The following is a 288358-nucleotide window of genomic DNA, read 5'->3' on the forward strand; positions in this document are numbered from 1 at the left end:
GTGCCACCATGTCAGTCTCTGGTTCAAGCTCTGTTAGTTGGGTAGCTTCTTCATCCCAAAGGTCAGGCTATTCCCTTGGTGGAGGCGCTTCTGGTGGTCGTATAAGTTCAGGGGGAATTGGTTTGGGCAGTGGAGGTCTTGGCCTTGGAATCGGAGGTGGATTAGGAGCTGGTCTTGGCTTGGGTGGTGGCGCAGGAGCAGGATTTGGAAGTGGTTTAGGAGGAGGACTAGGAGGAGGTTTAGGAGGAGGATTAGGAGGAGGTTTAGGAGCAGGACTAGGGGGTGGTTTTGGAGCAGGATTAGGGGGTGCTGGTTTAGGAGGAGGATTTGGTGGAGGAAGTTTGGGAGGCAGTGCAGCATTCAGTTTGGGGCGCTCATTGACTGCTGGTGGCTTAAGTTCAACTCTGGGAGGGGGGCCACGAGTTGTAGTCCCACAGCTACTTTCTAGGGCCACAGAAAAACAGACACTAGCAGGATTAAATGAGCGCTTTTATGCTTATGTGGAAAAAGTTAAACAGCTCCAACTTGAAAATCAGACTTTACAGACACAGCTGAACTTACTGACAGGAGGCACAACATCATCGTCCCCAGATTCCTCTTCCTCTGCCCCAGTGAATTACGAGCTTCAGCTAACAGATCTTAGAAACACAGTTGAAACTCTAACTCTGGAAAATGTCCGACATGAAATTGAACTTGACAATGTTAGGGGTGCCGCAGAAGAGCTTAAGACCAAGTAAGTACTACAATCTGTTTTTAAAGTATTTTGATTTGTTTAATGTTTACTTCTAGTAGTGTGGGGAAAATCCTATCAATAATTCGTTCAATGTGGTGTTAACAGGCCATTTTATTTCATGTCCTGAACAACAGATAATGTCGGTGGTGATAGGAGTAAGCGGTGATGGAAAATCACAGCTGAAACCTTTTTTACAAAGAGATAAGCTGCAGTGAGAGCGCTCGGCCAAGCTGATAGCTCCTGTGTATCTGGAGGAAGGGTGGAAGCTAGAAGATATAACGCAAGTTATTGAAGGTGTACTGCCACCTTAAGGGTAGAGATGATCGAACAGGGCCGAAGTTCAGGTTCGTACAAACCTGAACCATCTGCATTTGACTCCCGCTGCCTCTCTGGCCCGTGGAGAAGGTAGAGACAGCCAGAGTACCGCCTGGAAAACAGGGATACAGCCTAACTTTGAACCTGAACTTCGGCCCTGTTCGATCATCTCTACTTAAGAGATGCCGGCCTTGATGAAAAAAAAAATCATTCTTTATTTGTTTGCATAATTCACAACAAAATATGTATTGCTATATCAGCACCCAAAAAATGCACAGTTTGATGGAATTTTTCTTGCAGATTTCCTTGTTAATTGGAGGATTTGCTGCAGAAAATTTCTCCAACAAATCTGACCTATGTGAATTTACCCTTTTGGTGATTATACATGTTTTTTTATGTGTACTATATGAAAGCCTATAGTGTATGCTAGTAGCAGTGATAATGTATGCTACATGAAAGTCCATACAGTGTGTGCTAGTATCAGTTATAATGTGTTCTAGATGAAAGTCTGTACAGTGTATGCTAGTAGTGATAATGTGTGCTAGATGAAAGTCTGTACAGTGTATGCTATTAGTGATAATGTGTGCTAGATGAAATTCTGTATAGTGTATGCAAGTGATGTGTTCTAGATTAAAGTGTATACTGTGTGTGCTAGAAGTGATAGTGTGTGCTAGATGAAAGTCTGTACAGTGTATGCTAGTAGTGATAATGTGTGCTAGATGAAAGTCTGTAAAGTGTATGCTAGTGATGTGTTCTAGATTAAAGTCTATACTGTGTGTGCTAGAAGTGATAATGTGTGCTAGATTAAAGTCTGTAGTGTATGCTAGTAGTGATAGTGTGTGCTAGATGAAATTCTGTATAGTGTATGCTAGTAGTAATAATGTGTGCTAGATGAAATTCTGTATAGTGTATCCTAGTAGTAATAATGTGTGCTAGATGAAATTCTGTATAGTGTATGCTAGTAGTGATGTGTGCTTGATGAAATTCTGTATAGTGTATGCTAGTAATGATGTGTGCTAGATGAAATTCTGTATAGTGTATGCTAGTAATGATGTGTGCTAGATGAAAGTCTGTATAGTGTATGCTAGTAATGATGTGTGCTAGATGAAAGTCTGTATAGTGTATGCTAGTAATGATAATGTGTGCTAGATGAAAGTCTGTATAGTGTATGCTAGTAATGATAATGTGTGCTAGATTCAAGTCTGTATAGTGTACGCTAGTAGTGATAATGTGTGCTAGATTCAAGTCTGTATAGTGTACGCTAGTAGTGATAATGTGTGCTAGATGAAAGTCTGTATAGTGTATGCTAGTAGTGATAGTGTGTGCTAGATGAAAATCTGTATAGTGTATGCTAGTAGTGATAATGTGTGATAGATGAAAGTCTGTATAGTGTACGCTAGTAGTGATAATGTGTGCTAGATTCAAGTCTGTATAGTGTATGCTAGTAATGATAATGTGTGCTAGATGAAAATCTGTATAGTGTATGCTAGTAGTGATAATGTGTGCTAGATTCAAGTCTGTATAGTGTATGCTAGTAATGATAATGTGTGCTAGATGAAAATCTGTATAGTGTATGCTAGTAGTGATAATGTGTGATAGCTGAAAGTCTGTATAGTGTGTGCTAGTAATGATAATGTGTGCTAGATTCAAGTCTGTATAGTGTACGCTAGTAGTGATAATGTGTGCTAGATTCAAGTCTGTATAGTGTACGCTAGTAGTAATAATGTGTGCTAGATTCAAGTCTGTACAGTGTATGCTAGTATAAACAGATGGGAGATGAAGGCTACAGTCTTCAGTTAAGTGCAGATGATTGGTCGGGCTCCTAAGAATCAGATGCTAAAGATACACAATACATTTTAAAGGGAATGTGTCGCAAAGTAAAAAAAAATTTGAAAGTGTTAAAACTGAATTTGTTTTTTGTTTTTTTGTTAATTTAGATGTTTTTCTTTTTTTTTACATGTAAGGAAATATGAAAAATTAACAATCTAATTTTTCCTATTTCCCAGTGATGGCCACCAGGGGGAGCTCCACCAGGAAACTGCTGGTAAAAGCAGCCTGAAAGCTGGATGCTGAAAAGAAGAGGCAGTCCCTGTTCAACTGCTGTGACATCATCACCTCCCTCCTCTTTTCACAGGAGAACAAAGAGGGGAAAGGTGATACTATGTGTACTGCTGGGCAGCGCCATTTTGTTGTTGTCTGCACAGCAGTACACATAGAAGAAGCATGTCCCTAGCCTTTCATAATGCACCTCAGCTGCTGCAGAACCTCCTAATACACCTAAACCTGCACACAGCTCGCCCACACTCACCTCACTCACTTCTCACTACCCATCATCCGCATGCACATAGGTAGAGGAGGTGTGTGTATGTGTGTGTATATGTATATATATATATATATATATATATATATTTATATATACGTATGTATGTACAGGCTAATGCTCTCTGGCGTCAGTAGTGTCACACATTACACAGGTAGAGGTGGTGTGTGTGTGTGTGTGTATATATATATATATATATATATATATATATATATATACATACAGTGGTGCCTTGGATTAGGAGCATAATTTGTTCCGGGACGGCGCTTGTAATCCCAATCCACTCTTAAACCAAAGCAAATTTTCCCATAAGAAATCATAGAAATGCAGACAATTGGTTCCACACCCCAAAAATAAATATTTATTATTCTGAATAACATGTAAAACAGATTAAACAAACATTCAGAAACAGCAGAATCTGTGATATTATACGTTACTGTACAGTAATGGAGAGGATGGGAAACACAAGGACGGACAGAGACTGCAGGGAGCATGAAGGAATGAGCAGGACAGATGGGGACACATACATGCAGCGCTCTCTGTCCGGGGAGGGAGGGGTTACAGCTATGGAGAGATTACCTCCACAGTCCTGTCCCCTGATGTAAGCCCCAGCCTGAAGTGGATCTGCTATGATTTGGAAGGTGAGGGAGACTTCCTGGGTCAGAGTACAGGGCTGTAGACCCCGCTATGCAGACCATGCCCCTCCTCCACTCGCGCTCCCACCCAGTACAGGGAGCTCTTACACCAAAGCAATGCTCTTACACCAAGTCACAATTTTGAAAAACTGAGCTCTTAAACCAAAACACTCTTAATCCAAGTTATTCTTAAACCAAGGTACCACTGAATATATATATATATATATATATATATACAGGAGAGTACAGGCTATTGTTCTCTGGTATCAGCAGTGTCACACGTTACACAGGTAGAGGAGGTGTGTGTATATATATATATATATATATATATATATATATATATATATATATACATATATATAAGTGGGCAAAGTCCTGCAGCACTCCACAAATGTAATACAGGTTGGTGTCGAGCGGTAAGCACAAGGGACCAGTCGTGCCAAACTTATCGAAAGGTAGAAAACCGCAGCACTCCGGATAAATTCAAAAGAATGTGGTTTTTATTTTCACCCAAAAACTTGCAACGTTTCTCTCTCGCTGACACACTGCTTAATAAAGCTCTCAGCGGAACGTCGCAAGTTTTTGGGTGAAAATAAAAACCACATTCTTTTGAATTTATCCGGAGTGCTGCAGTTTTCTACCTTTCTATATCTATCTATATATATATATATATATATATATACATATACATACACCTCCTCTACCTGTGTAATGTGTGACACTGCTGATACCAGCGAGCAATATCCTGTAGTATCATATATATACAGTATATATATATATATACACACACACACACACACACAGAGGAGAGTACAGGCTATTGCTCTCTGATGTCAGACATTACACAGGTAGGGCAGCGAAGAAGCTGGGGGTAGGGGGGGGGTAGGCACACTGGGGTGACAGGGAGAAGCTGATGTGGCAGGGGGGAGGGAGGCTGGGGTGACAGTGGGGAGAGATGCTGGGGTGACAGTGGGGAGAGGCTGGGGTGACAGTGGGGAGAGATGCTGGGGTGACAGTAGGGAGAGATGCTGGGGTGACAGTGGGGAGAGATGCTGGGGTGACAGTGGGGAGAGATGCTGGGGTGACAGTGGGGAGAGATGCTGGGGTGACAGTGGGGAGAGATGCTGGGGTGACAGTGGGGAGAGATGCTGGGGTGACAGTGGGAGAGATGCTGGGGTGACGGGGGGAGAGGCTGGGATGACAGTGGGGAGAGGCTGGGGTGACGGGGGTGAGAGATGCTGGGGTGACAGGGGGGAGAGATGCTGGGGTGACAGGGGAGAGAGATGCTGGGGTGACAGTAGGGAGAGGCTGGGGTGACAGGGGGGAGAGATGCTGGGGTGACAGGGGGGAGAGATGCTAGGGTGACGGGGGAGAGAGATGCTGGGGTGACAGGGGGGAGAGATGCTGGGGTGACAGGGGGGAGAGATGCTGGGGTGACAGGGGGGAGAGATGCTAGGGTGACGGGGGAGAGAGATGCTGGGGTGACAGGAGGGAGGCGCTGGGGTGACAGGGGGGAGAGATGCTGGGGTGACAGGGGGGAGAGATGCTAGGGTGACCGGGGGGAGAGATGCTAGGGTGACAGGGGGGAGAGATGCTGGGGTGACAGGGGGGAGAGATGCTAGGGTGACGGGGGAGAGAGATGCTGGGGTGACAGGGGGGAGAGATGCTGGGGTGACAGGGGGGAGAGATGCTAGGGTGACAGGGGGGAGAGATGCTAGGGTGACAGGGGGGAGAGATGCTAGGGTGACCGGGGAGAGATGCTGGGGTGACAGGGGGGAGAGATGCTAGGGTGACAGGGGGGAGAGAGGCTGGGGTGACAGGGGGGAGAGAGGCTGGGGTGACAGGGGGGAGAGAGGCTGGGGTGACAGGGGAGAGAGATGCTGGGGTGACGGGGGAGAGATGCTGGGGTGACAGGGGGGAGAGATGCTGGGGTGACGGGGGAGAGATGCTGGGGTGACAGGGGGGAGAGATGCTGGGGTGACAGGGGGGAGAGATGCTAGGGTGACAGGGGGGAGAGATGCTAGGGTGACCGGGGAGAGAGATGCTGGGGTGACAGGGGGGAGAGATGCTGGGGTGATGGGGGGGGAGCTGATGTGGGGCACAGGGAGAAGCGCGGTAGAGGCAGGCTGGTCCCCCGTTACGGGGCCGGAGTGAGCTGGGCGTCCGCCCCCACTAACCTTGCAGCAGACCGCAGACCAGCCAGGACGGCCCCCCCCCAGTATAGTTACGGGGCCGGAGTGAGCTTTGGGCACAGAAAGGCTGTAATACACCCTCCCGGAAGCTCACAGCTGCAGCCCCTCGGTGCCTGCATTCTCTCCTGCTCTGCAGCGCAATGTCACATGGCCGCCGAGCAGGAGAGAATGCAGGCACCGAGGGGCTGCAGCTGTGAGCTTCTGGGACGGTGTATTACAGCCTTTCCGTGCCCGAAGCTCACTCCGGCCCTGTAACTATACTGGGGGGGGACCGTCCTGGCTGGTCTGCGGTCTGCTGCAAGGTTAGTGGGGGCGGACGCCTAGTCCGACGCTGGGGGGGGGGGGGGGGAGAGCTGCACAGAATTCTCCTGCCCACTCACTGTGCGGTCTCTCTCCTCCCCTGTTCTCCTTCCTCCTGCAGGGACTTAAAAAAAATGGCCACCCCTCCCCAGGTAAGCTGTGTACTGCGCATGTCTATGCACATGCGCAGTACACAGTGACGGAGCCTCCAGTTTGAGTGAACCAGACGGACTCCGTCGGTTCACTTCAATGTTATAGAGGTGCCGTATAGTGTCTGTGTGTATGTCGTGAAATGACGTCACACACAGACACTATTAAAATGGCAGCCCCCTGTGCATACATTAGTTTGAATAAAAGACACTCAAGACCTATGTTAAAAAAAAAAAAAAAAATAATACAACACACCTATTTTTTCTTGTTACTTTTTATTAAAAAATTTTCAAAAATGTGACACTGTCCCTTTAAAAGCTTGAATTTGAATGTGACCTTATAACACAATTTTGACTGTCATTATACATTTACCTGGAAGCAAAAAGCTGCACCCATACCACATTATGAAAACATGGGCAGTGTCAGCTGAGTATACAAGGTTTAAATATGGTTCCAGGATGCTTCTATTGAAAATAAAATTCTACACTCTTCAAAGAATTTTTACATATAATCTCTGAAACTGTGTTTAAATTGCTGTAACAAAATTTAAAAATAACATTTATTGTAATCTACCATCAGTAAGTTGTAAGCAGATTCAAGAAAAATCATGTACATGAATATACTTTTCTTTTAGGGTGGGTTTTAGACAAAGTGCTTTCCTGTAAAAACATTATTAAATATGCCATGGCCAATGCATGGCATTAATGAAAATTAAATATGCTACACCCATATGATAGCTGGGAGTCAATAGGCAAATATAAGACACTATGCTTTCTGTTAATTGTTATTTGTTACTTATTTTTAGACACTATGCTTTCTGTTAATTGTTATTTCTTACTCATTTTTAGACACTATGCTTTCCAGTAATTGTTATTTCTTACTTATTTTTAGTTAGGTGGATTTTTTTCTTAAATTCTGCAAGCTATAGGTCTGGGCATTTTTTCATCCAGTTTATAGCATTTTTCCACTCATAGACCCCTATTGGTTAAAAAACCATGAGGGGAGATTTATAAAAATAGTGTAAAGTAAAACTGGCTCAGTTGCCCCTAGCAACCAATCAGATTCCACTTTTCATTCCTCACAGACACTTTGGATAATGAAAGGTGGAATCTGATTGGGCACTTGGGGGCAACTGAGCCAATTCTACTTTACACCATGTTTGATAAATCTACCCCCATGTTCTTCAAGCCACGTCAAGTTCTTAAATAGAAGATAAAGGTAAAGTCCCACAAAACTTAAAAAATGCAGACAGGCAGAGGGGGTGTGAAAAAAATAATAAACAATGTAAATCTAGCCTTGTGCCCCGTAGCGCTGCTCTCAGGTCCTGTTGACAGGCGCCGGAGTCCTGCATCTCTCCTAGCTGCAAGGTCACATACCCGGCTGAGTGATTGCCTGCTAAGCCAATCAATGACTGGGTCACTGACGGGCTGAACAGGCAATCGCTTACTTAGGCCATGGCGTTGTAGCTGGAAGAGCTGGGTTTGTAACATATGCAGCTTCCAGCAGAACAAGACAGCATCGCAATTGAGGCAAGAGGAGGGATACGCTTACCTGTTTATTATTTTCTCCCACCCCTCTGCCTGCCATTTTTCAGCCTCAAAAAATACCATGCAAAAAGTATGTCTGAAGGATGTCTTATAGTCAGGAAAAGTAGTTGTATTGCATTTAATTTTTATGACAGTTACATTGATATAATTATTATTATTATTATTATTATTTTTAGATACGAATTAGAATTGGGAGTTAAATATCAACTGGAAACTGACATTGCAGCAATGAAACGGGTAAACTTACTTTGTGTATCCTAAAAGAAAGCTGTGGTAGAAGAAATAAAATATTTGTTTATTTAATGACTTTAACTTTAAATGACAGGATATCGAGGCTGCCACTGAACTGCGCTCTGTACTGGAACAAAGATTCTCAGCAGCACTTGATGACCTAGAATTCCTGAAGAAGACACATGAAGAGGTAAGCCAGTGTGCCAGCTACACTCTACTAGACTGCATAAAACTAACACAGAGTATTCCTACTTGATAAGTTAACAATAAATCAGCAGCACTACACAAAGTCTCAGTGTAGCCTTAGAAGACCTAAGTATATATGTTATATACTGTATAAGTGGTATATGTGATGTCATGTAGAAAGAGCAAGCATGAAAACATCAGAGGCAAGCTTTCAACACATTAGTACTATACACTTGAATGAGATCTTCCCAAAAACTCACAATACTTATGGATCTCAATAAATCAGCACAAACCTAACTGAGACCATCTTATAATAATTTTCCAGAATAATCATAGTGAAAGACATTATGAGTAAAGTAAACAAAATATTCTGAATATTACTTGTTGTGATGGGTGGCCGATTTGTCTCTAATAAATTGTGCTTCTTCTTTCAGGAACTGTCCACATTACAGAGTAAACTTGGAACTTCCGCAGAAACATCAGTCTCACTAATTGAAGTTGATGCCGCTAAGTCATTCGATCTCACAAGTGCTTTAAATAAAATGAGAGCAGAATATGAGAAATCTGTCCAGCAACACAAAGAAGACGCAGAGACATACTTCAGAGCCAAGGTAACATACAGTGTATACTGAGAGAAGTGTGAGAAGCCCATAGTTCGGTCAATAATACATCCTTATATACATTCTTTGTCATTTACACTTTAAGGCTAGGTTCACACCATGTAAAAACAACGGGCGTATTTCATAAAGCGGACGTTTATGTGCAAACAATGCCTGTTATTTGTGAAATAACTGCCGATGTTTGCCCAACAACGGCCATTGCTATGAAATACGGCCGTTGTTTTTACAAAGTGTGAACCTAGCCGAAGGGTATTTTCACATGGAGGGAATATACAGTTGATTGTAGCAAATACACCTGTGAAAAATCTTCAACATATTGCAGCAGCAGCAGCGATGCTGAAAAAATGAACTTTAAAAAAATGCTAAATAAAAAAACACAGACAATTGACATGCAAATTCACTGCTCAAAACCCACAGCTATGGTAGAAACACTGCAGCAAAATTTGCTATTGCAGTTAAAAAATAACTAAATAATAAAAAAAATAATATATATATATATATATATATATATATATATATTATATGTCAATTAATGCAATCAGTTTGTTTCTCTGTTTTCTCTCTACATTGTGGTCATAGACATAAAGGATGTGGGAAGATAGTTATAATTGTAACATAATACAAGGTATATCAGTCATTAAATAACCATAAAATATTCTTATTTACACAGATTGAAGAAATAAACAGTGAAACAGCCAAGACTTCAGAAGTTGTAGCCACAGTAAAAACAGAAATTACAAGCACAAAGAAAGAATTACAGACAATGAATGCAGAACTACAGTCCCTCTTGGCAGTGGTATGTATCTTATGGACACATTTTCAAGCAGATTGTAGTTTAGCTTTTTTTTATTTCCTTTAAAACAATGTAATCTTTGTGTTCTAAATTTATAAGATGTAAGTTTTGTTGATTTTATGTACTGTATACAACCCCCTACTAACGTTCCACTAGTTCAATAACATGATTTCCCTGCTGCTGCCTTTTCTAAGTACAGATCACTCCTGCTGCAAGGGACCACACCACCAGTTTAAAGAGACTGTCAGTAGGTTTATGCTGTCCTATATAAGGGTGGTATAAACTAGTGACAGAAAAACTGAACAGAATGATGTATCATAATGTATCCAGGGATATTGTCCTGAATAACATGGACAATTAGTCCTCTCCATTCTGTGCGTGAGCCCAGTAGTCCTGGATATTCATGAGATGCAGAAAACTCTGTCTACTATCTACTAATTGGAAGTTATGTATTCATGCATCAATCAACAGCTAGAGGGTGGGGGAGGGGAGTGGCAAGAATCCCATTCTCCTGTATATCAGGAGAACGACTGGACAAAATGATGGAAGTAATACACCGACCTCAGCATTTCTGTCACTAGTTTTTACTGCCCTCATTTAAGGCAGTATAAACCTAGTGACAGATTCCCTTTTACCTTGGGGTCTTGTTAAAGGCTACATATCACAACGATTCTCCCTGCATAGTGACATCCACTCTTTGCCTACGCTGAGGATCAGGCTTAAAGCATAACTATAAAATATTTTGACCTTTCAGTTTTAGTTAGCTTATGGCATGATAAGAATTTTTGCAATATACATTAATAACCTAAAATGAACAGTTTTTTTAAATACATAAAGCCAAAAGTCCCCTCTGAGCTCTCTTTGCCTCTGACTTATTTCTGCATTCCTGCTGGACACGCCCCCTCCCTGGAGATCTGTACCAAGTGTACAGACTCTGACAGGAGGATCAGATAACAGCCCTGACACAGAGAGAAACGAAACCTCCTCCCCCCCTCCCCTCACCTCACCTCCTAGCAGCACGTTCTCCCCCCTCCCCTCACAGAGGTGACTTAGCAGAGCTGAGGGTGTTGTGTGTGAGGAGCAGCGCAGGGGAAGAGCTGGATGGAGGGACAAGTACCCAGTGCTTCACCCAGGGGGGACATGCCAGCCATGACTCCAATGTACTGCATGAGGCAGAGTGGGTGAGTCATTGAGGGGAGGACTACAAGTCCCAGCACAACACAGCTGTAGTCCTTCCATAGTACATATAACATTCCCTATCAGATGTATGTAGCAGGTGCCCCCACCTCCATGGCTGACATTATCTTACAGTGTAATGAGAACAGATGACTGTATCTAATCCCACTGTGTGTGATACCATCTGCTGGGGCTCTGTATCTAATCTTACATTGTGATACTGTATGCTGGGGCTGTATCTAATCCTGCTATGTGTGATACATCTGCTAAGGTGCTGGTCAGTGACTGGAGGGACCCAGCCAGGTTTATGAGGGATAGGCCACGCCCACTTTCTCTCAGCCAGGAGAAAAATTCATTTATTCTTCTGAGCCAAACAACTGGGGATATCTCAGCGAGCGCACACACTATATACACAGTTTATGGCTCTTTTTAAAGGGTAACACGTGGGCTTTTTATTTCAGGAATTTCATTTTTTGGCTACTGAAATTATAGTATCGCTTTAAATGGATAAGTCCCACGCTTAGTGAGTACTGCCCACAAGCTTTATTAATTAGAATAGGGCTTGTGCACAGGACCTGTCTTCAATGGGATGTATCCACGGCAACCCAATCTTCTGCCATCAACTGAGGTACCCTGTCATTATAACTATCAAAATCAAAATCAACAGTAGTAAATCAACATGTCATATAGAACAAGTTTGCAATTTACTTCTTTTTAGTTCTCATGCTTTAAAACAAAGCTTCAGGTCCAGTCTCCTGAAGGCAGCTTTTTAGTTTTGTGCTGGTTGAAAAAAAAAGAGACTAAATACATGAAGGCCCTATCATCAAGACTATAAAGCTGTCTTCAGGAGACTGGACCTGGATTTCAGATAACTATAGATTTGTTTTAAAGCATGATAACTTAAAAAAAATAATAATATTAATAATAAATGTAAATTACAAACTTGCTTTACATCACCTGTTGAAAAGTTATGAAAGTTATGATGAAAGGGCCCATTTACACTGAGCAAAACAGGCGGAAATCCTGCCTGCCTCACTGTCTCAATGTGATGTCTCGTGGCCCTCTGTTCTCAATTGTCAATTCTTTGAGCAGAGAACGAGACATTACATTGAGACAGTAAAGGCGGAATTTCGAGTGGAGTCCGTGGAACAGGTTCCACTCACTGTTTTGCTTACTGTTAAAGGGGTTATCCAGCGCTACAAAAACATGGCCACTTTTCCCCCTCTCTTGTCTCCAGTTCAGGTGTTGTTTGCAATTAAGCTCCATTTACTTCAATAGAACTGAGTTTGAAACCCCACCCAATCTGGAGACAAGAGAGGGGGGAAAGTGGCCATGTTTTTGTAGCGCTGGATAACCCCGTTAATAAGCCCTTCAGGACAAGAACTGTTTGTGGTCAGCCACCTTAACTTCAAAAAGAAAGGTATAAGGTTGTGATGATATAAAGGTATATGGTTATGATGCTTTTTTCCCCAGTTTATTTCCACTTGCAGTTGTGTTGATTCTTTTTTCTTATTGAATTTGTAATTATGTATATTGTATACATATGGACAAAAATAAAATTGTACAACCTCTTGTTGGTGAGAAATAAACAAAATACTTGCACTTTAAAAGCTTCTTAACGTCTATGGAAAAGCAGGGTCGAGTATGTTTGGTTTAAGTTCCCTGGCCCTTTAGTTTTCCAGAAGATAACCCATGGTCTGACAGAGGCTTACCTACCCCTCTGTTTTCATATTTATGTGTATGGGGTGAAAGGGAGAGATAGTACTTGGATGAAAGAATGTTCGGCTGGTAGCTGCAAAAGGTGTATACTTAGGCTCAAATGTTATGTAGATATAAATCAGTAACTATCTAAGAAATATCTTTTACTATTTCCTTAGAATTACACACTAGAAAGCAATCTGGCTGAAGTAGTCGCACGATCCAGTGTGGGAGTGGCTGAGTATCAGGCACAAATAACCAGCTATGAATCAGCAATCGAATCAGCAAAGGTGGAACTACACAAAATTATTGTCAACTACCAGGAATTGCTGGATATAAAACAAGCCCTAGACGTTGAAATTTCCACCTATAAGAAACTCCTGGAGGGCGAAGACATCAAGTAAGTATAAAACTTTGTCATCCATTACCATCCTTCATCATAATCATCCTGTGTGTAAACAACTGATTAAAGTATTATTTAGTGGAATATACATTATTTATACTTAAAAAAACAAGCTCCATTATGCTCCATTTATTCTGTCTGCAGTATTTACACAAACAATACTTTTTGTTAGATTTGTATATTCTTAAGAGAGAAAAAGACAAAAAACAACAACACAATCTGTGTTAACACTTTAAAAAAAAAACAATTCAAGTTCGCACATATGATATACTCTCTGTAATTCCTATAGATTTCCAGACGTAGGAGTCTTAACAGGAGGAACTTACACTTACTCATGTAAGTATGACTTGTAATATGTTTCTTAAAGTTGTAGTATGTAAACACACAAAATATATATATCGATTTGGGCAAGGTGGGAATGGGGTTAAAAATGAAATGCATGTGTACTAAGCCTCATATATATCCTGAGTTATTTATTATATTTACTTCTTTTTTCCAGCTGACGCTGGCTTTCAGAAGAAAGAGCTGTTGTCTAACGGTAAGGCAAACTAAGCTGAATAACCAATCATAGGTAGCCATACTGGTTAGGATCCAACAGTTCCTGATACAACTGATCATCAGGATGCATCAAGCTGATCATACAAATGAAATAAACATTGTCAGAACCCCTCAATTTTGGAAAAATTAATCAATAGCCTCATATTTATAGGGCCTCCCCACTAGAGAACCAGACAGGAGCTGGATTTCAACATCTCCCATCATGGCCATGGCACACGATACTTAAAGCGTAACTGTCATGTTTTTTTTTTATTGCAGAAATCAGTAGTATAAGTGATTTTAAGAAACTCTGTAATAGGTTTCATCAGCCAAAAAAGCCTCCTTCTGTACTCGAGAAGCAATTTCCCAGCCTCCCCCCCTGACTTCTTATCTGTGCATTATCAGGCAAACACGTCTTCATTACAGAGAAGCCAGTGAAGACGGGCTCTGCTCTCTCCATTGTAAGCCTATGAAGGGGGGAGGGGCTGAGGGAGATGAGGGAGCAGGAAGAGGTGACATGAAGGTCAGCTGTTTGTAGACTGTCTGGGCACCTAAAACGCTAAATTCAGGTGTCAGAAAGGTCAGTGCTTATCTATGAACTTACTGAGAGAAGATTGCAGGGTGTTGTGCTTTGCAGGACTGCTCCGTTCTCAGTCACTCCTAACAGCCCCTCCCTTCTCCATAGCCACATAATGGAGACAGAAATCCTGCTTCATTTGATGTGAGGGGGGAGGCTGGGAGATTGCTTTTTCAGTACAGAAGGAAACTCTTTTAGTACATAAAACCTATTACAGAGTTTCTTAAAATCGCTAGTACTATAGATATTTAATGTTTTCAGAAAAATGGCCCTGAAATGACAGTTACGCTTTAAATTCACATTGCATGATTAGAGATGGGTGCCCCACAAGCTTTCTCAAGTCTGATCATTCGGCATTTGAATACCAATGGCTGAAGAAGTTAGATGCAGCCCAAGGGAGTCTTGGAGAACATGGATAGAGCCATGCATGATCTATATTACAAGTAGAGATGAGCGAATGGGTTCGGGTTAGAGTCCATCCGAACTCGAACGTTCGGCATTTGATTAGCAGGGGCTGCTGAACTTGGATAAAGCTCTAAGGTTGTCTGGAAAACATGGGTACAGCCAATGACTATATCCATGTTTTCCACATAGCCTTAGGGCTATAACCAACTTCAGCAACCACCGCTAATCAAATGCCGAAAGTTCATCTCTAATTACAAGTTAATTTATACTCTGTTAAAAGATTAACTGGCTAAAGGTGTTTTGCTTAGTAAACGCTTGGTATTGCCAATAAGGCCAGAATCCAGCCCTATTTTAATAGTTGTGTAAAGATAGCACATATGGTGTAAGGGTATGTGCACACTGAGTAATTCTGATGGAAACTCCGTCGCAGAATTCTCAGCTTGCGCCCGCTCGCGGACTGTGGCGGGCGCGTGCTTCTCCGCCCATGTCATAGACTCCTTTCTATGCACGGGCGGATTCCGCCCTCCATCCAAAGAATGAACTTGATCATTCTTTGGACGGATGAAAGAATCTGCCCATGCATAAAATAGAGTCTATAACACGGGCAGAGACGCCCACTCACGCCACAGTCCGCAAGCGGGCGCAAGCTGAGAATTCCGCGACGGAGTTTCTGTGCACATACCCTCACAGACTAATAAGGGCCACATTGTCTTTGCTCCATTATTTGGTGTTTTTGCGCACAGGATACATTTTTGAGCAACATTTATCAAGGTGTTTGCGTTATTTTTGAGCAGTTTAGGCTAGCTGCGCCATGTTTGAAATTTTTTTGTTCGGAGGGGGCGTGGTGGAGTGAATTAGCAACTTTTTAGCGAGAATTATGTGCAAATGTTTTTTTTTGCACAAAAAAAATAACATTGTGCAGCAAGACTCCAGTCAGACCTGGCATAGTTTTTAGTCAAGCTGCTAGCCTCCTCCCCCCCCAAAAAAAAAATAAATAAATAAACTGCGCAAAATTTATCAAGGCCTGTGCTCCTAATGATACATTTTTCACATGTACTGTATTTTTTTACACTGCACATAAAAAGTAGGCAAGCAGAAGAATGATTGCGCAAATGGTAAATGTCCCCCTAAATGTCACTTTTTCTTTTCTTTCAGCTGACTTACTCTGAACTCAGGACATGACCATACGTTCAGGAGAAGACAGATGATGACACCTCATGATGCTTGCTGATATACTTCCTTTGTGCTTGAGAACGTCATGATAGCCTAACTGCAATTTCTTTTTTAACGATTCCTACTTTTACTGAGCAAATTCTGTGCATTTTCTATGAATAAATGGTTTAGTCTCTGCATTTTTGGTGGCATTCTGGAAAATGTATCATTTACAGTAATCGCTAATAGACCCTTAGGAGTTTGAGTCAAGCCCCCTTAGCGGCCTTGCCGGCTACCTGATTCTCTACTATGAAGATAATGTAGTGCCTCTAAGTTGCACAGGTGACAAAAGTTTCTCGACATTAGATTGACTCGGCACGCCCTGCCAGATTTCCTGGAATAACATCACACAGGGATACAGATTAAACTCTTAAGGAAATTTCTTGAGAAAAGATATTAGTAAAGAGTTTGATTAAAAAACAAACAAACATAATAGTACATGTAAAGCATAAGTGTGCACTCGATTCAGTGTTTTGGTAAAGGGTTTGGCCACTTAATAGTAAAATTACTCAGTGTACAGCATTAGTAAGTGTACTTACTGTATATACTGACAGCAGCTCATAGAGCTAATATCAGACTCCCCTCCTCCAGGCTGGGCTGCCCTGCTCTGTGTCGTTTCTGTCCATAAGATGGCTGACATGGAGAAGCATATGACCATGCCTCGCCACCCAGTGTCCAGCACTGAGCCTATATAAGCCTATGGTGGACACTGGGGGGGCGGGGCATGGTCACATGCTCCTCCATGTCAGCCATCTGATGGACAGAAATTAGATGGACAAAACAGCGCAGCCTGGATGAGAGGCGTCTGATATTAGCTCTAAGAGGTACATAGGGAACTGCTGTCAGTATATACAGTGAGTACAGTTACTAATGCTGTACACTAAACTATTTTACTACAAAGTGGCCAACACTTTCAAGTAGGAACAGATTTTCTATCCACCCCATTATGTGCACATCGTAAGTGCCTTAATACATGGGCTGATACATTGTATAAATTACCTACCTCCCTGCAGATGTAGTGAATGCCCTGCTGTCCAATAAACCCTGACAGAGAAATAGATAAATGGCAATATATAAGAGTTTCTGGAATTGAAAGTACTTATGATTTATGTGATTTTATTATAGAGAAAGGCCATGTTCATTGGAGAAAACTGTACAACTGAAACAGGCTCTAGTACCATGTTGGGCTGTATCTTGCCTGGATACAAGATGACTTATGATTGGGCTCTGTATGGCATCCTGTGGCATATTTACCAACAAATATTGCAGATAAACCTGTACATCCTGTATAGGGATGGTCCGAACCGTGGAGCGGGCTCATCCAGCGGGAGTAACGCCTGGAAAACTGGGATACAGCCTATGGCTATGGCTGTATCCCAGTTTTCCAGGCGGTTCTCCCAGCGGGAATCATTACCGAGGGTTCAGGTTCGTACGAACCCGAACCGAACTCTGTTCGGACCATCCCTAATCCTGTACACTCATAGGTTGCAGAACCCGGTTTGCAGTGCAGTGCATTAGTGAAGTTTTCCAACCCTTTCAATTTTAAAGCGACTCTACCCAAAATCTCCATATTCTCTCCCTATTTTGCTTGTACCTGGGTCCATTCGGCAGGTGATGCAGTTATTGTCCTAAAAAAACCTTCTAAACTTGCAGCCCTGTGTCAAATTGGTGTGGACTAGAGCGTCTATGCCCTAGGCCTGCACCACCTCTCTGTCCCTCCTCCCCACCCTCCTCATCATTAGTAATGCCCCTGGGCAGGATTTCTCCTAATCATCACTTGTCTGATCACTGCACATGTGCTGGATTGTTAAGGCACCTGTGCAGTGTTCAGACAAGTGGTAAATAGGAGAAATGCTGCCTGGTGCACTCCTAATGATGAAGAGGGCGGGGAGGAGGGATGGAGAGGTGGTGTGGGCCTAGGGCACAGACACTCTAGGCCACGGCAATTTGACACAGGGCTGCAAGTTGAACAGTTTTTTTAGAACAATAACTGCATCACCTGCCGAGCGAACCCCAGGACAGATCTTAGATTAAAAGCAGCTATCCAAAGGTACAAGCAGTTTGGTGGTGGTGGGAGGCAGATTGTGGGTACTGGGTTGCTTTAAGCAACCTCCCCCCCCCCCCTATATAATTTTGTACAGGGAAAAAGTAATTATTCATTTGCATAAGTATCCAGACACTTTATTTAACATTTAAAGGGGTACTCTGGTGGAAACAAATTGTTTTCAAATCAACTGGTGCCAGAAAGTTAAACAGAATTGTAGATTACTAATATTTAAAAATCTCAAGTCGTCCACTACTTATCAGCTGCTGTATGTCGTGCATGAGGTGAAGTTTTTAAGTCTGACACAGTGCTCTCTGCTGCCACCTCTGGACATGACAGGAACTGTACAAAGCAGGAGAGGTTTTCAATGAGGATATGCTACTGCTCTGGACAGTTCCTGTCACTGACAGAGGTGGCAGCAGAGAACACTGTCAGGCTGGAAAGAATACACCACTTTCCACAGGACATACAGCAACTGGAAGACTTGAGATTTTTAAATAGAAGTAATTTACAAATCTATTTAACTTTCTGGCACCAATTGATTTGGGAACAATTTTTTTCATCAGAGTACCCCTTTAATGGAAACACATTGGCTAGTGATTAGAGCATCCAGTCTTCTTGAGTATGACTCCATAAGTTTTGCACACGTGGATTTGGGAATATTCTAGCATTCTTTTCTACAGATCCTCTCAAGCACTGTCAGATTGGATGGGGCCCATTGGTGGTCAGCCATTTTCAGGTCCAAAAGTGGACATGTTTTAGTAGCACTGGATAACCCCTTTAAAGAGGCTTTCCAGGACTAGAAAACCATAAGTGCTGCCTTCGAGAAATAGCACCCCTCTTGTCCTCAGTTGGCCTGTGTATCTTGGTGCCATTAAAGTGAATAGAGCAGGAGACTAGTAACATCACACACGAGCTTCGGACAGGTGTTGAGCTGTTTTTGGAAGAAAGTCGCTATCTTTTTTTAAATCCTGGATAACCCTTTTCAGAATTTCTGTATTTTGCTTTATTCAGCTATCCCTTAACCCTAAACAGTCTTCCTGTGCTACCCCCTGAAAAACAATCCCTACTGCATGATCATTTTTGCAAATCCTTAGATTTTTTTTTTTAATGCAAACTCTACTCAGTCTTTTTACTGAGAAGAGGATTCTTTCTGGCCTTGATTAAAGATGATCAAACAGCGCTAATGTTTAGGTTCGTACGAACTCGAACCATCGGTATTTAACTCCTGCAGTCTTCCTGTTCCACGGGGAAGGTGGAGACAGCCCGAGTTCCCCCTGGAAAACAGGAATACAGCCTGGGCCATAGGTAGTATTCCTGTTTTCCAGACGGGACTTGGGCTGTCTCCACCTTCTCCACTGAATGGGAAGACTGCGGGAGTCAAATACCGATGGTGCAAGTTAGTACAAACCTGAACATTAGCGCTGGTAGATCATCTCTAGTCATGATGCCCTGATGATGGAGTTACTCAAAGTTAAATGACCTTCTGTAAGTTTCTTCCATCTCCACACAGAGCTTTTGGAGCTCAGCCAGAGAGACCACTTAGGTTCTTGCTCACCCTTTCATCTTGGATCTTCTGTTACAGTTCTCCAGATCTGTGCTTCCACATAATCCTGGCTCTACAGGCAGTTCTGTTCTCCAATTGGCTTGGTCCGTTATATGCATTGTCAGCTGTGACACCTACTATAGTGAAGGGGGGAGGTGTCTTTGCAAATCATGTCCAATCACAAGGGTGGACTCCAATGAAGGTGCAGAAACCTCTCAAAAGATGATAAATTTAGCTCTGGGGACCTCCTATTTCTCTTTAATTCAGTTCACACCAAACGGTCTGAATACTTCTGTTAATGCAAAATGTTAGTTTTTTCTTTTTAACAAGTTTGCAAACATTTCTAAAATGATGTTTTCACATTCTCCTTATGGAGTAGTGAGTGAAGATTGATGTGGGGAAACTAATTTCTTTTGTGAATTGCTCAATTGGTGATAGATTTAGTCACCATTTAGGCCGAAGGGGTGTTGCTATGGGCTGTCAGATGCAACACGTGGCCACAGGATGCCGTACACACATTGCTGAGCTTTTAGTGCCTCTCAAATTACTACTAGGGGTGACCAGATCAGAAACTGTGGGAGCAGCTTGTGTTTATCGTGGTTTAAAGAATTTTCCCTACTGATGGTAAACCAAGAAATAATAGCATAGCAGTTTCTCCATTGATGCGCCTCCTCCCAAAGTCTGTTAACAGGGCAAAATTGCTTCAAGTGAGCTGTAGAGGCATGTCTAGTCAACGATCTCTCACCAAGTGTCTAATCAAACCACACCTGTAATTATTTACATATATACATATATACTATATGCCTGCGACTTAGAGTTTTTAGGGAGCAGAAGACTACTACAGCTTTCTGGTTCCTGGCACTCACTCACATTTCACGGATGTAGAAAAGAGCAGGTCTAAGTCCCAATGACTGGGATGTCTCTGATGTTGCGTCAACACTGTGCAGCTATTTGACATTACGTGTGGGCAAAATGCAATCAGAACTTAGCCCTGCCTCCACACGTCTTGGAAAGGGGAGGGGGGGCTGAAAATGTTTTAGCGCCAGGGAGCAAAAAGCTAAGTTTTCTAGCAATCCAACTTTTCTGTCTGGAAGCCTTGTTTTTTTTGTCAATGAGTGCATGATGCCTTGCATTTCAATCATTTAATCACATACTAGAATCAAAAACTTTATTTAAACATTTGCAACAAGATAAAGCAGGGCAAAGAATAAAATAAACACGTTTTGATACACAGTCGAGTCAATCCATTATTGTTAAAAAATCTTTATGAAGGAATGCATCAGTTACTTCTTTTAGAAGGTCAATTTTGTCATTTGGCAGGCTTCTGAAAAGTTGATTTTTGCCTATAGAAAAGGATAAAAGTTTGTCATTTTTTTCCCTCTAAGCAAAATCTAATCAAAGCTACAATTTCCATCATGCTTGGACAGCCAAAGCTTAAGGCCCCGTTCACACAGAGAAAAGAGGGGCGGAATTCCGTTAGCCGCTGTGTCATAATTACACTCTATGGGAGGCGCGTGTGCTGCATCTCTCAGCGCTGAAGAATGAACATGTTCATTCTTCAGTGCTGAGAGATGCGGCACGCGCTCCTTCCGTAGAGTGTCATTATGACAAGGAGGCTAACAGCATTCCGCAGCGGACAATTCCGCCCCTCTTGCTCTGTGTGAACGGGGCCTTAGTTTTGCAACAGCTAAAGGGCCAAAGGTTCCCCATCCCAGTTCTAGGGTGTCCTTACACAGCATATTTTGCAGGGGGTAAAATTAAACCATACAAAACAGCACAGAAATTCTGAGACATATTTTACTTGCTTTAAAAATGAGGTTATTTGGCATGTTCCTGAGCATTAGAAATGTTTAATTTTAAATACTTTGGAATAGTTATTTGCCCATTGAAAACAATGGGGCATGCAGTTTTCTGTGGTCATATCGGTGACTGAAGTGCACCAAAATTAGCAGTGCAAAACCAGCCTTAGGGTAAAATGCATGTAGGCCAATCCCCATTTCATTGTAAAAACATGACACACACACACACACACACACACACACACAGCACATATCATTATTGACCAATTAGAAGTACAGTGTATCACAATGATAGGTTCTACAATTCTACAATATTGACAATTGCATTCAAGACAATAATTAATTGCTGTTATAAAGAACCTAGGCTATAGATCACCTTTTGTCTACTTACAATAGTGAAGGGGAACAAGCAAGGTCTTGTACAACAATTTGTGATTAGACAGCTTTGTAATAAATGCATGACAACTGAGCCATTGGGCTGATTCAAAAGGAAATGGTCCAGATGCATCTTTGGTTCCAAGAGTAAATCCTGGAGACAAATAGAGAAATTATTGTTATATGCAGCATAACCAAAATATACGTACATTACTATATCCAACGGCATACTGACACACAAATAAATAAAGAGTACATAGTACATAGTATAAAGACAAAAACAGCAAACGCATATTCTATTGTTTCCCAATGTTTTGTAAATCCTCATGGCTAATGAAAGAAACTTTAATATCTGAAAGAAGGGATAAGTAAAATAGCTCTTACACCACCTTAGAAAAAAAAAGTGTTCCTTCAAATCAGTGTTTCACGCCATCTAGGAGTCTTAGAACATTGATTAGGGATATATACCATGACAAAGATATCCATTTGCAAACAGTTTTTTCAGTGTTATTGCGGCTGATCAGTATACAGAGCAGGGTGTTGGCTTGCTATTAGAGATGAGCGAATCACTCAGAAATTCATTTTGTGAAGTTCTCAAATATTCGCACGAATTGCATACAAGCGAATTTCATGCTGCTAATTGTTCCTGTTCGCCCAAACAAACAATTTTTCAATGATCGAAATGGTTATAACGATCATTTTGAAACATGTGAACGTTTATCTAGTGATGTACGGAACTGCGTAATGTAATATTCGCAACTGTGTAATGTTCGCAACTGTGTAATGTTTGCAACTGCGTAAGTGTAAGCTAACATCTACGATGGCTTTTGCGTCCGCCATGTTTAGCAAATCTGCGAAGTGAATGTGGCGAATTCCCAAATCAGGCAAATTAAACGCCTGATTCTCGGCAAATCAGAATTAGTCAGATTTGCTTCACTCATCTCAACTGGCTAGTGATAGGCTAATTGTTGTGGGATAAAAGGCATACTGTTTCTCCTTAAAGGGAATGTACCATCAGGCCTGGGCTGAAGCACTGGAGGCGGGAGCCGTGTCATAGAGGGGTGGAGGTTTCCTCCCACTGGGGGTGGGTCAGCCTGCCTCCAGTGCTTCAGCCCAGGCCTGATGGTACATTCCCTTTAAAGGGAAACTGACAGCACATATATGCCTATATCCGTGTTGCCAGTTTCCCCTTGCCGATCACACAAGCATTGTATCTTCATCTTCAGAACTACTTTGTGATCCAGCATGAGAAAAACTATCTTTATCTAAGACTCCTGGATGGAGAACAACAGTGACTTGAAGGACCACCACTATCCCAAGGTGTTCAGAATTCTCAGAGGGCAGAAATGCAAAAGAGGAGCCCGTGGAGCCTCATTGAAGAGTCTCAAAACACAGGACTAGCCAGATATCCCTCCGGGAAGGACCCAGCCAAGGGGCATGTTTCCCAGGGGGCAATGCACCTAAGACTTCACTGCATTGAGTGCTTTTCCTAGGAGCCGGCAGTGTTGTCGTTTGGCTGGTATCCCTGAGTTCAGCAATCTGTTTCTCCAGAGGGCAGAAATGGCCTTTGAGGCGCTACATTTCTTTCCGGCACTCTTCTTTCGGAAAATTAGTTTTCTCCCAAATATTTGAGAAATGTGTGATACTAGCCACTGTCAAGTACATTTTTTAAAAGTACTGGAATAAGTGGACACCCTGTTCTAGAGAATTTATATAAAATTAAATTGATTGGGCAACTGCATGACGGTGCCCTTCCACATCCTTTTTGTGTGGCTTTTTCAGGCCTCCAAAAAATGCCAGAAAACTGCCAATGCAGTTTTTCCCATGCATGCACATTTTTTTGGCATATTTAACTTTATGTGTGAATAACATTTTTTTGATCTAGGCGTTTTTGTTTGCTGAACGTTTTTTCCTCTGTCATCCCATGACCTAGCTTGCTGGACCACAACAACAACAAAAAGCCACACCTTCAGCATGCTGCGTTTTGGAAAAACTGCCAATGACTTCCAGCTTATAAAATCAGCAGGCTTTTTTTGCAAAAAATAAAAAATAAAATGCCATTGCATTTTTATTGGCGCTTTTCCAAGATTTTAGGGCAATGTGGAGCTTCAATCAAGCAATTTTTGACTGCCAACACAGCTGCATAGCTATATGAACATAGCTGTGCAGATCAACAGTTCTTGCCTGTCACTCAAAGCTGGAGTAGGCAGTGAAGTAAACGGGGAGAGGCATTGCAGCCCAGGGCATTGTGTGCCCCAGCCACGCTACTTTTACCCTTGAGACAGGCAATCAAAGCTATTTTGTTTTTTACTGCATTGCAGTACCATTATTCTCTATGTAATATACTCATGCAAAAAATTAGGTATAAAAATTAATAAAAATTAGGTATAAAAATGTTCAGGTCTTTTCTTTAGCATAAAAATGAAGTGTGTAGTATTAGAACATACCTTTATTTTTTTCTTTTAAACTCATGTAGAAACAAGGGGCCATATCAGAAATTACATTGAGAAAGAACAAGGGATTATTCTTTATGCTTTGATCAAATGGAAGTTGTAAAACGCAAGCATGAAACCTACAATAGTAAACACAATACTGAGAATTTTAAGCAAATATTATTGGTTTAATATCTAAATAAGCAAAAAATACCTAATAGCAGTTAATATTTAGAATACTTAAAAGAAAATGTGATTTTCTAGTTTTATTAAAATTAGGTAAAATTGAGTAAAAATCAAAGTCCAAAAATGTATGCAGGCAATGCAGGTACTCAAGTCATTTATAGCCCTAAAGTATTACTGTTATTTCAAACAAATTTGTATAAATTAAAGGGGTTGTCCAGTGAAAATCTTTTTCTTTCAAATCAAATGGTGTCAGAAAGTTATAAAGATTTTATGTTTACTTCTGTTTAACCCCTTGCCTCTGCAGCCTGTTTTGGCCTTAATGACCAGGGGCTATTTTTCAAATTTGACCTGTCTCTCTTTATGTAGTGATAACTCTGCGATGCTTTCAACAATCACAGTTATTCTGAGACAGTTTTTTCGTGACATATTCCTTTTATGTTTGTGGCATACTTTGGTTGGTACACTCAGTATTTTTTTTTTTTGTAAAAAACACATTTGCGCAAAAAATTCTCTTTTCCTAAGAAAAATAGTCATGCCACATAAACTTATTATTACTGCAACATCTACAACGTGTCTACTTTATGGTGACCTAATTTAGTGAACTTCCTTTTACTTTTTAGGATGTTAGAGGACTTTGAAATTTTGCAGCAATTTTTCAAATTTTCATGAAAATTTCAAATCTGATTTGTTTTAGGGCCAGTGCAGTTCTGAAGTTGATTTTTGGGGCCTGTATGTTAGTTACCCCCACAAATCCCTCCTCTGTAAAAACTGCACCCCTCAAAGTATTCAAAGTAGCATTTCATAAGTTTATTAACCCTTTAGGTGTTTCGCAGGAATTTAAGCAAGTTGGAGAGAAAATGTAAAAATTTAAAATTTTTGGCAGACATTCTATTTTAATTATTTTTTTTCCTCTAACACAGCAAATACTAACTGAGAAATACCACACGCTATTTTTTTCCCTTATTACAATGTTTCTAGAAATCCCCTATATATGTGGCCGCAGTGCGTCACCTGACTTAACCACAGCACACAGACATGGTTGATAGCTTTTATCTAAATTTTTTAGTAGGCGGGATTAACAAAAAATTGTCATTTTGATAAGTTATTTAGCGCGGCTCCCCTCCAGACAGTGGCAGCGGGAGGAGGCTGTGTGACATAGCCTCCTCCTGTTGCGCGATCATCGTTGGTGACAGTGGGGGGAGGCAGGGACAGCATGACGTTTGGGAAAAGTCATGTTGCAGGAACTACCTGCACTACATAACGTTTCCCAAACGTCATTTTGTGGCAAGGGGTTTAAAATATCAAGTCTTCCCATGCTTATCAGCTGCTGTATGTCCTGCAGGAAATGTTGTTTTCTTTTCAGTCTGACACAGTGCTCTCTGCTGTTACCTCTGTCCAAGACAGGAACGGATTTAAAAAAAATAAATAAAAAAAATCTGCAGATCCGCAGCAGATTTAATCTAAATAACTGAACACAGCATCAAATCTGCTGCGGATCCTGTATGTGTGAACGCACCCTCAGAGTGCGTTCACATGTACAAGATCTGCAGCAGATTTGATGGCGCAGATTTGAATCTGCAGCAGATCTGCAACAGATTTGATGGCCCAGAATTAATTTGCTTTGAATCTGCAGCTTCAAATCTGCTGCAGATCCTTTACATGTGAACACATATGCCCTTAAAGACAGAGCCAATTTCGATTTTTGCACTTCCGCTTTTTCCTCCTTGTGCTTAAAAGGCCATAGCAGTTGCCACTAATTGTACTTTGCAATGACAGGCTAATTTTTTCATAAAGTACACTGCAAAACCAGAAAAAAATAAATGTGTGGTGAAAAAAAAAAACAACAACAAAAAAAAGCATTCTGTTTATCTGGGGGGGTATTTCTTTTTACACTGTTCGCTCTGGGGTAAAACTGACTTGTTATATATGTCCCTCAAGTCGTTACGATTACAACAATATGTAACATGTTTAACTTTTCTTTTATGTGATGGCTTGTAAAAAATTCAAACCATTGTTAACAAAAATATGTTCCTTAAAATTGCTCTGTTCCCATGCTTATAGCGCTGTTATCCTTTGGTCTATGGGGCTGTGTGAGGTGTCATTTTTGCGCCATGATGTGTTCTTTCTATAGGTACCTTGATTGTGCATGAGACTTTTTGATCGCTTTTTATTACAATTTTTCTGGATTTGATGCGACCACAAATGCGCAATTTTCCACTTTGGAATTTTTTTACGCTTACGCCGTTTACCGTGCGAGATCAGGAATGAAATAAATTAATAATTCGGGCAATTACGCACGCAGCGATAAACATGTTTATTTATTTCTTTTTTATAACATGGGAAAAGGGGTGTGATTCAAACTTTTATTAGGGGAGGGGGCTTTTATTAACAACAACACTGGGGGACTTCTAGTATAAGCACACCGATCTCTCATTAAGATCTATGCTGTATAGTTATACAGCATAGATCAATGAGATAGGAACTGGATTGCTTTCGGCTGCTGCAGCCGAAAGCAATCGAGTGCCGAGCCCATCACGGCGCAGACCCCGGCAGGTACAGGATGTGTGGATCGCTCCTCTGGGACAATGTCCCGGGGGGGCGATCCACCCCACTAGACACCAGGGATAAGGCTGCATAAAGGATTCAGATGCAGCTGTCAACTTTGACAGCTGCATCTGAATTTTAAATTAGCGTGCACGGCAATCGGGCTACATGCGGCACATGGGACCGCGGCGGTTCAGAGCAGGGTCGCCACACGGCCCCGCTCTGAACTCTCTGAGGCGGCCGCAGGGCGTAAATATACACCCGCGGCACACACGTGTGTGTATATATGTGTGTGTGCCAATACCAGTTATTGTGATACAGTAAAAAAATAAGATCTTACCTTTTTTTGAACAGTGACAGGATGGTTAATGTGTCGCCTCCACAAAAAATATATTTCTATAATATATTGTATCATTACAGTAACGTCTGGTACATACCTGTATGCCTGAAGTAATAAAATCTTGTAGGCATTAATGTACACAGTTCGCAAACTGTTTACCTAGAGATTTGAAAGAAAATATAGCCACACTGTCATGCATGGGTAGCGGCAAATATGGTGTTTTTAATGGCATTTTTTCAAGAAAACACAAAGTGTGATTCCTGCCTCAAATACACAAATATTTGGGAAAATAAAACTTACCTGAAGGTCAAGGAAGAGGCTGTGGCATTTAAGTCGGAGGACATTTAACAATTTAAGTTTCAAATTTTCACCAGCTTTAGAACTATGACAAGACGACAGGCTAGCACGGATTGATGTGCATGAAAAGCTGTGGACATAGAATTATAAATTGACATAATTTATGCACAAGGTACACAAAATCTTACATGGGCTGGGGGTATAAACAAGGCAAATGATTAATCCCCCAAATTACTAAGCATATATAAGGCATCATCTCTTAAATCCTTAACGCACTAACATGTAAATGTACACCTAGGTGAGTAGTGACACTGACCACCACAGTTTAATCCGAAAGATGTCATGGTCAGTACTGACTGCTTTATAGGGATGACAGGGGAAGGGCAATGTGATTTGCGGGATTTTGATGGTTGCCGTGGCAAATCACAGCTTCCAAGTAAGGGCTCTATTCCACAGGACAATTATCGTTCAGATTATCGTTAAGTCGTTCGAATCTAAGCGATAATCGCTCAGTTGAATAGCAATTAACGGTTAACGACCGAACGAGAAATCGTTAGTAAGACCTGGACCTATTTTTATCTTTGCTCGTTTGCATTGAATAACACGTCGTTCGGCAGTTCTCAGTAGTGACTAACGCAATAGCGACAAGATGACCGCTATTATGAACGATCATAAGCAACGATTATCATACCATGTAAATGGGTGAATGATTTCAGGTCTTTCGCAATAGCGGTCGTTTAAAATTGTTTATCGTTAACGATTATGCGAATGATAATCGTCCCGGGCCCTAAGCCAGCTACAGAAGCCTGTGAGCTTGACGTTGCCAACCATAACATACTAAGACATATTATAAATTATTAGTCATTTATGTAGGATCACTATCTTTCTTAAAAACAATGGAATGCTAAGTATTTCAAATTTACCACTACCAAAAAGTAAAATGTGTCATGTAAAATGAGTCTTAGAATCACTTGGATAAATTAAAGCATTAAAAAGTTACCAGCACAAAGTAAGACGGGTCAGATTAGTTTCGATCCTTAATACCAAAATTAGCCTGATCCTCAAAAGGTTAATGTTACCTAGAGTAATCGCATAACACTTCCAAAGTTTGTGTGTCGAGTAAAAGACCACACCAAGGAAACAAGGAATGGGCCGGTAACTTCTGTACTGCCGAGCACTCTGGAATGTCATCAATAGGAAAATTCACAACAGTCTTGTCGAGACTTATGGAACAGCCATATTCAGGAATTCCTTCTGCCAAAGTCCTAAACAAAGGATGAAAGCAGAGAATTGCTACAGTCATAAAATCAGGTTTCGTAGTTATGACACTGGAAGCCTAATGGCCCATTTACACAAAGATTATCTGACAGATTATCTGTCAAAGATTTCAAAGCCAAAGCCAGGAACAGACTATAAACAGAAATCATGTCATAAAGGAAAGCCTGAAATTTCTCTTCTTTTTCAAATCCATTCCTGGCTTTGGCTTCAAATCTTTGGCAGATAACCTGTCAGATAATCTTTCTGTTTAAATGGACCCTTAGTAAGGTCTCTAGTTGTCATAGCTATCATCAAGACTCTGCGACTGCTTCGCAGAGCCCCTATGGGGAGAATTCTCCCTCTGTTCTCTCTATAAATTATGCGGTCATGCTGGCTGCAGCATCTATAGGGTTAACTGCCAAGACCTGCGCGCAACTCAGGTCTCAGCAGTTGCGTGCAGTTCTGTGCCCGATTAATCAAAGGACAAGTAGGCATGTCTATGGGTTAAAGGGGCTATGCAGGATTAGAACATTACAGCAGTCTTCCAAAAAAAAGCTCCACACCTGTCATCAGGTTGTGTGTAGTGATGAGCGAATACTGTTCGATCAAATAGATATTCGATCGAATAGTGAGATATTCGAAAATTCGATATTTGTAAGAATATCCCGCGAATATTCAATAAATATTTGATAAGTGTTCAAAACCCCAAGCTTCCGGATTCACCCTCCAAATGGTCAAATAGATGTTTTTCACTAATCGAATACTTGTTCCCATAGACTTTAATGGGATCGAATATTCGCAGGACATTTGTACGAATATCGAATATTTGAATATCTCACTATTTGCTCATCACTAGTTGTGTGGTATTACAATTCAGCTCATTCATATCAATTGAAATAAGCTTCCATACCATACACTACCTGTGAACAGATGTAGCACAGTTTTGGAAGAATGCAGATGTTTTTGTAATCCTGGATAATCCCTTCAGGGTTTACAAAGAAACAGGTAACAGCTGGAGCGATATCTTCAACAACATGCAATTTTCCCACATAAGGCCCTCTTCACACATATGAGGAAACCCAGACAGATTTCCTTAACCATAGGGTTGTATTGGACACTGACACGCTGCAGGATTACTTCTGTACGGTGTCTGTTTAGGAAAACAGGTCAGGAAATTATAACCGGTCCTATTTTCATCCGGATTTCTTTAATGGATGCCCCTATAAAAGTCTATGAGAGCATCTGGAAATACTAATGCTTTTCTGATGCGCATCAGGACTGACTGACATTACATTTTTTTCCCTGATTAGGAAATCCTTAAGGCACTCCAGATGGTTTCCTGACTAGAAGTACTGATTACTGTCAGGAAATACTAGTGGTTTCCTGAAGCCTCCTGATCAGGATATCCCGACAATAAAATCTGACACTGATGTTTGAAGGGACCTTATCCTCCCTGTAGCTAGAAGATCTTGCAATTCAACTCCCAGGCTGATGGGACTGCTTGCATCTCATACTCCATGGCTTTTTATACTTACCAGCATGTATTTTTAAAGGGTATAGAATAAAAACTGGGCATTTGATATCAAGCTGGTGAGTGCTGCAGCTATTTTATACTTTGATCATGTACCTCATACAGTGCTTTCAGAGGAAAAACAGATAGCTATTAATCCTGCATAATAAATTTTAATTCCACCGAAATTAAAATGACTCTGTACCCACAATCTATTCCCACCCCCAAACCACTTGTACCTTCAGATAGCTGCTTTTAATCCAAGATCTGTCCCGGGGTCTGTTTGGCAGGTGATGCAGTTATTGTCCTAAAAAACAACTTTTAAATTGGGAGCCCTGTGCCCAACAGCTGTGACCTTGATTGTGTATGCATTAGGCTGGCACACCCTCTCTGTCCCTTCTCCCCGCCCTCCTCATCATTAGGAATGCCCCTAGAACATTTTTTCCTGTCTGAACATTGCACAGGTGTCTTAAAGATCCAGCCCATGGGCCGTGCTGACACAGGTGGGGAATAGGAGACAATCTGCCTGGAGCATTCCTAATGATGAGGAGGGTGGGGAGGAGGGACAGAGAGGTTGTGCCAGTCTAATGCATACGCAATCTAGGCCACGCCCGTAGGGCACAGGGCTGCCAGTTTAAAAGTGTTTTTTTTAGGACAATAACTGCAACAACTGCCAAACGTACCACAGGACAGATGTTGGATTAAAAGCAGCTATCCTATAGGTACAAGCGGTTTGGGGAGGGGGGAGGGGGGTCAGATTGTAGGTACAGAGTTGCTTTAAAACGACTCTGTACCCACAATCTGACCCCCCAGACCACTTGTACCTTCAGATAGCTACTTTTAATCCAAGATCTGTCCAGCGGTCCGTTCGGCAGGTGATGCAGTCATTGTCATTAAAATTTATTTTTAAAATTGCAGCACTGTGCCCTATGGGCGTATCTGTGCCCTAATTTTACACCACCCCCTCCGTCCCTCCTCCCTACCCTCTATCATTTGAACATTGCACAGGTGTCAATGATTCAGCCCATGTGCTGTGGTAACACAGGTGGTAAATAGGAGGCAAACTGCCTGAAGCATTCCTAGTGATGAGGAGGTGGGGAGGAGGGAAGGAGGGGTGGTGCAAAGTTAGGGCACAGATACGCCCATAGGGCATAAGGCTGCAATTTTAAAAGTCAAATTTTTTTTTACAATAACTGCATCACCTGCCGAACGGACCGCAGGACAGATCTTGGATTAAAAGCAGCTATCCGAAGGTACAAGTGGTTTGGGAGGGTCAGTTGTGGGTACAGAGTCGCTTTAAATATATAAGCCTTCTTAAAGAGATAATCTAAATACCGCAGATATATACACATACAAACATATATATACATAAGTGCTGCACAACAATATATTGTTATTTCAAGACAATTTATCGATAGATAGTAACAATTTTATTCCACAATGTTACACTATGGCTTGCAGTTCAGAACAGTCGTTCAGACCAAGCAGTCCTAACCGCTTGATCTGAACGACCGTTCTGAACTGCAAGTCATAGTGTAACATTGTGGAATAAAATTGTTACTATCTGTCGATAAATTGTCTTGAAATAATAATATATTGTTGTGCAGCACTTTTCATTATGTATATAGGTTTTTATGTGCATATATTGGCGGTATTTAGATGAGCCTTTAAGAAGGCTCCTTAAGGGTGGGTGGAGAGATACATGTAATGGCCGAGAGGAAGCGCGGAGAGTGAGTTGATTGCTACCATGTGTTGCCGCAGTTAATAGTGCCAGGACTAAAGCCCCGATTCGACGGGGTGATGCAGAGGAGCAAACGAGAGCTCTCAGCGCTTGTTTGCTCCTCGTTCCCTGCTCGCTGCCGCAACTATTCCACGTGTCGGCAGCGTGCAGATGAGTGCGGGAGGGGCTGCCCGGGTGATCGTTCCATGGAATAGGGCCTTATTTCTTATCTGCATGCTTAATAACCTATCACCCCACACACACACAAAACGTGCAACACCTGTCATTTAGCCATTTAAATGCCATTATCACTACTGATCCCCGCATTTAAAATGACTGAAGATGAGCATGTAGAGATGTGAACACCCCTTTCTTATGCATCATCCAGCTGGATTGCTAAAATGGACGCCAGAGGATTAGGAAGACGCTGGTTGGTGCGGAGACATCGCTGATTCGTGGAATGTGAACAAGTTACCTCCTGGGACAGAGAGGCAGATGAAGCAGGGAGAAATACACAGCTGAGCTGCTACTTCTAGAGCAGTGATACAACCGCGAGTGGTCAAAGGAGCAAGCTGTGAAGCCGTAAAGAGAAAGAGCCTTAAGTAAGATGTGTGCTGTCCTGGGAGAAGTAAGTATAAGTAGTGAGACAAGGAGTGAGACATTGATAGAGCAACACAGAGGGGAGAGCTTTTACTAAGACAAGATCAGTGGTGAGATCTAAACAATACAAATATGACAGGTTGCTCTTTTTATTCAAATTTTACAAGTGTACAGGATTATGCCGTTCAAAAATGTTTGTTGATTTGAAGTACAATAGCAACAATGAAGAACATATTACCCAGTGAGAGCCAATATATAAAATAAGAAACAAAAAACACAGAAGGTAGGTTACCAAGCTGCTCATTACATATCTCCAGATGACTACCTCCCAAGGAGAATCCATGTATTGAGCTTAAGGGTTAGATGCAACTAAGAGTCTACTGTATGTACAGTGTGTGTGTATATATATATATATATATATATATATATATATATATATATATATATATATATACACACACACACACACACACACATACACAGTTGTATCTTTTTTTTAACAAATCTTTATTTATGAAAAGTTTTATGTACAGGTACAAAGCCATACGTTTTGATATGAGCAAGTTGTACAGTATAAACAACAATAGACATAACCTATGAGAGGGGATGGGGGAAGGGGGGGGGGTGCAACATCAGTCCAACTGTTGTGTGAGATGCTGTTTGCAGTCTGATATAGTCCAGGCATAATCCAGGGATGTGGAAGGGTCCAGTCCTTTCATCCTTGCATGGTCAGTTCCCATTGTATGGCGAAGGTGGGAGTAGAAGAGGGTGGAAGAGAGGGAGTCTTGGAGAGGAGCTAGTCCACTGCGGAGGGTGCAGAACGAAGGATGGGTTAAGTATTAGTGTCTCTTAGCTTGAAATGCATCCATGGACCCCATATCTTCACAAAATGATCATGCTTATACTCAGACCAGCTGGTAAGTTCTTCCAACCTGCATATATGATTCAGCTTATCATGCCACTGTTGGGCGGTTGGGGGGGACCCACTCAACCACAACAAAGGAATGAGAAGTTTGACAGCCGCAATCATATGTGTGGCTAAGGAGTGTTTAGATGGACGGTATGAGGCAGATGGGGCTGCTAGGAGCACGAGGGCAGGGGTCAAGAGAATGTTTTCCTTACATACCAATGCTATAGTATTTTCAACCTCCATCCAAAAAGGTCTGATAAGGTGGCAAAACCACCAAATATGTGATATGGTGCCCGGGCCCCGCTGACAGCGCCAGCACAGCTTAGATTGTGAGAGTCCCATGCGATGTAGGAGATCAGGGGTCCTATACCACCGGGTGAGTAATTTGTAATGGTTCTCCTGGAGTTTAATGCATCTAGAAAAGCCATGGAGTTCCCTAGGATGTATTTTTTCTCGTCATCTGACAAAGTTTGTTGTAATTCAGTCTCCCAAGCTAAAAGAAAAGGAGGCGTAGTAAAGGAGTTATCTGATAAAAGTTGGGAGTAGAAATGGGAAAGTCGGGGCTTTGTCGTAGCTCTGGTGTGGCAGATCTTGTCTAACCAGGTAAGTTCTCTACAAGCTTTGTGGGATCGTAGGAAATGGGTGCAGGTCTGTTTGATTAAGTGGCTCTGTAGGAAATTTAGTGTGTGCGATCCCATCAGGGAGTACAACTGCTTCTCTGCGAGAGGCATGTTGTCTGACATCAGTGTGGAAATGGGAATATGGCGTAATCGTTGCCATATGGAGTCACAGGCTGCTAGGGGGGACCCTGTGAGATGCGGCACTAGGGCAGCAGGAGTTAGGGGAGAGGGAGAGATCCCATTTGCCTCCATGTAAGCCATGCGGGCTTTAAGGGTGCCTCTAAGTAATGAGTTCGGTAATGCGGCAATATCTGCAGGTGTAGGTGACCATAGAAGCCTTAATGAGTCACGTCCCAAGGGGATAGTTTCCAGGTCGGAACCTGCAGAGTTCCATTCTTGATAGGGAAGGAGGAGGAGAGTATACCATTTGCTTTCACTCTAGCTGTTGGGTTAGTGTATAGGGTTAGGATTGCTTTTACATATCTCGGGGGAAAGCCAAATTTCTGGAGGGTAGCTGCCATTTAGTCCCATGCGACCCTGTCAAATGCCTTTTCGGCATCGGTGCCGAGAAGGACAAGTGGGATGCGTTGTTTATGGGCGTAATATACTGCTTGCAATACTCTGTGAGCGTTGTGCCTACCTTCCCTGCCCTTTACGAAGCCTGTTTGGTCCTTATGTATAAGGCGTGGTAGGAGTGAGCTGATGCGTTGTGCAAGCAGTTTTGCCCAGATTTTCAGGTCCTGGTTCAACAAAGAAATAGGCCTGTAGTTGGAGCATAGTAGAGGGTCCTTATTTTCCTTATGTAGCACTACTATGTGCGCCTCTAGTGATTGTGTGGGAAGTGACTTCTCATTCAGTAGCGAGTTACATAGATCAGTGAGATGTGGGAGCAGTGTATTTTGGAACTTTCTGTAGTATGCTACTGAAAGTCAATTGGGCCCAGGGCTTTTCCCTTTTGGGAATGACATCAGGATTTCTCTAATCTCAGTAGTGGTGCAAGGTTTTAGCAAGGCCTCAGCTTCGTCGCCTGTGAGACAGGGGAGATCGAGGGATTGGAGGAAGGTGGAGATTTTTTGGTCTCTAGGGGTGTCAGGGGAGATAGCAGGAGGCAGGCAATACAATGAGGTGTAAAATTCACTAAAGGCATTTGCAATATCTTTTGCCGAATCTTTTTTAACTCCGCCAGAACCAGCTGGCAGGTAGAGCTCTTGTGGCGAACCTCTAAATTGGCTATCTGAGATAACAGAGTCGATTTCCCTGTTTCTGTCCCTTTTTACTTTAGCTCCTAGAGAAATAAAGAGACCTCGAATGTAGGCTTTGTGGGCCTCCCAGGTAATGGGCGTAGAGATGTCAGGGCTAGTGTTGGATTGAAAGTAGGAGGTGAGATTGAAGTTAAGGTACTCAACGTGTGCGGTGTTATCTAGTAGGGTTTCATTGAGGCGCCACGTCCACTCTCTAGGTGGTAGTTGCGGCAGTGAGATAACAGACAGAACAGGGAAGTGGTCAGATAGTGTGCGTATCAGGATATCAGAGGAGAGGAGAGAGGGAATCAAGCTTTCATGTAGCACAGTTGTATCTTTAATAACGAAAATAATTTGTTAAGGGACTGTGCTTGTAATCCAAATCCACTCTTAAGCCAAAGCAAATTTTCCCATAAGAAATCATTGAAATGCAGACAATTGGTTCCACACCCCAAAAATAGTAATTTATTATTCTGAACAACATGTAAAACAAATAAAACAAACATTTAGAAACAGCTGAATATGTGATATTATAAGTTACTGTACAGAAATGGAGAGGATGGGAAACACAAGGGCTGACAGAGTGCAGGGAGCATGAAGGAATGAGCAGTGCAGATGTGGGCACATACATGCAGCACTCTCTGCCCCGGGAGAGAGGGGTTACAGCTATGGAGAGATTATCTCCACAGTCCATGATTTGGAAGGTGAGGGAGACTTCCTGGGTCAGAGTACAGTGCTGTAGACCACCTATGCAGACCATGCCCCTCCCCCACTCGCGCTCCCACCCAGTACAGGGAGCTCTTAAACCAAAGCAATGCTCCAAATCACAATTTAAAAAAACTGGGAGCTCTCAATCGAAGTTACTCTTAAACCAAGGTGCCACTATAATATAATATATATATATATATATATATATATATATATATATATATATATATACACACATACATACACACACACACACACATATACACACACAAAATTTAACAGTTTTATGGCTTGAATTTTCCATGAAACTGTGGTAAAGAGCATAATTTTGAGTATTAGAAAGCCGACTATCTATCTATCTATCTATCTATCTATGTTTCTAAGCTGTTATTGATGCTCCAGGGGACAAGTTAGTAGGACACTGACATTTTTGTTGGGGTATACCCACCATTGGTGTTGGCTTTTGTTTCATTAAAGGAGAAGTCCGGCCAAATGTATTTTTTAATATATTATTACATGAAGAAAGTTAGACAAATTCCTAATATACACTAATTATGGGAAATGCACATAAAGTGCTATTTTCCTCAATTTAGTAGATCGGCAGAGTTCAATTTGTCTACACAGACTCTGACGTCACGACCCAGGGTGTAATTCCTATGAAGTGTCCAGCAGGGGGTGCAGTATATGTAGAAGTCAATGTGTAATGTAGTGTCTGTGTAGTGTAACCTATGTAGCTGAGCCTGCACAATAGGGAGAGGTGTGTAAGATGTCCACCGGCTCCCACAGATCTCTAGGAAATGCAGCTCTCCCACTCTTGCACTACAACCCTCAGCAGGCTCCTATGTCCTGGCTGCTGCTCAGCCCGCACGGCTGACCCCAGACGTAGGCTGCCCCCCTCCTACCCCAGATCCTGTATGGGCTGGAGAGAATGATGAGCGTTCCCTCCTCCCCCTCACTCCAGGACGCTGCTGCTGTATGGGGAAGATTAGCAGTGAGAAGAGCATGCTGACAGTTTTCTCCTCCCCCTCCCGCCGGGGAGGGGAGGAGGGAACGCTCATCATCCTCTCCAGCCCGGACATTAGCAGCGTCCTTCTCTCCAGCCCATACAGGATCTGGGGTAGGAGGAGGGCAGCCTATGTCTGGGGTCAGAATGGGGAGATTGCCACTCAGCCCCTATGGCATCCTGGGTATGTAGGTGGTAGGAGGGAGGCATCCTATATGTGGGGTCTGTGTGGGGGCATCTGATGCCACTCTCCCACTCTTGTACAACTACAACTCCCAGCAGACACTCCTGGCTGCTGCTCAGTCTGCACAGGGCAGCAGGGGAGGGAAGGTAGATGCATCTCTCTCCCCTGCTGCCCATTGCCGTGTGGGCTGAGCAGCAGCCAGGACAAAGGAGCCTGCTGAGGGTTGTAGTGCAAGAGTGGGAGAACTGCATTTCCTAGAGATCTGTGCGAGCCGGTGGACATCTTACACACCTCTCCCTATTGTGCAGGCTCAGCTACATAGGTTACACTACATTACACATTGACTTCTACATATACTGCACCCTCTGCTGGACACTCCATAGGAATTACACCCTGGGTCGTGACGTCAGGGTCTGTGAAGAGAAATTGAACTCTGCTGATCTACTAACTTGAGAAAAATAGCACTTTATGTGCATTTCCCATAATTAGTGTATTTTAGGAATTTGTCTAACTTTTCTCATGCAATAACATATTAAATATATTTGGCCGGACTTTAATTTGTTTGGGATGAGAAAATCGCCATTGCATGCCTCTACTTAAAGGAGAAGTCCGGCCAAAATTAATTTTTGATATGTTGTTACTTATGAAAAATTTCTAATGTACATTAATTATGGGAAATGCACAAATAGGGCTATTTCCCTTAATTTAGTAGATCAGGAAGTGTTAGAATTCTCTCAGATCCAGTGACGTCACGACGAAAGGTGTAATTCCTATGGAGTGTCCAGCAGGGGGCGCTCTCTATATAGAAGTCTATGGGACTTTATTGTTTCTATGGATTTCTATGTAATGTAATGTAGTGTAGTGTACAGTGCTTGAATGAATACATCTATGGAATACTTTGGGGAGCAAGTGTCCTTGCTCCCCAAAGTATTGCATAAATGTATTCATTCAATACATTAGGATATCACAGTAAGCCCGCCGATCCGCCGCATTCCCTCCGATCCGCCGAATATACACTGAACCACAGCTCCCATCATCTGCTTATAGTATGAACAGGTGATGGGAGCTGTAGCTGGGTAATGGCTGACTTGCCTGCGATGCCGCCGGGCGCAGGGGGGGAGCCGCTCAGTACACAGGAGCGCTCACCCCCTCCTCCTTCCGGGAACCTTCCCCCTATACCACTGCTATAGCACTGAGCGGCTCCCCCCTGCGCCCGGCGGCATAAGCAGTGGCATCGCAGGCAAGTCAGCCATTACCCAGCTACAGCTCCCATCACCTGTTCATACTATAAGCAGATGATGGGAGCTGTAGTTCAGTGTATATTCGGCGGGAATGCGGCGGATTGGCGTGCGACAGGAATGCGGCGGATCGGCGGGCTTACTGTGATATCCTAATGTATTGAATGAATACATTTATGCAATACTTTAGGGAGCAAGGACACTTGCTCCCCAAAGTATTCCATAGATTTATTCATTCAATAAAGCACTGTACACTACACTACATTACATAGAAATCCATAGAAACAATAAAGTCCCATAGACTTCTATATAGAGAATTACACCTTTTGTCGTGACGTCACTGGATCTGAGAGAATTCTTACACTTCCTGATCTACTAAATTAAGGGAAATAGCCCTATATGTGCATTTCCCATAATTAATGTACATTAGAAATTTGTATAACTTTTCATAAGTAACAACATATCAAAAATTAATTTTGGCCAGACTTCTCCTTTAAATGCCCACTGCTGTGGAAATATTTTACATTTTCCATAAATTTCACCCGCAAATCAATAATCCCTAACTTTTTGTGAGTATTGTAGTATCTGGAGAGTTTCTAATTTAAAGTTGTAAACCAAGTTCCCCAATATGGCTGTTAAAACTGAAATTAGATCCGAACTACAAGATGCTTGGCAGTCACTTGGAGTGTGTAAATTTACAAGAAAACATTTTGACCCTCTGAGTACCCAATGCAGGCAGACGTGTTGACATCAAACTATGAATCAGTCTGCAAATAGCCACAAACTGGATGTGGTCTGCAGTGTGTGACACTGATGTGGATACAAGGACCAGTAATCCACTATCTTTCTGGGGTTATGTGTGTGCGCTATAACATTTTTTGCTCATCTCTACTACTTACCTTAAAAATTGTTTTGCTTGTTTTAAGTGAGGTGTAACCAACAAGAAATCATCAATAAGTCTCATGAAAAGCCTGCAATAAGTAAAAAGCTTACATTAAATATAATAATAACAACAACAACAACAACAACAACAACAACAACAACATGTTGGCATGTTCATCAGGTTAACGTACGGATTCAGTTGATGCTGGAAAATTCACCATATGAACAAAATGGATCATAATTAAAGTAAAGCATAAGTTGACATCAGATCAATGTAAAGAATATCTGGTGATCATCTGAAGGTGCGGTGATACTGTATTTCTGTATGCTGTATTCTGTTTGCTAGGCTGCTATCCACTCATGCAGAGGTGTCATCAATTGCATTAAAATGACACATGGATGTGATTGCTCTTGCAACACTTTCCAACTGTGAACAACTACTAATACAAATTACTACATGGAGTTACAGCATTTATGTAAGAGAGCAGTGGTTCATCCTTTTACCTACCCGTTCTCTTCTATTCCACAGAACAATTTATTTTCCATATCACCATAGCATAAACTACAAAGTAATGTCGACAACATGGATCCCTGAGGTATTCCACAACACTGCCTATAATATCTGAACGGTAAAAAGAAAAAAGGGAAAAAAAAAAAAATCAAAACTTGTAAGTTTATCATTTATGTGGATAACAAGAAAAGGAATAAAGATTTTATCCTATATTCATAACATAATCCAATTCAAGAAAAGGTACTATGTTTGCAGTTTACAAATACTTTCTATGTGTAGGACAAAGGGTATTACTTTTATTTTTTAGTGACGTTTACAGTATTCTGTATGGAAACTAAAGCTTATTGTCTCTAGGACAATTCTATCTAGCACATAGTAGAATGGAGATGAAGAAATCTTTCACCCGTGCCAAAAAGGAAAACAAGGCCATAAAGGAAGATTATAGGTGGAAATCCACTTTCCTACACCAAATAATGTAACAAACCCTATAATATTATTATTATTATTATTATTATTATTATTATTAATAATAATAATAATAATAATAATAATAATAATAATAATAATACTTTTATTTCTAAAGCACATACTGATTCTGCAGCACTTTACAAAGTTTTGCCAATTATTGCTCCCGGTCTCCATTAGGGCTCACAATCTAAATCTAAATTTTGGGTGTGGGGGGGAAACTGGAGTACCCAGAGGAAATCCACGCAAACATGGAGAGAACATACAAACTATTTGCAGCTGTTGCCCTTGGTGGGATTTAAACCCAGGTCCCCGAAGCTGCAAGGCTACCGTGCTAACCACTGAGTCACTAAGCCCCTACAATGCTGGTTTCGCACAAGGCAGTCTTCTGGAATACTGCCACTGCAGTTTTTGTGCCACAACCAGAAGAGGATCCAACAGGAAAACTACAAGTCCAAGTCTTCACTTTATGTTTTCCATCACATTTGAATCCACTTCTGGTTTTGACACAAGCTGCAGTGCCAGTATTCCCAAAAATTGCCATGTGTGTTTCTAGCATTAGTGATAGATCTGTGGTCTAATGGCTATGTTACTGCTCACTTTCACCATATTGCCATAAATAAGGAAAGTTCATTAGAAGTACACTTACCGATCATTAATTCTCAGAATATTGTTAAAGATTATTTGTTGGAAAGCAGCTAGCAGTTTTCTTGAGTTTTCATTCAAAGAAAGACTCTATAAATATGGAGGCAGTTATGCATGTTATCAATGAGCAGGGAGTAATATACAGAGTTACCACTTATTATTGTCTAATACACTAAATGCTTGCTCGCAAAGAAAAAAAAAGCAGATGCAGATTTTCCAAGTTATATTCACCTAGTCTCAGCTGACAGGGAGCCTATATTGCAAGGATCCCAAAATGACTTAGCCTTGTTTAGACTTTATTATTTTTTTTTTACCATTTACCTAATGGTGCGTTTACACAGAGATTTATCTGACAGATTTTGGAAGCCAAAGCCAGGAATGGATTCGAAAAGCGGAGAAATCTCAAGCTCTCCTTTATGACCCGTTTCCTGCTTATAGTCTGTTCCTGGCTTTGGCTTCAAAGATCTGTCTGATAAATCTGTCTGTGTAAACGCACCATAAGGTATTTCCAAAAGGAGAGCTCATCAGTCATTGATTGTGGAGTACTGATGGCCAGCACCCACACAAATCAGCTGCTCAGCACCTACACCACACAGTGAACAGTGTATCAGTGGCAACTTGTTACTGCAGCCCAGCTCCTATGAATAGCTCATCAGTCTATTTTGGTCAGAAAAAAACTCTTTAGGGTGCGTTCACACCTACAGGATCCGCAGCAGATTTGATGCTGTGTTCAGTTATTTAAATGAAATCTGCTGCGGATCTGCAGCAGAAAATCAGCTGCTGATCCGGTAAGTGTGAAAATACCCTAAGGGTGCGTTCACACGTACAGGATCTGCAGCAGATCTGCAGTAGATTTGATGGCGCAGATTTAAATCTGCAGCAGATTTGATGGCCCAGCTTTGCTTTGAATTTGCAACTTCTAATCTGCGCCATCAAATCTGCTGCAGATCCTGTACGTGTTAATGCACCCTTAGGCTATGTTCACACTACGTAAAAAACACGGCCGTATTTCATAACAATGGCCGTATTTGCGGAAATAATGGCCGTTATTTTACAACGGCCGCTGCTTGTGCAAATATGGCGGTTGTTATGAAATACGGACGTGTTTTTTACGTAGTGTGAACCCAGCCTAAGGGTGCATTAACACGTACAGGATCTGCAGCAGATTTGATGGCGCAGATTAGAAGACGCAGATTTGAAGTTGCAAATTCAAAGCAAATCAAAGCTGGGCCATCAAATTTGCTGCGGATCTGCTGCAGATTCAAATCTGTACCATCATATCTGCTGCAGGCAGATCTTGTACGTGTGAACGCACCCTTAGGAGAATCTGTCACCTATAAATATATATATATATATATATATATATATATATATATATATATATATATATATACACACATATTTTATAGGTTATCTTAAAGCACAACATAACTTTCGCATTTGCTCACACTAGCTGGATTATGAGTAAGCTTTAAACACTAAGATTTTTACTTGGCAGTAAATTGATCTTCGTATAGCGGCTATAAGTTATACCTGTTCCACAAAGACAGCGTTCTGAGATGAATTACATTCTTGAAAATGTGTTAAAAAACCTTTCAAATTAGGCATAACATCAACCAAGTTGGAAACCTTTAAAAAAATAAATAAAAGAAAATGTATAAATCACTACTACATCACCACTTCTCTGCAACCAAAATGAAAATGTGTTCCATGGACAAAAAACAAAACCGTGAAATCCTTTTTATCCAGCATCCCAGAAAATATGGGAAATATGGGAAAATATGAGAAAAGAGCTCTAATCTCATTTCGTTTAACACTTGAATAATTTGTCATCAATTTTCCTCCTGCTGGCATGTCCTGTAGGAACAGGAACATCTAGCTGTTTGGAGATGGTCTTATAGCCGTTCCCTTTTCATGTTTGTCTATAATTTTCTTTCTAATCTCCCAAAACAACTCTCTCCTTAACTTTTTTGGTCCATGCTCAGAGGGGTACACATCACGATACCAAACAGCAGTGACCACTTTTCACCCTATAAATAGACTGACACACACACTATATTATATAATATATATATATATATATATATATATATATATATATATATATATATATACACACACAGATGCTGGAATAAAGTAACCTTTTTATCCCTGACCTTCTGGTTACCCTGTGATGTTGCTGCAATTTGGACTTGTTTGTGGGATTGTGTTTCCCACTAATTGTGTACGAACGGAACAGTACGGCCAGTGCTGACTTCTAGGCAGACTAACTTTTAATGAGAAGAAAAAAAAACACTTTTTTAAGGCGGCACGTCTGTGTCAAGGGTGGTGCTCGTAGCAAGAAAAAATCCTCATAGAATTTCAAAAGTCCATTCTCGGCACTCACCACATCATGCTTCAAAGTTATTTTATTGTAGAAAAGTCATCAAAATACATATGACGGGACGTTTCGGCATCAAGCCTTCCTCAACTGTTTAATACATCATGGTACTAAACTCCCTTATATACAAAGAACAAAGGTGTTACAATCTACAACGTCTTCACATGGAGGCGGTGTCAGGTGGGTTCATACTGAGAATGGTGTCTATGGAGCCGGCGGAAAGGCGCACGGCCGTGTGCACGGACAGACAGTGGAATTCCGCAGATATTATCCGCGAGAATTCCTCAGTATGAACCCACCCTCACTCTTTTCTTACACATCTGATTTTCATTAAGTCCATCACATCTTAAAGAGCAAAAGTCTCCATGTCATTACATACAGACACCAAACACAATGTGAACTTGCACCTATGTATTCATTTTACACAAACAATTATTTACAAAAACACTTACTAAAATCACTTACATATTTACACTGTGTACAGATTCAAGGATCCCAAACACTTTATTAATTCATAATAAAGATCAAAAAGGGAGCAATACAATATAAATTCAAAAACCTATGTTGTGATAAAAATAAAAGTCACACCCTCATTCCTATTGGGGTGATCTAGGAAACCTCTTATGATTAGCAGACAACTGTAATGGTCAAAACGAGAGATAGAATTATAGATATTGTAAACATTCATTGGTATAAGGAGGGGGGAGGGGAAGATATACCAGTATGGCATATATCAATGCTAGAAACTACCCACTTCGTATTCTGTGTTTGACCCTTTCGCAGGGCCGGTTTTAGACTAAATGTGGCCCTGGGCAAGTTGAAGGTGGGGCCCCAAATGCTGAAATATTGTAGCAGCAATTTAAGGTTCCCATACACTTGCTGGTGGTACCTGCTGCTCGTGGTGGGTTCGGCCATCAGTGTAAGGTGAATGGGGCTCTTTGTACAGTCCTCTGACATGATATCAATGGACATATGGGGTTGGGCTTGATGGAAAATCAACATCCAACCTCTTTGTTCTCAGAGAGACAAGCCGTCATCAGATCTGTCTGGCTATGGCTTACCCCTCCTATAGAGAACACAGAAACGCTCAGCTGTGCCGAACATTCCTGTGTATGGGGAGGACAGGGCCAGATGAGATTTTATATATATATATATATATATATATATATATATATATATAGATATATATATATATATATATATATATATATATATATATATATATATATATATCTATATCTATATCTATATATCTATCTATCTATCTATCTATCTATCTATCTATCTATCTATCTATCATTAGTGATGTGTGTGCAGCCCTTGCTGTATATGGTGAACAATGAAGATATATACTACCTGATCACGTTCCCCGGTGTCCTCAGGCCTTGTCTGTGGGATCCCCCAGTCCCAGCTCTCACTTCTGGTCCTCTCTCTGAGGTGACAGGCCGTTCAGCCAATCACTGGCCGTAACAAACAGACAAGGCCTGAGGACACCGGGGAACGTGATCAGGTAAGTAACAGCTTTATTTTGTTATACGCACAATCATCAGACAATGATTTTTACACTTGCCAAAAGACAATGATCAGCTGATTACAGTTGTCTCTATATACACAGAGCGATATCGGCCAGGTTAGGACAATTTTTGCTCTGTATATTAGGGCCCTTAGTCACATTGAGTCAATTCAGAAGGTTACATGCCGGGACTGCCGCTACATGTCAGGACCGCCGCTGGTGGTGTAAACACAAAAACTATTTACATGCATTGTTTTAAAAAATAAAATAAAAAAATCACTCTATCAGGACCAAATATTACCTCTATACCGTTATTGAAGAAAACTTTACTATATATAGGCCAATATTACCACCATAAAGTGACCGCCCCATAATGACACTATATACACACACACCAATATTAGCACCACACCATGACCGCCACATAATGATTCTATATACACTATATACAGACCAAATATTACTACTATAGACTGACCACCACATAATGACTCTGTATACACTATATACAGACCAATATTACTGCCATACAGTGACCACCACATAATAACTCTATATACACTATATACAGACCAATATTACCGCCATAGACTGACCACCGCATAATAACTCTATATACAGACCAATATTACCGCTATAGACTGACCGCCACATAATGACACTATATACAGACCAGCACACACCATGACCACCACATAATGACTCCATATATACACTATATACAGACCAATATTGCCACTATAGTGTGATCACCACATAATGACTCTATATACACACTATATACAGACCAATATCATGTGGCGGTCACTGTATGGCGGTAATATTGGTCTGTATATAGTGTATATATAGAGTCACTATGTGGCGGTCACTCTATGGCGGAAATAACTCTATATACACTATATACAGACCAATTTTACCACCATAGACTGACCACTGCATAATGACACTATACACCCTATATACAGACCAATATTACCGCCATAAACTGACCACTGCATAATGACACTATATATACACTATATACAGACCAATATTACTGCCAAAAAATGATCACTACATAATGACACTATACACACTATATACAGACCAATATTACTGCCATAGAGTGATCACCACATAATGACTCTATATACACTATATACAGACCAATATCATGTGGCGGTCACTCTATGGTGGTAATAATGGTTTGTATATAGTGTGTATATAGCGTCATTATGCATTATGTGGCGGTCACTCTATGGCGGTAATAACTCTATATACACACTATATACAGACCAATATTACCACCATAGACTGACCACTTCATAATAACTCTATATATACACTATATACAGACCAATATTACCAACATAGACTGACCACTGCATAATGACTCTATATACAATATATACGGACACATTATTACATTCTGCGCACTGTAAACATGGAAAGGTTCCCCTTCTCGGTGTGCTAAACGTTTGTTGTCTTGCCTTTCTTGTTTCAACCCTGCACTCTGCTTTAACTAAATTAGTTTATAAACTAGGGGGCATAGGGGTGGTTGTTTAAATTCCTCTATCTCCAGAATGTAATAATGTGTTGAAGGGAGACCAGATCTTTCATCCCCAGACTGGCCTTCCCTTCAACATAAAAGGTTTTTTTTTACATGTGAAACAAAAAATGTAATATACAGTATAAAATGTCTGTGCGCATTAGTTTATATAGGGGAAAACGACACAACCGATCCACGATCGGCTAAGTAAACACAAATCTACAATCCGGTGCAACAACTTGCTTTTACCAATGCCTAATCACTTCCATGCTAAAAAAAACATGCAATTTCACAGCTTAGATTCCAAGTGTAACGGTCCATTTACACAGAACGATTATCTGCCAAAGATTTGGAGCCAAAGCCAGGAATGGATTTGAAAAGAGAAATCTCAGGCTTTTCTTTATGACCTGATCTCTGTTTACAGTCTGTTTCTGGCTTTGGCTTCAAATCTTTGGCAGATAATCTTTCTGTGTAAATAGACCCATAGAGCAAGTTGTTTTATCAAAGAGAGGGGGAGATATAAAGAAGCTTCTCCAAAAAAAAAAAAAAAAAAAAAAAAAAAAAAAAAAAAAAAAAAGAGAGGCTTTTTGGATACACTCCTTACAAACACTGCACCCGAAAGGGTTAAACACAGAATACGAAGTGGGTAGTTTCTTGCATTGATATATGCCATACTGATATATCTTCCCCCTCCTTATACCAATGAATGTTTACAATATCTAGAATTCTCTCTCTGTGGTGATAATTCTATCACCACAATAGGAATGAGGGTATGACTTTTTTTTATCACAACATAGGTTTCTGAATTTATATTGTATTGCTCCCTTTTTGATCTTTATTATGAATTAATAATGTGTTAGGGATCCTTGAATCTGTACATAGTGTAAATATGTAAGTGATTTTATTAAGTGTTTTTGTAAATAATTGTTTGTGTAAAATGAATACATAGGTGCAAGTTCACATTGTGTTCGGTGTCTGTATGTAATGACATGGGGACTTTTGCTCTTTAAGATGTGATGGACTTAATGAAAATCAGATGTGTAAGAAAAGAGTGACACCGCCTCCATGTGAAGACGTCGTAGATAGAGATGAGCGAACCTCAAACATGCTCGAGTCCATCCGAACCCGAACTTTCGGCATTTGATTAGCGGTGGCTGATGAAGTTGGATAAAGCCCTAAGGCTATGTGGAAATCATGGATATAGTCATTGGCTGTATCCATGTTTTCCAGACAACCTTAGAGCTTTATCAAAGTTCAGCAGCCCCAGCTAATCAAATGCCGAAAGTTCGGGTTCGGATGGACTCGAACCCGAACCCGGTGTGCTCATCTCTAGTCGTAGATTGCAACAGCTGTGTTCTTCGTATATAAGGGAGTTTAGTACCATGATGTATTAAACAGTTGAGGAAGGCTTGATGCCGAAACGTCCCGTCATATGTATTTTGATGACTTTTCTACAATAAAATAACTTTAAAGCATGATATGGTGAGTGCAGAGAATGGACCTCTGGTGCTAACTCCAGGATAAACCTCAGTGATGTTTGTGGATTTCCTTTTTTTAACAAAATGTTACCAACAATTTATTTGCATAAATGATATTAACTATATTAAATTTTATTTTTTTAGGCTACAATGGTCCAATTCTTAAGGAGGTTAATAGGGTAGGCCAGAGGAGAAAAAAGTTTTTAAATCATATTGCATTAGAAAGTTGTACAGATTAGTAAATAATTTATTTAAAAACTCAAATCTTCCAGTACTTATCAGATGCTGTATGCCTTGCAAGAAAATATGGTTCCACAAAGCTCCACTCTGGCTTGTTCCGGTATCCCAATCTCCTGTCTTCTTACTGCTTCCGAGACCTGCCCACTGGGCCAAATACTGGCAGCAGTAGTGTCCTATTTCAAGCTCATCTCTGAAGCAGGAAGACGACAGAAGATCCGGGGTCCAAAAGGAACTGAACAGGAGCTATGGGAGTGTGGTTGTCCCCAGTAAGTATGGCCTTTTTTCTATTTTTTCACCATCCCAGTGACAAGTCATTTGCTTTTATTCAAAATACCAGAAAACCCCTTTAAGCGTTTTCACCACTAGGGTAGTTAGTGGTTATTTGCCAAGCACTACAGTTCCTGCATTCTTGGGATCAATGAGGGTGCTGGCAGGGGCATCATTTGAAATTTATCGGTGGGAAAACTATAGCATACAAAATTAAAACACACTGGTCTTTAATGAAACAATTCTTACATGTCTCTTAAAAGATTTCCTGATGTGGCCGTGTGAGTCCAGCCATAGTAGGGCATAGCGTCGGATGCAATAGACTTCTTCAATTTCTGGATTTATCACTTTTGAGATAACTTTTTCAAGTTTTGTGTGAGGAATTGTGTCATATGCCTGCTGTACATCAGTCTGATAAAATGAAATAAACAAAATTCATATTTCATTTGTCAGACATTTTAAAATAGAAAAAAAAAAAAACACAGAGAAGTACTTTTATGCAACTCTAGTTTCCCATCCATCCCCTGAACTGACCTAGTTGCCAACTGGTGTGCAGGCGCTGTAAAATTTGTATTATTCAGCATATTTTGAGGGCTTTTATGAGCAACTATGTCAAACTGTCTATAGGTCTGGTCAGGGGCGTAGCTAGGAGTTATGGGGCAGGGCCCCATAGAAAATTTCTTTTAAGGGCCTCCCCTCCTCTACGCACAACACAAAGCACTGGACATATATATCTGCTTTACTGCTGGTGCACTGATAACCCCTGACCTCTGCACATTTTCCTTTCCTACTTGATTACCAGCTGAAGAACAGAGGTCAGGGGTTAAATCTCCATCTTCTGTTTGTTAACCCTTTTTTTGTTGCAGCATGTAAGTAAACACTGGGTCACTTACACACTGCAGTACATAAGGGGTTAAGCAGAAGGACACACGCTTTTACCTTCTCCCCCGGGCCCCCATCCTGCCTGGGCCCCATAGCAACTACCTACCCTGCCTCTATGGTAGCTACGCCACTGGGTCTGGTTTAGTGCTCCATTCCCGACATATGTGAACACAGCCTCTGCAGACAATGTGCTTCCCAGGAATTGTGGGAAATGATACATTTCATGCCTGCAAAACTGTTGATAACTATAATGTAGGCAGTACAAAAGTGATGCAATGTATTTACAACATGCATGTTAGCCAGTGAGAATCAGTGCACAAGAAGCTGCTTTATCTCACCAGCACTGAACACAATAGATGGCCTTACTAATTGCCCCTAAAAATGTTGTATTTGGTCCAATCTACCACAGCAAGTTAATATCGAATTATGGGGTAACTCATTTAATATGGCATCTAATAATTTAGTACTTATGTTTAGTGAATTTTACATCATATAAGATTCAACAACATATTTCATATTATAATACTGTACAGACCTTTACAAAATAAAACTTCTCATTTTCTGAATTAGATTTTTTAAGCCAAAGCACATATTTTCTCCATTTCTTATAGATGCCGTCAAGTCCAAATACAGAAGAACCAATCAAGTTGGAAGACTTATTACTCTCATAATTCAATACACTGTAGAGATTTTTGATTTGGGTGCTAAAATGCTGAAACTGTTAAAGAAAGAAGTGATCAAACACAAACGTATTAAATACATTTTATGCATGAGTGCAACTTGTGAAAACAACTGTTGATAACATTTGTTCCCAGGATAAACTATTTTTCTAGAAAGTTTTAGGCGTATTTGAAAAGGTGCTGCAACACTGGTGTATTAATGGTCTTTTCCCCATGGGTGGAAATGACTCAAAAAACATAATTGAGACCCATGGTTTTATTGTGAAATAAAGAAATATATAAAACGTATATAAGAATAACATGTTTCAAAAGGTACATTGGAAGTGTAGTGCCTGTTAAATAAGCCCATGTGTTGGGGTCCATGGACCTGATCACTGACATTGGTGGAACTGTTTGTGGTTTGGAAATAAAGTTTGTTGAAAGCGTTGCCTAGCAATCACAGCCAGGTGGGACATGTGACCCCCATTGTATAATAGCAGCAGTCACATGTCCAGCAGCCATTCTGCTGCTGATGAGTGAAGGGAGAGGTTGCTGCTGCAGACAGAGGCAGATAGGCAGGAAAATTTTTATTAACTGCCCAGAAAGTCTGTGGATTAGGAGCTGGGGGGCCAGTAGCCTGTGAGTTAGCCACTAACTGTTGTGGCTGGACCAGTTAAAAAAAAGTTAGGGCCCTATTACACTGAGAGATAAGCAAATAGATATTGCTCCGTGTAATGGCTGATCGTGCCTTTTGGTCCTGACCTAAAATAACCAGCTGCCAACCGTGCATCATTATTACATGTAGCAATGTGTGGTCGGCAGCAAATAATTTCAGGCCTAAAAAAAATAAACTGAATACATTACCTGTTCATGGTGCCTGGTTTCTTCTGCCCTCGATTGCTTCCCGGAGCCGCTGCTGTAGCTTCAGAGCCAATCACCGCACAGCCAATCACCATCTAGGACCGCCATGGCCAGTGATTTCCGAAGCGGCTTGTCAGTTCAGAGACCCGCTTTGAAGCTCCAGCGGCAGATCCGGGAAGCAAGCAGAGGGCAGAACAACACTGGGACCGTGGACAGGTAATAGCTGCACGGACATTAATAACAATATCCGTGCGTCCCTTACTAAACGATCGAGCTGTGTAATACGCTCAGTAAGCGAGTGCCAATCCTTTGTTCTCTGCTCTCTGGTGCTGACTAATCTTGCTCCTTCCTCCTCCCCCCCCCCTCTTCAGATCTCAGACAGGATCCGATGGATGTAAAACTGTCAAGATTTCCTGATTCTGAGCAGTGGATGACAGAAAACCCAGTTAAAAAGTTTCTTAAAATTTTTTAACGACAGTGACTCTTCAAGCCATTACTACCTGTCTATTACCTTATCCCCTTAAGGACCAGGCCAATTTTCATTTTTGCACTACCCACTTGTGATATCAATTGTATTTTTTCATTGGGGATGTTTGGGGAAGGGGGGTAGAAGGGGTTCATGTTTACGTTATGCTGTGTGCCCTATGGTAAAACTGGCATGTTATCCATGTTGCTTAAGTCAGTAGGCAATTTATATAACTTATTTTATTTCACTGCTTTATAATAAAATACAATCTACAGGGCTATTTGAGGTGTCATCTTTTGCACTATGATCTGTACTTTCTATTGGTAGCTTGCAAGCATATACATGACTTTTTATTCCAATTTTTCTGCATATAATGTGACCAAAAATCAGCAATTTGTAGCATGTATACTTTTTTTGTGCGAGATCAGAAATGTAATAATTTAATAGTTCGACCAACTGTGCACGTGGAGATAGCAAACATGTTTATTTATGTAATTGAATTTATAAAATGGAAAAAGGGGATGATTTAATCTTTTTTTTCACATGAACTTTTAGTCCCCTAGAGGGCGCCTATAAGCAATACACTGATTGCAGTGTATATTCTGCATTAATCCATGTATCTGGTCCTTGATTACTAAGGGCTGGTGAAGCCCATAGTAATCAAGCACTGAGTTGGGACCAGTGGCGTGTTGAGGCCTGTCCCTGCAAACATGACAGTCTAACCCTTTGCGATTGCATCTTGAGGGGGAAGGGGGGGGGGGGGGGGAGTAGACGCGTGCGATCCCATGTCTAGACCACTGAGGATTGTGTTTTCACTGCATTTAAATGGTTAGTCGGTGTAACGATTGTCCTGTGCTGGCTAGTAGCCATGGTTCCTAAAGCAGCACCATACAGAGAACCCTGTACCTCCTTAGGTACAACATGGGCAAGACTAGCAGTAGGGGACAAGGACATGGTATACTTGTGATAGACAGACATATGGGTGATGTGGTTAGAAACAGTCAACATTACCTAAATTGTTTTTTTTTTTTTTTTATCTTTTTAACATGTTTTCACAGACCCCTAAAAGTGTCACAATTTTGTTGATCCATGGAGTAATTTTAGCAAATTGCCACTTGTGGCTCACAGCAAGGATCAGTCAACTGTCTATCAATTGCCAGTATTGCCAATTGCCACATCATATCCATTTGAGATAACTGTCCAAGCATTTTAAGGTGCCCCCCTGCTGTGAGGACAAATCCTTCTCCTCCTTTGATGTGGTTTTTATTTTTGGTTAATATGTTTAAGTTTAGTTTTTTTGTTACTGTATTTTCCCTACCACAGTTGTTACCTATTCCTACCCCTGTTGTTCAGGGCTGTGGAGTCGGAGTCGGAGCTAGTGTTGGCTGGAGTCGGAATTGGGAGTCAGAGCCAGCTTTGGCTGGAGTCGGAAAAAAACGTACCGACTCAAGCTTTAAAAAATTTTTTAAAAAATGTAGAATTGAATTTTGATATGAATAATACAAGTTTTGCTCATGAATATACATTATGAGCAACACTCTAATAGGACACTGGCCCTATTACATAAGGATTATCATGGAAAAGTTTTCAGTCACTATGTGGCAGTTTGTTTCTGAGCTGGAAGAGTCCATTGTGTGGGGGGAGATCTGTGCTGTTCTCTTCCTGGATGATTGTATTTGAGCAGCTGTGTAATATGAAGATATCCTGTGTAATATAGAGGAGGAGAAGACATAAGTAGTGTAGCAGTAACCTCTGTCCTCAGTGTGGCCTTTTCTCTCTGGGAGAAGATTGTGTGTTTTTCTTCAGTGTTCAATGGCTGCAGCTGTGTGTATGTGTGTGCGTGCTATGGCTGCAGTAGGCTGTGTGTGTGTGCTATGACTGCAGTAGGCTGTGTGTGTGTGCTATGGCTGCAGCAAGCTGTGTGTGTGCACACTTTGGCCGCAGCAGGCTGTGTGTGTGTGTGGGGTGCGCTATGGCTGCAGCAGGCTGTGTGTGCTATGGCTGCAGAAGGCTGTGTGTGTGTGCTATAGCTGCAGCAGGCTGTGTGTGTGTGTGTGTGTGTGTGCGTGCGTGCTATTGCATGCCTCCACAGTGACCTTCTATATCACTGTGTGACCTCTATATCACTATGTGTGACCCCCCTGTATATTACTATGGCTGACCTCTATATCACAGGGATCTGGCATTGTTAGCAGTGTTTCTTTAAACATCTAGTCTAGTTCTGAGTTGTTCAGGACATGGAGGCTGGAGACTGGCTGCATCCACTGCACACACAGGAGAAGGTGCTTTATATCTTTCCTTATTCCCTCAGAAGTTGCCCCAGGATCATGTAGGACATTAGGGAGAAGCTGCTGAGCCAGTGTGATAAATAGCTCCCCTGGTATATGACAGGCCATTTATGAAGGAGTCGGAGTCGGTCCTGATAAAATTCAGGAGTCAGAGTTGGAGCTGCGGCTTACCGACTCCACAGCCCTGCAGTTGTTACCCTTGTTTTACTTCCTTTCAATCCTCTACCCCTCCCTGGCGGCACAACATGTAAACCACCCCTGTGTTGTCTTCAGTACTTTGCCAGCAGAGACACCATGTCAGAGAGCTCCTCTGAGCTAGCTTTTGTGTGCTCAGCTCTTGGGCGCAGTGACCAATACCAGCCAACTGGCTACTGTGCCCACCACCTTTTCTTTTTGACTCTCATGGGCTTTAGTCTATGTGAGGTCTAGGACCTTGTCCTCACTGTTTTGGATCAAGTACCAGTTAACCTTTCACTTGATCTTATAAAATATCATGGACTTGATTGTGTGTATAGGACTTGAGCTTCACAAAGATGAAAGGGTGTCAGCTCTTGAAGTTTTTCCAGACAGAGTTGCATCTTCCCAAATCAGTGATGCTTATTTTTGAATAGTTTTTGACAATTTTTTTTTTGTCCAAATTCTGGCTTTTTAAAGGCGGGGAAGAAAAAGTAAAAAAGCACAACAACTAAAATTGGCATCTTAATTTCTATAGACGACAAAGACAACCTATAGGACAGATATATACACCTCCCCTCATGTCTATATGCTATTATCTTCCTGCTTTTCCTTGGGGCTTTTTATGCCACTCCCCAGAAAAAGTAATACAAACTGCCTTTTCAATCAGGCTGCTGAAAGGTGTTGTGTCCCAGATTTACATTATAGTGACTGCAGAATCAGTGTAAGATACTGTACATTCACAGAGTAATGTCGTCAGATAAGCTTATTTTATACATTTATAAATATTCTTGGTTTCTGTAACTATGCTCTATGAAAGCTATTTATTATTCATAAAGTGCTCCTCTAAAGAGTTCAGAAAGAAATGATGCTGGGAGCCCCAATAGGTTTTTCATGTCCATGTCACAATAAATCATTTACCTTTCTTTGCTTGGCTTCGTTACTTTGTTTTGTAACCAAAGTATTACACATTTTTGCAATTGGACGCAATCCATTTGTTTTCGGTATGAAACGTAACCTGGAAACCAAAGGGGTGTTCTTTTGCTGCTGCAGATTTTCTATTTCATCAGTCGACATTAAACGTAGTTTCAGATTTGTCATAAGTTTCCTTAAAAAAGTACAAGACATAATAGCAGAAAACCCAAAGACCAGAGCTTCAGTGGCAAGATTCGTAGAGCTAAACTGACCTACTAAAAGGGACTTCAGCTCCTATAATACGATACAGACACAAGGGGAGGGGGGGGTATGTATTGTGCTGTTTTCTACTAAAATTCTCTTTGTTGCCCTTGGGAACAAATCACAGCTCAGCTTTTATTTTACCAGAGCAATGTGAATAATATAGGAAATAAAAGCTTTGCTGTGATTAGTTGTTATTGGCAAATAGCTTGAAAAATCTCCCAAAAAAAAGTCATGATATGAATTCTGAGGGACTCCCTGCATCATTATTCATTATGACGCAATGAGCTCACAAACAGCTGCACACTACTTATCCGACACAACAGAGTCATTTCAATAAGAAGTAGAAGTAGCTGAGAAGTGGAAGCGCATTATAGGGACCAGTCTGTCCGATCCCTGAACTGAGGACTGCTGTTATATTCGTTATAGCGTTGATTGCCTGAGTGGCTACATGGCTAAAAAAAATTTTTTTATCTCATCGTTACTTCGTTGAATCTATGGCGAGGAGATAAACACACAGTGGCCAGGGACCCTCACAAACGAAAACTTCCTCGCGATTAACCCTTTCCATCCCAGCAGCGGCGCTGCCAATCCAAATTGGCTGCCACAGGCAGCCAAATACTGTATACAGAAAAAGAAATATCAACTGCACACATTTAGATTGGAGTATACCATAATATTGCTGCCATCCTCACTCATACTCAGGTTACAACACGGTTTATTCTCTGTACATAGAACTTGTATACCTTGTTGATAAAGGTCATGCTGACCGAAACGTCCAGCAATATTATGGTATACTGAAAACATGCTTTGTGCACCATACTACCCGTGTTGATAACTGTTTAAAACTCTAAATGCAAAAATAAAACCCAAAAACATAAATTACTAACCCATTAATGACGGCATCACTGGAGAGGTCCACCTCCTACTCCCATTGGACAGGAAACAGGATACAGGAAATCCCTGGATCTTTAAAAGAAGTAAACTTACCTCCTTTCGTCATTTATTTAGCAAGGACCTAGGAGCCAAGCTCACATATATTATTATTAATTATTACTATATCACAATATTATTTATAATATATATATACACACATATATATACACACACACAATATATGCAATATATACAAGGGCAGGATTTAGGCGGGGTGCCGTCACGGGCTCAAAGAAAAGAAATTACAGGGTTAGTAATTTATGTTTTCTCTCCTCGCCCTATGACGGCACCCCTGGAGAATAGAATAGGAATATAGCAGCCTGGGGGGGGGGGGGGGGGGGGGACTACAGCCTGCAATACTCTGCGACCGAATGTCAAATCCTCCGTAGAAGATAATTGTAATCTATAGTGTTTGAAAAACGTGTGTGGTGTGCTCCATGTTGCTGTTTTACAAATTTGGTCAATGGAAACAGCTGCCCTTTCTGCCCATGAGGTCGCTACTGCTCTAGTTGAATGAGCTCTAAACCCCAGTGGTGTTGTCGTGTCTTTAGCCTTATAGCATTCTCCAATTGCTTGTTTGACCCATCTGGCTATTGTCTGTGTAGAGGCTGCTCTACCCTTACTAATATCCTTTCAAGGAAAGACTAAGTTATTACTCAAGCGCCATCCTTCTGTAACTTTTAGATAGTGTAGAATAGCTCTACTAACATCAAGACTATGGAAAGATGTTTCACGTTCATTAGCTGGTGTGCTGCAAAATGATGGTAACACTACTTCTTGAGATCTATGGAAGTCAGTAACTACTTTCGGTAAGAAAGCTGGGTCAGGAGAAAGTATTATTCTATCATCTCTAATGGTCATGTAAGGGGTTTGTATAGAAAAAGCCCTGATTTCACTAACCCTTTGTGCTGAAGTTATGGCTAAGAGAAAGGCTAATTTATATGATAGAAACTTCATATTGCAATCCGTAATGGGTTCAAAGGGGTGAGTTGTAAGGCCATTTAAAACTAGATTCAGATCCCAGGGAGGAATATTAGACTTAACCATGGGACATAACCTGCTGGCTGCTTTAACAAATCTCTTAATCCATTTGTGTTCTGCTAGCTTGTAGTCATAGAGGGCACTGAGGGCAGAGATCTGTACTTTCATGGTGCTGGGTCTAAGGTTCTTGTTTAGACACTCCTGAAGAAATTGTAGAATTAAAGGAATGTCCGGGGCAGCCAGCACATTAACAGGTTTATTTACGTATCTGCAAAAAGCTTTCCAAGTACGTAAGTATATAGCGGAGGTAACTCTCTTTCTGCTGGCAAGCAAAGTGGTGATGACTTCAGATGAAAGACCTCTGTCTATCAGCAACTGCCTTTCAAGTGCCATGCAGTCATGTGCAGATTCTGAACTTGTGGATAGAAGACTGGGCCCTGGCTGAGTAGATCTGCTCTGTCTGGTAGTATCCATGGGTCCGTCAGGGACATCTTCCTGAGCCAAGAAAACCAGACCCTTCTTGGCCAGAAGAGAGCTATTAATATTGCTTGGGCCCTGTCCTGTCTGATCTTCCTGACCACTCTCGGAATAAGTCTTATGGGCAGGAACGCATACAGTAGGCCCGTGTTCCAAGGTTGAGTTAACGCGTCCAAGGCCATGGGCATGTCAGCCGGGCAGAGGGAGAAGAACTTGAGAACCTTCCTGTTTGCTCGAGAGGCGAAGAGGTCTATCTCCGGAGATCCCCACAGACTGCAGATTTGGAGAAAAACTTTCTGAGAAAGTTCCCACTCCCCTTGGTTTAGGGAGTGTCTGCTGAGGAAATCTGCTTTGACATTTTCTACCCCCTTCAAATGTAGAGCCGAAAGGGACAGACAATGTGGTTCCACTAACCTGAAAAGAAAATGGGCCACTCTCATGAGCTGTATTGACCTTGTGCCTCCCTGGTGGTTGACGTAAGCCACTGCTGACCTGTTGTCTGTTAAGATTCTTACATTTTTGTTTTCTATTAATGGAAGAGCCTGGGATAAGGAGAAGAATATTGCTCTCAACTGTCTCACGTTCTGAGGATCTCTGGCTTCCTCTGGAGTCCACTGTCCCTGGAAGACCTGAGAATCTGAATGGGCTCCCCATCCCCGAGGACTGGTGTCCGTTGGAGAGAAGATTCCTTTCTTTCCACCAAGAAAGAGTGTCTGAGTGTCTGTGGAGATAGAATGAAAGGAGAATCAAGAGACTCAGAGACACCATCCCATTTACCAAGAATCTGAGACTAAAGCACCCTAGAGGGATATTGTGCCCAGGGAACCGCAGGAATGCAATAGCCCCAAAAGTGAGATAGCTTTCCTGAGAGTAGTCAGAGGATTACCCAAAAGTTCCTGTGTTCTAATACAAATACTGGAAATTTTGTGTTCGGGTAAAAAGGACCTTTTAGACCTGGAGTCCAGACAGATCCTCAAGAATTGGCAATACTGAGAGGGAATTTTGTTTGATTTCTCATCATTAATCTCCCAGCCTAAGTTAGACATGATGTCCTCTACTACTCTGATCTGGGCCTGAAGGGAAGTAATTGAGTCACTCACAAGCAAAAAATCATCTAGGTATGGAATAATGATTATATCTTGTTCTTTTACGTGTGCCATTACCTCTGCCATCACTTTAGTAAACACTCTAGGTGCTTGTGAGATACCAAAGGGAAGGGCCTGGTATTGAAAATAACCTTGAGTCTTTGAGCTTTATAGCCACCCTCAAAAACCTTTGGTGGTCTGGGTGAATGGGAATATGATAATACGCATCCCTTAGGTCTAGGGTAGCCATGTAACAATCCTGGGAGAGATTTAAGATGGCTGAGGCAACTGATTCCATCTTAAACCTCTCATAAAGTTAATACCTTGTTGAGAGGTTTAAGATTGATAATGGTTCTGTAAGAACTGTTGGTTTTCTTTACCAAAAACAGAGTGGAGTAAAAACCTCCACCACGTTTGGCCTCTGGAATAGGGATTAGAACTTTTTTATCTAGTAAAGATTGTACTTCTAGTGAAAGGGCTACCTGCTTTTCTGGTTCTGATGATAAATCATTGACTACAAATCTTTCCCCTGGGGAGGACGCAAAGGAAATCTTCAAACCCTGTTTTATTATATCCAAAACAAATGTGCTATTGGAAATACCACACCACTGTGGCTGAAAACATGAAAGGCGACCTCCCACAGGGACCTGGCATCATTGTGAAGGCTTTTTTGTGGTATCTGTACTCTTAAAGAGAAACCCCTTAGATTTTTTAGCGGGTCTCCACTCTTTCTTATTATTATTAGAGCCCCTCTGAGTATTCCTACCTTTTCCCTTGAAGGGGCGACTAGGTTGCTGAGCGATCAGAGGGAAACCCTTCTTTCTGTCTGAAGCTTTTTCTAGAATATTGTCCAAGGCTGGACCAAAAGGCAGGTTGCCTTCGCAAGGGACACTGCATAATTTAGACTTTCGCCTTTCCACTCTTTAAGCCACATAGACCTCCGTGCAGAGTTAGATAGAGGGGCTGAACGAGCGGAAAGTTTAAGGGCGTCAGCAGAAGCTTCAGAGACAAAGGACATGGCTTTTTCTAAGGTCTCAAAGGGTTTAAGGAGCTCATCACTAGGAGTTCCCCTGCTAATCATTTCTTTAAGTTCAGACAACCATACTTCCAAGGCTCTTGAGACTGAAGTGGCAGCTACCAAGGGCTTAAACATAGCAGTAGACGCCTCCCAATCCTTCTTTAGGTAAATCTCTGCCCGTTTGTCCATAGGGTCTTTCAGAGAGGCACAGTCCTCAAACGGTAGAGCATTATGCTTGACAATCTTGGCTACCGGAGGATCTATCTTGGGAGCGCTGCCTCAAGAGCTAGATTCTTCCTGGTCAAACGGGTATTTTAACTTAAAAGCAGCTGGCACAAAGAATTTCCTATCCGGGTTAGACCACTCATGTTTGATTAAGGTCTTGATATTCTGGTGGATAGGGAAGACTAGGCGTTTCTTAGGAGCCAGACCTCCAAACATTCGATCTTGTATGGTCTGGGTTTCAGGAGTCTCCTCTATGCCCATAGTCTCTCTTACTGCCTTGATTAAAGTGTCAACAAAATCGACAGTAGGTGATGGATCAGTTACCACCTCTTCTGAGCCCTCCATGCCCGATGTGCCTAGATCCTCTGCATCAGTGCCAAGGGACTGGTCCTCCTCTTCTCCAAAAGGAGGATGGAGGCTGAGATACAGATCTGCTAGGACCAGGCTCTTCTAGCTCAAAAATTGGTGGGACTGTTGGATTTGGCAGAGGCAGAACTGGAGCTGGCATAGGGGCTATTGGCGGGACCGGCATAGGAGCCTGAGATGTGGAGGGCAGGGCTTGAAAAGGCATGGAAGCCTAGAATTAAAGCAAAAAACTTCGCTTATTATGTATACTTTTTCTCTTTTTTAAAACAAAAAAGAGACCTACCCTAATTTCCTTTTTTATGATGTTCCTCATATTACGCACAAATGAAGGTCCCTGATCCTCCAATACTCTATTCATACAGCTACCACAAAGCACTTTATTGTAGGAGCTACTTAAACGTTTTCTACAAACTGGGCATTCCTTGTTTCTAGACCCGCCTAAAAATAAAACAAAATATATGATTGTTATGGATAAAAAATAAGCTGGTTGGGGAGCATCCCCTCTTACCCACTGCATAGTCCTGGAGCCTGAGTCGCAGGTGGAGCAGTTTCAGTAGATTTAGCGCCTTCAGCCTCCATAGTGATCCGCACAGCGATTCAGGAGGGTCAAATACAGCGGATACAGCGGTATAAGCACCAGGAAGCCGCTCGTGGAAGAGAGCAGACGAAGCACCCAGAGACTGAGCACTCCTCCTGGCGTCTTTACAGCACCTTTGAAACTGGCGCCTAGAGTCCATGTGACCGTCTGGCTCCGCCTCCTGCACCGCGTGCTGATTCGGCGTCACCCTCCCGGCGCTCCACCTGAGCAGGCACAGACCCCGGAAGTTGCACACGGCCGGCAGAGCAACCCCCTCCCCAGTACCTCCGGCTACTCATGCCGCAGCGCGCACGAGCACAGCGCTGCAGTCCGGAGCACCAGCCGCACCGAGGAGAGCCAGGGGAGCCCCGAGGACCTGTCTTCCTGAGGTGTTGGGGGGGGGTGGGGAGTGGGGGAGAGACCAGACTAGGAGGCTGCTCCACCATCAGAGTCTGATGCCGCCGGGAAGCCGGTAAGGTATTACCTGGTAACCCCCAATCCTTCTTTATCCAGGGTTGGGAAGGGAGAAAGAAGCCCTTCCAGCTCCTGCTCCCATAGGGACAGGAAACAAAAACTGACGAGAGGAGGGAAGTTTACTTCTTTTAAAGATCCAGGGATTTTCTGTATCCTGTTTCCTGTCCAATGGGAGAAGGAGGTGGACCTCTCCAGGGGTGCCGTCATAGGGCGAGGAGAGAAAAAAATTATGGCAATCTAAATGTTTGCAGTTGATATGTCTTTTTCTATGCCGATTTTGTTCAACTGGCACCACCCCTAAGAGTGTGCACAGACATATTGGTACCTTGAAATACTGTATACAGACAGCAAAGTGATCAGTGATGGTGATCACTTACAGTAAATAGTAAGAGGATGCAATGGTGTGACATACTATCACAGTGATCAGTCACATATTTTCAAAATACAGCACAAGATCTGTGCTGTATTTTTCTTTTCCCTCACTGTAGTTGCTTTGTGAAATGAGAGAAAGAGCTACTGTACTATGCAAATCCTGTGCTGTAATACTGTGAAAAAACACCAATATATCCTATTTTTTTTCTCCCCAGTAATTGAGGTTACTAGCTGCAGTTTACCGCCAGATCACCTGAAAAAAAATTTTTTCTAGTACTTGCGTTACACTTTTTGTTATTAGTAGCATTCAAACCTCTTACATACACTTTAGAAATTAACTGGTCACTAAAAAAAAATAACCAGTTTTTGAAAATTTGATAATTTGCTGATAAATTTCTAAACCCTGTAACACCCCCCCCCCTTAGTAACTAATTTATGTAGTATGACCTTTTTTTTAAAAGTAGAGAATTTTGTAAAATGATAATTTTTCATATTTTGATACTTCTACTATTCACAAAAAAACCCACAAACGCTAGTGACCATAATTTTGACACTACAGTACAATATCTCACAAAAAAACTCGAACTCTCAGAATCACTAGCATAAGTTAAAGTACTGCAAAGTTATTACAATATAGAGATGGGTCAGATTCTGAAAAGTAGCTAATAATAAATAATTATGATGTAAAGTTTAGTTCAGGATATACAGCCAGTTTACAGACCGTACCACGGATATATTACTCTGACCTAAACGTTGGGACTAAGAAAGTATTTAAAAAAAAAAGACTGTCTAATAAAACATTTCATGATGTGCAAAATTCATATATATTATGTCTATATACAAAAACCAAACAAAAAACGCAACAGAAACGTAAAGGTTTATCATAAAGAAAAAATGTGGTAGAACTAAGAAGGTGGATATAAACTGGTTTAAGGGTGCCTTCACACATGACGAATTCGCAGCGAGATCCGCTGCGGATCCCTGCCCTGTAAAGTATATGGGCAGACATACTGGCAGTGAGATGTCCAGATGTGGGGAGACTTCCCCGTTAACCCCCGGCCGGCCAGAGCATATACATTAGCTGCTCCCTGATCCAGCTTGCTTCCGGGGTTCGCAGGTGCACGTCCCACTCAGCCAAACAGTGTGCTGCCCCAACGCAGCACACTGATTGGCTGAGCGGGACGTGCACCTGGGAACCCCCGAAGCAAGCCAGATCGTGGAGCAGCTAATGTATATGCTCTAGCCGGGGGATAACGGGGCGGTCTCCCGACATACTGGCAGTGGGATGTTCATCCCGCTGTAAGTATGTCTGCCCATAGACTTTACAGGGCAGGGATCCACAGCGAGAAATCTGCTGCGGATCAGTCATGTGTGAAGGCACTCTAAACAACAAATGAACACAAACCTTAAAAGGGATACACTGGGCAAGGACCTTTTTGGAGGTATACCCAGGGATGGGTTGTTTGAAAATAATAAAGCATACTTACCTCCCTGGCTCCTGCACCTCCATCTTACTGTTCTATCACGCTGGTCAGCTACTTCCAGGTCTGCTGGTCCGCCCAGCTAGTCAGCAGCTGAGTTGGTATACTTCTAGCGTACAGGTAAAAAGTTCAAAGTCAACAGAGACTACAGGTAGAATTTAAACATTTGTCATGTATAACATAATATCCTGAAAAGCGCTGTTCAAAATATTCACTGTGTTAAAAAGGAATTTTCACACTCCTACCGTATTCCTATGCTCTGAAGCTGTCTCCAGATGCACTTTCTATAAAAGAACAGTCTATTTTTCTGAAAGCTGGTTTCAGTGATATAATAAAATGCTTTCAACAGCTGTATAACATAGGTATCCATAAGCCAATATAAGAATTTAGAAAGATTTCTCTCTCGCAGTAAGTGCTCTGATGCCGGAACAAAATGATGCTCTATAATTGAAAAACAAAACAAAAAACAAACTAAGAATTATACCTAAACAAACAGAAAAAAATAACAGCATTTTCACTGTGTTCTTACACGAGCGATAATAAATGTGAAACGTTATACAGAGTGGCTCAACTATATATACACTTTATGGCTATGTGCACACACTGTAAGAGACCGGCCATTCCGTCACGGAATGGCCAGTCTCTGAAAAAATCATTCCGGACGGTACTGCAGTAGTGGCCGGATGATCCTTTCGGACGCAGGGTTCTGATGCGTGCTCGCATGAGAACTCCCCACTGACAGGGTTTTCTGCGTCCGCTATTCACTGTGCCGCAAACATGTCAGTTGTTTGCGGCACAACTAGGGATCCTAGCCGGAGATTATACCATGTGTATACGCTCCCTCCGGGATCCCATAGACGGAGAGGTAATGTATATTTTTGTAATAATCACGGCCGTTGTAGTGAACATAGCCTAAGGCTAGGTTCACACTGCGTTTTCAGCATCCGTTTAACGCATCCGTTTTTTGCAAAAAACGCATGAAAAACGGATTGCAAAAAACGAATTCATTTGTGTGCATCCGTTTTTCTATTGACTTCCATTATAAAAAAAAACGGATCCGTTTTTTTTTGACGGACCAAAACGGACAAAAAAACGTTGCTGACCCTATTTTTCTGGACGTTAAAAAAAACGGATCCGTTAAACGGATGCTGAAAACGCAGTGTGAACCTAGCCTAACAGAGGTTATCTAAGGCCTTTTTTAGAATCTGAAAATAATTACGGTCGCATTGATACTGGGCCTCATTTAGGGCTGGGTAATTAACCAACCTGATCTACTGCAGGCTTATTTAATGCTTGGTTTTTTTCACGCTTATAGGCACTGCCTGGGATGGAGCCACCTGCTAGCCAAAAGGAGGCAGCACACAGAGACTGTAGAGGAGAAGGGCATCCCCTCATAATGCTGAGATTCCCTGCTTGTACAGGGTTTCCCACCCAAAAGCAGAAAGGTTCTGCTTTTGGGGGGGTTCTTTGAAATGCCCAGCCCTCTGCAGGGGATGTCACTGTAGCATCCTGTGCAGAAGGCAAGTAATAAAGCAGCAGGGACAGGGCAGTCATCTGGAGGGGGTTATGTATGTAGGCAGGGTCTGGGAAGATGAATTGCAGCAGGGGTCCTATACCTGTCAGCCTCCAGAGCTCTGCACCCTGTACCAGAGCTCACATACCCCGTATCTAGTAAAGCTAAATTATTTTCCATATTAAAGACACCTTCAGAAAAATCAAACCTACAGCACATTTTTGTGTCAGCAACAAACTAACAAACTATAAACCCACATATTTTGGAACGGGGGGGGGGGGGGGGGGGCATATCAGGAAACTGTAAAAACATATGTTATCAGGGTACCCTGTCAGAGGGTGACCGGAACCATTTAAAAAGGGTAAAACCTGACATATGATTCCCTTTAACTTACTTTTGTTTAGCCGCAACCACGAACAGTCTTTTACTCTTATCTTGTGCATTAGTTCTGACAAGGAAATCCTTTCAAACTTGACAGATTTAATCAGCATTTTTACAGTTCTGAAGAAGCAACACTTGTTGTGACTAGAGCCCCACAAACTTTCTGGCACTACTATATGAAGACATTCTCTAACAAAGGTATAGACTTGCCAGACACTGTTATGTTGCTTAAGTAAATGAGATAGTTCATCTTCACGCATTGTGTGATGTACTTTCATGGGAACGCTAGTTTCTGCATCATCCACTGAGTGTGTGCTGCTTGATTTGCAGTCAGTTGTTTCTGGGTTTGTACTATCCCACTGAGCACACAATAGTTTGGTCATTTTTTTCCCTTGCATATAGTCAGTTCTGTTTCTTGCAATAACTTTGACAGGGCAATGTTTTTTTAACAGTGACATGTATGGACATATTTTGTGGTTTTCTATCAGTTCTCGGAAAATTGCTATCAATTGCCAATAACGTTTGCAAACTTTTTTCTTTCTTTTGCCTTGAGAAGGAGGCTGTGAGTCAAAGTCTTGCTCAAAGACATTGTTATTCATGAAAATCATTTCAATAAGACTTAGGCTGCCTCGGGAGTTACTTTCCAAAGTGTTCAACAAAAAACTTTGCAAAAACCCTTCCTTAGAATCTGGATTTGTGTACAACATTTTACTCAAATCAACAAAAATGTTTGAAGGTGAAGTTCGATCTGAAGATGTACAAATGGAATTGCAAGCAGTAGGTTTAATCTGAGGCTCAACAAAATCACTTAGAGTGAAGTCCACAGCGGTTGCACTCGAAACCTCTTTCTGGACAGCAGAATGCTTTTTGGGTTCACATTGACTGGTACACTGGCACACCATGTGATCACCTGGTTTTACTGAATGTGCTTTTTTGATCAATTTACCAGATGTGTCAAGGTCAGTGTGTTTTAGTTCTGTTTTACTTCTTTTGGCAGGAACATCACATAAGTCAACATGAGAAGGTCTTTTTGTGAGCCTGTTATCAGTGGTATGCTTGTCCATGTTATCCAGATGTTTTAGTGGTCCATTGCTGAAATGGCTCTCTTCTGTATCTGTCATAATCTTCATTTGTGCTTTTACTTTAACATTTTTCTGACCAATTTTCTTCCTTAATGTAGTCATCTTTATTGAGCATGATTGCGACATAAAAGAATGTGTCTTAATATACCGAGATAAAACATTGCCTTTATAAACAGAATTATCTTGTTTAGGCCAAGGAGATGAAAGCATTCCCTCTTTGGTCAAATTATATATAGGCTGACCACACACCTGATAGCAACAATGAGGTGGCACCTTCATGAAAAGTGAACAGTTTTCCAGTAAGTGCATCATAACATCATCTCCCACCCTACTCAGAAGGGTTTCCCAGAGGATACTGGTGCTAATGGTTGCCGTGGTTGGATTTGGAGAAAAACTGCAAATATTTGGGGCAAACTGAACACGTAATGAACTTTTTTCAGCAACTAGACCATATCCAAATGCTAGAACATTCTTCTTGTTCTTTTCACAAATACGTTGAATTACCCGAGCTACAACTTCTCTTTGAGTTGATAACTAAAAAAAAAAAAAAAAAAATTGAAAAATTACCATCAGATACTTTCATTTAAAGGGGTTATCCAGTGCTACAAAAACATGGCCACTTTCTTTCAGAGACAACACGACTTGTCTCCAGTTCAGGTGCGGTTTGCAATTAAGCTCCATTCACTTCAATGGAACTGAGCAGCAACTTTTCTATATGTGCATACAATTTCGGGATATCGCAGGGATCAGTCTTGGGTCCAGGGTTGTGGAGTCAGAAAAAAAAAATGTACCGACTCCACCTTTAAGAGAATGCTTTTAAAATTTTATAATTGAGTTTTCATAAGAATTTTACAGGGGGAGCCATTTTATAAGGGGAATACACAGGGGGGAGCAATCTATAAGGGAAATATACAGGGGGGAGCCATCTATAGGGGGAATATACAGGGGGGGCATCTATAAGGGAAATATACAGGAAGGAGCCATCTATAAGGGAAATATACAGGGGGGAGCCATCTTATAAGGGGAATATACAGGGGGGAGCCATCTTATAAGGGGAATATACAGGGGGGAGCCATCTATACGGGAAATATACAGGGGGGAGCAATCTTATAAGGGGAATATACAGGGGGAGCCATCTATAAGGGGAATATACAGGGGGAGCCATCTTATAAGGGAAATATACAGGGGCGAGCTGTCTATAAGGGGAATATACAGGGGGAGCCGTCTATAAGGGGAATATATAGGGGGGCATTTATAAGGGAAATATACAGGGGGAGCCATCTATAAGGGAAATATACAGGGGGGAGCCGTCTATAAGGGGAATATACAGGGGGGAGCCGTCTATAGGGGGAATATACAGGGGGGAGCCATCTTATAAGGGGAATATACAGGGGGGAGCCATCTCTAAGGGGAATAAACAGGGGGCATCTATAAGGAGCGAATATACAGGCGGGGTGGCATCTATAAGGAGGGAATATACAGGCGGGGGGGCATCTATAAAGGAGGATAACACAGGGGTTGCCATCTATAAGGGGTATAATACAGGGGGCCATCTATAGGGGGGACAAGACCGGGGGCATATATTATAAGGGGATCACATAGTGTCAGCCTGCCCACTAAACAAGGGCGTAAAGGGGCCAATACAGATGTGCAGTTTGTATAGAGATGAGGATGGTGCCAGAGTAAGGAGCCTAATATGTCTGTCTGGCAGATTCTGTGGCTTTGTGGCTCAAAAAAACGCTCATAACGGCCCAGGGCAGATGGAAAAGATGATGAAAAGGGAAGAACTCTAATCAGAGAAGACGTCCCCTGTGAGTCACCTCATGTAACTGCACTGTGATGTATATAGCGTATAGAACCTGTGTAGAGCTGGGGCTACCTTTATATGACTGTATGAGGTGATCTGTCTACAGTGGATTTAGTTAGTATGCCGTGGTGTTATTTGTTGCTTGGTAATCCAGTACTGTGTTTTATTGGATTTCGTATACTGGATTTAGGGTATATTCACACGAACGGGCTCGCAGCGAGATTCTCGCTGCGAGCCCGGCAGGTCCTGGCAGTTCCCATACACTACATACTTGCTGCGGTCTAAACGACTGCAGCGAGTATGTAATTCTGCCGCCCTTAACCCCTTCTGCTCCCGGCCGGCTCCCCCGCTGTAAGCATACATTACCTGTCCTCGCTGCATGGGTCCGGCGTCCTGCTCTCCCGTCCGGCCAATCAGTGGCTGCGGCTGGGCAACACACTGATTGGCCGGACGGGAGAGCAGGACACCGGACCCGTGCAGCGAGGACAGGTAAAGTATGCTTACAGCGGGGGAGCCGAGCAGGAGCAGAAGGGGTTAAGGGCGGCAGAATTACATACTCACTGCGGTCGTTTAGACCGCAGCAAGTATGTAGCGTATGGGAACTGCCAGGACCTGCCGGGCTCGCAGCGAGAATCTCGCTGCGAGCCCGTTCGTGTGAATATACCCTTAGTCAGTAACATGGTGGTGATGGTTATGGTGTAGAGGTAATATTTCCCCCTTGTATACTGGTATTATTGGTAATATTGGTCTCAGTATACAGGATTTGGTCAGTAACAGTATGGTGGTAATATGTATGGTGATAATATTTTCTTCCTATATACTGGTATTATTAGTAATATCTGTCTTGATCAGGACATGCTGGGAGTTGTAGTACAATCCTCTGATAACTGCTGCTGTAGACAGATGCATTGCAGGACCTTCAGGGCTGATGGTTGTCACCCACAGATTGCAGCCACCAAGAGCCTCTGCACACAGTGATTTATTAAAGGGTTGTCCTATCAGAGACTACAACTCCCAGCATACCCTGAGAGCTGTATAAATGTAGGGAGTTCTGAGAGTTTTAGTTCGACTTAAAATGATATTCAGAAAGAATTTATCACAGATACAGATGAATCCAGGAAAGGAGCGAGTCAGCATGTCGTGTCTCACTGGTTATATATTGGTGGGCCCCAAGGATCATTTCCTCTGGTGGGCCCCAGGTACCCCAGTCCGACACTGACGGTAAGCACTGTCTGGCGGATCTATAGGAATGAATAGAGTAGCAAGTCACGTGCCGTACCCCCGGCTATATGTATAACAAAGAAGCTCGGTACAAGTTGCAGAGATCTGCAGGGGGTACGGAGGTCAGAGAGCCCCCCCCCCCCAATAAGTTTTACCAACTTCTTTAAATGTGGTATGTGGTCCCTATATGCTGCCCCCCTCACTTTCGGTCCCTTACAGCGGTCTGTAGCCTGGATTCAGGCAAACAGGCTGTGCATGGGCACAGGAGCCACCACTGCAACTACCCCTTCAACCCAGCAGGCGGCAGTATAACATATGGCTGCAGTCTCTCCTCACAAGCCGCAGCCAGCTCTGTATCCCGTGTGGCGCTGGCAGCTCCGGTCTTACCTGCAGGAAGGAGATGGGGGAGCTGAGCTTCTTGGCCCTGTGCGGTATACAGACCAGCAGCTCGGACAGGAATACCTTGTACCTGTCAGTGTCTCCCTCCTCCAGCAGAGGGAGCCCTTGGCCGCCGCCGGTGTGCAGGATACGGACATAGTCGCTGATAGCGAGCACCCTCCAGTACACCGCCTGCAGCACGGGCAGCCCCGAGCCACTCATGTCAAACTGCGCGCCAGCCGCCGCCGCCGCCGCCACCACGCATGCGCCCCGGGAAGCTGGGCGCCAGTAGCGCCTTATAGCGTGGCAGCTGCTTTATTACACGTCAGTCCCCCAGGGTCTGTATGAGTGTTGTATACTACTAAGCCTTCCTATATACCCTCGTCCACAACTGATATATACAAAACAAAGCGTTTGGTTGAAGCACGCACGATCTGATCGCCCGAGCCTGGCTAAGCCGCTGCCACTCACACAACTACCGGGGAAATGCGAGGCCCGGGTGTGTGAGTATCCATCACGGCCAATGCCTGTTTCTCCATAGAGCACTGTATGGCCGGCTTCTGCTATGGATTAGTATGGAGGATCATTCACTTCAGGCGGCACAGCTGCTGTCATAGCAACAACAACACTGGTCTCCACTGTCATGGCCGCCGGGCTCCGACAGCGCACTCCCACACGGCATCACGAGGTTTACACTGAGAAGAGAGACGCGCCTACGTCACTTCCGGGTCCGGCTGGCTGTCTTCCCGGTTCCTGCGCTGTCCCTCTCGGTTAGAGAGAGATGCTATATACCGGCGATAGGTGAGCCCTCCGCCTATTACAGCTGTGTCCGCGGTGACCTCAGTACGACAGTGCTGGAAGTCGCGGCCGCTCCAGTGTGTGGCGCCTTCTATGGCTGCCCATCTGTCAGGGAGGATTGTGTGCTGAGGTGGCCTTAGTGGGTCCTGTGGGGAAGCTCAGCTCTCCATACACGGCTACTGTGGGGACTGGGCTGCCAGCTGGGGCCCCAGGAGTGACAGCTCGGACTAACGTGGGGAAAGCCCCCTCACTGCCTGTAATAGGGAGGATAGAATTTACTGGCTCATAGTGTATGTATACTGCCGTACTGTGCGTATACTCCATATACCGTGTGTACTGTGCGTATACTGCATATACCGTGTGTACTGTGTATACTGCCGTACTGTGCGTATACCGTGTGTACTGTGTATACTGCCGCACTGTGCGTATACTGCATATACCGTGTGTACTGCCGTACTGTGCGTATACTGCATATACCGTGTGTACTGTGTATACTACCGCACTGTGCGTATACTGCATATACCGTGTGTGTTGTGTATACTACCGCACTGTGCGTATACTGCATATACCGTGTGTACTGTGTATACTGCCGCACTGTGCGTATACTGCCGTTCTGTGTGTGTACTGTGCGTACTGTGTATGCTGCCATACTGTGCATACTGTTGCAGAGAGCAGCTGCTGCCATTCATTTCAGTATCCGGACAGTCACCTACTGACCCATATGTGCTAAGCTGGCCCTGCTGTTAGGATGAGCCTATAGGGCGAGAACAGGGTGACATTCACTGACAGATACAAAATGCAGTGAGAACCTCCAGGGTTATCCCATAGCCTCAGAATGGGAGATAACTGAACCATGAGGCTCTAGCTGCAGGCAGCTCCAATGTTCATGAGAACGGAGGTAACTGTTCCCGAGTGAGTAGTAACTTGGTGAGTACTATATGAATAGAGTGGCGGCTGTGTGCCCTCCATTAGCTCAGTTAAGAGTTGCCCTTCATTCTTATGATCAGCTAGGTATTGGTTTTCCTGTGGATAGGAGTATTGATTATAGAGATGTTATAACTATTCTGTTGGTGCTGTTGTAAGAATGGGGAAAAGTGATAGCTAACCCAGTGCTCTGCAGCTTCTGTTCCCCTGCTGCTTGTTTCTTCCCCTTGCTTCTAAGATGACACATGATGCAGCACGGCTGATTAGCCTTTTTGCATTAAATTAGGACTTGGGGATACTGCTGCAGTCGTCAGTGATTGGTTGAGTAAACTGGTCCTACTCCAACGCATCTTCTTATAGGCAGGGAGAAGAGACAAGCAGCAGGGGAGCGGTGGGTCAGCACCAGTGCTATTCATTTGCTGTAAAACCATCCAAACTAGACGAGGACAGTATCCAGCTATCTGCTATGCTGCTACATAGAGAGTGAATAGAGAGGCAGTGTGCACACACTAACGCACTGCTCATGTCCCAGACGTTAGACCTCCTGTAATCAGTTACTTTTCCCTTATTGCGTTTTCATCTCTGGAATACAACTTTAATTTTATTCATTCTTTTATAGTACATCCCTCAGCCTCTACAACACCTGGACTACGGGTGGGCAGGCTTTTGGCGGGGTTAAAGGGGCCGGGCCCCATACACGCAGCGGATCTGCTGCGTGTATGGGACACATTAAAATTCACAGTAATTGATCAGCAGCGGATTTCACTGCTAACTCGCAGCGTCAAATCCGTTGCGGATTCGGTAGGTGTGAACGTACCTTTAAAGAGTAAGGGCTCATACTTACTGAGCAAAAGACGAGGAATTTCTGCTTGAAGATTTCTGCTTGAAATTCCTTTTTTATTCTGCTCCTAGCAGAATTTGAGCTGAATTCAAGCCCTATTGACTTCTGTAGGATTCTTCTAGCAGATTCTGCCAAATGAAGTGAAATTCTGCTAGAAAATTCTGCAGTGTGAACAACAGAGCGGAAATCCAATTGAAAACAATGAGACATTGCCATGTTCATTCTTTTACGGCAAGCAGAATTTAAGAGAGGATTCCTCTTCAATTCCTCGCCTTTTGCCCCTAAGAGAGTGCTTTCTATCCAGTGATAAATATAAAATGTCCTCATCATCTAAAAGGTCTGCAGCCCCTGAGGTGTGTGCTTTCTGATGTTCTGCAGCAATGCCACATCTCAGTCATCCAGTGGTCGCCCAGGAGAAGGCACTCACCACGGAACTGTCCTGAAGCAGTTTGCTATTGCTGAAAGGCGAGTTTCAACTCTGTAGAATGGTTGGGTTCAGAGATTTGAATGTAACATTGTAAAATTGTACAGTATTAGTAACTGTACTTACTGCCCTTACTGACAGCAGCTCCCTGTGTACCTCTTAGGGCTAAAATCAGACTCCCCTCCTCCAGGCTGTGCTGTCCTGCTCTGTGGTGAGTCTATCTATAAGATAGCCGACATGGAGGAGCATGTGACCATGCCCTGCCATCCTAGTGTCCACCATAGGCGTATACAGGCGCTCAGTGTTGGACATTTGGGGGCGGGGCGTGGTCACATGCTACTCCATGTCAGCCATCTTATGGACAGACTCACCACAGAGCAGTACAGCCTGGAGGAGGAGAGTCTGATTTTAGCTCTGTGAGGTACACAGAGAGCTGCTGTCAGTACATACAGTGAGTACAGTTACTAATACCGTACACTGAACTATTTTACTATAAAGTGGCCAACCCCTTTAAGCCTGGCAACATGGTCCATAAGTGGACTGTATGTAGCAGACTGAGGTGTCAAATTTATTATGATGCAGTGAGGATTGAAACAGTTAAAGCTCCACGCTACTGTACTGACACAACCAGGAGTATGCCAAAGACATAGGGGGAGATTTATCAAACTGTTGTAAAGTAGAATTGTCTTAGTTGCCTCTAGAAATCTTTGAAAAATGAAAGGAGGAATCTGACTGTTTGCTAGGGGCAACTAAGACAATTCTACTTTACTCCAGTTTGATGTCCCCCATAGTGTTTTTTGACTAACGTACATCTGAGGTGATCCTAGTGCATAATATTTCCAAATATTCCATGAGAAGAAAAGGAAATACTTTAATTTTTGACTCATGTCATAAAACACCTCTAAGAGGCCCCATTGGCTTTCACAACATTTCTGTTTTAGTTGCTATCTCCAGCATAAAATAGCAATACTGGTATTTTGGTATCTGGTCCTGTAGGGCAGTGATTTTCAACCAGTGTGCCGCGACACATGGTCGGGTGTGCCTCGGGGAAAGTTCCCCAAACTATGGTGCCCCTGTGTTTTGTTCCCTGGCAATGCGCAGCGATCAGTGGCAGATTATAAGTATGGTGGAGAGAAGCACAGGAGAGAAGCATGGAGGAGAGAAGCAGGGGGGAGAAGTATGGTGGAGAGAAGCAGGGGGGAGAAGTATGGTGGAGAGAAGCAGGGGGGAGAAGTATGGTGGAGAGAAGCAGGGGGGAGAAGTATGGTGGAGAGAAGCAGGGGGGAGAAGTATGGTGGAGAGAAGCAGGGGGGAGAAGTATGGTGGAGAGAAGCAGGGGGGAGAAGTATGGTGGAGAGAAGCAGGGGGGAGAAGTATGGTGGAGAGAAGCAGGGGGGAGAAGTATGGTGGAGAGAAGCAGGGGGGAGAAGTATGGGGGAGAGAAGCAGGGGGGAGAAGTATGGGGGAGAGAAGCACAGGAGAGAAGCAGGGGGGAGAAGTATGGTGGAGAGAAGCAGAGGGGAGAAGTATGGTGGAGTGAAGCACAGGAGAGAAGCAGAGGGGAGAAGTATGGTGGAGAGAAGCACAGGAGAGAAGCAGGGAGGAGAAGCATGGGAGAGAAGTAGGGGGGAAAAGTATGGTGGAGAGAAGCACAGGAGAGAAGCAGGGGGGAAAAGTATGGTGGAGAGAAGTAGGGGGGAGAAGTATGGTGGAGAGAAGCAGGGGGGAGAAGTATGGTGGAGAGAAGCACGGGGGAGAAGTATGGTGGAGAGAAGCACAGAAGAGAAGCAGGGGGGAAAAGTATGGTGGAGAGAAGTAGGGGGGAGAAGTATGGTGGAGAGAAGCACGGGGGAGAAGTATGGTGGAGAGAAGCAGGGGGGATAAGTATGGTGGAGAGAAGCACAGGAGAGAAGCAGGGCGGAGAAGTATGGTGGAGAGAAGCACAGGAGAGAAGCAGGGGGGAGAAGTATGGTGGAGAGAAGCACAGGAGAGAAGTAGGGGGGAGAAGTATGGTGGAGAGAAGCACAGGGAGGAGAAGAAAACAGGCCCAGGTTTCACACTGAGTGAGTATAAATATATTTAGAATCTATATTATTAACTATATGTATAATATGTACTGTTTTAGTGTCATTTTGTGCCATTTTGGTTGGTGGTGTGCCCCAGGATTTTTTAAGTATAAAAAGTGTGCCGCTGCTCAAAAAAGGTTGAAAATCACTGCTGTAGGGTACAGCTGGTCACTGCTTTGGCTTCAGAGTGAACACCAGCAGAACTGTAATTATGTCTTTATTTCTACAGGTCTTTCCTTTTTCTATCAATTTTGGCTACCAAATTGTTTTCCTGCTACGCTTGTCATCTACGATGCTGAACAGAAGCTCCTTCACTACCCTAGTGGTTGGTGTGTTTATTGTATATGTTGTTCATACCTGTTGGGTAATGTATGGCATCGTCTACACAAAGCCCTGTGAAAACCACAGCGACAACTGTATCAAGCCATACTTATCTAAGAGACCGAAGCTTCAGGTATGCATACCTTTTCACAGCATTACATTCCTATGTACAATGTGTATGTGGAGGTCCCCAATGCTGGGGATACACTATATGGCAAAAAATAGAGAATGTCAGCACAACACCTGTTTATTGAGATCAGATGTTTCTGCCATAGGAAGTATTAGTAGCAGTAGTATGGGTCGAACTTAAAGGGGTAATACAATGTTAGAAAAACATCACCACTTTCTTCCTATGACAACATGACTTGTCTCCATTTCAGAAGTGGTTTCTAGTTAACCTCCATTCACTTCAATGAAACTGAATTGCAAAACCCCACCCAAACTGGAAGAAAGTGGCAATGTAAATGGTAATTTCTAACGCTGGATAATCCTTTAAGGACTGCTGGTACTGCCATGGGATACCCCTAAAGATGAGCGAACCTTTCAAAAGTTCGGGTTTGTCCGAATTTTTAAACTGCATTAAAACAGCTAAACGATTGCAGGCATTTACCTATTTTATTGGGTTTTCACAAGTTCAGTCATCAATACTTACTTGGCCATGCTCCCCTGGTGATTGCAGCCACTTCCTGACTGTGACGATACATCTTGCTCAGCCAATCACTGTCCACAGCACTGTCCCATATAAGTCAGTCAATGATTGGATGAGCGGGCTGTCACTCTTGTCTCTGGAGTGACAGCCCGCTCAACCAATCACTGGCCATGGCGCTGTCCTTTCTCAGTCAGTGATTGGCTGAAGCAAAGGGGACACTGGAGTCCCATACAAGGACATTGAGGGGGCGGACAGGTGAGCTTGGTGGATAATAGTAAGGAACTGTTTTTCAGGGTTTAGAATATGCCCTTTTTTATCTAAGGGTGATATGCACAAAATATGAGCAATACTTTTTATTTCTACTTTATTTGTACTATGATGTTACATTTCACACATGCCTTTCTTTTCTGTTTCTTCAGTTAAGTGTATATACTACTACAAGGACTAGTATTAGTGCTGAGAATAATGTCGATTTGGTTTTGAATGTTGACAATTTTGATGTGGAGTCAAGATTTGAAAGGTAAGCTTTAATTGTATAATACAGAGACTGGTACCTGTCCTGGGACTTGCAGCTATTTATTTTTACAGAAATCAAAGCAGTGGACTGGCAATAAACATATTTACAATGGGCTATAACAACTCCTCCCATTTCTTATGGTGTGTTTACACAGACAGATTTATCTGACAGATTATTGAAGCCAAAGCCAGGAACAGATAATACACAGAGAATAGGCCTTAAAGGAAAGACTGAGTTTTCTTCTCTTTTCAAATACATTCCTGGCTTTGGCTTTAAAAAAATTTCAGATAATTCTTTTTGCCTAAACACACCTTTACACTGGTTGGAGCTCAGCATCAGATGACTGTCCATTGTGGAAGGTTATGGGAGAGGGTTTCCAGCTTGTAGCAGATGAGGAGCTTGGGTAAGCCTCTGAAATGCCTCACTGAAGAATAGTGTTAAGTGGACTTGAGGAAACTGTCCAGGTTTCACAGCTTCTCCAAAACCAAATGCTTGGCATTTGGTTTCCAGCATCTGGAGAAGTTGGATGTCGCCCTTGGGAATCCTAGAAAACATGGATACAGCCTATGGCGGAAGACGGACAGTTTCCTCAAGTCCGCTCAGCACTTCTGAAGAATAAAAACATTTTCTATGTTCTGAAAGCACCGGCGTATACATGAAAAGTACCATGTGTCTCCTTGACCTAACATTGTCAGTAGTTTGGAACATGAATTGCATCTGACAAATTAACTTTAGGATGCCTTCACACCTAGCGACTCGCAGCGTTAATAACCCACTTTCACTACATACCCACAGCGGTCTTAACGTCCTGCCTCCGATGAGTGACTCTTCACTATGATCTGCAATAACACATGCATATACATATAATAGGATTGTGTGTAAAATGTAGTTAGTGAACAAAATTAAAGGGGTTGTCCAGCGAAAATCTTATTCTTTCAAATCAACTGGTGTCAGAAAGTTATACAGATTTGTAATTTACTTCTATTAAAAATTCTCAAGTCTTTCCATAGTTATTAGCTGCTGTATGTCCTGCAGGAAATGTTTTATTTTCACCGTCTGACACAGTGCTCTCTGCTGACATCTCTGGCCGAGACATGAACTCTGCCTTGGTTTTCTATGAATCCCCTTAGAAAACCTCTCCTGCTCTGGGCAGTTCCTGTCTTGGCCAGAGATGTCAGTAGAGAGCACTGTGTCAGACTGAAAATGCTGCGATGACCGGAAATGACCACTCAGCATAGACAGTCATTTACACCTTCAACTGCCTGGAACGGTTTCCTCCCCATTCCTGGTAGTTGCAGCAGGGTCCCGGCTGGACAGAAATAACGTGTGTAAAATTGCCTCCTGTTCTATTTCAGCATTGTGTTGTTTTTTTTTTAAAGCTGCTTCTTACCTAGATGTGTTTTTTGGTGCTGTGCAGAAATGTATAAAAACCATGGAAAATGTATAGCAAATTTCAATGAGAGAAAATGGCACTGCTTAAATGCAGAACCTCACCAAGGAAATGACATGTTTCTACTTTTTCAGGCAAAAAAATAAAAACACAGGGAAAGCAGGTTTTTCATGAGGCACCATTGACTTTTAAAGAGGACCTGTCACCCCCCGTGCCGGGGTGACAGGCTCCTGACCCCCTGCTAGTCCGACGCTCATAGAGAATGAATGCTCCGTCCGATGCTCCGTCATTCTCTATGGGCATTGGACTCTCCTGTCAGCGCGCGCCGGGCTTCGGGAGCTGATATCTCAGTCACCCGACCGCATCAGGAAGCGGGACCCGGCGCGATTAGGTAAGTATAGAACGCTCTAACGGGGGGTCGGAAGCCTGTCACCCCGGCACGGGGGGTGACAGGTATCCTTTAACCTCTTAAGGACCCATGACGTACCGGCACGTCATGGATCACTGTCACTTAAGGACCCATGACGTGCCGGTACGTCATCCCTTTAAACGGGCGCCGCGGCCGGCCGGGTCCCGATCGGGGGAGATAGCCTGCTATAATACATAGCAGGCCATCTCTCCCTGTCGGCATGGAGGGTTGTTAACCCCCCCCATGCCGACGATCGCCGCTATTGGCTGATAAGCCCATAGCGGCGATCGGAACCTTTCCGGGCCATCGGTGGCCCGATGACCCGGAAAAAAATGGCGGTCGGTGCTGTCCGAGGACGGCACCGACCGCCATTACTGTAAAAAGTAATGGTGGTCACGGTACCACCGTCCCGATCGCCGTGAACGGCCGGCCAGCCGGCCGGCCGTTCACGGCGATCAAAGTCCCCACAAGTAATAAATACCTGCTCCGGACCCCTCAGCTAGGTAGCTGAGGGGTCCGGAGCAGGTATTTGTACATTACTCACCTGTCCCGGGGTCCTGATCGGCGTCTTCCGGGTTCCCGGCGTCCACTTCCTCTTGTCGGGACTTCGGCTTCTTCCGTGAGTCCCGATCGGCTGTTTCCGGCTCCAGCGTCGTCTATTTTCGTATTTTTCCGGCTCCAGCGTCGTCTATTTTCGGATCTTGCGCTCTGCTGCCCCCTAGCGGCTGATAAGTGTAATACACGTATCAGCCACTACAGGGATGTTCAGAATGTAGTAAAAAAAAAAAATTTTTTCCCAATTTTTTTTTTTTTCTATTTTCCGCACCCTATCGCCGCTGAGTGTTGATCAGCATCGCACGAAAGTGCGCTGCTAATCAGCAACTCCTCCTTTTTGGCGTAGGGTGTTTTTTTTTTATATCCTACTGCCACGGTCTGCTTATAAGTGCCGAACATAAGTGCGGCATTCATCAGCAACACCATTTTTGGCGTAGGTTTTTTTTGTATACTTACTGTAAAAAACACGTAAAAAAACACTACATTACACCACACTACATTGAATAAAGTTTTACACTACACCACTACATACCCCATATACCAATCCCCATATAAAGATGGCCCCCAGGGTGTTTTCGGTGTCGGACGCATACATTATTATTGCCTCCGACACCGAAACAGCCAGTGAGGATGAATTGGGGGGATCCTTCTTTCCTCCATTCATCCTCATCCTCCTCATCATCCAGTGACGTGTCTGGGAGTAGCGTAGCGTACGCTGCCCCCCAGACACGTCTTTTCCGCCAGTACCGTCCCAATAAGAGATGACGGTATGGCGTGAAATTCTACAAACTCTGTGAGAGTACCTCAGGGTACACTTACAGATTTAGGGTACGTGCACACTGTGGAATGGCGAAGGATAACCCTTCGTGCATTCCGCAGCTGGCACCCGCCGGCGGACTGATGCAGGGGCGCGTCTCCGCCTGTGTCATAGACTCTATCCTATGCATGGGCGGATTCCATTATCCGTCATTCCATCAACACGTTGGACGCAGAGCGGAATCCGCCCGTGCATAGAATGGAGTCTACGACACGGACGGAGACGTGCGCCTGCATCAGTCCGCCGGCGGGTGCCAACTGCGGAATGCACAAAGGGTTATCCTTCGCGATTCCGCAGTGTGCACGTACCCTTAGAGTGTATGAAGGAAGGGACACCCGAATCCAGCCGCCAGATGCCCCCCCCCCCATCCTCGGAGTTAGTGGGGAGATCGTCCGGGAACTGATCTTCCCACTGCTGGATAAAGGTCACCACCACCCGTACGGGGATAACTTTTATACCAGCACCCCCTCTTCTGGTCCCTCGCTGCCTGAGCTACTGTAGCTTGCGGCACGATCCGAACATATCAGAAATAGTAATAGCGCCCTAATATTTAGCAGCCATGGAGCGGACCCAGCGCTTCTGGATATGAAGGACCCCGTATCGCACCAGGACAACATTTTCCAGGTGACGTCCCCCACACTGGAGAACAGGAGACCCCAGAAGAAGTGCAGAGTGTGGGGTAACAGGGGGATCAGGAAGGACACCATTTACCAGTGTGACACCTGTCCTGATCCCCCCGGCCTCTGCATACTGGATCGCTCCAAGGCGCACTACACGTCATTGGGGTTCTACATTATCTAAATTCTGTCCCTTATTCCTATTTCAGGGGTCACGTTGATCCAGGGATTATTCTGATCGCCATTATGGAGTCGGGAAGGAATTTTTCCCCTGTGATGAGGCTACTGTCGTCTGCCTCACGAGGGGTTTTTGCCTTCCTCTGGATCAACACAGGTTGAATTTGATGGACACCTGTCATTTCCAACCTTATAAACTAATAATTGGCCTAATACCCCCAAATAAATTAGAATTGTCCCTTTTCCACAGCTAAGTAGGTATGGCCGCCATTCCCATTAGAGGATGCCATGATGCAATTACAAAGCCTCTGTGCGGCCAGGACAGTAGAAACCCCCCACAAGTGACCCCATTCTGGAAACTACACCCCATAAGGAATCTAACAAGTGGGGCAGCGGGTATATGGCCCCCTGGTGACGGCCACATTTGGGACGTGAAAATGAAAAAAATGGTATTTTTTATTTTCACGGCACATGTCCTACACATGTGCCCATCACTAGTGGGGTCCATATGCTCACTGCACCCCTTGTTAGATTCCTTATGGGGTGTAGTTTCCAGAATGGGGTCACTTGTCGGGGGTTTCTACTGTTCTGGCAGCACAGGAGCTTTGTAATTGCGACATGGCCTCCATCCCCCATTCCAGCCTCTAAATGGCGCTCTGTCCTTTTGGTGACTTGCCCTGTGCCCATATGGCAAATTATGTCCACATGTGGGGTATTTTCGTACTCAGGGGAAACTACCCTACACGTTTTGTGTTCATTTTCTTTTTTTAACCCCTTGTGGAAATGGAAAAAAATCAAGGCTAGACCAACATTTAGTGTAATTTTTTTAAAATTTTTACTCTAAATCATTGATCTTGTCTTGATTTTTTCATTTTCACAAGGGGTTAAAAGATAAAAAAAAACACAATGTGTAGAGCAATTTCCCCTGAGTACGGAAATACCCCACAAGTGGACATAAAGCGCCATGCGGGTGCAGGGTAAGCCTCCAAAGGGAAGGTGCGCCATTTGGTTTTTGAAGGCTGGATTTGGATGGAATGGATTTCGAGGGGCCATGTTGCATTCAAAAGGCCCCTGTGTTGCCAAGACAGTTAAACCCCCCACAAGTGACCCTATTATGGAAACTACACCCCTCAAGGAATGTAACAAGGGGTGTAGTCAGCATATGGACCCCACTGGTGACGGGCACAAATGTGGAACAATGTGGCGTGAAAATGAAATATTAAATTTTTTACACTATAATGTTGGTCTAGCCTTGAATTTATCATTTTCACAAGGGGTTAAAAGAGAAAAAAACACACAAAATGTGTAGAGCAATTTCCCCCGAGTCCGTAAATACCCCACGTGTGGACATAAAGCGCCATGTGGGTGCAGGGCAAGCCTCCCAAGGGAAGGAGCGCCATTTGGATTTTAGAGGTTGGATTTGGCTAGAATGGATGATGAACGCCATGTCGCATTTACAGAGCCCTTGTGCTGCCAAAACACTGTAAACCCCCCACAAGTGACCCCATTCTGGAAACTACACCCCTCAAGGAATCTAACAAGGGGTGCAGTGAGGATATGGACCCCTGGATGACGGGCACATTTGTGCCATGAAAGTGAAAAAATGAAAATTTTCACTTTCACGTCACATTTTTCCACATTTGTGCCCGTCACCAGTGGGGTCCATATGCTCACTGCACCCCTTGTTAGATTCCTTGAGGGGTGTAGTTTCCAGAATGGGGTCACTTGTGGGGGGTTTCCAGTGTCTTGGCAGCACGAGGGCTCTGTAAATGCGACATGGCCCTTGAAATCCATTCCAGTGAAATCCAGCTTCCAAAAGCCAATTGGCGCTCCTTCCCTTTGGAGGCTCGTCCTGCGCCCGCTTGGCACTTTATGTCCACATGTGGGGTATTTCCGTACTCGGGAGAAACTGTGCTACATGTTTTGTGTTTTTTTTTTTCCTTTTATCCCTTTGTGAAAATGAAAAATTGAAGGCTAGAACAACGTTTTAGTGTAAAAAATACTTTAGTCTTTTTTCAAGCCATATTGTTTGGAAAATCTGTGAAGCACCTGTGGGGTCCAGATGCTCACCGCACCCCTTGTTACATTCCTTGAGGGGTGTAGTTTTCTAAATGGTGTCCCTTTAGGGGTGTTTTTTAGGTTTTGGCACCCCAGAGCCTCTGCCAACCTGAAGTGGTACAGTCAAAAATGACCAAAAATAACGGAGCCATTGAAATTCACTAGGCGCTCCCTTATATCTGAGGCTTGTGGTTGCGTCAAATAGCGCAATAGGGCCACATATGGGGTATTTCTATAAACTGCAGAAATGGGGCAATCAATATTGGGGTGCATTTCTCTGGTAATAGGTTTATAATTATGAAAAATATTGGATTACAATAAAATCTCTGCACAGAAAATTAAAATTTTCAAATTTCTTACACACTTAGCTTTTATTTCTGTGACTCCCCTAAAGGGTTAAAAAACTTTCTGGATGTGCTTTTGCAGAGTTTAGGGGGTGCAGTTTCTGAAATGGGGTGCTTCGTGAGGCTTTCTAACACACAGTCCCCTCAAATACACTTTAAACCTGAACAGTTCCCTAAAAATATCTGATTTTGAAATTTTACTGAAAATTTGGAAATTTGCTGCTAATGTTTTAAGCTTCCTATTGTCTAAAAAAAATGAAATATAGTTTAATAAATGCCGCCAACATAAAGTAGACATGTTGCTAATGCTATTTAATATATAATTTATGTGGTATAACCATTTTCTGTATAAGCAGAAAAGTTTTAAAGTTGGAAAAATGCATTTTTTCACAATTTTTCACGCTATTTTGGGTTTTTTCATAAAGATTCGTTATAAGTATCGACTCCAATTTACAAGAAATGTGAAGTACAATATGTCACGAGAAAACAATCTCAGAATCAGCCGGATAGGTAAAAGCATCCCGAAGTTATTAATGAATAAAGTGACACTGGTCAAATTCATAAAATTTGCTCCGGTCCTTAAGGCCATTTCAGGCCCGGTCCTTAAGGGGTTAAGCTAAGATAGCATGGTTTTTAGGTGAAACATAGAAAAGGTGATCTCGATAAGACAGCGTCTTTAACATTTTATGTTGTGTCGTGCATTTTTATACATACAAACCATCTTTTGGAGGTTTTTTTTAGCCAACTTTGCAGTGTTTTCTTTTAATTGACAGTACAACTGTTAGTAGGATTTTCTCCTTATGAGAACTTTGCGGTAAGTTCATAAGGCTATTGGTATGTTTACACAGACAGATTTATCTGACAGATTTCTGAAGCCAAAGCCAGGAATGGATTTGAGAAGAGGAGAAATCTCAATATTTCCTTTATGACCTATTCTCTGTTCATAGTCTGTTCCTGACTGGTTTCAAAAATCTGTCAGATAAATCTCTTTGTGTAAACACACCATAAGTTATCGTAATTAGAGTGGAGTGACCTTCGAACCCAGGCATGTGGCATTTGATTAGCGGTGTTTGCTGAAGTTGGATGCAGCCCTAGGGAGTCCTTGAAGACAGCCTTAGGGCTGCATCCAACTCCAGCAGCCACCTCTAATCAAATCCCACACGCTGAGGCTCAACTCTAACAGTAATACTTCATATTAGTTTCTATGGGCAACAAAAGGAAGACCTAGCTGTCATATGTTATCAAGCTGCTAAAATAAAACCTGGACTGTGATTTGTTGCTGTGGGCTTTAACATAAAATCATGTGTGTTTTTTGTTTCTTTTTTTTCCTTTTTATTGCAGAACTGTGAATGTAACAGTTCCAAAGAAAACCAGGAATAATGGGACATTGTATGCCTATATATTTCTGCACCATGCTGGAGTTTTACCCTGGCATGATGGAAAACAGGTGCACATAGTGAGCCCACTTACTACTTATATGATTCCTAAACCTGAGGAGGTAAACCTTATCACTGGAGAAACTGGCACCCAGGTACGGAATTGGCCCCTTCTTTCTTGCTTTGTTGAACAGTTTTATTATTCATGTCATCAGGATAAAAAAATAAGAATAAACTGTTAAAGTAGTTCAGGTCATTGCTTATAACCTCTGCTTTTAGTTTCATTTTACTTCTGTTGCAAGGAGTAATATTTTTAAATCTGGCTATGCATACATTAAAAGCTCATGATCTGCAATAACTGCAAAAAAGAAAAGGAACAGCGCACGTCGCACATAGCGTGATACTGCAGAGCTGGATTTATGATTATCTATGAATAGGTGTTGCTCACCTTGGGGGGTCGTGCTCCAAGCCTGACACCGCCTGATGCTTTGTAGAAGTTCTGCTCTTTCCGCTCGCTGCCCGTCCGAGGATCCGAAGAAATCGGTCAGGAAATCAAAGTGAAGATTCACTCATCGGAGGCAGGACGTGTGGAGTACTCGGACGTCTGGCGCAGAGCGGCTTGTTCACAGGGTTCAAGATGAAGCATCTTGAACCCTGTGAACAAGCCGCTCTGTGCCAGACGTCCGAGTACTCCACACGTCCTGCCTCTGATGAGTGAATCTTCACTATGATCTGCAATAACACATGCATATACATATAATAGGATTGTGTGTAAAATGTAGTTAGTGAACAAAATTAAAGGGGTTGTCCAGCGAAAATCTTATTCTTTCAAATCAACTGGTGTCAGAAAGTTATACAGATTTGTAATTTACTTATATTAAAAATTCTCAAGTCTTCCCATACTTATTAGCTGCTGTATTTCCTGCAGGAAATTTTTTATTTTCACCGTCTGACACAGTGCTCTCTGCTGACATCTCTGGCCGAGACATGAACTCTGCCTTGATTTTCTATGAATCCCCTTAGAAAACCTCTCCTGCTCTGGGCAGTTCCTGTCTTGGCCAGAGATGTCAGTAGAGAGCACTGTGTCAGACTGAAAATAAAACAATATTTCCTGCCTGACATACAGCAGCTAATAGGTATGGGAAGTAAATAACAAATCTGTATAACTTTCTGACACCAGTTGATTTGAAAGAAAAAGATTGCACAACCCCTTTAAAGTCTGAGTGCACACTGAGGGTTAAACCACGGCCCTGTGTATGTATCACAGAAAGATCCAAAGGATAGCAGCACTGCAAAATATAAAAAAAGGTGTTTTTTTTTGCACATAATAGGTTTTAGCCTTTAAATGAGGTCTTTCACAAGCATTATCCCCTGCTGAACGATCTTGCGGCTACTTTCAAGATAACTAACTTAGCCAGTCACTGACTGAGACGGGACAGCGCTATGGCCAGTGAGTGGGCTGTCAAAACAGCTGTGTAAACTGGCTGGTTTATATTTGGCTGCTGCTCACTGCAGAAGTAAAGTATACACAACCAGTAAAGTTTAAAGGGGAAGTCCGGCCAAAATTATTTTTTGATGTGTTATTACTTATGGAAAGTTAGACAAATTTCTAATGTACATTAATTATGGGAAATGCTCATATACTGCTATTTCCCTTAATTTAGTGGCTCATGGAGTGTTAGAATTCTCAGAAACAGTGACGTCACGACAAAGGGTGTAATTCCTATGGAGTGTCCAGCAGGGGGCGCACTAATATATATATATATATATATATATATATATATATATATATATATATATATATATATATATATATATATATATATATATATATATATATATATATATATATATATATATATACATATACACACATATATACTCATATATACTCATACACTCACCGGCCACTTTATTAGGTACACCATGCTAGTAACAGTTTGGACCCCCTTTTGCCTTCAGAACTGCCTCAATTCTTCGTGGCATAGATTCAACAAGGTGCTGGAAGCAATCCTCAGAGATTTTGGTCCATATTGACATGATGGCATCACACAGTTGCCGCAGATTTGTCGGCTGCACATCCATGATGCAAATCTCCCGTTCCACCACATCCCAAAGATGCTCTATTGGATTGAGATCTGGTGACTGTGGAGGCCATTTGAGTACAGTGAACTCATTGTCATGTTCAAGAAACCAGTCTGAGATGATTCTAGCTTTATGACACGGCGCATTATCCTGCTGAAAGTAGCCATCAGATGTTGGGTACATTGTGGTCATAAAGGGATGGACATGGTCAGCAACAATACTCAGGTAGGCTGTGGCGTTGCAACGATGCTCCCCAAAGTATCCCATAAATGTATTCAATGAATACATTTGCAGGGCACCAAGCAGGGAGGGAGAGAGTTGCCTGTGCATACTACCGCCCCCCTCCCTCCCTGCTCGGGGCTGGGCATATATACACAGTACTACTCCTCCATTATCTGCAGATAATGGGGGAGTAGTAGCTGTGCTATCCCCATCACATCACCCCCACCGCCCCGCCGCTGCTCACACAAGGACTGCTCTTCATGCCCCCTCCTCCGCTCCCCCTCCTTCTCTTAGCTTCAAACTAACTATCCTGCCCCCGCTGCCGGACGCCGCTCCTCACACTATTCCGCCACTCTCTGCTCCTACATACCGGCTCTTGGTCCGCCCTGCATGCCGGCCGAGTCAGGGAGGGCTGACATGGCCGACATGCTGGGCGGACCGAGAGCCGGTATGGAGGAGCGGCGGCCGGCAGTGGGGAGTGAACGGCGGGATAGTTAGTTTGAAGCTAAGAGGAGGAGGGGAAGCGGAGGAGGGGCCCTAAATAGCAGTCCTTGTGTGAGCAGCGGCGCGGGCGGTGGCGGTGATGTGATGGGGATAGCACAGTTACTACTCCCCCATTATCTGCAGATAATGGAGGAGCAGTACTGTGTATATGTGCCCAGCACCGAGCAGGGAGGGAGGGGGGAGTTAGTATGCACAGGCAACTCTCTCCCTCCCTGCTCGGTGCCCTGCAAATGTATTCATTGAATACATTTATGGGATACTTTGGGGAGCAAGGACACTTGCTCCCCAAAGTATTCCATAAATGTATGCAATCCAAACGTACAGTACATAACATTTTCACATACAGATCAAATGATTCAATAGAATGTCCAGCAGGGGCGCACTATATATAGAAGTCAATGGTACTCATAGACGTCTATATATAGTGCTGGACACTCCATAGGAATTACACCCTTCGTCGTGACGTCACGGCTTCTGAGATAATTCTAACACTCCATGATCCACTAAATTAAGGAAAATAGCAGTATATGAGCATTTCCCATAATTAATGTACATTAGAAATTTTTTAACTTTCCATAAGTAGTAACATATCAAAAAATAATTTTGTCCGGACTCCCTCTTTAAAGAGAAGCAATCAGTCCAATTGGGCTGATATGGTTCCCAGGAGCGCTGTATAAAGCTCCTGCAGCAGCTGCAGCCTGAGAAAAGAGTTTCATTCTCCAGGTGCATGACAGACACAGGCAGGGAAATAGTCATCTGGGCGGCTCCCCGCCCATATCTAGTCACCGCGCTCTGCCTGTCACCGCGCTTCGCAGGATGATTGACAGGCAGAGAGGCCAGTAACAGGCCTCTTTGCCTGTCTATCATCCCCTCTGAGCGCGCTGACAAGCCGAGCGCGGTGACTAGATACGGGTGGGGAGCCGCCTAGATGACTACTTCTCCGCCCGTGTCTGTCACGCGCCCGGAGAATAAAACTCCATTTTTCTCTGGAATAAAGCTTTTGCAGCAGCCGCTTTATACAGCGCTGCTGGGAACCATATCAGCCCAATTGGGCTGATTGGTTCCCTTTAACCCCCATAAGGACACACTGGATTTTAGCCTTAAAGGGTTCTTACAATTCATTGAACCCGCAGCTCCATTCATTCTCTAGGGAGCTGCCGGAAAGAGCTGAGTGCTATACTTGGCTCTCTCCGGGGGCTCTATACAGTATGAATGGAGCTGTGGGTTGCTTGTATTTTGGACACCTATGGCATATCCATTATATACACTGTAAATGTCTGATAGATGTGGGTCCTGCTCTGGGACTCTTGAGATTAAGGACCACCCAGCATCATCTGGCCTGGTTGTTGCCACCAGAAAAGGTGAGGAAACGAAGTTGGCTGTTATATGCAGCTTAAAGTCTGTGAGAGTTATGTAAATGGAAGAAAAACAGCTGGCTCAGCTGTTTTCAGTTTCTAGGTGTGGGTCCCAGGGATATGCATGAAACATCCTGTGTATATGTTCTCTATGTCTTGCGTGAGAATACTGCTTTTATCCTGTAATTTACATAAACACATTTCAAATTCAGCTGCTACAACTAAGACCAGTCATCTGATATACTGATCATACTGGTTATATTTGCTGGTATTTTTTACATTATGTTGGTTTTTGTTGTTAACTACACTCTAGGTGTTGAAAGGGAAATTGGTAGACTACATTGTGACAATGGTAGCAATGTGTGAGTTGAGCAAACAGCTTAAAGAGGACATGACAACATTTCTAGCACAACTGTTGACAACAGATACTACTAATGCCATTGTGAAAGGGAAGGATCGCTGTACACTGAATAAAATTACTGAGAAACGATACTTCTACATTGTTATTATATAGGGACAACAAGTGTTTACTAAGACATAGGGGGAGGAATACTCTATTTCCATTATCGCGAGCAGGAAAAACCACACACACAAATGCCGTAACCAATAGACATACAATGTTGCTTTTAGATTGTCTCGCCTTTTGCCGATGCATGTGTTTCCTGTCTCTTTGTTCCTTATGATTATTTATGCAGGTCAAGTGGTACCGAGACGGACAATATTTTAAATGGTACATTTTACTTTATTATTTTATTTCATATTGTAACCTTTTGGCCTGGTGTAAGTTTCTTTGAATGATAGACTAGATGTAATTACTCAGACTACGTTCAGCACACTAAAGGCAAAAGACTTACCAAGAACATATTGGGCTGTTTGTTGGCACTCTTTTTGATAGGTTGCCAATGTATACCCGGACATGACCGAAATCATGATGTGAATGAGGCTCTACTAGTAATGTATGTCCCAACTCAAAGAGCCAACTGTGTGTCACTATATATAAAATATATATATATATTATGGAATGTTTTAAAATATGCAATTTATTCTCTGTGTGACTTTACAGCAAATCGATACAGAAAAGAAAGAATCCAATGCTTTGGATGAACCGGTCTCTCATTGGCGTTCTCGACTCACGCTAAACGTTATGGTGGAGGATTTCATTTTTGACGGTTCATCGCTACCTGCTGATGTTCACAGATATATGAAAATGTAAGTATTTAATTTGTCACTGGACAACTGGATGAGTTAACATTATTAATTCAGATTAATGTTATCTTTATGATGTAATGATACTTTAGAAATAATATAGTACACAAGACAAGATTGATATTATCTTTATGATTATCATAATGATGTTATGAAATAATATTATTACACAAGGCTGTAAGAACATCGGCTGTTGTTTGACATGGCTGTGTCAAACAATGGCCGATGTCTAACATGTTCACCTGGCCGCATAAATATCACTTGATTTTAATTGGAATGCGGGCACATTCGGGTGTGCCCCCACTCCAATTTGCCATAGACCACAGTGTAAAGTATGGACGGGAGCCCTGTGCTTTACACTGTGTGTACAGCCTATTTTGTACGGCCGCTGTTCACCAAACAAAATATACCTGTCAATTATTTTTGCGGCTGTAGAAAACCACGGCCGTAGTGTATACACTACCGCCATGATTCCATGGGGTGCGTTCACATTGAGTAAAACAGGCCAAATTCCGTGGCAGAGCCTCAGTGTGTCAATGAGATGCCTCGAGTGCCTCCGCTCAAAGAGTTGACATGTTAATTCATTAAGCAGAGGCATCCCATTGACACACTAAGGCAAGAGGGTTTCAGAATTCCACCTGTTTTACTCAGTGTTTTACATACCCATACACTTCTCTGTAATTAAGCAGTGCTGTTAAACAACGTCCGTTGATGCAGCCTGCAACAATGGCCATTGTTTAACTACAATATACAGTTTGTGAACATGGCCGTGTGAACGTGAACTCATTTTTGTGAACTCATTTTTGTTTGTAATAGACTTATATGCATATTTTGTTACTTGTAGGATACAGTTGGGAAAATCTGTTCATTACCTTCCAATATTATTTATTGATCAGCTAAGTAATCGAGTAAAGGACTTGATGGTAGGTTACTTTTCTATTCTACCATGCTTAGGTTTGCAAAATTTAATTGTAAATTCCAAGAGGTTAACCTTTGTGGTATACACTTCACTTTACTTTACTGTCACATAAACTTGCATAGGTTTAGCAAGTTTTGTCTAGTAAAGTGAATAGTATATACAAAAAAAGTAAAGTAACACATAAAATGATAGTGTTCATAGGTTACAAATGCGAATGTAAAAAGCTTATCCAGGCACCACTGTAGTCCTTACTGTGGGTGTGGTATTGCTATTCAGTCCCATTGAAGTGAATAGAGCTGAATTGCAATACCACACACAACCTGGGGACAGGTGTGGTGCTGTATTTGCGAGTAAATAGCTTTTGTTTTTTTCTAATCTTTTATAACATCTTTATTTAATAGTTTCTGACTGGTCCCCAATCAGACTTCTCTGTGCACTCAATCAGGAGGAGCAAGTGTCAAGCATGACTGAAAGCCAGGACCACCTGTTTGTTTGGTTTTTGGTGTAAATTGACATTGCATAGAGTTGTGGAGAACAGCATCAGAATGCTTTTCTCTTCACCTGTCAGTTCCTGGCTCTGGGAACCTGACAGGTTTACTTTAAATGTAAATTTACTGCTGTAAATGTTTAAAAAAAAAACACACAAAAAAACAAAGCTGTTAAACTGAAACTCCAGCACCAATTCTTCCAGATAATATTTATTTGCTCTTCTTTCTGCCTTTAGTTTCTGTCTCACTCTAGTGTAGTACATGCTAGTAGTAGAACCATTACCACTGAGGTCTGTGGGAGTAATCTTTACATAGGACCTGCAGAACAGGCAACACTATATGAGAAACTGCAGGAGTAGTGCACAGCTGATCAGATGGCTGATCTGTCATCTTAGCGCCTTTATTTTTTATAGCGGTCAATATTATGCAAAAGGGAGAGATATAGGGGATGTGCTGAGGATCATTGTACTTTCACAAAGTAACTGTTCCCTGTATTTAGAAGATGATGATGATGTCTGGAGGGTAGCAGACACAAAATATATTATCTTTGCCACAGCCTACCGTATTTTTCGCTTTATAAGATGCACTTTTTTTCCTCCCAAAGTGGGAGGAAAAACTAAGTGCGTCCTATAAAGCGAAGACGGCTCCCAAGCAGTGCCGAACACCGCATGGAAGCCGACCCGCCCGCCCCCTCTATTGCCGCTCACTATGCATATGCATAGTGAGCGGCCCTGAGCCATCCCCTCCGCCCGCCCAGCCCGCCCCGCTCGCCCCCTTTATCCCCGCTCAGCTGAGCCGATCAGCTGCAATGAGCAGCACTTTCCTGGGCTCCTGATCGGCTGAGCGGCGATGGAGGGGGCCGGCTGGGCGGGCGGGCGGAGGGGATCGCTGTCCTACTCACCTGTCCGCCGGCCCCAGCATCTCCTCTCCCGTCATCCTCCGGCCTCCCGTCATCCTCTGGCATAGGCAGCGGGGTACAGAGAAGCTGCCTGTGTCCCGGAAGTGTTCTGCAGCTGCAGTCTCTCTGTCCCCCGCTGCCTGTGCTGGAGGATGACGGGAGACCGGAGTGTCGGGAGAGGAGCGGCTGGGGCCGGCAGACAGGTGAGTAGCCTGTTTGTTGTTTTATTGGTCGCAGGGGGGATTGGCTACAATGGGGGGCACTGTATGGGGGCATTGGCTACTATATGGGGGCACTGTATGGGGGCATTGGCTACCATGGGGGGCATTGTATGGGGGCATTGGCTACTATATGGGGGTACTGGCTACTATATGGGGGCACTGTATGGGGGCATTGGCTACCATGGGGGGCATGGTATGGGGGCATTGGCTACTATATGGGGGCACTGGCTACTATATGGGGGCACTGTATGGGGGCATTGGCTACTATATGGGGGCATTGGCTACTATATGGGGGCATTGGCTACTATATGGGGGCACTGTATGGGGGCATTGGCTACTACATGGGGACACTGTATGGGGGCATTGGCTATTATGTGGGGCACTATATGTGGGCACTGGCTACTATATGGGGCACTATATGGGGGCATTGGCTACTATGTGGGCACTATATGGGGGGATTGGCACCAATCACACTGCTGCTATCTCCAAACTGTGACAATGAGCAAAATATTTTTTTTTCTATTTTGACCCCCTAAAATCAGGGGTGCGTCTTATCAAAAGGCGCGTCCTATAAAGCGGAAAATACGGTAACCTAAACTGCTCTTCTACCTACTGGAACAATGATGTATTAAGCATAAAAAGATTCTTGCTAGTCTTGCTTGGCTGTTTTATGTAGCCAGATTCCACATATTATGTGATGGCTTTAAGATCTCATACTGTTCTCCTTTTAGATGATAAACCGCTCCACGACAGAACTTCCACTTACTGTTTCGTATGACAAAATATCACTAGGAAAACTTCGCTTTTGGATTCATATGCAAGATGCTGTTTACTCTTTGCAACAGTTTGGTATGTTAAATATACACTGTAGTCATCAGGATATGTTTATAAACCCCTTGCATTCGATTTTCTTCCCCCTTCTGCTATTTTTCTGCCTCAGAGATTCACCTGTGATTAAATGAACTTCACTAAACTTTACTTGATTATGTGACGTACCTCGTATATAACATGACACCATTGTTCCTTTCCAGGTTTTTCTGAAAAAGATGCAGATGAAGTAAAGGGGATTTTTGTGGACACCAACCTTTACTTTTTAGCTCTTACTTTTTTTGTGGCTGCTTTTCATGTAAGTTAATCTCTATTCTTGAGCATATAATATGTAAATACATGTATTTGTAACTAACTAGATAGCTCTTCACAGTCACAATGCTTGTGCTTAAAGTGGTTATTTGGGTTAAAAAAATACTGCAGAAGTACACTTTGTGCTGGTACAAGTACATGTAAAGGTGGGACTCAGACGCCTAAGATTGGTGGTTAAACCCTGGTACCTTTTAGAACCTGGTACCTGGTCTTTTACATACTCGCAGCAGAACTGTGATGTATGTAATCGTATTGAAAGTCACAGTAAAGGAATCCGCGGCAGATTTCGCAAGCGAACTTGCAGCATGAAATCCGCTGCAGATACTGTGAACCCATACATAATGGTTGCTTTTGCAGTTGGCATATGGTACACTCATCTCCTGTTTGGGGATGAGATGGTTAAAGGGGAACTCCAGATAAGAAAAACTTGTTTTCTATTAAAAGTTATATAGATGTGTCTATACAATGTATTACTGTATCTGTACAGTTCTGCCACACTGGTAGCTGATAGAAATCCAGGAAGTGAAAAAAATGGCCCCTGTGCCAATTCACATTGTCTCCTGCTCCTTCTGCTATCCCCCCTAGGAGACAAATCTTACATGCCTCTGTCTCACATTGTGTGTGTTTGCTGATGATGTAGACAGGGGGCAGGGCGTGATCTCACAGGAGGCTTGGCTGGATAACCCAAACCCCTGACTGATTAACCATCTCTGACCGACCAGAAGCAGGTGCAGCACTAACTTTACTGATTGTAATGGGTGAGGGCTGTGATGATCACATGAGGGAAAGCATTGCATTCTGGGACATGCCAAACCAGGAAGAACAGAAACACAAAACAGAGCAAAAAAAAACCCAAACAAATTGATTTTTGGTAGTTTCAAAACTGGGATAGACAGGTAAGTAATGCGTTATACTTCTGCAGAAGTTTCATTTTTTTTAACCTCTAACTGGGGTTCCCCTTTAGGGTGTGTTCACACATAAAGGATCCGCAGCAGATTTGATGCTGTGTTCAGTTATTTAAATGAAATCAGCTGCGGATTCGCAGCAGAAAATCAGCTGCGGGTCCGGTAAGTGTGAACGTACCCTTAATGAATAAAATTGTACTGCATTGTAATCACAAAATCCTAGAATCTACTGGAATAAAATTATATTCATATAGGAAGATAACGTGCCTTCATTCACATTTAATATGCTTCTCTTCTACATTTGTAGCTTCTATTCGATTTTCTGGCATTTAAAAATGATATCAGTTTTTGGAAAAAGAAGAAAAATATGGTTGGGATGTCAACAAAAGCAGGTATGGGTCACTGATCCTGTTTAAACTTTTTATTTATTACACCTTCATAAATATTATGTGGGGTTTCAGTTTTAAAACAGTGGGGGACATTTATTATGCTGGCTTATAGTAAGCCTCTCTTTGTTACCCATAGCAGTCAATCCAATGTCACCAGATCTCTAGAAAGTGAAAGGAAGGAGGGTTACATAGACGGTGGTTGACATCATGAAAAAAACAAACAGATATTGTATAGTAGTAAAATGCTACCTTAGGCTGTGACAGGTTGTCAGCAAATATGTTCTGTAACAGAACATTAGAAGTTGTATGGCCTGTCTGGGCAGAGAGGCAGTTGTCAGCTTGCTTGGTATGCGGGAGGGGATACAGAGCCTAAGGGAGTATTCTCAGCTGCATATTCTTAGTATAGCAAACCTATTATTAACCCCTTAGTATACTTTGGGGACACGTGTACATCCAAATGTGCTTGCAGGCACTGCTGAGCATTTCCCAGTTTACGTTATGGTAGGATGACAGTGATTGACAATCACGCTTGATTCTTATGTGGTGATTATTCAGCCCCCCTCCGGAAGAGGGTAAATAAAAAGATATGCACCTCAAAATGGTGTCCATGCTGCAGGTAGCTGCGTTGATTGAAAAAATAAGGAATGTCTCTCAGTATGTGACACATAATTTCAGCTCTGCCGTAACTTGGTTAATGCAGCACAGCAGATGTGTCAGGAGCTGAACCCACCATCATCATCCAGGGTTGGATGTTGGAACTACCTAGGTGACAGATTTTATTGTAGTTTTGTGTGCTGACCCTGTCTGAGCTGTATATATTGTATATGTGACATATATGCTCCCCTTACACTGTGACCTGTATAAGATAACACAGAGAATCTTTTTGTTTTGCAGTATTGTGGCGTTGCTTTAGTACTGTGGTAATCTTCCTTTTCCTTCTGGATGAACAAACCAGTTTATTGGTATTAATTCCTGCTGGCATTGGAGCTGTAATTGAGGTTGGTTTAAACATATTTTCTTTCAAGCAGCTAAAAGGCTCACTTACCTTACCAGGGGCTTTATTACAAGATAGGAGCCCCATCAGTCTGGTTATTATATCATATGACTGCACATACGACTTTGCAAATCCCATAATGTCTGCCAGGTGAACCGAAGTCGCTGTTCATTATTAACTTCTAATGAACTGACATTGATGTCAGTAAAGATGAGTTCCAGTTTACAATAGAAGACTTCAGAAGAGAAGGGTGGTGATTTGTGAAAGTCACAAAATGAGCCAGTAGTGCCGCCAGGTGGTATGGAAAGTTTATTTTATGTTGGACTGTATATCTAGAGCTATAACCAGTAGGAAGGGGGAGATTCTGATCCTACTGTTTGAAGCTCTAGTGAGACCACATCTGGAATACTGCCCCTGATTTATCAAATTGCCTGAAACCCACCAACCAATCACAGCAATAATAGTGTATTTGGAGTTGTTGTGGTGAAAAATAGACAATTGAGGTTAAGGCAGCTTGATAAATCTGGCATTTGAATACAAATCAGCTTTAAAGGGGTATTCCAACTCTAACCTTATTCTTGGCAATAAGCTCCCTATTGCACCATAATTAGAGCTTGTGACCTTCAGGACAGTCCCATCCACAAAACACTACATAGTGTTGCAGTGGCATTGTGTTTTTACTGTATTTTTTAGGAATAGGATAGGAATGCAGACTGCTAGGATGAGTGGTGGGTACAGGATAGGTATGCAGACTGCTAGGAGGAATGGTGGGTATGCAGACTGCATTCCTATCCTGTACCCACCACTTCCCCTAGCAGTCTGCATTCCTATCCTGTACCCACCACTTCTCCTAGCAGTCTGCATTCCTATCCTGTACCCACCACTCCTCCTTGCAGACTACTAGGAGGAGTGGTGGGTACAGGATAGGAATGCAGACTGCTAGGAGGAGGCAGGACGGGGATGCAGACTGCTAGGAGGAATAGTTGGCGGGGATGCAGACTGCTAGGAGGAGCAGTGGGAGCAGGCAGGGGTGGGGATGTAGAACGTTCAGTGGAGGAGGAGTAGGTGGGTGTAGGACAGGAATGCAAACTGCTAGGAGGAGGAGTGGAAGGAGGCATGGCGGAGATGCAGACTGCTAGTAGGAGGAGTGGGTGGGTATAGGACAGAAATGTGCACTGCTAGGAGAAGGTGTGGGACATCAAGATATTAAAATACCTTTAGTTACACATATATTCACTATTTGTAGCACTACAATTACTTTTTTTTCATAATACGTTATAAAAATAAAGTACATTTACATCACCATTTCAGGCAGAGAAAATAGTCACTATAACTGGAAAATTGAAAACTAAAAATTGCAAAAGTAGAAAAAGTTGTTTCAAATAAATTAGCAGTAAGTGAATATAAACCATGCCTGGGATAAACACATATCTGTCCTAATAATAATAGGGGACTAGATGGACCAGGGGTTGTTTGGCCACCATTAGTTGTCTGTTACTATGTGCAGCAACATATGCATGAACCAGCAGGGGATTTATTAGGTAAGTATTTATTTATTGAATTTTCCCTGCTGTTTTTTTTTATTCATTTTTTTTTTTTTTTTTACATTCCCAGACAACCCTTGTTGAAATGTTTGTTTAGTTTTTTTTTTTCTTCTGTTCTGATTTCAGGTGTGGAAAGTTAAAAAAGCCTTGAAAATCACATTCCAGTGTAGAGGTCTGATGCCAGTAATCAAGGTAACTGTTAATGACAGAGCTTGATAGCAGGGTATAAACTAGGGTAGTCAGTAAAGATAAGAACATTTACTGTAGGAACGAACCACTTCTCCCAGTGCGGCACAAACCTCAAGGCCAGCAGCCTGACAAGCTGACTGCCAATCCAAACAAAGCCATTCACTTCATTCCTACTGAAAATTTGTTCATCACTATTAGCTAGTCACTGTTATATGATGGGAGGACAATTCAGCTGTCACAGTCAGTGGCTGAACAGATGTTTCCTTTTTTACATCACATTATATGTAAGCAGAATATATGGCATATGACTCCTTTTTTTATGTCCCCCTCATATGCCCATATTATGAGTCATTGTTAAGCAAATAGGGTTACAATAGAGGTACTCTGCAAATAATGGCATAATGAAATTAGATTCATATGGTTTCAGTAGGATCTTACAGCCCTTCACATTTTAGAGCCAGGAACTGTTATTTGAGTATAATCTATACAAAATGTTGTATCTTTATTTTCTTTTACTTATTACTGTGTATCTTCTCTGCTTTGGTGTCAATAAACTAATATTTCAGTCAGTGGTAGGGACAGCCTCGTCTAATGTTACCTTGATGCTGTGGACCAGTATTTTCAGAGCATAACATTTTTTTTAAGGATGTTCTTAATATTTCTTTAGAGTATAACTGGCTTTTTATTTTATTTTTTTTTTTTATAGTTTGGAACCTGCAGTGAATCTGAAAGAAAGACTGAAGAGTATGATACCCAGGTATGTATATGGAATGCATAGTTTACATGAAGTTGTATATTACTGTTTTCTGGTATAGAGTAGGCAGTACACTAGATATTTGTCTACTTTTTTTTATTTCTTGCTCATTTTTGTTGTTTTCTGGTAGGTTTTTCAAGCCAAATAGATCTGCATCTTGTAAATGGGGTTTCAGCAACTTTTTCTTGATATTCTATGTTGGCACCACCATGATTGAAGAGCTCACAGTACTTACCTGAGTGCATGGTTTATGAGGATAGAATATCCGTAAAGAGTATCTGTAATGGGTATATCCTGTTTAACAGAAATAAGACCTGTGTTAGGAAGATAATGCAGTAAGCTGTGTTCCTCCTGGGTTAGTTGGAACATTATAGGAGTAAGAGTAATGTAATGCGGTGTATGACATTTGCATCTTTTTTCTCTTTTGTAAGGCTATGAAATACCTATCATATTTATTATACCCTTTGTGTGTGGGTGGAGCAGTCTATTCACTTCTAAATATAAAATACAAAAGGTAAGATCCTTGGTGTTGTTATTATAGATGTAGTGTAGATGTGGTACATTTTGCCTTTTTTCTGCAGTAAATTAGAACAAAGTCTTCTATGTGTAGAACCAGTTGTATCCCAACATTTACAACATAGCTTTCAATTCTGTAATATAGATTCTATAATAATAACGTGCTTTTAACATTTTTTTATTTCCAGCTGGTATTCCTGGCTGATCAACAGCTTTGTGAATGGTATGTGACCTTTTTATATATATTTTTTTTTGATCAAATAATGTACAACCAATTGGTTAATGTATGCAGAACTTATAAGGACTTGTCTTTTTCCGGTCCCCTGTAATGTGATTCTCCTCCCTGCTCCCAAGATGCCACATCAGTATAACCAACCATATAGTGTCCAAAGAGCAGGGCCGGGACAAGGAATTTTGGTGCCCTAGGCAGAGAAGACAAATGGCCCCCCCCCCCCATATGTATATATATCCTGTTTGCTTCCCCCAGTAGTATATAGACCCCCTGTTTGCTTCCACAGTTGTATATATATCCCCTGTGTGCTGCCCCCAGTTGCATATATTTTTATGTATATATATTTATGCATATACACACACACACACACACACACATTTATGCATATACACACACACACTTATGTACAGTATATACACTTGTGTGTACACACACACACACACACTCTTATGAATACACACACACACTCTCACACATGTAAACCCACACACACAGACACAAAACAGCTACCTCTCAGTGTGACACACACACACACACACTATGTATACACACACACACTTATGAATACACACACACTCTGTTATAAAAACACACACACTACTTATGTACACACACACACTTATGTATACACACACTTATGTACACACACACACACACACACACTCTTGTTGTCGCTGTACACATACACAGGCACAAAACAGCTACCTCTCAGCTAGGTTGCTTGCACTTTCTCTCCTCTCCGTCCTGGGACTGTCATGGAGGGGTCTGCTGCTGATAATGATGCAGCGATGAGCAGCTGACAGGAGAGGCCCAGGCAGACACTTCCTGGTCATCATGTGCTGTGTCTGCAGGCTGCCGTTCTTCACCTCCTCCTCTCTTTCCCGACAGCTGAGCAGCTCCCAGAGCCTAGGGGATGTGTAGTGCTGCACATTCCCCCATACTGGCCTCCTGCACCAGGTCAGACAGCTCCTGGCAAAGGGAGCTCAGCCAGAGCAGTGTCTTCAGCTGGAGGCCGCCCCTCCCCCCTACCCTGTGGAGCAGCAGCAGAAGACTCACAGACCTGTGTATATCCCAGCAGGGGGCTGATGTAATCAGCTTCTGTATGCTGCTTCCGGGTTCGGCCTGGTGGCGCCCCCTGCTGTTTGGCGCCCTAGGCCATCGCCTACCCCTGTCTACTCTTTGTCCCGGCCCTGCCAAAGAGGACATATTTAGCCTTGGGTTGGAAAATAGAGCCCTATGCATCCATTTATTTAAGAGATTTCCCAACATACATGACCTTATAAGGTCAGATTCGAAACACATATGGTGTTGTCACTCCTATATGCAGTTTACATGGACTGTTGTCTCTCCTCAAATCTAGTGATGTGTCTGGTCTTAGCTGTACCCAGACAGCTTTTCCATAACTTTTTGTAGTAATTTGTAGGGGTGTCTTCTGACTTAAACACACACATTTAGCAATCCAGTTAAATTGTAACTTTTTTTTTTACAGGTGTTTATGCATTTGGATTCCTCTTTATGTTGCCTCAGTTATTTGTAAATTATAAGGTAATGATTTCATGTGTGTGTAATAAATATATTGTAGTGTGTATTATGGCTGCAAGGCTAGCTTCTCTCTGGGTTGTGCTTACTTGGACATCATTTCTATTCTTTTCACAAGAATAAAAACTACATATTAGGTGGATTATGTTGTAATTTTAAATAAAATTGATACCAGCAAAACACAGACAAACAGAAACATTCTGTTTGTCTGAATTACATAATAGAAATTACATTATAGAAGTTGGTGTTTACATATACACATGTATATTTCTGATTTAAAAAAAAAAAGTATGTTAAACAGCTTAAGGCAATGTTCACACAACGTATATTTTCGTAAAAGTACAGCCGTTGTTGTGAATAGTGGCTGCAGAAAACTGTCAGTGCACACTATAGAGCGAGTGGCTTTGGCCACACGCTCCAAAGTGTGCAGTGGGGAGTTATGATGCGGGCGCACATGGATGCTCCCGCATCAGAACTCTGCGGGGCTAAAGATCCATCCGGCTGATGTTTTCAGAGACCAGCCGTTACGTGATCCGGTTGGGTCACAGAACGGCCGGTATCTTACTGTGTGTGAAAATAGCCTAATAATGTATAGCATTGTATGTTACGGACAAGTTGTTAATTGGTTTGTATTTTAACTTGCAGATGAAGTCTGTGGCACATTTACCTTGGAAAGCTTTCACATATAAAGTGAGTAGCAGATTATAGCCTGATTCTTTGAAGAAACTTGGGCAGTGTTGCACTTGGTCTGTGCTTTCTTGCTTATAACAGCTTTGACAGGGGATTGTTTAAAGGGAGTCAGGTGGATTAAAGCTCCAAGGTAGCCTCTGATGTTAAACTGTAAGGCCCAGCAAGGCTACAAAAACACTGTGATGCATACAGAGATTGGTAAAGACTTTAAAGGAGAAGTCAGGGGAAAAATTTTTATTTAAAGTATTGTATTTCCCCCCAAAAGTTATACAAATTACCAATATACACTTATTACGGGAAATGCTTATAAAGTACTTTTTTTTCCTTGCACTTCCTACTGCATCAAGGCTTCACTTCCTGGATAAAATGGTGATGTCACGACCCGACTCCCAGAGCTGTGCGGGCTGTGGCTGCTGGAGAGGATGATGGCAGGGGGGATGCTCAGTGTCCCTACAGTGCCCTCTGTCCCTCAGTGTCCCCCTGCCATCATCCTCTCCAGCAGCCACAGGCAGTATTACAGTGAAAGAATTACTCAATTTAGAGTTGGTAATGGGGACAAATCTGAAAAAAAAAATTGATTTGCCCATAGCAACCAATCGCTTAGCTTTTAATTCTTAGATCTGTTAAAATTACAGGTAAGCTGTGATTGGATGCTTATTTATTTCTCCCACAGGGTTTGCTTGTTTTCTGAAATCTTGGACAATCATGTATACATCTGCACAGAAACTGTGGACACAAAACTGTATATTGCAATCATAGAAATCCAGGTCCAGTCTCCTTAAGGCAGCTTTTTAGTTTTGTGCTGGTTGAACAACAAGAGACTAAAAACTCAGTCATGGTCATCTACACGCTCACAGAGAAGGCAGTCATGTGATTGATGGACACATTGAGCCGTGACTCTCTGTACTGGCCAGGACTTCCTGTGTTTAGTCTCTTTTTACAACCAGCACCAGACTAAAAAGCTTCAGGAGACTGGACCTTGATTTCTGGTAAGTTCAGCTTTGTTTTTACAGCATGATAACTAAAAAATAATAATGATTGTAAATTGCAAATTCACTTTATATCACAGGCCCATTGATATAGATTTTATAACTATAGGTTCACTTAAAAGTTTAGGTTTTAGATTAGAGGGTGTAATCCTATGGTGGTTATTCTTTTGCCTGCAGTTATAACTTTCTTTTTTTCTTTGCAAACAGGCATTCAACACATTTATTGATGATATCTTTGCCTTTATTATAACCATGCCAACATCACACAGACTAGCATGTTTTAGAGATGATGTGGTCTTTCTCATTTACTTATACCAAAGATGGTAAGATATAATTTTTATACTTATTATAATTACTATTGTTCCATGTGAAAGATGCACTGATCAGATGAGAAATAATTTGATCACATCTTTTATGTGATTATAATAACAATTGTTAGGCTATGTTCTTGCAACATCATTTGACCGTATGGGTGGTGGTTCACTGCCACTTATTGATCTGTCTGTGGGGTTCACTTGAAGAGCACAAATCTACTTGTAAATAGTCGATTGGTATGCCAGCTGCTTGTGTGAACACTGCAAAGATATTATATTGCCAAATATTTGGTGACTGCTTTAGATAGACAAGCTGGGCCATTTGTGATTGCCTTGACAATTTTAGTACAGAAAACTAACTTTTTCTTTATAGGGCAAACCATTTACTATTCAAGATGAAACTGAGTTAATTTGATGATTAACATATCATTGAAAATTGAAAACTCACATGCGCATAATATACTTTACATAATGTTGGTTGTTTTAACTTGCAGCTGTTAGTTACTTTTTATTCTGTGTAGTGTATTAAAAAAAAACATGTTGCTACCTGGAAACCAACAGTAAACATTCACAGATGTTATCCTCATGTTTGTCTGCTCACTAAGAACATTTATGATCACTGTGGGACCCCACTAGTACAGGGGTCTTTATTGCCCCTTATCTTTTCATTGTAATTGGAGCTTTAGTAGCAGTAGTCAAGCATGCTTCTCCTTTATTCATAGTGTACAGGGCTGACAGATATTGATCAGTGGGGCCTCTAGTGGTTATACATGTTCTTTTTAAAGGGGACCTGTCACCCCCCCGTTCCGGGGTGAAGGCCGCCCGACCCACCTCTAGAGCCCCGGATATTTACCCCATCTCGCCAAGTCCCGCTCCTGGAGCTGGTCCCAGGACTGAGATATCCTTGTCGGAATCCCAGCGCGCTACAGAGATTAGTCCGACGCCTATAGAGAATGACTGCTCCATTCATTCTCTGTGGGCATCGGACTCATCTCAGCAGCGTGCGCGCTGGGCTTCCGACAAGGATATCTCCGTCCCAGGACCGGCTCCAAGAGCAAGATAGGGTAAGTATCTGTGGTTCGCTTTTAAAGGTGAATTTAAATGGTGGCCATTCTTAAAATGTTTATTTTGCCCCAAGTTTTATATTATTTGAACGCGTCCCCTATATGGATCCCCGACTTCTGGTTCAAGAGGCTAACATCTGTCCTCAACCGGTTGATATGGGGCCGCAAGAAAGTAAGAATGAAGTATGAGGGTATGACCAAGGCGGAGGGAGATGGTGGTCTTGGTCTGCCTGACTTCCGACTATATTTCTTGGCTGGAGTTGCCCATAGGATGGCTCGTTGGAAAGAATCCCCAATTATTCTTTTTTTATTGGATAAGCACTATAGTCGGGTGGAGGACTTTTTTGTTTGGTTAGAGGCAGGTCATTGTAATGTTAAGAGTTTAGGACACTACACATTTGTTGGCTTATATGATAAATCATGGAAGGCCCTTAAAAAGAACTGTAACATTAAATGTAGTTTGGATTTTACCACTATCTGGGATAATAAAAATTTCAAGGATGTATTTGTTAATAGAGAAATGGCACAATTTTGGGTGAATAAAGAGATTACAAGGGTATCTCAAATCTGTAAAGACGGGAAGGTTCTGACGTTCGAGGAGTTACAGGAAAGATACAATTTATTAGAAGCACATAGGTTTTTTCTATTTACAAATGTTATATGTTACACGTAAAATAAGGAACACAGAATGGAAAAATGTGGATACACATGAATTAATAGATTTGATACACAATGGAATAGATGGCAGAAGTAGAGGAGTACTGCCTAAAATTTATAGGTCACTATTGAAGGAGAGGGACAGTCCACAGTTACAGAAAGCGAGGGGTAAATGAGAATCTGCACTAGGGGATATTCACGACACTTTATGGGGAACTATATTAAAGAACTTAAAAAATTGCTCGAAGAGTCCCTCCCACAGATTGATACTTTTTAAGTTATTTTACTGGCTTTACATTACTCCGAAAAGTTTGATTACATACGGAAAAGAGGAAGCAAGGTGTAAGAAATGTCAGGAGGTGGGCGTAGATTTATTTCATTTAATATGGCAATGCCCTGAGATTATTAAGCTGTGGGATAGAACTCTGGAGCATATAGATCATACTTTTCGATTTAAGTGGTGGAATGTATACTAGGAGGATTGGTGGATGACGGGGCATGTAATACCTTAATCAACAGCAGCTCCCTGTGTACCTCATAGAGCTAATATCAGACTCCCCTCCTCAGGGCTGGAGCAAGGAGTTTTGGTGCCCTAGGCTGAGAGGGCAAATGGTGCCCTCCCTCCCTCACACACACACACACACACACACACACAATTATATATCTGCATAAAAAAGACATGTGTATATATATATATATATATATAATATATATATACACACACATTTTTAAATACAGTAAGTTCAGGTTCACACAAACCTGAAAGCTCGCTATTTGAAAGCTGATGGTTGGGGAAGATGGATGCATAGGCTTCATCCATCTTCTCAATCCTCTAGGATTGTGTGCCTCATAGAGCTAAAATTGTGTGCCTCATAGAGCTAAAATCAGACTCCCATCCTCAGGGCTGGAGCAAGGAGTTTTGGTGCCCTAGGCTGAGAGGGCAGATGGTTCCCTCCCTCACACACACACACATACACACACATACATACACACACACACACACACACACAATTATATATCCGCATAAAAAAGACATGTATATACACATTTTTAAATACAGTAAGTTCAGGTTCACACAAACCTGAAAGCTCGCTATTTGAAAGCTGATGGTTGGGGAAGATGGATGCATAGGCTTCATCCATCTTCTCAATCCACTAGGATTGTATTGTAGTATTTATTATGCAACTCTGTGCCCTATATAGTAGTTAGGCCAACCCCTGTGCTCCCCTACATATTCCCCACATAGTATAGCCCCCACATAGTGTATAAACTCTACATAGTATAACCCCCACATAGTGTAGTCCCCACCGCCCACTCCCCACATAGAGTACAGCCCCCACATAGTGTATAGCAGGGGTCCCAAAACTTTTTACACATGAGGCCTGTTCAATGTCCCTCAGAGCGGTGGAGAGCTGGACTATATGCTGCTGCTATATCTTGTGCGGGGGAGGAACATTGAGGGTGGCTTAGGATGGTGGAGTTGTAGTTCTACCACAGCCACACAGGTGCATGCTGGGAGTTGTAGTTCTACCACAGCTACACAGGAACATGCTGAGAGTTGCAGTTCTACCACAGCCACACAGAATGATGCTGGGAATTGTTTTACCACAGCCACACAGGAGCATGCTGGGAGTTTCAGTTCTACCACACCCACACAGGATCATGGTGGGAGTTGTAGCTCTACCATAGCCACACAGGATCATACTGGGAGTTGTTGTTCTACCACAGCCACACAGGAGCATGCTGGGAGCTGTAGTTCTACCACAGCCACACAGGTGCATGGTGGGAGTTGTAGTTCTGCCACAGCCACACAGGATCATGCTGGAAATTATTGTTCTACCACAGCCACACAGGAGCATGCTGGTAGTTGTAGTTCTACCTAGCCACACATGAGCACTAACGCACACATATACACACTCCATTAGCACGCACGCACACACACACACGCAGATACACACATATACTCACCCACACAGCAGTAGCAGTGGAGGATGACACTCTCTCTGAGCAGAGGATCATACTCCTCATCTGTCTCTGTCGGGAAGGGGGTGGTGTTGCTCGGAGAGGCTGTGGGGGGTGGGGGATGGTGCCAGGCTTCAGGGACATGCCTGGGGGAAAGGAGCTTTCTCCTTGCTGTGTGTCAGCAGTGCTGCTGCACAGAGGCAGGGGCTGGATGAATGAATTATGCCCCCTGTAATTATCCACCAGATGGCGCCCTAGGCCATCGCCTACCCGTGCCTACTCTTTGTCCCGGCCCTGCCCCTCCTCCAGGCTGTGCTGCCCTGCTCTGTGGTGTTTCTTTCCATAAGATGGCCGACATGGAGGAGCATGTGACCATGTCCCGCCCCCCAGTGTCCACCATAGACATATACAGGCTCAGTGGTGGACGCTGGGGAGGCGGGGCATGGTCACATGCTCCTCCATGTCGGCCATCTTATGGACAGAAACACAACAGAGCAGGGCGGTCTGATTTTAGCTCTATGAGGTACACAGGGAGCTGCTGTCAGTCTATACAGTGAGTACAGTTACTAATACTGTACCCTGAACTATTTTAGTATAAAGTGGCCAACCGCTTCAAGTAAGAGCTTATTAATCCATGTTTAGCATTTGTAACATATTAATAACATCTAGAAATATATTTGCATGAAAGAGCCAAGCTGCAGCTTGTCAACAAGGTGTTAATGAGTATCAGATCCACTGCCTAGTCAGAGCTATAGAATATTGCATGCAATGGGCACAGTCCTTCTAGGTAGCTAGCTTGATGGCTTTTACAGTGCAACTTTACTGCCTCATATTCTATACTTTGGTGAGCAGGGCCAATGTAAATGTTAAAGTTTTTTTTTTTTTTTTTTTTTTTTTTTAAATAAATCACATTGGGTGATGTTAATCTATCTAGTCATTGATTGCATTGTTTTTCTTTTTTTCTTCCTCTTGTCCAGGCTTTATCCTGTGGATAAGACTAGAGTAAATGAATATGGAGAATCCTATGAAGAAAAACCAAAACGGAAGCCACATATAAACTAAATTTCATTGATATGGACTACCTTATCTCTTACTTGAAAGATATGGTGTGCAATGAAGAAAATGGTGAAATTATCAGAGTATTTTGAATGCTGTGGCAAACCTATCTGGACATTCTACTGTCCATGTTGCCAAAATCCTTCAATGTGTTTCTTAAAAAAAAAAGTTTCCCACGGCTTTCCTTCAGCTTTTGTCTTGAATTTATTTTACCAGGCAAAAGGGGGTACCACAAAAAAAAACTGTGTAACACTTCAGTTTCCTCTTTAAGAAGAAAGAAATTCCACATAAAAAGACTGCTTTACATGCAGAGACTATGTGCATTCCTCAATATTTGGGACTTTGGTACACTGAAGCGCTGGCTGACTGTATATAATAGCTAAAAGTAATGCTCTGTAAAGTTACATAAGATAGCAAATGACGTCATCAACATTCCGTTGCTCTTATTTACTTGAGATGTATAAAACATGCTATAACAACATCACAAGGAACCAGAAGTTACATCAGGAAATGGACAACTGGGGGGTCTAAGCTTATAATAAGATACATTTATTATGGCACTTTGCATTACTGTTGAAATGATGTGCACTCGGTTCAGGTTTTCTTCACTTCATAAGCATGTTTTGACTGGAGCAGCATATTTTGGGATAAATGTGAATATTATTGTCAGATTTGAACATTTTCTGTTCTTTACTTGAAGGATCATTTTATTTTTTAGGTTTTATTTCTTGTTTTAAAATAAATTAAATTGACTGGACATAACAATAACATGAATCTACATGGCAGACTTTTCCACGTGATATTTATTGTTGTCCTACATGCGTTTGAATAAAGATGCAAAAGCTTTTATCCTTGTCTTCTGTTATAGTTGCAATCAAAACTATTAAACCCTCATTGTAAATAAGATTTATTTGCTACATTTACAAAATTTCACCTTAAAAAAAACAAACATATGTTTTGATCTGTGTGTGTGTATATATATATCTCTCTATATATAATGGAAGTCAATACCTAACAAAAAACAACAATGCTGGACAATAATTCCAAATATAACCAAAGTATCTCTTTATTAATTACATATCAAAAATAAGAACAGTTTTATCTAAAATTGCAGGAAGCAAGTACATACATTGGAGGGATGATGGGCAGACAAAAAATAAATTACATATACAAAAATGCATACGTATCCATATGTGTATACATGGCTACATACATACGTGGTGGGGAAAAAATATGGAATGAAATGAAATGAAAACAGTAAAGAGGACTGCGGGCTACAAGAAATAACACAGTACTACTCAATAGGTAAAAAAAGTCCGCACTTGTGAGTGGTGGTGTTGGGCAATAGCTCTGGGTCATGTGAAGTAACTAACTGGGGCACAAGTGCAGACTTTTTTACCTATTGAGTAGTACTGTGTTATTTCTTGTAGCCCGCAGTCCTCTTTACTGTTTTCATTTCATTCCATTTTATATTTTTTTCCCACCACCTATGTATGTAGCCATGTATACACATATGGATACGTATGCATTTTTGTATATGTAATTTATTTTGTCTGCCCATCATCCCTCCAATGTATGTTCTTGCTTCCTGCAATTTTAGATAAAACTGTTCTTATTCTTGATATGTAATTAATAAAGAGATACTTTGGTTATATTTGGAATTGTTGTCCAGCATTGTTGTTTTTTGTTAGGTATTAACTTTGGAGTTGTGCTTATGGACAAATAAGTATATAGGGGTCCTATTGTAGGTATTATAATTAAAGTCAGTAGAAAAACTGATCCAAACATATTGCACACAGCTTCATCTAAACGTATACATTAAATGGACTACAAAAACACAGTGTGAGCCCAGCCTAATACAACAAGTGGTCTTCCCAGATTAAATACAAAAATGACACTTTTAATGACTACTGCAGTCTCCAAATGATTCAACCTCTGAATAGTGTTAAGGGCAGACATTTGCAGATCAGTTGTTGGCTGTAGCATTGAGGGCTTTATTGATTGCATCAGGTGTGCTTGACATAAAACATATTAAATAATTGGACTGGCTAGAATTTTGTTGTTAAGAGAATTGTCCAAGTGATAACTTGTGCCGAAAAGGATGCAAAAAGATGGCAAATTCACTTAGATTTCTGTTTGCACAGTAAGGCGCGCTCAGATGGTCTATGTACCTGAGCTACTACATGTAAACCTCTACTGACCCTGAAGCTCAAGAAAATTCTCCAGTATGCTTAAAACCATCTACATATGCCACAGAAGTTCTGATATTCTGTTCTGGGAAGCGCTGAAACAGAACTGGAACTGGAGTAGTATGTCTGTAGGAAGGGAGAATGATGTATTCACTGAAAAGAACGGTTCAGTAATGCTGTAAGCTAGTCATGTCAAACTCTGGCCCGTGGTGCTATTATTTTTGGCCCGCCATGCTTTTCCATTGCTGTGTTAAATTTGGCCCACCTGACATTGCAGAGAGAAAAGACGTCCACTCACCTCCCCGGATCCAGCGGTGGGTCTTGTATCGTGGCGCTCCGGTTCCCGGCAGCTTCCTGGTATCTGACTCGGGCTCAAGACGTGATGCCTCAAGTCCGCTCAGCTAGTCAGTGACAGAGGCGGGATTCGTTTCAAGTCCGCTCAGATCCCGCCTCAGTCACTGACTGGCTGAGCGGACTAGAGACGTCTCGTCAGACACCAGGAAGCGGCCGGGGACCGGAGTGCTGCGATACGGGACCCGCCGCTGGATCCTGGGAGGTGAGTGGACGTCTTTTCTCTCAGAGCCACCTTCTCCCTGGCCAGATCCCAAAATAGCCCCCCCTCCGCTGGAGTACCCCTTTAAGGTATCTCTTCACATATACTCACGCAGGTCTATATACAGCACAGTGTACATGAAGGAGACTGCCCCAGTATATAAAGAGTCAGTATACATTGTGCCAGCCCTGGTGCTGTGTATAGCCCTGCTGCACTGCCACATTATATACAGAGTCTGCATTTACTGTGGCAATCTCCTCCATGTACACTGACCGCTCTGGTGCTGTGTATACAGACATAACACTGCCACAGTACATACAGACAGCTCTCCTCTCTTTGCCCTTTATGGCATGGGGAGGGGTTACTGCAAGAAAGCGTAAGGATAGGTAGAGGTAGATTTAATCAAAAAGATTTTATTTTTTGGCCATATTGCCTAGCCCTACGCATACTGCTTAAAATATCATTTCTGTATTTTTATTAAAGATGACCTGCCAGCTGTCAAAGGAAGCCAACATGCAGAAATGTTACCCAGCCAAGATTTACTGTCCCCCCCCCTCTTTTTTTTTATTTTTAATTTTTGCTTAAATGCAGCTGTTTATATTTGTATGGAAGTGCCCAGGAAGGTGCGAGGCTGCAAGAACTCAGCTCAGTGCAGCTCATTTGTGCCCACATAAGTCTCTTTTAGCTCTTGCAACTTCCTGCCCTTTTTCTTTTTTATGGACGTATCATATAAGTGTCTTCTCCTGATAGCCTCATAGCTTGTCCAGAGCTTGCAGGAGGAGCCAACTTCCATGCATATGCGCTTACGTATAAGCTATACTGAACTAGGGGATGCTTTCCAGCCAGTTACAGCTTACTTGCATGCAAAGGTTAATCCCCCTCTATCCAGACAGAGAGTGCTGCTATACTGTGCGCACATATATCCTGCTCATTCCTTCATGCTCCCTGCAGTCTCTGTCCGCTCTTGTGTTACCCATCCTTTCCATTACTGTACAGTAACTTATAATATCACATATTCTGCTGTTTCTGAATAGAAAAAAAGTCAAATATAGAATCAAAACGTCACAAGTACCCAAAAGGTGTACCGCTGAAAACGTCAGCTTATGCCGCATGAAAAAGAAATCCCTCACATAACTCCATTGGCAAAAATTAAAATATTACCACTCTTGCAATATGCAAGACTTAAACAGTTTTTATAGTATAAATGCCATAAACTATAACAAAAGCTATATAAAATGGATATCACTGTTATCAAACCGACCTGACAAATAACAATAACATGTCATATGTTACACATAGTAAACGGCGTACCAAAAAATAGTGAAAAACAGCTGCTAAATTGTTATTTTATTTGTACCACCTTATAAAAAAATTAATAAAAAAATCATGAGGGTGTCACATGTCCCCCCCGAATGGTATAGATGGAAACGTCAACTTGTCTTGCTAAAATAATTTTGCACCGCAAGGCCTCTGTGACATGGTATAATGGCTAAAAAAAAATAAAAAAGGCCCCAAAATTCACCAGGTCTCTGTCATGTCTGCAGCCTGTGGTTGAGTCAGGTGACGCACTGCTGCAACAAATGGGGGATTTCTAGAAACATTAAAATAAAGGTAATAAATATTGAGTTCCATTTCTCAGTTAGTACTTGCTGTGTTAGAGGAAAAAATGGATTAAAATGGAATATCTGCGAACTTGCTTAAATTTCTGGGAAACACCTAAAGGGTTAATAAACTTATGAAATGTTACTTTGCATACTTTGAGGGGTGCAGTTTTTACAGTGGAGGGATTTATGGGGGTAACTAACATACAGGCCCCACAAATCCACTTCCAAACTAAACTAGTCCCTAATGAAATCAGAATTTGAAATTTTTCCTGAAAATTTGAAAAATCGTTTCAAATTTTCGCAGCCCTCTAACATCCTAAATAGTAAAAGGACGTTCACCAAATGACGTCACCATAAAGCAGACATGTTGTAGATGTTGCAGTAATATTAAGTTTATGAAGCATGACTATTTTTCTCAGAAAAAGATTTTGAATGTAAAGAAATGTACATTTTTCAAATTTTTGCGCAAATGTTGAGTTTTTTTACAAAAAAAAACAACTGAGTATATTAAAAAAAGTTAAAAAAAAGTTAAAAGCATCGCAGAGTTATCACTACATAAAGAGAGACTGGTCAGATTTGAAAAATAGGCCAAACAGGCTGCAGAGGCAAGGGGTTAAAAATCCATGTTCCATTCTTGAATAATTCACCTGTACATATTCCATTTCTTTACAACATTACAAAAACAACAATTGAAGTTATCTGTATCTAGGCATAGAAGTGAGCCCTATACTTATACTGCAGAGCAAATGCAGTAATGTGTAACACAATAGGAGAACTAAAACCTAAAACGTTCCACCTGCTGCGTGTAAACAAAATGGACACTTTTAGTTTTGTGCATTATGGTGTACACCCCATACACTGCAGGAATCTATGCGCATATCCTCTCTCACTTCACACCTACTCTCACTCCTGTGATGCATTATGCTCATTCACTTTTTCAGACTCTTCAGCTTCTACTTCAGCTTCATCAGCCAGATCCTGCAAAGCATTTTTTAACAAATTGCTGGAAAAAACATTTGTGTGACACAATCCATGATATGATTGAAAACTGAAACATTTTATTCAACTGTGGCCGATATAATGCAGAAATGTGTGCGAATATCCTATTTAATCCTATCTAATTGAGGCTCGAGGAAATCCATGCACCAATAGGCATACTACCCTATATAGCTGCTCAACATAGATATTAAAATAATAGCTTCTATGAGATAATTTCCCCGCACCACTCTTACCACTTTTAGGCCTTGGCACTCGGGTCTTGATCCCTGTTGCTCACGAAGGCAAAGGATAGAATGTCCTCAAATTACGAGCATAAAAAGAAACAAAGTCGGAGCACTGTTCCACTGTAACCAAGTTGTAGTTTATTCAACTAGCAAACTGGTCATTAGATGCAGTGAAAGAGTGCTCAGACTTTGTTTCTTATGCTTGTTATTAAAATAAAAGCAAAGGTAATAGCCAGTCGGGTTGCAGTGCTGACACCGAAAATAATTGAACTGGACCAGAATAGATTTGTACCAGAACTTAGTGCATTTGATAATCTATATAGACTTTATAGGGGAGGAGAGGGCTCCTGCTCCATCCTGTCAATGGATGCTAATAAGGCCTTCGAGAGAGTGGATGAGAGTTCCTATTCCAGGTAAAGGAGAGAAACAGCTTTGCTAAAATTTGCATAGACTGGATTAAGTTGATCTATAACCAACCTATGGCTAGAATTAAAGGGAACCTGTCACCAAGACAATGCTATGTAATTTATCGCCATCAAACTATAGAGCAGAAAGAGTTAAGCATATTGATATGTATCTTTGTGGGAAAAGATTCAGTATAACTTATAACATGCTGATTGAAATCCCCGATCATTTTGTCATGAGGAGTCCAGAGGGCGGTGTCATTCAATGGACTGGACTCTTTAATAGGACTATAACAAGGTTTGGATCATTCTCAGGACTAAATATCAACTGAGCTACGTCCAGCTTGTTACCTGTGGAAGGAGATATACTGACTGAATTAAAGGGGTATCCATTTTTATAGAAAGATTGATAAATTACCTAGGGTAAAAATAAAATGAGAAGTCCTGACACTGCTAGGGGATAAAGAGGGACTGGCAATTCTCATCTTTAACCCCTTAAGGACAGAGCCAATTTCGATTTTTGCGTTTTCGTTTTTTCCTCCTTGTGCATCAAAGGTCATAGCACTTGCATTTTTCCACCTAGAAACCCCCATGACCCCTTATTTTTTGCATCACTAATTGTACTTTGCAATTACAGTCTGAATTTTTGCATAAAGTACACTGCGAAACCAGAAAAAAATTCAAAGTGTGCTAAAATTGAAAAAAAAACAAAACATTTTGTTTATTTGGGGGAAATGTGTTTTTACGCCATTCGCCCCGGGGTAAAATTGACTTGTTATGCACGTTCCTCAAGTCGTTACGATTAAAACAATATATAACATGTATAACTTATATTGTATCTGATGGCCTGTAAAAAATTCAAACCATTGTCAACAAATATACGTCACTTAAAACTGCTCCATTCCCAGGCTTATAGCGCTTTTATCCTTTGGTCTATGGGGCTGTGTCAGGTGTCATTTTTTGCGCCATGATGTGTTCTTTCTATCGGTACCTTGATTGCGCATATACGACTTTTTGATCGCTTTTTATTACAATTTTTCTGTATTTGATGTGACCAAAAATGCGCAATTTTGCACTTTGGGATTTTTTTGCGCTTACGCCGTTCACCGTACGAGATCAGGAATGTGATTAATTAATAGTTCGGGCGATTACGCACGCGGCGATAGCAAACATGTTTGTTTATTTATTTATTTGTTTACTTTTATTTATAACCTGGGAAAAGGGGGGTGATTCAGACTTTTATTATGGGAGGGGGCTTTTTATTGACAACAACACTATATATATTTTTTTTACACATATACTAGAAGCCCCCCTGGGGGACTTCTAGTATATACACTTTGATCTCTCATTGAGATCTCTGCAGCATAGATATGCTGCAGTGATCCATGAGATCGGCACTAGTTTGCTTTCAGCTGCTGCAGCCGGAAGTAAACGAGTGCCGAGCCGGGGACGGCGCCATCTTGGAGCGGTCCCCGGCCGGCTTCAGAAACGGAGATCGCTCCTACGGGATAACATCCCGGAGGAGCGATCTCCGCCACTAGACACCAGGGAGACGCTGGATCCGGTAATCGGATGCAGCTGTCATGTTTGACAGCTGCATCTGATTACTGTATTAGCGGGCACAGCGATCGGACCGTGCCCGCTAATACCTACGGTCCCGGGCTACAAGCGGCACCCGGGACCGCCGCGGTTCAGAGCGGGGTCGCCGTGCGGCCCCGCTCTGAACGCCCTTACCGGCAATAGGGCGTACCTATACGCCCTTTGTCGTTAAGGGGTTAAGGCCTTATGCACACGTTCAGTATTTTTTTCTGGTCCTGAAACAACCCGTGAGAAATTGCGGATTGGACATCCGTATTCCATCCGTATTTCCGTAATTCCATTTTTTTACTACTCATTGCTTTTCAATGCACTTCATCCGTATTTTTCTGCAGAAATACGGATGCCAACATGTTACAATCCGTAAACGATCCGTAACCAATTGATTTCAATGAGAGGATCCGCAAAAAAAAATGGGTCCGCACTAGGACATGTCCTTTTTTTTTTACGGATTGATTTTCATCCATTTCTGATACTGATCGTGTGAATAGCCCAATAGACTTCAATGTGCACTAACTCGGATACGGAAATTACGGAACGTGTGAATAAGGCCTTAATATTATTTTATGGCAGCACAACTTCCTTTTTTATAAATAAAAGCTAAAAAGCAATCCAATATGTACAGGGGACTTTGACTTCTCATCTTTTTGGGAAAACATTAGTTTAAAAGAATTCTCAAAATATCTCAGAAACAATAAGTTAAGGAAGAAAATATATAAATAGAATAGAGCAAATAGAAGGAACACAGATTAAGGGGCACATTTATCAAAGTCTGCTCCTGGCACAAACTTGGGGGGAAAAAAGCACAAAGACTTGTGGTAATAAATGTGCCCCATAATTTTACGAAACACTAAAAACACATTACACAATACAGGTTAAACTTCACAATTTAGTTATATACAAGTTTTAAAGGGGAACAGCAGGTTAGACTAATCTAGCTCCCTTGTGAGGATGAATGTCTGTTACCTTCACCCTCGGTGCTGTTCCTCTGCTGTTTATTCTGCCCCTGAGCAGCAATCCGTCCGGCCCCCTCCATTCATAACCATTAGAAGGGGTCTGGAAAGAATACACCACTTCCTACAGGACATACAGCAGCTGATAAGTACTAAAAGACTTAAGGTTTTTTAAACAGTAATTTGCAAATCTGTACCACTTTTCGACATCGGTTGATTTGAAAAATCCCTTTAAAGTCTTAGTGGCTAGGGCAGCAGAAGTTGTAAATATGGCTCTGAATGTAAAGCCCCTATTACACGGGGCGTTATTGACATGTTGAAAGACAAACAACAGCAATGATCAGCCGTCATCGTTCATGTAGGTGATCGTTAACTATTACACCAGACGATTATCACCTGTAACAGCCGATATCGGCCAAATACAGCCAATAATCGGTTAGTGTAAAAGGGCCTTTACGTGCAATGATTTACTTGGTTACTATCTTGCAGCAGACTATGAGGAAGATCTCTTAGTGCAGGTGTCAGAAGGAGGCGGAGCTCCACCTGCTGGTCTCACCTACTCCCTGCAGCTCGGTATCAGTGTGAGAGTAAACTGTGCTGTGCTCAGTCTCTCTCCACCTCAGTATGGCAGCAGGGATGTCCCAGCAGTGTGCTAGGGAACAGACAATCAGTTGCCTCCATTTATTGTTGTTGCTAGTCCATATCCGTCACTGTGTCCTCTCTGGAAACCTTCAGACAGGTACGTTCTGCTGTTATCTCCTCACTGCATTGGTGATAGCTGAGCCTTACTATACTGTTACTTACAGTGAGAGCAGTGTAAGAGACAGTCACTGATGCCAGGATGTGCTACCTGCAGGAGGTGTGAGGTGAAACTTGTGGGATGCTAAGGGTTACTTTATTTTTGCTTGACAAGTTGTACTTTACATTAGCACTCTTTATTTTACTATATAATATGCTGCAAAACCACAAAACAAAATATTTGTGTAGGGTGAAGCTGAGAAAAAAACAATTTGCTCAGCTTTGTGGTATAATGAAACTTTATCACTTCACTATGCAGTAAAACTGATACGTGCTGTTTTACTACTTAATAACTTTTTCTTGTGCAATGTCCTGACCCCTAAAACTTTTTCTTGTTCTGCCTATGGAGCTTTGTATTGTGCATCATTATCTTTTTATTTTGGCACAGATATTACTTTTTAAATGCATTTTACTCTGATTTTACTCTAAAGGCGGCATTACACAGCATGATATTGAGGGGGAAGTGAGCACCAACCTGTCAGGTCATCGCTTGCTTCCCCCCTCGCTCCCTGCTCACTGCCTGTGCTATTACACACACAGACAACGAGCGGGGAGGGGCAGGGACGGTCTGCTGCTGCCGCTACTATTGCACGGAGCAACGAGCAACAGACTGTCGATTACATGATTTTTGTGTTTTAACATGTTGAAAGAGCTTGATCTGATCATCGTCTTTTACTATGTCCTATTGCACCAAGTACAGCCGATAATCTTTTGGTGTAATAGGGCCTTGAGGCCAGATTCTTAAGTACCGGCCGGATGATCTTTCCGGTCGCAGTGTTCTGTGTGAACTCTCATAGCACACAATGAAGCAAGCGGCCGGAGCCGCTCGCTTCATTGTGTGAACTGACAGGTCTTTCTGCGGCCGCAATTCACTGAATTGCGGCCGCAGAAAACTGACATGTCAGTTCTTTGCAGCGCCGCATGGGATCCCTAGCAAAGCGTATACTAAGTGTATACGCTCCGGCCGGGATCCCATAGAAGAATAGGCAGTGGCAACAACGGCCGTACTTTTACGTAGTGTGAACATAGCATTAAAGTGCATAGTGTATACCTGTAACTGATTAGGCAATAAATAGTCCAGATTTATCCCCTTGCCCCACTCACAATTCAGCCTCAGCCATCATCTGGTTGACATAGTTTATCATGTTTTAATCAAGAAAATTTATTTGTGTGAACTGGCTTGGTCCCCATGCCTGCTCCATACTTGACTTATAATGTAACAGTGTATCATGGGGGGAGAAAAATTTTGTTATTATTATTATTATTATTATTATTATTATTATTATTATTATTATTATTATTAATAATGATGATTATTCTAAAAATAAATTCTGCAGATTATTATTGGTAGTAGTAGTATTATATGCTGCAGAATATTATTATTATTGGCAGTTGTAGTATTATATGCTGCAGATTATTATTATTATTATTATTATTATTATTGGCAGTTGTAGTATTATATGCTGCAGATTATTATCATTATTGGCAATAGTATTATTATATGCTGCAGATTATTATTATTATTATTATTATTTTATTATTATTATTGTTATTATTATTATTATTATTAGTGGCAGTAGTAGTATTATATGCTGCAGATTATTATTATTATTATTATTATTATTATTATTATTATTATTAGTGGCAGTAGTAGTATTATATGCTGCAGATTATTATTATTATTATTATTATTATTATTATTATTATTATTATTATTATTATTATTAGTAGTAGTAGTAGTAGTAGTAGTAGTAGTAGTATATGCTGCAGATTATTGTTATTATTATTATTATTATTATTATTATTATTATTATTGGCAGTAGTAGTATTATATGCTGCAGATTATTATTATTATTATTATTAGTAGTAGTAGTAGTAGTAGTAGTAGTAGTATATGCTGCAGATTATTATTATTATTGTTATTATTATTATTGGCAGTAGTAGTATTATATGCTGCAGATTATTATCATTATTTATAACCCCCTAGGCTGTGATTACACATTGCAGTTTCATTGCAGTACTGAATGGTTGTATGAGGCTTTGTGTAATCGCCTGATAAAAGAGACGCTTATTGAAAGGACCATTTACATGGCACATCCTCGGTACAGATATTCCTTTCACCTTGTAATCACCCTATGTAATAGCTGTCTGTAGGTCTTTTTAAAGGGGTATTTCCATCTCAACTAATATAGTTAAACTTGTGGGGGTCGTCAATTGAAATATGTTTATCAATATATTCATTTAGCAAACTTGCCCATTGTTGACAGCTCGTTGTTTAGGTTACTGACCACCACAATGCTGCAGTGGTATTTTCCAAATAATGCTGACCATGAAACCAGTACTATGCAGCATTCAGTGTTTCAATGGTATGCAGCAAAATAGCAATCTTGTGTGTATTAAAATTGTGCCTCATAGTAGACTCATGAATATTGCTTATAAGATGCACATCGCTGGTTATCTAGTCAGCAGTCATCAATTTCCATGACAGATGACCACAATACCAGCCTGTTGTAACTTGTTTAAGTCCAGGTCTTCTATGATCACTTGAGCAGTAGTGACAGTATTTTGCTAGGTTGGCCGTTCTCCTAGGAGATGCTTTCCTAAACTTGAATGAGAAAGTGCCCACCAAGCAGAACACTATGTCAGACAGTGTCCTGGTGTGTGGGAGGGGGTATGTTTGTATTAGAGATCAGATCACTGGGCGTACATCACTTTAATAAGGCCGACATGGTTAATTAACTTTGCTTTTACCTCTGTCTTTCTTTAACTAGACTTGGCCAGTCAGGAGTGCTATAGATGTGTCCAAATGTCATAGACATCTTCATCTAAAACATTGAAAAAGGACTGCAAATGGTTCATGTACACAGCCGTATTACAGCTCAATATGAACTATTAGATCTCCCACACTGTGCTTCTACCTAACATCTGTATGCTCCCAGTTTCATAAAGAGACATATCTAGGTTTCATACAAATCCAACAGAAATAAAAATGGGGAATGCGTGATTTTAATCCATAAACTCCGCAGTATTCACTCCAGTAAGAAGCATTATAGTTCAGCCTTTGTGCACTGCTGTACTGGCTACTCGGCAAGTACATGAGCCCTAATATTCAAAGATCATGTTGTGATAGTAAGACCAATGTTGCTATGCCCTCTTTTTCCCAAGATAAAGGGATTTCACGGTTTGGTGTCATTAAAGAGACTCTTGTCAGTAAGTTTATGCTGTCCTATATAAGGGTAGCATAAAGTACTGGGAGAGACACTAAACAGAATGATGTATGACTTACATTGTTCTGTGCAACTGATCCAGAGATATCGGCAGCTGGGGGGCAGGGGAAAAGTGTGGCAAGATCCCATTTCTCCTGCATATAAGGAGAATGGCTGCACAAAACGATTTAAGTAATACTCTGATCTGTTTAGCCTTTCTGTCACTAGTTTATGCTGCCCTCATTTAACCCTTAGAGGACCCGGCCAATTTAAATTTTTGCATTTTAGTTTTTTCCTCCTTGTGTTTAAAAGGCCATAGCACTTGCATTTTTTTCACCTAGAAACCCACATGAGCCCTTATTTTTTGCGTCACTAATTGTACTTTGCAATGACAGGCTGAATTTTTGGATAAAGTATACTGCAAAACCAGAAAAAATTCAAAGTGTGGTGAAATTGAAAAAAAAAGCATTTCTTTTATTTGGGGGGTTGGTGTTTTTACGCCGTTCGCCCTGGGGTAAAACTGACTTGTCGTATATGTTCCTCAAGTTGTTACGATTAAAACGATATATAACATGTATAACTTTTATTGTATGTGATGGCCTGTAAAAAATTCAAACCATTGTTAACAAATATACATTCCTTAAAATCGCTCTATTCCCAGGCTTATAGCGCTTTTATCCTTTGGTCTATAGGGCTGTGTCAGGTGTCATTTTTTGCGCCATGATGTGTTCTTTCTATCGGTACCTTGATGTGCATATTCGACTTTTTGATCACTTTTTATTACAATTTTTCTGGATTTGATGCAACCAAAAATGCGCAATTTTGGGGGGCGCGGCCTGCATCCGAGGAGACCAGACGTGTCCTGCTCGAGCTCCGGCTTTCCGGGTTATCATTATCATTTTTTTTTTATTTCTTTTTGATCCGGAGATTCCTGAAAGACTCCTCTGCCCATCCAGATGTCTTCCACATCAACAAAAGCCTCGGCGGCAGCCCGGAGGGGGGCACAATTTTCTCTTCCGACGGCGGGAAAAAAACAAGATGGTGCTGGTCTTATGTCGGACTACTGGCGGGAGGCTCTGTATGCAGAGGTACTTAAGACTTTGCGATCTCCTTCACCTCCCGAATCTTCAGCTTCCAAACAAGTGACCGTGGAGAAAGATAATGCTCCCTCCCGTGCAGCTAAACGGAGAACCCGAAGGAACAAGAATGCGAGTTCAAGCCTTTAGAATCAAGATGCCGGGGTCCCTGACCAGCCTCACAACCAATTGCTTCCACCGGCAGAACCTCCACGGACCGCTTCTCTCCTATCAGCCGGAGAATCCCTGAACTCCTTCTCATCTTCCATTACGGATCTTTCCCTGTTATTCTCAGAGGATGTGAGTACCTCAGAGACTCTAGCCTCTTCTTTAGCATCCCTGATACCATCTTCTCCCGCATTACCGGAGCCTGCTGCACCTTGGAGTGTTATTGAATCTGGGGCTCTCTCCCCAATGGCCCCTGAATTTCAGTGCATACCTCTATTGGATGCTACAGTGACTGTTACCGACTCCTCCGCTAGTTGAATTTTCATTAGCCCCTGACTCGTGCCCCCATCCTTCTTCGCCATCTCATCCTACGATGTACGTTCTGACCTCCCCGATTCTGATGGAGGTGAAGAGGGATACTGATAAACACTTTGACTGTATGCCCCCATTGCTTGTCCCCCTGCTCAAAGACTGGCTCTCATCGTTTAGAGATTCCCTATTGATGGGATTGGACCGGCTCTTTTCTTCCCTGCCTTCCTCTGTGAGAGTGGTGGAAGACAGGGCTCTGCTTGCTGAACTTAAACTGAGCGAAACCATTGAGGCCCATAACGCACTGTCGGAGGCATGTAAACGGTTGAAGGAGGAAATGCATTTATTGAGAGACAAATTTATTAAGCAAGACGATTTCAGTAGACGGAACAATCTTAAACTCCGCAACATCCCAGAGTCGGTTACCCCACCAGAGCTGCCTGCCTTCATTCAATCTATGATTAAACATTCCTTACCGAACACACCTAATCGGGAAACTACTGTGGACTGGGCGAGGGGAATCCCCAAACCCCAACATCTTCCTCCCTCAACGCCTAGAGATACCATAGCACGTATCCACTTTGCATGTGAAGTCTGCATTATTGCAGTCATCGAGAGAAGGTACGAAGTTATCTGAGCAGTATCGGGACATTGAACTGTTTTTGGACCTCACCCCGGAGACCCTCCGAGCACATAGATCCTACGCTTCTATTACCAGGATACTTTGAACCAAAAACATCAAGTACAGGTGGATTAATTCTGCCCAATTGATGATTGAATATGGGAATCTCAAATACCATGTTGCAAATGTGGAGGACAGTCAAAAGTTACTTAGTGCCTGGAACTTGGAATGAATGTTTACCTAACTGGACACTATCTGGTCCCTTGCTAGGCTGGACTATATACCCCTCACACCATCTTTTGCCGTGGATGCTCCTTGAGCGTCCCGGCACATGTTTATTTAGAGTTTACCTGCTACTCCTAGGATTGTTTTCTTAGCTTGTGCTACACGTCTCTTTTCATCAGCTAGCATATCTTTCAGCGTAATCTTAGCTTGCTATGTTAGCCAATTACACCTCAAGTTTTTCCCCATTTAGGCCCCCTTCACACGTCCGGAAAAACCATCCGGATTTCCTATCAGGAAATCCGGACGGATTTCCGGACCAATAGACTTTAATTGGTCACGGACACCCTTCCGGATTTTTCCGGAAGGGTGTCCGTTCAGGAAAATATATCCGGAAAAAATAGGACATGTCCTATTTTTGTCCGGAATTCCGTCCCGGCGCCGGAATCACGGGCACTTTCCTGATGTACATCAGGAAAGTCCCCGTGATTCCGGATGATTGACAGCCCGCCGGCACCCCCGCTGCCCGAACGCCGCGCCGCCACCACCCAAGGGATCCCTGCACCCGGACATCAGCTGCCGCCGCCCGGTGACCCCGCAGCGCCGCATCGCATCACCCCGCCGCCGCCGCCCGATGACCCCGCGCCGTATCGCATCACGCCGCCACCCGCTGACCCCACCGCCGCATCGCATCACCCTGCCGATGACCCCGCCGCGCCACATCGCATCACCCCGCCGCCCGCTGACCCCGCATCGCATCACCCCGCCAATGACCCCGCCGCGCCGCATCGCATCACCCCGCCGCCCGATGACCGCGCCGCCGTATCGCATCACCCTGCCGCCGTATCGCATCACCCCGCCGCTGCTGCCTGATGACCCCGCCGCCGCATCGCATCACCCCGCCGATGACCGCGCCGCATCGCATCATCCCGCCGACGCCGCCCGATGACCGCGCCGCATCGCATCACCCCGCCGCCACCCCGACCTCTGTTCCCCCCCCCCTCCCCGAGTCCGCAGCAGGTTGCACCCGCCCGCCCGGGACTCCCACCAGCTGCCGCCGCTGTTCTTCCGGCGCCGACAGGTGAGATACACAGCCCTCTCCCCCCCAATACTAAAACTCCCACCATGTCCTGCTAACAGGCCATGATGGGAGTTGTACTTCTGCAGCCTGTGGCCATCCAGGTTGCAGAAGTACAACTCTCATCATGCCCCTGTTGGAAACACTTTTTTTTTACTCATCAGGAAATCCTGAAGGTTTTTCCTGATGATTTCCTGATGGTAAAAAACGGATTACTGTCAGGAAATCCTGATACTTTCCTGATGACTTTTGAGGTCTCCTGATCAGGATTTCCTGACAGTAAAAACTGACACGGACGTGTGAATGGGGCCTTACTGTGATGTATGCTTGCTGCTATATAACTGCCTATGATGTGTAGCCTTGTTTCTTCCTGTTGTTCTATTTTAGCATTTTCTGTGCAACGGTTGTTGCATTAAGCTTATTTCTATCAGCACCTTGTACGCTTCTTATATGTTACTATCTGCCTATGTAAACCTTTTTTTGAAAAACCTGATAATAAAAACTTATTGAAACAGAAAAATGCGCAATTTGGCACTTTGGGATTTTTTTGCGCTTACGCTATTTACCGTACGAGATCAGGAATGTGATTAATTAATAGTTCGGGCGATTACGGACGTGGCGATAGCAAACATGTTTTTTTATTTATTTATTTGTTTATTTTTATTTATAACATGGGAAAAGGGGGGTGATTCTGACTTTTATTAGGGGAGGGGGCTTTTTACTTATAACATCACTTTTATTTTACTTTTACACATATACTAGAAGCCCCCCTGGGCTCTCATTGAGATCTTTGCTGTATAGTTATACAGCAAAGATCAATGAGATCGGCACTCGTTTGCTTTCGGCTGCTGCAGCCGAAAACAAACGAGTGCCAAGCCGGGGACAGCGCCATCTTGGAGCGGTCCCTGGCCGGCAGCAGGCACAGAGATCGCTCCTCCGGGACAACGTCCCGGAGGAGCGAACTCCCCCACTATACCACCACCGATCATCTGCAGCCGGTAATCGGAGGCAGCTGTCATCTTTGACAGCTGCCTCCGATTACCTGATTAGCGGGCACGCGATCACATGCGGCACCTGGGATCGCGGCGGTTCAGAGCGCGGCCGCCGCACGGCCCCGCTCTAAACGCAGGAAGGCGGCCCTGGACGTACGGGTACATCCAGGGTCGCCTAAGGGTTAAGGTGGCTTAATCCTAGTGGCAGATTTCCTTTAAGTGCATGGGCTTGCTTCATAGACAGTCAGGATCCTCATTGTAAATGACAGTAGCGATTGCGCTGCCACTTAAACTTAAGTACAGCCGATTGTGTAGTTTTTTTAGCTGTTGATGGAGTTGCTCCCCTGAAAAAAAAACATCTTTTAATCTAGCAGCGCCATGTCAAAGAGGTGTGGCCTAGAGCATCTATGTCCTAAGCTTGTAATGCCTCTCCATTCGTCCTCCCCATCATTAGGAACGCCCTCGGCCAAGGTTTCCTTTCCGTTGTAGGCCTAGGGCACAGGTGCTCTAGGCTAGGCCTCTTTGACATGGCACTGCTAGATTAAAAGATGTTTTTAGGAGAATAACTCCATAATCAGACAAACAGACACCAGGACAGATGTTGGATTAAAGGCAGGTATCCAACAGTATCAGCAGTTTGGGGGGGGGGGGGGGTTGATTGTGAGTACAGATTTGTCTTTAAAGTGTACCTGTCGTTATAACTTTCAAAATCTAAATCTACAGTAGATGTGATATTAAACAAACAATTTACATTCATTGTTTTTTTAGTTATCATGGAAAACACGGTACTTCCTGTTTTGTGACTGTTTTTTCTCAAAAAACAGGAAACAGGCAGAAAACATGAAGTCCTGTGTATTCCAGGCCGTCTGAGCGCTCACAGAGAGAAGGCAGTCATGTGATTGACAGACATATTTAGCCGTGACTCTCTGTACTGGCCAGAATTCCTGTGTTTAGTCTGTTTTTTTCGACCAGCACAAGTCAGAAAATTTGCCTTCAGGAGACTGGACCTGGATTTCTGGGAAGTTCAGCCTTGTTTTACAGCATGATAACAACAACAAAAAATAATGAATGTATATTGCAAACTTGCTATATATCACATCTACTGTTGTTTTAGATTTTGTAAGTTATAACGACAGGTACACTGTAAGTGTCAGCTGAGCTCTTGTCACTGTTCATTCGGGATCCCAGGAGTGTGACTGTGGGGGTCCTAATAATTTCCCCTGACCGCCAAAGATCTCATACTCACCTCCGTGCAGTCACCTCGGTGATCTTCCTATAGAGTCTTATAGAGAATCGCACCCCCTCTCCCGACGTTCTTTGCCCAATGTCAATTCTTTGCATGGAGAGCGGCTGGAGTGAAGGCGTGCAAGCTCTCTCATAGACAGGCTATGGCACACCAAGGCAGATGGGATTCGCCACATTTACTACTGTGAACATACCCTAAGAGGGTAAAGTGCTTTACTGCAGGCTTTGCTCGTATAAACCCCTATCTGGATTTTCCCTTCTTAGTGAACTGTATATGGGCTGTATTCTTTCTGTCAATTCAACCTGAACTAACAAATACAGGGTAGTAAAAATGGATTGTAAAAATTAAAATAGGCTTCTCAAGGTTACACTAAACATTTTATTTTTATTTTTTAAAGTTATATAACTGAAAAGAAGTAATTCATCTATTTTTTTCCAAGATGTCTGGTACATAGGATGCTACAATCACAGTTCACCCAACCTCCACGAAGATGGATACAAGATATATTTTCACAAAGTTTACAAAGGAGATTTACCAGCTTGTTCCAAATTTTGTCTGCAGAATAAGTAAGTTTATTTATAACCATACATTAATACATATTTTGCAGTTTGTGTTAGATGTATATTAGAACAAGAGGATGTTTAAAATAAAGTTATTGAGTAAGAGCATGGAAAGTCTCACAATGGAAAAATAGAAAAACAGGGACTTTTTCACTTTGGAAAAATGAAGCAATAGATGGTATTGCATGATATACATCTTATAAAACCTGCAAGGTCAGTATGATGAGCATGACAATAATTTGGTGCCAATTGCATGCAATTAGTGCCAGCACCTCCAGCATTTCCTGGGCACAAGTGATCCCTGGCTGCTGCCAATATATATCCAATAACCCCTATTCATGTTATGATGACATGTGGATTTGATTTACAGACTAGGACAAATTTGTACTAATGAAAATACTAACGTCAAATAGTGTAAACAATTGCCAGTCTGCCAGATCGGCACTTGCTGAGCCTATTACACGGCTTGATAATGATGCAGCACAGATATTGTTAGCAATGCCCAAGCCCTAATGTAAAATGATAAACCTATACATACCTCTCCACGCTCACCATGTTCTCCTCACTTCTACCCCCAGCCTCTGCAGAAACTTTAGAGCCGATCTCTGAAGTGATGGACCACTCAGCCAATCATTAAATGAGATAGGACAATGCCTTGGCCAGTGATTGGCTGAGCGGCCTGTCACTTTAGAGACTGGCTCTGAAGTTCCAGTGGTGGCTGCGGGCAGAGGGCAGAAGCGAGAAGGACATTGGGAGCATGGAGAGTTATGTATAAGGTTTATTATTTTTTTTTACACAGTCGTCAGCGGTCAGCCACGCATCGTTATTACTCTCATGTTGTGCGCCTGGCAGCCGATGATTTCTAGGCTAGCAAAACGATCGTTCATTGTCTTTATTATTTGGAACGATAATCTGCCGAATCAGCCAGATTATCGCTCCTTATAATTAGTCCCTTAGGCTAGATAGTTTAAAAATGCACCACATTTATTACACCAAGATAAATTTTCAAAAGTGTGTGATGAATATATTGATCATAACAATATAGTATTGTAGCTGTGTATTATGAGGTTTATGTGGCCAATAATAGTCCTGCTCTTCATGTATACACTCAGGACAGTCCCAAGAAGTGACAGTTTACACTTAAATTGTCCATTCACATGTACAGGATGCTGTAGAGAAAATCCACAGCAATGATCTCAATTCTCTGGAAAATACGTTAATCCACAGTTCAATTTCTTTTTTTCTGCACTTAATTTGCCAACGATATAGATAAAATGGGTCTAATAGCTGCATACAGCACCCATAGCACATCACAGCAGCATCAGACCATGGAATTCATCCTGCAGGTATATGAAAGCAATTAAATACATTTAAGACATGAAGCACTAGCTTTCATAGAAGTCTCTATTACACAGGATGCCTGTGGCCTGTCAGGTAAGCGCTCACTTGCTCCGCGTTCCCTGGTTGCTGCCAGCGCATGTAATAGCAGGTAACTACGTGGGGGGGTGGGGGCACTATGGACTAGAAGGGGCTGAAGCAAACTGTACTAAGGGATAACTGAGCTGACAGTTCACTGCCATATAATGTTTCAAAAGATTACAACAACAAAAATTTATATAACACCCCTTCTCCTATTTTTTCACATAAAACAGTCTACACCCACCAAAACGTTACATATCGCTGTAGGCGATCCCATATAGTCAAGGGTGTAAAGGCAAAAAAATTAACGCAAAAATTATTCAATTTTCATCCCACAACATCAAAAAGTCCCCCCCCAAAATAATGATACCATTTAAAAGTACAGGTCATTGAGCAAACAGTGAGCTTTCATACAGTCCATAGACAAAAAAAGTTATATTCTTATAGGGATCAGGATATAACTATTCAAAATATAATTTAGCCTATAAATAATTTGTTTTCTGTTTTGCAATACATTTCCTGTTAAAATGAGAGATGTCAGACTGAAGAGAAAACATTTCCTGCAGGACATACAGCAGCTGATAAGTATGACTTGAGATTTTTGAACAGCAATAAATTTCAAATCTATATACTTTCTGAAACCAGTTGGTTTGAAAGAAAATATTTTTGCCAGAGTACCCCTTTAATACTTGTTCTTAACCCTAAAAAATGAGTACCTTCAAGATTAGCCCTAGCACGGCAGGCAATATTTTGTCATGTATTTGTATACTTTTTTTTTTTTATCAATATACATAATAGTATCGATAGCTTCCTCTATATTCTATGCTGTGATGAACAAATGTAAATGCTTGTAATCCTTAAATCATTAAACCAGATAAGCTTTTCAGATTTAGTTACTAGTTAGTTAAATAAATGAAATAATACCCTTGAGGATTCAGACATATTTTGAATAATATCATTGTTAAATGTTCTGAAGCATCACACAGCTGATGTAGGTATCACTGTAATGCCCACACAAGAAAAGACATTCACAAGGTGCTCAGAAACAATGCATCTCTTCAGGTAGACAGTTCAGGGACTAAGGACTTTGATATTACTTTTACCCCTTTGCAACCTAAACCCTGTTGGAATTAGAGTAACACTACTTTCTGAACTTGTTTTCCAATGCAATTAAGATGGCATCTAGTAAAACACAATCTTTATGAACTCTAGAGGCATTTAAGACCCCTGGAAGAAGGTGCATTCTGCTAATAAAGATGTCATATTAAATATTCAGCTATATTGTGTCATCACATGAGATGTATTGTAATAACAGACTAGACAGGTGTATTATAATAACAGACAGAAGAAGTCTGGTGAAAATGTTTATTAAAGTATTGTATTGCCCCCCAAAAGTTATACAAATGACCAGTATACACTTATTACGGTGCCATGTGGAGCATTGAAGCTTCCATTAAGATAACTGCACATTTTTGCTTTAAAGTGAAAGTCTACAGGCAGCATAACTAAATGTACCTAGTTGGTGGATATTTCTTATTGACTGATGTCAAATGTTCTATTTAGGAAATGTGCTGGGAGCTTTGTTTTCCTGTTCTTGGTTTCCAGTTCTTATACTATTCTATCAACTATAAGTGCTTATGAGTATTGTTAAATGATGCAGTTCATTAATATCAATTCATTGATCTATCTGATTATATTTTAGCTTTCAGTTAACCATCCGGATAGATGAAATAGATTGCTTGTGTGCCAACAAGACTATACTGGCAGGATATGAAAAAGACTCCACTCTTTCCTTTATTAATGCTGCAGAGAGTAAATGTGTATCCAGGTATTTATTATCTGTTCCTGCATGTATAGAATGTTAATGTATGTATCTAAATAGTGTACTTCTATTATTTCAGCATGTAGTATAGAAATAATAATGATTATGTTTATTGCACCAACATATTCTGCCATACATTGCAATTCTGAGGGTACATATACAGGCCAAAATCACACATCAGCATAGGGGGTCATAGTTATACTAGGGGTACAAAAATTATAGGTCAGTGTAAAAAAATTCTGCAAAGTAAGAACTCTCCCAAAAGAAGTATTAAAGGGAAGCTATCAGCAGGTACAAGCATCTAACCTGCTGATATGTCCCTGTAGCGCACAGGGCACTGAGGAAGAAGGTAATTTTTTTTACCTTGATTCTTAGCGCTGTTATCGGGAACTTTGTAGTCTCAGCCAGCCCATCCCTTTTAATAATTATTGGGGTGGCTTTCTGCAGAAAGCTAAATCAAATCAATATTTGGTGTGACCGTCCTTTGCCTTTAAAGTAGCATCAATTCTTCCAGGTACACTTGCTCAAAGTCTTTAAAGTTACTCGCCAGGGAAGTTGTTCTAAACATTGTGGAGAACAATCTATGGATGTAGGCTTCCTTACTTCCTTTTATTTCTTTATGTACTCCCAGACAAACTAGATAATGAGACAGAGCTCTGCGGGGTCATATCATCACCTCCAGGACTCCTTGTTCTTTGTTACACTAAAGATGGTTCCTAATAACATTGGCTATATGTTTAGGGTCATATTCTTGGTGCAGAAATAACATTTGGAGCCTCTCAGATGGAAGGTGTCTTTACAGCATTTTATTCACACCTGCCTAAAGTGTTTGCACTGACTGTACACTCCTCATACTTTATATGTGTATACATTCAGGTGTCCAGAACGCGTGTGCGTGCCACATGGAGATGGAGAAAGAGCTGTATCAATTTTCAGCAGTCGTGGTCCTTATATCAGTGATGTGAGCATGAGTCTTCATAATGACAAAGTGCAACCAGGGAAGACTTTCATTTTAGAGATTTCTGGATATTTGGCAGCTTCATTGGAGATGACAACAGGTAAATTCCAAGCAGATATATTTTATAATAAAGTAAAGCTCTAACTGAATGTAGTTTAGGCTATGTTCACACAAAGTCTTCCTTTGGCTGTTGTACAGCTGTCTTTATGCTGTATTTTTGAGCCAAAAATACAGTGGTATTATGCTAATTATGACTGTAATTTGCATAATGTGACCATCGTTTGCATAATACAACCATAATTTGCATAGCACTGCCGTATTGTTGGCTCAAAATGACGGCTGTCCAAACAGATGGCCTTAAAATAGTCAAAAGATTTGACTGGATAAATGTCAGGTAAATAGGTTATACCCTTGGGCTGAAGCCCAAAAAATCTACAATTGTGTGTTAAACAGTAAAACATAGGTAAAACTGCTACTGAAAGGTCTTGACTTCCCCTCCCATTGTTGACAGCTTGTTGTCTTGGGTACTGATCACCAATCTGTTGTAGCAGCAATGGTCTGGCTCTTGTATATAGAGCTATAGTGTTGATGTATTAAGGTATGGGGGGACATTTATCAAGACTAGCATACGAGTATGCCAGTCTTAAATAAAGCCCCAGCCTCTTTTACCTGGCTGGATTTACTAAGAGACACACGCCTCTTTGTACAGCCGACTGCTCTGAAGCAGGTATTTTTGCCTGGTTTACGCCTGTCTTGCCTCCTCCCCGCCTTGTCGCGCCCCCCCTCCCCACTGTCCGCCCATCAGGGGAGCAGGGGATACGGCTGCCGTTCTCCATGGAAAAGGGACGAATCTTCCCCCTTCCTATGGCGTACTTCAGGGGGTGCATGATGCGAAATCCCCCCCAATGTGTAAATATACTGTATAATATAGACATGGGCCAAATCACAGAGAGGTGGTTGGTAACATAGACAATTAGCTGTCAACAATGGGAGGGAAAGAATGGACATATCAGGAGAAGGGGGCAAGTTTTCTAACTCAATGTTTATGCATAAATATTTATCTGACCAGCATACAAGTTTAACTATATTAGTTGAGGTGAAAATACCCCTTTAAGGCAATAGGTGGGTAAAATACAAAGAACATTTTATCAAGCTTGGGGTTATTTAGTTCAGAAAAGGGGTGATATATATATATATATATATATATATATATATATATATATATATATATATAGAGCAATACAGACATCTTTCCCTGATCTTTTTATACCAACACCTGAAATGTAAAGGGATTTATTTGTGTTTGGAGTCAGTGCAGATTTAAATGTACTCTTTTTTAGTAAATCACTTATTATTAACTTATCATTTTCTATTAGTGAAACAGGCACTTATCATGAATTCTTGTACATCTGAAAACCGTGTGTAATCTTATGAATAGATACATTATTAGAATAGTTTCCAATATCTAATGTCTGCTTTATTTCTAGGTATTCAGAATCTGGAAATAAAAGATCTTACCACTATTACAGTGACGGTGCATTGGTCTGAACATAATACAAGCTCTTCTCTTGCACATGTTGGAGTTGATGGGTATTTTGCCACTTTTTTCAGTCTTACGTATTCAGACCCAGGAAATTATTCGATTAGTAAGTGACACTTTTTTCATTAAAAAAAAAATATTTTGTCTGTGAAATGTAGCATGCATACAGCTGTCTGTGCTATTAGTTGAGTAGCTTGTTTATAAATTATATGAAATCTTTAAAGGGGTATTTCACTCAAACTAATCTTTTGATATATTGCTGCCCATGTGAGACTAACAATTCATTCTATATTCATTCATTATTATCTATTCAGTCTCTATTCAGTCTCCTTTCAACAGCTGTCTCAGAAGGGAGGGGGGAGGAGGGGGAGACAGAAAGAAAGGCTCACACACATTTTTGTGTTTTCAGCAGAAAGCAGTAGCCTTAGAACAGGGGGAAGGAGACTGAATAGATAATAATAATAACAACTATGGAATGAATTGTTAGTCGCACCATGGACAGCAACATATCAAAAGTTATGTTTGAGTGTATGTATGATCAGTAGATGTAGAAACATCATTATAAGTGTTTTAAAATTATGTATAATTTTTTTCTTTTTATACTTGCAAAATTGTATGAAGTCCCATAGAATACATGCCCACAGAATAGTAATGCTTTTATTTGTATAATGCCAACTGATTTCGTAGCACTTTACATAAACCTTGACAGCCAAAATAGCACATAATAGTAGGATTCATCGGGCCACAAGAGGGCAAATTTCTGCATCGTTTGTATGCAACCGATTGTGGTGCATGCCTGTACATAAATCCCTGGCACTACTTTTGTTCCGCTGTTTGAAGAGACCTGGCCCTTGTGCAAACACTACAGCCCCTCTAATATATTTTGTGCTCATCCTTACACAGACAACACTGCTGTCACTGCTGCTTCTGAAAGGCACAAGCAAAGATGAACATCGGTAAACATTGAAAGGGCTGCAGCCTCATTAAACAGCCAACAATAGCATTATACATTACATGTGAACTTGGCCTTATTTGCATACTATCACCTACTAAAGCAGTATTTTATAGCTGGCTTGCTAGATTGAAGGAAAACAATAACTTAATCAGGGGAATTAAGTAAACTTTTTTAATATCTATAAATTAGATATATGTTACTTGCTCTTCACTTTACAGGAGCACACATCGAAAATATTATCTCAAAGAAGAATTGTGAAATGAATGTGGAGATACTCAATAAGGATCCATGGTTTTGGGGAATCAAAAATATAGAGAGGAATTCAGGAGCAGTGCCGACCATAATGATTGCATTTCGGAACCTAAATCAGCAATTATATGCCTTTGTATTGCATGGAACTTTTCCTTGGCATTTTATGGATAACAGTTATATATCCACGCAGAACCAGACGGACCTGTCTTGTTTTATGGTAAGTTACTTAAATGTGGAGCAAAGTCTTTTCTACTGTAACCTAAAATCACAGAAACTATGATCCACACGGATGATTATAACAATCAATATGTATTCACTGAAAAGAGGGTATATAGTTTAATGTATTCACTGAAAAGAGGGTGTACAGTTTTTCAGTAAGTATATATACTGTAAACTACTGTAAAAACAGTCCATCTGTGTATGTGGCGCACTATGGTCGACCGGTCATTTGCCAGATAGTACTTTGTAGCTCAGCCAGATGGTAGGTTGTCGTGACGCCAGTGCCAGTTGGGCACAAAGGTATGGGGGCACACCTGCCTTAATTTTAGGAAGGCTGGCTATACCCTATGCCCTGTAGTTGGTGACCTGCTGGGTTGTGAGGGAGTCCCTTGGGTACTTATCATGGTGGTCCGGAGTGGAGCTTTGACCCACCTATTCTATTGATACCGCCACCCACAGAAAGGGGAGATGACCCAAGGATGGTGTAATGACTGTGTAGGTGCCGGAACAATAATCACTGAGTCCTGTTACCATAAATAAAATTAGGAATACCATAAATAAAATTAGGAAAATTTTAGGAATACTTAGTACAGTAGCAGATAATAGACTTCTGACTTGACTAGACTCAATTTGCGTAAAGAGATTTTGGAGCAGAAGAGCTGTGCTGACCTTGTTGCAAGCTGAGAAGTAGAGTGAGTTTAGAGCAGTAGAGAGGAGTTTGTGCTGAGGGTTCAGAGTAGTAGAGAGGAGTTTGTGCTGAGAGTCCCAACCCACAGTAGAAGTGTGCTCTGCTTGAACTTTAGAAGAAAAAGAAATAGAATACTCAAGAATATTTGAACGTAGAAGACTACTTGTGCCTGAGTTTTGACCTTTGTTGTAGCTGTATCACCTGTTGCCCTACAGTGTCGGGTGACCCATCCTCCTAGGGTGACACAAGCCCAGACCTTGTTACCTGAGTTGAGCAAGGTGGCCAAGATTACCTGCTTACACCTGCTCTGAAAGATAGAGTACGTAGGCTTTTAGCAACTTTGCTCTATCCTGATCAGTTCCTCTTGTTTCAGGATACTGTCCTGCACTTTGAGAGACATTCAACGGCGTGGGTTGGGGTGATCTCTGACTTGTCCTCTCCTGAGTGGTTTAGCACTGCATAATAAGAATAATTTTAGCTTTGAAGAAGAAAAGAGTTTCTGAGTTTCCTATACATCTGTCCACTACCACACTCCCGACTAGACTGCACTGGACAGATGGGGGGACCTGGCAGAGCCAAGGCCCAGCTGGACTACAGCAGGGACTGTCTTGTCGTGCTTCCTCTCTCCACCAAGACTTGGATAAGACTCCCTAAGTGTGGGTGTGTACTTCCTCTCCCCATGTGACAACTTTCTACTGGGTGTGTAATACCTCTTGTGAGTGGTGGAGAAGAAAAGAAAAGAGAGCGCAGAGAAAGGAAAGGAGAATAGAGATAGGTGGAGAACAAAAAACAGCTCTGTGCAGATTACAAACAATAACCCCTTGTTCACTACAGCTGTGCAATATACAAGTGTATATACAAATAATAGCGACATCTAGTGGCAAAACATAGGCATAACTTCATTACCACTTCACTTAAAGTACAGGCTTTTGTGAGGGGTGTATAGACTACGAACACCCGTGGTGGGAGACCACAAGTATACATTACCGATCAGGGGATAAAATCTTAGGCATAAAAAGAGTATTAACAGTAGTAGCAGTGTATGGGATACATCAACAAGGTAGCATTGTGGACCCTTTTCCTGCAGCACTACAATATACCATTCCATGGATCACCTCTATTAAATGTGCAGCAGGAATAATATTTGTCATGCTTTTTATATCTATTGTACACATACTCAATGGGGTACACAAGGACAAAGATTTATTAAAGGGTGTAAAATATAGACTGGTGTAAACTGCCCACAGCAACCAATCACAACTCAGTGTATATTTTACACCCTTTGATAAATCTCCCCCTTGTCTTTAGTGGGGTTAGTATGTCACTATCTTGCTATAATCAAAATTATTATACAGTTACTTAGCAATTGTATAATAATTAACCACTGGGACATCCATATCAGTGGGCCGTTGACAGCAGGGCAATGCAGATGAGTAGCATGATAAAGGTTACAGATCAGAATCAAGCTATCGATTACTATAGTTTAGGAGTCTTTTCAGAGAGGAGTCTCTATAAGAACTTTTAGTAAGTTTTGCCCTTAATGTTAGCATCCCTTACAACGATGAAATAATCCTTGTACTCGGAAATTGGAGTGCAGATAGAGAGGAGAAGCAACTTGTACTGTACACTGATGCATTGTACACTCACTCCTGTCCTCCTACCTCATGTCATCTTGTATTTCTTTAAAAAAAACAAAAACCTAGAAGCCTATGTAAAACTGTACATCATAGCAGTACAGTGGAGGTATCCATCGATTAGTCCCCCAAGCTATACCCCTGCTGGACGCCACAAGCCTTAGTGTTTATTATAGTCAGTTGCAATAGGAACTGCACTGTCAAGCTGATTTCTGCAGACGCTCAATTGATGTTAGTCTCTTACATGATAGCAGGTGTAGCTGATATATTCCCTGCCGTAAATTTATACAATATCTTATGAAAAAAAAGGTTACTAAGCATTTGTGAAACAATTGTAATGCTCTATGTGTCTTACAGAATCACACATGTACAAATGAAGGGAAATGTGAAGGCAATGCAGACATTTCATTGGTAAGCAGACAATCATTTTAAAGATTATTAAAACTTTCTTACTTTCAAAGATAATCGTATATGTTGTGTTTACATCTGAATTATCAGTTTTCAGATGTTTTTTTTTCCTTCTGGTCCATTTTTTAAGTCATTTATGACTCAAAGTGAGGCTGAAAAAATCATGTGTGAAAATAGCCTCATGTTTCATTTCTCTTTTGGTGTAGTTGTAGAAATTTTTTTTACATTTGCTGCCATGTTTCTTTTCAGATAACAGCTGATCACTGGGATGACCCACTGGGGGACATTTATTAAGACCCGCGTACAAATAGGCTGGTCTTAAATTAGGCCCCATCCCTTTTCCACCAGACACTTTCACTAAGAGGCGCATGCCTCTGAGTAAATCCGTCCGGCCCTGCGCATGGTGCAACAAATCTACACCTGCTTCCAGGCGCTGGAAAGTGGCCTCCTCCCTACCTTGCTGCACCCCTGCCCGCCCATTAAGAAAGCAGGGCATATGACAGGTGTACGCCAGGGAGTAGGGGTTAATCTGTGGCCTTCTCCTTGGCATATGCCAAGGGCACAACATTGATTAATGTCCCCCTTTGTGATCAACTTGTCAAGAAACCTTTTCAGCAAGTAAGCAGGAAACTTGTTTAAGTTTTGTAGTTCATTTACAACTAGAGATGAGCGAGAACCGGGTTCGGGTTCGAGTCCATCCGAACCCAAACGTTCGGCATTTGATTAGCGGGGGCTGCTGAACTTGGATAAAGCTCTAAGGGTGTCTGGAAAACATGGATACAGCCAATGACTATATCCATGTTTTCCATCTAGCCTTAGGGCTTTATCCAACTTCAGCAGCCACCGCTAATCAAATGCCGAAAGTTCGGGTTCGGATGGACTCAAGCATGCTCGAGGTTCCCTCATCTCTATTTACAACCGATTGACTATTACTCAGAATTACATGCAGATTTATTGACCCTATGCTAAAATATTATTAACTACATTCAGAAAATTGGAAATCTGCCATCCTTTTATTATAGCTTTTATGTCTTTTGTTGTGGAATTGAATTTTTGAAAATTCCACTTAATACACCACATATGCCTAGTGCCATCAATCGCCTGTAAATATTGTAAGAAGATTTTATCGGTAAACCTACAAATCAGCATAAATAAACCATGTGAAAAGTAAGTTATATAATGTTACATTTTCTGCCTGACAAATCACCATTGAGGCATGTGATGAAACCGCATTATAAATAATTCTCCATTTTCATTACTGTATGACACAAGCTTTGTGCGCACTTTGCTGAACCGATACCAGCATTATAAGGATGTTTGCTTTCAACCCGAATTTGTTTTATGTTTTTCTCTGTATTACAGACGACTGTTGGACAAATCACCATTAAATTACCAGATATTACTTCTGCTAATCTAAGGATTCCCATCCAACTAACTCTTAAATCTGGAAATACCATGTACATAGAAATGTTAATCAATGACAAGATCACTGTACAAAACCTAATGTGTTTCTCCGATAATGCTGTAAAGGCACATAACTTTACCGTGGCTGGAAATCCTGAAGCATCAGTAGTAGTTTTACTTGAACAGCCAGAAGAGACTTCCCAGTCATCTACAACTGATGTTGAGGACCTGAATGTTGCGTCCATAAATATATTACACCCACCTGTGCTTGGAGAAGAAGTTATATTAGTGGCTCAAATTAACGGTAAGATGAAAGGTAAACCATTTCATTACCACCTATATACTTAGCATTAGTTTTATTCAAATGGACATTACAGTTTAAGGCTAGGCTCACACTACGTATATGTCCGGCCGCATATTTTTCGGGGCCGGACATATACGTATGAAACTCCGGCCGGGACTTTACGCAAGTTGCGGCCGGATATGTACGGACCGCGAACTTATGCCCGTAGCGTACTTACGCTTCCCGAGCGCTCTTCGTAGCAATCTAACAGCGGTCTTTTACTTGGAAATCTTCGCCTATCCCCGGACACCACACAGAACCTTTTGGATCGGAACAAAAAGCTGGCAAAATGAAGAAATCACCACTACGTACGGGACCGCATGTTACGCTACGGGCGTAAGTTACGGCATTTCCGTCCGGAAACAATGGTCTGGTTCATTTTTTACGGCGCCGCATACGATCCGGGCGTAAGTTCGTACGTAGTGTGAACTGTGCGCCCGTAGATCGTATACTTTCCATTGTACGCAAACTACGTAAGTTTCCGGCCGCTTATTCGCGGAACGCGCTACGGACGGAAACTTATGTAGTGTGAACGTAGCCTAAGGGCAGATACATTAGATAGGTAGATAGATAGAAAGATAGATAGATAGATAGATAGATAGATAGTGATTTATTTCTCCCATATATGCAATGTTTCACTCTCACAATGAGAGCTTTTTCAAGGCACTGCTTAAACAAGCTCTTATTGTGAGAGTGAAACACTGCATATGTGGGAGAAATAAATCACTTGGTTTGATCACCATATTGGAGTTCCACCGGGATTTTAGTTTTTGTCTAGATATCTACACCATTGTCCACAGTGTACATTGCTAGCACCACCCTAAGGAATTTCTCAGTGTGAAATTGAACACGTGGGGAGCAGTGGACCCTGATATGGACCTTCTGACAATTTGGTGATATTTAGGTCATTTTCTGGTTATACCTGCCATTACTTGTTTTGCACATCTCTTGGTAGTTTTTCTACCTCATTATCATTGTTTCCAGTAGTAGGGCATAGCTATCACTTCAGATTTATTGGTTAGGTCCTTGCCATTTTTGCTTGTCTGAGTGTCCTGGGGTTTTTTCCTATATGTAGTGGGGCCTCCTTTTTTTTTTTTTTTTTTTTTTTTTTAGTAACGTAGTTTTTATTTTCCAAATCAACAGATTATCAACTTATTTCATCAACATTTCCATAACCGAACTCCAACCCCCATTCCCCCCTCCCCCCCCTTCCCCCTCCAAATATCATTGTTTTCCTGTTAGGTTAAACCTGCAGGGCGCCATTCTTTTACTTTTCTCCTCCTTTCATCTATGCGGGGCCTCCTATGTAGATGAAAGTGGGGCCTCCTTGATGTATTTTGTGTGTGGGTTTTTTTTTTAGATGTTTTTAACTGTTTATGTTCCAGTCAGGGGCGTAGCTAATGTCTCTTGGGCCCTGGTGCAAGAGGTCAACTTGGGACCCCCCTTACCACATACTGACTAATAACACCACATACTGACTAACACCACCGCTGCTACTGATTAACACTACTACATACTGACTAACACCACCGCTGCTACTGAATAAAATCCTCTGTACATAGACCAATATCACTTTATACAGTCATATAGAGGTGGACACACTGTACACAGGCCCTATACACCATATATATTACAGTGCAGTTATATCAAGTGACTCACAGGGCAGTCTTCATCTTCTCCATCTGCCCTGGGCCATTATGAGAACTTCTCCAAACCATGAATCCACAGAATCTGCCAGAGAAAGATATTAGGCTCCTCGCTCCTCACCATCCTCATCTCTCTACACACTACACATCTGTATTGGCCCCTTTGCACCCTCATTTAGTAGGTAGCCCTGACACTATGTGATCACCCTTATAGTACATATCTCCCTATTGTATACACCCCCCGTGTAGTCCACCTTATAGATGACCCCCCCAATGTTTCCCCCTTATAGATGGCCCCCTGTGTTGTCCCTATTATAGATGCCCCCCATATTATCCCCCATATAGATGGCCTCCCACGTTATCCCCCATATAGATGGCCCCCCATTTTATCCCCCTTACAGATGCCCACCATGTTGTCCCCTCCTCCTGCCCCTCCATCATCATACTACTACCCCTTTCATCCTCCTGCCCCTCCATCATCATACTACAACCACCTCCATCATAATACTACTACCCCTTCATCCTCCTGCCCTTTCATCATCATACCACTACACCCCTCATCATCCTCTTGTTCCTTCATCATCATAACACTACACCCCTCATCATCCTCTTGTTCCTTCATCATTCTCTTGTTACACCCCTCATCATCCTCCTGTTCCTTCATCATCATACCACTACACCCTTCATCATCCTATTGTTCCTTAATCATCATACCACTACACCCCTCATCATCCTCTTGTTCCTTCATCATATTATTACACCCCTCATCATCCTCTTGTTCCTTCATCATTATACCACTACACCCCTCATCATCCTCTTGTTCCTTCATCATCATATCACTACACCCCTCATCATCCTCTTGTTCCTTCATCATCATACCACTACACCCCTCATCATCCTCTTGTTCCGTCATCATCATATCCTTACACCCCTTATCCTCCTTTTGTTCCCTCATCATCATACCACTACACCCTCAGGCCTTTCTTTTCTTTTGGTTGGTACTACCCTGCATTTACCTTAAGTGCTGCACCTATATTTTCTACTAGATGGACAGATAATATTCTGCAAAAGGAGAAGATTATTATTGTTTTCTTTTAAATCCACAGACCAAGACAATGTAATTTATGCTTTATCATATATAACTCCAGAATAATAACTAAACTGTAAAACTGGATACTGATTTAGAGCTATAACACAGTTCTAATCTACTTTTCCTTTTTTCCAGGCCAAGTCTCCTGGGATAAGAATTACGTCTACACCTGGACTTTTGGAAACAATATGTCATATTTATCTGGAAGTCCCCTTCTAACTGTTCCATGTACAAGTTTAGGATTTCATTCAGTTAGGCTTACTGTAACCAATTCTGTAACTACTATCAACAGTTATATGGAGTATATTGTGGTAAAAAGTGAAATCCTTCCTAGCTTTAGCCACCCTTCAAATGCTCAGCTTGGGGAACCTATTCTGTTCATACTTAAGGTACGCTAACCTAACCTCTTTATTAGCTAATATTGTTAGGAACTTAGGACTATTGTATCTCACGGCTGAAACTATTGTATGTCGAGTCCATAACTCTTTGAAAAACCTGGTAATTGGTTTCAGTGTCCCCAAAATGGAAATAAGCACAAAATAGTACAGATAATACTAGTGGAACTTGAGTAAAGGGCTGTTTGAGGACTTATTTGGTCATTTTCACCTGTAAAATAGGCATTTAATGAATGCAAAATACACTGTATGAACTTGGCCTAAGAAAAACTACAAGTCCCAGCAGGTTTAGAAGGCCTGTCATGCTGGGACTTGTAGTTCAGAACAGGAGAAAAGGGGATTGCCTTTTCTATACAGAACATTTTTTAGACACAGTCAGACAGAGACACACACACACGCACATAGACTGACAGACAAACACTCCCTAATGATACATAGCCATGAAGGAGGGAGTCTTTTTCTTCTTAAGCAGCTTCCCTGTGCTTCTTCTTCTTTTACTCTGCCTCCTAGCTTAAAGTGTCATTGTTGTTATAACTTTCAAAATCTAAATCAACAGTAGATGTGATGTAAAGCAAGTTTGCAATATACATTCATTATTTTTTGTTGTTATTATGCTGTTGAACAAAGCTGAACTTACCAGAAATCCAGGTCCAGTCTCCTGAAGGAAGATTTTTTGACTTGTGCTGCTTGAAAAAATCAGACTAAACACAGGAATTCCGGCCAGTACAGAGATTCACGGCTGTGTCTGTCAGTCACATGTCTGCCTTCTCTTTGATCGCTCAAATGACCTGGGAAGCACGGGACTTTCTGTTTTCTGACTCTCTGAGAAAAAAAAGATTCAGAAAACAGGAAAAAATTAAAAATAATGAATATTAATTGCAAACTTGCTTTATATTACACCTACTGGTGATTTAGAAAGTTATAACAACAGGTATACTTTAAGGACCTGGGAGATCATAGTCCGTACCTTCTGGAATTTAGCAACCTTTGAAGGTCCTCAATGGGGTACTCCGGGCAGAAGGCCTTTTTTTTTTTTTTTTTTACTATGGTCGGGGAAGGGGTGGATGAAAGCATCAACGTCCATTTACCTCCCGGTTCCAGCAATGGGGCCTGCATCATGTGGCTCTGATTTCCCCCAGTCCCCAGTCGCTTCCTGGTCTGAGACAGAGCTTTAGATCCTATCTTTAAAGCCTGCTCAGCTATTCAGTAGCTGTAGTGGAGTCCTGCCACAGCTGCTGAATGGCTGAATAGGCTTGAAACGTCACTTCTCAAGCCCCCTCTCAGACCAGGAAGTTGTCGGCAACGGAGGTCTGGAGGTCCAGCACGGGAACTGGGGTGGAAGTGGATGCTGTTTTCTTTTATTCACCCCTTCCCTGGCCATAGTGAAAAAAGGTCTCCCGCCTGGAGTACCTCTTTAAACTCCAGGAAGTATAGAGCCTACATTGATAATGCAGGGCTGCTATTATGCTTGGAGTCCAATCTTTCTGTGAGCTCTGATCTGTCATGTTTATTAATGCTTTATTTTGTTACTGGTATAGAGTTATTTTCATGCAAGCTTTATATATTTTATGTTACCACAACTTTAGTTTTGTTAGTATAATCCACACTAGTGTATTCAGAATATGTTAATTACATGGTCTGTTTTTTTTATCCCTAAGTTTCCATTTAGCTGGCTTCCTTTACTGAAAGATGAAAGGATAACATTTCATCTTGGTGATAATACAACAACTTGCTTGACCGGATCTTATTTTGGAAAGGATGGGTATGTATACATTCTAAAACAAAATATGGTTTGTGTCAGTTATCACGTGAAATGTTGATTTGACATGCAAGACAAGGAAGCATATTATTTAAAAAGGTTTTAAAGGAAAAATAACCTTCTGACTTCTGTACCCCCTGCTGATCTCTGTATTGGGTCCCGGCTTCTTTGTTATGAATAGAGCCGTTGGTATCTAAGATATGGGGGAGCTCACCATAATGTTACATAACAAAGGGGTGCAGCTAAGTGTCCAAAAAGACAGCCTTATGAACAATTGAAGAAAGAAAGCTGGACACTGTAATACAGCGCACACCACTGAATCCAAAGATATACAAAGTTTATTGGGACAAACACAAAAAACACCACAAAAAGCAACAATAAAATCAATTAAAAAATCACAAAGGTATATGAAAGACTAGGCAGGAGGACAATATACTCTCCTACTTTACCAAGGAAACAAACATATTAGTAATGCTCCACATGATTAAATATAAAATTCATAGAGTGCATAAGAATGGCCGGCAACATGAAAGGAAAACAAATCTATAAATACAACGCAATATACCATATAAAGGATCCAAAGTGCTATAGTGCAAGTGAATAAATAAGTCATATAATTATTGTAAACACCAATATGAACCACTAATATAACAAACGATGCCCAACCATATATGCCATATGAAATAAATTACATAGGAGCAGAAACCCTGGTACAGACCCAACGCGTGTCGTCACACACACTGTGTGTGACGACACGCGTTGGGTCTGTACCAGGGTTTCTGCTCCTATGTAATTTATTTCATATGGCATATATGGTTGGGCATCGTTTGTTATATTAGTGGTTCATATTGGTGTTTACAATAATTATATGACTTATTTATTCACTTGCACTATAGCACTTTGGATCCTTTATATGGTATATTGCGTTGTATTTATAGATTTGTTTTCCTTTCATGTTGCCGGCCATTCTTATGCACTCTATGAATTTTATATTTAATCATGTGGAGCATTACTAATATGTTTGTTTCCTTGGTAAAGTAGGAGAGTATATTGTCCTCCTGCCTAGTCTTTCATATACCTTTGTGGTTTTTTAATTGATTTTATTGTTGCTTTTTGTGGTGTTTTTTGTGTTTGTCCCAATAAACTTTGTATATCTTTGGATTCAGTGGTGTGCGCTGTATTACAGTGTCCAGCTTTCTTTCTTCAATTGTTCATAGAGCCGTTGGTATGGCACATGACCCACGGCTCTATTCATTCCTATGGATCTGCTGGAAAGAGCGGAATAAGCACTCTTCCGGCCTACTCGGCTCTTTCCAGCGGCTCCATAGAAATAAGTAGAGTCACCAAAAAGAGCCAAGAAAGCACTCTTCCGGTTTACTCAGCTCTTTCTGGTGGCTTTATAGGAATAAAAAGAGCCATGGATCATGTACCTTACCTGTGGCTCTATTCATAACAAAGAAGCCGGGGCCCGATACAGAGATTGGCTGTGGGTATGGTGGTCGGACCCCTCGCAATCTCTTATTTGTCCCCTATCCTGTGGACAAGTTAGTATCCTAGGACAACCTCTTTAAACACAACCTAATGTGAAGTAATTATAGTCAATGCATATCCGGGGTGTGTTATAGCTTTGTTTATGCATAGTTTTCCTCTAAATACATTGTTAAAACAGTAGCCATAAAAATATATTATGTAAAATTAAACAATCAATCTATAAAATGGTCACATTTCCATTTTTTATTGAGCTACAAATCCTCTGATTTGTCCATTCTTCAGCACAGAGAGACACCGAGAGAGGAGGTGCATAAGCCTCCCATAGACTGTCATTATGACAGGGAGGCTGGTGGGATTCCGCAACGGAGAATTACGCCAGTTTTGCTCCGTGTGAACAGAGCCTAATGCTTACCTCTCCATGCTCCCCCAGTGCCACAATGTGTTCTTTTTGGTGTACCCCAATGACTGCAGCTCTGCTACTTCCAAGATGAATTTGTCTCAAGAGTGACTGCCTGCTCAGCCAATTACTGACTGAGAGGGGCAAGTGCCTTGGACAGTGATTAATTGAGTGGGCTGTCACTCCTGAGACAAGTTCATCTAGAAAGTAGCGTAGCTGCAATCAGTAGGGTACATCAGAGAGGACACATTGTTACACCGGTGGAGTGCAGAGAGGTAAGCATAACATATTTATTATGTTAACCAACAGTGCAGCAATATATAAAAACTTTTTATACGCTGGCTATGGACACATATCATTGGAAATTTATTTTTACATATGTTAGTGGTTATCATGGTGAAAAAATATTGCACTCCTTCATTCCCTCATTTATTTTCAAACCTCCTGATATTTCCTCTACTCTTATACACATCCTATGTGAAACTGAAACTCTGTACTCTGTTGGACTTTTGTGATTTTCCACAGGACATTCATCCAAATAAAAGACGTAGGGGACAAATAATAAAATAATTCAGCACAAAGGTTTAAAAACAGACAGAATGTTATCATTTAAAGTGATACTGTCACACCGTAGCACATAATCTGCAGTTACAGATTACAGATGATGTGGAACAAACTTCAGAACTCCCATCATCATTATTCATTATGATGCCTGGAGCTCCAAAGGAATTGGAATCTTTGTGTAGTACTGTACTGTACTAACAGGAATTCTCAAGTCTGCTATGTAGCACATCGTCCGTAACGACCCCTTACAGATTTTGCTAATAATAGCCCACAGGGGAAAAAAAGAGTACACTATTTACAAAATGTTTTAATTTTCAAAACGAGAATATAATGTTATTTCATATAATGTCATTATATGTTCTTTAAGTTAATATTGTTACAATATCTGATTTAATATTTATTTCCTCATTAGAGTGAACATCACACATAGTTATAAAAGGGCAGGTCTCTACAGCCCTACTTTAATCATAGAGAAAACTGCAATGAACTTGTCTTCACTTCTACTAATCCACCAACCCTTACAACATTTAATTCTTTATGGACCTGCTGTACATTCTTTAAGGTATGTATGATCAGAAAATTGATGACAAAAATTTACAGTTAAAAAAGTTTAATAAGATATTGTATTCACATAGATCATAACCATATGCGTAACCAAATACTGTTTTTTTAGAAATATGTTCTAGGCCCCAAGTAAAGGTCCCGTTAATTTATTATCTGTGCCAAAGGGTTTTCTTGTTCTGCCAAACTTTGCTTATGTGAATACAAGGATGGGATACCATTATGCCTCACCTCTGTACAACTGTAAAGTCTACAATGTGATACTATAGTTTAGGTAGCCAAAAAATGAAATCAATCAAATGAAAAGTTCACATGTTACCCTTTAAAAAGAGCCCTAAATTGTGTTGATAGCTTGTGTGCTTCCTGAGATATCTCCAGTTGTTTTGTCTGAAAGACGTCAGTGGCGGCTGCAGGGGGGGCTTGTGTTGTGGGATGATATGGGTATAAGTGAGGCCGGTGGCAGCGGCAGCTGTGGGGGGCAGGGTTTTTTTGCGGGCTGATGCGAGCTCCATTGGTCAGGACTTATTAAAGGGGTTATCCAGTGCTACAAAAACATGGCCACAGGTGCGGTTTGCAATTAAGCTCCATTCACTTCAATGTAACTGAGCAGCAAAACCCCGCGCAAGCTGGAGACAAGAGTGGGTCTGTCTCTGGAAGAAAGTGGCCATGTTTTTTATAGCACTGAATAACCCCTTGAATGAATCCTGGGTGGCATTATTCTAGTGACAGGTCTGCAGGACAACTGTTTATCTGTCACATGTGAAATCAACCAAGTACAAGTGATGAGAGCCTCACATACCCGGTCTCATGCCAGTACCGATCAGCCCCGAACACTCAGCACATTGTCCTAAATTGACAAGATACTTTATAGTTACGCTTTTAATACAGTAAATGACTAAATCCTTTGAGATGTTTTAACTCAATGCAAGCTTTGTAATTTTAGCTGTTTGTTTTTCTTCTTTTTTAGTCCTGATGCTCCATCACTTTTGACCTTTGTTGCTAGAACTAACAGTAGTTCCAATGCTATTTATCGGTGGTTCTTCTCAGATGGTAAAACCAATGGAACAGTAATTGGTAAACCCAAGGTAATTTTTTATGGCTTTTTTTTTTCTAAATAAGTTTATGTGTTATCTGTTTTTATTTAAATACATTGACAAATAAAGAATTGCACAATGAGTCCAGGTATGGTGTCAGCAATCAGTATGACACAGAGAAATGTGAGACAGACCTAATGATGCAAACCTACACACAGAGGAACTTTATATGACACTATCAGGCTATATTCACACAGTCAAATTAATGACTGGCAAATAATGGGTGTTATTTGTCGTTAAATGATGGTCATTAAAACCAGCTGTGAAGAGGTTTTAACGTGTGCAGGGCTGCTTCAATGTGATTAACCTTGCACAATAATGTCCTAGGAGCCGAGCATAATCACAGGCAGCAGCAATTACCGACTGCCTGTCAATAACCTCTTAAATACTGTGATCTACAGTGATCATAGGAGTTAAAGTGACACTGTCACCCTCTTTTTGCATTCTGACTTCTCTACACAGGTGTAAAAGGTAAATTTAGCCGTTTTCATACCTTATTTTATATACATACATCATGGTGCTTGTTCAAGTAAGAAGTGATTTTTTATCAACTGCAGATTGTGCTAAGTGGGCGGGGCTTCACTGCAATAGCGCCACTTAGCCCTGCCCACAGCGCCACTGTTGGCCCCACGATTGAGTGACATCATCGGCACATAGGCCCCGTCCCCTCGTCGCCCATTTGTATGGGCCAACCTAGAGGGGGTGGGGCCTAGACCTTTAGGCCAGCCTGTTCCAATGGTTGGTGAGGGAGCGGGGCCTATGTGCATATAACATCATGGAGGGACGGGGCCAACGGTGGTGCTGTGGGTGAGGCTAAGTGGCGCTGCTACAGTGAAGCCCCGCCTACTTAGCACAATCTGCAGTTGATAAAAGATCACTATTTGAACAAGCACCATGATATATAGTATAAAATAAGGTATGAAAACTGCTAAATTTACCCCTTGCACCTGTGTAGAGAAGTCAGAATGCAAAAAGGGGGTGACAGTGTCACTTTAAGGAAGTTAGTGGGGGGACTGATCAGGACCCTATCACTTTTCCTGAGAGGCAGGGGTATAATACTTGCCTTTGTACTTTAGGATCATAGAGTCTGCCTCAGGCAAACACTGTGGGAAGATTGCTGATAATACTGGTCAGTGCTATGCAATGGCATAGCATTGACTAGAATATGAAATCTAATGACTGCATGTTATAGTCCTCTAGGGCAGTGATTTTCAACCTTTTTTGAGCCGCGGCACACTTTTTATACTTAAAAAATCCCGGGGCACACCACCAACCAAAATGGCACAAAATGACACTAAAACAGTACATATTATACATATAGTTAATAATATAGATTCTAAATGTATTTATACTCACTCAGTGTGAAACCTGGGCCTGTTTTCTTCTCCCCCCTGTGCTTCTCTCCTGTGCTTCTCTCCGCCACTTCTCCCCCCTACTTCTCTCCTGTGCTTCTCTCCACCATACTTCTCCCTCCTGCTTCTCTCCTGTGCTTCTCTCCACCATACTTCTCCCCCCTGCTTCTTTCCTGTGCTTCTCTCCCCCATGCTTCTCTCCCCCGTGCTTCTCTCCCCCGTGCTTCTCTCCACCATACTTCTCTCCACCATACTTCTCTCCACCATACTTCTCTCCCCACTGCTTCTCTCCACCAAACTTCTCTCCCCCCTGCTTCTCTCCACCAAACTTCTCTCCCCCCTGCTTCTCTCCGCTGTTTCTCTCCCCCATCCCCATGTTTCTCTCCCCCCTGCTTCTCCCCCATCCCCAGGTTTCTCTCCCCCATTGTTTTCTCCTGTTTCACAGGGGCACCATAGTTTGGGGAACTTTCCCCGCGGCACACTGGTTGAAAATCACTGCTCTAGGGGGACTTAAAAACTGTAAAAAAAATATGGCAAAATCCCTCCTTTAGTAAAAGTTTAAATCACCTCCTTTCCCATTTTACAAATAAAAATATGTAAAAAAAAATAAACATAGTTGATATTGTACCATGCAGTATTGTCCAATCTATTAAAATATAACAAATATAGTTTCCCCGCAGTGAACGGTGTAATTGAAAAAGGGGGAAAAAACTGGATTGCTTATTTTTTAAAATTATATATCAGAAAAAAATAAATAAAAATCGATCAAAACCTCCCATGTGCACCACTATGTGTTACCAGCAAAAACGATAGATCATGGTGCAAAAAATGAGACTCCAACCAGCCCTGTGTGTAGAAAAATGAAAGTGTTATGGCTCTTAGAAGGCGAGGAGAAACATTGCTTCATTGTGACCTGGACATCCGTGCATCAATGAGCTTTAGTCATGAAGGGGTTAAAAATCATCAAAAGAAAATTTGAAGGTGGCCAAACAGATGCAAGATTTTGCAGAAAAACCTTAGGGTATTTTGATATATTTAACATACACACAAACAAGTAATAAATAATAATAGCCCTGACAAAATACTGTAGTTTATTTTTTGCTAAATGCTGCCAATAGATGCAAAAGAGGTTGTATTACACCATGATATAGCTGTAGGCCACTTTTTCCAAGTGATTGATTCAGACATGTTTGGACATTTTGCAGATGAAGGAAGAAATCGGCATGACTTGAACTGTGTTTTCTGAATAAATCATTTTGAAATAGTATATCACTGTGCAGTACTTCTAACTATTCTTTGTTATGTTCTTTATTTCAGTTGCATCTAGATATTGAGGCTCCCTGTTATGTGACTGTGAAAATTCATGTTGAAGGCTATGCAGGAAACCTCTCGGCAAGCATGAGAACACTCGTCCAGTTCCCCATATTTGATGTCACTGTGGCTATGCAGGAAACATTTGTAGGCCATTTTACCAGATGCATTGTTACTGTGGAGCCCTACCAGCAGTATACAGTGCTGCTGAACTTTGGAGATGGCGGCAGCATCCAGGTCCAATCTCAAGAATTCACTAAGGGCTGTTTGCATAAACAATACTTCTGCTCTGTTTTTGAATTCCTCCATAGATACAGGCATGTGGCTCGCTACAATGTGGCAATGGAAGTTTCCAATTTAGTCAGCACAGTGAGGAAGATGGCAGAAGTGATGATAGAAGAAGCTATTGACATTATACTGTATACACCACCTGTAATAAAAGTGGGTGATCTCATCAACGCTACTTTATCTCTGAAATCTGGCTTGGGAGGTTCATATGTATGGACTCTCTATACTCCACTGAGTAACTATTCTCTCCACAGCAGGTAAGGTCATCAATACACTTGAAAGTGATCATTCTTTAATTTTGTTTACATTTTTGACAATCTCAAATTTCTTTCGTTTGGCTGATAAAGGAAACATTCATTTCTATTAATGGAAAGAATATAGATTTTTTTTTTCTTTTTACTACTCTAAGGCTATGTTCACACAACGTTAAAAAAAAAAGAGAAAAGGCGCCCGCTTTTTCTATTTAAAAAGACGTCCGTTATTGCCACAATTTAACTGACTACAATGTAATGCATTGATGGAAAGATGGACATCCAATGCACACAATGTATAAAATGATGGACATTATCTGTGCGGATGTTAAAACAATGTTCATGTCAATTATTTTTGGAAGTCTTTTGCAAACAGAGGACGTTATTTTTTAGTTGTTCAGACAGTTTTTTTTTTATTGTCCTTTCTTCGTTTTCACTATTAAATTCAATGGACTTTTCAATGAAAGACACACCTAAAGGCCAATTAGTCCACCTAAGGGTCCATTTACACAGAAAGATTATCTTACAGATTATCTGCCAAAGATTTGCCAAAGCCAAAGCCAGAAACAGACCATAAACAGAGATCAAGTCATAAAGGAAAGCCTGAGATTTCTCCTCTTTTCAAATGCATTCCTGGTTTTGGCTTCAAATCTTTGGCAGATAATCTGTCACATAATCTCTCTGTATAAAATGGACCCTAAACTAGAATAATATACCAGCAGCTGTTATTACACTGAGGCTGGGTTCACACTGCGTTTTTGCAATCCGTTTTTTTCATCAGTTGTTTTGCAAAAAACTGATGCATTATTGTGCATCCGTTTTGATCCGTTTTTCCATAGACTTCCATTGTAAAAAAAATCGGATTCGGTTTTTTTTACGGACACAAAAATGTAGCTGACACTACTTTTGTGTCCGTTAAAAAAAACGGATCCGTTTTGATCCCCTTTTTTTTTTTTACAATGGAAGTCAATGGAAAAACGGATCAAAACGGATGCACACTAATGCATCCGTTTTTTCCATCCGTTTTTTGAAAAAAAAACTCTCCGGATTGCAAAAACTCAGTGTGAACCTAGCCTGACAGGGAACCAATCCTCAAAATGACGGACGTCATTTTAAAAATTATAAATGGACAAGAAAAAACGTTGTGTGAACATAGCTTATAACTTAGTACTGCTTAGTTGTTTTATAAAGGTTTTTTTTTTTCCTAAAGGAAAAAATAAAGTTGTCATCCACATAGAGTAAAATAGCAGCACTGACTAGTGCACCGCTGAGCGCTTTTTAATACAATAAAAGTAAAATTCCATTTCATTCTATGTGGATAACCAATATTCCTGGTGACAGTGCACCACCTAAGTAGACTGGACATTATGTATGATTATGGTCTTTGATGTTACGTTTCTCTGCTGGAACACGTGGCGCCAATCATACATGTTTCTGCAAGTTTCACCAAAAAATAAAGTACTGTTCCTCAATCACGGTTTCTATACTGGCTGTTAGGTTTTCTCATTTGCGCTTCCATTTTTGTTTTTCAGCTCTCTAAGTGTAACTGCAAATGTCCCTGGGATGTATTATATTACTGCATCAGAAATGGGTAGCCCACAGAGCCAGTCACCTGCCAAAGGGATCAAAGTCGTAGATGTCATAAACAATGTTACGGTTTTTATTGCAACTGGAATCGATCACGCTGTTCTTGTAGAACAGGCAGATGGGTCTTACTCAACAACATTTATACAGTTTACAGCACTTACTGATGCTGAGGCTAACTTCATCTTTGATTTTGGTGATGGATCCCCCAGTATATATGTAAATGGAAGTGTGCAGACCACTGGATTTGGTGCATTGGCGTTTCACAGATATAGTGAAGGTAATAAAGTTGTTAAGCATACCGTGCATGTATCTGATACCAAATTAATGTTATCGTGGATGTAGATTGTGATGATGTATTAAAGGGGTTGTCCAGAAATTTTTTTTATATAGATTTGTAATTTACTTCTATTTGAAAATCTGAAGTCTTTCCATACTTATGAGCTACTATATGTCATGCAGGATGTTGTTTTATTTACATTCAGAAAACAGTGCTCTCTGCTGACATCTCTGGCCGAGACAGGAACTCTGTCTTGGTTTTCTATAAATCCCCATAGAATACCTCTCCTGCTCTGAACAGTTCCTGTCTCAGCCAGAGATGTCAGCAGAGAGCACTGTGTCTGAATGTAAATAAAACAACACTTCATGCAGGACATACAGTAGCTTATAAGTATTGGAAGACTTGAGATTTTTAAATAGAAACAAATTACAAATCTATATAACTTTCTGGCACCAGCTGATTTGAAAGAAATTTTTTTTTTAACTGGCGACCCCTTTAAGCGCGGGGGGACAGCCTAATAGGTATAATTATTAAACAATGTTGAAAATTCTAATTTCTATACAATATTAAAACATGTTTTTATAATATTTTTATTTTATTTTTAGCTGCCAATTATATGATTAAAGTTAAAGCATTTAATGAGCTTTTTACTGACACAGCCGAGATTGGGCCTTACTCTGTTCAGGCAGCACCAACAGGTCTGTCCATAGTGATGAATGCCAATAGAGTGTATCAAAATGACCTCATATTATTGACCGCTACACTTACTAGGGGCACAAATGTGTCTTACTTGTGGAATATTAATGATTCAACAACATACAATATCAAAGGTAAGTTTCCAGATATTATTTATCCATCATATATAAATCAATTATTTTGACTGACAGCGTTAAAGACTATATATTCTACTTTTCCTGCAGAATCAGAGATAAATGTCACATTTCCCAGTGCAGCAATTTACAACCTTACAGTCACTGCTTGGAATAAAGTGGGAATGCTAAAAGCCTGGAAGGTTGTTCATGTTTTGCCAAGAAAGAAATGTAGGTATCATATATTTTTTTTATTTTTTAGAAAACCCTAATTAAAAGGAAATCTCCACTAAAAAAATGTCTAAAGTTTTAGCCACCAGAGGTCTCACTACTGAATTTGCAGTTTACTGCATGTTGTTAGGCTGAGTATTCTAGTAAGGCTTCATCCATACATCAGTTTTTTCTGTCTGTAAATCAGGATCCTGACGGATTATCTGGCTTGGCATGTATCCCTAGTCAATGTTCTAAGACTCCTAGATGGAGTGAAACACTGACTTAAAGGAGCACCTTCTTCCCAAGGAGGAACTATTTTGCATATCTTTTCTTCCCTAGTACTTCTAGTGACATTTTACCACAGATCTTTACATATTTTCAGAAAGACAATGATAGGATTTTAAAACATAATCTTTTAAAACTCTGCTTTTTTCAGCCTTATATATCTATACCAATGGGACAGTTTTCTCAACAGAAGCATCCATTACATTTATAGCAGTGACTGATGAGCCCGGACCTTTGGATTTTATCTGGCAGTTTGTAGACAGATCACCTGAAAGAACAGTCCGAAGAAGTCTATCTAAAAGATTCACTGTACCAAACAGGCATGCAATACTTTTTTTTTTTACTGTGTATAGTGCATAAGTTTTATATTCATGGTATTTAAATGGAAACTACCATTACAAATGTGCATAGATCAGTGCTGCCATTTTCCAGTTACCTATTAAGTAAGCATGTGTTGTCTAATCTGGTGTGTTTGTACAAAAAAGATATTGCTTCCACAGCGATGGGGTCACAGAGGTGGATCTGTGATACTGTTTTCCCCTTCCCGCTCTCCATCATAATGCCATCTCCGTTGATAAAGATTGACAGCTGACTCATCTTTGGCTACATTTAAATCCTGCACATTCGATGATGAGGCAGCTGTCAGTCATTCTCAAAAGAGGCATTATAATGACGGAGCTGTGGTCTTAGAGCGAGGAGGGCGCAAACAGTCTCACAGACCTAAAGGCCCTATTTCACGGAACGATTATCGGCTGTATTCGGCCGATATCAGCCATTATGGACGATTATTGTCCCGTAGAATACAAGACAACGATCAGCCGACATCGTTCATGTCGGCTGATCGTTGCGTCGTTTGTCTTTCAAACATGTTGAAAAACAAATAGTTGTGATAGCAGCGATCTGCTGCCGTCGCTCTGTGGAATAGGACCTGCGGCAGCAGACCGCCACTATCCTCTATGGGCTGCCTAGACGATCTAGCGATCAACCGGGCAGCCCCCCTGCAGCTCCCCGAGGTCCCTCCCGCACTCACCCGCTTGCTGCCACTGCGTGTAATTTCGTGTTATCACTTGTCGGCCCGTCGGATAAGGCCTTAACTCTGTGATACTGTCTTTTTTTTACAAACACGACAGATAAACCACCAAGATAATGGAACCTATGCAATGCTTACTTAATAGGATGTAAGAATAATTGGATGATGTTGGTTTTGTTTTGGCTTTTTTAGGAGAAATACGATTGCTGCGCTATTTGATACTGATGAACAAAAAGACTCAGATATATAGTTTTGTGATGAGATAAAAGTGCCAATATTAGCCTTATTGATAGATTTTTTTCCTGTGTTGTTTTTAAAAATACTGTATGGAAGAGAAAAAAAAAGAAAAGAAGGGCTACTGTCACAATGAAAAAAGAAAAGACATGACAGATGTGTCCTTCCAAAAAAAATATAAGAGTCTCATGGTTTTCAATATATCTGCTTGCTGTCATTAAACAAGAATTTACATTGAATCTACACTGGAATATTGTTTCACCTTTTATTATATAAATAACTACATTTCTGTTATTTTCCTGCCAATTTCCATCTCATTTGTTATTTGGACCTGCTGGAGTCCTGTATACTTAGTAATATGGCACCTTCTTTGGAATTTACTGTGTATGCACACATTTACAGGACCACTGATATTGATCTCACTGGGTTTGATTCTGGACTGACCTATAGAATAAGTGGTATTGCCTTACATAACAATCATTGTTCTTCCCCCTGGTGCTAAACTATACAGTAAAAATGACGCAGAGACTTTTATCCAATCTTCACTTGTACAAGGCTGAATATTTTTTTAAATTTGAAAATATGTAAGTAATATACCTTTTTCTTTACCCAGATATGACGTTGTAGTTAAAGCTTCAAATCAATTCACCTCCTTTACATCTGATGTCCACACTATATTTGTGCAGAGAAAAGTGATCCCAAATCGTCTTGTTGCCAGTTCCTCTGTACTGATAAACTCTAGTGTGAGTTTTAACTGTAGAATAAATTCTGGAACAAATGCTAGTTATTTATGGAATTTTGGAGATGGTACAGAAAGGCTTGGAAATAACAATGATACACATGTATACACAAGGTAAGCTCAGCTATTACATCTATAAATTATTCCTCAATTTCTGCCTTTAAAAAATAAAGTGTGAAAGTGTTTGTTTCTCCTCATACAAAAATTTTAAGTTGCTCAAAAATGCTAAGATTGTGTGGTAATCATCCTAATTACATAATTCTACAGCTAGTAAGGTTGAAAAAAGACTTGTTTATCAAGCTAAGAGGGGGGTGTATACCATTGGTAATAGAGATAAGCAAAGCTGAATTTGCAGAGAAATAGGAATGAAAGCCCGCTCAGCCAATTACTGGCAGGGGCTATCCCTTCTCAGTCAATTAGTCAGCCAGTCAGTGATTGGCTGTCACTCACCACTCTGCCAATCACCACTCTGCCAATCACTGACTGACTGACTGACAAGGGACAGTGCACCGGCCAGTGATTGGCTGAGCGAGCTGTCACTCTTGTTTCTCGAAAGTGACAGCCTGCTCAGCCAATTACTGGCTGTGGTGATGTCCCTCAGTAAGATATCGCCTGAACAGGCTGGAGGCAGCAGACACAAAAGAGGACACCAGAGGAGCATGAACAGGGGTAAGAATAGATTTAAGGTTTGCTAAGTTCTCGAATTTTGCCATAAAAATTTCCGAACCGAATTTTTAAAAGATTCACTCATCTCTTATTGGTAATTTTATGGACTGTACATCCAGATTCAATAAATTCTGTTATACCCCTACATATTCACATTAGTTAAAATGTAACTGTTTTTTCAATGTAACTTTTCAGAAATTCATGAATACCAATATTTATATCGATTTTAAGAAACTCTGTAATAGGTTTTATTAAGCAAAAGAGTTTCCCTCTGTAGTCCATGGAGTCCATCTATGGAGCAGGGAGGGGTCAAGGGGGTGAGTGAGCAGGAGAGGAGAAAAGGCAGCACTGTAATACACTATATTCTGCAATCTTATCTCACCAAGTTTCCACATAAGCACTGACCTTTCTGACCTGTGAATCCAGGCAGCCTCTAAGCTACACAGCCGCTTGTCTCCTCTTTCTGTTCACTCATTACTCTCGGCCCCTCCATAGATATAATGGACTCAGCAAACCCATCTTTACTTTGCTCCTTTGTAATAAAGACGGCTTTGCCTGATAATGCACAGATGAAAAGTGAGGGAAGACTGCAAAACAGCTTTTTGTGTGCAGAAAGAGGCTTTTTTTGCCCAATAAAACCTTTTACAGAGTTTCTTAAAATAGCTTGTACTATCGATTTCCGCAAAAATATTTTAAATGACAGTTACACTTTAAATATATGGTTGTACATTTTTATTAAATTTGTGAAAACTAATTTGTGTTTTATTTTAGAGAAGGAGAGTACACAGTGAATGTTTCAATCTTTAACAATGTTAGCTCTGCATCGTTGACCAAGCAAATATTTGTTGTAAAGGAGCATTGTCAACCTCCACCAGTAAAAAATATGGGACCGCTGAAAATACAGGTATAAGTCATAGGCTTTTCTCATGATTTAATGTTTTCTTCAGTTTTTAAAGGGATGTTCCACCCAAACATAACTTTTGATATGTTGCTGCCCATGGTGAGACTGCTGAGAACTGGGAGAAGGAGAAGTATGGAATGAATTGTAAGTCTCACCACGGGCAGCAACATATCAAAAGTTATGTTTGGGTGGAATACCCCTTTAATCCATAGCTTTTTCACTCAGAGAAATGAGTGACCAATCCTGTTTTAGAACTACATAATACTGTAGGTGCTAGTGCTACACAATGACTTTGGTTGTGCAAAATGAATATTGCAATGCTGCAAATAATAAGTTGAGTAAATTGAATCTAATGTTTGTCAATGTGGTTGTATTGCAAATTGTAACACTACACTATTGTGAGGCCACAGTCCCCTGAAATCCAACATTAATGGATTTTTTGTTCACAAGTCTCATTTAAGAAGAAGTGTTAGAAATACATGGCCACTTTCTTCCAGAGACAACTCCTTTTTTGTCTTCAGTTCAGGTGTGGTTTGCAATTAAGCTTTATTTACTTCAATGGAACTGAGTTGCAAAACCTGCACCCAAACTAGAGACCAGAGTGGTGCTGTCTCTGGAAGAAAGTGGCCATATTTGTCTAATGCTGGATAACCCCTTTGAAGGCGTTACTCCCTGGTTCCTTGGTCAATTTACCATTTTTAGAAGTTCCCTACAGTTTTGGTGCTGCAAAACCAGTTATATGACCTCCAAAACATTTTTTTAGTTCACTATATCACGTGCCATTCATCCATCACACGATCTGGACATCATTATTGTACATCATTATTCATCTGTCATTATGCCGGCCTCATTATAATATATATATATATATATATATATATATATATATATATATATATATATATATAATATTAGGAATGAAACGCTAACGGATATGTACCCTAACATGGTGTACAAACTGTAACTGTAACTGTAATAGTAATTAATTCAATACAAGTCCTCATATACTGTGTTAAAGCAATATAGACATATTTGTTTGTCAGAATGTGGGAAGACAAAAACAGAAAATGTCTTTGGGTCCTGGCATTAAAAACTGAGTTGATGGCTAGTCTAATAGTTTTGTATGATTTTAGCTCAGTGCTGTACATTATGCTTGCGTCTTGAAAATATCTAAATAGATTCTGTACTGAGTCAATTGTTATATTTTAGGTTAGAAGATATGAAGAACTACATCTCGGAGTAACATTTGAAGCAGCAATACCATGCAATATTTCTCAAGGACTTTATTATCATTGGTCTTTTGTGAAACATGATGGCACTGTTATTCCCTTACTACCTCATATTGACAATAAGAAGCAAACAATTACATTGCCAGCATTCTCCCTAGATTATGGGAACTATACAGGTTTATCTCGGGTATGTACCCTATGTAACTGCTTAAAGAGGATCAGGGGCGTAACTAGAAATGGCTGGGTCCAATAGTAAACTTTTGATTGCCCCCCCTCCCCCCCGACTGACCCCCAAACCTGGTCAACTGTAGTCATAACCTTTAACTTTTAATTGCAAGTGCTCATCAGGTGTGCTAACAGTTAAATGGACATTTGCAGCACCTTGAAGGCCTGCTTGGCCAACAGTTGCTGCAAATGATTATGGCTCAGGTGGCCCAGTGTAGGCCAGGCCCAGTGCAGGAGTGGGCCACTAGGCCCCCTGATGAGGTGGGCCCTGTAGTAGCCGCTATGGCTGCTATGGTGATAGTCACGACCCTCAATAGAATGTATAGCCTACATTTTTTTACTGGTACTGAAACACTTTTGTTTTTCCTAATCTGTTTCTATTTTTTATCATATTTTTTAAAATGTTCCTTGTAGTACATTATCATGGGGACTGTCATTTTGCCTAAACTGTTTCATTTAGCATTTAGTGACTAGTCTTATGGACATAGACACAATGAATACCTCCAGATCTTATTCTTTGCATGTGACACATTTGTATGCTCCAGTTGACTGCACACTGCAATGAAGCACTTATATATATTGCATACATAACAGCCTTATCATGCAGCAAGATATATTTTATCTATCATATTAATAGCAGTTTAATCTTTCAGGTTCAAATAGCAGGAAATGTGGTGTACAGCAATTACACAGTGCCTGTGGAAGTTCAGCCCAGTGATCCAGTGAGCGTGATTGCAAATGGGCATAATTTTTTCATCGATAACACTACGGTTGAATATTTTACACTAAATGGGACACCATCTTTTGACCCAGATAATCCCAGTGCTCATTTAAGGTAGATAAACAAATGCATTTCTAAATATAGAAAAAACCTGGACACTTCTATTAAACTCCACATATATTCACAGCCTTCATTTTAGTCAAGTACCTTTATTAAAAGGAATTTAGACTCTTTTTATTACATGATCATACAGTCATCATCAAGCTAGGCTTTGGGGGAGATAATTGCCTAAAATGTCAACTGTATTTCATGTTGTAAGTTCTACCCCCAATAAACACATAAACATTTTTTAAAAATCCAGTATGGACTTCATAACTGGAACACACATATGCCAAAGAATCAAAATGGGACATTTAAAATCCACATCATCGTGCACAAGTCCCATTGTAATATATGTGTAGTTTATGATAAATCATTTTTTTATGTTTTTAGGTTCCATTGGAGCTGCACTGCAATGTGTATCCATGAGTATTCATGCTTTGACTCCGGTGTATTAGACCCTCTTCATAACAACCATGCTGTTATCACCTTTCCAACAGCTTTGCTTAATAAGAGGTGTGATCAGTTTCATTTTACCTTAATTGTCTCTAATGGAGATCGTAAATCTTCAAGTGCCGAAACATTTTTATCTATTAGTTACAACACAAACTTTAGGTAAGTATGGACCTTTTTCAAGACCATGTCTACACTTGGTCTTTTATTGTGTTTTTTTTCCCTAATAATAATGTCTATTTTCTCTTTTGATAGCTATCCTCAGGGTAGATGGGCATTAAATAGTAGTAGTTTGTGTTAATTTCACATTGACCTCCAGATTGTACACAGAAGCAGGAGGCAGTAACTACACTTAAAGCCAAGAAGAGGCTAAATAACAACGGTCCTGGCACACTGAGTCCTGTATGGCCTCCCTGTAGTATGAAGTGCCCAGCCTCTGTACTTAAAGCGTAACTGTCATATTTTTTTTTATTGCAGAAATCAGTAGTATAAGCGATTTTAAGAAACTCTGTAATCGGTTTCATCAGCCAAAAAAGCCCAGCCTCCCCCCCTGACTTCTTATCTGTGCATTATCAGGCAAACACGTCTTCATTACAGAGAAGCCAGTGAAGACGGGCTCTGCTCTCTCCATTGTAAGCCTATGAAGGGGGGAGGGGCTGAGGGAGATGAGGGAGCAGGAAGAGGTGACATGAAGGTCAGCTGTTTGTAGACTCTCTGGGCACCTAAAACGCTAAATTCAGGGGTCAGAAAGGTCAGTGCTTATCTATGAACTTACTGAGAGAAGATTGCAGGGTGTTGTGCTTTGCAGAAATCCTCCGTGCTCAGTCACTCCTAACAGCCCCTCCCTTCTCCATAGCCACATAATGGAGACAGAAATCCTGCATCATTTGATGTGAGGGGGGAGGCTGGGAGCTTTTTCAGTACAGAAGGAAACTCTTTTAGTACATAAAACCTATTACAGAGTTTCTTAAAATCGCTTGTACTATAGATATTTATTGTTTTCAGAAAAATGACCCTGAAATGACAGTTACGCTTTAAATCTGTGTGAATGGACCAAATGCTTCCGACTGGCTAACAAGTAGCCTAGTCAGATACATCAAACCTGTACTGTGTCTTAACACACAAGCCCATCCCTATTTGTCTATTTCAGCAACCAAGCAGTCTTAACAGGTTTTTAACAGCTTTCAACAATCCTGAGCATGGGTGATTGACAAGAGAAAAAGCATAAAACATGAGCAAGAATTCTTACTTCATTCTTTGTTACTGAATATTATAGAAATTGTATTGATACTGTAGGCAGGCACTCGATTAGTAATTGCTTTCTTACATTTTGCACATGTTTCCTTTTTTTTCTCTGCTGTCCATTTTCCATAGCAGTAAAGAGTTTCTCATTTTCATCACTAGTGCACACGAAGATAATGGTAGTTGGCTATCAATAACAGGACAATGGCAGGATTTGTTGAGTTTGGAATACCAGTTTACCTGGTACTGCATAATGCACTGTATATTGTCATAAAATTATTTACTCATCTCTATTGTTATTTTGTCTTAGGTCCATTGAAATGACTTGTATTGAGTGTAGAGGGCTTTCAATTAACTGGAACCAACAATTTTCAGTACAGGCTGTTTGTGCAGACTGCAATGACCTAAATGATATATCATATCAATGGAATCTATACTGGATTAATGCAACAGAAACCAGCACACCAGATGGTAGGATTGTGCCTTTTGTTTTATGCCTATATGTATTGCCTTGGTTGGGCTAAAATAGGGTTGGCTACCAAATGTTACATGAGGTGGTATTATGCTTATTGTGGTGGCACTGCTTTCGGTTCACACAGCTTCTCCTATTATAAACTAGAAATACAGGACCAACTTCTAATATGTCTGAATCCCATTCACTTACTGCCAAATAAGCAAATTAATGAAAGGAATAATGTAAGGCTGCATTCACACGTTCCGGGAAGTTGTCCGTGCTCACGGATCCGTGCGCACGGACAATTTTACAGCCCATTGCTTTCTATGGGGCTATTCAGATGTTCCGTGATTTCACGGATCCGTGATCCGTTCCGTTAAAAAATAGGACATGTCATTACTCGGAATGGATGCACGGAAAGGATTCCCTATAGAAATCAATGAGATCCGTGTTTTTTACGGATGTACATGGATGTGACATCCGTGTTCATCTGTGAAAAACACGGATGTGAAGTAATCAATGTCATTTAAAATACTGTAAGACAGATCCGTGAAAAAAACGGACACTGATACAAAACGGACTGTTTTGCACGGATCACGGAGGTAGCTGCTGGACCACAATCACGGACTGGGAAAATCACTGAACTTGTGAATGCAGCCTAAGAACACTGAAAAAGAGGAAAGAGGGAGAAGAAGAAAATAGGGAAGGAGGGAGGAGGTGAGGGAATAATAAATTGATAGAAATGTAAGACATAAAACTAAAGAATAGGAAGGTTAGAAGGCAAGAGGAAGAATAGAGAGAGAGAGAAAGTGGTTTGAAACAGGCCAAAAATAAAGGAAACATCATAAAGAAAGTGTGTGATACAAGGGGGTGAGAATGAATGAGTAAAACAAAGGTGACTAAGGTGACTGGAAAAAAAAAGAAAAATGGTAAAAGGAAAGAAGAATGATAATCTTAACAAAAGAGAATGATGAAATGGTAGATTTTGTAATTATGGTACACAAATAATCAGAGTTACCTATAAGAGTTGTATCAGCTTAAAAAAAAATGAAAAAAAAGAACACACTTAGGCCTAGCCAAGTTATTAAATGCCATTTTGATACTATGCAGTTTTATCTGTTTATCTGTCTCTTAATGTATCTGTAAAGCATAATACAATGTATAATGAAATGCATGCAGACCCGGCGTAAATTAATAAGCTGCAATACTGTGATTTTTTTTTACAGTTCCATTTTGCCGTTTAAAAGAAAGCATAGGAGGTCCAAGTGCACTTAGTGAAAATGTTCTCTACAATGGAAATTCTACAAAAGCACCAGCCTTACAGATTGCATCAAGGACAATTTACCCCACAGCTGTTTATGCAGAAAAACAAGTTACAGAACATTTGGTTGAATCAACTGATTTACCAAAAATGATTTATGGCAATGCTGAAAACGCAGAGTCAGTACATGATATGTACATGATTAGGTTATCGGAATCACATCTAGATCTCCTAGAGGAAGGATCTACAGGTGGCAGAAATATTCGGGAATCAACAATTGACAGATCAGGTGATTCAAATCTAGATTACAAAGGTAATTATTTAAGTTGCAACTTCAAAAATCTGGAGTAGTGGTAAAGACGGCACTGCTGTAGTGGTGGTGCTTGTGGTGGGATGGCGTCTCAGACGTAGTAGAGAAGAAGATCCCAGCACTCACCAATACAAGTATTGCTTATTTATTCTTTGCAAAACATCATAGGGTACAGGAGGACGCGTTTCGGCGTATAGCCATTATCAGCTCATGAGCTCATGAAGGATATATACGCCAAAACGCATCCTCCTGTACCCTCTGATGTTTTGCACAGAATAAATAAGCAATACTTGACTTGGTGAGTGCCGGGATTTTCTTCTCTGCAACTTGAAAAAACATCATTATTATTATTTTTAAGTCTCCCATTTTAGGTGGCTTTTGGGATCCTGACCTTATTGAGTTGTCTATAGTAAGATCCTCTGTTTGCAGTGATTCACTGTTCATACAGTATATAGGAGGATCCCAAATTCCCAAGACTACCAGGCTAAAGTGTTTTTCTAGGGAAACCCAATACATAGCCCTTGCCACTTCATGTATTAAATAAAAAAAACACCTACTTCCTCAATTCCACTGCTCTCAGATCTACTCCTGTGCTTTTCTCCCTTCTTTCAGAGATGTTCTGCAGTCCCACTCATCTCTCTGATTGTTCCGTGTGGGAGCGGAACATCCCTAGAAGAAGGAAAAACAACACATAAGCAAGATCTGGAAGACAACTGCAGTGCTAGAGGAGCAAAGGAGGTAAGTATGCACTCATTTGATACTTTATTGTAAGGGTAGACAAAGTGCTAAGTATTGGAGATTTCCTGGAAAATGTATTTCCTGGAAAACATTTTTAAAGTGTACATTTTATTTAAAATAACACTTCTGTCATGTCACAGAGACATGTCAAAGGTTTTTATTGGTCAGAGTGTTTAGACCACAACCCTGTCTAATGAGCAGAGAAAGACACATGCTACTTCCTACCTCTCCTCCCTCTTTGTGTCTGTGTTAGCAAGATGGCCTTGTAGATATGTCCGTCCTGGTCTCATGACATGGAGCTGGGAGATAACGCGATAACTGCTTACTTCTGTCAGCACATTTTCCTGAACAGTCACCACCTGTACGCTTTTTTCTAATGACCATGGCTATTTAAGTATATTTTCTACCTATATGGAAGTATGGAAATGAAATAAATGTTTACTCCCACACAAACCCACTGGTAAGTTTCAGCATTGACATACAAGGGGCATATTTAAGTTTTTCACACTGACCACATTTTAACATTTGGGGAACACAATGTCCAAAGCTAAAAAGTTGCCAATTTTTGTGTGAAATGGGGCTTGTTTGAAAATTTACAGTTTTATTTGCAACAAAAAAAAACTGGTGCAGCACCATTTATAAATTTCTGCACAGTGTTCATGTTTGTTTATGAGACCTGAGGAATAAGCAATCAAACTTAAACAAAATACAGGGCTGGCACTGCACGTTACCCCACCTAGAAGTATCCTAACATGTTTGCAGGGGTCCAAGTTCAGAATAGCACTCCGATAATCTTCATAAATGTATAGAATAGACCGCAGCACTCACCAGCAAGTGAGTGAATATGAACGATAAAAAAGGACTCGGATGAGTGCAGCAGCTTATTCTGTACATGTATGACTATTTAAAGTCTAAAAGTACAGGCTTTTGTCTGTCAGTCTAAAGTATGTGGGTGTATACTGGCGCGCCAGGGGGTGATAGTTTAGCAGCCCAGGAAATGTTTTGTGGAGCTCTGATTTGTATATTATTTCTAATTCACGGTGCTGGAGGACTTTATTACAATAAGAGTAGCATCTATGGATTCTGGGTAAAAAGCCCTACTGTACACGGCCTTTAATTTAGACATTAAAAAGTTGCTGTAGGGCCCGGTTTAAAGTGGTTTTAGGCTATGTTCACACTACGTAAAAGTACGGCCGTTGTTGCCATCGGCAACAACGGCCGTACTTTGCACGTTGTGGAACAATACCTATTGTTCTATGGGACATGTCCGTTTTCTGCAGCCGCAATTCAGTGAATTGCGGCCGTAGGAAACCCTGTCAGTTCACACAATGAAGCGAGCGGCTCCGGCATCAGAACACTACGGCCATAAAGATCATCCCTCCGGTACTGCAGTACCAGCCGGGATGATCTTTGCAGAGACCGGCCGTTCCGTGACCCGGCCAGGTCACCGAACGGCTGGTCTCTTACATAGTGTGAACATAGCCTTATAATGTAACTCAAACATACTTAACAATGATCTGTTAAACATTATATAAATGTCATTTAATAGTTTATTAGTATTAAGAATAAATATATTTTCTTTTCACTAAAAGTAGAATTGGATATGTATGATATGAGTGGCTTCGTAAGTGGAGATGGAGAAGGCGGAAATCTCTTATGGAATACTACTAAAGGTCAAACACATAGTGGTGAGTTAAGGTGCAGAAACATATGAAGCAAAACTTTACTTCTGTATGATATATTATGGTGTAGCTGAAAGCAACAACAAGGGAACACCATATGTGAATACTTGCAGTTTTGTTTGAAGTATTTCTTTTTTTCTTTTTCAAAAGAACAGTTTAAGAAAAATACTCCTAGAGCCGTCTTCATTAAAACTGCATTCTTAGGCTATGTTCACACAACGTGTTTTGTCGTATTTCTACGACCATTGTTGCCGATTGCAACAACGGCCGTAGTTAATACGAGAAAATACATTGTCCGAGTGTCTATGGGATCCCGGCCAGAGCGTATACACATAGTATACGCTTCGGCTGGGACCCCTAGCCGCACAGCAAAGAACTGACATGTCAGTATTCTGCGGTTGCTATTCAGTGAATAGCGGCCAAAGAAAATCATGTCAGTGCACACTAAAAAGCAAGTGGCTGCAGACGCAAGCTTCGTAGCGTGCAGTGGGGAGTTCTGATGCTGGTGCGCACGGCAGCGCCCGCATCAGAGCTCTGTGGGCCGAAAGATCATCTGGCCGGTCTCTTACGCCATGTGAACATGGCCTAATACTGCTCATAAAAAACTTGTATGGTTTTAAAAACTGCATGGAGATAAATGTAAAATCCTGCCAAAAAAGTGGTTTAGGGTGCCTTCACACGTATGGATCCGAAATCCGCTGCAGATCCAGTGCCATTCATCCCTATGGGAGCACATACTCGCAGCGGGATTGGCATCCCACTGTGATTATGTGAGCTAACCCCCACAGACAGCTCACTGCACTGATTGGCTGAGTAGGACTAATGGGAGCTGGGAGCCTCACATGCAGCCGCGGCACCGAGCAGGTAATGTATGCACTCGGCAGTGGGCTGCGGGGTTAACTCACATACTCATAGCAGGATGTCAATCTCGCTGCAATTATGTGCTCTCATATGGATGAATGGCACTGTATCCGCAGCGGATTTCATTTACGTGTGAAGGCACCCTTCAAGGGAAGCAGTCAGCATGATTGTGGTGATAAAGTTCCCAGCTGCACAGTATAGACCTACTGTGCAGCTCCCTAAGGCTACCAGCCGTGTCTGCCGCTGTAGCCTTACATCAGGAAAAAAGGAGTTTTATTCTAACGCGTGAGGCCGGGAGAGTGGTGGCAACTAGTAAATTGCCCATCTTTGACTGACAGGCAGAGAGACCTGTTAGTAGCCTCTACGCCTGTCAATCATTTCTGCAGAGCCTGCTGACAGGCATAGGGTCGACTCCCTGCCCAGATCACTAGTTGCCGTCCCTCTCCCAGCCTTGCAAACTTTTACCTTTCCATTTACCTCTATGTAAAGCAGATGCGGCTGGTAGCCTCGGGAGCTGCACAGTAGATCTATACTGTGCAGCTGGAAACTGTATCAGCACAGTTGTGCTGAATGGTTCCCTTTAACTGTAAAGCAGTGGCAATGCAGAACCACAGTATGTAAACGCACCCAAAGATTAGTAAGACCTAAGGACAGTATATATTTATATATATCAGTAACATATTAGCAGCATACATATCACCTTAACACAGTTACTGACCAAATTCAGTATACCATGCTAACAATTACCAGTAGTACCAGTAAATAAGAAATAATTCTCTCTGTAGGTAATCACCTCATGGTTGACCCTCTCATGCATCCCCGCCATATTCTAAAAAAAACAAAAAAAAAACACCCATACTCCCACACAATCCACTGGCATCTCTTTCTCCCCACTCTGCAAGCACTCTAGTGGCCCTAGGCATAAAACATCCACAAGAAGGATTGGCAAGGCACGGAGCTAAAAGCCTAAACAAAGCACCCAGCATCCAGATGGGCCCCCAGGATCCACTTGCCTAAATTTACTAGATTGTGATGCTGCCCCTGACTGAACTAGCTCGGGTCCCGCAGCCTATCAATTATAGATCAGTGGTTTCTAGGCCCAGTAATCCTGTGCAGCCTTACTAGAACCAGGCATTGTCAGCACAGACATGGCAGCAGATCTTTGTAGGTGCTCCTGCTTGGATTTTATCTATTAAAGAAATTTCAACATTTCTAAATTTTACAGATTTTGACACGCATTTATATGGAAATATTGTGGAAGGTGTTGGAGGCTCTGGAACAAGGAATGAAAGTAAGTTAACTGGTATGAAAATTCTTTACAGTTTTTGGTGATATGGAAGCTAATTTTTAAAATTTCTTTTCCAAGTTGAATTAGATGAATTGGATGTCACACATGGCTATTCAGATGGAGATACTGCTACAAACAATGGGGATAACTTTGTGGATCTGTCAGTTATTGCGCCAAATATTTTACCTATGGTTCACTGGTTAAAACTGCCAATCGGTCATGAACTATTTAGCAGTTATACTACCTCAGGTATGTTTAAGTGACCTGAAATGTAAACCTGTGATATCTCATCCATAAGAAAAAATCTATGCATATTGTGTGTTGACTAAGGGCTCTATTACACCGAATGATTATCGACCGCTCTTGGACGAATATCAAGCCGTGAAATATGGCCCTAAGATTAAAAGTGTTGTCCGGTTTCATATATCAATGACCTATCATCCTGATAGCTGGTCAATAGCTGATTGTCAGAGTATTGCCACTTGACACCCCCACCAATTACCTGCACAGAACAGCCATTGTGGCCAGACGTATTCTGGAAAGGGAGCAGTTGCAGTTGTACAGCTGAACAGTTGATCATCAGGGATTCTAGATGTTGGCAATGTGCTGACCGGATATTGATGGTCTATTCTGACTATAGGCCATCAGTATGTAGAAGTAGAAAATCCCAGGGGTTTCACTTTAATGGAAGTTGTGCAAATGGCATAGCCAAGCAAGTTATACTGTTTAAGTATCTCCCTAAGCTACATAAAGAGCATACTGTATCTCACTGGTTGGGCTGCACCATTTGCACTACTCCCATTTAAGTCAATGGAAATTACGCAGATAGTAAAATAGAAGAACATTACATAACTCCTGCGATTTGGCTGTTTGTAGCAAACAGGCTGACTTTATGAGATGGAAATACCTCTTTAGGCTTAAAGTGTACCTGTTATAAAAAAAATCACACAAAAAGATCACACAAAAACACACACAAAAAAAAAAAAAAACACAAAAAAAATGTGACAGCTCACCACAATGGCAAGATACAGACCCACTACAGACATGGAAATAGTTAAAAGCAGCCCCCCCCCAACTGCTGAAAAAAATCCCACAAAAATAATGAGGCTCTTGGTTACCATTTAAACTGCCCCACCACATTACGGTGGCCTCATACCAGGACAGTCCTACACTGTACTCTGGCCTCTTCATGGCATGAAATACGCCTATGCTCTGGGCATGCAATATCTGTCTTATACCGGCAAAAGTAATTACACCACCTGGGTGGGATGGGTGGAGTGCACAACCAAGTAGAGGCAGCCACTCCCCCATCTGGAACCCACAAAAAAGGACAAATTTGGTCAGCTCTCCTAGAACACCATTCACATTAGGCAGGAGCACGTTGCTATGGCTGAAGTTGAAAACACACAAAAAAAGTTTTGATCGGATTGATCAGTGCTCAAACCCAGTCAAAGGGAAGCTTTGTAGATCTAGTGATTAGTTAGTTGTGCAATTTTAATATGTACCAAAAATTAGCAGATCGTTCCGTCGTTCACCGATTTTACCTATGTGCGACATAGGCATAAGCGATCGCAAAACGATTTTTCTGTACGATATATCGTTCAGTCTAAACGCTGATTGTTCTAAAAAAACATTGTTCTTTCAATATCGTTAATTGTAAGATCGGGCGAATTATCACTTTGTGTAAACGCAGCATTAGGCAGGTTGATAAATCTGGGCCTTAGTCTATGATGTGGATGCACTGTTGTATGCAGTCTTGATTACCATGTAAAAACGCATCCATGTCAAGTGGCTTATCACTACTATTATGTGGTTCTTATCATCATTCACATCAGTGGCATAGCAAACTCAAGCCTTCATGATGATTTCTGTCAAAAAATCTGCTGTTAATTTTCCTGTTCGTATTCCCTACATACTGAACACCCATTTAACTGGTTTGCACTACAACATTGCATTCAGTAGAAGATAGATCTTTTCTGTAGCTGTACTTTATATAAATGGAACAGCTGTTTCATAATGCAATTTCACTACAAATTTGAAAGATTTTTGTAACGTTTAGTTATATATTTTTTTTTATCAGGTATTCTTTCCCAGAACATTACAATCAGACCTTTTCTTTTGAAGCCTGGCAAGATGTATATGCTGGATGTTACTTTGGGTGAGTATCTTTAGACATTAGGCAACCAATTATTCCTTTTCTAATTGAACCCTGTTTGATTTATGGTTGTGCAGTTTTTCTTTTATCCGGTAATCTTCAGCAGTAAAAATTGCATGCTAAGTTGAGAGGACTCAATAACATGGTCTGCTGTGCAAATGAGTCCTGTAATATTAGTGTATGTGGCCTGAACGGAGTCATTAGATGAAATGAATTGGCCATTGAATGAATGGCGCCGACGCCGTTGCAGTAAGCTACAGTATACATTGGAATCCTGCTCTTGGGGAGATGCTGATAGGTGTCAGTGATGTACTGCTAAAATGTAATGTGAACTTAGCCTAAGGGTGCCTTCACACCTAGCGACTTGCAGCGTAAATTACGCTGCGAGTCGGGTAGGTCCTGGCAGATCACTTTCACTACATACACGCAGCAGTCTGAACGACCGCTGCGTGTATGTAATTCTGCCGGCCCCTTCAGCTGCTGCCCGGCCTCTGCTCCGCTCCCGCTCTGTATACATTACCTCTCCTCGCTGCACGGGTCCCGGCGTACTGCTCTCCCGCCCGGCCAATCAGTGTGTTGCCCTGCCGCAGCCACTGATTTGCCGGGCGGGAGAGCAGTACGCCGGGTCCCGTGCAGCGAGGAGAGGTATATATACAGCGGAGCGGGAGCTGAAGGGGTTAAGGGGCCAGCAGAATTACAGTACATACACACAGTGGTCGTTCAGACCACTGTGTGTATGTAGTGAAAGTGATCTGCCAGGACCTGACAGACTAGGTGTGAAGGCACCCTAAGACTCATATTTATCTGTCTGCTCATAGCAATCAGTCACAACAGTGGACTTTCGCCTCAGGTGACAGAACAGCTAGGATTGGCCCTGGGCTTTTGCGATGACTATAACAGCACAGCTCCAGCAGTGTCATGAAACTGATATTTGCCTTGGGCAAAATGCAGAAATAAAGCAAGCAAACACTGTTATATCATTTACTGTGTCTTTTTGTGTACAGAATAGGCTATTGTATAATTTTGTATTCCCCCATACCCCCATTTTTGGGGGTATGGCCAGGACAACAGGTGTTTTTCATTTCTTTTGTATGTTTATATATCACAGAGAGACTTGTTCACACCTATGCTATCACTAAGGTCTGAATAGACCGAAACATGTCAGCGATTGTCATGATTTTATTGTTTTTTTTTTTTTTTTTTTTGCTATGCTACAATAAAGGAATTGGATTTGGACGACTGAGTGCTGGAACTATCCTTGCTGCATAATTTTGTATTCCTCATCATTTTCAAGATTACTGTTTGGTGTCAATTTATATAAGGAAAGACAGACTTTTTAAATCCATTCCTGGATGTGGCTTTAAAAACGCCATCCAAAATGTGGGGGCGTGGTCTAAAAAGACATTTTCATGTTTTGACACCAAACAGTTTTCTGTTCTGGTTTTGGTTTTAAAAACTACAAAATGAAAAAACAGTGTGAACACACCCTTATACATTAGAGGTCATCCTGATTATGAGCTACTCTTTACAGCTCTGATATACATATGCTGTACACCTATATCTTTTAAGCATGTCTAGGACAGGTGTCCAGTTTGGGTGTGTTTACTGACATGCAAGCAGAGACCCTGATATTGATAGACACTCCTCAGCAGCCCAACACTATCTCTCCCGTCCTCCCCATACTTTTCTATGGGGTGACAAAAGGAGAGGTAAGCAGCGGCCAGACAGCTCTGTCCTCCACTTCCCTGCTGTCAATCATTTCCATCCTGGCAGTCTCATAGACTTATAGTAAAGCTGTCTAAATGGAAATTTGCTGCAATCAATAAGTTATTTTATTCCAGGTAGTTTGCCCTCTTTTCTATTCAAGCATGATTTCTTTTTCTACTTTCTAGATTCACATGGACACAAGATTGGGAAGTCGCAACTATACCTTACAGTAAATGAAATGTCTCGTAAAATGACCTGTCAGGTTCAGCCTAAAAGTGGTATTGAGGTTTTCACCATTTTTAGCATCTTCTGCACATCTGGAAAAGAGGTACATTGTTTTCAATAGCTTTTGTCACCAAATAATAAAGGGCTATCTTTATCTTTTTACAATGTAACATTGACAAACATGACAAGGTATATCACATTTCCTGGCAATTCATGGAAAACTGCTCATGTCATGTCAGGCAGGGGTTATAGACATTGTTACTAAAAACTACTTGCCTATTTTAAGAGAGGCGTTAATCGCTAACATAATAGATTAATAGCATAATAGCTAACATTTGTAATTAACTTTACCACAGCTAAAAGCCGAGCTGTGATTGGTTGCTGTGGGCAGTTTACACCAGTGTGTATTTTATACCCTTTGATAAATCTGGGCCTTAGTGTTAGAACTTTCAATAACACAGGGAAAACTTTTATATATATATATATATATATATATATATATATATATTTATATTTATATATATATATATATATATATATATATATATATATATATATCTAAAGTTAAAGGGGTAGTGCACCCAAAAAAATTTTCTTTCAAATCAACTGCTGCCATGAAGTGCCAGAGATTTGTAATTTACTTCTATTAAAAAAATCTAAAGCCTTCCAGTACTTATCAGCTGCTGTATGCCCAGCAGGAAGTGGTATTATTTCCAGTCTGGAGAGCAGGAGAGGTTTTCTATGGGGATTTGCTCCTTCTCTGGACAGTTCCTGACATGGACAGAGGAGGCAACAGAGAGCACTGTGTCAGAAAGGAAAGAAAACACCACTTCCTGCTGGACACACAGCAGCTGATAAGTACTGGAAGGCTTGAGATTTTTTAATAGAAGTAAATTACAAATCTCTGGCACTTCATGGCAGCAGTTGATTTGAAAGAAATTTTTTTTGGGTGCACTACCCCTTTAAGTTTACACCAGTGTATATTTTACTCCGTTTAATAAATCTCCCTCTAAGGCTAATGTTCACACAATGTTTTTTCAGTACCGTTCAAAATGACATCTGTCATTTTGAGGCTAAAATAACGGAAGTCATTTAGCAGCCTGGCCTTTCCCTAAAAGAAAAACTGTGTGTGACCAACTAATAAAAAATGTCCACTGTTTGCAAAAGACGTCTGAAAATAATGATCATGTTCATTATTTTGACGTCCGTGGTAAAAACTTCTGTTATTCAAAACATTGTGTGCATTGGACATCCGTCTTTCCATTGACTTCAATGCATTGCCATTGCAGTCAGGTAAATCGCGGCGAAAATGGATGTTATTTTAAAGTGACACTGTCTTCCCCTTTTGTACATTCTGACATCTCTACACAGGGGTAATGGGTAAATTTAGCAGTTTTCACACCTTATTTTATATCATACGTCATGGTGCTTGTTTAAGTAAAAAGTAATCTTTTATGAACTACAGATTGTGCTAAGTGGGCGGGGCCTCATGGCAGTAGCGCCACATAGACTCGCCCACAACGCCACAGTTGGCCCCGCCTCTTTGGCGGCCATTGGTGGGCCGACCTATAGGGGGTGGGGCCTAGACCTTTAGGCCAGCCTGTTCCAATGGTTGGTGAGGGGGTGGGGCCAACGGTGGCTTTGTGGGCGGGGCTAAGTGGCTCTAATGCCACTTAACATAATCTGCAGTTGATAAAAGATGACTTTTTGCTTGAACAAGCACCATGACGTATGATATAAAATAAGGTATGAAAACCGCTTAATTTACCCATTTCACCTGTGTAGAGATGTCAGAATGCACAAAGGGGGTGACAGTGTCACTTTAAATTGCAAAATCGGGCGCCTTTTTCAATTTTATTTTTTTTTATATATATATTAATACCTCTTTATTTTCTTTACGGATACAACAGATAAAAACAATAAAAATTAATATTTTTTACAAGATATGCCACAGTCCAAAAGTAAAAAGGAAGAAGTTAAAAAAGAAAACAAAAAACTCATTTTTCTCAATTATTGACGTTGTGTGAACATAGCCTAATTGTCCCTTTGTTTGCTCCTCTTCCTGTTGTTTGTCTATGACAACTGTGTGGCCTCCTTCTGACACCTGATTTATGAAGATTTACACCTGCAGGCACGAATATACACCAGCTGCAGAACTTCTTAGTAACTCCAGCATGGGGCATAGGGTTTGGGATTTAACTAAGACTGGCATACAGGTATAGGTCTTATCAATATTACCATATTAGTGATCAATATCAATATGAAACACATTGCAGAGTATAACTTGAGATTTGGTGGGTGAGTTCTGAAATATATAGTTATTAGGGTGATGATAACTTTTTTCTTTTTATCTCTACACACAGGACCTTAACTATGAATTCAGTTACCAAGTGGGGAAATTATCGAGAAAGGCTTTGTATAAAGGAAGAGACATTCAGTACTATTTTAATTTGCCTTCTGGTGATCCATCTGGTGGATATCAAGGTTAATATTTTCATAACTAAGACATTCTGTACCCAAAGCTTCAAATGTGCCCTCAAAACACATCTGTTCAAGCAGACTTATAAGGTTCCCTAATTTGACCGCTACCCTCAACCCCCCCCCCCCCCCCCCCCTCCCTAATTTGACTGGTTCACCCTTCTTACCTGCACTGCCCTATTTATAAAGATGACTGAACCATGGTAACAATGAAGCACTTTGCCCTTCTGCCTTTCTGTCTCGCACCCCCTCCTAATAGTCTGTAAGCTGATGCATGCGAGCAGGGCCCTCACTCCTCATGTATGGATAATTGTATGTAAATCTCTGTAATGTCTGAGTTTTGTCTATGTATGTACCCCCCAGAATTGTAAAGTGCTGCGGAATCTGTTGGCACTGTATAAATAAAAATTATTATTATTGTGTGGGGTGGGAATGAGGACTGAATATATAGGATAGGAGAAAAGAATTGTCATCACAGGAAAAAGCATAATAAACAAAATCGCTAAGAAACTTTTGCAAGAAAAATATAGGTAAATGAGACCTTTCTTTTTTGGTATAGTGGCAGGAATTAACCAGTTTGCACAGCCTCCTAAAAAGGGGGAGGTGCAGTATAATATACAGCATTAAAATTCCCTTCAGTCCCTTATGAATCTCAGGATAATCAAGCTTTTATGGCACCAGGTTAATGGAATGTTTTCTATATTCTGTTCATTATTCTCTCTACTTCTCTCTTGTTTTTCAGTTACTGTTTTTACACAAATAACCAATTCATATGGATCACAAACACAGCCATGCCCAGTAAATGTGACTGTGCTACCCATTGTCTTCCGTAACACATCTGGTAACCTACAGGAACAACTGGAACTGTAAGTCTTTAAAGAGTTGTAAGAAAAACTATCAATGTTTTATTGGCTACAATAATTATTTATTATTTTTTTTGCATAGATTTGAAGAGAGCTTGAGAAATCTTTCTACACTGGTGTTAATGGGAAGTCACATTGAGATTCGAAACTATGTTGTGTTGTTAACCACCGTCCTTAATCGACTTTCTACAGAGGACGACAAAATGGCTTCTGAGCTACAGTCAGAAATGAGAAACAAGCTTATTTTCATTGTTCAAGGCTTATCTTTTAGTAACCAGGTGACATTTTCTCTCTCTCTCTCTCTCTCTCTCTCTATATATATATATATATATATATATATATATATATATATATATATCATAAAGAAATATTAATTTATTAATTTAAAACATCCATAAATACAGTATATACACTGGATTGATTTATGACCATATATGGCATAAATACTCATCCTATCTAGTCTATGCACTACTGACAAAAACACAGATCTACAAAAAATGTTGCTTGACCATATTTTGAAAAAATATAATCCTTATTAGTAGAAACACAATATATGTACTGTACTTAAAAACAATGAGCCAGAACAATTAGCAAAGAGAGACAACACAAGAAGCAGTGCACCAAATGTTAATTACACAGCATCCAACTTATGCAAAGTGGCTTATGTGCCAAAGATGTAATATATTATCATATATATATAGATACCATAGCCATAAGTAAGAAATCAATCTATAAATCAAAATTGTCAATGAGGGTGCCAAATTATGAAAAAGAGCCTAGTGCAAAACAAAAGTGTATCCAACAGCTCAGGGTAACAATATTACTAATAAAGACTGCTACTCCAATATTGCAGGGATGGCACTAACCCCTACATATGTTTCAGCTGATAGCCTTTTTATGGGGGTGGCGTCTTTCCACTAAGGCCCAGTTTTATACTAATGGGATGTAAACCCAAGTGCACTAAGACATAAATGTAAAATTATCTAGATGATCCTGCAGAGCACACCCCTAAATAAACTTTGCCTTGGCCACCTGATCCATTGTTATTTGACAGACCCAGAGACTAGCGATTAGCAAAGCAGTGAAATTTGCTAATTTTTACTGCAAAATACGTGAACTACACAAAACTAACTTAATGCAGCAATACATACCTGTCCGTGCTCCCCTGGCATCCTCTTCCGTGCCTTCAGCTGCATGCTCAGCCAATCACTGGCTGCAGCGCTGTCTGCTCTCAGTTAGGGCCCTATTCCACAGGACGATTATCGTTCACATAATTGTTACCGATAAACAATCTCAAACAACTGATATTGCGAATGACCTGAAATCGTTCACCCATTTACATGGAACGATGATCGTTACTTATGATTGTTCTAGCGGTCGTCTTGTTGTCGCTATTGTGTTTCTCGCTACTGCAAACGACCGAACGACGTCTTATTCCATGCAAATGATTTACGAACGAGCAACAATAATAGGTCCAAGTCTTATTAAGCGATCAACGATTTCTCATTCCTCGTTTAATCGTTAACTGCTATTCAACCAAACGATTATCGCTTTGTTCTGAACGATTTAACGATTATTCAAACGATAATCGTCCCGTGGAAAAGCGCCCTTAGTCAGTGATTCACTCTGAGCAGAGAATGACAGTCCACTCAGCCAATCACTTGCTGACTGAGAATGAACAGCACCGCAGCCAATGATTGGCTTAGCAGGCTGTCACTCTTGTGTCTCGGCCAATCACTGGCTGCAGTGCTAGATCTTCTTAATTAGTCAGTGATTTGCTGTGTGGACTTTCACTCTCCGCTCAGCCAATCACTGACTCACTGAGAACAGACAGCGCCGCCAGTGATTGGCTGAGCAGGCTGTCACTCTTGTATCACTGGCTGCAGGGCTGTCCCTCAGTCACGTGCCTGAGCACGTGGCTGAAAATACGGAAGAGAACACCAGGGGAGTATGGAAAGGCAAATACATTTTTTTGGGGGGGAATTTAGCAAAATTCACTTAGTTTAACAAATCAATTTTTTGATAAATTCTCTGTGAATTCAGTAGGCCAGTAAAGAAGTGCACCTCATTTTATTCAATAAAGGTGAATTCATGTTGAGTGCTGCGAGGACTTTTTCCTTTTATTATCTTCATGGGCTATATGTACAGCTGAGCACCACCAACACCAATATATCTGTTGTGGGACACTCTACAAAAACTTCTGGGTCCCGTAGTGCAGTGTTTCAGTGCTTTGAGACTTCTCTGTGAATTCAGCTTCACAGGCACATGCTCACTCATCAAAAGATATGCATACAGACAGGACACACATCTCAGGAGTATGCTCTTGTCCTATTTCAGCACCCATGTGGTGACATACTTTGAAGTACATGAATTTCATTTCTACCGATAAAGGTTTTATTATTATTGTACGTTTTTGACACAGTGTTAGAAACTAATTAAAAAATGAAGTTGTTTAGCACATCCAAACAATATAAAATAACCATGCAGGTGCATGCTACTATTGCTGCAACACAAAAGCAAACACACAAAATTGACATATAAAGACATATAAAATAAAGACATATAAAAGTATTGAGTATATGAATAATTTTGCTGATGTGTTTTATTTTAAAATATTGTCTCTGAACAGATAAGCCCCTAAAATTAGGAATAATACTGAGTGTAAATGTATTGTAATTACTGTAATGCACAATTGCATTATTAGTATCTTTATCATCAAAATTTCTGTTTTAGGATGAACTAAGTGATATAATGTCAATGCTGAGAGATCTCCTTAGTGCCACAGACCAGGTATGTCTGACACAGTGATTACTTTGAATTACAACAAAAGGACAGATTTATTCTTAGTGTTTTTAAGGTAAACAATATAATATAGACAGGTGACAGTACACGTGACCTGCTTTATCTTGGCACATGTTGGACTCTTTTCATTTCCTTGTACCACCATTAGCAATGTGGGAACCTGCGAATCGGCAAATGATTCAATTCTGATTCAGTGGCCTATTCAGATTTGGCCCAACCAGCTGAGCAAATGTACTAGTGAATGTAAGGGTAGTATTACACAGGCCGATGAAGGCCCGATAATAAATGTAAATGAGCGCCGATTTGCTCCTTTACTCGGCCTATTACACGGGCTGATTATCATTTAACAAGGGCTGCAGGGACTTTGTTACCCGATGTCCTTGCAGCCCTTGCTTTTACTTTATACATTACCTGTTCAGGCTGCAGGGCTCCTCCTGCGGTCTTCTTCTCCCCGGGTCCCGCATGCTCCAGCTTCAATGCGGCCTGTCTCTGCTGACAGGCCACTCAGCCAATCACTGGCGCGACAGTCTTAGCCAGTGATTGGCTGAGCGGCCTGTCAGCTTAGACAGGCCGCTCTGAAGCTGGAGCGCGCGGGACCCGGGGAGAAGAGGACCGCAAGAGCAGCCCTGCAGCCAGGATAGGTAATGTAAATAGTCAGTCGCCAGCCGCGCACCGCTATTACACGTATTGATGCACGGCCGGCGCCCGACAATTATATTTCTGAACCTATATCAACAATCAGCCAATGATCATTGTCATCGGCTGATCGTTGTATTTATAACACAGAGCGATAATCGGCCAAATCGGGCTGATTCGGCCGATTATCGCTCCATGTAATAGTACCCTAAGTGAGCATAGCGCATTGCGGTGTAAAGGAACATGCACTGTTGTCTGTGACAAGAAGTCACAGCTAAGTTCTGAAATAGTTTAATATTTTATAATATTCAAATAGCCTGTTAAGTTGAGTCAGTTTACTGTGTAGGTGTAAAGAATGCAGCTACAGTATTCCTTTACTTTTTTTTTGATTAATATAACTTTTTTCCATTCACAATAGGTAACAGCTGAGAGTGCTACACGTATTATTAACTATACACGATCAATAGTCAAAGAGACATTTGAATATGCAGAGATTGAAAGCAATGTCGTACAGAGGAAACTGGTAGAAAATATCATTCTATTGATATCTAGTTCTATGGAAGTATATTCCAGATGGCCTGAGATAAAAAACATATTTGAGGATGGAATGGAATGTATAAGCAGTTTGTTGTTGGTAAGTTTTTTTTTTAACTATATTTAGTTGATTTTGTTATAGGGCTATGTAACTGTTTTGCTATATAATGTGTGTTTTCTGTTCTGTTCTCAGTAAAAACATTTATGATTTCACTTTCTTCTGTTCTAGATTTAATTTACCTTTTTTGCCTTTCTTTTCTACAGTTTTTTTAAATTCCTTCAGCACACTTAATTGTTGAAATGTAGTTTACTAAATGTTTATTTTTTTATTTTGTCCTCAGAAATGTATTACTTTGCATAGTGAACACCATTTTGCAGTTACCACAAATTTCTTGGATGTTCAGTCCAGCATGCATGAAAATGTTGACAATAACATCCAAAAGATTGGCTCTTCAACATTTTACTTGCCAAAATTATTGGATACTCAGACAAAAGGACAGAATACTAATAAGAAATGTTACATTAGCCAGCTGAAATCTTTCAAGAAAAACCCTTACATTTGGGCCAAGTCATTTTCTGAGGTTAGTACATGTCTGGTGTAATAATTGGGGGGGGGGGGGGGAGTGTTATAGCTGATAGTTGTCTCTTAACATGTTTAAAAATCATTGGCTGCTGGCCGCGCATTGCTACGTGTAATAGCTATGCGCGGACGAAGGCTGTTGACAGGGTAAAGAAAAAAAATAAAGACTATACTTACCTGTTCAGGTTCCTTTGGTGTCCTGCTGCCTTGTTCTTCTGTTCTCCGCTCATTAAAGCTGCCTACAGCACTTCCAAATCCATCTCTGAAGTGACAGGCGGCTCAGCCAATCACTGGCGACAGTGTTGTCCAATCCCAGTCAGTGATTGGCTGAGCATCCTGTCACTTTAAAGACTGAATCAGAAGCTCCCGTGGTGGCTGCGGTGAGTGAGGAACACAGAAACAAGGCTGGAGGACATTGTTGGAGCCTGGACAGGTAAGTACATTTCTTCACCTTGGCTCCTGCTGTGCTGGGGAATGCCCCCTAGACTTTTGAGCCTCATTTACATATTAGCAAAAAGGCTTGTTGGAGCTAAAAGAGCTCTGAAGGTAAAAAGTCCAGTCTAGCCATTTTCTCATTTACATCCCTGTTTTTTCTGCCCACAGATGTTTCTCACAAAATTTTTGATTAATATTTGCCAGTACTTAATTTATAATAATTTATTATTCAAGCAGGAGTGAAATTAAAGTTGTCTGTGCCCCAAGGTCAGTCTAGTCCTGGACCATTTACAGATAATTGTGATATATTGGCCCTCTCTGACATAACCATTTGGGTACTGCTTGAATGGCCGATTGGTCAGTCCTCCTGTGACAATGTGTACATATTTAGTATTGCTAATCTTGCACTGGTTTGCAGTTCTCTTGGTTGCTTGCAGAAACAGTTAAGTCAAGTGTGTTAAGAGTTACATACAGATATACGCAAATATTCTATAATGTATAAGGAGTAGTTTTACAGGATTTCTGTCCAGTGTGTAAAAATTATAATACAGGGAAAACAAATCACCAAAGCAAGCTCTGTGCAAACATTAGTGTATCAAAGTATGCTTGGAGATTTAACCTATAAAGCCTAAAGAATTGGGAATTGTGGGACAATTATATTAAAATTGTGCAGCTACAGGTTCTGTAATTTATTCTTACCATATTTTAGATATTGCAGCATACAGCATGCTATAAGTTACCTTATTAAAATGTTTTAACATTAATATTACAACAAATAACCTTTTTTTACTGTTTCTGATCTTTTAGGTTAATGGTGATTTTATAAGCCTTAGTCTTTTTGACTGCTCAACTAGAAGAAAATTGAGTGCTCGAGATATTGCAACACCAGTCATTGTGGAAATGAATAACCAGAGTCAGGTCAGCTATTTCCTGTCTCAGACAACTAAATCTGCTCTACAGTTCTTCATAATGTGCTAATGATGTGAGGCCTTTACAATACTGTTGTGTTTTAAGTCATGGTTTTATTGTTTTACTCCTGTGATGAAGCAAAATAGAACATATGTGAACCTAGCCTTTGTAGCAGTAAAATTATTAAAATGTATCAATGAAAATAAGATAATCATTGTGTTAGACAGCCCAATTGTGTGTATAATACAATGACTATGGTGAGATATATATGTTGTGTCAGTACTAACACTTTTTATTTTACAGAATGGAAGTTTTAACAAAACTCAGTATATTTTATTTCGAGACAAAATAAATTTCCACCAGTTCAATATGATTCCTAAGAACAAACAGTCGGCATTGATACTAACAGTTCGATTCTTCAAGTCTAAAACTAGGACTTTTCCTGTACTGCTGTTAATCAGGTACTGTATGTATATAGTTTTCTATAATTTAATATGGGTATTCTCATGGCTACTTTTATTGAAAATACAGAAGCATGCAGAAAATTTTTTATGTTTCCTGATATAGACTTTAGAGATGAGCGAATATGATTTGGTCGAGTAGATATTCAATCGAATATTGCGGTATTCGAAAGTTTCGAATTCAATCGAGTAGTGAGTCGAATACGCGTGAAACATTCGAAAGCCTTCCCATCGCAGTTGCCACTTTTTTTAATCCAATGACCATGCAGGGAAGCCGTGAGGGACCCTGGGAGTACGCACGCAGCGCGAAAACGGCGTCTACCCTCATTGGATAGCTGAACAACATGACCTTGAATCTTAAATACTTGGCCTCTCGACCACAGATGAGCCTTCAACCTAGCAAGGGAAAGATCTTGCAGCAGGGAGAGATAGGTTTTAGAAGCATTCTGGTTAGGCAGGCTTACTACATAACCCGAAAGTCATTTTCAGGGCTAAGATAAAGCGAAAAAGTCATCTCTGAATCCAAAACATTTCTCAGTGCTAAGAAATAGATGATATAACAGCAGCATCAGCAGGTGTATTCATTCCAGTACAAGTTTGTACAAGTGACTTATAGTGTCCCTGTTTAACACCACTAAGGGCACGTTATACATATTGTTCCAGTAGCCCACTAAGGGCACTTGATATACGTATACTGTTTCAGTAGCCCAGTAAAAGGCACGTGATACATATTGTTCCAGTAGCCCAGAAAAAGGCACATCATACATACTGTTCCAGTAACGTTCATAAATACGCGCAAATAACATGACGCTCTGCGGACGCACATTGAAATGTATGCAACGCTGCGCAAGAAATACGAGCGAAATGTGTGAACATTGCCATAAATGTTCGTAAAGCGTTCACAAATATTTTTCCTTCGCAACTGCAGAGAGTGGCATAATACTGCGATTTTGGGGTGTTAGGTGCACCCTGGCATGCTCCCCCTAATGTCCCAGTGTCATTCCGGAGGTGTTTGCATCGTTTAGGGAGGTTTTATGAGGCACTTGGTTACCTCCAAGTGGTCGAATTTTGATTTCCAATGCTGCAAATTTTTTCCCCATAGACTATAATGGGATCGAATACTCGTTTGAATAGTCGAATCTCTGTGCCTATCCGATTCGAATTCTCGAAATTCGAATATTTCAATACTCGCTCATCTCTAATAGACTTTTAGGAAAAGTCCTATAGATGATTCAGGGAAAACAAGATGCATGATTAGAAATAAAATAAATATCAAAATACATTTGGTATAATATCATTGCGTTATTTTACGGTGCAAATTGTGCATCATGTGTTTTCTGTGAACAGGTTTTCAAACATGTTTGCCTTTTATCTCTTTATTTGTGTTTTGAATATATTTACAGCCAAATACTCTGTTTAAGAGTAAAAGTAATAAATGGTAATAAAACATCCGTCATTGTTTATTCACAACCACATAGTAGTAATTTTAATACTACAGGCTATTCTCTGAGCTTTTTCTTTTTTCTTTTTTTTAATTAAATAACTGAAAATGTTGGTGATTTAATTTTTTTTCCAATATTCAAAATTTATTAAGATTTTCAGATACAAAATCATAAAGAAAAAGGAGGGCAAGTAAACAACATCAGGTAAAGCAAACTATAGGTTGATTTAAGACTGGTGTACAAGTATGCCAGTCTTAATAAATGTTCCCTTTATACTTATCTCCCTCACTGCTCTTGCTGTGAGGTCTTCTGGTCCTAGTTGCTCTCCTGATGATGTTTTCTCTGTGCCCATAAAACTCCTACATAATGAAATATATTTGGCTGTGGTATGGTACATTTTGGGAGCCTCACTTTAGTTTTTTCCCAAGGCCACATTTTGTCTAAAGCCCTGAAATCAAGTTAAGTACAAGATTTGTAAAGAAAATTATTGGAAGATTCAAATTTTATGGAGACTATAGGCTAAAAAAATGTAGATAAATGAGTACATGATACATGGTGACAAATTTTCCTTTTTTTAATGCGCACAGACACTCCAAGAAACCATCTCCGTCTAGCTTTAATTTAATGCACATCCACTCCACAGAAGAACCTTCAACTCAGATATTTATTCCTCTGGATTCACTTAGAGGTTTGTATTTTATCATTTCAAATTGCACAAACTTATTTTTACAATTTCCTGTGTTCTTGAAGGAACATCAATACGTTGCTTTGCAAAAGTTTTCACCCTTCTTCGCTTTTTTTTTCCAGATTCTTCCTACCTAGATTGGTCTGATGGGCAGTTCTTTCTATTCTTTGCATTAAGAAAGCTAAAAGAGTTATTCAAAATTAAAAAACAAAGCTGCTTTTTTCCAAAACAGTGTCACACCTGCCCTTAGGTTATGTATGTTATTACAACTCTTCTCCATTCACTTCAATGAAACTGAGCTGCAATACCACACACAGGACTAGAGTGGCGCTGTTTCTGAAAGAAAACAGCTATTTTTCTAATTCTATAGCTTTTTCTGGGTATAATGTACTGATGAGCTATGCACAGGATAGCTTATTAGTTACAGATTGTCTAGAAGCTGACACTGAGCTTTTCGGCACTGCGATTAGCTTTTTGGCACTGCACTACACAGTAAACAGAGTTTGTCTCCGTTCATCATGTATCGGTGGTGATACACGGTTCACCACTACACAATAGAAAAATAGTCACCTGAGCTGGGTGTCAGCACCTGGCCGATCAGTGACTGATGAGCTATCCTGTTGCCCAGAAAACCCCTTTAACTGTCAATCCAGCTCAGAAGCTTACAGCTATTCAGAAACTTAGGAAAGCCTCTTTAGCTCCTTGTGCCAGTAAATAAAAACATTTCTCTACATCCTGGAAGCACAGACTGATAAGGTTAGGTTCACACTGCGTTTTCAGCATCCGTTTAACGCATCCGTTTTTTGCAAAAAACGCATGAAAAACGGATTGCAAAAAACGGATTCATTTGTGTGCATCCGTTTTTCCATTGACATCCATTATAAAAAAAAAACGGATCCGTTTTTTTTTGACGGACCAAAACGGACAAAAAAACGTTGCTGACCCTATTTTTCTGGACGTTAAAAAAAACGGATCCGTTAAACGGATGCTGAAAACGCAGTGTGAACCTAGCCTAAGTGAAAGGTACCACGTGTCTCCTTGTCCTAACAGCTATCTAACAGTGTCAGCAGTTTGGAACATGAATTACAGCTGACAGATTCCATTTATTTGTAATGATGGAGCCAGGTGGTATGTCAGACTGATCATGTTTTGGGTAACATAAATCTGTTTCCCTTAAATCTTTTCTGTCTTATGGAATATACTAAAAGAGAACTGTACTTCCTGTCAAACAAGTAACACCAAATGTAGATGGGAGAGGGATGACTGAGGAGCAATGTTGACTGATTGTAGGAACATCTAAGATGGTCTCAGGGAATCATAGTGAAAAGATGAGGCAAGTCTATAATTTGTATAAACTATAGTAGATCACGAGTAGGTTATATAACTTCCATCTTGGGTTTTACTGATATCCTGTCCAAAATGATATTGGACATTCAGCTTTTTCCTTTTTCATAGACCACTCATTATAAAATGCCTAAAAGGTAGCATGGTTGCTAATGAATGCTATAACCCAGTGCTTCTCAATTCCAGTCCTCAGGCCTCACCAACAGGTCATGTTTTGAGGATATCCCATACAAAGCACACCTGTGATAATACCTGATGCACTGACTATAATTATATCACCTGTGAAATACTAAGGAAATCCTCACCTGACCTGTTGGTGAGGCCTGAGGACTGGAATTGAGAAGCACTGCTAATGCTACGTTTACATGGAACAATTATCGGGCGAATTTCCACGATAACGATCGAATTCGAACGATAATCGTACGTGTAAACGCGGCAAACGATCGATAAATCGTTCATTTTGTTCTTAAATCGTTGTTTGTCGTTCGCAAAAAATTCGCAGATCGTTCCGTGTAAACAGTCGTTCACTGATTTTACCTATGTGTGAGATAGGCTTAAGCGATCGCAAAACGATCGCAAAACTAATTTTCTGTACAATATATTGTTCCATCTAAAAGCCGATCGTTATAAAAAAAAATCGTTACTTCGAAATCGTTAATCGTACGATCGGGCCAATAATCGCCTCGTGTAAACTTAGCATTAAACCTGATTGTTAAATGTGTTCATACTGGCTTATGTCTTATTTAAAGCCACGTTCACACAACGTATATTTTGAATTAATCACGTTCGTTGTTGTGATTTGCAACAATGGCCGTGATTAATTCAAAATATGCATTGTGCGGAAATCTATAAAATCCTAGCCGGAGTGTATACACATGTCGGTTTTGTGCTTCCGCTATTCATTGAATAGCAGCCGCACAGAATTGTCAGTTCACACAATGAAAAGCGCGGCTCCAGCAATGTTGAATTGGGATTCGGGCACACACGGGTGCACCCGCATCCCAATTCAACATTAATGAAGTTCAGGTACTGCAGTAATGGCCTGGATGATCTTCACTGACACCGGCCGTTCTGTGACCCGGCCGGGTCACAGAACGGCCAGTGTTTTACAGTGTGTGAACCAGGTCTTAAAGTAATTTATTATTGTCTTAATTCCCTTTTTCTATGTGACATTTCAGTATTTATACCTATGCATACCATTTTTGTTTTTAAGATGCAGACTATGTTTACATTGCATTGATGGATGCAGACTACAAAAGGCATCCCAAAAATAAATATATTTCCAATATGATGAATTATACACTGGATATGCAGTGGATACAATGCCTACATTGGCAAAATAAACAATGGAACTCGGAAAACTGCTCTCCGCAGAAAGGAACCACAGCCTTTGGATTTACTTGCAGGTATGTTACGTTGCAGAAACCTGTGTAGTTTAACTGTACATACAGCATCATGTTTAACATTTGTTTTTTTTATTTTAATATTACTTACCATTTTAACACATCCTGTTAAAATGGTACACATGTTAAAATAAAGGCTGTCCATTTGCAAGCCCCCTCCAACCTACTACAGCGATTGGTCCTTCAGCGTCAAGATACAGCTCAGAAATGCCCACTTAACCAGTCAGTGACTGGTGCTAGGACGCCTCTGCAGTCATTGCTGGAGTTCTCCTTTAAGCCAGCTGCAGCTGTTAGTTGTTGGAGTTGTTGGAGCAAGGAGACACACTTTGACCTTTAATACATCTGTCTGTTCTTCCATAACATAGAAAAAAGAAGTTAAACACAGAATAAACTAGACAGGTTTTACTTATCCACTGTTTAAAAAAAAAAAGCCTTAGATGAAATTGAAATAAAGATGAAATTGAAATAAGAAACCCATGCACACTTTTTTTCTTTTACCCTTTAAGCTGTACACATCTAGGTATGTACACCACTGCAAGCAGACAAGTGTCAGCAAACTTTAACATGGAAGATATCTCACAGTTTTTCAGGTAAATATGTGTTTTATATGTGTTTTAAGGAAACTTTCCTTCTAAGCTTTCCTATTTTTCTGCTTCCATATGTAAATACAAGAATGTGGATCACTTTCTATTTTGTAGTCATTAGCTTATTGTCTTACTGAATCTTGAGCATTATCGCTATCTGCTGCTCACCTTTTGCGTAAACAGGAGATGTGTTGCCAATAGCAAAGGGAGATTGACAGCATGGATATGCATACATTTATGCTGTCAGTTTCCAGATCACAAAAGCAGTGCATACTTACCTAGTGCGCTGCTGTGTGATCCGGCATCTCATTTTCCTTCTGGGAGAGCTTGATGCTGGATCACATAGCAGCGCAGGTATGTATGCACTGCTTGTGATCTAAAAAATGACACCACGGATATATGCATATCTGTGCTGTCACATTCCATGGTACCAAAAAATATAAAGATAGTTTGTGTGGCCCAGGCACTTGATAAATTGTGGAGGCCCTGCAAGCATGCGCCGATCTTGCTGATCGGCGCTTATTTCCGCTCTTGCACAGCTCTATGTCGGGCATGTAAACTGTCCCTCAGCTATTAACAGAACTGTTAAGATTGTCTGTCCTGATCAGCACAACACCGTTTCCTACGACCAGTAAGGCAGAGAGCAATGATAAAGTATACATTCTCTAGTGGGCTACCCTGGAACTCAATTCCTTTAAGGAATACGACTGTGTATATTACCTTTAAATGTAGAAAAAGTTTGAATAATAGAATTTACAAGCATACAAAATGTTTATTTATCCCTGGTTCCCTTATTGCCAGCGTGGCAATGTCCAGCGTGATAGAATAAAATATTCAGTCTTTATTATTACATTAAAATCTCTATCGTGTTTCAGGCTATGACTCAACCCTCCCTCATGGTATACAGAATAGGGTTACAACACTCAAATTTATATGGGACAGATAAAAAGAGCAATCAATACGTATTAAGGGTGTTCATATATCTACTGTTCTAACACATATAGCTCTAATAAATATCATTATCACATCAGAAAGAAATATACTCCGGCTCTCCCGTCCTGCCTGAAGCAGGTAGGGAGAGGCGGATGCTGGCTCACACAGCAATGTGGGCAAGTATACACTGCTTGTGATCTGAAAACTGACAGCGCAGATACAAGGATCATTTGTGTATCCCAGGCTCTCGACTAATTATATCGTGTTAAGGCACTGCAAACAAGCGCTGATCTCGCTGATCGGTGATTGTTTGCATCCTTGTTTGTGTTCTTTCTGATGTGATAATGCTGGTTTATTGTCTACTTGTCCCTAGTGTATATATGTGAAAAGAAATGTAGGACTAATGTGGGTGATCACAGTCTCTCTATATTTATATTTATACTTTTCTTACCCTTTATCTTTTTCTAAGCAAACAGTATATTAAAACACTAAGAAAAACCTAAATGTATTTTTCTTTATAAGTAATATTATAGTTAAACTATAAACATAAAAGGTTAATATATATATATTTTTCCATTATAGCACAACAAAAAATCTGGTTCCGGCCATCATTGTTATAATCTGCGCTCTGCTGTACCTTTTGCTGATGTTTCTTGGTAGAATTAAAGACCAACATAAGGGTCAAAAAGATGGCTTTGTATTTCTTCAGGATAATTCTCCTAATGACCAGCAGCAGTATGCTATTATGGTTGATGTAGGTTTCCGGTCTAGACCAAAGACTACAGCTAAGGTAATCTGATACTGAAGTGAAATTTGTATGTATACCTCTCTATCTGTATAAGCTCTGTCTGTGAATTCACAAAAAGGTATATGGCAGAGGAAAAAGTTTATTCCAGTACGTCAGACTTAAACATCTGGCTGTTGAGAACTAAAAAAAAATATCCACATCTCTGATGATCCCTGGGGAGCACCATCAAATCTATGATCTTCAAATGGAAAGAACATGGTACCAAAAGAAAGCGCCCATCAAAACACTCAAGTGGTTTAAGGGAAATTGTGTTAATATATTGGAATGGCCAATTGTGAATCTGTGATCAGACTACTGTTCACCAAGGAAAATCTGTTCACGAAGGAGCTAGAGTAGTATAGAGACCTATCTAAAGAGACTAATAGCTGTAATTGCTGCAAAAGGTGGCTCTACAAAGTACTTACTTTAGGGGGGTGAATAGTTATACACACTGAACTAAAAAGAAAACAAAATGTTAAAAGTCGTAGGCTTGTTCTTTATATGAAATAATACAAACCCTCAAAAATCCATTTTAATTCCAGGTTGTGAGGTAACGCCACAAGGAAGGGGGGAGGTGAATTTGGCAAGACACTGTATATGTGTGTCAGTACATCTGTGTATACAATGCATTCAGAATGTCTTAAGAGCCTTTCACTTTTTTTCACATTTTGATATGCTGCGGTCTTCAAATCAAAAATCTTGTTATAGGTCCACATTATTTTGCATGGTGAAGATGGTGTTTCTGAAACACGTGAGCTGTACTGTCCAGACAAGCCTTTGTTTGAAAGAAATTCACGACATACATTTATAATGAGGTAAATTAATATATAAAATCAGATCATATATTACTGCAATCCTGTGGGAGTGGTACAAATAGGACGCTGAATATTAAAAGTCCCAAAACAAAAGTTTAATCATGAAACTTTGTTGAAGTGTGGATTGGCATTTGTAGTGATCTGTAGCTTTTGTTAGCAGATATTCTTTCTTTTTCGCAGTGTACCAGAAAGTCTTGGACCATTGTGGAAGATCCACATTTGGCATAACAACAGTGGTTCCTCCCCAAGCTTGTACGTAAGCCATGTAATCGTGAAAGACCTGCAGAGTGGAACCAGTTGGTTTTTCTATGCGGAATGTTGGCTGGCCATTGATGAGGGAGACGGGAAAGTTGAACGTGAATTGACATCTGTAGCACATGGATTAGGATTTAGAAAGGTAGGTGTTTTAGTTATTCCCAAACACCTCAATGACCTTCCTTTGTGTCAGGAAGAAAAAACGTGCCAGAAAAAAGGGACTGTACACCATGGGGGAGATTTATGAAAGGGTGTAAATATACACCTGGTGTAAACTGCCCACAGCAACCATTCACAGCTCCTCTTATATTTTACCATAGCTGAAAGCTGAGTAGTAATTGGTTGCTGTGGGCAGTTTACACTAAGTGTATATTTACACCCGTTCATAAATCTCTCCCCATATGTATGAGCCATATGACTGTTTAGCCTTGGTTCTGGTTTTAGAACATGGTACATAAAATGGGTGTAGTCGGAAGCTCCACTAGGTTTAAATATGGACATGGCTGAAATTGTTCCCGTATTTATGTATGCCAGTCATAGGACTGTTCAAGCCACTTGGTAGTTGGTATGATAATCAACAACTAAATCAACAACAGAATTGTAATCAAATTACCATAAAGTCAATGTTATTACTTTGTTGTTCTTTTTCTTTTTATAATACCTGAGCAGTACAAGTATGTAATTTAAACGTAGCATACATTGAATTTCTCAACATGGTCTGTGGAATTCATCATCAGACTGCACCTGAATTACACAGGAATCGCCCCTCTGGATTAACACCTTTTCCAAAGTTATATGAAAAGGAAGGTGTTATATAATCTTTATTTATGTAATACAAGCATTTTGTGTAACAGACAAGTCGTGAGATCTGGCATGTCCTATTTAGGCTATGTTCCCACACAGTATTTTTGCTCAGTTTTTTGGTCAGTATTTTGCAACCAAAAGCAGGAGTGGATTGAAAACACAGAAAGGCTATGTTCACACACTGTTGAAATTGATTGGATGGCTGCCATTTAATGGCAAATAACGTGCATTATTTTAAAACAACAACAGTTGTTTTAAAGTAACAGCAATTATTTCCCATCGAATGACGGCAACTCAATTTTAATAGTGTGTGAACATAGCCTTTCTGTGTTTTCAATCCACTCCTGGTTTTGGTAGCAAAATACTGACCAAAAAAACTGAGCAAAAATACTGTGTGGGAACATAGCCTTAGGCTATGTTCATACTATGTAAAAACCACATCTAATAAAGGGCCCTAGCCATATGAAGACTAAACAACCTCTTTCTTTAGGAAAAAAAAAGGTGTAGATGTTTGATCTCTCTAAAATGTTATATGTTTATGATTTTGTGTTCATATGGTTCCCAGCAACACAGTATAGAGCTACTGTGCAGCTCCCTAAGGCTGCCAGCCATGTCTGCAGCAGTGGCTTTATAAGTGGGGAAAAGGAGTTTTATTACACCGTGTAAGGCCAGGAGAGGAGTGGCAACTAGTCATCTGGTCGTAGAGTTGCCCGTGACTAGTCAAGGCTTTCTCCCTATCAGCGGCAGTGCTTAGATGATTGACAGACAGAGAATAGTTATTATTAATTGGCCTCTCTGCCTGGCAATCATTCCCACACTGCGCGCTTCCAGGCAGAAAGCAGTGACTAGTCACAGGCAGCTCCCTGCCCAGATGACTAGTTGCCATCCCTCTCCCGGCCTCGCAAGGGAATAAAACATCTTTTTTACTGATATAAAGCTACTGCTGCAGCCGCGGCTGGTATACTCTGCGAGCTGCACAGTAGATCTATACTGTGCTGCTGGGAACCATATCAGCACAGCCCTTTAAGTACTTTATTATTTACAACTGTACAAAAATGTATGTCTCTCTTTTTTGTGCACCAGCTCTTCTACAGCAAATTCACTGAATATCTGGAGGATTATCACTTCTGGGGCTCTGTTCTTAGCCAGCCTTCATACAGCTGGTTTTCCCATGTACAACGAATAACAGCATGTTTTGTACTATTGTTGGGATACATGTGCTTCAATGTTTTACTTATTCATTGGGAAGAAGAGCAGGTAAAGAACTCAACTTGATGGCCATATATACACATTTTAGGATGTAAGTAGTTGATTTTGTGACGTTCACTTACAGTATATGTGACCTTCACTTTTACAGAATACTATTTCAGCATTATTTACAGATACTAGTGTTTTATATTAAGCGCATAAAACACACACAGCCAAGAAAAGGGAACAAGTGTTAAATTTGTTAGTGAATAAGAAGGAGTTGAAGAGAGTAATATTCCAGAGAGTTAATTAAAAAGATTTAGGTACTATAATAAAATAAATAATGTACTCCGCTGCTTTTGATCCCTTTATGTATCAGTAGGGGGACAGTAAGGAATTAACAAATTAGGAATATGCCCGAAATGGTGGCATTGAAAAATGCAACTTATCCAACAAAAAACAAACCCTCATATGACTGCATCAATGGAACCAGGATTGGGTTAAACAGTGTATTCTCAGGACTCCTTCATGCCCCATACTATTATAGCATGGATCCCCAAGGGGTTAAAATTCATTTTAAAATTTGGAATAATTTCCTTAATTAAAACATTTTGATTAATTGCATTGTATTTGTTTGTGTGGGCCTGTATATTGCACTTATATTTTATTAGATGAAAATATAAATGAGCTGTAATTTTATGAAAAAACAACCTACCATATGTATGGGTTCACCACCAGTGTTTTTTCAGAGACCTAGGTTTCAGGGAAACTTGTCCTTAAAGTTGAATAAGATGATGATGGCTCCAGACGGTGTGCACCCCAGAGTTCTTAAAGATCTCAAATCTGTGACCATTGCCGCCCTGACTGATATTTATAAAAAATCTCTTCTTATAGGAGATGTTCCTAGTTATTAGAGAATGATCAAAATTATAGAAAATTGGAAGAAACTTAAAAAAAAGAAGATAATTGACCACCTAAAGTCCACAAATTGATGGACTCAAACTGCAAGGCAGATCTTATCAAACTAATCTCATTGATTTCTTTCACTATGTCACAAAATGTGGATGTAGGTGGTGCCATAGATATTGCCTATCTGGACTTCAGCAAAGTCTTTAACATAGTTCCGTATATAGAGCTGATAGACAAGTTAGTAAAAATTGGACTTAAAGGGGTACCTCAGCCATGTAAAACTTTCTGTATATTGCTGCCCTTGAATACAACATACAGTGTCTTCGGGTCTTCTACTGAACACTCCCACTGGAACTTCGAGTCTTTCTCGGCAATGACAGCACACTTAACCAATCACTGACTAAGGCAGGAGAATGCCGCAGCCAGTGAATGGCCTGAGCAGGCTGTCACTTCTGAAAAAGGTCTGTCATGAAAGTGGCAGCCAGAGTTCAGCGGGGGGGACCTGAAGACACAGCAGGGTCAGATTTTGACACATTGTTTAGGGCATGGTGTTGCACCTTAAGACACACCTCCTTTTTAACTGAAACCACACCCCATTTTTAGACCATAAAACATTATAAATATGGAGAAAAGCCTCATGTGACACATTTTTGACAGAATTCTGATGCAGACACATTAGTGCATTTGGGCCACTGTGTCCAGTTCAGAAGACCTCGCCTAGAAAAAGATATTGCTAAGATATAATGGCTCCAAAGCTGGCTACAAAAAAAAAATGTGCAGGGTCTCAAGCTTTAAACATTTCAGGAAAGTCTGAAGGAACCAAAGCTGTATAGTCTGGAGGAAAGGGGGAACAGGACTGAAACCTTAAAATATGTCAAAAGGCTAACTATGCGTCAGGAGGGATAAAAGAAAAAAAACCACAAGAACAAGGGGACACAATGTGAGGTTAGTTTTGGGAAGGTCAGGAGAAAATATTTTACTGAAAGAGTAGTAGATGCTTGAAATAAACAGTATAAGTGGTTGGTAGATAAACACAGTATGAGGCTGGGTTCACACTACGTATATTTCAGTCAGTATATGTATATTTCAGTCAGTATTGTGGTCCTCATATTGCAACCAAAACCAGGAGTGGATTAAAAAAAAAGAAAGGATCTGTTCACACAATGTTGAAATTGAGTGGATGGCCGCCATTTAATGGCAAATATTTGCTGTTATTTTAAATCAACGACTGTTATATTGAAATAATGGCCGTTATTTACTGTTATATGGCGGCCATCCACTCAATTTCAACATTGTGTGAACAGATCCTTTCTGTGTTTTTAATCCACTCCTGATTTTGGTTGCAGTATGAGGACCACAATACTGACTGCAATATACGTAGTGTGAACTCAGCCTTGCAAATATGTATATATATAAATATTATAGGGGCAGACTTATTGCTTATATTCTTGTTTTTTTGTTTGTGTAATTACTAGTATACTGTTGAGATTGGCCTTATTGAAATCTCTACCATTTCTTTGACGTGTGGACTCAAAGCTACTCTGGCTGTGTATCCTGTAGTAGTATTGATTTCTCTTCTGTTTAGATTTAGTCAGGTAAGTTATTTTATGTAAACCTTTTGATTGTGATGACAATTATTATTGGTGGTAGTTATATCGTTTAGAAAAAATAAATTGTTACTGGCTCCATTGAAACTTCCACTTCTCGTTATTCACCACTGCATGCACTGCTTTTATCTGTTGTATTTAATGGTATGTTCTGGCTGTACTCTTTTTTTTGTGATTACATCTATTTTCTCACTTTCTATCTGTTCCCCCTGTCCTCCCCCTGCTCCTTTCATAGCTTCACCCATCACCTGGCACCACTGATTAGCTAGTACAGTCACTATTTAGTGAATAGCATTGGCCATCTTATGACCCTGGTCTTCCTGTGCTGTGATTGTATGGCTACATTCACACATCCATAGTGCAGCTCACGACTGTGGACCACACTGCGAATGTGCATCTGTAGTGCTCAATGCTTCACCTAGCGATCTGTGCCTCAAATTGTGGTCCGCATTACAGCAAGTCCTTTTTTTTTCAGCACGGATCGTGGCCCCTCACATACGTACAGATGTGTGAACAGGGCCATTAAATACCATTGATCCCATGTTCTGCCCGCAATTGCACTATGTCTCTTCCTGGCATACACCAGGGTGCTCATTAATAAATCTACCCCCAAAACCTGTTTCCTTCTTTAATCCACAGACGTTTCCCCACTTTATATAGTGGAAGTCCCCTATAATAATAGCTTCATAGTGATTTGCTGCCTCATTTATTTGCCTCAATAATAGATACTACTTCTGTTACATTTGGCCTATAGCAAACCTCTATCAGTATTTTATTATTTCTCTTTACATTATAATTTCCCTCACATGTATCTTCCTGTAGTATGGGCCTTAGACAGAACCTTACATAACAAAAACCTCATCTTTTTAGACTTTTATGGTAGTTTGTGATTAAACTGTACGCTTGTAAGTTAATCGCTTAGTCATAACTAGAGATGAGCGAACCGGGTTCAGGTTCGAGTCGATCCGAACCCGAACGTTCGGTATTTCATTAGCTGGGGCTGCTGAATTTGGATAAAGCTCTAAGGTTGTCTGGAAAACATGGATACAGCCAATGACTATATCCATGATTTCCACATAGCCTTAGGGCTTTATCCAACTTCAGCAGCCACCGCTAATCAAATGCCGAAAGTTCAGATCGAATCGAGCATGCTCGAGGTTTGCTCATCTCTAGTCATAACTATCGGCCAGCTGTGCCTGCTATGCTACTAGTGTACATTTCCCAGTTACTGTACATTTTTTTTAAAGATAATTTTTTAAAATCTTATAGAAAACATTCACCAAAGATTCTACAGATAACCGAGTTAAAGTTGTGAAAAGCTCTCGAATAGACACTGTTGAAGGTAAGAAAAAACAATCTCTAAAGAATCTTTTAAAAACCTACATGGTTTTGTTCCATTAACCCTTAAAGGGAACCAATCAGCCCAATTGGGCTGATATGGTTCCCTGGAGAAATTTATAAAGCTCCTGCAGCAGCCGTGGCACATACCAGCCACGGCTGCAGCACGAGCTTTATAATGGGGAAAAAGTACTTTTATTTCCCCGGCTCGTGACAAACACTGGTGGGGAAGTAGTCATCTGGGCGGCTCCCCAACCGTGTCTAGTCTACGCGCTCTGCCTGTCAGCGCGCTCTGCTGGAATGATTGACAGGCAGAGAGGTCCGTTACTGGCCTCTCTGCCTGTCAATCATCCCGCCGAGTGCACTGACAGGCGAAGCGCTGTGACTAGACACGGGCGGGGAGCAGCCCAGATGACTACTTCCCTGCTCGTGTCTGTCACGAGCCGGGGGAAAAAAAGTAATTTTTCCCCTGTATAAATCTCTTGCTGCAGCCGCGGCCGGTATGTCCTGCGCCTGCTGCAAGAGCTTTATACATTGCTCCCTTTATGGTGACAAGGTGTTTTTTGGGGCCTTACTGCTGCTATTGAAAGTCCCCTTTATGAAGTCCCCTCTATAAATAGGGTCACACTTTGCAGGGGAGGATTTACATTAATGATGTGAGGGGTAGTTATTAATGCACTGGGTTTGCAAGGTGCTATGTGGGCAGAATGTAAAACAGCAACAGGATCACAGCAAGAAAGGGGTTACATCACAAAAGCAGCCCTGGTCTAAGCAGTGAACTGCTGATGACGATGAGCTAAAGGGAGAGTGGGGAGAGATTACTTTCAGGAGGCAGCGCTGTGTTATTGTAAGAGCACTTGTACATACATGAGGGACATCTACCCAGAAATGTTCTTGCCTAAATGGATACAAATTTCCACAGGCAAACTTCAAGCCATCACTCTCAGAATGATAGCTGTTATGGTCACAAGGGGGGCAAACCTCATATTTACACCCATGAACTTGGGATGAGATGTCCAAAAGCTCATATAGGTGTAAAGGCCAGATATCTAACTCACTTTGAAAATATTGTCCATGACCTTGATTCCTAGTCACATTTTGCCTATAGAAGGATAGCACATTCAAAGCTAAATATGATCAACCTGGATCATATTACCAAAAGCAAAATAATTCAACAAACATTTTTTTTTATCTCACGGTGAAATTTTGCTTTGACACAATGAAGTGTACACTATACCATCATTCATCAACACAGGTTGCAGGTTTACTACAAGCACAGTTTTTCTAGGATTTGTTTTCCCGGGGAATATAAAAATTTTTTTGTAAACTTTGTACAGTATTTTTCTAGTACAATGGGATTTTTTTCTGTAAAAACCTTGCTTTCCACTAATTTTGAAGTTATCACAAAGTGTTATAATCTGTGCAATAAATTTACTTTGTCTTTGACAATTATAGGACATCAACGTTCTGTATCAGTAGCTGACACCATGTTTGAATCCAATTTGACATGGCAGCATTTCCAGTACTGGGCATATGATGCTTGGAAAAAGAAGTATGAGGTACTGATGATGCGTGACGATGAATTTACAAATGTATTTACAGCCTCGTGCTGCCCTAGGCACAAAGCCTAAATACGTCCCCAGTAAAGGTGCATAAAGAATTGTCAATTATCACCATGTCTAAGCAATCATTGTCATAACAACTGGTAACCACAGGTTACTAAACAAGCTCCGAGCCTTGGATTTTAATTCCACTGCAAGAAAGTAGTGGCAGTGTTTCTTTAGGCCAGTTTCTTTAGTGCCGGTAAAAATAATATAGACACCATGCTTACCTCCCCTGTTCCTCTGGCTCACTCCCGTCTGCTTCTTATTGTCCCTGCTCACTAATAGTCACCTCAGCCAATCACTGGCTGTGGCGGGACAGTGCAGTTGTTGGCTGAGCGGGCTGTCAGTGAGTCGGGACCAGAGAAGCAAACGGGAGCGTGCCAGAGGAACAGGGACAGGTAAGCATGGTGTCTATATTATTTTTACCCAATTCAAAGACAGGAGAAAGCATATGCATACAAGAGTTTAACATCTAAACAATATTTTATTTAGTCAAAGTACACAAAATTAATGAGAAAAGCTGACAAATAGAGACAAGCCTCCTCACAAGACCATGACAGGGTCAAAAGCACTTAAAATGCATAAATCAATACCCCGCTTGCGTCCAAGATGGGATACACTAACTACTGCCCCCTAAACACAACATGGATAAAGAGTAATGAAAAAATAAGTACAATGGTGGAATTTAATGCGGTGATAAAACTCCCCCCCCCCCCCTCAAGAAAAAAAAAATGTCATGAAAAAATGTCATCATGTGTGAAGGATAAAGGGGGAGGGGGTCAGGTGGGAGAGGCACCCCAAGCATTCTGCTTCATCAGGAGTGTCTTTGAATTATGTAGTTTATATGCATAGCTGCACTCTGTTATAGTGTGGTGTCTCTGCCATTCTGACATTTCCACATGCTGGTGACCCTCCCTCTCCCACCATCACCCCAGACTGCTCATCCTGTAACCCACCACCACCACACCACCATCTTCCCTGCTTTCAGAATTTTTACCACTGTCTACTGTGATTTTCTGTACACAGAGGGACTTCTCTACTTCAAGCATTCACTTTGGAAATGGAAGCAGGAGGTACAAGAACCAATGCCCATCAGTTTCCACTCAAAGCTCAAGTGGATTTGAAGACTGTAGTTCCAATAATGGTGGTAAAACTGGAATAAAAGAATTCAAGGATTGTGAAAATAACCCTTGTTCACAGTATTCATCAGGTACAATAGTAAATGCCACAAGAATGTTTAGTAGTGAAAGGTAAAAGGAAATGATTAGGTTAGAAGAATCTCACATCCCTAAAGGGCATAGGGTTCTGAGGATAAAGGTACATTTTAAGATGAAAACAGCTTTTTGGTTTTTTTTTACAATATTTCCAGCTTTTAAAAAAGCATACATTTTTATGCAAAAACAAACCTTTAAGTATGTTAAAGGACCAAATAAGGTTCAAGAGGGGAGTGTTTTTAGTAAAAAAACTGAGCTCAAAAACAAGAGGACACAATGAGAGGTTAGTTGGGGGAAAGATTAGAAGCAACGTGAGAAAATATTATTTTACTGAAAGAGTAGTAGATACCTGGAACAAACTTCCAGCAGAGGTGGTTACTAAATCTAGAATAACAGAATTTAAACACGCCTGGGATGAACATATGTCTATCCTAAGATAATAAGAAAGAAAATACTAAAAGGGCAGACTAGATGGACCCAATGGTGTTTTTCTCCCGACAATCTTCTATGTTTCTATGTTTCTAAACAACTAAAAAATTTCAGATACTTCCTGAGCCATTTTTATATGAAAAATGAAAAGGCTGAAAATATTGTACCAAATGCTTTTTTTTCAGCTTAATACGGCTGAAATATGACATGCCACTTTACATTATGGCTGTTAATATTTTTTTTCCTATTTGTAATTCATAAATTGTCATTGTATGGCCAGAAAACGGGCATAAAACTGTCTGTAGCCACAATTTTGTATGTACTCAGCTGTAGCCTGTAAAATAAGATTTTTAAAGGAGAACTCCACTATTAGACAACACTTTTTCAACATTCCACAGCAGTAGTATAGAAACCTTCTATCAAAGCAGTGTAGATGACAGAGCTATATACAAATTCCCAGATGACACTAGCACAATATTATGTTTTAATAGATTCTATTTTATGATATATTGTTTAATGCATATGAGAAAATACCTTATACACAAGTATAAGTTTCCATACAAAATACATTTATCCACCACAGCTATGCTAACTCCTGAATAACCCCTTTAGTAATAGTAAAATACAAGACACTTGCAACTACCATTTGGAGAGGCACTGTGTACTGATCTGCCATTGAATTTATTGTATACGTTGTATGGAGTACTTTTTTAGGGTAGTTTCACACACACCGTATTGCAGCTTATTTTATGCTGTGGATCCGCAGTGGATCTGCAGCAGATTTGATCTAAATAACTAAACACAGCATCAAATCAGCTGCAGATCTGCTGTGGATCTGCTGCGGATCCTGTACGTGTGAATGCGCGTGTAAACTTCTTTATTGGTGGCTATGAATGGCCAGAATTTTACCATTCAACTCTAAGGGCCCTATTCCACGGGAAGATTAACGTTTGCATAATCGTTAACGATAAACGATTTTAAACAACCGCTATTGTGAATAGCCTGAAATTGTTCGTCCATTTACATAGAACGATAATCATTACTTACGATCGTTCATGCGGTCGTCTTGTCGTCGCTATTGCGTTCGTTGCTACTGCAAACGACCGAACAACGTCTTATTCCATGTGAACGATTTGCGAACGAGCAACGTTAAAAATAGGTCCAGGTCTTATTAAGCGATCAACAATTTCTCGTTCGCCGTTTAATCGTTAACTGCTATTAAACCGATTATCGTTTAGATGCGAACGATAATCGTCCCGTAGAATAGGGCCCTAAGTCTATGCAGATGACATGGAGCTCATTATCAGATAACCTGTCCTCTGACCACAAAAGGGATATGTAAAAAAATTTAAAAAAGGTTGGAAAGTTTGACATTTTTTTTTAGAAATGGATTTTATGGGTACAATCATACATATAGTATTTGCAGCATGGTTGATGCCGTATCCTTTTAGCTGCGTGTTGTTGGATTTACTCCTGCTTGTTTTTGTGCTTCAAACTTGTAAAACAAAGTACAAAACATCTAGCATCATAAACACACAGCTAAAAACATAGTACATAGGATGGATATTAAAGGGGAACTATCAGCAGGTTAGACAAATCTAACCTGCTGATAGCTCCCTTGTGGGTACGGGGCATCAAGGAGGACAGTATGTGTATTACCTTTCTCCTCTGTGCCATTCCTGTGCTGTTAGCAGTGTAATCCTGCTAACATCACCATTAGGAGCACTGCCCCACCAACATAGGGCCAGCTGTAAGCTAGGATTACACTGCTAACAGCACGGGAACAGCACAAAGGATAAAGGTAACACACATACCGTCCTCCTTGGTGCCCCGTGCGCAATTGTCAGGTTACATTTGTCCAACCTAAAATTAAAGGGGAAGTGTCAGCAGGTTCATTTTAAATATACAAACCAAATACTATCATAACTAATAAACATGGTTTTAATACTATAAAACTTTTATGGTCTTGTATTCAGAGGCAATGTCCTCATCAATGGAAAATAGTACTAGTTCATCAAGAATATTTTAGATTCTAAGTAAAGGCACTAAAAATTGTTTGGTCTGAAAAGGGTTAAGAAGAGGATTAGAAAAGGTCACGTCTATTGTTCTTTTATAGAATAAAACATACAGGTATTTTGGTTTGGTTTATTTCAGATCACAGCTTGTTTGAAAATTCTGTCCTTCAGGGGAAGAAAGTTTTGCCTCCATGGTGTGTCTATGTTGCATGGTCCGTTTGTGCTACCTTCAGCTTGATTTGTGTCACCATGACCATAGCATTTGGTTTCAGGTATTATTATTATTGTTATTATTTTTTACTTGATAGAAATTATGTAACTTTTTTTTATTTACAGGGGTATTTCCATCTGAGATATTCATGGCATATCCACAGGATATGCCATAAATGCCTGGTATATGGGATCCCACCTCTGGAACTTGGTGGGTGGGATACCAAAAACACTGAGTGAGTTATTTTATGAAGTTTATAACTTCCTTCTTCTGGGAATTGCATAAACAATGTAGCACTGCAAGCTACTATGAGTTATAGAGACAGCATAGCTTACAATGCTACGGTGTTTATGCAACTTAATAAAGTCAATGGGAAATTTCAAAAAAGGGCATAAAACAGACTGTTCCCCTATTTTCTGCATTTGTGCAACTGCAACCAGACCAGACAGGGCCAGGGGGGTGCATGTTCTTAGTATGGGTGGGATATGCATGTATCAGACACTTAAAGGGGTTATTCAGTGCTACAAAAACATGGTCCCTTTCCTCCAGGGACAGCACCGCTCGTGTCTCCAGATCAGGTGGGGTTTGTAATTAACCCTTAGGGGACACAGCCAGTTTTCATTTTTGCATTTTCGTTTTTCCCTCCTTGTGTATATAAGGCCATAGCGCCTGCATTTTTCCACCTAGAGACCCAAATGAGCCCTTATTTTTTGCGCAACTAATTGTACTTTGCTATGGCAGATGTAATTTTTGCCTAAAATGTGCCGGGAAACCAGAAAAAAAATTATATGTGTGGTGAAATTGAAAAAAAAAATGTTTTTTTTTTTATTTGGGGGGGGGGGTGGTTTTTACTATGTTCGCCCTGAGGTAAAACTGACTCGTTATATATGTTCCTTAAGTTGTTACGATTACAACGATATGTAACATGTATAACTTTTTTTTTATTTGATGGCTTGTAAAAAATTAAAACCTTTTAAAGAAAATATATGTTCCTTAAAATCGCTCCATTCCCAGGCTTATAGCGCTTTTATCCTTTGGTCTCTGGGTCTGTGTCAGGTGTCATTTTTTGCGCCATGATGTGATCTTTCTATCGGTACCTTGATTGCACATATATGACTTTTTGATCGCTTTTTATTACAATTATTCTGGATTTGATGCGACCAAAAATGCGCAATTTTGCACGTTGGGATTTTTTTTGCGCTGACGCCGTTTACCGTGTGAGATCAGGAATGTGATTAATTAATAGTTCGGGCGATTACGCACGCGGCGATAGCAAACATGTTTGTTTATTAATTTATTTATTTATTTTTATTTATAAAATGGGGAAAGGGGGGTGATTCAGACTTTTATTAGGGGAGGGGATTTTGTGTTATTAAAAATACATTTTTCTTTTACTTTACACATATACTAGAAGCCCCCCTGGGGGACTTCTAGTATATGCACTCTGACCTCTCATAGAGATCCATGCAGTATAGTTATACTGCATGAATCCATGAGATCGGTGTTCTATTACTTTTGGCTGCTGCAGCCAAAAGTAATAGAATGCCGAGCCGGGATCAGCGCCATTACGGAGCAGACCCCGGCCCGGTATGGATGCAGGGATCGCCCCCCCGCAATCGCGCCGCAGGGGGGCGATCCCCCCACTAGACCACCAGGGATGTATAACAGCAAGTATTTAGAAGCAGCTGTCAACTTTGACAGCTGCTTCTAAGTACTTAATTAGCGGGCACGGCGATCGGACCGTGCCCGCTAATAGCCGCGAGCCCGGGCTACATGCGGCACCCGGGATCGCGGCAGTTCAGAGGGGGGTCGCGTGGCGACCCCCCTCTGAACTCCCATAGCGGCACGAGGACGTTCAATAACGTCCTGGTGCAGCTATGGGTTAAAGGGGTTGTCCAGTGAAAACTTCTTTTCTTTCAAATCAACTGGTGTCAGAAAGTTATATAGATTTGTAATTTACATCTATTTAAAAATCTCCAGTCTTCCCATACTTATAAGCTACTATATATCCTGCAGGAAGTGTTTGTTTACATTCATAAACAGTGCTCTCTGCTAACATCTCTGGCCGAGTCAGGAACTGTCCTGAGCAGGAGAGGTTCTCTATGGGGATTTGCTACTGGTCTGGACAGTTCCTGAGTCGGCCAGAGATGTCAGCAAAGAGCACTGTTTCTCAATGTAAATAAACAAACACTTCCTGTAGGACATGCGACAGCTTGTAAGTATGGGAAGACTTGAGATTTTTAAATACAAGTAAATTACAAATCTGTATAACATTCTGACACCAGTTGATTTCAAAGAAAAATGTTTTTGCTGGACAACCCCTTTAAGCTCCATTCATTTCAATGGAACCGAGCTGTAAACCCCACCCAAACTGGAGACAAGAGTGGTGCTGTCTCAGGAAGAAAGTGGCCATGTTTTTGTAGCGCTGAAAAACCCCTTTAAGGCATATCCTGTAACTGCGCAGATTGAATACCCCATTATTTTTTTAGTGTGTGTTTAGCTAGGCCTCATAACTAGAGATGAGCGAATTTACAAAGTGCTTTGTTCCTATCTGTATTCCGCTTATCAGGCTGCGGGGCTTTGAAGTGTGCTCCGCTCCGTGCCGCTCCATGTATCCCGTCCTGAGAAACTGTGAGAAGCTGTGTGGATCCATCTTTTCCCAGCACCCGGGGAGAAGCGGCAGGGAGCAGAGCAGACTTCAAAGCCCCGCAGCCTGATGAGCAGAATACAGATAGCTTTTTACTTTGTTCCTACTGTACATTTGCCCATCTCTACTCGTAATCAAAGATCCAACACTCAACAATTAAATATAAAAATGTATATAACTACACTTTTCTCCTTACTCTTCAGGTTTGGGCCCACAAAATGTTTGCTATGGTTACATGCAGTGTTCTTCTCACTGATCTACTGTATTTTTATCATCCAGCCAACTTTGGTAAGACATACTTATTTTTAATACATTACTATTTGTAGTGTAATATAGGTAAGCAAGTGAAAAATGTGTGTGGGGGGTATCAAAACTACTCCAAGCACTGGCATAAAGTTGCAAAATATCAGGCAGTTGCACAAAACTTTGTTGCCCCAACCCCACTTGGTAGGTGGGCAGACAGGCATGCTCACTGTGACACAGTACCCACTAGGTGTAAGGCTTCATTCCCACGGAGTAAAACTGGCGGACATGTCTATTCTTCAGCGCCGAGGAGGCACGCAAGCCTCCCATAAACTGCCACAGAGGCTGGCGGAACTCCGCCAGTTTTACTCCATGTGAACGGAGCATAAGTTGAAACTAAAAATCTACGCCAGTTGTAACTGAATTCAACATTTTTACAGAAAACTATTTAGAGTTGCTAATTTTACATTCACTATACAAATTAACAATTAAAAAATGGTACAATGTTGTCCACAGCCTTTAAGACTCTCTAACTTAAAGCGACTCTGTACCCACAATCTGACCCTCCCCAAACGGTTTGTACCTTTGGATAGCTGCTTTTAATCCAAGATCTGTCCTGGGGTCCACTCAGCAGGGAATACAGTTATTGTCCTAAAAAACAACACAGCCCTGTGTCAAATTAGCGTGGCCTAGAGTGTCTATAACCTAACCTTGCGCCGCCTCTCCATTCCTCCTCCTTACCCTCTTTACCATTAGGAATGGCAGAATTTCTCCTATTCCTCACTTGTCTGAACACTGCATAGGTACCTTAAAGATCCAGCACATGTGAATAGGCGAAAACCTGCCTGGAGCATTGCTAATGGTGAAGAGGGCAGGGAGGAGGGATGGAGAGGCGGTGCAAGTCTAATGCACTGACACTATAGGCCACGCCAATTTGGCACAGGGCTAGAAGTTTAAAAGGTTTTTTTTAGGACAAAAACTGCATCACCCGCCAAATGGACTCCAGGACAGATCTTGGATTGACAGTACAAGTGGTTTGGGGAGGGCAGATTGTGGGGACAGAGTTGCTTTAATCTCTGATAATTTATTGAATTATAGACATGTTATAGCTCACATAAACTTTAAGTGGGTAATGATCTGCTTTGAGTCACTGCAAAGATCTGGAAACAAATTATGTACTATTTATACTTTACATACACAATAAATAAATGCAGACATTCACATCAATATATAGACACACACCCCTCTGTTACATTCATACAGACAACAGCAGACAGACATGCATGCTAATGTATTTTATATTTAAAATGGGCTTCTTAAAGGAGAAGTCCGGCCAAAATTATTTTTTTATATGTTATTACTTATGGAAAGTAATACAATTTTCTAATGTACATTAATTATGGGAAATGCTCATATACTGCTATTTACCTTAATTTAGTGTATCAGGAAGTGTTAGAATTCTCTCAGAAGCAGTGACGTCACGATGAATGGTGTAATTCCTATGGAGTGTCCAGCAGGGGGCGCTCTATATATAGAAGTCAATGAGTATCATAGACTTCTATATATAGTGCACCCCTGCTGGACACTCTATTGAATCATTTGATGTGTATGTAATGTAATGTTACGTACTGTACTTTGTGATCGAATACATTTATGGAAAACTTTGGGGAGCCGCTGACTCCCACCCACCTGATCCTCACACTATCCCGCCGCCAGCCTCCGCTCTCTGCTCCTGACGCGGCCGGCATGCAGGAGCAGAGAGCGGCGGCTGGCGGCGGGATAGTGTGAGGAGCGGGCAGGTGGGAGTCAGCGGCGCGGGCGGCGTGGAGTCAGCGGCGCGATAGTTAGTTTGAAGCCGGGAGGAGGAGGGGGCATGAAGAGCGGCCCTTGTGTGAGCGGCGGCGATATGATGGGCATAGATAGCATACTTGCTCCCCAAAGTATTCCATAAATGTATTCAATCACAAAGTACAGTACATAACATTATATTACATACACATCAAATGATTCAATAGAGTGTCCAGCAGGGGCACACTATATATAGAAGTCTATGGTACTCACTAAATTAAGGAAAATAGCAGTATATGAGCATTTCCCATGATTAATGTATTTCCATAAGTAATAACATATAAAAAAATAATTTGGGCCGGACTTCTCCTTTAAGCTTACCGTGGCCTGTTGGTACTTAATAGGTACGTTATGTAATTATATATGAAAAATAATTTTCATTTATGACATTGGAGTAAATTATATTTTGCAGATCTTACTCATTGCATTGTTTGTAGCGTGGCATAAAAGAGATAAGACTGACTCCTTTTTGGAAGCATTAAATGAAGATGTGAAGTACATTGTTGGTGAGCCATGTCTGTCTTTGGAGAACCTAACAGCTTACTCTCAACAGAACAGTCATGAAGCCTCAAACTTTGAAAAGGTATCTTATAAACTATAACAAGGACAAATGTTTTAAGATGTTAGCAAAATGTTTTAGATTTGTCATTTAGAATTTGATAGTAACTTCGTAATCATCATTTTGGATATGAAAATGGTTTTGGAGATGGTAATTGTGTTTTTTTTTTAGTTTATTTGGAAATTCTGCATATTTTTTAACAGATTCTTGCTGCCCGGAAAAGAGCACGCTATTTACGCTTGGCTCGTCCACCTACTCCAGCACAACTGAAAGTAGCCAAAGACAAACTTAGAAGAAAAACTATTATTGGAAAAATATTTCGGTAGGACTTCCATTCAAAGAAGGCTTTCACTATTCTTGCAAAAAATATAAGCCTTGCATCTATATTAGCATTTTTTGTCTTCTGTTTCCTTAACTTGCTTGGTGCTTTGCTATTAGTAATCAGTAATATATCTTTTGTATTCTTTTCAGAGAACTTGCAGTGTATATTTTTATGGTCACTACGTTAACTTTTATCATAATTGGAAAATATTCTCACAATGAATATTATGTAAACCATGCAGTGAGGAATGAATTTACAAGGTATGTAATAGATAGATGTTTTCAGTAACTCGAATGATTCTGCCAACATTACATTTTCTTTCCTATAAAAGTGTTAAAAAGTGTTGTGTACCGAATAGTTGTATAACAATTGCTACTCATACTTTAATCCCCATACTGTAAAGGCTGTGAACAGAAATGCAGTGTTGTCCTGTTCACATAAATGGTACAACAAGCCTCACATCACAAGCATACCTTTATGAGCATCACTTTTTTCTTTTAGTTAAGTGTAAGTGGCTTTTTACTGTTGTGGGCTAATACAACTTTCTCTATTAAAATAAACGTGCACACCTGGCCAAATTCGATGGCTGGGTAGTTTCTGGTCATATGGTTTCACATAGTGTAACTAATCACAATGCCATGTTGGGGTTTATAGCTTCATCACAGATATATCTGGATTTTATTTGTAAGCCGAGTATTTTTTTTCATACATCATATTTACTACAATAAGATGGGGTCTGTTGCCTCAAGTGCCCAAAAATTGTGATTTCCCATTGCTGCTTTTCTCCTCCTAATGTATTTGACTGACTGCTTCAGTACTGTATTGGACAGAAATTCGGGGCAATTGAGGTGATAAATCCTGCTCAGTGGGCACTTGCTGCCAATCTGTATATGTGAAAAATATGTGAAGGTACTTTTAAAGCATTGTTGGGAAAGGACGGATACAAACAAACAGACATAGGAGGGGCGCTTATATAGTGACCATCATGGAATGGGTATATGGGAGTATTCAAACTAACCTGGGTGTGTTATGCTAACATAGGCATAACACTAGTAAATGCTTGAACAGATGAAGAAAGGTGTGTCCGCATGCCAGGCTCCTGGTTTATGGCTGATGGTTCCCGTCAAGATGCCACCGCCAGAAATGTAATGAGAAAGATTACTTGAAACCACTTTAGTGGCCTCGGCGCAGGACTGAGGATGTACATCCAGCAAAATGGAGGTAAGTTTATTGGGGCTAACAAACTGGGCAACACGTTTCCGTAGCGGGCAGGCACCTTTATCAAGCCCCCTAACAACTGTCTCTGACTATCAGCTATATATACACACACATATACATGATCAATGGTAAGATACACCCCTTGTTGGGGCAGAGGTATCGTAGCTGCGAATCTCACAATACAAAGTTGAAGACAACAAGAAATTCCATTATAAATGCAATCAAAACGCTGAAAGTTTGCAACACTTACAATTCGGTAGTTGAAAGTTCGCAATATGCCACAACTACTGAATTTGAAATCGATTTGATTGCATTTATAATGGACTTTCTTGTCGTCTTCAACATTGTATTGTGAGATTCGCAGCTACGATACCTCTGCCCCCACATGGGGTGTGTCTTATCATTGATCATGCATGTGTGTGTGTATATATGGCGGATAGTCAAAGACAGTTGTTAAGGGTTTAATAAAGGTGACTGCCCAATACCGAAACGCGTTGTCCAATTTTTTAGTACCAATAAATTAACCTCCATTTTGCTGTTAACTTGGAATACGTCCTCAGTCCTGCACCGACCCTACTATAGTGGTTTGAAGTCGTCTTTCTCTTTAAAGCATTACTGTCATTTGTAGTAACTTTTGATATGTCATTAGAAATGTCAGAAGTTACTGATTTCACTGGATCAGTAAATTCCGACTCTTCTGCTTTATTACAGTCTATGAAAGGTAAGTTCACAAAATTAGACTAAGGCTTTAATGTTTACTTATATTACTTATATTTACTATGGTAAATGTGTTACATGCCATTAAATTGAAAGTACATTTATCTATGTGTTTCCTAATAGAAATGTTAAACAGCCGTTTAGTGACATCAGCACAGAGGAACATTGGTGGAAGTATTGCTTTGATGTATTACTTGATGGTTTGTACTCGAATAAATTGTATAATCAAGAGGCTTCACATAATCAGGTAACCAATCATAAATGTACATACTTTTGGGTTGGACAGTGGGGTGAGACCATCTTATTGGGATGGGACCAAGATACATTGGGGTAGCTTTATTAAGCAGTCTTACTGTAAGAATGCCCTTTGCTTGCCACTTTGTATGGCTTTTTGTATTTTCAGATAACAGATAATACAATTTTGGCTATAGTGCATAAAGGTGTACCTGTTGTTTTGCCTGCTTTTTCATATGTTCATACTTTAGTCATTGTTTTTATGAAGGCACAATGGGATGTTATGATAACTACTGATTATTGACAAATAAGTGACATATCACTATGATCAGGGTCTTTGCATTTTGTCCACACAATCTTTTTTTCTTCATTTTACAATTGTATTAAAATTTTAAAAACATAGAGGCATATTGCCGAAAGAAGAGGCCACCCAGTCTGGTCTGCTGTTGTATTATTTCCTTTATTATTCTGTTCGAATAGATATGTCTTCAACCAGGCAGCTTTACATTCAGTTACAGTAGAGTTACCAATTGTTATGATCATATCCCGACTTTCTCTTCTTTTCTTGAGACTATATGGTTACTTATGTTTTTCCGGATATAATTTATGTTCATTCTTTAGCGTGAAGAGAGGAGGCTGGCAGGATTCTGCGTCGGAATTCTGACAGTTTTGCTCCATGTGAATTTTTTTGAGACATGACTATTGTGCAGCAGTGTGCATGATCATTTCTCTAATGTAAATTTGATGCCAGAATAGACGTTCTCCCCACTGTATATAACTATGCCTTATGAGACAAGCTTCCTGCTATGTCTCCATAGCTCCTGTTTCCGAGACCCAGCATAATGTAAGTATGGCAATGGGTCTTATTCTGGCGCTATAGAGATTTAATAGGGAATGGGTGCTTGAAACCCCATTCTAAATAGATGTGCGTGCAATGCTGCATGACAGTCATTTTTCACAAAATTGACCCCCACCACTGACGTACACTATAGCTAAACAACCCAGCATTCAATTAGTCTTCCTTATTGCCTGGCTACACTATTGACATTTTGAGACATCACAAATTCACTTCCCCAAAATGCTTCTTTTCAGAAGTCTTTGCTAACACAGAACTGTCAATACGATACTCATGTTCCATTGTCAATACGATACCCATGTTCCATTGCACTCAGTTTCCATTGTTTGGACCACTTATCTTGTAAAGCTAAATCATTTCCCATATTACTGACACCTCAAGGGGTAATATCTCTTGCACACTTTTGTGGCATCAGCAAACAGACAAACCTTACCTACCAAACCTTCTCCTATATCACTTACATATTAAAAAGAATAGGACCCAGAACAGACCCTTGTGGCACACCACTTGTAACCAGTCTCTGCTCGGAATTTACAACATTAACAACAACCCTCTGATATCTGTCAACCACAAATCCACTGAACTAGTTAGGGATTTAGTCCAATATTAGCTAACATCTCTCTGTGTTCTTTATTGTCTTTGAGTTCTAGGCAAATGCACAGACCATGGCATTCCTGGTTATGTGCATTAGCCATTAGACTTTAATGTATCCTATAAAATCCATACTTGCAAGCCACAATTGTGGGCCACAAAGTACAGGTAACCTTCAAACAGGCAACAACACTAAATTTCAAACAGGCAAGTTCCCCTAAAACATTGCTCTCTTAAAACACTGGGTCTGAACCCTTCCAACTGGAGACAATGCTATGTTTAACCATATTGTGATTTTGTACAGTAGTATTCCAATGGTCAGCGACTGCCTTATCTCCATCAGTATAGGTATTCTTCCCATTACTTATTTTTGTAATGCCACAATATTCTTCTTCCTGTCACTAATACATCTAATGGTTTTATTCTTTTCCTTAACAGATTTCAGCCTTTCTTCCTTGTGATGCTTTTGCTTTATCATCTGCTTTGCCTTCTTTTGTCTAATTTTATCTGTCAGCTACCAGACTTCCAGTCTCTTTAAACCTTCCATATCATGACTTTTCTTCCTTTTACTATAGCCCTTTTATCTTTTGTAAATAGAGATGAGCGAACCGGGTTCGGGTTCGAGTCGATGCGAACCCCAACGTTCGGCATTTGATTAGCGGTGGCTGCTGAACTTGAATAAAGCTCTAAGGTTGTCTGGAAAACATGGATACAGCCAATGACTATATCCATGTTTTCCACATAGCCTTAGGGCTTTATCCAAGTTCAGCAGCCACCGCTAATCAAATGCCGAAAGTTCGGGTTCGGATCGACTCGAGCATGCTGGAGGTTCGCTCATCTCTACTTGTAAACCATAATCCCTTTGCTATTTTGTTGCATATATAGTCTAGTTGCATTTCTAAATACTGTACACTAAATGCTCACTTCCACCAGTTTAATTGATTATCCACATACTCCAGTCTCCAGAGTCTTCAGCTTTTTATGTGTATTTTTGATTACTGTTAATTTCTGACTATCCTTAAAGGAGAAGTCCAGCAAAAAATTTTTATAAAAGTATTGTATTGCCCTCCAAAAGTTATACAAATCACCAATATAAACTTATTACGGGAAATGCTTATAAAGTGCTTTTTCCCTGCACTTACTACTGCATCAAGGCTTCACTTCCTGGATAACATGGTGATGTCACGACCCAACTCCCAGAGCTGTGCGGGCTGTGGCTGCTGGAGAGGATGATGGCAGGGGGACACTGATGGACACAAGGCACTGGAGATTAGAAAAGGATTAGAAAGGAAGGAGGATTAGAAAAGAAAAAAGCAACTTTCTTGCAAAAACAGTACCAGCCCTGTCCTCAGTAAGTGTGGTATTGCAATTCAGCTCCATTCACTTCAGTAGAGCTGAGCTGCAAAACCACACCCACACTAGTGACAATTCTTTAGCTTTTTCTGGGAGAAAGTATTGGACAACCCTTTTAACATAAATGACTACCCATCTGCCCTTTCTTCTACCTTTCCTGTACCTCGGTATATCTCGTTAGGTCTCTTTCCTAGTCATTATAGTCCTGGAACCATGCCTCTGTTATACCAAGCAGATCCATAAAGTAATAGGATCAGTTTGAACATTAAATGGTAAATTTTGCTACTGTAATAGGCTATGTTCACACAACGTTTTTTTCAGCTCCGTTTAAAATGACGTCTGTTGTTTTGAGTCTAAAATAATGGACGTTATTTAGCAGCCTGGCCCCCCGTGCAATGACTGGTGTTGGTACATTATTCCAGTTTGGGATTACTAATTGGCCTTTGGGTGCGGCTTAATTGAAAAGTCCATTGAATTTAATAGTAAAAACGGAGAAAGAACGGTGACAAAAGAAAAACTGTGTGTGAACAACTAATACAAAACGTCCGATGTTTGCAAAAGACGTCCGAAAATAATGATCATGTTCATTTTTTTTTACGCCTGTGGCACTGTATGCATTGGAGGTCCTTCTTCCCATTGACTTCAATGCATTGCCATTGCAGTCAGTTAAATCTCGGCAAAAACAGACGTTATTTTAAATATGAAAATCGGCCGCCTTTTCAATATTTTTGACGCTATGTGAACATAGCCATATAATGTATAAAATAATATATATATATATATAATATTTTTATTGTGTAACCAGGGCAGCAGTAGCATAGATGTTAAACAATATAAATTTTGAAAAGTGCTTAAATATTTTTTTATGCATTTTCAGGTTGGACCAATTGAAGGGAAATTCTATATAATTGGAGCTCCAATAATGAGAAAATTAGAAATTGCAAACCATTCTGATTATATGGTAAGATTTCATAAAAATACCTTCTCTGATCGCATTCCTATAATAGTCTCAATTCAAATTGTGCTTGTCTTCTTGCTAGCTCATTATGATGGATTATGTGTGTATATACACCAATCAGACATTATGTAAAAAGCATTGACAGGTGAAGTGAGTAATGTTGACTAAATTATGACAATGGTCTCTGTCAAGAGGTGGGAAACATTAGGCAGAAAATCATCAGTCAGTTCTTGAAGTTGATGTATTGAAAGCAGGAAATATTGGAGAGTTTAAGGATCAGAACTCTGAGCTCTGGCCTGGGCCAAATTATGTGGGCTGCACTGTTACTGCACAAGCTATTTGGTGCAATGCACAAAGGAGACGTAATTGCGTAAATACATTAATAAACATGCAAATGTAGGTGGCCTGGAAGAGGCTGGCGGACTGGTGCACTCAGGATCCGGGACACCCCCTCTGCACCGAAACATATGAGGATTTTGCTTACTAAGGGTATGTGTACATGCTGCCAATTCCGCCGCTCACCCCTGCTCGCGCCTGCGTGAATTTCCACCTGTGCCATAGACCCCATTCTATGGTCAGACGGATTCTGCGGTCCGTCCAAAGAATGAACAGGTTAGAATGAATGAAGTGTATAGAACAAGCAGAAATGCAAGCGGGAGTTAGCATCGGAATCCACGGGAGTTATGCTAGACTCTGATCTATCTTTAACTCCCTGTATTCAAGCTCTTGCACGCTCCTGTCACCTACACCTCAAAAACATCACCAGAATTCGCCCATTTCTTACCATCGACACAGCTCAGTCCGCCCCCCCTGTGCCAGCCACTGCACTAGTTTCCCATTAAATCCAAAATTTAGTTCAAACTCCTCACCCTCACCCATAAAGCTCTCCACAATTCTGCCCCCCATACATCTCCTCCCTTATTTCCACCTACCATCCTACCCATGCACTACATTCCACTAATGATCTTACACTAACATCTTCCATAATCAGAACCTCACACTCCCGCCTCCAAGACTTCACTCGTGCTGCACCAGTTCTCTGGAATGCTTTACCCAAAGACCTCAGACCAACAACCACAATTTCAAGTGTGCCCTAAAGACTAAACTCTTCAGGCACGCTTATAACTTTCCCTAAATTTTGTTTCCCCTTCTGCTGTTCCCTCACCTTTTACTTTATATCTCTGATGGTCCCATGCACTTTGTGCCAGTACTCAGAGATTGGCAGGTGAGTAGCTCACCCAACTTCTATAGGCACTTTCCGATTCTTTGTACAATGGCTGGACCATCTGCAAATAAAGCACTTACTACCTCTTGTGTTGCCCCCAGTCCTTCTAGTCTGTAAGCTCCTGTGAGGAGGTCCCTAACTTTATTTTTACTTGTTTTAATTATTTAATTCTGCAAAGTATGTAATGTAACCCCTCTGTTGTACAACAAAAAGTGCTGTGAAAACTGGGTGCCAGTTTTTTATTTAGTATTGTAGCATGCGGAATTGTCTGATCTATTAAAATATTATAAACTTGTTATCGCACAGTGAACGGCAAAAGCGAGGTCTGGTAGCTGTAATCTCTTAAAAGCCAGAAAGAGTATTCAGAATTATTCAGGGACATTTATTTTGGGTAATCTGTTCATTTTCATTTTTTGTTTCTTAAGGGTGCCTTCACACGTACAGTCTTGCAGCGGATTTCACGCTGAGAGTTCCACAGTGAAATCTGCTGCAATACTCTTTACTGTTTTTCTCTATAGCTCTTCATGTAGCCCCTTCCCCCCACCCCCACGGGAAGGCGCCCTAATACTAATTGCAATATTAGGTGCAATACAAAATAAAAGAAATTTCAATATACCTAATGTATACCCCTATGTGCTAGAAAGATGGTAATTACAATGGACCCTTATGCTCATTTTTTTTAGCTTTTAAATCAGGTCAGTTTGTTCTCTACAGATGTCTTCATTTTCAGTATTAGACTCCCCTGATCTATCAGTTGGTGAAAAACAAAAACAGAAGCTCCAAGATGGACTGTTTTACCAGTGTGGCAAGATTCAGTGCTATGAAGAAAGGGGCACTGTTATAAATCTGGGCAGGTCAAGGTAAGCGCCAATACAATTCAGATCACTGTCATTCCATACATTTTTATCTTATTTTTGTGCAACATATATATTATTTGCATTACTTTTATCTTTGATATAATAGGACTGCGGCCTACTCAGCACTATGGAACTTAAGGAGCCAACTGTGGATAGACAGAGGAACAAGAGCAGTCATTGTACAGTTTCTCCTTTATAACCCTCCCACAAGTCTGTTCACTATGGTATCTCTACTCACAGAACTACCCGTTTCAGGGAATATTATTACTTCATCATATATGGATTCCGTTAGAATCTACCGAATCACCACACTTATGGATTATTTTATTATGACTTTTGAGGTAATTCATTTTATCTGGCATGTTATAAAATATCTCCATGTATGTGCAGTTCTCCACTGAAACCTAACCTGTATGTCTCTAGTGCTCCCCTAAGTAAAAATGGGGAAAAGAGAACGGTATGTGAAACTAAAAAGAAGACACTGCTTCCTGCAGGGCATAAAGCAGCTGATAAGTACTAGAATAGCCACTCAGACCTGGCACTGAGGGCACATGGCCAGTTTTGCTGCACTATTATCTAGGTGCCTCGGCATAACTCCAGTGTGCCTGTGCACTGGCTGGGGATTACATGATTATTTAACATTGGCGCATGAGACGCTGGTCCTAGTAAATTAATTCTTTGATTTCTCACTTGTATACAATCTAGTTCTAAAATTTAAACAGGTCTGGGGCTTCTGTTGTACATAGTAAAGTGCTTTATGAATTGACATGACATAATATGTATGCAAAATAACCTTGTTTTGTTTTGACAGCTGATGTACCTTGGAATGGTACTTACCTATTTTTATTTACAACTGAATATTATGATACAAAGAGGTGGCAGAAGTTACTGGCAGGAACCATGGAACTGGGTTGAGGTACGTCATAATGTTTTGGGGAGGATGATTAACCAACAGCTTTAAAGGGGTTATCCAGCGCTACAAAAACATGGCCACTTTTCCCCCTACTCCATTTCAGGTGCGGTTTGCAATTAAGCTCCATTTACTTCAATGGAACTAAGTTTCAAAACCCCACCCAAACTGGAGACAACAGTAGGGGGAAAGTGGCCATGTTTTTGTAGTGCTGGATAACCCCTTTAAATCTGGGTAGTACTGAAACAAACTAAGAAGGGCTGGTTGTTATTCAGTGATGTAGCATCAGCATCTAATATATATATAAACCTTGGATTACAAGTTAACTGTGGATTAGAATTTGAAAAAATTGTAACTCAGTAAAGGAGCAAGATTTCGTAATATGAGCAACCTAGTGTCTCCCACCTGATATTGTACTGGGTACAAAGCTCTCTCATTTTAACCCACTGCTACCTGGACAACTCTGCCTGTGGTCGAATGCCTTCCGGTTCTCCTCTGGTGCCTGTCCAAGCCAGGAACCCTGTAGAATGCAGAGATCCTCCTGTGAAAGCGAGCAGCTCTGCCTTATCTCCTCTCCCTACTCCTGGAGAACTGAGTGTGAGGCTGCAATGCCCTCCTGACCCAGATTTCAGGCTGCCTAGAACCTCCATGCACAGACGTAACCTAGTCGCTGAGTGCTTCAACTCCCCAGGGCCTTGTGTGGATATCTCCTGCTGCTGCGCATGTTTCACCGTCATCTTGCCTACACAGGCAGCTGGCACTAGTACCAGCTATTTTGCAGCCATCTGGGGAGTTCTGTATGTAGGGAGTCTTTACAGAATAACCCCTTCTTTACTCATACAGTGTTCTTTATTGATACAGAACACCTTACCTGTCCTATTTTGGTGTATAGAACGAATCATCTGCATTTCAATTATTTCTTATGGGAAAATTTGCTTTGTCCTGTTTTAGCCAGAGATGTTAGCAGAGAGCACTTGGTCAAACTGAAAAGAAAACATTTCCTGCATGATATATGGTAGCTAATAATTATGGGAAGACTTGAGATTTTTAATAGAAGTAAATTTCAAATCTATATAACTTTCTGACACCAGTTAATTTAAAAGAAAAAGATTTTCGCTGGACAACCCCTTTAAAGCGAATGTACCATCAGGTACATACTCTTTAACAAGACCCACGATAGATCGGCACTGGTGCAGGGAAGCTGCCAATGTTGATATTATTTTACTGTGTGTGTGAACATAGCCTAATTGTGATAAACAGATTTTTAAACAGTCATATGCAAACCACTGGACAGCCCGCCTCCAGTACGTCAGCCCCGGACCGGTACCCGTAGATAGAACGGTGCCCTACATGGGAACCGGGCCGCGGTTCAAAAAAACCCACAGAACCGGTGCCGATCAATCTGTGGGTTGTGTTAAAGCAAATGTACCTGATGGTACATTCGCTTTAAGTGGGTGCATCTTCTATTACAGACACCGAATTCATTCCTTCGATTCCATAGTAAACATGATGAGTAGCATTACTTGATTTGCATATGACTGTTTAAAAATCTGTTTCTCACAATTAGGCTATGTTCACACACACAGTAAAATAATATCAACATTGGCTCTAATTTTGATGGAAAAAATATGGCTGTATTTACAATGTAATAATGTGCTCTATTGAATACAATGAGAAATGGGCCAGCATTGCACACACAATAGAGTAATGGCTGTAATTGAGTAAGGACATAAAAATAATGAATATGCTTATTAATCACTACCTGCCTTTGCAAAAAAAAACTTCATTTTTCCCCATCTGTTCACACATTTATTTACACTCAAAATTACAGCCATATTTGGTATTATTTTACTGTCTGTGAACATAGCCTTGTTGGGATTTCTTTTCTTATTTGCCTCCATTAAACATAATTTTAATTCAAATATCACTATGTAAGTATCACTTTATGTATAATATTTCTGGTTTATTCTTTTTTTTTCCATGTGTTTCACACATAGTTGTTACAGCTCTACAAATGAAAATTACAGACAAAGACAACCTAAATAACACAGAAAAAACATTTTAACAGCTATCAATCATTAGTTAAAAAAAAGTTGCCCACTTGGTTTCTAACTAATCATACTGCTTTCATATACCAGTATTTTATTCATTCTTTTGCATCAGTATTTGTAAGATAAAACTAGTTATGTCTCCACTTGTATAACAATTTCTTTTCCCCCCCCCTAATGTACAGGCTTTTATAATTGTTCTCAGTCTGTGTTACTATATGTGTCAAATCTACCGTATTATGCTTACTGTGGATATAGCAGATCATCTTCAGAGAGGATTTTTTAAAGCATTTGTAAATTTCAGCCTCATAGCTGCTCTGGAAAAGGTATGTTTTTCTAATATTTTAATGTTGTTCATAAGATTGCTTCTATGAAAATGCACAAAAATTGTGTAAAATCTGACATGTGAAAGCACCTTCAGGGTATGTGCACAAAGTGTTATTTGAAGTCACAATACGTCTTTATTTTGATAATTATTCTATATTATTTTGATATCATTATTTACGTACTTTTGCTTTAAAATATGTAAACATAGCCTTAGGCTATGTACTTTAAAGGGGTATTCCAGGGAAAATCAATAATTTAGCAATGGAAAGGGTTAACCAAGGTTAACCCTTTCCTAATATACTTACCTGTCCGTTTTTGGCCCCCCAAGGAGATCTCCCGTCCGGTCACGTGATGGTCCAAGCTGTGACTCGTGGATCCTCTTCTTCCGGTTCGGTGACGTCACCACCCGGCCGGCGACTGACTCTTTCTTATTAGCAGCAGAGCACTGAACTCCGTACACAGCGCAAGCATGAACTCTCTCCTGCCTCACACACACACACACAGCGCCTGTCAGCTGAGAACAGCTGCTTACAATAAGTGCCGATACGGGGGCCGGCGCCGCAGCACACTGGGGGATGCGGGTGAGCTATCTTTGATCAGGACAGATTACATAGGAAGGAGAAGGCCAGGAGGATCGGGCTTATAGCACAGGGAGGGGGCCGGGGGGATCGCTGTAATGATAGAGAAGGAGGGGGCCGGGGGGATCAGAACCCGGCTAACTTCGTACAGCAGGAGCACTAAACCCTGATTGGCTACACACTACAAGTCAGTCAGGGTTCAGTGCTCTGCTGCTAATAAGAAAGAGTCAGTCGCCGGCCGGGTGGTGACGTCACCGAACCGGAAGAAGAGGATCCGCGAGTCACAGCTTGGACCATCACGTGACCGGACGGGAGATCTCCGTGGGGGGCCAAAAACGGACAGGTAAGTATATTAGGAAAGGGTTAACCTTGGTTAACCCTTTCCATTGCTAAATTATTGATTTTTCCTGGAATACCCCTTTAAGTTGGTGGTAAATATTGGACAATGTCCTTACCATTTTTTTGTTAAAAAAACGCCCACATTTATTTCTTAATCTGACATTTAATTTTACTGTCCCACTAAGGGACTTGACTGTGCTTTCTGCTGATGACAGGTATAATAAACTGTAGTACCATTCAGAACTGCAGTGTATTTTACCTGTCAGTGTTGCTCTGAGAGGCATAACTGATTAGCATCAGTGAGGCTCCAGTTGCCATGGACACCATCAGGACTCTGCAATCGTTTTGCAGAGCTCCAATGTTAAACAGAGGGAGATTTCTCCTTCTGTAATTTTGTTACATGTTGCCAGGCTTGGACTGGCCCACAGGGGAGCAGGGGAATCACCCTGTGGGCCCTGCTCCTTGGTGGGCCCCTAAGCAGGAGGTAGGCCTCCCTGTTTAGCAGCTCCAGAACAACATATAATCCCCCAGCACTGCTGCACATGGCTGTTACCCAGTCACTCACTGCCTCTATACAGGGGTTTTATCTTATTATATAGAGGCAGGGAGTGACCAGAGTGACAGGCAGCAGCATGTAGTGTGCAGAATGAGCGCAGTCCCTCTGTTTTCCCCTGGGAACCTCCCCCACCTCCTCCTCTCAGGCTGCCTCCTTCCGCTCTATGTGCTGCTGCTGGCAGTCGGCACACAGGAGGAAGGGTCTGCAGCTTGCACAGTGTGGCCTTGGATCAGCTCCTGGAGTTGCAGATGTGATAGCATGTGAGCTGTACCTGGTGCTTTCCTGGCCCAGAGGTTAATCTGTTAGCGCACATGAAGTATAAATGTGAGTGTGTGTGTGTGTGTGTGTGTATTATCTATGCAGATATGTATTGTGCATTTGTTTATATCTGTATATGATGTGAGTGTGTATGTATTGTGCATTTGTGTGTACTATGTATGCATATAGGCAATGTGCATTCTTTATATCTGTGTATGATATGCGGATGTATTGTGCACATTTGTATATAATCTGTATGTATTCTTTATGTGCATTTATACCACCCCCTCCCATGACTAAACCTGCTGGGACTTCCAGGTGACAATTAAACAGGGAGGGAAGAGAGAGGAGACATTCTAGTTTTACCTATTCAGGATCTTAGAGAAGACTCTTTTACTTACGGTTTGCGTAATAGATTGTGTTTACATTCACCAAAGCATGTCATAAATGTGAAAATTTAGGATTTGTAAAGGTGAACCTCCAAGTACTGTATATAGAAATTATGCTGTTTTCTTTAGATTTTTATAAGACAATTTGTTTTTAATCATGTGCTATTTATAATTCTCTGACATAGGACCCTTAAAGGCCGAGCAGGATTTTTAATTTAGCATCCATGCTACTGTTTATTATAGTATTTAGTGTAGTTTAGCATAGACCAATTCAATTATAAAGAAGGTTATATAATGTTTTTCCTGTACAGCTGGAAGTACACTTATGTTTTATAATGTGAGAGGAGAGACACAGGGGAACAGCAGCACAGCCAGTCTTACTTACAGTACTCAGGCTCTTTCTATGTCTGTGCGGAGGTCTAGGTTGGCACTACTGGCTGGCTGCTCTCTGTTGTGACACGTTGATCGGAAGCGAATTCAGCAATAATAACTAGAGGTGCAGGAAAAACCCAGTCAATAGTACCACACACATTATCTGCCACAAAATAAATAAAATGGGGTAGCAGAGGCATAGTTTTATGCATAGGGGTTGACTTATGTGATGATTAGAGATGAGTGAACAGTAAGTACAACTCATATATGAATAAGTATGTGCTTGCAGACATGACAGTGTAAAAAGTAGTATTCTTCCACAGCAACAACAAAGAATCTGTTTAGTTATCTCATTACTTTGTTCTACTGTTCAAAATTACTTCTACTTATTGTAAGGATGTTGTTCCTGTATGTTGGGTTCAGGACCCCTCTATGCCTCACATAGTAAAAAGTGCTCCCTATATGTGCCCTTATGTACTAGATAAGCCCCCTCTGTGCCTCCTTATAGAAGATAGGACCCCTTCATTCCTGCATATAGTGATCAGGCCCCTCTGTGCCTCTATATATGATCTCTTTTCCCAAGCACAAACTTTATAGTGATAAAAGCACCACAACTCTGTGCAGCTCCATTCTCTCCCACCGACTGCAAACTACAGAGTAACTCCAGTGGATCTTGGACACATAGAACCTTTCACATTGCATTGTGATGTCATCATAGAACCTTTCACATTGCATTGTGATGTCATCACAGAACCTTTCACATTGCATTGTGATCAGTCACCTGTCATCAGTCACAGCTGTACTGTGAAGTTGTGTCAGCAGTGTTGTCATAGTAAAGGAAGGGAGGGAAGGATGAGCAATGTATGTAGGGAAGGAGATTGTTTTCCATTTACTGAGCAGTATGATGGATTTTTTCCTATCTTTTTTTAAGTACTAAATGCACCATATGCATTGTTACTAACATAGCAACATAATATCAAACTTTTATATTGGGGACTTGTTCTCTGTTGGACCAACTGTAGTTCATAATGACAACCTTCATTTTAACAAAAAAGGGCACTCAATATACATAGGTTCCATGTTATGCTGCTTAAAAAAAAAAGGAAAGAAACTAAAATAAAAAAAATACTATATATATATATATATATATATATATATATATATCCTGTAACTGTGTTTATATTATAGATTATATTACCAGCATGTCAATACAGGCATTCTGGTGTAATGAGACACTACAAGTCCCAGCCTTTCCTAGAAATAAATGAATATACAATGCACCAGTAATATACAACAAGCCTAGGCACAGGTGACATGTTACTTTTGTTTCCCAGTATTGTAATTGTTAATAGACTCTTCATTTCCTATTAGCAGCTGCACCTGACATTGTAGCTTATACCAGTGAATTGAATTAGAGGATCTGCAATACCAGGTACAGCCACCACCCACTGTATGGCACAGTGCCTGGGAGAAGAAGAAAAAAAATCCCAGATATCCATTAAGGACGGAGCCAATTTTGTTTTTTGCATTTTCGTTTTTCCCTTCCTTTAAAAGGCCACAGCGCTTGCATTTTTTCACCTAGAGACCCACATGAGCCCTTATTTTTGCATCACGAATTGTTCATTGCAATAGCAGACTTAATTTTTGCATAAAATATGCTGCGAAACCAGAAAAAATTATATACGCGGTGAAATTGAAAAAAAAAAAAGCAATTCTTTTTCTTTGGGAGTCTTTCGTTTTTTCGCCATTTGTCCTATGGAAAAACTGACGTGTTATATATGTTCCTCAAGTCCATAACATTAAAAATGATACGCAACTTGCATAACTTTTATATTATTTGATGGCTTTTAAAAAAATAAAACCTTCTACAGAAAAAAAACATTCCTTAAAATTGGGGCTGATTGAGGTGTAATTTTTTGCACCATGATGTCTTCTATTTTATTTATTTTTACAAAATGTGAAAAGGGGGGGTGGTGATTGAGACTTTTATTAGGGGAGGGTTTTTTTATGAATAAAGACACTTTTTTTTAAACTTATACATTAATTAGAAGTCCCCCTGGGGGACTTTTAATACAACTACACTGATCTCTCATAGAGAGCCCCCCTTTGAACTCCTCTTCGGGACATATGCCGAACGGGTAAGGCATATGTCCTTAAGAGGTTAATAAATGCATTATGGAAGTACTACAAGTTCCGGAATAGCCTACATGAGGAAGTACTACAAGTCCCAGGATATCCTGTATATAAATACAATGGGGGAAGATTTATCAAACATGGTGTAAAGTGAAACTGGCTCAGTTGCCCCTAGCAACCAATCAGATTCCACTTTTCATTCCTCACAGACTCTTTTGAAAATGAAAGGTGAAATCTGATTGGTTGCTAGGGGAACTGAGCAAGTTTCACTTTACATCATGTTTGATGAATCTCCCCCAATGTGTAACATTCAGCTACTAAAATCCCTGATCACTATATGCGGGAATGTAAGGGTCCTATCTTCTATATGGAGTCACAGATGGGGCTTATCTACTATATAAGGGCACAGATAGTGGGCACTTTTTACTATGTGAAGGCATAGAGGGGACCTAAAGGGGCTTCAAAATAGACATAGATAAATTCACCTGCTCTAATCCCCGCTGCTCAGCTCTTACTACTTTCCTCTTTGCTAAAGAAGTGCCCTCTTGGCCAATCACAGGCTGAGGTTTATCACTGCTACAACTAGGGCCTGTCTGTACGACAGCAGTGGGAAATTGTGGCAGAAGAGTATAGGTTGGTGAACAACCCCATGTTATTCTGTCCTCACTCAAGGAAATCACAGTTATTACTTTAATCCAAATTCAAAACAATAAACCATTGCAAAACTAATTCTTAATTTGTTTTTCTGTTTTAGTGGACTCGTTCTTTACATGGGATCATTTTATTTTTAATGATAATTAAGTTTATAAAACCTCTTCGCTTTTACAAAATAATGGCTTCTTGTGTAGCAGTATTTCATCATTCTTGCTCCAGTTCAGCTTTTACAATGGTAAGTATATTTCTTTTACAGTATTGATTACACTTTTTATGACTTGGGAACAATGAAAATGGTTTGTTGTAGGAAGGTAGCATAATGCAGGTACTGTAGTATTTAAATAGGGCAGTGATGTCTGGAAATCAGATCCCTGTCTACATTAGTGTAAATCCATCTGACCAGTCAGTAAGTAAGTTCGGACTGGTAGAGCTTCAGTTGCTGAGAGACCCACTGGTCACCAAAACTAAGAAGCAGAAGTTATTTCTATTCCTAATCATCTCTCCTCTTTCATAGAAATGATCGTAGTATTCCTATAAAAAGCCGATTAGTAATGAAGGCGCAGAATCTATGGCATGTCAAAGGTTTTTTAACCTCTTCCCCCATCCGAGATTTTTGGCATGTTTGTAACTCCTCACACTCTAAGAGACATTTTTATTTTTATTTTAGTTGTTTTTATAGTAATTTTTTAAAGACATTCTTCATTTTACTATAAAATTTACAGCAAAACAGGGAAAAAATACTTTGGGCTGAAATTAGAAAACAAAACAAACTGCAATTCTGATTTTTTTATTTTTTTTTCCTTTGCTGTATAACATGTTTTATCCAGCATGTTAGTATGATTACAGTGATACCCAATTGATATGTTGTTTGTTATAGTTTACTAACTTTAAAAAAACAAAAAGTTAAAAAATAAACACACACATATATATATCTATAACACTTTAAATTTTTTTCCCTGTATCATTTTGATGACTTATTTTTTGCACCGAGATCTGTAGTTTTAATTGTTGCCAGTTTGGGTTAGATAGGACGTTTTTCATTTATGCCAATGATCATGCTGGATCAATAGTGTTTTATTTTAATAGTTCGGACAATTATGCAGGTAATTGTTTATCGGATTTGACTGACAGCCCAGAAGACACACACACACCACGTTCACGCTCCTCTGCTGGTTGTAGTTTGGGAATACAACAGCTAAAATCAGGGACTTTTGTAATGTCTGAGGGCATGTCAGAAGTTACTGCAAATGACAGTAATGTTTTAAAATGATAAATATTTGTTCTTAGCAAAAGGGAGTTCCTGCCTTACACTGAATTTATGTTTTGTAACCTATAGACTTAGTGTTATTGGAAATGTGATTGACCTTTTTTTCTCATTTTCTATTTTTTTCTTTAAAGCTCATTGGACTTGTCTTCACCATGGCTTATTCTTCACTAGGACACCTCATATTCTTCTCAGAAAGCTATTCATTTTGTAGTGCACTAAATTCAATCCAGACAATTTTTATACATTTACTAGGGGCTCGTGGTTCCAAGCACAGCCAGTTTTTTCAAATGCAAATGAAATCTAACCACTTTTCAACAGCTTGTTTTTATGGAGCACTCTTCATCACATTTACAGTTTTATGGACTGGAATGGTAAGCATGAAATTCAGGCCCATGAAGTATAGAAAAAAAGGTATGGTTAGTGCCCCAGTGCTCCATCCATCTCTCCTAGGAGGATGGCAGGAGTGTCCAAACATCTCCATGGTTACCAGCACTGTGCAGGCAGTCATCCATGTTTTGACCCTTGATTAGTCTTTTTACTTTTTAATTCTCTACCTCCCATGCCATAGTGTACAGACCGTCACCTAGTAGGTAGGAACAGAGGCTGTGGGTGAGAACAGGGCTGCACTAATCCCTACCTACCTGGGACTTTTCCACAACCACCAAAAAAGGACAGCAATGCTAATATAAAAATATTAGTGTACAAAGGCCTATGAGAGAAGGGTTTAGTCCCAAACTTTTTTCATGGATGATGTTTCTTCCTGTTGTCCTGTTTTTTACATATATATTGGGCGTTACTCTTGTACTTAACCAATGTTTCAGTATATTTGTCATTTGTACAATAATAGCCGTTGTTTTAAAAGACATTGTGGAAACATAACAATGTATGTGTTAATATTTATATCTGTACATACAGTAGATAAGAAATGGTTGGGAATGTGTCATTACTGATAATTCTAGGAGGAAATGTGACTGTATCTAGAATTTTTCCAGGAGGTCATAGCTACTTTATGAGATTAACACAGCTGTTGTTTCTTCGTGATCAGAGTCGTTATTAGAATGCATTTTTCACTGCTGTGATTCCTCTCAGTTTAACTACTTAGACTAAGATGCGTTTTGTGTGACTTATAATTATCTTGATAGCTCAAAGGAATTCTCACTTCTGTTACCAAATACACAAAAAAGGCACAACGCAGCAAGCATCTTGTGACAGTCAAAGACCTTGTTTCCCATGCAAGACGACTGGTGCTTTCAGTAGTTGGTCGACAAAGACAAAAGAACACAGACAGCAATTTTGTAACAGGGAGTGTAAGTATCTAACTGAGCTTCCTCACAAATTGAAATTAAATATGATGGTAGAGATTTATTGAGCTGTCTTAGGCCTCATTCACACATCCACAGCCTGCAACCACAAAACTTAATTACAAACATGCATCAGTGTTTCTCCGTGCTTCACAGACCACTACAAATTCGGGTCCTCACCAGGACCTGTGTTTTTGTGGCATGGATCACAGGCCCGCACACATACGTATGGACGTGTAAATGGGGCCATTAAAATCTATTGGTCCTGAATGGTATTGAGCATAGTTTTAAATATTTTTTTCCCCCTTGCTACTGTCAGAATTACTATTTGGATGAGTTTGAAGACCTGATAGATGAGCTCTTGTTTCGTCTCAATGCCATATCGAATAGCCTCCATCATTCCCTTCCCACAAAGTCCCAGTGTTACACAGAAGAAGAAGGAGACATGAATCATCTTGACACCAGCTCTGATTTTTCATTTAAGCAAACACTGATGGAGGTAAAACATCATTTTATTCGCAGTGTGCCATTTAGTGTATAAAATAAATGTATATATACTGACAATTAGTATACTGAGGGGTTCAAATTCACATTTTTTAAAGGGGTTTAAAGGGTGTGTGTGTGTGTGTGTGAAAAGGTATAAAGTATTTGCCCCTTCCTTATTTCTTAATCTTTTGGATGTTTGTCACACTGTTTCAGATTACAAAACAAATGTTAGTACTAGAAAAAAAATAACGTAAGTAATAACAAAATACAAGTTTTAAATGAAGGCCTATATTAATAATAAAAGAATAATCAAAACTTAGAGCCCTGTGGGATGTTCCTTTTCTGAAATGTTCTTCCCAAAAGTCCAAAAAAACATTATGAAAATCTCCAAGACTTTTGGGAGAAGACCTTGTGGACTGAGGCTGTATCCCAGTTTTCCAGGCGGTCCTCCCGCTGTATCCGCCCGCTGCACGGAGCGGGCAGACAGCGGGAATCCGATGCCGAGCGTTCGGGTTCAGCCGAACCCGAACCTCGGTGGGTTCGGACCATCCCTAGTTATAAGGTTTAGGGGGCAATACGTTTTTCACACGGGACCCTGTAGTTATCGATTACATTTTCCCTTAATAATAAAGACCTTTATTTATAAACTGCATTTTGTGTTTACTTGTGTTATGTTTGTCTAATTGAATTTGTTTGATGATCTAAAACATTTAAGTGTGACAAACATCCAAAAGAGTGAGAAATCCGGAAGGGGGCAAATACTTTTTCACACAACTGTATATGCTTTTTTTCTTATCTCGTGTGGTAGCATTATAACTGTTGTTTACTGTTCATTCTTTCAAGGAATACACAACAGATGAAAACCTGAACTCCATCACCGTGCAAAAAGAAATGCAGGGGTAAAATAATTCAGTAATATTCACTTCCTCACACTTTATGCAAAAACTAAAACATGATCTACGAATTTGACACATGTTAAGGCTATGGACATTTTTCTACTATTTTTCCTTATTGCTGATTTGTTTTCTAAATGCAAAATGAAGCAACTTTCTAAGAGAAGTCCATCAGAGTCTGCTATCTCCAACACTGAGAGAGCAAAGGGGTTGCACATCAGCTCATATAGTAGGTGGAGTGGGCAAGGAGGAAAAAATACACAGCCTGGAAATAGAGGGGGTAGCAGATACAAGGCAACCTGCAGAATCATATAGGCTGTAAAGTATAAAGAGAAAATAAAGCCAAACTGCAGAAGCAAAAGTAGGCACATAAAAAATGTCATGATCGATATTTACTACAAATTGTCGTTTAATAATCCATCTTTATATCACTCAATAATTTCCCAAATGGCCACATAGTAATCTATATTATTAGCAGCATTTAAAGTGGATTTCTCATCAGAAAATAAGGGATGTATATAAGCACATGGCTAGTTATCATGATTCCAGACATACCTTTTTCTGTAATTATGTAAATGATGGTGAGAATGAAAACTGTAAGATTTTAGGGTTATTTTATTATATATAGATAGTAAAATGGAAAGCTAGACCACTTTGGTTTGGCCTCCAGGGAATTACATATTGTTCTACTCAAGTTTTTATGTCAACATTATTTTTTATATGGGAATCATTCAATCTACATCAAATAACCAGATTCAGAAGTAGATACATCAGCATATGGTTTTCTGTGATACAATTGTGCATGTAGAAATTACTCTAGTGACAGCTAGGTTGTACGATTGCTGAAACGATTGACAGAACATCATTTAAAGCAGGGGTGGGGAACCTTTTCCATGTTGAGGGCCAGTCAGGCATTAATAAAATCATTTGAGGGCCGCATACTGTGCGCGGCAGTTAGTAGCGTGGGTTTGCAGCAACCAGGGCAAGGCAAAGTATTGTTCCCCTAGTGCCCCTGCTATTGTAGTTAACCCCCAGTGATGCCCCTTGTAGTCTAGATAACCCCCAAGTCATGTCCCTTGTAGTCTAGTTATCTACCCCAGTGATGCCTCTGTTAGGCCAAGTTAACCCCCCCAGTCATGTCCCTGGTAGCCTAGTTAACCCCTCAGTGATGTCCCTGGTAGCCTAGTTAACCCCCCAGTGCCTGTCCCAAATAAAAAAAATAAACATCCGACTCACTTTTCCTCTGCTCCCACGCTGCCCAGGTCCTCTTCCCTTCTCTTCTAGCCAGTGCCCGTCTTCTCCTGCAGGCGGCACGCGATGAAATGACGTAATCGCACACGGCCCGCAGGAGAAGGAAGATGTGTGCCGCTTTGGTGGGGAAGGGGCCGGCATTCACAGTATCCTCCTGTTTCACAGACACAGGAAGATGCTGTGAATGCTGGCTCCTACCCCACCAGAGCGGCGAGCACATCAGGGGAGCCACGGGACGCTTTTGGAGGTCTCAGGGGCTGGATGGGGCCTGCGGGACGGGGGGTTCCCCATCGCTGATTTAAAGCATAACAGCCATTTAGTGGGTAAAAATGCAGGACATTAAAGCGAATAGTAATATGCATAGGCTATGTTCCCACAACAGGATTTCAGTTGTTTTTCTGGATGGATGTCAAAAAGAAGTATGATAAATGTGCTAATAGTATTGTGTTTGTTATTTTAGTGTGTGTTCTGAAGTACCTGGTATAAATCCAAACAACCTGCCACAGCAACAAGGCTTTCCGAATATTCCAGATGATGTTTTGTTGATGACCAACTCTTCTGAAGACATAAGGAATCATGCACCAGATAATAAACAGGTCATTTGTAAGGCTGAAGAGGAACAAGGACTCTCTGTTAGAAATGGCAAACATTGCTTAGCTGTTTCTCAGCATGAATATGCTCCAAAGTATCTGCTAACTGATGAGAAAACTATTTTGCCTCCTGTTTTGTATATGCACCCATGTGAAAATACTATCGGCTTTGAATACAACAAAACAGACATTAGAACCCGCTGCACTTCAGCCAACATACAGAACAAAAACCGCAGACCTCTGAGGCGTTCTCATACCACAGTGATTGAACCTCTGCATAGCAGTTCTACAGTTCTGCCGAAGAAAGCTGGGCATGGAATTAAGGCCTCAGGGACCCTTAACAATGAAGGAAACTCAGAACAACCACAGGGAAATATTATCCAACAAAGCTTTTGTGATATCATAAATGTAAGGGAAGGTACACAGATATATATGGGAACAGGGTTTCATGCACCTCAGCAGAGAACAATGAAAAATACAGAATTCCAAAGGAATGAAAAAAATATGGTCAACTCAAAAAAGAGTGCGACTCCTGTAAAACAATGCTGGTAGTGCCAATAGTGATCCAGAGTTGAGATGTTTTGTCTATATACTTTATGTGTAGAAAATGGACTAGAATTAAAATATTTGTATACATTTTTTTAACTTTATAATTATTTATTTTTCCATATAATCATGAACATTAACGCAATCAAAAATACAACAATTCTTATAAAACCCTTGAAAGCCTGTGTGTAATATGTATCTCTCCAGCTTTCAACCTAACAAATATGTCCCCCTCATCAGGGTATAAGCTTTTAAGTTTCAACCAATCTGCCTTCCTATGCATCATCAAGAGCTAGTTTGGATGCGAGGTAGTAGACCCTAACAACTGGTTGTGAGAGACTACCTTTTAGTGCAGAAAGACAGAAATGAGGATATTTTGATCTGATTCTTCTCGTCCCCCATATCAACCTATTCAGCATCTGTTCGATATTCTTATACCACTTGTCACTTACCCACACCATTGAAACGCACAAGAAGAATTAGATCTAGGGAAGGACGATCATCTTGAGCAAAGCTAATCTTGCTGACATCAATAGTGGCATCCTACCCCATGTTTTCACTTTACTTTCTAATTTTTTAATCAAAGGATGGTGATTGTATTTATATATTTACCAGGGTCTACTGTTACGGTTACACCTAAATATTCTCCCTCCTCTTTTGCCAGGACCTTAAGGTTACCACTAGAGTTGAGCAAACCTCGAGCATGCTCGAGTCGATCCGAACCCGAACTTTCGGCATTTGATTAGCAGTGGCTGCTGAACTTGGATAAAGCCCTAAGGCTATGTGGAAAACATGGATATAGTCATTGGCTGTATCCATGTTTTCCAGACAACCTTAGAGCTTTATCCAACTTCAGCAGCCACCGCTAATCAAATACCGAACGTTCGGGTTCGGATCGACTCGAACCCGAACCCGGTATGGGCAAGGGTTCTGCGGTGGACACAAATCCGTAGGGTATATACAATGCAGACACACTGGATAGAAGGGTCACCTATAAAGAGTCTTAAGGATGGGCCTCTTGGTTGGTAACACAATGGAAAATTTTGTGCATAATAGTAAGTGCTGATTGCCAGTCTTCATCTGGGATTCACACCTGGAGCTCCTGCTTCCATTTGGAGAAGGCAGCAGATTTGGTACAAGTCAGTTTGTCATCCAACAATTTATAGAACATGGAGATGCCTTTCTTTGTAGCCATGGTATTATCAAAGAATTTCAGGGTATTTCTATTTACTATCAGTTAATGTAGTTTCTTAGAGCGAAGAAAGTCCTGTATCTGCAGGAATTTGTAAAAGTCTTGTTTAGTAATAGCATACTGGTCCATCAAATAATGAAAATGGAGAGTTTCCATTGGGTTGTAATGATGGTGAAGAATCAGTACTCCTCTAGCTGTCCAGCCAGCAAGGTAGCTTTATTTCTTTATGTTTAAAAAATTCCATTCAAGACATTGAGAAGAGGGGAGGAGATGGGTGCTTCCTTGTGTAGTATGAGGAGGCCAGGAGTGTGGTAGTAGGTTACTACAGGGATCCACTCACCTGGAGGAGTTGTGCAAGATTAGGCACAACTCTATTGAAGGCATATATACATATACTCTGCAGCTATTCTGGGGACATCACCACGAAGGGTGGGAGGAGAGTATGCAGACAGCATAATCAGCCAATTACAGGACCAGAGCAAAGTCCCCGCACAACTTGGATCAGTGCAGAAGTACTGGAATGTGTATGCAGCAGTACAACCCACACAACTTGGATCAGTGCAGTGCAGTGCAATGCAGAAGTACTGGAATGTGTACGCAGCAGTACAACCCACAAATCATCAACCCACGGACGGTCTAATCCAACCACTGAAGATGTAGTAAACATATACTTTTTATTGCAATGCGTTTCGGCCTTATCGTATATAATAAAGGCCTTTCTCAAGCATCCAACCACGGAAAATGTAGTAAACATATGCTTTTTATTGCAACGCGTTTCGGCCTTATCGTATTTAATAAAGGCCTTTCTCAAGCATCATGCTTGAGAAAGGACTTTATTATGTACGATAAGGCCAAAATGCGTTGCAATAAAAAGCATATGTTTTCTACATCTTCCGTGGTTGGATTGGACCGTCCGTGGGTTGATGATTTGGGTTTGTACCGCTGTGTACACATTCCAGTACTTCTGCGCTGATCCAAGTTGTGTGGGGACTTTGCTCTGGTCCTGTAATCGGCTGATTACGCTTTCTGCACGTTCAAGACATTGTGCAGATGATACATGAGCAGACGCCAAGATCACATTGATGACAGACTGTTTAGCGGGGGCGAGTACGCACACAGACCAATCAGGGAGATACATGATGGGAAATGTATTTTCCTATCTTGGATTAAAGATCAGCTTTTAAAAAAACGTTTAACTCAGGAATGGCCGCAGCTAGAAAGACAGGAGATGGCTCAAAATACTCTGGGGGACTTTGTGAGCTTGGTTTGGAGCATTTCATTTTTTAGCTCTTAAGTGGATAACCCCTCAAATTCTCATAAAACCCTCAACCTCATAAATAATTCTATCATCATTCTCTAACAAGCGCATTCATTGTGGATTGAATGTAAATTGTCTAGGGGATCTCAAATGACCAGTTCTGTGCTCTGTTTCCCATATCATAGGGGTATGATCAGATACTGATCTGGGAGCTTATTCTACCTCACAGATTGTCCTCAATCCTGACAAATGACACAGGAGGAGGTCAATACGTGACACAGAGTTGAAGGAGGTACTAAACCACAAGAATGTAAGAGTGAAGGGGTTCTTCCACCTCTAGATGTCATACCAACCCCCCTCCTCACAGAACCTGTGCATTCATGAACTTTTGGTTGCTTTGCTGTGCCCAGAGCTTCTCCTATCTCTAGGTTCCTATATGCAGTTAAAGTCCTCAGAGATGTAAAGAGAGGAATACTGCTTATTTTTTTTAGAAAAACTCAGGTGCTCTAGCAAGGTTTATGTGGAGAAGGTAGGCGGGATGTAAATAAAAGCCAGTATCACATTAACCCCTTTGAGTCTGCAAAAAGATGTGCCCGCCTTTATTATCAATGTGTGACTGCTGAACCTCTAAATCAACTTTCCTATGCATCAGGACTATTACCCCAGCTGAAAATGAGGAGTACAGAGAACAGAAAAGAAGGATCCTGGCGTATCCCCTTACCAAACCAGAGAAAGACAGTCTTTTGAGTCTTTTCTTTTGGGGAAAGTCTTGCTCCTACTATAGTATCCCGGTGCACGTGTGCCACTACGTCTGTTATATCACCTGTCCAAAGTTAACGCTGTCAGGTGTCAAACTCTAGGATGATAGGGGCTTTTCTGCACTATCACCACTGGGTGTCTCAATCTCCCTTCTTTTTATAGAAAGCTAAAGGTAAAGGGTTAACTGCTGTTTGTTCTGTTCACTGTTCTGTGCTTTTCCAAGTTAAGATGCACTGCTAAGCCCAAAGATGGGGTAACTGTCACCTGGGTCAACCTTACCTATGCCTAGGATTCTTCTTAACAAGTCAGGACAATCTGCAAAGGGTTGATCCTCAGTGGGACAAAGGGTCTAAGCATCCCACTGGTACCTGCTCAATCTCCTCAGGTAATCTTGAGGGGTTGCTTCGCCTAGTAGTTTAAGCCTGGGACTAGTGAACTAGGTGCTACTGAACCTGACAGTCTCTGGGCTGGGCTGGCAAAAGGCAGTCTTCTATTCAGTTCAGTTCTTCTAACTGTGAGTATGAGGATTTCTTCAATAACACTAAAGTCACGCTCAACACCAGGGCCGGGACAAGGCATTTTGGTGCTCTAGGCAGAGAAGGCAAATAGTGCCCCCCCCATAGATATATATCTCCTGTTTGCTTCCCCTAGTAGTATATAGACCCCCTGTTTGCTTCCCCCAGTAGTATATAGACCCCCTGTTTGCTTCCCCCAGTAGTATATAGACCCCCTGTTTGCTTCCCCCAGTAGTATATAGACTCCCTGTTTGTCTCCCCCAGTAGTATATAGACCCCCTGTTTGCTTCCCCAGTTGTATATATATCCCCTGTGTGCTGCCCCGAGTTGCATATATTTTTAAGTATATATATTTATGCATATACACACAGACACACACATTTATGTACAGTATATACCAGGGGTCCTCAACTGGCGGACCGCGGTCCAAACCCGGACCGCGGCGGCCAGCTGTCCGGACCCCGGCTGCGGGGCTGCTCCCTGTACAGAAAGTATCTATGAGCGCTCGTAACGAGCGGTCATAGACACCGAGCGGCAGCAGCGGCACTGACAGAGGGGAAGCCATTGGCTCCCTCCCTGTTAGTCACCTCTAACTGGCCGCAGCGGTCACAAGAGGCCGTGCTCCCTCTCTGGTGTCGGCGCTGAGTGACGTTCCTGCGCCGGCGGCCTCTAGTAACCGCTGCAGTGCAGCCACAGGAGGAAGAGAAGAGGACGCGCAGGACTTAGGTGAGTATAAGTGGTTTGTTTTTTTTATACTATATGGGAGGGGGAGAACGCACAGGGGGGCTATATACAGGGGAGGGAGCACAGAGGGGCTATATAAAGGGGGGGAGAGCACAGAGGGGGCTATATACAGGGGGAGAGAGCACAGGGGGGCTATATACAGGGGGAGAGAGCACAGGGGGGCTATATACAGGGGGAGAGAGCACAGGGGGGCTACATACTAGGAGAGAGCACAGGGGGGCTATATACAGGGGGGCTATATACAGGGGGAGAGAGCACAGGGGGGCTATATACAGGGGGAGAGAGCACAGGGGGGCTATATACAGGGGAGGGAGCACAGGGGGGCTATATACAGGGGGAGGGAGCACAGGGGGGCTATATACAGGGGGAGGGAGCACAGGGGGGCTATAAACAGGGGAAGAGAGCACAGGGGGGCTATATACAGGGGGAGAGAGCACAGGGGGGCTATATACAGGGGGAGAGAGCACAGGGGGGCTATATACAGGGGGAGAGAGCACAGGGGGGCTATATACAGGGGGAGAGAGCACAGGGGGGCTATATACAGGGGGAGAGAGCACAGGGGGGCTATATACAGGGGGAGAGAGCACAGGGGGGCTATATACAGGGGAGGGAGCATAGGGGGGGCTATATATAGGGGGAGGGAGCACAGGGGGGCTATATACAGGGGGAGAGAGCACAGGGGGGCTATATACAGGGGGGGAGAGCACAGGGGGGCTATATACAGGGGGAGAGATCACAGGGGGCTATATACAGGGGGAGAGAGCACAGGGGGAGAAAGCACAGGTGGGGCTATATACAGGGGGAGAGAGCACAGGGGGGCTATATACAGGGGAGAGAGCACAGGGGGGCTATATACAGGGGAGAGAGCACAGGGGGGCTATATACAGGGGAGAGAGCACAGGGGGGCTATATACAGGGGAGAGAGCACAGGTGGGGCTATATACAGGGGGAGAGAGCACAGGGGGGCTATATACAGGGGGAGAGAGCACAGGGGGAGAAAGCACAGGTGGGGCTATACACAGGGGGAGAGAGCACAGGGGGGCTATATACAGGGGGAGAGAGCACAGGGGGCTATATACAGGGGAGGGAGCATAGGGGGGCTATATACAGGGGGAGGGAGCACAGGGGGGCTATATACAGGGGGAGAGAGCACAGGGGGGCTATATACAGGGGGAGAGAGCACAGGGGGCTATATACAGGGGGAGAGAGCACAGGGGGCTATATACAGGGGGAGAGAGCACAGGGGGAGAAAGCACAGGTGGGGCTATATACAGGGGGAGAGAGCACAGGGGGGCTATATACAGGGGAGAGAGCACAGGGGGGCTATATACAGGGGAGAGAGCACAGGGGGGCTATATACAGGGGAGAGAGCACAGGGGGGCTATATACAGGGGAGAGCGCACAGGTGGGGCTATATACAGGGGGAGAGAGCACATGGGGGCTATATACAGGGGGAGAGAGCACAGGGGGAGAAAGCACAGGTGGGGCTATATACAGGGGGAGAGAGCACAGGTGGGGCTGTATACAGGGGGAGAGAGCACAGGGAGGGCTATATACAGGGGGAGAGAGCACAGGTGGGGCTATATACAGGGGGAGAGAGCACAGGTGGGGCTATATACAGGGGGAGAGAGCACAGGGGGGGGCTATATACAGGGGGAGAGAGCACAGGTGGGGCTATATACAGGGGGAGAGAGCACAGGTGGGGCTATATACAGGGGGAGAGAGCACAGGGGGAGAAAGCACAGGTGGGGCTATATACAGGGGGAGAGAGCACAGGGGGGGCTATATACAGGGGGAGACAGTACAGGGGGGCTATATACAGGGGGAGAAAGCACAGGTGGGGCTATATACAGGGGGAGAGAGCAAAGGGGGGCTATATACAGGGGGAGAGAGCACAGGGGGGGCTATATACAGGGGGAGAGAGCACAGGGGCAGAAAGCACAGGTGGGGCTATATACAGGGGGAGAGTGCACAGGGGGGCTTTATACAGAAGGAGAGCGCACAGGGGGGCTATATACTGGGAGAGAGCACAGGGGGGCTATATACTGGGAGAGAGCACAGGGGGGCTATATACTGGGAGAGAGCACAGGGGGGCTATATACTGGGAGAGAGCACAGGGGGGCTATATACTGGGAGAGAGCACAGGGGGCTATATACAGGGGGAGAGAGCACAGGGGGGCTATATACTGGGAGAGAGCACAGGGGGCTATATACTAGGAGAGAGCACAGGGGGGGGCTATATACTGGGAGAGAGCACAGGGGCACTATATACTGGGAGAGAGCACAGGGGAGCTATATACTGGGAGAGAGCACAGGGGGGCTATATACTGGGAGAGAGCACAGGGGGGCTATATACTGAGAGAGAGCACAGGGGGGGCTATATACTACAGGGGGAGAGTGCACAGGGGGCTATATACTACAGGGGGAGAGCGTACATGGGGGCTATATACTACAGGGGGAGAGTGCACAGGGGGCTATATACTACAGGGGGAGAGCGTACAGGGGGGCTATATACTACAGGGGGAGAGCACACAGGGGAGCTATATACTACTAAGGCAGTCACCCCCTGTGTACCTAATTTTAAAGGGCTGTGAGAGAGAAAATGATAGTTTTCCCACTAATAAGCAGCAATTCTGTATGTAAATAGTTCAACAACGTTTGTGTAAAGCAACAAAACCAAACAAAACAAAATCCTACTGATGTTCAGCTCGGACCTTCACCTGACAAAAGACCCCGGTAAGTGGACCTTCACTAAAAGTTGTTGAGTACCCCTGGTATATACACTTATGTATACACACACTCACACACTCTCTTATGAATACACACACTCTTATGTATACACACACACTCTTATGTACACTTACACACAGACACAAAACAGCTACCTCTCAGTGTGACACACACACACACACACTTATGTACACACACACACTCTTATGTACACACACACACACTCTTATGTACAAACACACACACTCTTATGTGTGTACACACACACACACACACTTATGTACACACACACTTATGTGTACACACACACACACATAGACTCTTATGTACACACACACATACACACACACACACTCTTATGTACACACACGTACACACACACACTCTTATGTTCACACACACTCTTATGTACACACACACAGGCACAAAACAGCTACCTCTCAGCTAGGTGTGTGGAGCTTGCACTTTCTCTCCTCTCCGTCCTGGGACTGTCATGGAGGGGTCTGCTGCTGATGATGATGATGCAGCAGTGATGAGCAGCTGACAGGAGAGGCAGGGGCAGACACTTCCTGGTCCCCCTGTGTGGTCTCTGCAGGCTGCTGTTCCTCACCTCCTCCTCCTCCCTGGCCCGACAGCTGAGCAGCTCCCAGAGCCTGGAGGATGTGCAGCAGGGGATGTTGCACAGTCCCCAATGCTGGTGTCCTGGAGCAGGTCAGAGCCTCCAGGCAAAGGGAGCTCAGCCAGAGCAGTGTCCGGGCAGGGAGCCGCACCTCCTGTGTGCTGCTTCCGGGTTCGGCCTGGTGGCGCCCCCTGCTGTTTAGCGCCCTAGGCCATCGCCTACCCCTGCCTACTCTTTGTCCCGGCCCTGCTCAACACTATCCCGGCAGATTAGTGTACTATTTAGGCAAGGTCCCCAAGACAGCCCCTCAACCTATCCAAAGTCTTCCAAAAACTTCTTCTATTCTTATCTCCTACTATCAGTCACCTGGTTTTCCTGGTTTTCCTCCTATCTCTCTGACGGCTCCTTTAGTGTATCACTTTCTGGCTCCACCTCCTCTTCTCTCCCCCTTACAGTTGGGGTTCCTCAGGGATCAGTCCTGGACCCTCTCCTTTTCTCACTTTACACTTTACCCATCGGACAAATCATCAGCAGGTTTGGTTTTCAGTACCATCTCTATGCTGATGATACCCAGCTCTATACCTCCTCCCGTGATATCACCCCCCCACTTCTACAGAACACCAGTAACTGTCTGTCTGCCGTCTCCAACGCTATGTCCTCCCTATTCCTAAAACTAAACCTTGCTAAGACTGAGCTTCTTGTCTTCCCTCCCACTGCTAATCGCCCCCCACCTGACATCTCCATCTCTGTCTGTGGTGCAACCATAACCCCTACTCAGCAAGCCCGCTGCCTTGGGGTTATGTTTGACTCGGATCTCTCTTTCACTCCTCATATTAAATCTCTTTCATGTTCCTGTAATCTGCATCTAAAAAACATCTCTAAAATCCGTCCCTTCCTTACTGTAGAATCTGCTAAAACTCTTATTGTCACTCTGATTCATTCCCGTCTTGACTACTGCAATTCCTTACTAATCGGCCTTCCTTCCTCCAAACTCTCCTCTCACCAGTCCATTCTTAATACAGCGGCCAGGCTCATCCCCATGTCCAGCCGCTATACCGATGCCTCCCCCCTGTGCCAGTCACCTATTAAACACAGGATACAATATAAAGTCCTCCTGCTCACCCATAAAGCTCTCCACAGTGCTGCACCTGCCTATATCTCCTCCCTCATCTCTGTCTACCGTCCTACCCGTGCCCTACGCTCCTCTAATGACTTACGACTAACATCCACTTTGATCCGCACCTCTCACTCCCGTCTCCAGGACTTCACCCGAGCTGCACCAGTTCTATGGAATGCATTACCCAAGACTGTCAGGCTCACCTCCAATACACAAAGCTTCAAATGTGCCCTCAAAACACATCTGTTCAAGCAGGCTTACCAGGTTCCCTAATTTTGACTGCTACCCCCAACCATCCCCCCCCCCACACACACACACACCTCCACCACACACACACACACACCTCCACCACTAACACACACATACACACATACATATAGACACACATACATATAGACACACCAAGCATTTAAGCACTTAGACCTGTGCATGCAGGCATTGGCTGGTGACAGGTTCACCCACCCTTACCTGCACTGACTTATTTATAAAGATGACCGGACCATAAGAACAATGAAGCACTTTGCCCCTCTGGCATTTTGTCTCAAACCCCCTCCTAGTAGTATGTAAGCTGATGCATGCATGATCCATACATCCTCATGTATGGATAATTATATGTATATCTCTGTAATGTCGGTTTTTTGTCTATGTATGTACCCCCAGAATTGTAAAGTGCTGCGGAATCTGTTGGCGCTATATAAATAAAAATTATTATTATTATTATTATTATTATTATTATTACCTCAAACACAACCTACATCTGTACCTAACAATGCATATAACCCATCATGTCTAGGGAGGTTTGGCAGAGCACCCTGCAGCAGCACCAGTATTACTAGCTATCCCCCAGCCGAACCGTGCCGATTTAGGGGCTGACAAATCTGTCACCGGGCACTGCACCACCTTCTCTTCACAATCCACCAAAACAAGCGGGGAGTATCATCCCTCTTATGGGTCCCCGTCAAAATCACCACATTGGCGTGCCCTGGAAGACCTCCCTACTGCAGGCTCTCATGACAAGAGAAGAAACCAAAGCTCCCACCCGAACACCAAAAGAACCTGTAGTAGGGTGGGCTAAATCGGGTGCGGCAAGAACTGAAGCCCCACCTCTTCTTCCTCTTCTTATATCTCAGCGTCCGTTGGTAGGTGACTCACCTAGCAACTCCCACACTTTTACTCTCAGCCCCTCACCCCCTCCCAACTGGCTCACACTTAACCCTTACTGCCCCACTTAACCCCTTAAACAACACTCCCAGCTAACCTAGTCATGCTGTGCCTCCGCTAAGTCTGCGCCCCAGATCCGTGCCCTTCCTTTTTAACAACACATCAAAGCATAATGACAGTCCCCTGTATGTTGAGGGAAGCATGTACCTTATCGTCTAGTTAGCTGGTAGCCAAGAGTTTCAGTTAGGACATGCAGTGCCTAGAATGAAAAAGCATCCTTAGCATCTGTAATATAAGCATCAACCTGTAATATGTTTAAACAGACAAAGCACATTCACCATGTATATGCCACTAACTTCCGTGCCTCTTCCTTAGCCGGAGCCAATACCTTTAAGTTCGAATTGCCTAGGCAGGGGGCAAGTCTCAAGAGGGATAGGAGGCTCATTTGTGCTGTGGCAATACCGCAAATCCTCCAGAGCAGCACGCTGAAATGATAATAATGAACATTCAGCAAAAGTACTCAAGGGGCCTATTTCTTGCTATAAGCAAAGGTTGATTTACCTTGACCTTAAAGAGGTTATCCGGGTAACAAAAACAATACTCTTAATGATCCCCCTTCCCAATACCACCCCATGTCTAATATATATGTATATATTGCACCCTTTCCTTGTTGTTCCCATATTTACCGCTCTGGATGTCTAAATTCTCTAAAATCTTCTCTGTGTCCAGTCTGTCCAGTCCAGGACATGTGATCTCTCTGGGGGCTAGGATAGCTGTCTATTGACCCGACCCCCTGGAGACATCATCTGCATCATCTCTGTGCACCTGTTCAGTAGTGAATGTGCTTTTTTCATAGACTTACATGTGTCCCTGAGCCTAGGTTTCTGTAATATGAAAAGTTATGGCTCTATCTCTGCTTGCTGTCAGTGAATGCAAGCATATGTACCTGTCATTGTGTCACAGCTCTGTATATTGTGTTATGGATGTTCTTAGAGTCTGGATGGAACTAGAATGTTTTCATTGACAGTCAGCAAGCAAAGATCTAAACCTACACTATACCCCGGTAAACAGATGCCCTTTATGCAGCACATAACTACATCATGCCAGCGCCATCTTTTATATCGATTTTCTTTTAGAAAAACTTGTAACTCAGAAGTGGCAGCAGCTAGAAAGACAGGAGACGGCTCAAAATACTCAGAGGGACTTGTTAAGACCAGCTAGCATTTCATTTTTTAGCTCTTAGGTGAAAAACCCCTTTATGGTGCGTTCACACCTACAGGATCTGCAGCTGATTTTCTGCAGCAGATCTGCAGCAGATTTCATTTGAATAACTGAACACAGCATCAAATCTGCATCATCAAATCTGCTGCAGATCTGCTGCAGATCCTGTAGGTGTGAACGCACCCTCAGGGTATAAACCCACACACCGTATAAGCAGCGTATTTACTGCTGCGATACGCAGCAAACACGCAGCAAATACGCAGCAAAAACGCAGCAGATTATATCTAAATAACTGAACACAGCATCAAATCTGTACCAACAAATCTGCTGCGTATTTGCTGCGTATTTGTTGCGTATCTGCTGTTTATACGGTGTGTGGGTTTGTACCCTCAGGGTGCGTTCACACCTACAGGATCTGCAGCAGATCTGCAGCAGATTTGATGCTGTGTTCAGTTATTTAAATGAAATCTGCTGCAGAAAATCAGCTGCAGATCCTGTAGGTGTGAACGCACCATTAATGTCCAGAGGCAACCTCACAGAGTCTTCTGCGAGGCTCCCACAAGCTGACCTGGCTCCTATGCATCCGGCCTATTTTCTCAGACAGCCATTAACAGCTGAGCGAAGCAGGTCCCATCTTTCACTCCCCACTGAAGCCTGCTCCTCGCTGGGGTGGAATTCTTTCAACAAGATTACTTGCTATCCCTCAGACCGGCGCTGCAGGGCTCAAGTTTCAAGTTTGAGACCGGTCAGGCCCTGTCGCTTTTTGGGAATCCTCTGCTCCAGTCTGGATTTTTCTGGCAGCTCCTACCCCTGCCCTTGGCCACTTTTTGTCATCTTGGGGGCCTGCACTGTTTTATTTGTATGCTGATGAGCGTAGTCTCAGGCTCCCCTCTCCCCATCTCTCAGCACTACCGTGGCAACCAGCCACCTGCCAACTCCACAGAGAGAAATCCAGCACTATAGCCAATGCAGCGGCCCAGTGCCACCAGGCTCCTCCTTCCAGCCAGCCCACCAGCCCCATCCCATTAGGGCCACCAAGTAGTCGTAATCCCAGGCATCTTGAGGTAGGCCACAGCAGCGTTACATCATGCTGTGCATGCTCCTCACAGCATCATATTCTGCTTATAGCCCAGGGGTCAGGTAAAACTATGTATACACACTTAGCATCACATAATGTTCTACAAACAACAACACATTTTATATTATAATGCATATGGAATATGCACCAGATAAAACAATGCCTCCAAAAAATAAACAATATGTAATATCAGTTTAGATATGAGAAGATTTTGCTGCAGATTCATTGTGTAGAAAAATGTTTTATATCTTATGTGGATGCAATATCAATATGTGATTTGTTTTTCTAAGGGCCCTTTTACACAGAAAGATTATCTGACAGATTATCTGCCAAAGATTTGAAGCCAAAGCCAGGACTGGATTTAAAAAGAGGAGAAATCTCATGCTTTCCTTTATGACCTGATCCCTGTTTATAGTCTGTTCCTGGTTTTGGCTTTAAATCTTTGGCAGATAATCTGTCAGACAATCTTTCTGTGTAAATGGACCCTTAATGCTAAGTTTACATGAGGCGATTATTGGCCCGATCGTAGATTAATGATTTCGAAGGAACGTTTTTTTTATAACGATCAGCGTTTAGATGGAACGATATATCGTACAGAAAATTCGTTTTGCGATCGTTTTGCGATCGCTTAAGCCTATCTAACGCATAGGTAAAACCAGTGAACGACTGTTTACACGGAACGATCGGCAAATTTTTTGTGAAGATTTAAGAACATGTTAAAAGATCAAAATGAATTATTTATAGATCGTTCGCCGCGTTTACACGTACGATTATCGTTCGAATTCGATCGTTATCGCGAAAATTCGCCCGATAATCGTTCCGTGTAAACGTAGCATAAGTTATCTGGGTGTAACACCATTAACATAATAATATTAACCCCTTGCCTCTGCAGCCTGTTTTGGCCTTAATGCCCAGGGCCTATTTTTCAAATCTGACCTGTCTCTCTTTATGTATTGATAACTCTGCGATGGTTTTAATTAACGCGGTTATTCTTAAAAAAAAATTTGTGACATATTTCTCTTTATGTTTGTGGCATACTTTGGTTGATACATTTTTGTAAAAAACACAACATTTGTGCAAAAACTTGAAAAAATTAAATTTCTTTATATTCGAAATTCTTTTGTTCAAAGAAAAATAGTCATGCCACATGAACTAATTATTAATGCAACATCTACAACATGTCTACTTTATGGGGACGTCATTAGGTGAACGTCCTTTTGCTTGTTAGGATGTTAGAGGGCTTTGAAATTATGCAGCGATTTTTCAAATTTTCAGAAAAATTTTAAATTCTGATTTTTTTAGGGACCAGTTCAGTTCTGAAGTGGATTCGTTGGGCCTGTATGTTAGTTACCCCCATAAATCCCTCCACTGTAAAAACTGCACCCCTCAAAGTAACATTTCATAAGTGTATTAACCCTTTAGGTGTTTCGTAGAAATTTAAGCAGGTTGGAGGAGAAATTTAAAAATTTTATTTTTGGGGGGCAGATATTCCATTTTAATCCATTTAATCCAGCAAATAGTAAATGAGAAATGGAACTCAATATTTATTCCCCTTATTCAAATGTTTCTAGAAATTCCCTATATGTGGCCGCAGTGCGTCACCTGACTCAGGCCTCAGACATGACAGAGAACTGGTGAATTTTAGGGCCTTTTTTTTATTTCAGTTCTTTTTAGCCATTATACCATGTCACAGAGGCCTTGCGCTGCCAAAATATTTGTGTAAGACAAGTTGACGTTTCCATCTGTACCATTCTGGGGGACAAGTAACACCCTAATAATTTTTTTTATGAGGTAGTACAAAAAAAAAAAACACAATTTAGCAGCCGTTTTTCATAATTTGTTTGTACGCCGTTTACTATACATCACATATTACATATTATCGTTATTCATCAGGTCGGTACGATTACAGTGATATCCATGTTATATAGCTTTTGTTATAGTTTGTGGCATTTATACTTTAAAAACTGTTTGTGTCTTGCATAATGTAAGAGCAGTAATATTTTACACATTATATAATATGTGAGGTTTTTTTTTAGCTTTTTTCTATATTTTTTAGGGGTGGGATTAACAAAAAAATGGCATTTGGTTACTTATTCATTTATTTTTTTCCGACGTTAATCAGGCGGCATCATTAATGTAACGGATTAATAGACGGGGTCATTACGGACGCAGCGATACCAAATATGTGTATTTTATTCATAGGGGATCATTTATAAATGGGAGTGAGGAATGTGTATATTTATTTATTTAATTAATTAATTAATTTATGTAACTTATGTATGTATGTATGTGTGTGTTTTTTCACTTTAACTTTCGCAGGTGTGTATATAATACATTACAGTACATGATCTGTGCTGTAATGTATTATAAAGTGAATGAGCTGTCAGTACACTGACAGCTCATTCACATGATCAGACCCCTGCATATACACCATGGCCTCAGTGCATATATACCATAGCAGCCCAGACGCATTAAGCAGCAACTGGGTTGCTATGGTAACCTACTCGGAGCCGCACAATCGCACACGTGGCTCGAGGGGGGGGGGGTCGGTCAGAGAGAGATCTCCCTCCGGATGCCCCATAGATGCTGTGGTCCCATGGACTGCTGCGCCTATGAGGTTAACTGCCCGGGGAGAAGGCTGTGTGAGACAGCGGGGAAAACATGACATTCCTGGAATGTCATGTTGAGGGAACTACCTGCTTTTCATGACGTTCCGGGAATGTCATTTTGCGGCAAGGGGTTAAAGTACAATCTGCCTTCTTCTTTCTGTTACCACCCTTCCTCCTCCTCCTCCTTCTCCTCCTATTACTCTTTGCCACCCTCAGTTATTCCTTTTAAACATTTATTCTATCTTTCTATTCCTTTTTTACTCCCAACTTCTTTGTTGGGTAATAAGAAATTTTTATATCAGGAATTGTTGTATGTGGTTGACCTTACGGCCAGTAGGGGGTAGTGTGTACAAACAATAAGCTGTAACTATGGGACAGTTTCTAAGTAATTTGACCTTCCCCCTTTAAAGTAGGTAAATTATTATGTGTTACTCTAATCAAATCTGCAAATCATGTTCCTCCTTATAATATACTCCACACCCCCTAAAATCATTTATAACATACACCGTATTCTCTGAAATGTATAATAATACACAATGCACCCACTGTAATTATTTATAATATGCACTGGGCCTCCTGAAATTCTCTATAATATACACTTGTACACTCTTGCACACATTTTGAAGCACTGTTGATCATTTTTCTCTGAGTCCCAGTGGGTCAAAGCTGCAATATGTAAGCACAGCTGCTGCAAAAAGCAAAGTGGGTACAAGTGCAAAGCAGGGTAAAACCGTACATAAGTATTGAATAAGCTGCAGCACTCAGTGATGAAATATTACCTCCATACTGCTACTAAACAAAACACCTTACACACAGTGATACCAATGTAATAACAATGTGATACCATCCATAATGCTTAAATAATACCACCACACCATGATTGCTATGGCGGCGGGCTTGTCAGGATGAGCAGCAATGACATAGGGAAGCAGATGTTGGGTAGGTTGGGAGCACCTCATAGGCACTTCTCACAGGGAGCCAGGAGAGGAACCAGCTGGCCCCCCTGAGTGCTGGCTCGGCAGCACCACGCGCAGTTGAGAGTTGTAGTTGCTGTAGTACAGTGTACAGAAGTGAACCTAAGGCCCCCCATTGCATGGGATGATTGTCATGCGGAAAACCGTTATATTGTTCAAATTTAAACGATAATCACTCAGAGTTATAGCAGGCAATGATCGAAAAAATTGTTCGTGTCGTTGATCGTTGATTTAGATCTGACCCTAAAATCATTGTTAATCGTTCACTAATTGTTCAGTGCAATTCCACATTCGTTCGCTTTAATTCCGCATTCGTTCACTAATCGTTCCGTGTAATTCCAAATTGTTCCTTCTTTTGCTGGGACCAGATAGAGTAAATGATCGTAATAATGATCGCTGTATCACTGTATCACTCTTTGTAATATGGTGAACAATTTCATGTTAACGATAAACAATCTCTTTCACAATCGTTAGTCATTAATAATTAAAAATCGCTTTGCCTATTAGGACCCTTAGCTACCTTAGGATACAACAGTCTTTTGTTTAAGGCAATAAACACTCCAGCAGGGAGGCAATGTATATGTTGCAGTCTTCCATCATTTCCCTGAAGAAAGTCAGTGATTTGATCAAACCACTGACCCCTTTCAGGGTAATGATGGAATGAACCAGTAAGGAGTGGCCTCGGCTCTATATATTTATTAAGCAACACGACAATAGTCATTTATAAAGAAAAATGTATTTATTCAAAACTAATTAACAAAGGAAACCGGTAGCTGACACAGGTAGCTAAGCTGATAATTTTTAACACATTTGAAATGAAAATTTATTTATTCAAAACTAATTAACAAAGGAAACCGGTAACTGACACAGGTAGCTAAGCTGATAATTTTTAACAAATCGGAAGGAGAAGCAGCGACAGTAAAGCATGTTGTGTTGTTTGTGGAATGGAATCTACCGGAGCCCATTCATGTCACATTTGTAAAAAATCCAGTGCCGAAACAGCTCCCCAGACAGACCTAAGTCTGCCTGACCGAAACAGCTCCCCAGACAGACCTAAGTCTGCCTGACCAAAACAGCTCCCCAGACAGACCTAAGTCTGCCTGACCAAAACAGCTCCCCAGACAGACCTAAGTCTGCCTGACCGAAACAGCTCCCCAGACAGACCTAAGTCTGCCTGACCAAAACAGCTCCCCAGACCGACCTAAGTCTGCCTGACCAAAACAGCTCCCCAGACTGACCTAAGTCTGCCTGACCAAAACAGCTCCCTTAGAAAGACCTAAGTCTTCCTGACCAAAACAGCTCCCCATACCGACCTAAGTCTGCCTGACCAAAACAGCTCCCCAGACCGACCTAAGTCTGCCTGACCGAAAGCCTGCGTGAAATTGCTGAAAAATTCTCCTTATTTGGAGGGCAAGGATTTCAGAAGTGTTCCTGCTACATACATACATACATACATACATGCATGCATACACTATATAAATAAACACACATACACCCTGTACATATATATCTTACATATATACATATATACAGTATATACTGTACATACATTATGTACATACACTAAACATACATACATAAATCCTTTACACACATAATACATATACTGTGCACATTACATACTTCAACACACTGCTGTCAGGTCTCTCCTTCCTACTCACAGCCAGCATCGTGCTCCCGTCCCCCTCTGCACCGACTGCAAAGCATGAAAATGATTAAATCACTGAGGGGTATGGAGGATTGGTTCCGTCCTTACACAGCACAGGGGGAGGGGGCAGGGCCCAGCTGTAGCTTGGTGGGAAGAATGGCTCTATAAGAGTGTTATCAGCAGCAACTGGGCCCTCAGCTTATAGGTAATTTTCCTAGCCAGATTCCCTCCCAATAAGTTGTTTCCCCAGTAGCCAGGTCCCCCTTTGTACGTGGTATTCCAAGTAGCCAGGTTTCCCTTGTAGGTAGTTTTCCTAGCCAAGTCCCCCTTCTAAGAAGTTTCCCTAGTAGTCAGCCCCCAGGTTTCCATTGTATCTCAAGTAGCCAGGTACCTTCTAAAGGTAGTATTCCCAGTTGCCAGGCCCCCTATGTAGGTAGTTTTCCCAGTAGTCAGGTCTTCCCAGTAGCCGGGTCCCTCCAGCATACTTACCTAACCGCCTGTGTATTCTCTTACTTCCCTGCTCTGGCAGAGGATGCTTGGGAAATATCAAGTGCACCTCTACTGGAGCAGGGAAGGCCGAGACACTCCCGGTGGCTGGGAGTAGCCTCCTCTTGTAGGTGGTGTCCCTAGTAGCCGTATCTCCCCTGTTTTATTTTCAGTAGCCAGGTCCCCCTTTCTACATGGTATCCCCACTAGCCAGGTTCCCCCTCTCAGGTAATATGTTTAGGCATCCAATATAAAGGGACATGTGGTATGGTTCTTTTCAAATGATTGGCGCCCCTTGCCATTCTCTGCAGAGCTGAGTGGACAGGAATTCCACTGTGATGGGTATAATAGGACGTGTACTCAGGACTAAACTAGCTCTGCATCCCATTAAAGGGGTTGGCCACTTTATAAAGTTAATAAATGAATGTCAGCTCCCCACTCGTGATAGTAGAAACTTGTTTCGACTCCCGGTGGTTAGCATTGCCGCTGTAAAAAGGATAGCCTCCAGCTCCAACGAAATTAAAATGAAGAAATCTTTATTGGATTATATTAAAATGATATTGAAATCACCAATACGCCCGCATGTTTCAGGGTGGTAACCCCTTGATCATGGCACACATATATAAGGTTACAGTATGCTTAAAGGACAAGTCCAGGGAGGGACTGGGGCGGGACGCTGAGCGGGTCTCTGTGCCTGTCAATCATTCTTGCACTGTGTACTGACAGGCTGAGGGCCGTGACTAGTTACTGTCTTCCACCCAGATGACTAGTTGCCTTCCCTCTCCCTACCTTGCGCACATAATAAAACTACTTTTGCACCTTTATAAAAACACTGCTGCAGCCACGGCTGGTATACTCCACGAGCTGCACATTACATCTATACTGTGCTGCAGGGAATTATATCAGCACAATCATGTTTTTTAATGTGTATGTGTGTGTAATAAGCACATTTTTGCATGTGTGCATATAGTGTATTTGTGAACTGAAGTATTAAACGGGTTGTTTAGCACCTCACATGTTAGTTTACAGTTCTGTTTTTTGGTAGGAGCAAGGGATTATTCATAATCCCTTGTGCCCGTCCAATCACCTGCAAGCCCCACTGTGATGTCAGCACCTCCCCCTCATCCCCTTGTCTATTGCAGCAGGGAAGCCAGTATCCAGTATCACAAGTTTTGTACATTATACCAAGTCACTTGGCGCTGGTTTTGTGTATTGTACCCAGTCATTGGCGCTGGCTGAGCATTATACGAAGTCACTGGGTGCTGACTGGGCATTATACCAAGTCAATGGGTGCTGGCTGGGCATTATACCAAGTCAATGGGTGCTGGCTGGATATTATAGCAATATAATATAGCAATACAATAGGTGTTCTTAAAAAAAATTTCTATTATCAGTCAGTGGGTGCTGTTAATTTTATGGCCTGTCCCATCTACTGAGGCACCAGTAGTGGCATTAAATAATTTTTTTGGCTCCTTAATTTGTCTTCCTTAGCACAGGTGAATGCACACTAAATCACGTAAGGTAACCTGCCTTTCAGCAACAAATTGCTGCTGGTAGTAGCTTTAGAAGGTTGTTCCATTATAATTAAAGGACATCATGCTCCTTTATATACATCCCATGAGGCATGATGATCATTTATCATTTATCATATATCGTAATAGTTGTTGCTGACCAAAAGAGTATCTACCTCAAATGGTACCACAAATCAGCAGACATCGCGCATCTTCTGCCAATGGGTGACCTGGAAATTGAAGCTCTGCACGAATGTGGTGATTTTTGTTGGTACAGCCAATCAGTTTAGTATCAATGCCATGGGGTGTGTGCTGACATAGTATTGTCTTATTGTGATACCGTAACACTGGGACTGTTGCCTCAGCAGTGGCGGTGTTTTCCCACTGGTTCCCACGGAGGAGGCGGAGGTAGATGTTCTTGAACTACTGTTTCCAAGTGAGGCTGCTGACTAGGGATGGTCCGAACCGAGTTCGTACGGAGTTCGTACGAACGCGAACCATCCGCAATGATTACCGCTGTCTGCTTGCACCGTGCAGTGGGCGGATCCAGCGGGAGGAACGCCTGGAAAACTGGGATACAGCCATAGCCATAGGCTGTATCCCAGTTTTCCAGGCGGTCCTCCCGCTGGATCCGCCCGCTGCACGGAGCGGGCAGACAGCGGTAATCCTATGCCGAGCGTTCGGGTTCAGACGAACCCGAACCTCGTCGGGTTCGGACCATCCCTACTGCTGACCCTTGACTTGCAGAGATAAAAGTTGTACCTGGATTAAAACATAAACCCGACCCACTTTATGATCAGAGATGCTCCAGATGCTCCAGTGAAGTCTAAACGCTGCCTTCCAATTGCTGACTGTCCTGACATTCCTCCAAAAGATCCTTAGGGAAGAGAGGCTGAGACACTGGGGGGAGCGCTAGGCTTGACTGAAGCTCTCTTACTGATAGTCCCTGAAAGACAGCTTGCGGCCGAGACTTTAGAGGAGACAGGGCAGAAACGTCTTGCCCTTTCCATGAATCGGAAGGACCCTACGTGTGGACCCTTCTGATGAGGGCTGGCTCTGGGATTACTGACTGCTGTGGAGCTTTTCCACAAAAACAGCCTGGCTAGTATTCACCTGACCACTGGGTCTTACTGGCAGCTGCAACCTTCATACAAGCCTGCTGGGATGACCCCTGAGTCGTTTCTGAAGGCTGTAAATTATGATAACCCATTGGTTGAACTACGTCTACACTAAAATCAAAATGAAATAAACTGAATTCAAAATTACCACTTAAACTAAAGGGATACAAAGGGTGCATTACAAGGGGGGGTTAAAGCGTACTTAAAGGGGGATTGGAATGTGTTAAATGGTTAGTTAGGTTTATATACTTTATGCCTCTGTTCCACCAGGGTCTACTGCTGTCCATGGCAGAAAATGAATAATTGACTGGCTGATTGACATTTTTTTTTAAATTGTCATTTTCCAATTTTGACACTTTAACAACATCTGTTGAAAAAAACGTAATTTTGTCATAGTCCCACTATTGGAGCTACTATAGTTTGGCTGTTTTAATGAGATTAATTTGCATTCGATTCGCTAATTGCATCCGACCCAAAACTTGCACACCTCGCAAAACGAATTTTTGGCTACTTCCCTCAACTTTAATACTGGGGTACGTTGTGCAAAACAAAGTACCAAGGCAAAGGTATAATGCACATGTCCAAATTATTAATGGAAAACTGACAGCACGGATATGCATATATCTGTAATTCCAGTTCCCCATTGCCGACCACATGAGCATTGCCTATATAGACCACACGTACAGTACCTCCCGTGCTGCTCTGTGATATGGTGTCTTCATAAAGAACATTCTTTATCCCTGAGCTGACAGTGTCACAGAGGTGTGCAACACTGTCAGCCAAAACAACTGAAGGTGCAACAGCAACCTACAGGTGCAAATGCTTACCATACATACTCCCCCGGCGTATACATGATAAAAACCTGCTCTATAAATATTAAAAAATGAGGTTCTTAGCAAACTATTTGATCAAACAGAGTGTTGCATGTCTGAGAGTCTTACTCTAGCATTTTAACACTGGCAATGGCCTCTCCTGGGCCTACAATAAGTCTACAATGGGCAGATAGGAGCCAAATCTCTATTTATACCACCCACGAGGGTGGAGTGCAAGTCAACAAAAGACAGCCACCACCACCCCACATACAACAAAAAAAAGTGTCAGTACTGTAACTAAACATGTGCATATGCCATTGCTGCTGCCATGTTTAGTGAATTTGTAAACAAATGACACAGAATTCGCTTTACAAAATGAGGCAAATTAACAGCACAATTCGCATCAAATCCAGCTTCGCTCATCTCAAAAAGCTGTGAATGCTCTGTGACATGAGCAGCCTCAGGTGTGCTCTGGAGAATCACTACTAGACCGCCAACCAGTGCATGCATTTCAGTAATACTGGGGTTTTACCAGTAAAATTGCCAGTTTTATTGGTTGATCATCTAGTTATTCACATGTACCACAGTTCCTGACTGTCCATAGCATTGTATTACAGGACTTTGTATAGTTTTTTTTTAATTTAGTAACAATATGAGGGTGATATTTAATCACTGTGTGGTGGTAACATTTGAATTGTTAATATGGTATTTCCCCATTTTTAGTTTTGCCCAGTGCCATATTCAGTCTAAAGTCAGCTCTGACTTCATCCATATACTTCTTATAAACAGGTACATAATATTCCATATGTAGTATGGCTAGTCATTTGTACAGAGACATCTATACCAATTATGATGCATTCAATAATTTTATTTGCCCTGCGAATACGATGATAAAATGATGAAATGAGATGATACATTCCATTTAGGCCACATTAATCTTCCAGGGAAAATAGAGCATTAACCCCAGCACAGAAATGTTTGAGAAGTATTTCAAGGGCTTAGTGACCTTGAAACTTTTGATCTTCCCTACTTGGCCTTCTGTTCCCCCGGGCTAAATTCCTTAAAATACCCGTGACTGCAAAAGTGAAAGGGTGGACAAAACTGACAATATAAATTTAAAACAAATAAATATATACTGTCAAGAAGGTCTTCAGTTGTGTGCAGATGATCCATTAAAAAAGGTATCCAGTTCCGTTGTATTTTTTACAGAGAAAAAAGTAATGTTTATTTTTGTGGTGTCTTGTGGTGTGTTGTTTTCAAAAACTCTGCAGCCCATGTAAAAAAAAAACGTATCCAGATGTAAACCTACCAGATAGATGCCAAAAGGGGGAATTTCTTGCTTCAGTCTGTCCTTTCGAGGTCTATGATTATTCTACAGTATATGTTCAAATATATATATTTTTTTTTATTCCAGACCTTTACTGCCAACTGTAGGGTACACAATACTGTGAATTGAGCTTTATTCCCACAGTCTGTTTTTGTACTCACTCAATTTTGGGACATTTTCTTTACATGATTCATTTTCTTTGTCTAGCTGTAAAGCTCTTTTCTACTTTCATTTTGATAAACATAGAAATGAAAGCCAGATTGCATTGCTATTCACTTTGTGGTACTTTTTTCTTAAGAGGGTCAATGCTAGTGACACATTACATAACGCTGCTTTTCTTTACTTGGTTTGGAGTTTATTTTGCTACTGACTTATAGTTTTTGAGGTGAGACAATGGAAACCTCAAGTTGTCCTTGGAATGTTAAAAAAAGTCAAGGTCTGAGAAAAGTTGAGCTATAAAGTAAATAAAACCTTTAGAGTTTGGCTAATCAATCAGCTCGCCATTGTCATTAGTAAAATATACTCTCTGTGGATTACCCTCTTGTTTATACTGCCTGAATTGAAAGGTTTCTCAGGAATAAACATGAAATGTTTTATTAAATACAGCTTAGAGTTGCAAATAGTTGGGATTATGATGGTCACATATTGTGCGCTTGCTTATGCCCATCAAACATTACCTATTTTGTGGTACTTTGGCTGGATAATTAAATGATATCAATATATCGATGACATACTATTTCTTTTGGGTGGGGGTTCAGAGGATGAGTGTAGGAATTTTCTTGAGGAATGTCATGTCAACTCTTTTTAATGTACAAAATGTTATGAACCTGTCCAAGTCCATACCTGAAAAAGGAGGACTAGCTCTCATGCGGAACATACAAGCACAGGAGTCACAGTGTTTCCAGTGCTTAGCATATGGACTGTCTGGTTTTCTGGACCAGCTGCTACCCATACTGGGGCATGCTTGTGGAGCAAGCAGAAGAAGACCATCTGGAGCGAAATAAAAGGTGATAATTTAGATAGCACGGTGGCTCAGTTGTTAGCACTGTAGCGTTGGGGTCCTGGGTTCAAATCCCACCAAGGGCAACATCTGCAAAAAGTTTGTATGTTCTCTCCGTGTTTGCATGGGTTTTCTCCCACACCCAAAACATACAGATAGGTGGATTTATATTGTGAGCCCTATTGGGGACAGAGAGCAATAATAGGTAAAACTAAGTGCTGCGGAATATGTGTGCGCTATACAAATAAAAGCATTATTATTATTATTATTATTTTTATTATTATTATTACACTTAGCCTTCATTTTTTGGAATGGCCCAAGGACAAACTTGTTTGGTAGCACAGTGGATCCACGTCCACTGCCCATTATAATACAGTATTAGGCTGGGTTCACACTACTTATATTTCAGTCAGTATTGTGGTCCTCGTATTGCAACAATGTTGAAATTGAGTAGATGGCCGCTATTTAATGGCAAATATTTGCTGTTATTTTAAAACAACAGCTGTTATATTGAAATAATGGCAGTTATTCTTATATGGCGGCCATCCACTCAATTTCAACATTGTGTGGACAGAGCCTTTCTGTGTTTTTAATCCACTCCTGGTTTTGGTTGCAATATGAGGACCACAATACTGACTGAAATATACGTAGCCTTATGTTTCAGAATTTTTTTTTTATTTCATATTCACATTTTATCTCTTTAGTCATTACAACTTCTTTACTCATCTAGGTGGAATTTCTTTGGTTGAAATCAGGTATCTGCTGCTGCAATTGTGCCAGGAATTGTAAAAAATCAAATTCGGATCCTTTAAGGTGTTTCTTTAAATTAGAAAACAGAAGATAGTCTGAGGATGCCGGATGAGGCAAATAAGGGAATGATCCAACATTGTCTATTTTTGGCTGCTATATTTGATGACACAGTCAGGTTTTAGTTTTGTCCTGTGGAAAACCTTCCACATTTACTTAGGGTATACACCACATTAATGAATTTGAGGCAACCCCCCTCCACAAAAAAAAAAAAAAAACACAGCACAATCGACAACTTAGCGGCTTAAACTGACACATATGAGGCACGTTATGTCACATATTAGGCTATTGCTAGGCATTGAGCTCATGGCTAACAATGTGGCTAGTTTGGGGATAGATATCTATTGCTGTAAGCAAAAATTTTCTAGAAAAGCCCAGGATTTTTCTTTTCCCTGCCTTTGATTTTAACTGCCATTTATAGGACTTGATTAAATAATTTAATAACAGTAACAGAATAATTTCAGATAATTTGTCATTATTTACCAACTTCACTACCAAGTGTCTCCTCAGGAAATACTTCAAGATGTGGTATGCATCTTTCTATATTAGCATTCAAAAAATGCCTTCTACGACATTGGCTTAAAGAATCTATCTCCTCTTTATCGGAATTATCCAACCAGCTGAAAGATTTTCTTTTTGTGGAGAGGTTAGATACCCAACACACACCTAGTAATTGCTCCACATCTAGTTTTTTTTCCCACTTGGCGCAAATTTATTGAAGGGAAGTATCTCCAACTAACAGAACACATGTTTTGATGCAATTCAGTGGTTCTGAGTGGTACAGTAAAGAAGATATTCAAGGAACACTGGGCATTCTTAAAATTAATTAGTGGTGGTGGTGGTGGTGGGGGGGGGGGGGGTCGGCTGTTACCGTCTGGCCCATTTATTCTTGCAATAATCTTATTTGTGGCTGCAGTTAAAAGTTTATGTTTGTTGTTCTTATTTTGTTTTACTTCAGAAGGATATACTGTTTTCCTACTAAATTTCTGGAAACAATGATTTCCTATTACGGGTCACTCCCATATTTATTATGAACCTGAAATAACATCTAATATCTGTAAATATTTTACATCTTTCTACAATTTTCATTGTTTCTGGAATGCTGTAAGAAATTGTAGGCATGATCTTGTTTTATTGTATTTAGACAATATCACTAAGGTTTTACTATTGAGAGCAATGTGTGTAATGCTAATTTTCTTTCACATGCTTCTTTTGAGATGTATTCTTGCTTTTTCCTACTTAATAAAATATTGTTTGAAAGAAAAAATAATAATAATTATTATTATTTCAGATACTTCGATACCCCTACAAAATAAGTTCAGTGCAATCAAAAATGCACATACAAAAGAGCAATAAAGAGTAAATCAGTCTATTTATAGAACACAGCCAGGACTTCTGCAACACCACACAGCACACTGTATTCTCTATCTGTAACACCACACAGCACACTGTATTCTCTACCTGTAACACCACACAGCACGCTGTATTCTCTACCTGTAACACCACACAGCACACTGTATTCTCTACCTGTAACACCACACAGCACGCTGTATTCTCTACCTGTAACACCACACAGCGCACTGGATTCTCTACCTGAAACACCACACAGCACGCTGTATTCTCTACCTGTAACACCACACAGCACGCTGTATTCTCTACCTGTAACACCACACAGCACGCTGTATTCTCTACCTGTAACACCACACAGCACGCTGTATTCTCTACCTGTAACCAGGGCTGTATTACGAGCTGCTGCTGCCCTAGGCACTAAACCTGAAGACGCCCCATCTTCACCAGTTAGCATCATGAAGAAATGGGAGCGTGGTTTCGGCCACATGCATTTCTCCACATGTAGAAACATTGTCTGAATCAAGTTTTTCATGGTTTGTAATAGCTTCAGGCTTGACATTTAACACCGCCACACCAGACCTGACCAATACCACCATACCCCCCTCCACCCACCTCCGTTGATAAGACACCAGATTTACTGGCAAGTCTGAACAGGAGGTGGGAGACTAAAAAAATAAAAAACCCCCAAAAAAAGTTGGGGTTTTTCTTCCTGCTTCCTGGTGCTTCCCCCCTGTAAGGTGCTGCCCTAGGCACCGGACCACGGGTGCCTAGTGGTAAATACAGCCCTGCCTGTAACACCACACAGCATGCTGTATTCTCTACCTGTAACACCACACAGCATGCTGTATTCTCTACCTGTAACACCACACTGTATTCTCTACCTGTAACACCACACAGCATGCTGTAATCTCTACCTGTAACACCACACAGCACGCTGTATTCTCTACCTGTAACACCACACAGCACGCTGTATTCTCTACCTGTAACACCACACAACCAGGGCCATATTACCAGCTGCTGCTGCCCTAGGCACTAAGCCTGAAGATGCCCCATCTTCACTCACCAATTAGCATCATGATTACCTGACTAATAGCCAATCTTGTCCAGGTGGGATTGGCAGTGACGGCTCTGATCCTCTCTGCCGTTTAGCATCATTTAAAGTAGAACTCCACATAAGGAAAACCTGTTTTCTATTAAAAGTTATATAGATGTATCTATATAATGTATTACTGTATCTGTACAGTTCTGCCACACTAGTAGCTGTTTGAAATCCAGGAAGTGAAGAAAAATGGCCTCTGTGCAAATCCACATTGTCTCCTGCTCCTTCTGCTATCCCCCCTTAGGAGACAAATATTCTATGCCTCTGTCTCACATTGTGTGTGTTTGCTGAGATCAGGCTGATGATGCAGAGAGGAGGCAGGGTGATGTCCCAGGAGGGTTGGCTGGATCCCCCCTATGAGTGATTCACCATCTCTGACCATCCAGAAGCAGCTGCTGCCCTGATTTCACTGATTGCGCAAAAGTCTGCAGTGAAATTCGGGCTGTGTTCACACATGTTGGAGTCTCATTGCAGTACTACAGCGTATTCACAAAAATTATGCAGTAACACAAGTAAGTGATGCTAAACGACAGAGAGGATCAGAGCCGCCACTGCCAATCCCACCTGGAGAAAAAACGAGGCATAAACTGTGTATCCCATGTAAGATAATATGGGATAAACTCCTTATTGTGGGGCTCAACTTCAAAGATAAAAGATGTTTGATCATAATATGTACGTGGAAATTAAAAGAAAAAAATTAAATTCAAAAAGTTCTTTACTTCATTCCAATAATAGTGTTACAGGTAGAGAATACAGTGTGCTGTGTGTTGTTACAGGTAGAGAATACAGTGTGCTGTGAGGTGTTACAGGAAGAGAATACAGTGTGCTGTGTGGTGTTACAGGTAAAGAATACAGCGTGCTGTGTGGTGTTACAGGTAGAGAATACAGCATGCTGTGTGGTGTTACAGGTAGAGAATACAGCGTGCTGTGTGGTGTTACAGGTAGAGAATACAGCTTGCTGTGTGGTGTTACAGGTAGAGAATACAGTGTGCTGTGTGGTGTTACAGGTAAAGAATACAGCGTGCTGTGTGGTGCTACAGGTAGAGAATACAGTGTGCTGTGTGGTGTTACAGGTAGAGAATACAGCGTGCTGTGTGGTGTTACAGGTAGAGAATACAGTGTGCTGTGAGGTGTTACAGGTAGAGAATACAGTGTGCTGTGTGGTGTTACAGGTAGAGAATACAGTGTGCTGTATGGTGTTACAGGTAGAGAATACAGCGTGCTGTGTGGTGTTACAGGTAGAGAATACAGTGTGCTGTATGGTGTTACAGGTAGAGAATACAGTGTGCTGTGTGGTGTTACAGGTAGTAACAGTGTGCTGTGTGGTTTACAGGTAGAGAATACAGCGTGCTGTATGATGTTACAGGTAAAGAATACAGTGTGCTGTGTGGTGTTACAGGTAGAGAATACAGCGTGATGTGTGGTGTTACAGGTAGAGAATACAGCGTGCTGTGTGGTGTTACAGGTAGAGAATACAGCGTGCTGTGTGGTGTTACAGGTAGAGAATACAGCGTGCTGTGTGGTGTTACAGGTAGAGAATACAGCGTGCTGTGTGGTGTTACAGGTAGAGAATACAGCGCGCTGTGTGGTGTTACAGGTAGAGAATACAGTGTGCTGTGTGGTGTTACAGGTAGAGAATACAGCGTGCTGTGTGGTGTTACAGGTAGAGAATACAGCGTGCTGTGTGGTGTTACAGGTAGAGAATACAGTGTGCTGTGAGGTGTTACAGGTAGAGAGTACAGCACTGTGCGGTGTTACAGGTAAAGAATACAGCGTGCTGTGTGGTGTTTCAGGTAGAGAATACAGCGTGCTGTGTGGTGTTACAGGTAGTAACAGTGTGCTGTGTAGGTGGGACCAAAGTACTGCAAATAATTCAGTAACAAAATGAAACTGCAATGTGTGAACACAGCCTTGATGTTCTGCAGCAGATTTGGGCGGGGAATAGGCAGGGTGGAGGACTGTGATGAACAGCTGAGGGAAAGCATTGCATTCTGTAACCAGTACTGCATTCTGAGAACTGATGTACCAGGAAGTACAGAATCATAATACAAAACAACCTCCCTCCCCCCCCCCCCCCCCCAAAAAAAAAAAAAAAAAGGATTTTTGGTAGTTTCAAAACTGGGATAGATACGTAAGTAATGAGTTGTGCTTATGCAGACAATTCTTTTTTTTTAACCTCTACCTGGAGTTCTCCTTTAATTCACCAATGCTCTTCTGCCACATTATGTAGATAAAATATAAAAATTATTTCTCAGATTATGGGGCAGCTGGCATACATCCATGAATGTCCCAATAAGATTACACATAAACATAATAAATGGACAGCAAATATACATTGTTGATCTTACTTTCTCAGTGTAAATTACTTCTTTCTTTCTGATATACTGTATGACAGTATTTCATTGGCTGTTACCTTCCAATGTTTATATAATACCTATGACTAGCTGTGCAGTAACAGTGATTTTACATTCATGGAATGTGTTTTTTTGCTTGCAATTACTATGTCTCTGCAATAAGATAATCTCTGCTTTTATGAATGAATGAATTTCATTAATACCAGGCCCTCTTACAACCGTTTACTTTGTCTCTTCATGTAGGCTTTACAAAGTGCACTGTCAAGTGGAAGTGACAAAGGAGGATGTTTTCTTTGGGGGAAGGTATACAAAGTAAACACGGTATAATCATCATTCAACTTCCCCAAATGGGGTGACAGGGCAGGAGTGGAGCCAAATAACTAGAAGAAAAGTAAGACAGAAAAGCCAGCTCATGTATTCTGATTATTTGACCCCTTGTGTCAGCAGATACGTGTATTATTTGGAATACTGTTTACAGATTACATTCTCTTAAGGAATGAAATACAATAAATCTGTTTATTATACATGAGCTCTTGATGACTTTCATTTTATATGTGTGTAGTTTTTTCCTTAGCCACAAAACAGGAAGAAAAAAAAAAGTTACTTTATTCACAATTTTTAAAAGGGGTTTAATAAGTATTAATGTTTCCTTTAGTAAGATGTTTAATAAGGGGGCTATGAGAGGGATTTCTTTAGCAGTGTTAACCATTAGGTAAAGTTTTTGCAATTTTGGGATGCTTATACCATTATGTACTGGCCGATAAGTAGAATGAGCAGGGAGATAACCGTGCTGCCTAAGGCTCCTCTCCCCTCCCCTTACTTCAAGTGATATGGGCAGACTCCAAATTAGGGATGGTCCGAACCGAGTTTGGTTCGGGTTCGTATGAACCCGAACCCTCGGTAATGATTCCCGCTGTCTGCCCGCTCCGTGCAGTGGGCGGATCCAGCGGGCGGATCCAGCGGGAGGACCGCCTGGAAAACTGGGATACAGCCATAGCCATAGGCTGTATCCCAGTTTTCCAGGCGTTCCTCCCGCTGTATCCATCCTCTCCACGGAGCAGGCAGACAGCGGGAATCTGATGCCGAGCGTTCGGGTTCATACAAACCCGAACCTTGGCAGGTTCAGACTATCCCTACTCCAAATGCTAAAGTCTATTGGTCCAGATCTTGTAGACACTGAGTCACAGAGCTTTTTGTTAAATATTTTTTAAATCTTCTCTTTTCAGCTTCACACAGGACGGATCGCAGTGGAAATCTTGCTGCAAGTTTTGCAGCGAGATCCATTACGATCTAAGGTCCTCCTGTCAGTTCCTATGTAAATACATACTTGCAGTGAATCTTTCAGATCTCTGTGAGTATGTAATCATCCACCCCGTTAACCCACACACCGCCTGCACATACATTACCTGTCCTCAATCCGACTTGCTGCACGGGGTCCCGGCTTCCTGCTCTCCTGCCCAGTCAATCAGTGTCTGTGGTTGTGCAACGCAGTGATTGGCTGGGCGCAGGGGCGTAGCTAATGTCTCCTGGGCCCTGGTGCGAGAGGTCAACTTGCCCCCCCCCCCCCTTCACAACCAAGTGATGCTATTGGTAATATATATATATATATATATATATATATTTTTTTTTTTATTATTATTATTATTTTTTTTATTTTATTTATTTATTTTTTTTCCCCCACAATGGAGTGCACTCTGTATAATAAATGCTGTAGGGTGCCCGCAGCCAGAGACAGAATCCACGTCTCTCCACTGTATACAAACGAAGAGTTCTGCAGCACATCCTTCGGTGACATATTCAAGTGTTTACTTTAAATAAGCAAAATTCACATGCAACGTTTCTGTCTCATCACAAGACCTTTCTCAAGCATGCTTGAGAAAGGTCTCGTGATGAGACAGAAACGTTGCATGTGAATTTTGCTTATTTAAAATAAACACTTAAAGGGGTAGTGCGGCGGTAAAGAATTATTTACAGAATAACACACATTACAAAGTTATACAACTTTGTAATGTATGTTATGTCTGTGAATGGCCCCCTTCCCCGTGTCCCACCACCCCCACCCGTGTACCTGGAAGTGTGGTGCGCTATACATTACCTGTCACGTGCCGACCTCTGTCTCCGATCTTCAGTCAGTGACGTCTTCTTCGGCCGGCCAGCGAACAGCTCCGACTGTTCCGAATGCCGGCTGACCTCTGCAGCGTCATCCAATGCTCAGCTGCGATTGGCTGAGCATATCTGTGCTCAGCCAATCGCGACTGAGCAGCTGATGACGCGGCCGCGAAGGTCCTGTCAGTTCCTATGTAAATACATACTTGCAGCGAATCTTTCAGATCTCTGTGAGTATGTAATCATCCACCCCGTTAACTCACACACCGCCTGCACATACATCACCTGCCCACAATCCGACTTGCTGCACGGATTCCCGGCTTCCTGCTCTCCTGCCCAGTCAATCAGTGTCTGCGGTTGTGCAATGCAGTGATTGGCTGGGTGCAGGGGCGCAGGGCAGTTTCTAGGTAATTTGGACTACAGGGCGAATCTTGCTAAATGCGCCCCCCCCCCCCCCCCCCAAAAAAAAAAAAAAAAGTAATTCCGTTACTTACAGGTGACGTCTTCTTGAATCTGAGGCGTCACTTCTCTTTTCCTTTCCTTCTGGCCCCGACCTCCATGATGATTTCTTGCAGCTACAATTCATCTCTTCTGAACCTGCCAGACAAACATCTTAGGCTCCGCACTTTTACAACAACTTCCACTTTTTTGTGTCATGTGCAGTGAAGTCAGTAGGTATGTGGGTTGCCCCCTGTATGTAGGATCCCCTGCTGTGTCCCCATATAGTAATAATCCCCCTGTGCTTCCCCCCATAGTAATAATTCCTCCCTGTGCTTTGCCCCATAGTAATAATCCCCCCTGTGCTCCCCTATAGTAATAATCCCCCTGTGCTCTATCCCCATAGTAATAATCCCCCCCGTGCTCCCCCCATAGTAATAATCCCCCTGTGCTCTATCCCCATAGTAATAATCCCACCTGTTCTCCCCCTTTAGTTATAATCCCCCCTGTGCCCCCCCATAGAAATAATCCCCTCTTTGCCCCCCAATAGTAATAATCCCCCAGTGCCCCCCATAGTAATAATCCCCCCTGTGCTCCCCCTTATAGTAATAATCCCCCCAGTGTTCCCCCTTATAGTACTAATCCCCCTGTGCAGTACAGATAGTAATAGCCCCATACAGGATAGCCTTCTCCCCGTGTAGCCCCCCATGGTATAGACCCACTGTGTAGCCCCCCATAGTAATGCCTTCCCCTCGGGTAGACCCCCAAAGTATAGCCTAGCCCCCCAAATTATATCCAAGTGCCCCCCCATAAAAATAATCCCCTCTTTGCCCCCCAATAGTAATAATCCCCCAGTGCCCCCCCATAGTAATAATCCTCCCTGTGCTCCCCCTTATAGTAATAATCCCCCCAGTGTTCCCCCTTATAGTACTAATCCCCCTGTGCAGTACAGATAGTAATAGCCCCATACAGGATAGCCTTCTCCCCGTGTAGCCCCCCATGGTATAGACCCACTGTGTAGCCCCCCATAGTAATGCCCTCCCCTCGGGTAGACCCCCAAAGTATAGCCTAGCCCCCCAAAGTATATCCAAGTAGCCCCCATAGTATAGCCCTCCCCCTGAGTAGCCCCCCATAGTATAGTTCTCCCCCCGAGTAGCCCCCCCATCCAAATAGCCCCCCATAGTATAGCCCTCCCCCCATGTAGCCTCCCCCCCATGTAGCCTTCCATACTATTGGCCCCATTGTAGCCCCCACATTCTAGCAGTTATGAGAAGAAAAAAAAATACACTCACCTCTCCTGGATCCTGCGGCAGCGTCTCTTTCTGTCTGGCAGCTGATCTTGTAAGTACAGTGACCTTCCGGCACAGGCAGACTGTCACACACCTGCCCGGAAGCTCACTGCTGTAGCCCTGCAGCGCCCGGACTTCTCTCCTCAGCGGCGGTCATGTGATCACGTCACATGTCCACTGCCAAACAGAAGAGAGAAGTCCGGGCGCTGGGGGGCTACAGCAGTGAGCTTCCGGGCAGGTGTGTGACAGTCTGCCTGTGCCGGAAGCTCACTGTACTAGATCCGGCTGCCTGGAGGGACTGGCCCAGGGGGGCGGCCAGCGCCCCCTAGCTGTCGGCGCCCTGTGCGGTCGCCCGGCCCGCCCGCCACTAGAAACGGCCCTGCAGGGGCGTAGCTAATGTCTCCTGGGCCCTGGTGCGAGAGGTCAACTTGGCCCGCCCCCCCCCTTTCACAACCAAGTAATGCTATTGCTATTATATATATATAATGGAGTCCACAATGGAGTGCACTCTGTATAATAAATGCTGTAGAGTGCCCGCAGCCAGCGACAGAATCCACGTCTCTCCATTGTATACAAACGAAGATTTCTGCAGCACGTCCTTCGGTGAAAATATTCAAGTGTTTATTTTAAATAAGCAAAATTCACATGCAACGTTTCTGTCTCATCACGAGACCTTTCTCAAGCATGCTGCCTTCGTCTTCCCCCCGGCTGATGCGCGGCTGCCGGGGGTGTCCGGCATCTGAACTCCCTGTACGCTGGGACTTCCGGCACAGGAAGTGAGATGCTCTCTGTACCGGAAGTCAGGGCCCCAGGCGGTACAGGGAGTTCACTGATGCGCGTGCTGCCGGGGATAGAACCGGACACCTCCGGCAGACGCACATCAGCCGGGGGGAAGATGGAGTCAGCCTCTTTTGACCGCAAGCAAAACAATGCTTGCAGTCACAAGAGGGATTGACTAAGGGGGGGGGGGCTCGGGGCGGGCCGGGTCCCAGCGGCGACCGCTGCGACCCTGGTAGTTACGCCACTGGCTGGGCGGGAGAGCGGGAAGCCGGGACCCCGTGCAGCAAGTCGGATTGAGGTGATGTATGTGTAGCCAGGGTGTGGGTTAAGGGGGCGGATGATTAACATACTCGTAGCGGTCTGAAAGATCCTCTGCAAGTATGTATTTACATAGGAACTCGCAGGACCTTGGATCGTAACGGATCTCACTGCAAAACTCGCATCTAGATTTCTGCTGCAATCCATTCTGTGTCAAGCTACTAAGCATGTGTGACCACCTTAGTTGGACATTTTTTGATGGTGTATAATAAGAAGTATAGATAAAATGTTGTTTAAAAAAAAAAAGTAATTTCTAAAAAACAATCATATACAGGGCACTGTACTTAGAAAAAAAGCCAACTGTTATGCTGCTAAAGTGTAGCAAGGGATTCTGTGATCCCTCCTAATAGTTAAAATACGCCAAAAATATGTGTGCACACTTAAAGCGCTACAGTGTATGCTTAAATGATGCAAAAGAGAAACTGCAATAAAAATATTAACATAATATATCTTATGTAAAGTACCTGAGTAAATAGTACTCAGTAACTACTGTAACAATGGCTATTGTAACAATGGTCCGTTCAAGTAGTTTAAGTTTTCTTAGTAATATATAGCTATACTGCTGAATACCTGGTAGTTTTGTGATGTAGTATAGTATCCTCGATTCTTCTGTATCTTTTCAGTAGTTGTAGGTGTTGAGGTGTGGCTCCACTACTACCAACTCTCGGCATGCGGTGAGCAATCCAAAGGTTTTCCACGGAATGACGTCACTGTAGTAGTTGCTGTAGTTCATGCAGGTCAAACATCTAACATGTTTCAGCGATCAGCGGTCGCCCTCATCAGAGATCATTTTGGCCTTGACCTGCATGAACTACAGCAACTACTACAGTGACATCACTGCTACTCCGTGGAAAACCTTTGGATTACTCACCGCACGCCGAGAGTTTGTAGTAGTGAAGCCACAGGCCGGGGCCCGCTCCCAACCCGACACCTCAACACCTACAACTACTAAAAAAGATACAGAAGAATCGAGGATACTATACTACATCACAAAACTACCAGGTATTCAGCAGTATAGCTATATATTACTAAGGATACCTTAAACTGCTTGAACGGACCATCGTTACAATAACCATTGTTACAATCAGGGATGTGGAGTTGGTAAGCCGCAGCTCCGACTCCAACTCCGACTCCTGAATTTTATCAGGACCGACTCCAACTCCCGACTCCGACTCCTGCTCCTTCATAAATGGCCAGTCATATACCAGGGGAGTTATTTATCACACTGGCTCAGCAGCTTCTCCCTAATGTCCTACATGATCCTGGGGCAAATTCTGAGTGAATAAAGGAATACTGTATATAAAGCAGCTTCTCCTGTGTGTGCAGTGGATGCAGCCAGTCTCCAGCCTCCATGTCCTGAACAACTCAGAACTAGACTAGAGGGAGCAGGTGGTCTTTTCCTGCTGAAAGTCTTCTATGTTTCTAACTAAATATTCACCATACTTAAAGAAACACTGCTAACAACACCAGATACCTGTAATATAGAGGTCAGCCATAGTGATATAGAGAGGGGTCACACATAGTGATATAGAGGTCACACAGTGATATAGAAGGTCAATGTGGGGGCACGCAATAGCACGCACACAAACACACACAGCCTGCTGCAGCCATAGCATACACACACACCCACACAGCCTGCTGCAGCCATAGCACACACCACACACACTCGTCTTGCTGCGGCCATAGCACACATACACACAGCCTGCTGCAGCCATAGTGCTCACACACACAGCTTGCTGCAGCCATAGCACACATACGCACAGCATGCTGCAGCCATAGCACACACACACAGCCTGCTGCAGCCATAGCATACACACACAGCCTGCTGCAGTCATAGCACACACACAGCCTACTGCAGCCCTAGCATGTGCGCACACACACACACACAGCTGCAGCCATAGAACACTTAAGAAAAACACTCAATCTTCTCCCAGAGAGAAAACACCACACTGAGGACAGAGGTTACTTCTACACTACTTATGTCTTCTCCTCCTCCTCTATATTACACAGGATATCTTCATATTACACTGCTGCTCATATACAGTCATCCAGCATCCAGGAAGAGAACAGCACAGATCTCCCCCCACACAATGGACTCTTCCATCTCAGAAACAAACTGCAAAATAGTGACCGACAACTTTTCCATGACCTTATGTAATAGGGCCAGTGTCCTATTAGAATGTCGCTCATAATATATATTCATAAGCGATCCATATCAAAATTCAATTCTACATTTTTTGAAGATTTTTTTAAAGCTGGAGTCGGTTAATTTTTTTCCGATTCCAACTCCGACTCCGACTCCAGCCACAACTAGCCCCGACTCTGACTCCAGCAAAAACTAGCTCTGACTCCACGACTCTGACTCCACAGCCTTGGTTACAATAGTTACTGAGTACTATTTACTTTACATAAGATATATTATGTTAATATTTTTTATAGCACAATATCTCTCAGAAAACTTATTTTCTATCATTTAAGCATACACTGTTGCGTTTTAAGTGTACACACATATTTTTGGTGTATAATAAGAAGTACAGTATGTAGTATGTAGAAACAGCAGCTTTTTAAATAAGAATTAAAAAGTATACCTTTAATGAGATAAGAAATGTAATTTTCAATAATCGGACAACCACTTTTACATTCCATGGAATCAGAAAACATACAAGACAAATATTTAGAGCAAACAGAATGAAATAAACTATTTTCATATTTAAACTTTTATTGGATATTTCTCTATATATATTCAATAAAAATGTTTCCCTGACTGAAGCAACCCCAGTTCTATATTTGAGTACACAAGTATTACATGAAAAGAAAACATGCACTGAAGTAGACAGCAGTTTCGTAGGGAACAGATCTCTACAAATACTAAATAAGGGAATAAACCCCTTTATGAAATGTAGTTATAGGTCAGTGGCTCTGACAATTTTTTGAGTCACTTGTTGAGTTACTATCTTGTGTAGAGAATACAATACAAAGTAAACTTTCTATATGAAGCACTCCTTAACAAATCTGTCACATGCCAAAGTAACAATTTCTTTCACTGAGTAAATATTTTTACTTCTTTTTTCTCTTCTTTGAGTTTTGGAACATCCTACTTTTCATGCTAGAGTTTCAGGAGAGCCATTCAAATGCCTCAGTTGCACTGATGTGTAGAGGAAAATAATTTGGCCAGATTAAAGGTATTTTTTCTTTTAAAGGAAAAAAAACTACCCAAAAGCTTTATAGGAAATACTTAAGTCCAACTGTATTATCTGTTCTTATGAGATAAAAGAGCAGGAGGCTTAGATACGCTTTGTATTTATTACATGGGTCATGATATCAAAACAATGTTGTCTTGACAGGTGTACAATAAGATGGCATGTTTTATCCATCTCACCCACAAAAAAAAATTAAAAATAAAATGTCATCTTTTGTCCCAAATAATTATACAATATTATAATAATGCTATTAATAATGCTATTATACAATAGCATTTTTCCATATAATACAGTCCTGAATTTACTAAAAGCACTATACACAGACCAACTAATCTCTCTACACCATGACCAAATATATTGTATATACTGCAAAGACCAATTTTACCAATACTTCCCCCATACAGTGACCGTATGGCATATGTGATTATAGTCACCAGTGACTCACAGGTGATGTCTTCTCTGATTGGAGGTGTTCTCCGTACCGGAGATTGCCGCTATCAACGTTATAGCGGCGACCTCCGGTACCGGCCACAACCGCCACCGCCGATCGCTTTCATCTCCCCCCACCGTGGATTCATCAGACCCCAGATCAGACCCCCTAGTAGGGCGATAATTAACCCGCTCCCCTCCCCGGGCGGCCATCAGATCCAAGATGCCCGCCCCAATACCTGTGAACAGACTATCTCTGTTCACAGGGATGGAAATAAAAAAATTATCAAAGCCCCATGCTCTCAGCCACCAGAGGTAGCAGAGAGCATGGGGCAGTGATCGGGGACCCCCCTGTGTATATACTATATACCGCTGATCGCCTGTTCCCAGTGCAGGGAAGCACTTTTTATCCCTTTTCACCATAAATCATTGGTGACAGGGGATAAAAAGTGTCAGTAAGTCACCCCCAAGTCGCCCCCCTCCCCCCCAGTCACCCCCTTCCCCCAGTCACCCCCCTTCCCCATATACATTACCTGATCCAGGGAGGTCCTTCCTCCTCAGCGTCCAGGCGGATTCTGAAGTGCGCAAGCGCTCAAGAATCAGTTATCTCGGAAAATTTAAAGTGACAGACACCTATTTGGTCTCTGTCACTAAACTATGATTACTGTGATAGAAAATATCACAGTAATCATAGTAATAGAGTGAAAATGAATGTGTAAAAGTACAAAAAGTGAAAAACATACAAAAAAATAAAACACACACTTTTTATTATAGTAATAATTGCAGTTTACTCCCAAATTACCCCTAACCCCCCCAGATTCCCCGTAACCACCGCAGATTACCCGTAACCACCCCAGGTTGCCCCTTACCACCCCAGGTTGCCCGTAACTGACCCAGGATGCCAGTAATCACACCAGATTACCCGTAACAACTGCATGTTGCCCGTAACAACCGCACGTTGCCCGTAACCACAGGCATGTTGCCCGTAACCGCCCCAGGTTGGCCATAATCATGCCAGATTACACGTAACCACCGCACGTTGCCGCTGATCGCCGCACGTTGCCACTGACCGCCGCACGTCACCTCTAACCACCGCACGCTGCCTCTAACCACCTCACGTCGTCTCTGACCACCGCACGCTGCCTCTAACCATCGCACGCTGCCTCTAACCACCACACGTCGTCTCTGACCACCGCACGTCGCCTCTAACCACCTCACCTCGCCTCTGACCATCGCACCTTGCCTCTGACCACCACACCTTGCCTCTGACCATCGCACCTTGCCTCTGACCACCGCACGCTGCCTCTAACCACCACACGTCGTCTCTGACCACCGCATGTCGCCTCTAACCACCACACGTCGTCTCTGGCCACCGCATGTCGCCTCTAACCACCTCACGTCACCTCTGACCATTGCACGTTGCCACTGACCACCACACATTGCCTCTGACCACCGCACGTTGCCTGTAACCACCACACACTGCCTTTTACCACCCCAAATTTCCAAAGACCCCCTCCAGATTGCCCGTAACCATGCCAGATTGCGGTAACAAACCCAAATTACATATAAGCACTTCAGTTTATCTGTAACCAACCCAGATTGGCCGTAACCACCCCACGTTGGCCGTAACCACAGAAGGTTGCATGTAACCATCCCAGATTGTCTGTAACCACAGAAGGTTGTCCCCATCCACCCCACTTTGCCCGTATCCACCCCACGTTGCCCGTATCCACCCCACATTACCTGTAACCACAGCAGGTTGCCTGTAACAGCCCCAAATTGTCTGTAACCACAGCAGGTTGCCCGTGACCACCCCAGATTGTCCGTTACCACCCCAGGTTGTCGGTATTCACCCCAGGTTGCCCGTAATCACCGCAGGTTGCCCATAACCACCCCAGGTTGCCCGTAACCACCCCACATTACCTGTAATCTAATTTTTTTTTATTGTATTTTAGTAACTGTGCTATTCTTATAACCATTACTAGCTGCGGTCTTGCTCCAGCAAATTGGCGCTATCTTCTTTCTGAGCCCTGCTGTGTGCCCATACAGTGGTTTATGCCCACATATGGGGTACCGTTCTTCTCAGGAGAACCTGCGTTACAGATTTTGGGGTGAATTTTCTCTCCTGTTCCTCGAGAAATTTTAAAATTTCAAACTAAATGAACATATTATTGGAAAAATTCGAGTTTTTCATTTTTAATGGCCAATTTTGAATACTTTCCTCTAATACCTGTGGGGTAAAATGCTCACCACACCCCAAGATGAATTCTTTGAAGGGTTTAATTTCTAAAATGGGGTGACTTATGTTTTTTTTTTTTACTCCGCTTGCACTACAGGGGCTCTGCAAACGCACCTGGTGCTCAGAAACTTCTTCAGCACTTCATCTGCACTGAAAATGCTAGTTGGCGCTCCTTCCCTTCTGAGGCCTTCTGTGTGCCCATACAGTGGATTATGCCCACGTATGGGGTACCGTTCTACTCAGCAGAACCGCGTTTCAGATTTTGGGGTGAATTTTCTCTCCTGTTCCTCGTGAAATTGAGAAATTTCCAACTAAAGGAATATATTATTGGAAAAATTCGAGTTTTTCATTTTTACTGTCTACTTTTGCATACTTTCCTCTAATATCTGTGGGGTCAAAATGCTCACCACACCCCAAGATGAATTCTTTGAGGGGTGTAATTTCCTAAATGGGGTGACTTTTGGGGGGGTTCTATTCTGTAGACATTACAGGGGTGCTGCAAACGCACCTGGCGCTCAGAAACTACTTCAGCAAAATCTGCACTGAAAAATGCTAAATGGCGCTCCTTCCCTTCTGAGCCCCACTGTGTGCCCATACAGTGGTTTATGCCCACATATGAGGTACCGTTGTATTCAGAAGAACCTGCGTTACAGATTTTGGGGTACTTTTTTTCTCCGGTTCCTCGTGAAATTGAGAAATTTTAAACTAAACTAACATATTATTGGAAAAATTCCGGTTTTTCATTTTAACTGTCTCATTTTGAATACTTTCCTATAATACATGTGGGGTCAAAATGCTCACCACACACCAAGATGTATTCTTTGAGGAGTGTACTTTTGAAAATGGGGTGACTTATGGGGGGTTTTCTCACTGCTGACACTACAGGGGCTCTGCAAACGCACCTGGCGCTCAGAAACTTCTTCAGCAAAATCTGCATTAAAAAAGCTAATTGGCGCTCCTTCCCTTCTGAGCCCCGCTGTGTGCCCATACAGTGGTTTACGCCCACATATGGGGTACCATTGTACTCAGGAGAACCTGTGTTAGTAATTTTGGGGTGCTTTTTTTTCTCATGTTCCTTTTGAAAATAAGAAGCTTTAATCTAAACGTATATCTTATTGGAAAATTTTAATTTTCCATTTTTTACAGCCTTATGGTGATCACTTTCCTCCAGCCCCCCGTAGGGTTAAAATGCTCATTATACCCCTAGATTAATTCTTTAAGGTGTCTTGTTTCCAAAATGGGGTCACTTATGGGGGTTTTCAGTATACAAGCCTCCTAAATCCATTTAAAAAAAGAACTGGTCCCTAAAAAAATCCGTTTTGGAAATTTCATGAAAATTTGATAATTTGCTGATAAATTTCTATGCCCCATAACACCCTAAAAAAAGGAAAATATGTTTCCCAAATTATGCCATAATAAATAAAACATATTGGTAATGTGACTTAGTAACTAATTTATGTGCTATGACTTCCTTTTTTAAGAAGCAGAGAATTTCAAAGTTCATAAAATGCTAATTTTTCAAATTTTTCATGATATTTTGATGTTTTTCACAAAAAACACACAAAGTAGTGACCAAATTTTGCCACTAACATAAAGTGCCATATGTGAGGAAAAAACAATCTCAGAATCGCTAGCATACGTTAAAGCATTACTGAGCTAGCGCATAAAGTGAGACAGGTCAGATTTTGAAAAATTAGCTTGGTCATTAAGGCCAAAACAGGCTTTAGAGGCAAGGGGTTAAACCACTATTACAGGGACCTGTATTAGTGATCCCTGGTGATAATACTGATCCCTGTTATAGGTAATATTTAATTAATAAAGCAAATTTTCATCCTAAGAAAGCTATTTTTAATTTACAATAGCATAATTGAAACAAATAAATGCTGTTTCAAATAAATATACTGTTAATAAAAAATAAATATATTAATAAATGTGTATATATACATATATATATATATATATATATATATAAAGAATATTTAATAGAAAAAGCATTTATTCGTTTAAATTATGCTATTGTAAACAAAAAATAGTTTTTTTTAATGCCGGGGATCGCTAATATGGTAATACAGCTCATTGTAATACTTTAGATTTAATAAAAAACAGCAAGTTTCTTCTAAGTATGCCATTTTTTTTTATCACAGTAGCAATATTAGAATACTGTATTTTTCGCTTTATAGGACGCACTTTTTTTCCTCCCAAAGTGGAAGGAAAAACTAAGTGCGTCCTATAAAGCGAAGACGGCTCCAAGCAGTGCCGAGCACCGCCACGTCCCGCCCATATGCTGTGCAGGGAAGCAAGGAAGCTGTCCCACCTGCCAAGCCCGCCCCCTCCATTGCTGCTCACTATGCATATGCATAGTAAGCAGCCCTGAGTGCCCTCCTCTGCCCGCCCAGCCCGCCCCCTCTATTGCCGCTCAGCTGACAGCCGATCAAAAGCCCAGGAAAGTGCAATAAGCAGCACTTTCCTGGGCTCCTGATCGTCTGTCAGCTAAGCAGCGATGGAGGGGGCAAGCTGGGTGGGCGAAGGGGGTCGCTCAGGGCCGCCCACTATGTATTGCTCCCTGTCCGCTCCCAACTGTCTCCCTGGACTCACCTGTCTGCCGGTCCCAGCAGCTCCTCTCCCGGCAGAGCGTGCACTCCAGTCATCCTCCGGCGCAGGCAGCGGGGTACAGAGACGCAGACTGTGCCAGAAGTGTTCTGCAGCCTCTATAATTCATGACAGAGGCTGCAGGTCACTTCCGGCACATTCAGTGTCTCTGAACCCTGCTTCCCGCACCGGAGGATGATGGGAGTGTGCGCTCTGCCGGGAGAGGACCGCCGGACAGGTGAGTTACTGCTTTGTTGTTTTTCTTGTCGGGCCACACTATATGGGGGCATTGGCTACTATGTGGGGCACTATATTGGGGCATTGGCTACTATGTGGGGCACTATATGGGGGCATTGGCTACTATGTGGGGCACTATATGGGGCATTGGCTACTATGTGGGGCACTATAATGGGGGATTGGATACTATGTGGGGCTGGAGGGGGCAGGGGGCGATGGAGGGGGCAGGCTGGGCGAGCGGAGGGGGTTCAAAATATTTTTTTTCTAATTTTCTCCCCTAAAATCAGGGGTGCGTCTTATCAAAAGGTGCGCCCTATAAAGTGAAAAATACGGTAAACATTTTGTTTTTGGCTTCTTGGCTGGGTGGACATATATGGAGCCGGAGCTAACCAGCTGGGTGAAAAACCAAACAATAGCAGCCTAGTAACACCAGGGTGAGAAGGGACATTTATTTTGGCCCTCTCCAGCCTTAATATTACCAACCTGCTGCCGCGCCAATTTTGATGCTCCGTGACCACTGGCACCCGACTCTTCCCAGTACCCCTGGTGGCATTGGGTACTGGGGTAATAATGGGAGGGGGGGTTATTACGCCAGTACCCAATGCCACCAGGGGTACTGGGAAGAGCTGGGTGCCAGTGGTCCCGGAGCGTCAAATTTGGCTAACACTAGGCCCTGACATATTAATGGATTCCAACTATTAGACGGCTTCCACTACTAATTCTATATAGTAAAGAAATAAAGTCAAGACACAAGTGTTTTTTTTTATTCAAATAAAAACACCCCCATACCCCTTGTAGACCATTTTATTTAAAAAAAAAAATCCCAACAACCACTGGTCATCGATGTAGTCCACTGAATGCGCCGTAATTGCTGGTGATGGGTGCAGTGCAGGGTAGGAGAGCTTTCTACTCACCGTCTAGGTCTTCTCTCTTCACTGGAGCTCTGGCTCCTTATATATCTGCCCAGCAAATCAGCTGTATAAAACAAAATGTTTATTTTAATATTGCTATTGTGATCACAAAATAGCACAATTAGAAGAAACATTTGCTGTTTTAATTAAATTTAAAGTATTACATTGAGCTGTATTACCGGTATTAGCGATCCCCGACATTAATACAGCTCCATGTAATACTTACTATTAAATTAACAAAGCAAATTTTTGTTCTAAGAAAGCTATTTTCCGTTTACAATAGCATAGTTAAAACGAATAAATGCTTTTTCTATACTGTATTTAAATAAATAAATAAATATATATACATTTATTTATATATTTATTTTTTTATTAACAGTATATTTATTTGAAAAAGCATTTATTCATTTCAATTATGCTACTGCAAACGAAAAATAGCTTTCTTGGAACGAAAATTTGCTTTATTAATTAAATTTTAACTATTATAGGGATTGATATTATTGCAGGGGATCATTTTGGTTGGTTTTTTATTTTATTTTTTTGCTGCGTTAACCGGGTGGGATAATTAATGTAACGGGTTAATAGATGGGGTCATTATGGACCCGGCGATACCAAATATGTGCATTTTATTTATAGGGGATCATTTATAAAGAGGGGGTGGGGAATGTGTGTATTTATTATTTATATTTATTTAATTGTTTAATTTATTAATTTATTCATTTATTTTATTTATTTATTTTATGTATGTATGTGTGTGTGTGTGTGTGTGTGTGTTTGTGTGTGGTGTTTTTTTTTTTTTACACTTTAACTTTTTCATTTATGTAATGCATTACAGCACATGATCTAGTGGACATCCAGGGGACGGACATTGAAACAGTGAACACGTATAAATATCTGGGTGTGGTCCTCAATAATAAGCTAAACTGGGCTGATCACATGGACACACTGTACAGAAAGGGCCACAGCAGGATCTACCTGCTCAGGAGGCTGAGGGCCTTTGGAGTCCAGGGGGCACTTCTTAGGACCTTCTTTAACTCTGTAGTGGCATTAGCCATCTTCTTCGGAGTGGCCTGCTGGGGGAGTGGCATATCAACCAGCGATAGGAACAAACTGGACAAGCTCATCCGAAGGGCCAGCTCTGTCCTTGGAAGCCCCCTGAAACCGGTGCAGGTGGTGGGGAAGCGAAGGATTTTGTCAGTGGTTTTTATTGCATCTTTTTTACCTTTTCTTCTCTTTATCTACTTTATTCGTAATGCCTTCACCTTACCTTTTTAGCTTTTTGTATGTGCAATATCTATGCTGCTGTAACACACAAAATTTTCCCATGGTGGGACTATTAAAGGATTATCTTATCTTATTACTTTTACATAGGGCAGTAATTGAGTCTTTTACATAATAATCACCATGTGTAATGGTGCGTTTACACAGACAGATTTATCTGACAGATTTTGGAAGCCAAAGCCAGGAATGGATTTAAAAAAAGAGAAAGCTCAGTCTTTCCCATATGACCCGTTCCCTGTTTATGGTCTGTTCCTGGCTTTGGCTTAAAAAATCTGTCAGATAAATCTGCTTGTGTGAACACACTATACAATGGCCTCATGAGCATAGACGCATGTGCCATAATGCAGCAACCAGTTAGTGCACAAGTTTTTAAGCCAACCCAAATGCAGCCAGCAGCCATGTGTTTTTCACCATAAGCCTATGTTCTCACATTGTTTTTGCTTATGAAAAGAACATCCGTTGTTTTCACTTAAACAATGGCTGTTCTTTTCATAATGCAATGATTTGCATTGAATTCAATGCAAAAACTGCTATTGTTTCACAAAATGTATTGAACAACAGCCACAGCCGTCAAAATAATGTTTATCTCATTTATTTTCGGCCATTGTCTATAGATTTCAATGCAATTTTTTATTTAAAATTGTTTTGTGTGCTAAATACCGGGCGTTGTTTATACGTTGTGTGAACATAGCCTAAAAGTGGTTAAGATGTCTACAATGCTTGAATCAGCGATTGCTTAGATTTTTTGTCCCCTTCTTCTGTGTGGTTATTTTAATGGATTTCTGAATAAAGCCCTAACTGATTGTATCTCTTTTTTCTGCTTATTTAATTGAATCTGATAGTACTACATGTAAAGTACAAAGAAACACAAGATCTGTGCATACATTCAGTAACCATATACAATGCTATAAAATGCAGCAAAACTTACACAAAAACATGGTTGACCACATTTTTGTGTACGCTAAAAAATGGCGGTTTGGGTCAAAATGGATGCATCTGTTTTTCCATGCATTTTTGTAAAAACAGATGAAAAAAACGTAGTGTGAACCCGGCCTAAGTGATACAGGTCAGAGGCATAATTTTAAAGTGAATCTGTTGATCTGTAGGGGTGGTGACACAGCAGTTTATTGGGGGACAGTGGCACACTTTATTGGGGGGCATTGGCACAGTTCAAAAGGGCAGAGTGATTTGGTCCTTAAAGGGGCCCACTGAGGCATTGACGCCCAACGGCCAACAAAAACCTGGAGCTGGCCATGCACATGGTACCTTTCAAATATCAATCTGTGCTTCCGGGATGTGCAAAGAGGCTTTCCAAAGCTCCTGAAATGCTGCAAAATAGAATTACTTCTTACCCACCTTCCCATCCCTGTCCCTGTTTGGGACACAGCTTTCAGCGGAAGCCAGGACATGGCTGGAAGGGGTAGTTAAGAGGTATTACCAGAGAATAAAAGCATATTTCTACTTTATGGAAACACAGATGAATATATTAAAGGTAACATGTGTCTCTTCTTCCTAACATCTAACTTAAGTTTAACTTGCATATTCACCGGGCAGTCACATCTAGGCTATGTTCACACTACGTATATTTCAGTTAGTAGTGGTCCTCATATTGCAACCAAACCCAGGAGTGGATTAAAAACACAGAAAGGATCTGTTCACACAATGTTGAAATTGAGTGGATGGCCACCATTTAATGGCAAATATTTGCTGTTATTTTAGAAGAAAGTCTGTTATATTGAAATAATGGCAGTTATTTACTGTTATATGGCGGCCATCCACTCAATTTCAACATTGTGTGAACAGAGCCTTTCTGTGTTTTTAATCCACTCCTGATTTTGGTTGCAGTATGAGGACCACAATACTGACTGCAATATACGTAGTGTGAACCCAGCCGTAAAGTGCAGTGTCTCCGGAGCATAGCTGGAGGGCTGGCAGAGAAGGTGGTATAAGTACTGGCTGCCAGAATGGAGCCAACATGCAAGCCAGGGTATTTTGATACATTGCTCTTAAAACCATGGGGAAGATTTATCAAACTGGTGTAAAGTAGAATTGTCTTAGTTGTCCCTGGCAACCAATCAGATTCCACCTTTCATTTTTCAAAGAATCTGTCAGGAATGAAAGGTGGAATCTGATTGGTTGCTAGGGGCAACTAAGACAATTCTGCTTTACACCAGTTTGATAAATCTCCCCCCTGGTCTATTTGAAAAAAATCTAATAAAATGCAAAAAGAACAAGAAGTTATTTTTTGTAAATACTTTTGTGAATCTACACAGGTTCATTTGTTAGTTTAAATGCTAAACAAAACACTTCAACATAATGCCTCAATATGGTCTGGAAATGACTAAGACCAGTAACAGCAACATGTAAAGACTCGTAGGTAACATAAGTAATCTCTCTATATAAAGCAGGCTAATGTGTAGTGATTCATCTCTTTTAAAATATAGCCACAAGGCTCCTCTTACTAGACCACATTTATAAAGAAGTTATGACATCTAAATGGAGCATGACAAGATATAGCAACCAGTCCCTTCCAGCAAAGTTTTTCCTCGTGTGTGTATGTGGGTGTGAATATAAACCTTGAAGTTAACCCATATTTTTAGAAAGATCTAAACATGACAGATATGTGTTACTAATAGGGGACTGTAACCAAATAACCGATAGTGGATGAGTATAAGAAAACAATGCCTTTTGCTCCACAGTCTAATATTCTGAGGTGATCATAGAGAAAATATGCTGATGAAATACAGAGCTTACTGCTATCAGTTTTATCTCTTTTCCTTCCCTCAGAATGGCCCCACTGTATTGTGCTGCTGCTAGCCATCCATTGTGTCATTATGTAGTCGTCAGCATGCTTTACCATTGTTTCAGTAATATTGGGGTTCACATATACCGTGTTTCCCAGAAAATAAGATGGTGCCTTATACAGTGGTACCTTGGTTTAAGAGTAACTTAGGGCGTTTTGCAAGAAGAGCTCACAGTTTTTCGAAATTGTGACTTGGTTTCGGAGCATTACTTTGGTTTAAGAGCTCCCTGTACTGGGTGGGAGGGGGAGTGGGAGAGGGGCATGGTCTGCATGGCAGTGCCTACAGCACTGTACTTTGACCCAGGAAGTATCCCTCACCTTCCAAATCATAGCAGATCTACTTCAGGCTGGGGCTTACATCAGGGGACAGGACTATGGAGGCAATCTCTTCATAGCTGTAACCCCTCTCTCCCCGGACAGAGTGCTGCATGTATGTGCCCACATCTGCCCTGCTCATTCCTTCATGCTCCCTGCAGTCTATGTCCGCCCTTGTGTTTCCCATCCTCTCCATTCCTGCTATAATGTGCCTGCACACACACTCAGCCATATACACTGCTGTATAGAAAAGTTTCTGTCACTGTCCTCCTGCACAGCTCTGTGATTCTCATTTCCTGGTATCTTCAAACTGCTTCTGTTTTTTCAGGTTTACTATACATTATACTCCTGATAGCTATACTGTGCAGTAACTTATTCTATGACATATTCAGCTCCTTCTAAATATTTGTTTAATCTGTTTTACATGTTATTCAGAATAAAAAATGATTATTTTGGGGGGGGGGGGGTGGAACCAATCGTCTGCATTTCAATGATTTCTTATGGGAAAATTTGCTTTGGTTTAAGAGTGGATTTGGATTACAAACACAGTCCCAAAACAAATTATTCTCATAATCTACAGCACCACTGTATTTTCTTCCCCCTTAAACCGGCACTATGTCTTATTTTTGGGGGATGTCCTATTTCTCTCCCTGTCTTACCAAATAAGAACCAAAAATACTTTGCAAATTCATATATATTATCACAGAAGAAGGTAAAATATACCTTTTATTATAGTCATTAAAAAAAGGCCTAAAATAACCCAATGTATACTTCTTAAACCCTTAATACAAATAATTAACCCCTAGACGAGCCTGGGCGTACCCGTATGTCCTCTAAGGGTTAAAGTGACAGCAATATGTATATAAATTCTGTTTCTCACCCTTTCAGTGTTGGTAAGCAACAGATCGGGAGGTGTATAGACTTCTTTTCATCCATGTTTTCTTTATGACAATGTAGTATATAGCTCTCAGGGCCTCAGGGCTGCCATACGCAGGTGCAACACCATACGTGTAGCACCTCCCCACAAACGATTATATTTGTATACCCACAGATACTAACAGATACTATCTGCCAGAACCAATCCTGGCAGTTTAACCACTACATGTTCTGATAAAATAATGATTAGGGTACTCAAAGAATTTGTGTGTTATCTCAAGAAATGTAGAAAATAATTGAGAGGAGTGCACTTACCATTAACAACATTCTCTTTATTTCATATCTTTGTCTTTAAAATGGTCGATGCAGGCAGGAACGAGGACGCCAGCTTCAGCGTGATTATGAGAGGGGGGGTGTCAGGAACACGCGTGCCAACCTGCGCCGGCCCTGACAAGAGGAGGGGAGACCTAACCACACCCGGCGGAAGGGATCTAAACAAGGACCAAAAGTGGGGGGGAGAAGGACAAGACAAGGGAATCAAAGGAACTTGGGGCTCTGGACTCCCCTGGGTTGCTCTAGCCCTACAGGTCGATTCACCTCACGCACTCACGCTTTACGCCCTGCTCCCGGGCCGTAAGTCGAGCGTAAATCGCCACCTGCCGCCTTCCGCACACCCGACACCAGACACCCACTTGGCCACGAACACTGCCTGCTCGTTGGCCAACACAAACACGACACTTCGCTGTATCTGGACCCACCAGTCGCTGTCATACACGTGACCCACTGACCGAAGCCAAACACACATCCACGAAGCACGCACACAGAACTTTGCTATGTTGGGACCCACCGGCTGTCGTCATACACGTAACCTTCCAGCCGCTGCCAGACCCCCAAACACAACATACATACACAACTTTGCTGCCACCACCCTATCTATTACGTTACTGGGGAGACAGGGAACCCCAAGAGTGTTCCACCCGCAAGCAGACACACCCACACGGTAGAGTAAGCCACCCGGTCATACACTATACGGTCACACACCGCACATGCACTCTTCCTGGAGCTAACTAGGTTCGTTTAGGCTACAAGACAAACCATCAAACTTTTAGGTTTAATGCATTAAAATGGACAGTACTTGGTTACAAAAAGATGGTTACAAAAATACATACAGACACTGCAAACAATGAAAACAAAAAGGGATAAAATAAGAAAGTTCTAATACTTAGCACAGGATGCGTCGTATGGGTTCTTCCTTCCCAGGGGATTTGGGCTTAGAAAGTGGTGCACAAACCAATTCGATTGGATCCCCAACTTTGTGACAATTACATGTTCCCTAGCTCTCCCTTTTATGTAAGACCTGAAAGGGTTGGGCTGAGGGCGTCACCTGACATCTGTAACTCAGCCCCTTTGGGCAGAGCTTCAGCCATCCCCCCTCAGCCCTCAAGGGAACACACTTGGACATATAAAAAAAAGATACTTTCCCAGGCACCATATCAATGGTATGGGCCCCTGCCCTTCTTCATAATTCATATCTCGCCGTTCTGATTCCTGGCATATCAAACATCATATGCCTCGGACACTCAGAAGGTGAGATACCCCTTATGGCATGATGAGGACAGGTAGACAGGCCATGTTTGGACTCCCCGCGATGTCCTCATCATAACCGACGCTAGGAAATAGGTTCTGTGGCTCTATGTTTTATTTGAAGAAAGTTATGGGAGATTTCATATTCCTATTCCTTTCCTCAAAGAGAGTCCACCCCCTGCTGGCATGGAGTCAGTGAGCCTGCCTCAGAGGTGCGAAGTCAACACTCTAGTCACAATCTACTCCACCATCTTCTTTACAGCTCCATGCTTATTCCCCCATGCACAGAGACTTTTGGTCTTTTACACAGGGTAAACAGACGGCCTGACTCCAAGCTAATCAATAAGTCCATATGATTAACTTGCATCAGCTATGGGCTATTGCTATTAGACTAAATCTATAAAATATCAATCACAATCTATAAAATATCCACTGCATGAATACATATAAACCACACCACACCTAAAACCACTTTACATATTCATGAATAAGGACAGGGCTGTCCATATTCCTTACAGGGGGTGACAGCTGTTTCACACGTAATTCGTGCTTCTACAGACGCCCTGTAGAAGCACGAATTACGTGTGAAACAGCTGTAAGCAATAACATGAGATTGGCATATTTCACAAAAACAAGCCCCCCCCCCCCACAGATTTTTTTAAGAAAAAAAATATACTATTCCTAAAATGTTCTGTGCCAAACTAGTACAAAAGCCAAAATGTAATATAAGAATATAAAAAATACAAAATAGAATAAAAATTCCTTTTTAGCCCACGTTTAAAGGCATAGATCTAATGCAAAAAAATGCATTTGTTTTTCATTGTTCCCCCCAAAAAAGTATGGGGGGGAGTAATAACTTAATTCTTATTATTAGGAATGAGCGAACTTTTGAAAAGTTCGGTTCGGTTCGACCGAAAACGAACCTTGCTCTAACGGCTGAATAATTGCAGCTACAATAGTGGGAGTGTGATAGGGTATAGTTTCGTTTAGTTGCAGTTGATATTACAATGGAAAAAGTGGGGGGAAAAAGTGCAAAAATAATGAGAAAAAATAAAATAAAATAAAAATAATAATAATAATAGGAATAATATTAATAAAATATAGTGAATAAAAGTGCCAAAATAGTGACAAAAAATATTGAAAAAAAAAGTTTACAAGGAGGATGCGGCAGCACTTGATTGCACCCAGGCCAGTATTGTTGAGAAGAGACAAGTCGAGGAACAGGAGGATGCAGCAGTAGATTGCTCGCCTCTCAGGCCAGTATTGTTGAGAAGAGACAAGTTGAACAGCAGGAGGAGGCAGCAGTTAATTGCTCGCCTCTCAGGCCAGTATTGTTGAGAAGAGACAAGTCGAGGAACAGGAGGAGGCAGCAGTAGATTGCTCGCCTCTCAGGCCAGTATTGTTGAGAAGAGACAAGCTGAGCAGCAGGAGGAGGCAGCAGTTGATTGCTCGTCTCTCAGGCCAGTATTGTTGAGAAGAGACAAGTCGAGGAACAGGAGGAGGCAGCAGTAGATTGCTCGCCTCTCAGGCCAGTATTGTTGAGAAGAGACAAGTTGAGCAGCAGGAGGAGGCAGCAGTTGATTGCTCGCCTCTCAGGCCAGTATTGTTGAGAAGAGACAAGTCGAGGAACAGGAGGAGACAGCAGTAGATTGCTCACCTCTTAGGCCAGTATTGTTGAGAAGAAACAAGTTGATCAGCAGGAGGAGGCAGCAGTTGATTGATTCCAGTCCAGTATTATTGAGGAGAGGCTACTTGAGGAGGAGGCAGCAGTTGATCGATTCCAGGCTAGTATTATCCAGGAGAGGCTACTTGAGGAGGAGGAGGCAGCAGTTGATCGATTCCAGGCCAGTATTATTGAGGAGAGGCTACTTGAGGAGGAGGCAGCAGTTGATTGATTCCAGGACAGTATAATTAAAAACAGACTACTTGAGCAACAGTAGGAGGAGGCAGCAGTTGATTGATTCCAGCCAGTATAATTAAAAACAAACTACTTGAAGAGCAGGAGGAGGCAGCAGTTGATCGATTCCAGGCCAGTATTATCGAGGAGAGGCTACTTGAGGAGGAGGAGGCAGCAGTTGATCAATTTCAGGCCAGTATTATGGAGGAGAGGCTACTTGAGGAGGATGAGGCAGCAGTTGATCAATTCCAGGCCAGTATAATTAAAAACAGGTTACTTAAAGAGCAGGAGGAGGCAGCAGTTGATTAATTCTAAGCCAGTATTATCGAGGAGAGGCTACTTGAGGAGGAGGAGGCAGCAGTTGATCGATTCCAGGCCAGTATAATTAAAAACAGACTACTTGAAGAGCAGGAGGAGGCAGCAGTTGATCGATTCCAGGCTAGTATTATCGAGGAGAGGCTACTTGAGGAGGAGGAGGCAGCAGTTGATCGATTCCAGGCCAGTATAATTAAAAACAGACTACTTGAAGAGCAGGAGGAGGCAGCAGTTGATTAATTCCAGGCCAGTATTATCGAGGAGAGGGTACTTGAGGAGGAGGAGACCGCAGTTGATCGATTCCAGGCCAGTATAATTAAAAACAGACTACTTGAAGAGCAGGAGGAGGCAGCAGTTGATCGATTCCAGGCCAGTATTATCAAGGAGACGCTACTTGAGGAGGAGGAGGCAGCAGTTGATCGATTCCAGGCCAGTATAATTAAAAACAGACTACTTGAAGAGCAGGAGAAGGCAGCAGTTGATCGATTCCAGGCCAGTATTATCGAGGAGAGGCTACTTGAGGAGGAGGAGGCAGCAGTTGATCGATTCCAGGCCAGTATTATGGAGGAGAGGCTAATTGAGGAGGATGAGGCAGCAATTGATCGATTCCAGGCCAGTATAATTAAAAACAGACTACTTGAAGAGCAGGATGAGGCAGCAGTTGATTGATTCCAGGCCAGTATTATCGAGGAGAGGCTACTTGAGGAGGAGGAATCAGCAGTTGATCGATTCCAGGCCAGTATTATCGAGGAGAGGCTACTTGAGGAGAAGGAGGAGGCAGCAGTTGATTGATTCAATGTCAGTATTATTAAAATCAGACCAGTGGAGGAGCAGAAGAAGGCAGCAGTTGATGGCTCTCAGGCCAGTATTGTTAAAAACAGACAAGTTGAGATGGCAGCTTCCACAGCTCTTGATTCCAACCAGTATGTTTCCAAATAGACAATTGTAGGAGTAGTATTCTTTTGGACCCAGAAGGACCTAGTACAGACAACTGAAGTTTGAAGCTAAGGATATGCACGTTTGTAAAAATCATTCTTTAACCCCTTAAGGACAGAGCCTGAAATGGCCTTAAGGACAGAGACAAATTTTATGAATATGACCTGTGTCACTTTATTCATTAATAACTTCGGGATGCTTTTACCTATCCGGCCGATTCTGAGATTGTTTTCTCGTGACATATGGTACTTTACATTTCTTGTAAAATGGAGTCGATACTCATAACGAATCTTTATGAAAAACACCAAAATAATGTGAAAAATTGTGAAAAAATGCATTTTTCCAACTTTGAAACCTTTCTGCTTATACAGAAAATGGTAATGCCACATAAATTATATATTAAATAGCATTAGCAACATGTCTATTTTATGTTGGTAGCTTTTATTAAACTATATTTCATTTTTTTAGACATTAGAAAGCTTAAAACATTAGCAGCAATTTTCCAAATTTTCAGTAAAATTTCAAAATCAGATTTTTTTAGGGACCTGTTCAGGTTAAGACTATGTTCACACTGCGTATATGTCCGGCCGCGAAATACTCCGGCCGGAGATTTACGCTACTTGCGGCCGGCTACGTACGGACCGCGAACTTATGCCCGTAGTCTACTTACGCTTCCCCAGCGCCCTACGTAGCGATCTGACAGCGGTCTTTTACTTGGAAATCTTTGCCTAGCCCCGGACACCCCACAGAACCTTTTGGATCGGCACAAAAAGCTGCAAAAATGAAGAAATCACCACTACGTACGGGACCGCATGTAACGCTACGGGCGTAAGTTACGGCATTTTCGTCCGCAAACAGTGGTACGATCCGGGCGTAAGTTCATACGTAGTGTGAACTATGCAGCCGTACATCGTATACTTTCCATTGTACGCAAACTACGTAAGTCTCCGGCCGCTTATTCACGGAACGCGCTACAGCCGGAAACTTACGTAGTGTGAACATAGCCTTAGGCTATGTTCACACTACGTATATGTCCGGCCGCATATTTTCCGCGGCCGGACATATACGTATGAAACTCCGGCCGGAACTTTACGCAAGTTGCGGACGGATACGTACGGAACGCAAACTTACGCCTGTAGTGTACTTACGCTTCCTGAGCGCTCTTCAAAGCGATCTGACAGCGGTCTTTAACTTGGAAATCTTCGCCTAGCCCCGGACACCCCACAGAACCTTTTGGATCGGCACAAAAAGCTTTCAAAATGAAGAAATCACCACTACGTACGGGACCGCATGTAACGCTACGGGCGTAAGTTACGGCATTTCCGTCCCGAAATAATGGTCTGGTTCATTTTTTACGGCGCTGCATACGATCCGGGCGTAAGTTCGTACGTAGTGTGAACTGTGCGGCCGTAGATCGTATACTTTACATTGTACGCAAACTACGTAAGTTTCCGGCCGCTTATTCACGGAATGCGCTACGGACGGAAACTTACGTAGTGTGAACCCAGCCCTAAAGTGTATTTGAGGGGACTGTATGTTAGAAAGCCCCACAAAGCACCCCTTTTCAGAAACTACACCCCCCCCCAAGCTCTGCAAAAGCACATCCAGAAAGTTTTTTAACCCTTTAGGGGAGTCACAGAAATAAAAGCTAAGTGTGTAAGAAATTTTAAAATTTTTATTTTCTGTGCAGAGATTTTATTGTAATCCAATATCTTTCATAATGATAAACCTATTAGAAGAGAAATGCACCCCAATATTGATTTCCCCGTTTCTGCAGTTTATAGAAATACCCCATATGTGGCCCTATTGCGCTATTTGACGCAACCACAAGCCTCAGCTGAGGCGTGCAGAACCCGGCAAAAATGTTTTTTTACAGTATGATCGTGTGGGTGGCATCGGCGCCATCTTTGGTTGGGACACTAATGGCGATTGGTGCTATCTCGGACAGCACCAATCGCCATTGCTTTCCGGGTCACCGGGTCACCGATGACCCGGAAAGCTGTTTTCAGCTGCTATATGCTGACCTGTATTGATGGCCTGCAGAGATGGCCTGCTAAACATTATAGCAGGCCATCTTCCCCGACCGCTGTGTGTGAACATACAGCGATCGGGGAAACATCGGGCGTAAGTATACGCCCGTTTGCGTTAAAGCCCACCCTGCGGGGGCGTATACTTACGCCCGATGTCGTTAAGGGTTTAAACATGACAACATGTTGATGTAGAGTTCAGCACAGGACAGTCAACGTTAAAAAAAAAAACCCTCTAACATTACACCTAGTCTAGCAGGATACGGATACGGTAAAATAGACAGAGAACCTCACCCACAAAATCCAATTTTCATTAAATTGACACCTCACTGGCACTTGCTTTACAAATTGACGCAACTACTCTGGTGTCAAACCTGTTGAATCTGGCCCTATGGCTGTTGGCGATACACACACACATATATATATATATATATATATATATATATATATTTTATTTTATTTTATTTTTTTTTTTTTTTTCTTAACACCAGTTTGATGTCCTAACCGAGTGTAGCGTCCAATCCAATGGATGTATGCTTTTGTGTTTTGTGCTGGCTTAAAGGATAAGTCGGGTCAATTTATAAGTTTCTGGGTCAAGTAAGGGTACAGAAAGTTATTGATTGCCTGGAGTTATCTTTTAAAGTGGGTAGGGGAAAAACCCCTGATGGGGTATGGGAGTGACCTCCCACCCTCACTTTTGTCACTCCCAAAAAACCTCACCCTATGGGTACCTTCACATGTGGCTGCAGGTCTGCTGAATAAAATCCACAGGGCATTTTTATACTGTTCACCAAATGGCATTCAGTACTATGGTGCCGGCCGGACATACGCAGTTCTGCGCTGAACTGGGTATTTGCGCTCATCCCCATAAGACTGAAGGTGGCATAAAATCAGCCAACGATGCGCTCTGGATTTTAGCCAGCAGGGAACCACAAAAAAGCCTCTCATTGTAAAGGCACCCGTAAATAAGGCTAGTTAACCTGCCTTTCAGCAACTGTTTGTTGCTGTAACTAACTGTGGTGTTTTTTTATATCACAGTTGAAGGACAGCAGCCTCCGTGATATATACCCCATAGACAGCCTTATTCCACGCGTGACTGCATAAGAGGCTTGAAATAATTTGCACACAGAAGAACCCCATCGGGATTTGCGATGCAAGATTTAACTACGCTCATGATATCCACAAAATACCTCAAGAACAATTAGTACCCACTCACAAAACGGTGAGTAGTGTTCCTTGGCACGAGTGCCAGGGATAGAACCCCACGGCTATAGTTCACAAAAGGTGAAATCCACACTTTTTGAAGCATAGTCGTGGGGATTATTTTAGGGTTGCTACTGTTCTTGGGGTATAGGTTGGACGGTGCACTGGTGTGAGGCATTATTCTGGTGTGGAGATGTTAAATGGCCAACACACCATGGGCATCAAATTTGGAAATGGGGATCTGTTTTTTCAAATGTATCCGAATTAAGTTGGGAATTTTTAAGGTGATTTAAAAAAAAAAAATTTGGGGTCTAAGGGGGGAACATTACCTTATAAGTTAAATTATGGATTTTTACGTTGGGAACATATTTAGGATATTAAGGTCAATTTCTTGGACACACGGATTGCCATGCAAGACGGGTGACTGATGACTTAGTCATTCACATCAGGCAGGGGGGTGGTATAATCCGATGTAATCTAGGCACGATTCATTTTAACTAAAGTCAGCATCTTCACACTATGGCAAGTGAGCCTCATTCTTTGCGGTGTTACGATGTTACCTGTCACACTAAATAGCCAAGCCAAGGCCACCTCTGCCAGTTGAGGCCAAATCTCCAGTTTTTCTGCCCAGTACTGCACGGGGTCGGTGACACTTTGGGGCAGGGTAGAATCGAGGTAGGCAGTGACCTGGTGGCTGAGCTCATGCTGGTCCACGCCATGAGTCTGGTGCTGTGTCCTTTCTTCACCAGCTGGCTGCATGAAATCGCTCATGAGGGCTTGCAGACTGTAGCGACTTCTGACGCCTCCACTAGTGGTGGTGGGAGTGGAGCGCGCTGGTTCCCCCCAGAGGATGTTGTCTGGGAACCTGGCTGGTCTCACAGGTAAGGTGAGACCAACTGACTGGTGAGCATGTCCCTGTAGTACACCAGTTTAGCCTCCCTCTGTGATGGCGGGAAGAATTCTGCCATTTTGCGGCGGAAGCGAGGGTCCAACAGGGTGGCCAGCCAGTATTGGTCCCTTTGGCGGATGTCCACAATCCGGCTATCATTCCGCAGACACTCCCGCAGACACCTTGCCATCTGCACCAAGGACAATGAGCGCCTCTCCTCTCCACTGTCCTCGGTATAGTTCAAGGGTCTGCTGGGGTCTTCCTCCTCTACCACCTCATCCTCCATCATCTCCTGTGATGGAGAGGCAGAGAAGCCAGGTGGCGGTGTGCGGAATGGCTGGGCGTAGACATCTTCTTCCTCCTCAACCTCCAACTGCACTTCATCCAGTTCTGGGCTCAAGGCGATGTTCAGCCTTGGAGATGTGGCCTGGGAATCCTCGCTGATGATGTTGGTCAGTGCACTTTCCAGAACATGGAGGAGTGGGATGATGTCGTTGATCCCATAGTCCTGCCTGCTCACAAAGAGAGTCGCGTCCTCAAAAGGGATCAACAATTCGCAGACTTCCTGCATTAACTGCCAGTGTGTTACTTGGAAGTCGCAGTGTGGCGTGAAACTGCCTGATTGCCCCATGAGGTAGTCTGTTACGGCTGACCTTTGCTCGTACAGGCGGTCGAGCATATGGAGGGCAGAATTCCAGCGGGTTGGCACATCGCAGATTAGCCGATGTTGGGGCATACCGCGCTGTCTCTGGCGTGACATCCTCATAAGGTCATGTAGTGCATGAAATGATCGGAGAAACCTCTGCACTATGAGGTTGATCACATGTGCCATACAAGGTGTATGAGTCAGCCCTGCCGAGACAATATTCCTCCCGTTGTCCGCTATGACACTTACCACCGTTAGTCGACGTGTGGTCAGCCATTCAGCTATCTCCTCCCTGATGGTCCGGAGGAGCTCCTACCCACTGTGGCTTCGTTGACCCAGGCTCACCAAATGCAGCCTGAGAACGGCGGGCCTGACATCGGTGGTAAGACACTGGTTCAGGTTGGACTGCAGTGGTGGTGGAGGCAGAACTTGTGCTACTCGCTGCTGGCCCCCTAAAGCACCGTGGAGGTAACAGTGGCAAGAATGGGCCAACTTCCTGATGGTCTCCTGGGAGGATGTTGACCCAATGGGCAGTAACGGACATTTACTGCCCTTGCCCATAATTAGAGGACCAGACATCAGCACTCAGGTGCACTGTCTTGGACACCGAGAGTCCCAATGAGTCGCCAACCTTTCTCTTCACATAACTGCAGTGATGGGACAGCTTTGCTAGAGAAGTAGTGGCGGCTGGGGACTCGCCATCTGGGGTGCGCACACACCACGAAATCCCTGAAAGGCTGGGAGTCCACAAGATTAAATGGCAGGGACTGAAGCACCAGCAGCTTAACCAGGTGTCCGGTCAGTTTCTGTGCCATGGGATGGCTGCTGCAGTACACCTGACGTTTGGCCATGGACTCGGTCAGGGATTGCTGCCTCATTAGGGGTGTACATGGCAGTGAGACTGTGCTGCTGCTGGCAACTGAGGCTGACGAGCCCTGAGTTCCAGTGAGAGGATGCTGCATGATGGGATCTGCAGTGTATGGTGCATCCTGACAGGAGGTGGTATTTGGGTCATGGTTTTTCCAGGCCTGTTGGTGTTGCCTTTCCATGTGCTTCCTCATGGATGTTGTCCCAAGATTATCACCCCTGCCACGACTGACCCTCTCATTGCACAGCAGGAACAGAGAGATGTGCTTATCTGTCCCCAGGCGAAAGAACTGCCAGATGACAGAGGACCGTGGTTTGCTGCCAGCCACGGGGGGTCTTGTTGGTTGTTCACTGCCATCGCTGCCTGAGGGTCCCCTCTCAGGA

General features: G+C 41.7%; 4 protein-coding genes and 1 long non-coding RNA gene across 11 annotated transcripts; 3 read left to right on the forward strand and 2 right to left on the reverse strand.

Annotated features, from left to right (window-relative positions):
- Window positions 1-8: 8 nt before the first annotated feature.
- LOC138784705 (thread biopolymer filament subunit gamma-like) lies at window positions 9-16132 on the forward strand. Its single transcript, XM_069960363.1, has 9 exons — window positions 9-733; window positions 8369-8429; window positions 8518-8613; window positions 9044-9220; window positions 9900-10025; window positions 13076-13296; window positions 13589-13635; window positions 13799-13837; window positions 15974-16132. The coding sequence occupies exons 1-9, from the start codon at window positions 9-11 to the stop codon at window positions 15985-15987; spliced, it is 1506 nt and encodes a 501-aa protein (XP_069816464.1). The 3' UTR covers window positions 15988-16132.
- A 4688-nt stretch (window positions 16133-20820) lies between these two features.
- TERT (telomerase reverse transcriptase) lies at window positions 20821-70019 on the reverse strand. 4 transcript variants are annotated; one of them, XM_069958535.1, is made up of 16 exons: window positions 69853-70019; window positions 64899-66501; window positions 63237-63432; window positions 54745-54931; window positions 49911-50093; window positions 48743-48904; window positions 42621-42716; window positions 41092-41177; window positions 39975-40088; window positions 39484-39555; window positions 28673-28858; window positions 27597-27723; window positions 27394-27455; window positions 24242-24366; window positions 21811-21948; window positions 20821-20963 (listed from the first exon to the last, which is right to left on the reverse strand). In XM_069958535.1, exons 1-16 carry the CDS (start codon window positions 69910-69912, stop codon window positions 20860-20862), a joined length of 3501 nt encoding a protein of 1166 aa, XP_069814636.1. In that variant the 5' UTR covers window positions 69913-70019; the 3' UTR covers window positions 20821-20859. The 4 variants fall into 4 exon arrangements, with proteins under 4 accessions (XP_069814636.1, XP_069814635.1, XP_069814637.1 ...); XM_069958534.1 differs by lacking the exon at window positions 69853-70019 and adding an exon at window positions 69383-69607; XM_069958536.1 differs by lacking the exons at window positions 28673-28858; window positions 69853-70019 and adding an exon at window positions 69383-69607.
- On the forward strand, window positions 69438-107337 carry CLPTM1L (CLPTM1 like). Of its 4 annotated transcripts, none has more exons than XM_069958539.1 (18): window positions 69438-69711; window positions 74656-74880; window positions 75816-75916; window positions 83622-83811; window positions 88886-89031; window positions 89873-89951; window positions 92286-92403; window positions 92586-92680; window positions 93907-93991; window positions 94883-94986; window positions 96653-96718; window positions 97422-97472; window positions 97901-97983; window positions 98174-98208; window positions 99707-99762; window positions 100402-100446; window positions 101643-101758; window positions 106410-107337. In XM_069958539.1, the coding sequence occupies exons 2-18, from the start codon at window positions 74719-74721 to the stop codon at window positions 106492-106494; spliced, it is 1617 nt and encodes a 538-aa protein (XP_069814640.1). In that variant the 5' UTR covers window positions 69438-69711; window positions 74656-74718; the 3' UTR covers window positions 106495-107337. The 4 variants fall into 4 exon arrangements, with proteins under 4 accessions (XP_069814640.1, XP_069814639.1, XP_069814642.1 ...); XM_069958538.1 differs by lacking the exon at window positions 69438-69711 and adding an exon at window positions 69719-70174; XM_069958541.1 differs by lacking the exon at window positions 69438-69711 and adding an exon at window positions 69719-69876.
- Window positions 107338-120631: 13294 nt separating this feature from the next.
- Window positions 120632-228417, forward strand: PKD1L1 (polycystin 1 like 1, transient receptor potential channel interacting). Its single transcript, XM_069959695.1, has 67 exons — window positions 120632-121188; window positions 124250-124266; window positions 125167-125293; window positions 128409-128534; window positions 129405-129586; window positions 130974-131132; window positions 132200-132450; window positions 135132-135185; window positions 136545-136890; window positions 139801-140054; window positions 141719-141822; window positions 144684-144833; window positions 145800-145917; window positions 148596-149134; window positions 150661-150992; window positions 151598-151822; window positions 151913-152032; window positions 152451-152619; window positions 154177-154416; window positions 155740-155872; window positions 157079-157285; window positions 157977-158158; window positions 158537-158758; window positions 160149-160309; window positions 161519-161866; window positions 164197-164289; window positions 166370-166435; window positions 166520-166681; window positions 168513-168590; window positions 170480-170622; window positions 172883-173003; window positions 173740-173863; window positions 173943-174138; window positions 176594-176650; window positions 177717-177932; window positions 178174-178413; window positions 179655-179765; window positions 180060-180217; window positions 182247-182347; window positions 184902-185094; window positions 185598-185681; window positions 187191-187398; window positions 188104-188210; window positions 188391-188607; window positions 190353-190526; window positions 192842-192961; window positions 194243-194315; window positions 195767-195870; window positions 196942-197125; window positions 199713-199845; window positions 202635-202719; window positions 204935-205105; window positions 205285-205403; window positions 205553-205663; window positions 207462-207585; window positions 211250-211325; window positions 212529-212537; window positions 213256-213415; window positions 213519-213753; window positions 214224-214328; window positions 216556-216696; window positions 222077-222211; window positions 223375-223614; window positions 224386-224550; window positions 224864-225043; window positions 225874-225929; window positions 227635-228417. Exons 1-67 carry the CDS (start codon window positions 120632-120634, stop codon window positions 228314-228316), a joined length of 11580 nt encoding a protein of 3859 aa, XP_069815796.1. The 3' UTR covers window positions 228317-228417.
- A 10193-nt stretch (window positions 228418-238610) lies between these two features.
- LOC138784707 (uncharacterized) lies at window positions 238611-240517 on the reverse strand. Its single transcript, XR_011361913.1, has 3 exons — window positions 240195-240517; window positions 238744-238890; window positions 238611-238664 (listed from the first exon to the last, which is right to left on the reverse strand). It is a non-coding gene; the product is annotated as an uncharacterized lncRNA (long non-coding RNA).
- Window positions 240518-288358: the final 47841 nt, after the last annotated feature.

This window comes from Dendropsophus ebraccatus, chromosome 2, assembly GCF_027789765.1.
Source record: "Dendropsophus ebraccatus isolate aDenEbr1 chromosome 2, aDenEbr1.pat, whole genome shotgun sequence".
NCBI lineage: Eukaryota > Metazoa > Chordata > Amphibia > Anura > Hylidae > Dendropsophus > Dendropsophus ebraccatus.

What these genes read in the sequence shown, in the direction of transcription:
- CLPTM1L (XM_069958539.1), top strand. Translation starts at nt 74,719, where the DNA reads ATGCTGAACAGAAGCTCCTTCACTACCCTAGTGGTTGGTGTGTTTATT. An exon ending in TTACTCTTTGCAACAGTTTG is followed by an intron (nt 92,404 to 92,585) that starts GTATGTTAAATA and finishes GTTCCTTTCCAG; the next exon opens with GTTTTTCTGAAAAAGATGCA. An exon ending in GATCAACAGCTTTGTGAATG is followed by an intron (nt 98,209 to 99,706) that starts GTATGTGACCTT and finishes TTTTTTTTACAG; the next exon opens with GTGTTTATGCATTTGGATTC.
- LOC138784705 (XM_069960363.1), top strand. Translation starts at nt 9, where the DNA reads ATGTCAGTCTCTGGTTCAAGCTCTGTTAGTTGGGTAGCTTCTTCATCC. An exon ending in TACAGTCCCTCTTGGCAGTG is followed by an intron (nt 10,026 to 13,075) that starts GTATGTATCTTA and finishes CTATTTCCTTAG; the next exon opens with AATTACACACTAGAAAGCAA. An exon ending in AGGAACTTACACTTACTCAT is followed by an intron (nt 13,636 to 13,798) that starts GTAAGTATGACT and finishes TCTTTTTTCCAG; the next exon opens with CTGACGCTGGCTTTCAGAAG.
- TERT (XM_069958534.1), bottom strand. Translation starts at nt 69,595, where the DNA reads ATGAGTGGCTCGGGGCTGCCCGTGCTGCAGGCGGTGTACTGGAGGGTG. An exon ending in AGAAGTTTTATTTTGTAAAG is followed by an intron (nt 48,905 to 49,910) that starts GTCTGTACAGTA and finishes TCATTTTATCAG; the next exon opens with ACTGATGTACAGCAGGCATA. An exon ending in GCTTGTTCCCCTTCACTATT is followed by an intron (nt 20,964 to 21,810) that starts GTAAGTAGACAA and finishes CCTTTTCTATAG; the next exon opens with GCAAAAATCAACTTTTCAGA.
- PKD1L1 (XM_069959695.1), top strand. Translation starts at nt 120,632, where the DNA reads ATGTACGTTCTGACCTCCCCGATTCTGATGGAGGTGAAGAGGGATACT. An exon ending in CAGTAATTGGTAAACCCAAG is followed by an intron (nt 145,918 to 148,595) that starts GTAATTTTTTAT and finishes TCTTTATTTCAG; the next exon opens with TTGCATCTAGATATTGAGGC. An exon ending in CCAGTTCAGCTTTTACAATG is followed by an intron (nt 222,212 to 223,374) that starts GTAAGTATATTT and finishes TTTTCTTTAAAG; the next exon opens with CTCATTGGACTTGTCTTCAC.